Here is a 280,170-nt window from a genome sequence, read left to right on the forward strand (position 1 = left end):
GCAGGTGAGAACAGCTAAAGTGACTTGCCCATAGCCACACCTTAGCCTGTGTGCTGACTCCCAGCTTGATGCTCTCAGTTCCCAGGCTGTGCAGAGTCACGGGCAGAGCACTTGGTGTGGAGACTGGGAGGATCCAGGGCTGGATGCTGGTGTTTAAACAGCCTAGTGCAGCCCGGGCATGTGGGTGATGCCACCGCCATGGCCTGGTGGCTTGCCAGGAGTCTCCTCAGACTTCCAGAGCTCCCTGGGTCCCTGTGAAAGGGGCTCCTGGCCTGGTGAGGAGGGATGAATGGAGGGCTGGGAGCTGTGGTGAGCTGGTAACTATTTAACGACAGGCTCTCTGGGGGCAAAGAAAGCCCTGATTTGTTGCTTTTGCCAATTTCTGGGGTGTAAATACTCCCACCAATGCTAATTCCAAGCTATGGACATGACATCCTTGAATGTGGGGATGGGCGGAGATGTGCATAATCAGTTTTTGCCAGCCACTTACCAGCTGGGTCCCCTGCATCTGTGGCTTCGGGGGTCAGGACTTCTGAGTGTTGGAGGACTGAGGACCTATCTGGCTGGGCCCTAGAAATAGAAAAGGAAAATGGGAGCTGGGACTCCTGACTTGTGGGAAAATGGATGCAAGAATTCTTTGGAGGGGTGGTTCAGGGGCTGGGACCCCTGGATCCTGGACTAGGCCCAGGTTTCCTGCCAGCACAGAGCAGAAGTACCAATTTCATTTTAAAGGGGTCTGAGGGGTGTGTTGCCTGGCAAGGCCACTGTATTCTCCCACAGCATCTGTGGGAACAGCCTGGTGGACTTTGAAGGACTAGAGACATCCCTGGTGCTGCCACCTGATTTCCTCCAAATGCCAGGATCACCCCAGGCTCCTCCTGTACCACACCCAGCACACCTTCCTGAGCCCCCCTCCTGCCAGGCAGGGGCTGGGCTCACCTGGAGATGAAGTGGTCAAGGCCCTACTCCCAGGAGGTCCACAGTCCACCCAGGAGGTAGGAGGAGGTGTAGACCTATAAAACAGAAAGGAACCAATAAAACAATACAGCAAAGAGCTTGGTTCACAGATGTTGGCATCCCATGGCTTCAGTCCAAATTCCAGTTTGGCCACATATGGGCTATGTGTGCCTGTTTCATCCAGCTGACCTCTGCAGCCCTCAGTTTCTCCATTTGTAAAATGGGGTGATAAGTTTCCAGCTTATGCAGTTGTGAGAATTAAATGGTGAAGTGCCAACACTTAGTCTGTGCTAGTGATCCTGAGCAGGACCATAAGAAGTGACTCACCACACATATTACAATGTACTTCATCCTCACAGCAACCCTATGAGGGCATACCAGTCACGGACATGTGACCAGCTCAGGGAGATAGAGTGATTTGTCTGTGGCTCTATGGCCGATCCCTCATCCTCGTTTGCCTGGCTCCCAGCCCCAGTCATTCTTTGAACGTTTGAATCTGGTCTCCAGCCTCCTCTGGACCCAGGAGTCCAGCCCTTTCCCTGCCCCCCAGCTCCCCTCCCCCAGCCTCCCTGCTGATCCTAGAGGAAGATGGATAGGTGGCCCCGGGGAAGCCTGAGGGATGCTGTCCAGATAAGAGAGAGGATGATAACTCAGTTCTCTCCTTCTCTCCAGCCAGCCTCCAAGCAAGTCAACTTCCTGGAGCCTCCAAGCGCATGCTCAGCCCTGAATGCTCTCTCCCACCTCCCAACCCTCTGGTGAGCCCCTAGAATTCCAAATCTTGGCATCTCCTCCCTGGGCAAGCCTCCACAGGCCTCACAAGGACTTGGGCAGTCTATGATGGGCATCAGAAGCCAGTAGAATGCCCCCACTGCCCTCCCTGCCCCCTCCATAGAGGCAACCCGGGGAGTGGCGTGCTTCCAGACCAAGGCACCTCCAGGCTTTTACGATGTATGCAAAGTCTATGAACAATAGGTAGTATTGTTTGAGGGTGTTTAAAACCTTCATATAAAATATTTTACTGAATATACTGTTCTGTAGCTTGCTTTTTTGCTGTTATTGCCAATTTTTTCCCAACTGAAAAAAACTAGGTGGGAGGAAGGTACAGCTCAGTGGTAGAGCGCGTGCTTAGCATGCTCGAGGTCCTGGGTTCCATCCCCAGTGCTTCCATGAAAATAAGTAAGTAAGTACCTAATCCCTCTCCCAACCCCAAACAACCCTTGGCTTTATCGAGGTAGGTATTCCTTCCCAAGGCCATCACAAATTACCAGCAACTGGATGACTTAAGTGACTGAAATTTATTGTCTCATAGTTCTGGAGGCCAGAAGTCCGAAATCAAGGTGGGGGCCGGGTTGGTTCCTTCTGGAGCCTCTGATGGTGACAGCTCTCCCATCCTGATCTTCTACTTCCTTAATGCTCCTTGGACTGAAGCTGCATCATTCCAATCTCTGCCTCCATCTTCACATGGCCTTCCCCCTCTGGGGCTTCTCTGTGTCCCCGAGTCTCATCTCTGTCTCTCCTGTCTCTTCTAAGGACCAGTCATTGGTTTTAGGGCCCAAACCAAACCCAGGATGATCTCATCTTGAAATCTTCAACTTACTTTCAGCTGCAAAGATCCAATTTCCAAATAATGTCCCATTCTCAGGGATGGGAGGTTAGGGCTTGGACTTATCCTTTTGGGGGACACAATTTGACCCATCACAAGGAATAATTTATACATAAGAAAATTCACCATTTTTCTTCATTTTTTAAGAAATTGATGTATAGTCAGTATACAACGTTGCGTTAATTTCTGGCGTACAACATATTGATTCAGTTATACATATATATATTCTTTTTATTCTTTCTCATTATGGGCTATTATAAGATATTGAATATAGCTCCCTGTGCTATACAATAGGACCTTGTTGTTTATCTCTTTTATATATAGTATTATCTGCAAATCCTGAACTCCCAATTTATCCCTCCACTCTCCCTTTCCCCGCCGGTAACCATAAATTTGTCTTTTATGTCTGTGAGTCTATTTCTGTTTTGTAAATAAGGCCTTTTGTGTCATTTTTTTCAGATTCCACATGTAAGTGATATATGGTATTTTTCTTTCTCTTTCTGGCTTACTTCACTTAGTATGAAAATCTCCAGGTCCATACGTGTTGCTGCAAATGGCATTATTTTATTCTTTTTTGTGGCTGAGTCGTATTCCACCGTGTGTGTGTGTGTGTGTGTGTGTGTGTGTGTGTGTGTGTGTGTGTGTGTGCATTCCATATCTTCTTTATCCATTCATCTGTCGATGGACATTTAGGTCGCTTCCATGTCTTGGCTATTGTAAGTAATGCTGCTGTGAACATTGGGGTGCATGTATCTTTTTGAATTAGTTTCCTCCAGATTTATGCCCAGGAATGGGATTGCTGGATCATACAGAAAGTCTATTTTTAGGTTTTTAAGAAATCACCATACTGTTTTCCATAGTGGCTGCACCAAACTACATTCCCAACAAAAATGTAGGAGGGTTCCCTTTTCTCCATACCCTCTCTGGCGCTTATCATTTGTGGACTTCTGAATGATGGCCGTTCTGACTGGTGTGAGATGAATGTAGTTTTGATTTGCATTTCTCTGATAAGTAGTGACAATGAGCATTTTTTCATGTGCCTTCACTGGAGAAATGTTTCTTTAGGTCTGCCCATTTTTGGATAGGGTTGTTTGTTTTTTTATTATTGAGTTGTGAGATTCACCAATTTGATAATATTTTGATAAATATGTGCAACAAACTAACTGCCACCACAATCATGATATAGAACGCTTCCATCACCCCCAAAATTCCCTTGCTTATTTGCAGTCCCTCTTCTCCTCATGGAAACCACTGATCTCCTTTCTGTCACCATTACTTTGCCTGTTCCAGGAGGATCTCTAAATGGAATCATGTATGATATGTCATCTTTTGTGCCTGGATGCTTGGATTCAGCGTCAAGCTGCTGAGATTTACCCACGTTGTACATATCAGTGGAATCAAAAGGGTGGAGAATTTTCAAACCTAAAGGAAAGTTGCAGGGTAACATAACGTATACCCTCCACTAAGGCTTACAGTGGTGGACGTTCTGTTACATTTGCTTTCTCTCTCTCTCTCAGGTGACACACACTCGCACACATTTTGCTAGACCTTTGGCTACTTCCACTTGCATCTCCTGAGGACACAGGGATTCCCCTACATAACCCTGCACCGTTATCACATGTAATCAACTGAACATTTCTCTTTAGTCTCCTTTCATCTAAAATACTCCCCCTGTCTTCTTATGTGTCTTTCAGGACATTGACTTTTGGGGGGAAGAATCCAAGCAGCTGTTTTCCCAAATGTTTTTGAGACTTATCCAGGATGGTGTATTTAGATTTAGTTTGTTCTTAACAGCTGTATGGTATTTCATCCAAAGTTTATGCCCCAATTTATTTCTCTACTCTCCAATCATTGAACACTGAGTCTTTTGGCTCTTCTTCAGTGTTATAAACAATGTTCTAATGCACAACCTTGTACGCAGATCTCCGTGGACACTTGGGTGGAAATTTTATGCTGTTGTCTACTTAGAGGTAGAATCAGTGTGGGGAGGTGTTCCAGCGAGGTCTTGCTGAGTAATAACTATCTCACAATTTAGAAGCTTGAAACAACAATTTGGTTTTTTTCTCTGACAGTTCTGAGGGTCGACTGGGTTCTGCCAGGATCTCAGGTAATACGGTGATCGGGGCTGGAGTTATGAGATGATTTCTTTGCTCCTACATCTGGGCTGGATGGCTGGGTCAGCTGGGGCCGGATTTCTTTCTTCACACAGCTTCTGCACGTGGTTGCATGGATTTCCTCACAGTATGGCCATCTATCCCAGACTTCTTACGTGGAAGCTAACTTCCCCCAAAATGTGGTTCCAAGGGGCCTGGGAAGAAGCTGCCAGGCTTCTTAAGACTATGTCTTGAGGTTTCCAGAACCATCACTCTCACAGCATTCTACTGGTCAGGCAAGCCACTGAGGTCGGCCCAGTTTCAAGGGGAAAGGAGGATATCCTGTCACTCAACGAGAGGAGTAGAAAAGAATTTGCAACCATCTTTTCTCTATCACAGAGGTTATGCTCATCAGCTTTATTAAATATCGCTAAACTGATCTCCAAAGGGTAAGTGTTAATTTACACTCTGGAATAAAAAGTCCAACTCCACTTAAAAAATTTTTTTTATTTAAAAAATTTTATTTTTTTGATTCAAGTGTAGTTAATTTACAATGTTAGTTCAGATGTACAGCAAAGTGATTCAGTTATACATATACATACATATATATATATTTTAGATTCTTTTCCATTATATGTAATTTATTTATTTATTTATTTTTTTGGTGGAGGAGGTAATTAGGTTCATTTATTTATTTATATTTAGAGGAGATACTGGGGATTGAACCCAGGAACTCGTGCACGCTAGGTAGGCTCTCTACCACTTGAGCGATATCTTCCCCTCTCCATTGTATGTTAATACAAGAAGCTGAATACAGTTCCCTGTGCTATAAAGTTAGGTTCTTGTTGTTTATCTGTTTTATTTAGAGTAAATAGATATTCTACATAATATCTATAAACTGTAATATCTATGAACTATAATATCTATCCTGTAATATCTATAAAATCCATTTTTGATGTTTGCTGACAGCTTGAAAGCCCCAGGCTTCCCTCTTTCCTTGTAGCCCACATCTGGGCAAGCTGATAGGAAGGCCCTGGTGCTCTCTCCCTTGCACAGGAGGGGAATTTCATTCAGGAAAGCCCTGGCCAGTGCGGAGGGGCCTCAGCCCAGCCTCACCCACTAACGCCCGGGAAAGCCCCTCCTTGCTCTCTCAAGCCATCTCAGATCTGCTTGAGAACCTGCCCTGCTCCCCTCAGAAGGCCTCATTATATGAGTCATCAATTCCATCTTATGCTCTTAGTGTGTGTGGCCTCATCGGCCTCCACATCTGACCCAGATTTTGGGTGAAGGGTTGATCCTTCACAGAGCAACCATGAAACGTACTCTGATCAGATCAGCAGAGCATCAATTTCATCTGGCCCACACCTGGCCAATATGTGACATCATCAGATTTTTTTATTTTTTGCTAATCTGATGACAAACATGGTGTGACATAATAGAAAAATTATATATTGGTCTCTGCCTTCAGTTCCTGGTACAAAGTCCCTCAATCCTTGTAAATAGGGATGCTAGGAGAAGTGAGGCGTTCGTTAAGTTGGTGTCAGTGAAATGGGATTTGCTAGAACTCATAACATGTGGTTTTGGGGAGAGAAAGGATAAGAGGGCAGGGGATGAAGAGATTTTGATTCCTGGTGGCCACATGTTCCCCCCTGGCCTGGAGAAGCAGCTGTGATGCACTGAAGTTACTAAAGGTAAAATTAGCAATGGAATTTAGACATGAATCCAGCTCCCAGGGAGTCAGTTTAGTGGAGACATAAGGAAATGAAAACTGATGAGAAAGAAGCAAAATGTTCAATCTGTTGGTTGCTATTATCTGTAATAGCTAAAATGAAATTCAAAGAGAGTGCTGGCTTGAAACTTGAGACTGGTCAGATTTCAGTGAGTCTGAGCTTAGGTCACTAGCCTAAAGCCTCCCTCCGAGGGAAAAGTTATGCAGAAACAACTGTAATTATCTCTAAGCCCTCAGATCACCAAAAATTTGTCAAGGTGGGGGAAGGACAAAACCAAGAAACTGCTGAAAGCAGGGGACAGTGTGGAGTTTTTCACTTTGTGAATCGTTATCGTCCCCTTCTTGAGGACCCTTTGCTGAAAGGGATTGTAAGAGTAACTAACTTGGGGGCTGTTCTTTGTCTTTGTTTGTTTTGTCTTTTTTTGGTGGGGGGTAGTAATTAGGTTTTATTTATTTATTTATTTATTTATTTATTTATTTATTTATTTATTTATTTATTTATTTATAATGGAGGTCCTGGGGATTGAACCCAGGACCTCGTGCACGCTAAGCACACGCTCTACCACTGAGCTCTACCTTCCCTCCTCCACACTGTTCTTTGGTTTTGAATCTGCAGAGCAGAAGAGCATGTTTGGGTTGATTCAGGACCCACAGCTCAGTATGAAATGATCATAGGTGGTTATACCCTGTCCAGACACACAGGAAGTTATGCCCAAGGGAACAGCCAGCCTACTAGACTAGATAAAAGCCACTGTCAGGTCCGATTACCCTGAGAATAAGAACTATCTGTCTCCCCCAATAAATTTCAAGTAGAACACTCCAGATGAAGGGGCCGGTAACTCTGGATGCAGGCCACCTGAGACTGGCTTCAAAGTGACCTGGATATTCGCCTACTGAATACACTCCTTACCCAGGTCATAGTAAAGGCTGGAGGGGCGATGGTTTGCCTACATACCCAGAAAACCTTACAGCTGCAAAACTGAGGGACATTTTAGGAAGCCTTATGAATTTGCTGTCTCAGATGTCCCTCATGGGTCTTACTTAAAAAAAAAAAGTTAATTAACAAGAAAATGGGGAAAGGCAGAGGAGAAAAATTGAGACAGGAGACAGGTTTTGGTAGGGTGGAAATTTTTAAAGGGTTATTAAGAAATAAGGTGAATAAAGTGAATATTGATGGAAGTGAAACAAAGAGGAAAAAGAAAGGGGAGGATCACGGGGCACGTACCAGCAGGGTGGAAAATGGGATGAATGAAATGGATGTTGATGGAGTACAAATGAAGGGTTTTTTTCTCTGGATGCTTTTTTGTAAATTTTTTTTGGGAGTAGGTAATTAGGTTCATTTATTTGTTTAAGTAATGGAGGTACTGAGGATTGAACCCAGAGTCTCATGCATGCTAGGCATGCGCTCTACCACTGAGCTATACCCTCTCCTCCTCAAAACAAAGGTTTTAATACAATACTATCTAAGGTTGGGTGGACTGAAGGAACCCCCTTCTGGCTTCCCAGTGTTGAAGGGCCCCAAACAAATTTGCTCTATCTACCCCAGTTTGTTGAAATTTAAAAATTGGAAGGTAGAGATTACAATGCAAACCTGACCAGCAATCACTTTGGGCAGTGGTTAGGCAGATTAATCAAAGTAAAGATTGACAAAGGGCTAGGGTCCCTTGGCTCAATCCCTCACCGGGGACCCTAACTTATTCTTGTTGGGGGACACTTGGTGGGGTTGGTGACATGCGTTGGTAAGGATTTACCAAAAAGGGAGAAGTTCAAGAACAAAGGAAAATTTAATAGGTACAAACAACAGCAGGCCACACAAGCAAGAGGTGCCTATGTGTCCACCAAGTGTGAATGTGCAGGGTCCTTTATTGGGGAAGGGGCTGTGAACACAAAGGGATAGAGGAACAGATTTCTGATTGGCTGTAGGTGAGGTAGGGAGCTTTGATATATGGGAGGACAGTGGATTTATGACTCCAGTAAGATGGAGACGTGGGCTGACACAAGCAAGGTCGTGGAATTTATGACTTGGATAAGGGGGAGACATGGGCTGTGAGAAGTCAGCCTGAGTGAGACCAGCCACTTCCCAAGGCTGTTAACTGTGCTAAGGCAAACACCCGTCAGGGGTTTACCTCCCAAAGAGGAGCAGGCAGACGCCTAAGGGCTGGAAGTTGGGGGTGGAGGGGGTTGTCATGGGGCCTCAGCAGGCACTAGTTGGCACTGCAATTCTTTTTTCTTTTAACTCTTTTTACAAAAAGTAATAAAAAACAAAAAGTGTTGGCCATTTTTCCCCTCTTGGATTGGCCCGCTCCCAATTCTCAGGAGCATACTATCTTTTACTACCTTTTTACTTTACTGATAAAAGTCTTGCATGTATATATATTTTTTAAAAACTGTTATTGCAGCATAACTGATATAAAATAAGCTGCACATGTTTAAAGTGTACCATTTGGTAAGTTTTGGGATATACTTACGCTCCCACCTAAAAGCATCATCATAATCACGATATTCATCACCTCCCCAAATTCCCTCATGCCCCTTTATGATCCTGTTACTGAACTCAGGTTTGGCTTGCCACTTGAAAAGTCAATATTCCAGAGACAAGTGTTAGTAGGAAGGTTGCTTTCATCAGGAAGCTGGCAACCTGGGGGGAAGGTGGACTCGTGTCCCAGAACTAGCTCTGAAGATTCTGCTCAGCCATAAACGTTTTTAAAGGGAAAAAGGGGAAGTGATCTCAGTTAATCACTAAGGTAGGGGGTCAGACTCATCACCATCTCTTATTGCGTGCAGGCTTGTCAACTCCTTGTGGTCTTTCTTTAGATGCTCTCTTGTTCACACAGTTTGTTCATGAGATTACTGAATGGGAAGCGGGGGAAAAGCCATCTGTTAATTACTTATTCTTCATGTCTATTTCTTTGATCTAAGGAAAGAACCAACAGGTTAGGCAAAGTATTGTGTGATCAAAGGATTTGAAAGTTGTGCTTGGGCTGGAGATTAGTTAAAATATAGCTTTGCTAAAGTGACAAGACAAAAGGGGCCTCCTGCAGAGAGTTCTTTCTTGCAAAGAGCTCTTTCCTGCAAAAAAACTGCTTACAAATCCCCACCGTCAGACATCACTCCATTTCTATGGGATCATGGGTGAAGGTCCGTCTTCTGTAACTTCTTCACACTGATCCAGGACTAAATTCTCAGAGTGGAAGATGTTGACATGGATCTGTAGTTTTTCTTTGGTGACAGTTTTAGCTGCCTGTTTACATAGATGGGCAGAGCAAGCTACAATTATTTTGATGCCCACAAAGACACAGATTATTATGAACAATAGTGTCAACCCCATTCTCTTAAGGCCAGTTCCTGGAATTGTGCTGACTGCAGGTTTAGTCCTGCTCAAGATGGAGCAGCCTGTGTCATGACTGCAGTTTGGTCATCATGCAGGTAGCTTTTTCCCTCTGGTGGCAGTTTAGAGTATCTGTAAAATGACCCGGGAATGTGCATCAGACCCTGGAAGATTCTGTGACTTTATTGTCCTAGTCATTAACTGCTTGCACCTGCTCTTTTGTGACTCAGGGAGGCCTGGGAGACTTCAGCTTTTCTACAGACAAGACGCAGGGGACATGGAGGGGTCTTTGCACTTGGTGGGAGAGCTCCCCATCAGGGTTCTGCTTGGTTTCAATTTCTCCCTCCTGCCTCCACCCAACCCAACCCAGACAACTACTGATTCACTTTCTATCATTTGTAGATGTGTTTGCATTTGCTAAATGTAAATAGAATCATATCATATAGTGTGATCTATTTTTTGGTCTAGCTTCTTTTATTTGTTTTCCCCATTAATTTTTTCTTGTTATGGTAAAATACACATGTATAAAATTTAACATCTTAACCATCTTTAAGTGTACAGATCAGTCATGTTAAATATACTCACATTGCTGTGCAGCCATCACCACCATCATCCCCATAGCACTTTTCAGTCTGTAAAACTGAAATTCTGATCCCATTAAATATTAACTACCCCTTCTCCCCACCCCAACCCCTGGCAGTCACCATTGTACTTTCTGTCTCTGTGGGTTTGACTACTCTAAGTACCTCATGTAAGTGGAATCATATAGTATTTGTCTGACATTAAGTCTTTTTCAGAAACCGTTTCTGTTGATTTATTTTTTCTTTTGAACAGGCCATATTTCCTGTTTCTTTGCATGCCTTGTGATTTTTTTTGTTCAACACCGGACATTTGAATCTAATAATGTGGTAACTCTAGAAATCAGATTCTCCCCCTTCCCCAGAGTTTGCTGTGTTGGGTTTTTGTGGGTTTTTGCTTTGTTTTTGTTTTTATTTTTATTTATTAATTAATTTATTTTTTAGTAGACTGTTTCTGTGACTGAGATGTGAACTCAATGTGTTCTTAGGTCTTTTCTGAGACTTCTGTTGGGCACATGCATTCACTTTCTGATTCTCCCCATGTTTGCAGAGGTTTGAAAAAATGTTCTAGTCTTTAATGTCTGACTCCTGAAAGGGGAAAATCAAAAAAAGAAGGGGATTAAAAAGGGGTCCCAGCCCTTTAAATCTCCTGACCAGTCACTTCAGCCAGAGGGGCAGGGGCTGGAGCAGTGGGGGAGGTGCAACAATGGTGGTGGCCTCTTTGCACCTGTGACCAGAAGTGATGATCAGCCATCAGAGCACAGACCGCCCCCCCGCCCCCCAATCTTTGGAGGACAGGGTCCTTTTTGCACACCCTCCTTCCTGCAAGCTCTCAGGGAACACCTGCACAGCTGCTGGCCACCGGGTGGGGGATGGGCCGCTGCTACTGGGCTGAGAGCTGAAACTGACTGAAATTAACTATTTATCCTGGTCTTCCATCTACATCTTTCCCTGGAAGTTGCAAGCCTTCAGAGTTCCAGAGTAGTTCCACCAGGCCAATTCTGCCAGTGCAGTTGTTGTCCAGGTGGGGAGACATATTCCATGATCTCCCCAGAATCTTCTCTGATCCAAAGCATTTTGCACAAGAGTGGGTGAAACAGTCAGGGAGTGAAGAAGGGAAGTTCCCAGGACTCCTTGATACAGGAGCCCCATGCACAGCGGTACCAAAACCCACTGGTGAAGCCCTGACTTGGCTGCAATTAGATTGAGAGAACAGGATGGAAAAGTGCAAGAGTTCACAAAATTATGGAAGTTGGAAAGTTTAAACAAGCTCTATGTAAAGAAGTTGTGTCTCCTTTCCCTAATGAGAGTGGTATTAAGTCATACTGGAGAACATTTTCCCTGCTTAGTATCATAAAACCAAAACCTGTAGATGGGGTCCCCATGGAGGCCACAGTTATGAATGTGAGAGTCAATGGTACTAAAGTAAAAGTTAGTAGAGTTGGAATGTTTGGTCAGACTTTATGTAAATTGGTTGTGCGTCTTTTACCTGAGTGCAACTATGGGGATTGACATTTTGCCTGACTGGGGGATGTTTCTCTAACTAGTCTTGTAAAACAGAAGGCATGCACATTTGCCCTTCAAGCAATGTTACTTGGATGTGCTAAGCAGGAACCAGTAAGATTGCCTGGGTCCACGCAGCATGGGATAGAAGTGTGGGGTCCCAGCAGGGACAAATTCTCTGTGCAGTAGCCCTAAGTGGACTGTAGACTGGAGCTTAAGACAAAAGCCCATGAGCACTCCCCAGCGACGACTACTGGGACTTTGGACAAGAGAGTTTCCAGGGTTATTTACCACCTTGCTATCAGCCATTAATTGAAGCTACCTTGATGACTGAAGGACATAAAATGATCTTAAAACCTGAAATACCCATAATGTCTATGGTGATGTCAGAGAAATGCTCTAATGGGGATGGCAGGGCCCTGAAGAGTCCCATAATAAAATGGAGATAGTTTTTACAGGATGGTGCTTACTGGGGAGAGCCTCACATGCAGGGGGCCTCTCTTCTCTGAGGACTGACTCTGGATCTGTGCGAGCAGCTGCCAGTTTCTGCCACTTGGACAGCCCTATAAACTGCTCTTGACTGACCAACAAATTGCTGCTTGGTTTGTGGACAACAATTCCAGGTGAATGGACAATATCCTCTTTGGAAGGCCACCACTCTGATCAAAGAAGGTGAAAACTAATCAGTCTGGTGGACTGAACTGTATGCTGTTTTCCTAGCTATAATTGAAGAATTGACAGTAGTGAAATTTCCTATGTTTTGGTTTCTCCTGACTCATCGTCAGGCAGGAGGGCAGTGGAAACCTGGCCTCTTTAAGGGATGCCCATATGGGGCCCAGTCCTTTCGGAATCACTATGGAAATTTGAGGGGTGCTTTAAAGTAGGACTCGGCACATCAGTGCCCATCACTGGAACCCCCTTCCAGGTGAATAAGCAGATATTCCCATCTGTTCACTTAAGGTGGCCACCTGGGCCTATGAAATAAGTGGACATGGGGTCACTGCAGCAATGTAGAGATGGGCTGAATCTAGACATGGTCCTCTTGTACCCTCAGAGGCACAAAATGCCAATAAGAGCTGTTCTGTCCTCAAGCAAGAGACAGAGAACAGAGATGGCTATGTGGCAGATTCCCTAGGGGGACGGCCTGGATAAAAACTGGCAAGTGAGACTCCTGCTGGTGTCCCTGGGGTGGGTGTGGCATGGCAGATGGGTCCTGACAGGAGCAGCCACCGACGCTGGACTGGGCTTTGCTTACCCAGTGATAGATGCAAATGCTCAGAACAACACAAAAGAACCAAATCAAAAGATATTGCACCAGCTTGGGTGGCCAATCATCATTTCTTCAGATCAAGAGCCCACTTTATAGCCCATAATGTCCAACAGTGGGCAAAGAATATCGTCCCCAGGGTACTAGTTTGGTAGAGAATTGAAATGGGTGGTTGAAACACTGGTTGTCCAAAGTGGGAGCAGTGGGTGGGGAATAGCTCCGTGAGTGCATGCTTAACATGCTCGAGGACCTGGGTTCAATCCCCAGTACCTCCATTAAAAAAAAAAAAAAAAAAAAAGACAAAATGGGGGCAGATAAAGCCTGAAAATCTGTCCCACTAGGTAGATCTCTCTGTTTCTGGCAGATCTGGGGAGATCACGCAGGGAGAGATGCTGGGGAGACTGTGCAATTCTTCCCCACGACAAGGAGGATGCTCATATAACAACTCAATTTTTCTTTCTTACTTCCTCCCCACGTCACCTCAACTTTCTTTCTTCCTACCTGATGCAGTTGTCATATGACCAGGGCTACAAATACAAGTGCCTGAAACAGCGATGATTCCTAAATAAGCGATTGCAACTATATTTAAAACCTTGTGTCAGAATTCCTAAGTATCTGATGGCGCAGGATGTGCCTTCACCCCCTCTGACCAGATTGGTACTAACAGTGAATGCAGCTATATCGATGGTGGTAAAGATAGCTGACCACTCTGCATCTGGATAACCTCAGTCTGTGGACCAGGGAGAAGGCACTTGGTACACTAGTATTGCTGCCTGTAATCTAGACCCGCACAGCGGCCGAACCTAATGTCCCTTCCAAAGGTGGAAGCATTTGGGTATCAATACAAGAGAGGAGGAATCGCAGCCAAGGGTAAAGTATAGCTAAGTGACTTATGTAATGAAGGAGATTCAATTTTACATTAACACCTCAAAAGAGTCTCAGAGGAAGAGATAATATTTTCTCTTAGCTCTATTATACTGGATGCCTGGAATGGTGAAGGACACAGGACAAAACAGTCACCCACAAGACGAGGAGAGAGAGAGGCCTTGAAATGGCAGGAGAAACCAGCGTTGCCTGCACCTTGGTCTGGGACTTCCAGCCACCAGAACCGTGAGGAAGTGAATTTCTGTGGTTCACGTCATCCAGTTTGTTATGGCAGCCCCAGCGGACAGGATCTCAGTGTTTAGTTTGCATCTCTAGCTTGCTAATCCTGCTCACTATTTATTTTGTTTAAAATACACGTGGGGTCCTGTCGCTGCTCTGTTCCAGAGACTGAGCTGTTTCCCTCACCTGCCCCTAGGCCAGGAAGTCCACCCCCACCTTCCTCCTCATCCCCTCCAGCTGCCCGGCTTCCCAGCACCGGGCTCCGCGGGGGGCGGCTCTGCGGGCCCCCAGGTCTCTGCCTCCCAGGTCTCCTCCCATTCACTCGCTCCTCTGCCCTGCGCTCCTGGCACGGGGCAGACGTTCCAGCTTCTGCGAGGATGTTCCTGGATTTTAAAGTCTAGAACCCGCAGAGCGCGGGGCACGGTCCTGTAGTAGCAACCGGGTCTGGGATCTAGGGATGCTAAGATCACCCCATAGGAGGCAGGGACCCGCGCAGCCCACGCGTTTGGGGGAATGAATTCGGGGACCGCATGTGAAGACTGGCGCCGCACTCGCGCACGTAGGGGAAGGGGCCGCTGGCGGAGATGGGCGGGGGGCGTGCTGGAGCCGGGTGAAGAGGGAAGCGTCGCAGCCTCCTGCTGCCAGGAAATCCAGCCACGCAGTGCGGCCCGAGCCCTGGGGTCTCCGGGAAGGGCGGCTGGAGAGGGGGAGGACGCCGAGCCGCCCCTCCCCCGGGCGGGGCGGAGCAGATGTGAGAAAGCAGAAGCTAGCGGCCCTCCGGGACGTCCTGAAGCTGGATCTGCGAAGAGAAACTTGCAGCCGGGCCCGGGGCTACTGGGGACACCACCCGGCCCACCCCATCTCGCTGAACGACTGAGGGTCTGGCCATTTTCCTTGCGGTGCCGTCGGCGCTTAGCCGGTGCGCCTGCCCCGCCCCGCCCCGCCCAGCCAGCCTCTCCCGTCCAGAGAAGGGACCGTTAGCGCGGACAGGACCATCCTGCTACCCTGAGAGGCCGCCGCCGCGGACCCGGAACCTGCACCTCCGCGCCCTTCCCGCACCCTCTCAGCCCTCCGGGCCCTCCGCTGGACGTCCCCGTGCCCCCTCGTCGTGCATCCCAGGGCCCCGTACCCACCCCGCGCGGCCCATCTCCTTGCCCACCCCTCGTACTCCGGCGCCGGGTCCCCGGCGCCTCTCCGAGCCCCTGACATTCTTCCCCAGATCTCCCGGGCGGCCCGGGTCAGGTCCCCACCAGCCACGCCGGCTGCCCGGGCAGGAGCGCGCCATGCTCCGGCTCCTGGCGCTGCTGCTCCCGCTGCTGCTGCTGCTGCCGCCGCCCATGGGCGCCCAGGAGCCGTCCGCGCAAGACGTGAGCCTGGGCGTGGTGAGTGCCGGGGTCCGCGGATTCCTGGGATCTGCTGTGGAGCTGGGAGAGGGAAGCCGGGGCCTGGACTCCTGGGTTCAGAAGAGGCTGCGGGTAGATTGAAATGTCCAAAGAGTGACCGGGGATGGGGACTGGGGACCTGAATTCTTGGATCCCTCAGGAGGTTTGGGCCCCGAATTTGGAAATCTGGAAAAGGGCTGGGGTGGGGAGGTGGGGACCTTTGGGTCCATGTGAAGACTGGCAAACGCGGGGCTGGAGGGCCTGGACCTTGAGATGGGGAGCTGGGGGCGTACCCTGTGCTGGGGACCCTGGGCTCTCCATGCCTGGTGAGAGGTGGGCTTCCAAGATGGTGGCAATGAGGGAGAGTCCCATCTCTTCGACCCATCCGGCTTCCCCTGTATCCTCCTATTGTCTAGGACTGGCTGACCCGCTATGGCTACCTGCCGCCACCTCACCCTGCCCAGGCCCAGCTGCAGAGCCAGGCAAAACTGCGGGATGCTATCAAGGTCATGCAGAGGTTTGCGGGACTGCCAGAGACAGGCCTCCTGGGCAAGTGACCCCCCACCCCCTCCCCTTCCCTGCCTCCACATCCAGCCTGACCATTATTTCCCACCTGATCGCAGTTTCTAAACCTCTGCATGCAATCATGGGTGTTTTGAAAATGCTCACCTCGGGGGTCCCAACCTAGGAGGTTCTAAGACATTCCTCTTTTAATAAATATTTATCAGCAATCTCTTCTTGATAAACGACATACGAGGTCATTTCAGGCTCCACTGGTATAGTGGTGAGCAAGGTGGGTGAGGTCCCTGCTCTCCAGGAGCTAACATTCTAGACACACATACACAGATCAAGGACAGAAATATGTAAACCAATTTCAGGTAGTGATGAGTGTTTTGGAGAAAATAAAATGCTAATGGTATTCAGGGGCTGGGCTGGTCAGGGCAAGCTCCTCTGAAAGTTGTCATATGAGTTGAGAGGAGCTCATATGATGTTAAGAATTCATAGGACCCAAAGAAGAGGAACCAGTAACGGGAAGGTGTGGGAGAAGAGTGTCCCAGGCAAGTGCCAAGGCCTTGTGGTAGATATAGGCTTGCATGCATAAAATGAGAGAACAGAAGAGCTAAGCAAGAGCCTGATCAGGGGGCCTTGAGAGGTGCTTGGGTTTGATTTCAAGTGTGATAAGAAACCATGAGAGGTTTTGAAGAAAAGAGACAACTCGATCTGATTTGCAGTTTTAAGCTTCTTCTGCTTGCTGATGGAGAATGAAGGGTGGGGAGCATGGAGACCAGGAAGGAGGCAGGTAGTGTACAGGCAAGGATGTGATGGGAAGCAGTTGCATCCAGGGTATATATTTTGGAGGAAGAGCTGAGAGGCTCATCTGTTGGGCTAAGTGAGAGGAAGAGGGAAGTGGAGGGATTCTGTCCAGCTACGAGGGAAGGTAGGACTTTTCCCTGTCCTGTCCACTGCCGAGCAGTGTCTGGTGTTGGGATGTGCTCAATTGCTTTTTTTCACCTCAACCAACAAAGTGAGGTTTGACTTTCATTGGGAGATGAAGGGGCTGCTGGAAATGGCACCCAGCAGGGAAAGGGGATTCCAGGCCACCTAACTGGGGAAGTGCTTGCTATCAGAGACCCAGCTAGCCCAAGGACTTTGAACTTTACTTGGATGTGATGGGAACTTGGGAGCTAGGGTGTGAGGTTTGGGCAACCCCCCTGAGCGGGGGATTCTAGCCTCAAAGACAGGAGTTTTCACTGCACCCCCAGTTCCTTTCTCTAGAGTCCAGCTACGAGGGCTCAGGGGAACGGGGTGCCCAGATCTTGGCTTGAGACTCTGGGCACCACCTGGCGGCAGCCATTCCATCCAGAGCCAGGTGCAGAGGGTGATCCTACCCAGAATGGCAGTGGCATAATTTGGTATGAGCTGCCTTCCAGAATCAGACTGCCTGGGTTCAAATCTAAGCTGTGGGGCCTTCTTAGGTAGGTTTTTGAAGCTGTCTGAGACTCAATTTCCCCACATAGAAAGTTAGCTGGTACTACCGCTGACTCCTCTTCACTGCAACCTCTCCCACAGACCCGGTGACAGTGGCCACCATGCATAAGCCCCGCTGCTCCCTGCCCGACGTGCTGGGGGTAGCGGGGCTGGTCAGGCGGCGGCGGCGGTATGCTCTAAGTGGCAGCATGTGGAAGAAGCGAACCCTGACATGGAGGTAGGTCCCAGTGCCCTCTCTCACCCTGGGCCTACCTGTTGGGCCCAGCTTCGAATGGCTGCTTTATCTCTCCTCTGCGCCCCCTTACTCCCCACGCTTCTTTCCCCAGGGTCCACTCTTTCCCCCAGAGCTCAGCACTGAGCCAGGAGACAGTGCGGACCCTAATGCACCATGCCCTGACCACCTGGGGTGTTGAGTCAGGCCTCAGATTCCAGGAGATGGGTTCTCAGGGCCCGACAGAGCCTGACATCCTCATCGACTTTGCCCGGGCCTACCATCAGGACAGTTACCCCTTCGACGGGCAGGGGGGCACCCTCGCCCATGCCTTCTTCCCTGGGGAGCACTCCATCTCTGGGGACACTCACTTCGACGATGAGGAGACCTGGACCTTTGGGTCAAAAGGTACAATCTCCCCTCTTCTAAGAGGCCCTCTCCCCAGATCTGTCTGTCCTTAAGAATTAAGTTTAAATTACATTTATTGATGGAGGCTGTATCTGTTGGGCTTCTCCAGAGAAATAGAACCCTGAGAGGGAGAGAGAGAGAGAGAGAGAGAGAGAGGAAGAAAGAGAGAGAGAGTGTGTGTAAAGTCATTTATTTTAAGAAATTGACTCATAGGATTGCAGAGGCTGGCAAGCCCAAAATCTGTAGGGCAGGCCTACAAGCTGGAAATTCAGGTGAGATGGGATGGTGCAGTTCTGAGTCTGCAGAACAAGCCAGCTGGAAACTCAGGCTGGATTTCTATGTTGCAGTCTTCAGGCGGAATTCCTTCTCCAGGAAACCTCAGCTTTCACTAGTAAGGCCTTCAACTGATTAGATGAGGCCCACCCACAGTATGGAGAGCAATCTGCTCTACTTACAGTCAACTGATTAAAGATGTCAATTTCATCTACAAAATTACTTGCACAAGAACATCTAGATTGGTATTTGATCAACCAACAGGGCACCATAGTTTGGCCAAGTTGACACAGAAAATTGCCCATCACAGAGACCTGTCAGGTGCTTAATGCCATGCTGGGGCTGAGGACTTAAAGGGGCAAAAACACAGCTCTGGCAGCAGCTGAGTCAGAAGAGTAACAGGCAGTTGTGACACACGGTGACACAATTATGGGAAATCATAGCAGAGGAAGTCCTCAAGCCTGGGGGGTGCTGCAGCAGTGAGGTTTTGTTTGTTTGTTTGTTTTGTTTTTTTACTGGAGGTACTGGAAATTGAACCCAAGACCTTGTATATGCTAAGCATTCACTTTACCACTGAATTATAACCTCCTCCTGGGAAGCAATGACTTTGTTCATTCCACATATATATACTGAGTGCCAATCAGTGCACAAGGTCCCACTCTCCCAGACTATGCAGGGTGCGGGTGGGGGCGGGAGAACACACAAGAAAGCACCTGCCAGTGAGCTGGCTGAGGCCAGGAGAGTCAGGGGTGGGAGCACTGGGGTGAGAAATGGCCTGGAACATTCAGGGCTAGAAGGAAAAACTGTGTTGGGAGGGGACTGCGGAGGATGGAGGGTAGGTCTTATACCACAAAGGGCCTTGGAGAGTACATGGATGAGTCTGGACAATAGGATTCTGAAGGTGGAAGGTTGTGCATTCTAGAACTACTACTGGCTGCTGTGGGGGGCAAGATAGGGACAGTGCGGTGTGCAGGTAGGAAGCCGCAGGGTCCAAGTAAGAGATGGGGGTTGGGAATGGGGATGAAGATGAGGGCAGAGGATGGGCAAAAATTGGGATCTGACTGGATTCTGGGGGCAAACAGGGTGGGGAGTGTTGGGTACCGGTCAGGTTTCCAGCTCAGGGCCCCTAAAGGATGGTGTCCTGTTCATGCAAGTGGGAAGTGTGGGAGGAGGAGGAGCAGGCTGGGGAAGGCAGGGGTGAGTTCAGGTTGGGACATGTATCTGCAGTGCTGGTTGGCTGGTTGGCGCAGGTGGTGCATTGGTGGTTGAGGATCTTGCTCTAGAATGTGGATTCCTCCAACTTCACGCAGGTTCCCCTGAAGTGGAGCTTGAGAGGGAAATTTGTGTGCAAGTAGTTTCTCAGGGGGCACATTCTCAGGGGAAAGGGAAACAGGAGAAGACTGAGGGAAAGAAGCTAAGCAAGAATGTGGTCTCAGCTGGAAGGGAGCCTGATCCTGCGGGGAACTCTGCAGCAGAAATAGTACTGTGGGGTTGGTTCGTCCTGGAGGCAAGAGGCACAACTTTTCCAGTCCCTGATCAGTCAACTATGGTTGCCAGCTGCTGGGGTAGGCTGGGCCAGGAGGGAGGGCCATTTTGTGGGGAAGGTAGCAGCTGGAGGCTGGGCACACAGGCTCGGTAAGGACTTGGGTGAGGTGCAGATAGCCTTCACAAATCCACAACAGTGAGGCTGTGTGATGCAGCACGTGAGAACTTGGGTTTGCAGCGGAACTCAAGCTGCCTACTTCATGTATAAATTTCTTGACCTCAATGTGCTCAGTTTCCTCATCTAAGAAATGGGGATAATCACAGTACCTGCTGGTACCACGGGCTGGCAGACTGAATGAGTCATTCACCAACAGCTCTCAGCATGGGGCCTGGCACAGAGTAGGGCTCCATTCACTGCCAGCTGCTATGAGCTGGGCCTAGTAGCAGAGAGTCGTTGGTACTGGGGGTGGGTAAGGTTCCAGGGAGTGAATGTGGAATGTGAAGGTTGAGTGCAGAGCAGTGGAGAGTCCCAGAGTTAAGGGGAGGGTGGCAGGGAAGGTGGAATTCGAGGAAATGGAGGGGAAGAAAAAAAAAAAAAACAGGTTGAAAGGTGATTTAAAACCAAAGCAAAGGAGGAAGTGGTCAGCAGGGAGCAGGGCAGCAAATCAGTCCAGTAAGTTACTTAGGCCTGGATTTGGTCATCTGGGGACAAAGTAACCTGTAGTGCCCACAGGTTTGGTGGGTGGGGGAAGAATCCAGACCACAGGGGCATGAGAGGAGCTGAGGAACTGAAGACTGATACTCACTGAACTCAAAGAACTTGCTTTGGAGGGAGAGGGTGAGGGGCAGGGTAGGACGGGGGTGTCTCAGGATGAGGGAGCCTTGAGCACTCAGGTGCGGTAGATGAGCCAATAGAAAGAAAGGGGTGGGGGTGGATGCATGGATCGTGGATTGATGGATGGATAAATGGGTGGATGGATGGACATGGATGGATGCATGAATGCAGGGATGACGGAGGGGACGGGGATTGTCCTTCTCCTAAAGAAGGTGAGCGAGGCCAGGACCTTGAGCAGGGCAGCACAAGAGGTAAGAGATGAGCATGGGGAAGGTGAAGCTATCTGCCCCTCTTTCAGATACACAGGAAGTCACAGATTACATCAGTGGCCAGTCTTGATGAAATAGGAAATACATTTGTCAGCGTTTGTCATCAAAGAGTTGGGGGTTGGAGCTGGAGCTAGGTAGTGGCTTGAGAGGCTGTGGGTCTAGAATTGAGGCTGAGTGGAGAGAGCAAAGGAGCTGCCCGCTGAGGTCTTGGGCAAGGATGAGAGGAGGTGCCGAGGACTCCCTTAGACGGGCACTGGCAGTCTCACGGGGCTGTATCTGCACAGTTGTGAAATTTCCCCAGCTGAATATCATGACAAGGGTGCAAGGAGGGGGTGTGGCTAAAGGAGAAGCAAGGTAGGAAGAGGGGTGAGATATGAAAAAGCTCTACCTGACTAAGACACCAAACTTCCTCCAATTTCTTAGAAAAAGTACTCCAAGCAATGAGAACACCCACAGTCAACATGGAAATTCATTAGTACTTAGGAGTCTGACCAAGATGTCCGAAATCACTGCTGAAAGGCAGGACAGCACAGCCAGAGTGCCAGCCGTGTCCAAGCTCTGCCATATAACTTGACTTCTCTGTGCCTCAGTTTCCTCACCTGTAAAATGGGGAGAGGATGTAGAGATTTGTGGAAAGTAAATGAGGACAAGTGTTTGCTAGTCCTCTTATGTCTTACACATTTCATGCTTAGATTCTCATCTAGTGGCCATAAGGGGCTGAGAGAAATTGGCTTTTCAGTTCACTGGGTTACTTCCAATAAACCCACTTTCAGCACTGCTCACTCTAGTTAGAAATTTCCCTGAAGCAGATCAACATCTGGGGGAATCTGTGCCTCCCTGTGGGGGCTGCTTGCCTCTCTCGCTTTGTCCTTTCTTGGCCTCTCACTGGCTCATAAATCGATGAGGAGCTGGGGTTCAGCCAGCAGCTGGGTGCGTGGAGAGGCTAGGTCTTGCCTGGCGCCTGGGCTGGGTCCCCAAGAGAGAGACTTCTGTGGTCAGAGAGGCTGCGCGCCAGGCCAGCAGGCTGTGGTCGGAGAGTGCCTGCTGGGGCTTCACATTCTGAGACTGATGGAGGCTGCAGTGGTGGGGAGGAGAAGTGAGGACCCCAGGGAGGTGGGAGTGGAGGCTGTGGGAGAGGGAGATGGGGGAGGGGAAATAGAGGACTGAAGGGTTGTGGGAGCTAGAGGAACGGGGATGGAATGAGGGGGGGGGGCAGGAGAGGACCATGAGGGTGCGAGTGGGGCCAAGGAGTCTGACCAACATTCCCTGTGGGTGGAAGTGGGAAGGGTGGGGAGGAGTGGGGGGCCTCTGCCAACAGACTGGAGCTATGGGAAGGGGGTACTCCAAGGGCTGGGGCTTCCTCAAGAGAACTTCATGCACCCTGAGGTTCCTGCTCTCTACAGAATGTTTCTGTAGGCTGCCTTCCTGGAGGAAGGGGCTACATCAGAGTAAAGTACTCCTTCCTCTGTCCACACTGTTTCCTCTTGCCCTTTCCCTAACATGCTCTGTGGGTCTTTTCAGCCCGGCACCTTAGGGTCTAGCGTTGCCATACAAGGCTACTCAAAAATATTTACGAAATAAGCAAACCCATAGAGGATGGATAAAAGGGCTCAGGGAGGGGTCTGAGCAGAAGAAGCCATGGCCACCTCTGAGGGTCTCCTGGCTGTTTCTGTCCACCAGAAGGCCCCACTCCCAGGGGCTTCCTGGTTGCACTGGGAGGTGCGGGCTGGGGGTGAGGCACAGCTCCAGCCCAATCTCCCTCCCTCCCCAGATGGTGAAGGAACCGACCTGTTTGCCGTGGCTGTACATGAGTTTGGTCACGCCCTGGGCCTGGGCCACTCCTCAGCTCCCGACTCCATCATGAGGCCCTTTTACCAGGGCCCAGTGGGCAACCCCACTGAGTACCGCCTGTCCCAGGATGACCGCGAAGGCCTCCAGCAGCTCTACGGTATGGGGAGTGATGGGGTGACTGCCTGGTGTTCGCCTCGGCAGGGTCAGGAGACCCATGCCTCTCTAACGCTCTCTCCACAGGGAAAACACCCCAAACCCCTTATGACAAGCCCACAAGGAAACCCCTGGCTCCTCCTCCCCCACCCCCTGCCCTGCCCCCGGACAGGTGAGTCCCCCGCCAGCTGCGCGGGCTTGGGTGAGCTCCCTAGCCTGAGTGTCCTCCTCCATGAGATGGGCATGGTAAGAGTCCCTGTTATCAAGGTTAAGGAAAGGGAGGAGGAGCCCCCTACCTCTCTCTGCTCACCTGTCTTCTCCTCAGCCCCTCCCAACCCGTTCCTGATCGATGTGCTGGAAATTTTGACGCCATTGCCAACATACGAGGCGAAACTTTCTTCTTCAAAGGTGAATGACTTCGGGTCTCTGGACCACATATAGTTGGTTTCCTCCCCGCTAAGGGTGACCCACCCAGGCTATGGGGTTCCCAGGGATGCGGAACCTTCAGTGCTAAAAAGGAGAAAGTCCTGGACCAGCCGGTCGCCAGAGACACACTGCACCCTTGATTTCCAGATGGAACTGTCTGCCCATACCTGGGAGGGGAGACCTAGCCCTGTGTCCCAGCTACCCACTGGGGTGGGGAGGGAGGAAGACCGCTTGCCATCTCACGCCCGCAGGCCCACCCCTTCTGCACCGCAGGCCCCTGGTTTTGGCGCCTCCAGCCCTCGGGACAGCTGGTGTCCTCCCGGCCCGCCCGGCTCCACCGCTTCTGGGAGGGGCTGCCGCCCCAGGTTACGGTCATCCAGGCCGCCTACGCCCGGCACAGAGACGGCCGGATCCTCCTCTTCAGCGGTGAGTAGGGGCCGGGGCCGAGTTGGCGCCGGGGGCGCGGAGCTCGCCGCTCACCCGGCCGCCTCCCCGCAGGCGCGCAGTTCTGGGTGTTCCAGGACCGGCAGCTGGAGGGCGCCGCGCGGCCGCTCGCGGACCTGGGGCTGCCCCCGGGGGGGGCGGTGGACGCCGTGTTCTCGTGGCCGCTGAACGGGAAGACCTACCTGATCCGGGGCCAGCGGTACTGGAGGTACGACGAGGCGGCGGCGCGCCCTGACCCCGGCTACCCACGCGACTTGAGCCTCTGGGAGGGGGCGCCTCACTCCCCCGACGACGTCACTGTCAGCAACACAGGTGGGAGAGCGCGCGGGGACGGTCCCGAGGCCCCGAGGGATGCGGAGCTCGCGGCGGGACCGGGGGTTTTTCGCAGAGCCGCGGGGAGAAAGCGGCCCGGTGGGAGGGGGCGGGGCTCGGGCGGGTCTGGACCAGCCCCCAAAGCCCCTGCTCCCTCCCCTCAGGTGACACCTACTTCTTCAAGGGCGCCCACTACTGGCGGTTCCCCAAGGGCAGCGTCAAGGCCGAGCCGGACTCCCCCCAACCCATAGGCCCTAAGTGGCTGGACTGCCCCGCCCCCAGCGTTGGCCCTCGCGCCCCCAGGCCCCCCAAGGCGACTCTTCATCCTGGAGCCTGCGACTGTCAGTGCGAGATCAGTCAGGCGGCGGGGCGGCCGTCCGTGCCCCTCCTGCTGCCCCTTCTGCCCCTGCTGCTGGGGGGCGTCGCCTCCCGCTGAGGTGGGACCCGTTGAAATACAGATGGGGCCGGATCTCCCACCGCGGGCCCTTGGGGATAATTGTGGAAACCTAGGTCCCGGGCTGGGTGGAGCTCATCGAGGACGCAGCTGGGCGGATGCAGGTGGACCTACAATCAGGGATGAGCTGGAGGGCGGTGACAAAGGGCTGGCCCTTGGCCAGGTCACTGCATATAGTCCTTTCCTCACCTCGCCCCTGGAAATCTGGACTCTGGCTGCACTGCAACCTCTGAAGACTCTCCTTCTCCCGGAACACCTAGCCTTTCTTGGAGCTCAACCAGATGACTCCCTGTAGCTACGGTCCCGCCTGGCAACAACAGCTGTCCCAAGCCCTTTGGGTCTCTACAGGACAGGCCTGGTTGGAAAAATGAAACTGAGCCTCCCTCTCTACCGGCTGCTCTCAAGTCTCTCATCCTGTCCCGCTTCCACCACATCCCAGTCAAGGCCACATTGGTGGGGTCCCCACCCAACCCTGACCAGCCCCAATCACTAGTGTCCCACATCCTTGTGCCATCAGTGGCCACATGGATGACACTCCACAATCCAGCCCACCATGGACTTCTTTCTGGTCACCACCCTGGTACATGAAATGCCCACACTTAAAATGACACACTTCTATACCTAAACTATCCCTCACACCTCCACACGAGTGGGTGCCGCCTCCTCCAGGATAACTGCTAGCCTGCCATCAGCTCTGTGCTCGGGGGAGACAGTGGACTGGTTTCCTCTCAATCTAAGGTCATTGCCTCTTCAGCGCTCCTGGGTGGCGAGTAGGTGGAATCTTGTCCACCTCATTGACCACCCCCCTGCAACTCCCTACAGCATTTAGGATCTAAACCAGTGCTTCTGCAACTATCTTTTTGGAATATTCCACACAAGAATGATCCAGGGGACTTAGAAAGGAGTTCCCATGCCTGCACTCTGAGTCCTCACTCTGGGCTGGATGAGGGGCAGAATCTGCATTTGAAAGAGCTGGGTGGTGAGTGGCCCTGATAGGCACGTGAGCTGGGCCAGCAGCTGCCATCTCTGTGTGTGATTCTTGATGCTTTTCTGTGTCTGTGCCGTGTTCTCCCTCCCAGGGGCCAACCTCTTCATGTTCCCTCCAAAGCCAAGCTGATGGCCTTGGTTGAGACAGGCCCACCCTGCATGGATGGAGTCACTTAGCATCCACTTCTCAGGATGCCACTCAGCCTCAGTGACCCCACAGTGCTGCCCAGAGCTGAGGCTGTGGGCTGCAGCCTTGCCCACCTTGGTCACAACGAGCAGACCAGTAGGAGGGCCACAGCCAGGTGTCTTGAACCAACCTGGGACATGAGAATTCTAAGCCACCAGAAGGCCATCCGGGCCTCTGTCAGGATCCTTTTGAAGTATGAGGAGGAGGAAACTTGGATTTTAAAAGCTTGTCAGCCCCACCAGGAGGCAATAAAAATGAGAAAGCCCTTCATTTCTTCTGAGCATTGATGGACTTGGGGTGAAGTTTGGTAGCAGGGACTTGACAGCCATAAATCACTCTGTTTTGCAGAAGTGGCTGGAATCCAGCATTGATGGACAGCAGGAAGGAGGGATGGGAGGGGAACGAGCGGGAAGAGGAATTGGAGGGAGCCCAGAGGAGGGATGTGTGGTGTGAAATTTGAGGCTGTTTCTGCTACAAAGGAAATTTCTCCTTTCCTAGCCTTTAAGACTTTATTAAGAAGCTACAGAAAAATGCTACCTCAGATTGAATTATATATTTTATGTTATTTATTTTGGGTGGGTAATTAGGTTTATTTATTTATTTACTTTTAATGACGGTACTGGGAATTCGACCCAGGCCCTCATGCGTGGTAAGCATGTGCTCTCCCACTGAGCGGTACTCCCCACTCAGCAAATTACATATTTTAAAAATGGTACAGTTGCATAGTCAAAATTTAAAACTTCTGTGTTTCAAAGGACACCATGGAAACAGTGAAAAGACAATCCACAGAATGGGAAAAAAATATATTTGCAAGTGATATATGTGATAAGGGACTCGTATCCAGAATTTAGAAACTCCTCTTATAACTTAAAAATGGAAAGACAAATAACCGAATTTAAAAATGGGCAAATCAGAGTATACATTTCTCCACAGAAGATAGACAACTGGACCATAAGCACTCGAAAAAAGGCTCAACATCATTAGTCATCAGGGAAATGCAAATCAAAATCACAATGAGACCCCACGTCATATCCACTAGGATGACTAGACTCAAAAAGACATAATAGTAAGTGTTGTTGAGGATGTACAGAAACTGGAACTTTCCTACACTGCTCCTGGCAATATAAGATGGTTCTGTCACTTTGAAAACAATCTGGTGGTATCTCAAAAAGTTAAAAACGTACTTACCATATGACCCAGCGAATCCACTCCTAGGTAGAATTCAAGAGAAAAGCATGTCCACACAGAACCTTGTCCGCGAATGTGCGCATCGGCATTATTCACGATGGCCAAATGGTGGAAACGACGCAAATGTCCATCAGTAGGTGGATGGGTGAATGCAAAGGTTTCCAGAGATGAAACGCAGAAATGTTACTTGCAGCTGAAGCAGGAGCAGCTCCCTTCTGTCTCTGACCTGGAATGGGAAGAAGGATCTGGACTTCCTGGGTGTGGAAAGGGGGTTTCAGACAACTGAATGGGCTTCTAAGGGGCAGGGTGATGCTAGCTGGGTCCAGTTGACCCAAGTGAGACTTTGAGCGAGGAAGTGGGATTTGTAGGTCTGCCCTCCGGGGTGCACACAGGTGGCCCCTAAAGAGCCCGGGTCGTCCTGTCATCCTGGAGGATATTAGAGATTGAATTGTATTCCCCCCAAATTCATATGCTGAGGTCCTAACCCGCAGCTGCTCAGAATGTGACCTTATCTGGAGATGGTGTCCTTACAGAGGGAATCAAGATAAACTGAGGTCACTAGGGAGGCCCTAATCCAGTATGACTGGCGTCCTTATAAAAATGAGACCTTAGGAGACAGATACATCCACAGGGAGAAAGCCGCGTGACCATGAAGACAGCGGTCTACCAGCCCGGGTAGGGCCTGGAACACACCCTCCCTCATTGCTCTCAGAAAGATCCAAAAGTGCTGACACCTCAATTTCAGTATTTAGGCTTCATGGTGAGAGAGTAACTTTGTGTTGTTTGGACACCTGTCTGTGGCACTTAGTTGGGGCCGCCCTGAGACACTGATGCAGAGGGCAAGGTGATGGCTGTGCTGAGCAGTGAGGGGCTTTGGCCCCAGCCTGGGGCATTCGGGAGCAGCTGGGAGGTGGGCCAAGCTGTGTGAGACAAAAGCTAAGGGGCTGCCCAGGGCCTGGGAGACCCCTGCAGCGGGGCCTCCAGATTGTGGGGCCCCAGAAGGGCTCAGGAGAGCTGGGTCAGCAGGGCCCAGACGGTCATCAAAGCTTCCTTCCGCTCCTCCTGAGGGCTGTACCCTGGGCCACAGGCAAACAGTCAAGGTCCCCCAGCCACCGCTCCAGGGGCCTGTGTGTCAGTCTGCACAGGTCCTGGCCTGGGGAGCCCACCTCAGGGATCTAGCAGGTCCGGCCACATTCTGAGTGAAGGGCACCTACAGAACCTTCCCTGGTCTTTGGAGCTGGGGTGCCGTGTGTTCAACGGACCTGGTGACGATTCCCCTGGACCTCGACCCCACCTGGATAAGTTCCTCTTCCAGACTTCCGGAAGATTACTCAACCTGCTTCCCCAGGTCTGGACTTTCCCTCTGCCCCTCCTGTCTCTCAGGTTGACATGGTTGGAGATGAGGCCGACCCTGGACTCAAAAGATTCCCATCCCAGCTCCGGGTGGAGGGGCCACAGCTGGGGACTGCGAGTGTCAGGGACATGCCTTCACCGTCCTAGGCCCCTCAGACCTCAGTCTCACTTCCTTCTGACTCTGCCCTCTCTCTCTATTTTTGCTACACACACACACACACACACACACACACACACACACACACACACACACAGAGTCAGCCCTGCATCCTGCCCTGGGCTGGCCCCACCCTGCCCTGCCCCTCCCGTGCTCTTATATTAACTGGCTATCAGAAGTCAGCGCAAAGCTCAGCTGGTGCTCTGTGCTGGACGGTCTGAAAGGTGATGGGCTCAGGGGACACCCGGGGTGGGGGAGGTGGGTCTGCATCAAAGGACCTTCCAGGGTGCTGGGAGGGCTGCTTTCCTGAAACACTTTTCCTCACACTTATTCCTCCCCACCAGGTCTCAGCAGAAGAACCTGAACAATCATGTGTTTCTCCAGGGTGAGTGAGAGCCAGTGGTGGGGGAAAAGGTGGGCCCCCGAATCCCATTTCCCCTATGTCCCCATCTCCCACCACCACAGGCCCCTCACCCCTGCTGATTTGTCCACATGCCCCTGGCTCTGTCCTATCCTCCCTGGGCCGGGGGGGAGGCTGCTGGGGAAGTAGCGGGTCAGAGGCATGTGACCTGTGCAGTTAACAGGGCCTGAGTCTCATAAGGACCCTGGTCACCGTCCTGAAATTCTGACTGATTGTTAACAAAGGCCGTAAGGTTTCCTTTTGCTCTGAGCCCTTTACTTTATGTGGCAGGTCCTGGTTGTGGGGCCAGGATTCCCGTCTGGGAGGTCAGTTCTGGGGGCCTCACTACGTGCATGTGCCTTTGTGTGGGTGCGTGTGAGTCCGGAGACACCGAGGAAGAAGTTACAGGACAAGGGTGCTGCTTCAGGAACTGGATGCAATGTGCTTGTGGGGGGAGCTGGAAGCCGAGGCACTGGAGTGTAGAAGCATCAGACGTCCCAGCAGACCCTTTCCACCTGGGAAACCTGGGGGAGGCGGCTGGGAGGTGCTGGCCCCGAAATTTCGACATTGTCTCTCAGGTGCTGGAGCAGCAGCTGAAACCTGCATTGGCCTCAGTGTCTATTCCTTCCCTCTGGGGTGCCCTCCAGCCTCCCCCTGAGTACCACTCCCCCCACCTCAATTGTGAGGGTCACCAGAAGCTCCTGGGAGCTCTGGGCCACGTGACAACGGGTCGGGGAATGAATGTTGAGGGGTGATCCAGGGCTCAGTGGCCCGGCCCCAAGAGGAGGGCGACGTGGTCAGCAGTTTGTCCCCGGGGGCAGCCCAGATGTTTCTCTTGCCCCGTTTCATGTGAAGTGGGGGCTGGCAGAGTGGAATCGGGATGACTTAAGGTGGGCCAATGGGTGCCCTGCACACTGTGACTGGCATTGTCTGCACAGTCATCGGAAGCCAAGGTGCACAGCCCCAGATTAGGGTCATAAAGTGCAGGGTCTCTGGAGCACCTCCACGACCTTGGGTCGGGCTAAGTGTCTGGGGGTGAGAAGTAGTGGGGGCCAGGGGCCTGCAGGGTCAGCGGTTGTGGAGAGCAGCTGGCTGAGGACCCCTGTATCCCTGTCACCACCTCAGAGAAGAAAGGACAGTGCCAACACCTCCCTCGGCCAGCTCTCACCTGGGAGCACAGAGGGTTAGGCGTCTGGGAATCAGGCTGACCCTGCACACTCCAGGGTGATGCTCCCACTTGTATGTTTGTGTATCTGTGGTGAGAAAGAGTGAGTGCGTGTGTGTGTGTCTGTGTAACAGGTGTTGGGGTTCACAATGTAGCATAAACCTGTGGGTCACTCTTACCTCCACAGAATGTCCCAGAGCACATTGCTGTTCTGAGGGCCAGTATGGTAAGAAGCTCTTCCTCGTGTATGGTGGGGGGGATGAGGGAGGCTGGGTTCTGCTGGGTGAAGCTTAGAATGTTCTGGGCCACTTGGGACCTGGAGGGAGAAGGACCAGGCCTCTTTGTCCCAACTCTGTCTCTCTTCACAGCACAGGAGTGTAGATGACTTCTGTGATACAGTGGAAAGTCTACCCAATGAAAATGCAGAGGTAGGTGTGTCTCCATGCTGCCACTCCCATGCCCTCTCCACTTTGGGTGGGTGGGGCTGCTTCACAATGATGGTGATGATGAAGGGGCAGGTCAGAGCTCATTCCTTACACCGGACAAAATTCACACCCGTGTGGCAGCACAGTGCACAGGTGAAGGATACGGAGCTCCAGGGGTGCGGAGGGAGGTGCCCAAGTCCCAGGGCAATGATGGCAGAGCAGCGGTGACACACGCTTGGTCCCCAGGCACCTGGGCTGACCCCTCACCTGGGGGTGACAGGGCACAGATGAGAACAGGCTGGGGTTTGGGGATAAGACTGCAAGTGAGAGAGAGTGGGGGGATTTTAAACCAAGTGATGTTTTCTCTGCAGGTGCAGCCAGCTCTAGAAAAGCTAGAGGTGAGTTTGGACCTTGCCCCTCCCCTAAGGTGGGTCCGCAGGGTTAGGATCAGCCAGGTTATTGGGCCTGGGCTGCTGGCTCCCTTCTGAGTCTCCTAGACCCATGGAGGCCACCGTGGGGACCACAGACCTCAGCAGACAGGGGCAGGAGTGCAGCCTGCACACTTCCTCTCCCCAGGACCAAATTAATGAGGACATGCTTGAAGCTGTGGGTGCTACCATTGAGGACAATGTCTCGGTGAGTTTGAGCCACCGTCTCTGCCCCTTGCTTCCCCTCCACCCCTGCTCCCTCTTGACTTTGGTGCTGCCTTGTGTGTCCATAGCTCCCCTGAGCGGGGGATGGAGGATTGGCCCCTGAGAGGTCAGAAGGTGTAGACTCCCTGGCACCAGCTTCCTGGGCAGCACACAGTGGCCAGAGCCCTGCCCTCCACTCAGTGCCTGATGAGAGCATGTGTGCCAGGTGCTGGCCCATAGGCGAGTCCGCCAGCAGCCAGGTATTTCCAACTGTTTTTGCCCCGGAGGCGAATTGTGGGGCCAGCCAAGGTCTGGGAAAGGTCCCCGTGTCTGCAGAGCTGTTGGCAGGAAAGCAGGCAGCTTCCACGTGTGGGCTTCCGTCTTCCAGAGAGACTCTCCCAGAGGCTAAGAGACCTTGGCCCGGGTCACGACCTGAGGCTCCATCTGCCCAGGTGGGTCCCTGAACAGCCTCCTATCCCTGCAGGAATCTGCTCCCTTGCTTTCCGAGCTACGTCTCAGAACCCAAAGACCTGCTGATCCTGACGTGATATATGATGGCCCAGAGGTCCAGGAGCCTGAGAGCATTTGGGACAGGGTAAAGAGAATGTTTGATGTGCTGATGCAGAAATGGAGCGATGCACTGGCCTGGCTGTGGAAGAAGGTGGCTGCCTGCCTACAGTCCTTGGGCAACGCGATTGAGGCCATCTGGAGAAAGTTCAAAGGTTTCTGCTCCTCTCTGGGGCAGCTCTTCAAGAGCTGCATCACTGTCTAGGGGCCCCACGGGGTCCCGGAGGGGGTTGTCACCCTTGATCCTTCCTTGACAACCTCCTTCTCCACACATTCAGGGTGGATAAGACGCCCTACTGCCCGGAAAGCTATCTCTTACTGGGCTTCCTGTTTTCACCCTGGTACTTTGATCTTAATAAAAAATCAACCTATCCAAATGGAGTGCCTGTGGGGATGGGAGGTGCGGGCCCAGCGGTTACAGGGAGAGGTCATGAATCAGATGGATCCAGGCCCGGGGTCCTGACTCTAGGTGAGGAAGGAGAAGCCACCAGGCTCTCTAATCCATGACTGGGGACACTGGGCACACACACTGTTTATGGGCTGTCTGGTGGTGAGGGCTGGAAGATTTTAGGCCAGTGTGTGACTTAGCACAGTCCCTGAGGCACAGCAGGTGCTCAGTAAGTGGCCACTCCCCGGACACAGGGAGTCAGTGAGGGGCTTGGGCACCCTCTTTTCCTCTCCTGACCTCTGTTATTGGGCCTCCAACCCTCCAGCTGGGGCCTCTGAAACACCTTGGTCTTTCTCCCAAGATCAGAGGCCCAGGGTCTGAGGCAGAGGAGGGTGGGGAGTACACCCAACCCTAGACCAGGAGGGCAGACAGAGATGGGAGGGGCAGGAATCGGCTCCCTGGGCCTGTGGCCTCCATCAGGCTTTACTACCCCACCCCACCCAGCCCCGACCTCCTGCCTTCGGCAGGTCCACACAGAGCAGCTTTGCAGTCTGAGGTGTTTGGCTGTGAACAGCAGCTGCTCAGAGGAAGAGGAAAGGGTGGTGCCTGACCTGTTATCCGCAGGGGCCCGCCCTGGGTGCAGAACAAAAGGAAGAAGGAGGAAATGAACCTGTGGAGGAAGAAATACAATACCAGATGGGGGCTCTCTGATCTGTGGCCCAGGAAGGGGGATGTTGTGTGGTCCTGAGGGACATGGGAGCGGATTGGGAGCCAAGAAAACGCAAGGACCAGGGACCGTTGTTTGGGGCAGTAGCCCACTTGATTGTCTGCCAGTCACTTCAGACCCTTTTGGATGTAGTAATGAGTTTTTGATTCTTAGCAGGAGGGACCCCTGGGAGCCAAGTGTGCATCCAGCAGGAGGAGGTGATGGCTGGTTCATGACCCTGACATCAGCATCTCAGTGGTGCTGATCATCCTAAGGGACCCTGGTTGCTTTCGGCCCAGGCCCAGCAAGGGAGGGGACTAGGAAGAAGGGTCTTCCTGCCTCCTGGCCTGCACCTTCCTTCTTGAGGCAGAAGGCTGCCCGTTCTTGGTTTTCCTTTTGGCAGAGCCCCCATCTGGCCCACACCTTCTTCCTTCACTTCCAGGGAGGCCCTCTGACAGTCTTCACCTTGGAAGGCCCACCTTTTGCCTGAGTTGCCTGACCCCAGGGTGCTGCCCACTGCCCCAGCCTTTACTTCTCCTTGGCCCAATCTGGCCTTTACCCCCCAGTCAGCATTCAAGTTGTTTCAGAACTTCCCCTGCTTTCTCTTGACTCATGTCAAACCTGCACTTGACTCTTCTTACTGAGAAAACCTTCCTGTGTTGAAGCCATCAGGGCTTGGTGGCCCACCACTCCCTTGAGGTCACCATCTGTGAGCCTGGACAACTGTGATGCCCTCCTAGCTGACCTCCCTGGTCTCCCCTCATTCAAGTTACTGCATGCCGCAGCCAAGGCCTAAATGATGTCATTGTTAAAAAGGAAATAACTCCCTGTCTGGAAACCTCGTGTTTTCCCATGGTGAGGAAGCCCTGACCTTGACCTGCAAGGCTCTGTGTGCCTCATCAGGCCCCGATGGAAGTCTCCCCTCAGGGTAATGTCCTCCAGCTGCCTGCCAAGTTCTGCCCTTCTCAGGGTCTTTGCACATGCTGTTCCCTCTGCCTGGGATGCACCTCTTGTTTTGGGGGAGGCAGCCTCCCCCTTCTATTTTAGGCCTTGTTCTCTTCAATACTCTCCCCACCCTCCACATTCCCTGGCACATAGTAGGGGCTGGAGAAATAATAAAGCCTTTAAACGCTGTGGGTTCTCCCAGCTCCTCACTCTCAATCTCTTAGTTGACTAATCCTTTGTCTTTGACATTTTCTCCCTTCATGGAGTTTTCCATGCCTCTAATTTGTTCTGTGACATCTGGTGACTCTCTGTAACCCAGTCTTCCTCCCAAACCCTAAAGGCCCGGGCCCTCCCCAGGCTCGGAGCTTTCCCACCCAATTGTGCCCAAGAATCCCCTCTACATTGCCCGTATCTGGGGTCTGTTCTGCTTCAGTTCCCTTGGGCTCTGGTTGATGAGTTCACTTCCTTTCCACAAACACTTGCTAAAGAGCAGTTATGTGTCACGTTGGTGGAGGGGCAACCATTGAGATACAGGATTTTTGTGGGTGAAAAAATCAGACCAAAGCAGGAAGTCAGTTTTTGTGCACTCTGGAGCTGGGGTGGGTTGTTTTTCTCTCTTGTATTTTTACCAGAAGTCATATGATTTAAAATCTGCCTAACAGCGAGGCAGCCAATTCAAGTTGGCCTGATGGGCACAAAAAAAGGTGCAGGAAATCTATGAGAGTTTTCAGTTTGGAGGATTAGGAGTGGTTAGGGGTCTCGAACTGTCAACCTAACTTGGCCGCAGGCAGGTTTGGTTCTGCCTGCTTGTGTTTTCAGTTTGCATTTGTTAGCAATGTTCCAGAAGAATCTGTTTCCCATAGTAATCTGGAATATGAAATTTTAAATTTTATTTAATTTGAATTAATTTAAACAGCCACAAGTTGCTAGAGGATACTGTGTTGGTTGAGATAGACTGTAGAGGAGAAAAATTCCAGGGTGGGATTGCTTGGCCTCACCCAAGGTGGCCGTGACAGATGGCCACCCTCCCCTCACTCCACACCCAGTCTGATACTTTGTATGGGAGAGGAACTTTTCCAGGACCTGCTCCCAACCAACCTGTTATTGAGGGGGGGGGGGGGGATAGGAGAAAGGCATCACTGTGACACACTGGGGAGGGGAACAGGTGGCACTGATACACTCAGCAAAATAAATGAAGAGGGACCACTTTCAAGAAGGTTGTTTTACTTTAGGCATTTCGAAATACATTCCTAAGGCCAGGAATAGATGCCTTTGCAGAAGGGAAGACCTAACAGGCAGGGTCGGGGGAGCCAGAGGAAGGTGGCATGGAGTGTCGGGGCAGAGCCATCCACTGCAGCCTTGGTGGCCAGGGACGCCGGGGAGAAGCGCACAGGGCAGACTTGGGGGAGCTCGGCGCGAAGTTAGTACAGGGTCTCCCGCGCATGCGTTCTCAGGTGGCGCAGGAGGTGGGAGTTGCGGCTGAAGCTCCGGCCACACTGCGTGCATGAGTAGGGCCTGGCTCCCGTGTGGACCAGCATGTGACGCAGCAGATTGCAGCTGCGGCTGAAGATCTTGCCGCACTCCAGGCACTCCTGCGGGGGCTCAGCCTGCCCAGACCCGGACTCATCCCCTGCCCCTGCGTGGGTGGCCAGGTGTCGCTGCAGGTGGGCGTTGCGCCGGAAGCTCCGGCCGCACTTCTGGCAGCTGTATGGCCGCTCGCCGGTGTGGCTGCGGCGGTGGCGGGCCAGGTTGGAGCTGTTCCGGAAACGGTGACCGCAGGTGTCACAGATGTGGGGCTTCTCCCCGGTGTGGATGCGCTGGTGGCGCGCCAGGTGGGCGCTCTGGCTGAAGCCCTCGCCGCACTCGCTGCAGCGGCAGGGCTTCTCCCCTGTGTGGCTGCGCCGGTGGCGGGCGAGGTCCTGGGTCTGGCTGAAGCTCTTGCCGCACTGGACGCAGTTGTGGGGCCTAGGGCCGCCGTGGGTCAGGAGGTGGCGGGCGAGGCCAGCCCGCCGCATGAAGCGCTTCCCGCAGTGCGGGCAGCTGTAGGGCCTCTCGCCCGTGTGCACCCGCTGGTGGCAGACCAGCTGGGAGCTCTGACTGAAGCTGCGGCCGCAGACCTGGCAGGAGAAGGGCCGCTCGCCGGTGTGCACGCGCCGGTGTGCCCCCAGGTGCTCGCTGCGCCGGAAAGCCTTGCCGCAGTCGCTGCACACATAGGGCCTGCGCTCAGGCCCCGGGTGCAGGCTGCCCGAGCACTCGGAGCACTGGTGGCCCTTGTCCTTGGCGTGGATTCGCAGGTGGCGCTTGAGGCTGGAGCGGCGCTGGAAGGTCTGGCCGCAGTGGGAGCACAGGACTACGGCCAGCTCCGGGGGCGCTTGAGTCTTGGTCTCCGGCGCGCACGAGGGCTTTTGGTCCTGGGCGTGCGCCAGGAGGTGCTGCATGAGGCTGGCCCGGCGCTGGAAGCCCTGGCCGCACTCGGCGCACAGGAAGGCAGGCTCAGAAGAGTGCGTCTGCAGGTGTTTGCTCAGATGCGAACTCTGGCGGAAGCGGTGGCCACAGAGATGGCAGGTGTGCGGCCGCTCATCAGTGTGCGTGCGCATGTGCAGCTTGAGGATGGAGCTGCGGCCAAAGCTCTTCCCGCAACACAAGCACAGGAAGGACCGCGCGCCGGGGTGAGACCGCAGCTGGTGCGCCTCCAGCCGGGAGAGCTGCGGGAAGCTCACCCCGCACTCTGTGCAGATGAACTTTATCTCCGGCTCTGACTTGGGGGTCCCTCCGGCCACTTTGACCTCAAGAACATCAGTCCTGCTCGGAGGGGACATTTCTCCACCCGTGCGATCCACCTCAGGGCCCCGCCCAAGCGACTGGGTGTGGGGCTCTTCCGCCACCCTGGGACTGTCTGCCCAAGACTTTGCCGAGTTGGCAGTGGGCCAAGAAACCACTTTCTGCTCTTCTTCTTTAAACTCCTTGTCTGGGGTTCTGCTTCCAAATCCTGAGAAAGCAGAGAAGAGTACCAGTCAGCCTTTTGGGGAGGGGCTTTTAAGAATCGCCAGAACCTCACTGCCTGGAAGCGGAAGAAACCCAGAATCCTGCAAAGTTGGTAGGAGGACAGAGGGTGGGGGTAAAACCCAGTTACGTACAAGGTACTGTTTTAAGGTATGTAATTCAGGTCCATTAGGTATATTCATAATATTGTGCCACCATCACCGCTATCTAGTGTCATCCTCCCAAAAGGAAACATACCTGTTAAGAGGCACTCCCGTTGACCACTTATTTTAAAAGCTCAGAGTTGTCAGGGTTGATGATTAAACTCAATGAACCTTAAAAATTGCATCTATATATCTATATAGATATAGGCATATCAATATATATCTATATAGATATGTATCACTATTTGCCTCACCAAAATAGCCCATTTTTGGCCAAAGAGGCTGAAAAATCAGTTAGGGCCTGGAGTTTCAGGGACCACTCCAACAGGCAAAGGAAAAGTCTTCAGTGGTCATAAACCTGGGAAAGGGCCTCTTACCCAGAGGATGCACAGGCCAAGCCTTCTTTGCTGGAACATCTTCAAAGGTCAGGGACTCCTGTGACCAAGGGAGGGGAAGAGATTCTCAGTGAGTGAGGGACAAGGCCCTGGGACTTGAGGGGGATGAAGAACTTTCAAGGTTTAAATTAAGGGAGATGTGGATTTGCTAAAACTGCAGAGGCAGAGAACATTTCAGGCCATGAGATCTACCCTGAGTGAGGGGACCAGTCTGGCTCACCAGCACAGCTGCCAGCTCTTGATCTCCAGAGTTCTCCTCCGGCCACAGCTCAGGGCCCTGGGGGACTGACAGCACTGGGGGAGAAAGAAAGAGCTGTTAGAAGCCAGCCTTACCCACCATGCTGTTATGAGAATGTGCACCCATGCACACCATCACCAGGGTCCCTTGACAGACATCTTGGCTCTCCCCCATTCCCATCAGTTAGGGAGGATGCCCAATTCTCTCCGCACCCCCACGCACCTGGCCTCCCAGCTCCCACCAAACACCAGACCTGCACCTTCTGTAGGCACCAGCTCCTCACCGCTCTCCTGCAAGGCCTGCAATGTTCCCTTAGGACCTGGGCTCAATGGCTGCTTTGAAATTGGGGGACGTCTCCAGGCCCCCATCTCTGCAGGCTTGGAGGGCCCTGACTGGGACAGCAGGAGTTCCTTTGCTGGTTCCAGGGCTGGAGGCCCTTCTGAAGGCATTTCCTTTTTGGGGCTGTGGCTGGAGACCTGGGAAGAACCTCCCTGTTCCTCCAAGGTGATGTCTGCACGGGGATAGTTCTTGCCAGCATTAAAACTAAAATCCTGTTCAGAACACATCCATGTTAGGTGACAGACAGGATGTTAATCCATGTCCTACTAACTCCCAAGGGAAATGGAACTGAGGAAAGTGGGAGTCATACTGGGAAGGAGTTGGGAGGTTAAGGAGGAATTGGAGGAGGGAAGGGAGGTGGAGTGCTCAGTGATTTCTTTTCTTTCTTTTTTTAATTTTGTGCAAATTTTGATGGAGATACTGGGGGTTGAACCCAGGACCTCTCACATGCTAAGCTTGCGCTCTACCACTTAACTATACCCTCCACCTCCCTGTTCAGTGATTTCTTAATGGGGTGATAAAGTCCCTGTCTTTCTACCTGCTGTCCAGCCCACCTGGCTGCCACCCTCTTACCAATGGTCCCACATTGCTGGACTCCCTCTGGACACCCTCCAGCAGCAGCACAACCTCTTCGCCATCCCTGAGCTGCTGGCCCTGTAGCCGGGCCAGGAGATGCGGAGGCAGCACGCTCAGGAACTGCTCCAGCACCAGCAGCTCCAGGATCTGCTTCTTGGTGTGCAGTGCCGGCTGCAGCCAGTGGCTACAGAGCTCCCGGAGCCGGCTCAGGGACGCCCTTGGCCCCATATCCTCCTGATACTGGAAGCATCTGAAGAGCTGGTGAGCCACCTCGGGCCGGGGCCTGGCCTCTGGCTGCCTGGGGTCTTCCTGGCCAGCAGCCTCCTCCTCCTCCAGTTTGACTGCTCCGAACTGCTCTGGCTCCTGCGCAGCCGGGACAGATTCTGAAAGCATCCTTCCCCTTGGTGACGCCTTACAGCGATTGCTTCCACTCTCGGGTCTGTCTCCCTCTCAGCTCCACAAGATGGCTAAAGATGTGGCCTCCAGAGGAATTGTTTCTCAAACTGGTCCCAGGTAATGGCTCGGCCTGGCCAACACACCAAAAGGCAAGAAAATGGGTTGTTTGGTACTATCATTCCCTCCTGCAGCACTTAGAACTTCACATCACTTTACCCTGGTGGAAAAGAAAGGAGGGGGGAGGGTGTAGCTCAGTGGTACAGTGCGTGCTTAGCATGCATGGGGGGCCTCGGTTCAATTCTCAGTGCCTCCATTAAATAAATAAATAGACCAAATTGCCTCCCTCCGCAAAACAAACACTTTACCCCAGTGGTTAAAGTTGGCATCCCAGAGAGGGCAGTCTGGCTTTCCCTGCCTCTTGATATTGTGCCACAGAGAGTACCTGGTACCACTGAAGATGGGTCCTTGCCAAAAATATCCCATCGCAATCCAATCCAGCCTTTAGACCCAATTTCCAGTTCCAGGAACATTGCAGGGAATTAGAACAAGTTGGCAGGGAGGCTAAGAGTGACACTGTTTAAGGGTACAAACTTGGAACGTGTAGTAAGTAAGTCATAGAGATTCAATGCCTAGTGTAATAAATAGACAATGACATTGTACTATAATTATGTAATGTAAGTATCGCTACATCACAATCATATTATGATAGATGCTGTATATCTTAAACTTACTCAATGTTATATGTCTAACTTATTTTTTTAAAAAAGCTCTAAAAGATATTCTGGGGGTCACTTGGGGAAACCTGGACATGGCTGGGGCACTATTAATGGCTATTAATTTCTGAGGTGGGATTCCAGTGTTGTGATATGTAGGAAGTGTCTTTATTCTCAGAAAATACTGAAGGGTTTGGAAGTGAAGGGGCAGGAGGGTTCAGCCACATTTATGAGTAGACTTGGCAAATATGGCAAAATTACAGCAATTGTTGAAGCTGGGAGACGGGTTCATTGCATCGCTCTTCCAACTTCTCTGGAAGTTTGAGAATTTTCAAGATAAAAGGCTGGGGTTGGGGTTAGTTCATGCATGTGATCTCTCCTTGACCAGACATCCCAACCTTCATTTTATGGCTCTGCAGGTGGCTCTGAGCAGTCAAGGCCAAGGCCACCCAGCTGACCAGTGCAGGGCTAAGCTCCCACCTGATGCTCCGATCCCCTTACCTCCCTGAGTTCCATCCCTAGAGACAGGCCAAGATGGGCCAGGGAGCTGGGATGGGTGGGTAGGTCTCCAGATGAGAGACTGAAGCTTACAGCTTGGAGTTTGTGACAGATGTGTCCCCAAGGCAGGCCAAAGCAGCCTTACCCACTTCAGAGGCCTCTAGTGGGTTCACCCTTGCAAGCTGGGTGGTGGGTGGGAGAGGCAGTCATTCCTCTTTCTTTCCTATTTTTTTTTTTTTTTTTTTTTAAGATTCTGGATTCCTTCTTGGTCTATCCCTCTGGGAGGTATTCACCCCAAACCTGTGAGTCTGGCCAACAATTTAAAAAAGTGTTTCTAACTGGCCTGGGAGCAATGGTTCCATGGAACTATTCCTTCCTTTGCTGGGTAGCCCAGACCTACCTAGGGGGAGCTGACCCAAGTGCAGCCCCACCCACAGGAGGCTCAATTCAGTCCTTCAGCACAACCCAGAAGGCTTACTCTTTTCTGAACAGGCAATTTGATGTTTTAATTTGGGCAGGAATTATCTTATGGGTACAGAATCCCAAGTGCCAACATCTCTCTGCCTTCTGTGCTTACCAGCCTCAGGGCTGCACATGAACTTCTCCCATACCTGCCCCCCACCCCTACCCCAGCCCCATGAACATCTGAGGCAGAGGGATGGGAAGAAACCCTCCTGCATCACTTCCCACCACATAAAGTGTGTAAAGCAGTGCCCGACACCCAGCAGTCAGTGCACACTGGCTGCACATAAGTAGTAGCTATTGCAATTCTCATTACTGGGTAAAAATACAAAAGACCACAGCTAACAGTCAGTCCTATCACTGACCCATTTTACAGTCTCAGACACCCAGACTCAGAGGTACAGACATTTCCCCAAGAAAGTAACCCAGCCTTGGCAATGGAGCCAGGAAGAAGTCAACCGGATCAAGTGCTTTGGATATTTTGAGCCCCCTTCATCTGGAGCTGAAGGATCTCTGAACCTCCTTTTCAGGTGGGGTGAGCGGGGTATGATGTGGGAGAACAGAGGAAACTTGTGTTTGAAGTCTAGCACTTTCCACCACTGAGGAGAGGGTCATGATGCTAAAACAAAGCCCCAGGCCTAAATCCTGACCACCTGACCAGGCTGGTCCCCATCTCTCCAGCCTTCCTCTACCTCCCTCCCTCTCCCTGACCTCCCCTCTCCTTCCTCCTTCTCTCCAGTCTCTCCCCACTCCAGACTCTCCCTGGCTTTGCACGCCCCCACCCCATCCTCTCCGCCAGCAGCCTTGTCCAGCCTCTGTTCTTTTCTGCTCTTTGGCAAATGAGACTCCTACCCTCTCTTCTGGTACTCCACACCCCGCCCCGACCTGTCTCTGCTATCCAGTGTCACCACCATTGAAGTTGAATATATCCACCCCACCACCCCCGGGGCCTGCAAGTGGGTACTGGGTCTTGTTCAGTAACTGTTTACCCACCACTTGAAGTGATTTCAGTGTTTGTTAGCAGAAAGAAATGATAATGGCTACCTCGCAGTTTTAATTCTTGAGGAATGCATGCAAAAATATCTGGTGCAGAAAGGGCCTTTACTAAATGTTCAAGAAAATGGGGTTTTGTTCTATTGTGTTTTGGTAGCATGAGCAAAATCATTAGAGAGCTAGTCGCATGTGACCAGGAACCCGGTTATTAGCAGCTGGCAGGGATTGAGTGCTTCTCTGCATGGGCTCTCTGCTTAGGGTCACTTAACCCCATCCAGCCTCCAAGGTAAATTATAATTTCTCCATTTGACAAGTGCAAAGACCAAGGTCTGAGAGGATGGGTGACTTGCTCAGGGTCACACCAGGGTGAGCCAAGATTTGCTTTAAGGTTTAAGAATGTTGATCTGACGGTGCAAAAACTCAGGAACAGAAAAGGATTCAATTTCCCTCCCGCCCAGTGCAGTTTGCCTAGTCTTAACCAGAATATTACAGCATGAATCAGAGGGAAAAAAAGGATTCAAAATTGCAACCCTCAGGGTAGACACGTGGGGCACCGGAATCTTTAGGTGAAGTCTCGCCAAAAGCCGAAGAGATGGAATTCAAGGGAAGTTGGCCCTAGAGAGTCTTTCCCTCCCCCAAGTCTCCAGGACAAAAGCTCTGTTAATATGCGCATCTGTAGGGGGTGAGCTGGGTTGCAGGGGGAGCTTTTCAGCCATCCTTCAATATTTGACCAGCTTAATTTGGAGCCTAGAGAGGCAGAGAGGCGTAGGACAGACCAGCCCGGGTTGGAGGTGCTGCCACAAGACCCACTCAGACAATGGGAGTGCCCACAGCCGAGGTCCTCGGCCAGGAATTTTCCCTTTCTCCCTGGGCACAGTTAGCAAGTGCCTGATCACTTGTCTTCAGTGGTTGGCTTCCCCCCAGTCCTGGGCTGAGTCGAAGGGTCCGGTCAGTCCACCTGGGGGAGCGTGGCGCCTGCCTTCGGCTCCCCAGTGGGTACAGCCAGCCCACGTCACAGGAAGTCCTGCGACCCTCCCTAGTGCCCCCATTGCCACAGATCTGCCTGTGCTCCCCGGCACTAGGCTCCCTGGCAAGGACCAACCACATCCACTGAAGACTTTCTTCCAGCACCCTAATCCCCCATCCCACCTCCGAGGCCTGGACCTCCCCTCTTTCTCCCTCTAAACTGAAATTAACCTCTTAAATCTGTCCTGGCAGTCTGCACCCCATGCCTCCCTGCAACTCACCACTCGGGGTCCCCACTACAGAGGTGAAGATGCTGGGGGGATTCTCTGAGGGCCCCAGGACCAGAGTCAGCCTCCTCCAACCTGGGGAAGGACTCCGGGAAAATGGAACAGGAAGTTCCCTTCCCCAGTTTCATCCAGGTGGAGAGGGGGGTTTCCTAGAGTTAACCCTTAACCTCCCAGTTTGGGATGGGGGTGGGGAGAGGGCGGGGCCAGAGAAATTAAGATAAAGCGGCTGATCCAGACTCCTACCAGGCTTACATTTAAATGAGAGTCCAACTCCGCCTCCAAATAAGAGCTGCCCACCTCCTAATAGGGACTGGCCCTGTGTTCCTTGGGGGCCTGTCTGCCTGAATTTTTGGGGGGACAAGAGCTGCCATTTAAAAATGCCTCCTGTGTGCCCAACTCTTTGCTAGGCATTTTGTTCATGTGGCAAATCTTTGCCAAGGGCCTGCTGTAAGCCAGGCAGGGTTGTAGGTGCTGAGAATGCTGAGGTACAGTCCCTGACCTCAGGGGGCTTACATGCTCCGGTTCAGGAGCAAACCACAGGAATGGTGGGTTTTAAGAAAACAAAACAGTACTGTGTGATGCGGGAAGAGAGGGCATTGGTCGACATTGCCGCCTAAAATTCTCCCAAGAATCCTTTGAAGTGGCTTTTGTCCCAGCTTTACCAAGGACGAAGCAGGGACTCCCAGGAGGGGAAGTGACCTCATCGCCAGCCTTCAGTCCAACTCTAACTCCAAAATCAAGCCTATCCCTTTGCTCTAAAGGGCCTTATTGGATCATGCCCTTGGCCCCAGAGGGAATGGCGCTCCCCACTGGGGAGTCCGCAGTGCGCCAATGAGCGTTAAGGGCACCTCCTGTTTGAGGGACCCGAGGCCATATGCTTGGTGGCTGCCCCTCGGCCCACGCCCGTCGGTCCGTCGGGCCGGACCCTGCGCTTGCCCTGGCTCCTCGCCTGGGTCTTGTCACTTGCACTTAACAGCACCTGGGCTTATCTTGTTCCTTTATCTTAATTGTCTAATATGCATCTCACTGGGGCAAGGCTCCCTGCGGACAATGGTCCGTTTCTCTCCTACTCTGATCCTCCGCGCCTAGCCTGGCTCCTGGCAAGTGTCTGGACAGAAGAAATGACTGAGGAGCAGCTGCGCAGAGAGCACCGCCCTCCTAGGTTTGCTGGGAACCGCGCACCTGGCGCTCCACCGCAGGGACTCTCTCCACCGAGGTCGCAGTCCGGGTCTGCTGGGCACCCCCCAACCCGGGGCTGGGCCAGGAAACCTACCTGGGGCAAGACTTTGATCCGCCCCCACCCTCCATGGACGTGGAAAGGAAATCCCGCCCCTGGGAGTGGCTGGGAGGCGGGGCCGAGGTTCTGCACCCCAGTACCTAGGCTGGACCGCCCCACCCCAACCCCGGCGCTGCCGCCCCTGCCCCTGCCTCCGGGAGTGACTCGCGCACCTATGGCTGTGGCCTTGGAGGCCGAGGCCGCCGTCTGAGCCCTGGGAGTGGGGGCAACTGGACCGGAAGCAGCGGGCACTGCATGGACTCGATGGGGTGAAATGCAGGAATATGGCCTCCTCAGGTAAGGATCCAACTTGGTGGTCTCGGCGCCTGGAGCGTCCGGGATGAGAGCCTGGACGTGGGGAGATGACTGGGACACTGACTTCCGGGCCTCCGACTCAGGTGCGCACCTTTCCTGGAATTGTGTCAGAAAAGCAGAGACCAAGCCGACCCAAGCATCAGAAACAGCTTCCAGGCAGAAAGGTAGGTGCCTAGAGTGACACAAGACCAACACTAGCTTTTGGCCTCCTTCATCCCTAACCCTCCGCCGGGCATGGGTGTTGGCTAATATCCCTGCTCCTCGCCCATTCGTTCATTCATTAAGGAAATATTTGCATCCCCCATGTGTGTCAGGGCGCTGTCCCCGAGCCCAAGGACACAGTGCTGATTAGAAAGGACAAGTGCTTCCCCCATGAGGCTTACAGTCTGGGCAGGACCAGATCACAGAGGCAGGGATTCCTTTTAACTTTCATTAACTAAAATTGGGGGGAAAAAAGTTACTGAACATTTAAGCCCCTTCAAATTCTTCCTGATCTTTGAAAATACACTCCTCTCTCCCAGAATGTTATCCACGAATAGACGAAAATTCTTGCGAGGTCGTTGGATTGTTACTTTACTCCATTTAGTAAATAATAAACTCGTCCCCAAGGGACTTTCAATATAAATCTACCTGGCTTGGGGTGTATTTAAATATCTCCTCGAATTATCTTGAAAAATGCACACTTCAACTATTATAGTTGTCACTTTAGATTTTTTTGTAAGTCATTGGTGTCCAAAAAACAAACCCCCAAACCATAAACTATTTATGTAAAATCAATAAAACTTGATTATGACTGTTAAAAAAACAAACCCCAACTTACTGTTTGTTCAATAAATATGAAAATAAAAAATTAGGTCTAGTATTATCCAGGTCAGCAAAAGCACCCGAAAATACTGACTGATGGGGTCTTCATCTTTTCTCTTATCTCGTCAGTGATTGCAACAGAAAAATGAATTTCATTGTATTTTCCGTTTCCATAGGATTCCTCCACTTGGGATAATTCAGGGCAAAAGGAGAAATCCTTCTCCTGCTCTGAGAAGAATTACTATTAAAAATGCTATGATTCCTTGATTAGCCTCTGGTTAACCCAGCAGCTTAAGTGCCTGTCTCTATACTGCATTGGTAACATCTTTTCCTGCAGCTGTAAGCCCAGCATTTTCCTCTGGGTGGTTGCAATCTTGAAGGAGCAATTGTAGAGTGTTTATGGCACAGCCAGACCTCTTACTGAGGACCAGCCTTGGTTCAGAAGCACCGAGAATTTTGATGAGAACCAGAGTGAGCACTGCACCTGTCCGGGTCTTGCATCAATGTCTGTAACTAGCTGTCCCCCAGACTTTTCATCTTGTCTCTTTGGCAGGAGCCAGCCATTGGCTCTGCAAGCCCCAGATGCAGTCTTGGCTTTGCCATTTGCTGCTGTGCGACTTGGGCAAATCATTTAATTGCATCCCTTTGCTCTGTTGCTCCAAGCTCTTCTGTGGCTTCCTACTGCACTTAGAACTAAACCCAGGCAGCTCAGCCTGGGGCTCATCCCACAGCCCCTTTCTACCATGGATCTTGTCTTCTGTCCTCTTTTTCCTTTGCCTTCTAATTCCTGAAAGCACCAATCTGATGCCACCTCCCTGGCCTGGCCTGGAATGGATGCTTCCACTCCCACTCTTCTTTTGCCAGTTCCTCTTCACAACTTTTTCCCCCTCAAATGAGTTGGCTTAATTCCAGGTGATACAGGATTCAGGAAAAAGAACAAAACCTTAAGAACACACTTTGACAGGATTCTGGGCTGGATTTACTCTGATCTCACAGCTAAGGCTTAAATGTCTGAGAACTGAAGAGAAGGTGAACTACCATTTTTTATTTTTTTAACCGAAGTTTATTCTTAAATGTACAATAGGTCCCAAGACATTGTAGCTATAGTCACTGGGAATCCAGATGTTTAAACATGCATGGAATTAAGGATCATCATTGCCTCAGGCACTAGGAACAGATTACTTTTTGCCAGATTTCTTTAAAAAAATTTTTTATTGAAGTATTGTCAGTTTACAATGTTGTGTCAATTTCTGGTATACAGCATAATGTTTCAGTCATACATGTACATGCATATATTCCTCTTCATATTTTTCATGATAGGTTACTACAAGATATTGAATATAGTTCCCTGTTCTATACAGTAGAAACTTATTTATGTATTTTATATATAGTAGTTAGGATCTGCAAATCTCGAACTCCCAATTTTTTCCTTCCCACCCCCTTCCCCCACTGGTAACCATAAGATTGTTTACTATGTCTGTGAGTCTGTTTCTGTTTTGTAAATAAGTTCATTTGTGTCTTTTTTTTTTTTTTTTTTTTTTTTTAGGTTCCACATATAAGTGATATCATATGGTATTTTTTTCTTTCTCTTTCTGGCTTCACTTAGGATGATGATCTCTGGGTCCATCCATGTTGCTGCAAATGGCATTATTTTATTCTTTTTTATGGCTGAGTAGTATTCCATTGAAGAAATATACCACAACTTCTTTATCCAGTCATCTCTGTGGATGGACATTTAGGTTGCTTCCATGTCTTGGCTATTGTAAACAGTGCTGCTATGAACTTTAGGGTGCCATATATTTTTGAATTAGAGTTTTCTCCAAATACATGTCCAGGAGTGGGACTGCTAGATCATATGGTAAGTCTATTTTTAGTTTTTTAAGGAGCTGTCCACTCTTTTTAAAATGTTCTCTCTGTGCACTCTTGTTTTCTTTATAGCACTTCTCACAGTCTGTGATTCACTCACTGATTTTTTGTTTACTTTGCTTCCTTCTGTCTTCCCCTACTGGGCTGTAAGCCACCATGTCTCTGCAGTTCATTGGTCCCCAGCTTGACCTCTTAGTGGCTTTATTGTCCATGTTGCTTTGAACTCTATTAGCTTCTGGGACCCACACTCTTCTGTGTTTTTTGTTTTTTGTTTATTTTCTTTCTCTACTTTTCCAGTTGTCTCCTCACAGTCTTCACCAAGTCCTCTTCCTCTACCAGACATGTAAGTGTTGGGACCCTGCAAGGGCTCTGGCCTAGAGGGCCTCTTCTCACTCCATTGCCGTTGAGCCTAGGCTGGATTTAGTGATTGCTTCTAATAAACAGAATCCAGTAGTAGTGATGGGGTGTCACTTCCGAAATTAGGTGGTAACCAGGCTGTGGCTTTGTCTTGGGGGCCCTGTTATGTGCCCTCTCTCTCTTGCTTGCTCACCCTGGGCCAGACACATCTGTGGAGAGGCCCATGGGGTGAGGGGCCAAGGCCAACCAACTTGGATCCCCTGCCCCCCAGTTAAGCCTTAAGATGAGACCACAGCCCCAGCTAACAACTTGACTACAACCCTTGACCTTGTGCTAGAGGCACTCATTTGGGTGCCGAAATTGTGAGATAATAAGAATTTATCGTAAGCTGCAATGTTTTGGGATTATTTGTTATGCAGCAATAGATAACTAATACACCTCCCTCAGTGGTTTTGTAGCTGCTGTGGCCTCAATAATACTCTCAGTGCCAATACCCTTGTGTTTATATTTTGCTTCTCAACTCTTTATCTACTTGACATTACTACTTAGATTTCTCATAAATACCCCAATGTCTTCATGTTCAAAACCAAATGCACCTAGCCACTTAAACACTGGCTTTGCTGCCATTCACTGCAGTATCCCCACTGCCCAGCACATAACAAACACTCACTAAATGTGGATTGAGTGAATATTCCATGTCAAACCCAAGTCTTTCTTGGTATTCTTTATTTCAGTAAATGTAATACAATCCAGTCTCTTGCTCAAGCCAGATACTTGGATTTATCCTTGACCCTCTTGCTTTACTTCATCCTTACATCTCATCAGTCTCCAAGTTCCATAGGTCTGGTAGCCTAAATATTTTTCAAATCTATTTCTCTACCCTCACTGCCGCTACCAAGTCGAGATCACCATCATCTCTTTCCTGGGTCATAGAAATAACCTAACTGGTATCTCTCCTTTCACTCTCTCTTTTTTTAAAGTAAACTTTTAGGTGTAACATACAGAAATGTGCACTAACCAAAAATGAAGAGCCTGATGTATTTTAACCAAGGGAAAACAGCCCTTTAGCTTCCCAATTAACATCCCGAAGAAATCAGAATTTACTGTTGCTCTCGGGACTACTCTGGTGCCCTCTTCTGGTCACTTCTTCTCCCCCATAATCTCTATCCTGACTTGCAACTGTAACAGATTTGTTTTTGAACTTCATGTAAGTGAAGTCACACAATAAAAACTCTCATCTGACTTTACTCACTCTACAGTGGGGGACTCAACCACACGTTGCTTATTCCCTGAATGGTATTCACTGTTGTGATATTTATTTGTACTGTGGCTAGTTTTCAGTTTGGGGCCACATTTAGTAGTTCTTGTATGTCTCTGGTGACCATATATGTGTGTTGCTGTGGGGTTCATGCCCAGCAGTGAATCGCTGTGTCAGAGGGTAGGTGATGCCCAGCTTCAGAAGATTCTGCCACAGTTGTCTAGAGAGCTTGTATCATTTCCCCTCCCACCGTCTACCGACTCATCTTGTGCATTTCCTGCCCCAGTCCTAAGATCAGTCCTTTCTCCATGGAGCCCTGATTCCTGCCATTATCTGATTCTTTTTCACATTATAAAGCATTCACAAAAATAGAATTTTTAAAAGGATGAGAGAAAGTGAAACTAAAGGAAGTTCTACAGTTTTTTGCACATCCAATGGAGTAAAAAGAATAGAAAAGATATCTGTGAAAGCCCACATGACGTGTAAAGGAGGGAGTCGGAGAGCTGACGGCAGGGGACAGAGACTGCAACAGGAGGAAGGAGGGGAAAACATTAGCTGAAAAGGACATCAAGGGGGGGTTGCCTGAGTTCCACTGTCATCTGCTCCCATGAGGGGCCTCCAGTAGGGGTCCTCTGATGCTGAGCCAGTCAGGATGCCTCCTGAGTACCCCAGTCCCCACCTGCTTCAGTGTCGTTAGCTTTTGTAAGTGATTGTAGCCTGAAACTCTACCCAAGACTAGGGGACACTTCAGGTATCAGATAGCAGGAAGTGGCAGCAGCAACAGCGAAGGGTATTTTAGGTTGATGACAGTGTCCTTGTTTCATAAAAATGCAACAACTTCTAAACAGAATGTAACTTAATTTACTCTAATATCTATCCACAAAGAGCCAGATGGAGTTGACTCTTGAGCTTGGTTTCAATAGAGAGTCCCCTCTCTGCCTGTACTGTAAGCTGTCTTTAGCTCCCAGGTGGAGACAATGTTCTGACAGTTGGGATGTGGGTGTTTGGGGAATATATCCAGCCAACCCTACAAAGTTTCAGGGCTTTTCTGGCCTTGGTGATCACGGCTTGCCTGGTTGAGGCTGAAGCTGCCAGCCTTGACATTCACGGTAAGAAGTGCTTGGAGTTGCTGCCTAGGGAGGAGACTCCTGTCCTCCTGGAGCTTGCCCAGGGCAGGAGAGGGCCATTTCTGCCAACTTTGATGGGGCAGGCTTCTGGGCCAGCATCATAGCTGAGATCCAGGAGCCGGGTTTCGGGTTGGCAACCTCTCTGGCTGCCCTGTTTGCAAGATCAGATGTTACACTTGTTTCACCCACTGGAAAGGAGCAAAGGGTCCAGCTGCTGGGTAGTTCCAGTTGCAGCTAGGCAAGGGCATCAAGAATTGGATGGTGAGCAGGCTCCTCGTTAAAGAGACTGTGATACAGCCATACAATAAAATATGCCATAGCTGAAAAACAGCAAGGCACTGCTTGAGAATTGCAGGATGCTTGGCACGTAACCATCCATCCAAACCTGACCTAAGAGACTTGACCAAACTCTAGCATGGCTTCTAGAAGCATAAGGCTAGGATGACCCCTAAATCGCGTGCCTGGGAATGTACTCAACGCTGCCAGTAGGATGTACTATTCTAGCTAATACCTGATGCTAGGTCCCTGACCTCCCTTTCTTGGAGCATTTACTGAAAAGCTCTTATAATTGTGAATACATGTCTCTTACAACCCAGAAGCATCTCTCACAGACCTGAGAGCCATTCTTCTGAAATGTACTCATCAGGAATGTCAAGGCCTCTATCTCCGTTCTCCGTGGGAGGATAGGCTCCTGACTTCCACACCTGCCAGCCAGCAGACACACCTGATCTAATCGCTTCTTCACTGCCCAGCTCTTTGTGATTTTTCATTTTCACTTTTCTGACTCTACTGAGAGCCCCCACCTCCTTATTCTCCCTTTGAAACACCCAGTCGCCTCTACACAAATCAAACGGAGCACAGCTCTTTCTCCTGCTATCTGTAGTTACCGAATAAAATCTGTTTCCACTGCTTTATAATCTCTGGCTGTATTTTGGTCTTTGACAAGCTCCATGTTTTGTTTTGTTTTTCTCTATATGTTTTCTATACTGAAAATCTCTAAGATGTGTGTCACACACACACAGTGGGCAGGTCAGCAGCATATAATACACTCCTATTTTTGAAACAAAACAAAACCCGGAACAGTTCTGTGCGGGGAGACCCTTGACCTGGGAGGCTGGACGGGTCGCTGGGCGGCAATTCGTGCTCCCGGGTCCCCCGGCACCAGTGCTCTAGGGCGGAGGGCCGTCGCGCAGACAGCCTCAGTTTCCCCACGGGAACGCCGACTCGAGGGCTCCCGGGGCTCTTCCCCGCAGTCCTCACCGCCCCCGTTGCCCCCAGTGTCCGGGCGCCACGAAAAGGCGGGAAAACCGGAAGTTGGAATGAGGCAGCCGGACGAGAAATGCGGGCGCACTGGCAGGGTCAGGCTGCACCGATGTGACCCTCCCACCTCGGAGGGGCTGCCTCTCGGGGGCGCGGACGGGAGCGCGCAGGTAAGGGCGGCAGAGCGGTACCCTGGTGGGGCGGGGCCATCGAGGCGACAGCCAATCACCAGCGTCTCCAGTGGGTGCGCTGACGGGCCGGGGCGGGGCAGAGTCGTTGCCTGGGTGACGCACTCCCAGCGTTGGAGTTCTGTGGGCAGCTGATCTGGGCGGCACCGACGAGCGGACGCGGGGCTCCTGGGCCTCCAGTGGCTCCGAACGCGTCCCAGCTGCCGCCGCCTCGCATCAGGGAACGGGGCCGCGGGGTTTCCTCCACGCCCCCGGGGGTGATAGGGCCGCCGCCCGCGTGAGCTCTCACGACCTGGTCTCCAGCGGCCCTGGGAGTTCTTAGTTATTTTTCCTTCTTTAAAAATTTTCTATTTCTGGGGCCCCAACTACCTAACACCTTACACTGGCTTCCTTTTCTTCTTTTTCAATGGTTACCATCTGCTCTGCGGTTTACTCGATTATTCTATTTTTCTTGGCTTCTCATTCCTTTATTTGCCCCTGATCATCTCTCCTTCCTAAGGTTAAATCTCTACATTGCCCTGTCTCCAGCCTGGCTTAACCGTCTTATTTAGTACACGTTTGTTTTTGTTTTTCTTACTTCAGATGATTTTTTCTAGTTTTTATTATTCTGGGTGTTTTGGTGAGGTCCTCTTTAAGACCCGAGTCAGCTTGCAGGCCAATCTGAGGATACATCATGATTTATTTACTAAAGGTGGCATATTCTTACTCAAACTCACGGAAGCCGCGGGAGACCAGAGTTGACATTTGTTGAGTGTTTCCTGTGCCTAAAGCTCCAGTAAGTGCCTTCTTCCACGATAGTTATCTTGTGACCAGGCTCCTGAGGTAAGTACATCCCTAACCTGGTGGCCTGTGAGTGCAACAGCAGATGTTTTCTGCTGGAGTTGTATGCAGTTCTTAAAATGTTTTTTTGTTTGTTTTGGTCATCAACATTCAAAAGTTAGGATATTTCACATACAAATTGAATTTTGGGGCTTCTCTTGAAAAATCCCCAAGCTTTGGCAATACTGAGCCCCCAGCTGCCTCCTTTAAACAAAATATGGTTTCTTGAGGCCCCCAAAGTCCCTCCCACTTTGGTCTTATACCCAAGACACTGGTCGTTTATGGTACTGCCTGGTTATTGAAGGCACTTAGGTTTTTGATCTCTTCTTTACTTATTGACTGTTTACGATTCTCTCTGAGTGGAAAACAGTATTGACTTGACACAACTTTGTTCATCTCTCTTTACCTTAAAGTTTAAAAGACCTGGAAATATTGACCAGAGACAAACCCCAGGGGCAGTTTTTCTTTCATCAAAGCAGTAACAGAATCAATCAGAATCCTATGACTCCTAAAACAAATTGGCCTCCAACAGCTGAATTGCAAACTCAAAATGATGTAAGGTCCAAGTGGCAATCTGAGAGCAGGCCCTGAATGTGAGAAATATGGGTCTGGGGTTGCTAGATGTTCTGGTTTCTCAAGAAAATTGATTTTATAGGAACTCTCCTAATGTTTAAGTGTTAAAAACTAAGTTTTAAAAAAATTAAACCCTTGTGAGCACACACAGCACACCCATGGGGTGAGACAGGGGCCAGTTGTACCTGTCTTGCTGAGTGAAGTGGGTGCACCCCAGAGGACTCTGATGGGCCAAAGGCGGGGGGCATGGGAATGTTTCCAGGAGGAATCTTTCCAGAATCTGACTACAGGGCTGGCCTTCTCCCCTTTCCTGACACCCATCTCCTGTGCCCTGCCCAGCCCAGGAGAAATGGGTTCCCTGCCCCAGAAAGTGAAACACAGTCTCTATTCTTCCATTGTGGGGTGCCTTAGTTCTCCGGGTCTGAGGGGAAGACAGAGATTAGGTGGTGGAGTATGAAGCCACCATAGAAGTCTGAGAGTTTGAGACCCAATGGGTAGCTGGGTCAGACCCCTTTGTACCTCTATCCCTAGGCTTGAGAGGGAGTTGAGGGGAGGGTGTCTGGAAAAATCAGATAAGCCCATATCTTTCCAAGGTGTGAGGCATGAGGGTTAGAGGTGGGTAGAAAGGAGTTCCCAGGACTCTCTGGTTCCTAAGTTTGCCCTGAAGGAGGGAGAACTCCATGCCAGTCTTGAAAGGTGGGGGGGAGGTGGGAAACCGGGGGACCTGCTGACCAGTCTGGGAGCCTTAAATCAAATCCAAGGACATCTCCACGGAGACACCTATAAAACTTTCAAAAGCTCTGTGTGCTGAAAAAGACCATCGTGTTCCTTCACTCAGCAAAGTGCCCTTCGTTTTGTGAGGACAGCTGCAATGCTGTCTTTGAAATGTCAAATATCAAAATCCTTCCACAAGGTGAATTTTCCCATTTTGGCGCCCTTGCTTGGCGTGTGTCACGAGTACGTACCGGGTAAAGCGATCCTGAGCCGGCAGTGCATATCTGAGAGTTACCTCCTGGCCAAGAACAGGTGCAGCCTGGCTCGGGACCCCAGACCCGGAACCCTCCAAGCTGGGAACCCTGTAGGGCAGCAGCTGCGAGGGGAACGGGATCTGGGAGGGACTTCCTGTTGTCCCTAATCCCAGTCTCCACCAGGCTCCCCGCGCCCGGTGTAGGCTGCGGAGACTCCCTTCCCCGGGGGAGGGGTCCCCGCCGCCCGAGGTGTCCCCTCCACCTCCGCCTCCGCCTCCGCCTCCGCCTCCACCTCGGTGAGAGGGGGGCTGGGAGGGCACCTGGATCCCGACACCCTCGCGGGCGGCCAGCTGGCAGGAGGGGACGGGGTCAAAGGTGGAAGGCTACGGGCTGGCGGGGAAAAGGAGGCCTGGACCCGGGTTCGGGAAGAGGAAGGACATCATCTGTCCAGGACCGTGAGCAGGATGGACACCCGGCCTGGGCGGGTGGTTGCAACCGCAGGGAGGGCTGCTGAGAGCGGGCAGCTCAATTTCTGGATCCCAGGCGGGACCGAGTCAGGTCGAGCGCAGGGTGTGTGTGTGTCCTGGGCCCGGGAGACAGCGGGGCCTGGATTCTTATGCGGAGCTGACTGTGGTGGGCGGGGCCCCACCCAGCATCTGTTTTGTAGGATCGCTGCAGATCTTCTGGCTCCTGATGACAGGAGATACAGCTTCCAACTCTCCCTGGCTTTCCCTAACCCAGTTGCTCTGAAATTCGGAGTTCTTGCTTCAGCGATAAAGGGGATAATACAAAATAGCATTCTGTCAAAGTGAGGGACCAAAAAGCAGCATAGAGAATGAGGCCGTTGGAGGGCATCTGGGAGGCTTTATTTCTGATTGGGACCAGGAATGGGTCTGGTCCTGCGTGGAAATTTGGGGAGCTTGAAATGTCCAAGAGATGCTGGCTGATTTCCTCCTGTTCTTCCAGACTCCTGGCCAGAAGCTAGAGGGGGCTTGGCCAGCAAGAGCAAGAAACAACTCAGCTGTGCTTTCTAGCTCTGAGATAGGAAATGTCTACAGGCGGAGGAGGCATCTGGGCTACCCAGGACAAGGAGAGAGCCCGAGAGGTATGGTTGGGGTGCTGGGTAAGGGGGGCATGCACTGGAAGGAACTGGAGTGGGAGGGGATTTTCAAGGCAGGCCATTTAGACCAATGGAAGAGTTAGACTCACTGGGAGAGTAGAGGCGGTAGATGGGGTGGGGGGTGTAGAAGAGAAGATGGTTCTGATGGGAAATACCTTCCACCTGGGGACTGACTTCTATGGGATTGCTTTGCTTTGCCTGGTGAATTCGGTAGTCTGCAGACCAAAGGCTACAGGGATAGTAAGGAGGCTGCATGGGTGTCAAACCAGAGAGTTTTGCTCTCTGAACAGCACTTACAGCACATGCACAAGCCTCCGTCTACTCTCCACTCCCCTCCGCCTGGGACCCCGTCTCCTCCCTCTCTGGATCTAAGCACATAGTCTTCCCTGTACCTGTTGCCCGTGTGTGTAATATAACCTGCGGGGGAACCAGGGTCCCTAGGCTTAGGACTGGAGCTGGGTGTGTGACCTTGAGCAAGTTCCCTGGGCTTCGGGGACCAGGTGTGTCATCTATAAAATGTGGATCACGTGCTTGCTGTTCCCACCTGTCGCGCCAGGTGTTTGGGAGGCTTGGGAATTATGGGCATGAAAGTCTTCTGTAAGCAGTTCATCAGCCCCTAGGAGATCATTATTGTAACGTACACAGCGAGAACTCCCACAGCAGCTAGAACGTAGGTCAGAGGAACCTGGATACCCTCAACTAGTATTTCCGGTGGTTGTAAGTACAAATACAAATCAAGTATTCTATTTTCACACCATAGAAGCACAAAGAATTTTTAACTCTATTCAGTTTCCCTTCCATAATGCTTTTGTAACCCCCAGTGGGCCTCACACATCTGCAGCATTCTCTGCTGATGTTGGATTCTGTCAGCTCACACAGCAGAGTAATAATAATAATTACTGACGCCACTCTGTTCAGAATATTCAGGAGCAGGAAGCTCATTTTCACAGATTATCTGTGCGGGAGGCAGAGCAGCTGAGTCTCAGAGGCCACCTGGCCCGGGCAGCTCCCAGGCTCTCTGACTCCTGGCCTGAGGGTCTTTCTCTTTCAGACCTTAATGGAGACTGAGGTGAGTGGGAAGGTGGAGGGCTAGGCTTGAGTTCCCAGCAGAAAGCTGGCCAGTGCCCAGTGCCCAGTGCCCAGTGCTATGGATGAGAATGAGGCCTCAACAGAGGTGTGCAAGGAGGAGAGACTTTCCCAAGGCTCTTGGGGTCTGTGGGAAGGTGATGTCTGCTCAGAGTTGAAAGGCTAGTGAGGGCTGATTCTGGATTCGAGCCCTGGTAGCCTGACTCCAGAGCCTGCTCCTCACCCTCCCAGAGGGCTGGGGCTGGGGCTGGTGTGAAGAGGGGAGGGAGGGCCCTGGACTCCCATTGTGGGGGCAGTGTGAGGTGGGTGAGCCTGAGAGTTTTCTTTCCGTCAGACTGAGGTGGGCACGAGGCCTTGGCACAGCTAGAGGTACATTGGGCTTTTTTTCCCTCATGAAAAAATTCACAACTGCTATGACCAACTGAGTCAGGCCTGAAATGGCCCAAGGCCACATGCCTTCCTGTCACTTTCAGGAAATGATGGCCCTGGGGTGACTTGTAAGTCAGATGCAGTTGCATTCAAGTCCTGGCCCAGTCACTCCAAGCTCCATGATCTTGACCACTGTCTGATCTTGGAGCCTGGGTTTGTGAGTTTCCTGTATCTGCTGTAACAAAGGACCACAAACTGGGTGGCTTATAACAACCAGAATTTATTCTTTCATGCTTTTGGAGGTGTCGGCAGGGCCCCTCCCTAGGTCCTAGTGGAGGCTTCTTCCTGCCTCTCAGCTTCTGGCCACTCCAGGTGTCCCTTGGCTTGTGACAGCACCACTCCAGTCTCTGCCTCCATCTTCATGTGGCTTTCCCTCTGTGCTTTTGTGTCCTCTTCTCTTATAGGGACATCAGTCATTGGCTTTAGGATCCAATTTTGATGACTTCATCTCAAGATCCATAATTAATTACATCTGCAAAGATCTTTTTTTCCCAAATAAGGTCACATTTTGAGGTTCTGAGGAGACATGCATTCTGAGGGTACACCATTCAGCCCAACCAACTGTATTAGGTGTCCTCATATATTAAAGACTAACTGTCCACACTGCTATGGGAGGTGTGAGCATTGAATTAGGAAGAGGCACCTGCCCTGTGGGCACCTGGCAGGGCCTTTATGAGCCTTCCTTCCTCCCCTCACTGTCCTGCCTCATGGGGGTGAGCCAGGCATGTGTGGGTCTCTGGGGATGGAGTTGGAAGCAAGGCCAGCCTTGCATTTGGTGGGTGTTCTGCCACCTTGGGTGTCTGCCTCTGTGGGTCCCCCAAGCGTGGAGTTCGGCTGCATCTCCCATCCTCCATCCCAGTGCTGATGGGGTTGTTGCTCCTAGATTTCAGGTCATGGGCATTCTTGTCAAGAAATGCTTTCCAAGTCGGAGGAGACAGTGCCTTTGGGAGCCGCTCAGGAGTCACCCCACATCAAGATGGAGCCAGAAGAGTCACACCCTGATGGGGCGTCACAGGAGGCCAGAGCTCAAGGAGTGCGGGGCTGGATGCCCCTAAGCCAGGACTCTAAAGAGAAAGTGCATTTCCTGCCTGGTGGAGGTGAGGAGGGGGACGTGGGGAGAGGCACTTGCCCAGGCAGCAGAGGCGGGGAGGGGCTGGGAGGGGAGGAGCTCTCCTGCCCTGGAGATGGCCCAGATGTCTGCCCTACCTGCCTCTCAGGGGACGCCCCCACTCACCCTCAAAGCCTCCTGACCCTCTTTTTGGGTCAGGTCACGGGTAGAGTTGGAAACAGCCGTGGGTGTCCTTGGTAAGCCAGGCATGAGCTCGCTCAGGGGGAGCAGGAGGGCCAGGCAGGACAAGGTGGCCACCTAAGGACCTCTCTCCTCTCTCAGCCCTCCCCTCCCCCCAGATCCCTGTACTTTCCCAGGAGGGGAGGACCAGAGACCGGCAGATGGCTGCGGCACTCCTCACCGCCTGGTCCCAGGTGAGTGTCCCCATCCAAGGCTGGAGGAAATGCCAAAGGACAGGGAGGGACAGTGTCTCTGACTGAATCGTCCTCCGGATCTGAGCTCTGAACTTGAGGGAGGGGGCCAGAGGTCCTGAGCTCTGACCGTGCTGCCCGAAAAGAACTCTTGTTTTTGTCTCTTGTCTTCTGCTGCACACATTCGCTTTGCTTTTGCCCCTAAAAGAGCCTTCCTTGGGCAGCTGTCCTGCTTCACCATCAGACCCGAGGACAGGCCTCACTCGAGTCAGCACGATGGGAGTCTGGGGTCTCGCCCATGTCTTGTCACCACCAGGCTCCTCCACCATGTCCTGGCGTGTCCTGGAGAGTGGGCATTTCATGTTGTTTCAGATGCCAGTGACCTTTGAGGACGTGGCTCTGTACCTCTCCCGTGAGGAGTGGGGACAGCTGGACCACACACAGCAGAGCTTCTACAGGGATGTCCTGCAGAAGAGGAACGGGCTGTCCTTTGGTAAAGGCTCGCTTGTGCTGGGGTGCTGCTGCCTGAGGTCCTGGGAAGTCAGAGGTGGGCCCATCCCGCTGTTGCCTCCGCCTCCCTTTCCAGGGCTTACACCCCCTCTTGCTGTTCATCCAGACCTGGCTGTTGTGGAGAGCCTTCCCAGTGATGGACATGTTCTGTCCATGGATATGGTAGCCACCGGCCAGATGTGGCTACTGAGCCCTTGAAATGCATCTAGAGCAACTGAGTTTTTGTTTCATCTCATTTTAATCAGCTCAGACTTGAGCTGAAAATAGCCTCATGTGGCTAGTGGCCACTGTGTTGGACAGTGTGGACCTAGGGACCCTGATTCTCTTCAGTTCTCCCCTAGTGCTTATTCCTGGAGTTTCACTGCAGCCTCCTTCAAGCCCAGCTTCTGAAGTGTCTGAGCAGAAAGCTTGGTTCTGGAGTCAGGTTGCTAGCCTAGGGGGTCAGGAATGGTGCCAGCTAATCTCTCCTGGCCTTTGACTCTGAGATGTCCCATCTGCCCCAGGGCTGTGTCCTCTTCTCAGAGGGGCCTTGGCTCCCTCTGTTTCTCTCATGGTAAGTAGTTTAGTCCCAGGGCTTTGTCTTCAGTTCCAGGCTCTAGTTTCTGTGGCAGAATTTTATGAGGGTGTATGGAAAAATCAGAGCGTTCATTCATTCATTGTCATTCTTTCAGTTAGTTAGTCTGTCGGTCAACGCACTTCTGTTGCCTACCTGCTAGTCCAGGCAGAGCCAGGGGCTTGGTCAGTTTACCCTTTGACTTTGACAGTGGGCCGAGACCCCTCGCCGTCCCTGGTGGGCCCCAGGGTCACAGCAGCCGCCCTGCTTATTATGCCTTTAATTATCTCAAGTTGCTCACAACCCATTGTTAACACTCTCTGGGCCCCAGACCAGCAGGTCCAGGCAGGTCCTGGGAGATCAGAGGGAACTAGCACCCACTTGCAGCCCCATGGCGGGCCTCATGAAAGCCCTAGACTGCCCAGTTGGTCCAAACATTCCTTCCCTCCCATGGGGGTTAGATCAGGGCATGGAGGCCAGGGCCCCTCTACTCTCTTCCTGACCTGGCCAGAATTTCTAGGCCTTCACTGTGGGGGACTTGGCAAACAGACCTTTGGTCTCTGACTTCTAGGCAGTCAGTGTCCCTAGCTGTCTTAGCCCAGGCCCTCCACTTGGCCTCTTTTTGCCCACTGTCCCTCCCCCAGTCCTTTCTGTCTGTGGTCTTGGAAAGGTGCAGGTACAGGAGAGGAAGACAGTGTTTTGTTTCTGCCATTGCTGGGCCCACTCCTTGGGGCTGTGTGACATAAGGGGGTGGCCAGCAGCTGACCTGGCCCAGCCCCTTTCCCTTCAGTTCTCTTGCTTGTTCAGGGAAACAAGACAGATTCCAGATGCAGCCCAGGAAGAGTGTGTGTGGCAGTTACCCTGGAATGTGCATCCTAGAGATGGGGTGGCCACCTCTGCACCCCCTCTCCTTGTGCTCCATCACCTCTGGGGCGGGGGTGGGGGTATGGGGGAATCTCCTGCTTGCAGCCCAGAAGGGCCCTGACTGAGTGCAGCATCTCTTTCCAAGCAGGGTTTCCCTTCAGCAGACCTTTCTGGGCCTGTCAAGTGCAGGGCAAGGGCGAGGCCTCAAGCTCCAGCCGACAGACAGGAGATGAGGAGAGGAGAGGTGTGTGCAGCAGTGACAGGTGGGCGGGCCCCGGGGCAGTGTGGTCATGGTTGTCACTCTCTGGTGCTCTTTGTCAGAGTGCTCTCTGTTTCCCATGGGGTGCAGACACAACCCTTCCTGGGGCAAGGCCACAGCCTCCCCTCCCCTGTAGAGGGTGGCTCTTCCGGGGTTCCCCACAGGTCCTGGCCCTTATCTCCACCTCCCAAATTCCCCTGAGTCCCTTGTGAAAGCCTCTCTCTTGCTGGAAACCCTCTTTATCCAGGAGCCATGGAGGTGGGGAAGAAGGAGCTGGCCCCATCCCTGGCAGCCCTCAGGGATGTGAAGTCCTTCAAAGGCAGGGTGGAGAGAGCCCAGGGGGACGCCCTGCAGTGCGGGCAGCCAGCGGCCAGCGGGCAGAGCCCAGGGCCAGCCAAAGACGATGTGCAGTCCGCTCCCTTGGAGGAGGGACAGCCCAAACCAGCCCCGCCTGACAATGGCCTCCCAAAGGCCCAGGAGGGTGGCTTCCCAGAGCGACCCAGAGACCAGGAGACCACCGCCCCTGAGAGCAGCGAGGAGGGCCTGGCTGTCGACGGCGACGCAGACAAGAAGACCTACACGTGCGAGCAGTGCGGCAAGGGCTTCAGCTGGCACTCCCACCTGGTGACGCACCGGCGCACACACACGGGCGAGAAGCCCTACGCCTGCACGGACTGCGGCAAGCGCTTCGGCCGCAGCTCGCACCTCATCCAGCACCAGATCATCCACACCGGCGAGAAGCCCTACACCTGCCCCTCCTGCTGGAAGAGCTTTAGCCACCACTCGACGCTGATCCAGCACCAGCGCATCCACACGGGCGAAAAGCCCTACGTGTGCGACCGCTGCGCCAAGCGCTTCACCCGCCGCTCGGACCTGGTCACCCATCAGGGCACCCACACGGGCGCCAAGCCACACAAGTGTCCCATCTGCGGCAAGTGCTTCACGCAGAGCTCGGCCCTCGTCACCCACCAGCGCACCCACACTGGGGTCAAGCCCTACCCGTGCCCCGAGTGCGGCAAGTGCTTCAGCCAGCGCTCCAACCTCATTGCCCACAACCGCACGCACACCGGCGAGAAGCCCTACCACTGCCTCGATTGCGGCAAGAGCTTCAGCCACAGCTCGCACCTGACCGCCCACCAGCGCACCCACCGCGGGGTCCGGCCCTACTCCTGCCCGCTGTGCGGCAAGAGCTTCAGCCGCCGCTCCAACCTGCACCGGCACGAGAAGATTCACACGGCGGGGCCCAAGGCCCTGGCCATGCTGATGCTGGGGGCGGCCGGGGCGCTGGCCTCACCCCCACCAGCTCCCACCTAGGAGGCTAGGAGGGAGGGGCCAGGTGACGGGAGCAGGGGAGGGAGGGAGAGGAGCAGCTGGGGGTGTGGCCTGGTGAGGCCCAGGAAGGGAGCCGGGAGGTGCTGGCATGGGGGTGGGGCGCGGCAAACACGGGAGGAGCTAGGGTGAGGAGCAGGCATGCTGGCCACAAATTAAAGGCCTTGGAATTCAAGCCACAGCCTATAGCTCTGTCTCCTGGGGCCCTGGAGGCTGACCCTGGACTTGGGGGTGGAGGGTGAGGGGAACTCCTGGGTCAACCATGCATCTTCACTCAGCCATCACTGAGTCATCCCTCTGGGGGCTTGGACAGCTTCCTCCCTTGCCTTGACCTACCTAGGGACCCATTCCAGATTCTACAGGCCAAGGCTTCTGAGCACAGAGGTTTCCAAACCCGAAGCCCGCTAGCCACTTCTGAAATCGTGGACTCCCGGTGGGGTGGTCTGCTGGTGTTGTCACTCTCCTCCCAGAGGCATTGCCCACTGAGCTCTGGACCCTCCCTTGGCTCTTCTCTTTGGGAGCCAGGAGCAGGGCAGAGCCAGCATGAGAATTCATGTTGAGTGTCTCCTGCCTACCCTGTCTCCTGTCTCAGGCACCAGGGCCTGCATTTTGTGACTGGTCATTTTAATCTGCATCCACTGGGGCTCAGCTGTAAGCCAGCGAGGCTTTCTCACTTACTAGGAACCACTGCCCCTCCTGGTCCTTTCTCAGGCTGCTGCCAGCTCCCTCTGCTACTTTTCACCTTCTTGGCCTCTGTCCTTTATAATTTGCCCTACCCACCCCTGCCTATCTGTCTCACTCCTGGCTTTCTGTATTTTTACCTCTGTAGCTTCCCATTCTCTCATGTTTCCTGGGGAGGGTGGGCTCAGCCTGCTTATTATTCTAGATTTGCTGGTCAGCTCTTAAGATTACATTCAGTTCTGATGCCAGCTGACTGTGAGGATGTCTGCATTGGGGAGGCTGCTAGGACCCCACCTGTCTCTGCGGATCACAGGGCCTGCAGGGCGTTCGCAGCCCTGGTTGGCTCCCAGCCCCTAAGGGATGAAATGGCTTGAGCAGGACTGAGACAGTAATAACAGCTGCCAGTCATGGAGCAGCTGCCCTGCCAGGCATGGGGCCAAGCACCATATATGTATACGTCACCTTAACTCTCTGCACCTCTGAGCAGTGGGTTTTATCTGTCTTATGCATGAGGAAGCAAGTTGAGAAGTCCAATAACTTGCCCAAAGTCATTCAACCAGACAGCTGGAAGCTAGGATTCAGGTCCGGGACTTTTATCCTGTAAAGAATATCTCTGTTTCCATGCACCCCAACAGCTATTGACTGTCTAATTAGTGCATGACATTATGAAGCAGGGCTGTCTAAAAAGAGTAAGGTGAACAGTAGAGTTGACCTTCAGGGGCATTGGACTCAGCTGGAGATTGAGGGGTGATGTAATCAGCTGGTTGCCAGGAAGCTGCTGACTAGTGGGGGCCCAGGCAGGACTCGGTAATGTCTAGGGTTGGGCTGCTGGCAGGAGTGGTTGAACTGGTTGGCTCTTTCTTGAAGAGGTGAGAAAAAAAGCAGTTTCTTCCCTCCAGCTTGTCTTCATGGCAAGGGTCACTCATCCAGAAATGGGGTTTCTCTACTTGGTTCAGTGTGAGGGCCTGAGGGGGTCTTGTTCACATAAAGCAGGCTCACTGCTTCCAGGAGCTTGTCTTCTGATGCAGAGAGACAGAGTGAGAAAGGCTTGTTAAAACCAACTAGGAACTGTCATCACTTGGCTGAGTGGAGCACAGAGTACTCATTAGCACAGTGGGTATTCACCTGCCTTGATTTCAGTTCCTTGGGCCACGTGGCCCTTGTGTTAGAACTCGAACTGCTTGGAGGTCTGTCAAGTGAGCCAGGGAGCCATTTAAAGTCTTTGCTCTGGCTTCTGAGGAGCTCAGAGACCACAACATCCAGGAGAAACTGTGTCCCCCTTTCCATAGCACAGTGCAGAGGGGCCTGATTCCAAGGGTGCCATGAGTCTCTGTCCTCTTCTCCCTAGAGATCCATCCAGAGGCCACCATTCTGAGATAGATCTGGCTAGAGAGTTTTAAGAGTGGCACTTGGCAGTTTGGGAAATATTTGACAAAAACAGTTAAGACTGAGGAGGTAGCTGGAGCATCGTGGAAGAACCTAGACTGGCAGGCTGGATGGTGTTCATGATTTGGCGGGGTGATGGAACATCACTGAGCTGGGCTGGGGGTGGGGAGGACTCTAGAGAAAGGTTTTGGTGGCCCTGGGGAGCTGGTGAGGAGGCTCAGAGGTGGCATGCTTCCTCCTGGCTTCTGCTTACATCTGACAGCTTCTTGGCACAGGGGAACTGATTGCCACGGTTAACCTGCGCACCTGGGCCTCATGGAATAGGACTAGGGAAAGGCCGGCGGGGTTGGGGTTTGGGGAGGTATTTCCTCGGGGCTTCCTACCCTCTCTCTGCGCCGCCAGCCCAGGACCTTACTGAAGGTGCGCAACCTTCCCCGGGACAGGCCGGGTCGTAAGTCTCAGCACAGCGCTAGGCTGGCAAGTCCTTCCTGAGCTCGTGTGACCCCGCGGGTGGTGAGGTCTGGAGACCCACCAGGGTGTGTCGGCGGGTTCGCCTCTTAGTCGGGAAGGTGGGTTCCAGAAGGTCCAGTCCCTTCCACTCTGCGCTTTGCCAATCAAGTGCCGGGGTGGGTGGGGGTGGGCTCCAGCAAAACTGGCCAATTACGGCTGACGTTTTTTCTCGGAGAACCCCTTTTTTTCCCTCCACGCCCCAAAGCCGCACGGTTGCCTGGCAACTTTTCCAAGCTCTGAGCTTTGAAACTTTGGCTTTTTCCCTCCGCCCAGTGTGCGTTGCGAAAGGAACCAACTACCCCGGCTGGATTCCTGGCTTTATCGCCAACCGCCGAGAATTCGGAGTCCGCGCCGGGCCTACCACCGAGATGCCGACCCTCCTGCTGTCCCAGGGAGGGAGCGGACAGAGGGCGGGGGCCCGGGCCAGAGCCACTTCTGGCTTCGCGAGCGGAGCTGAGTCTTGTTGCTGCCCAGAGATCCGGGGAGCCCGAGCCCCGCGGCCACATCAGGCGGTGACAATGGCCGGCATGTCTGCGGCGCCGGGGGAGCTTGGACACCGCCTGCCGGCGCTCTGGCTCCTTGTGAGGCCTAGAGCAGGGCCTAACAGTGCCGCCTGGAAGAGGACGCCGGTGCGGAAACGACCTAGAAGACCTTGGTTCTTTTGCTGGGAGCCAGGAAAGCTGAGGCAGTCAGCAAGGGGGTGGGGGGCGCGTGGTTCTGGGTGGTGCGGGGGTGGTAGCAAAGGGCGGGGAAACGTTAAATAAGGGCTTTGCTGCATTCACTCATTCATTTTTCAAATACGAAACGAATGCCTGAGTTCCAGGTCCTTTACTAAATATTAACGAATAAGCGATGAAAAACTGAGACAAGAACCCTGCCCTCACAGGGTTCTGCTCTACTGAGGGAGGCTAAGTACATAAATGACACATACATCAATTTCAAGTAGTAACAGATGCCAGAAAGAAACGAGTGGGGTGAAGCAATAGAGGCTGTTAGGAACTGGTTGTCAGAGAAGGCCCCTCCAAGGAGGGGATGTTTAAACTGAGACTTGAAGAATAACAAAAAGCCCTTTTACAAGGATTTCAGGGCAGAACCTTCTAGGCAAGGGGAACAGAATGAATAAAAGCCCAGCCATGAGGAAGAGGTTGGTGTTCCAGGAAGTGAAATGACACTGTTTGGGGCGGGGGTGGGGGGGATAGGCAGGAGAGAAGGCTGGAGAGGTGAGACTTATGAGAGGCTGTGGCCTGACGTTTCTCCCTGGTGTCCCGTGGAGGGTGGAGAACAGGAGGTTATGAGGATGGTTCAACCTTCCTCATGTGCATGCTCTTTGGCCATCCTGTGATCAGGCAGGCTTTCTGCCTGGGTTGCAAAGGCAGCACTCTGGCCTATGCCTCAGTCACCTCCTAGAGCAAACACCAGTTTTTCTGTTCTCAACTAACAAAGCTCCAGGGTAGCCATGAAGATGAATACAATCCTACAGGGCACTGATCAGAACAAGTTGGGCTCAATAGACAGTTAATCATAAATCATTTTTAAAAATCTTAACATTGTTTAGAGAGTTCTGTACAATGAAAAAGGCTAAGAAAATAGTGTAAATTCTGGAAATGAATAAAAATTTTCTGGAATTTTATTTTTTTCATTATAGAGTGTATTTTCTAGCTAGAAAATAAACACTATCAGGAGGAAAAGAAAGTGCAATAAGGTGGTCAATTTCAATATAATTATATACAAATAATTTATCATCTACAAGCAATCCCCAATAATATATATGGTAGGTGTCCTAGTTATGAATTGTCTCTCAGCCCCCAATACATCCTTTTTGTCCTGCTTTGTGATAATGGAGCCGGATCTGTAGGTTTCCCCTTTGCAAGCCAACTTGGTGTTAGTCTTTGTCGGTAGAGGGCATTGGAAGAACACTGTAAGGCCACAGTGGAAAAGGATTTTTCAAGTTCCTTTCTTGCTCAGTTTTCCACTGGGGCCAGTAGGGGGAGGAGAAGGAGCCTAGTAGCGTCTTTATAGAACAGTCTTGGCTCATCCCCTCCAGCAAGTTGTTCAAGAAAATGCAGTAAAGTGTATGTAGTAAGCATCCCCAAATACAGAAATAGGGAAACAGTCCAAATGTCCAAGAGTAAGGGAGTTTAAATGGACTATGGAAATTTCATGGTATGGAATACTATGGAACTTGCAAAACGGATGATTTTATTTATAAATGCTGACTTGGAAATATATCTTTTGAGCCAACAAAACCTTATATAGAATGATTCCAGATTTATATTGGAAATATTCATAGATGTAGAACTGTAAGAGCAGACTAAAATATTAATAGTGCTTATTTCTGAATGGCCTTATTAGAGATATTTTAAACTTTCAGTTATTTTTACCTTAAGTTACTTAACAAATAACGTGCCAGGCACAATATTTTAGGTGCTAGAAGTAGCGCAGTGAAAACATCCTCATGGAAATTATAGTCGAGTAGTGGGGGGGGGGGATATCATACAAATACGTCAGGTAGTGATAAAAGTTAGGGGGAAAAATAAGGCAGGGCAGAGGTATGGCCAGGGGTGGGGTGGGGGTTACAGAGGTGCTGTTTACATAGGGTTAGAGAAAAACTGCTTTGAGGGAGTGCCATGTGAGCAGAGTGAGGAAGCTAGCCTTGTGGATATGGGTACTTTTATTATAATTTCCATACATTCTTAAGTTTCTTTCCTACACTAAGGACGCAATACTTGCATAATCAAACAACCACCACCACCACAAGAAATGGTTCTATTTCAGAAAAAGATTCGGAGCCTGAGATTTCCGAGAAGTTAAGAAAAGGGTGGGAGCAGGTCCAAACGCATGGAAAGGAGAACCCAGAGCTTCCCCGACGCGGCCTGCCTGCTTTAGATTCTCCCCAGCCCGGAGACCCCCGCCTTCCTTCAGTCCAACATGCTGGTGGGAGAGCGCGGGACTCCTCGGGGTCAGAGTCCCCAACTGCCGTGTCCTGCTTACAAACCCTGGCCGACCTTCGGGGACAGAGAATCGCCGCAGGAAGCTCCGTGCCCTTCACTGGACTGCATTTCCCAGGAAGCTTCAACGGCCCGAGAGGAGCGGCTAAAGACTTGGGCGGGGGCGGAACCCAAAAAGCTATAAATGAGTCTCTCAGGGCCGAGCGCCAGCTCCTGGCCCACCGCGCCTCCAGCCCTCGACCCACGCTGGAGCGGAGTCAGGGGCGGAAGGCAGCGTCCGCACTAGAGCATCCCTTCCGGCGGAGCGGGCGCTCCAATCGTAGCTGGGCCAAGCGACGTCTCTGCCCACCAGGCCAGCCTTGGCCTCCTCTTTTCACCCCTTACAGGTGAAAGCAGCACACAAAACTGAACGATAAACGGAGAGGGAGGAGGACCGCGAGGGTATTGTCGCACATCCCAGCTGGGGGTATAGGTGCTGATGCGCATGGCGTCGCTGCCTTCTGATTGGCCATCCTTGGGCATTCTCCCCGTTCATTGGCCGTCCATCAAGGAGGAGGCAAGTTTGATTGACGAACAGCCTCCTGGGCGGTGTAGTTCGTAGTGCTTGCCTTGACGCATGCGCAGTGTCGTTTCCCCGCGAGCCCACACGAACTTCCGGTCTGGGACCTGGCGGCGGAACTGGGAACGCCTGGGAGACTGTGGGAGGTGTGTGTTCTGGGGGCGGGACCAGCGACGCGGGCCACGGAGCTCAGAGGTCGAGCGCGGGGCTCCGGGCGACCAGGATCGGCGCCCGGAGGCAAAGATCGTAGAGGGCGCGCACCACTGGGAAGTGCCGGGGGAAGCCCGGGGCGCCGAACCCGCTGTCCAACCCTCCTCCTCTCATCTCCGCGGAGGCAAGGCGGCTGGGACCCAGCGCGGGGCTCTGGCCCGGCCCGCCTTCCCGCCTGCCTGCAGAGCAACCCTGGTGAGTCCCTGGCTCTCAGCGAGCGGAGCCTCCTCCTCGGTCACTGGAGAAGGAGAATGGAGCGCGTACCTTTCAGGGGTGTTATGAGGAGTAGAAGAATGAAGTAAATAAAGTGCTTAGCGAGTAGTAAATAATTGGAAACAACCTGAATGCCTCACTCGGGTGTTCAATAAGAAATGAGTACATCTTTGCCACGGAATCTCCTAGAGTGGTAAATGAAGAAGCATTATTAGGTAGAAAAGCAAATTACAAGATTGTGTGTGCAGTAAGACCTCGTTTGTGTAAAAACACACACAAAGCACTTTTTTTCACTCTCCGTTTCTATGGATACATTTCCAATAGATGCACAGAGAAAGGTTTGGAAGGTCATATGTCAGGCTGTTAATGGGGGTGCAGCTGCAATGTGGAAGGGAGAGTTTCTCTTCTATGTATATTTAAGTCTCCTCTCTTTATTTCAATGGTTTGTATCACTTTTTTGTTGAAACAAAAAGCAATTAAAGAAAACTTAAAAATACACGACTTTCAGGACTATTGTAAAGAGTAGCAATAAGATATAACTGTGTGTCATGTTCATGTGGATAAATGGCTCAGGATGGTGTCTGTGGGCCCTTTGCTGACACACTAGGGGCCAAATGTCTTTTGGAATTATGAAGTTTTCAAATTTGAGAACAATAGTACAGTACGTATATTGTATATCAAATAGCACCGCCAGAATCTGAGGCAACAGTCAATCAGATACATTAAGCTTTTTAAAAATTGAATTGTAACATACACACAAAAATATACGTCAGAAGTACAGCTTGATGAATTTTTATAGATTGAATAAATACATTAATATTTCTGCCATAAAACATGAACATTTACATTGTGAGATAAATGGAGATTATTAATGCTCTCATTTCATATCAGTAGGCCAGGTGGTGAAAACCTGAGAGTTTTGGATTTTGGAGCTGAGGATAAGAGGCTGTGGACCTGTATTGGTAGGAGAGTCATGTGAGCAAGGCATTACAGGAGAGCCTGAAAAAGACTCCCGGGTCACAAAGAATGGGAGCTGGAGTCCCTGGATGTCCCTCCAGGCTGGTTTTTGCTCATGTACTGCCCCCTTTCCTGCTATTTTGTTCTTTCCCCAGGAATGCGTGTCCAGATGCCAACCCAGCTGCCACTGGGAATCCCTCTGGGAGACTGAAGGGCAGGCTTTCAGGCCCAGATTGAGGCTGACTAGCCCTGAGCCTTAGGCCAGGGGAATGGCAGCCCCCCCAGAGCCTCAGGACCAGGCCCCTGGGGAGGGAGAAGGGCTTCTGATCGTGAAGGTAGAAGATTCCTCCTGGGAGCAGGACTCAGCCCAGCAAGAGGACAGCAGGGATTCAGAGGCCTGCCGCCAGCGCTTTCGGCAGTTCTGCTATGGCGATGCAGGCGGGCCCCATGAAGCCTTCAGCCAGCTCTGGGAGCTCTGCTGCCGCTGGCTGCGGCCTGAGCTGCGCACCAAGGAGCAGATCCTGGAGTTGCTGGTGCTGGAGCAGTTCCTGAACGTGCTGCCTGTGGGCGTCCAGAGCTGGGTTTGCGAACGCTGCCCTGGGAGTGGTGAGGAAGCTGTTGCCTTGGTGGAGGACCTGCAAAAGCAGCCAGTGAAAGCTTGGCCACAGGTGAGGGGCCCCTTCCACATCCAGGGGCACCTGGATGGCACCTGGACTGAGGAGAGGTGGCCACCTCTGTAGAGATGAGTCCTCCAGGGTTTGGGGGGATATGCAGAGCCAGAGGGAGCATCCACAGGAGCAGGTCCTAACGTGTTGCTTTTCTGAAAGACACTATCCAAGTGAATCTGGTTTCTTTTTGGTGGCTTTGGAGGGCAGCAGCAGGACCAAAGTGGGCATGTTCCAGGAAGGCATGTTTTAGCTCCACCCAGGTTCTACAAAGTTTCATTTGTGTTCTGCTCTAGGCCAGACTCTGGGGATACAGTGATGTGTGTAGTGAGAGCACCAGAGGGGGTATCAGAAGGTAGAGCTGTCCCTGAGAACCCTGCTGTCTTATGGGGTGTGGGGTCCTTGACACTGGAGGCATCTGGGGAGATGCTAATGAGTGGCGGGTGAGTATAGGATTATGCCCTTGACAGGAAGGTCTCCACCCACTGCCCCTCACTAAGTGGCTCTTTGATTCTGAGCTTTGGGGGCTGGAGCTTGCTCATGCTTGGTTGGGGAGTGTCCCTGGGCACATAGCACCGCCTGGTGTCCCATCTTCTCTGGACTTTCCTTGGGCCCCATATTGATCTTCTTCCCCACAACCCCAACATCCTGAGGGACGTGTCCTGTGTCTCCTTCCCAGGGATTAAACTGTCTCCCCCATCTGGTCTCGGTGCTGATGAGCATGTTGTGGTTCCTGCACAGGACGTGCCCTCAGAGGAGGCGGAACCTGTGGCTACAGTCCAGGGATCCCAGGCCAAGGGACCTCCCCGGAAGGTAGGGGCACGGAGCCAGCCACCTGGACCCTGGGAGCAGCACAGCCATGGTGGTGAGTAAGCTTGTAGGTCGCAGAGTAGCTGGTCAGGGGCCTGGCTCCCTTCCAGGCGTTGCACTAAGGGTAGCAGGGTATTTCTGCTCCATGGAGGCGAAGTGTGCATGTGTGTGTGAAGCAGAGTGTGTGAGATCTCACTCCTGGCCTGGGCCTGCCTCTCTGAGGCTCCATTCTTTTTTTTTCAGCCCAACTACCTGCTCTTAAAAAGGGGAGTGCCAGAGAGACAGCAGATACCTGCTTTGCCTCTGGGGTGAGTCACCAGTCCCTTTGTCCCCTTGGATGCTGATGAGTCCCTAAAATGGGTCTTGCCTTCTCACCAAAGCTGCTTCTATCCATCATCCTGCCTGGACGGACGCATCCCATTTCCCATCCCAGCCCCCTTCCTGTCTCCACCCATGACCACCCGGGGAGTCCTGAGCAAGGCAGCCCTGAGCTGAGTTTTCTCACCTCATTCCAGGGACCTGTGACATTTGGAGACATTCCCTTCTATTTCTCCCGGGAAGAATGGGGGTCCCTGGACCCTGCTCAGAGGGATCTCTTCTGGGACATAAAAAGGGAGAACTCCCGGAACCTTTCCCTGGGTAAGCAGTGGGCACAGCCAGGATCCTAGGGGTCCATGGCTCGTCTGAGCTGGAGGCTGTTGCCTCCTTGGAGTCCCAGCAGCAGAGGGTGGGCCCAGGCACATCCTGCTGGAAATCTGTCTTCCTTCCTGCTTCTTCCTTAGCTGGCTCCAAAGAGGGCTTTCTCTGCCTCTCTTTGAGAGCCCCTAGAGGCTTCCTTTGTGCTGGCGTTCACTTCTCCCTGCCTGTGATCATGTATTAATATATGAGGAGTGCTTGCCACGCCAGTGCCGTGCTCAGCTCTAGTACAGGCATCTTCTCATGTGATTCTCACAACCTGGTGCATAGAAATGTGCACGTTTATAGATGAGGGACCTGAGACTCAGAGAGGTCAAAAGACACTGAAGGGCCGGAGCTGGGACTTAGTGCAAACAGTGCTTGTGAGGCCCCCTCAGCCAGCCCCTTGAAGACGCACTGACACACACCTGCCATGTGTTCATGGGCCCTGCTCACTAGAGGCCACACTCCAGGGTCCCTCTCCAAGCCAGGGCTTCCTAAGCACTGTTCGGGGATTATCTCATTTAATCCGCACAACCCAGTGGGATGGGTGGGATGGGTGGGATCCCTCCTGGGTGGGATCCCTCCCGATCCATCCTTGTCTGTTTTTGAATTTAGAGGACAAGAGCTTGTATAATGAGAGAGACCATGTCAGCTGAGCCCATGTGGTTCCTCAGTGTCTGATCATGAATGGTGAGAGTTTGCGTAATTTAGCGACTCCTCAAATCGATTCAGCTTTGGAGTTTGAACAGCCAGGGTTTGAAGTGGAACGTTGGATCCCAGTGTGGGAAGGAGGCATAGTTTGGGTAGACGTATAATTAGTAAGTGTCTCTGCTAAATAAGCCAAGCCCAACCCCTTGCCGCTTACTCTGAATGGTTTCTCTGTGGTCATTTTATCCTGTCCCCATTTTACAGAGCAGGAAGCTAAGGCTGGGGTCTGCAGGAGCTCAGGGCTGTGGGAACCTGAGCGCCAAGGCACTTTCCCCCAGCCCTGCTTCGGCCTCCCCTCAGCTCTGGCCCCAGAACCAAGCCCGACTGAAGACGCTGCCTCCCCTCCGCTTGCAGGTTTGGGGCTCAAGGACCAAAGTGAGAGATCCCGGCTGGACGAGGTGGTGACAGCACTCCCGGGCCAGGTTGTTGGTGATGGGACTGTGTCCTGGAGACCCGAAGAAGCAGAGGCCTGGGAGGGCGAGGCCCGGCCGGGAGCGCCCCTAGGACGGGCGGCGGGGGCGCGGCGCGGGCGGCCACCCACCCGCCGGCGGCAGTTCCGGGACCTGGTGGCCGAAAAGCCGCACAGCTGTGGCCAGTGCGGCAAGCGCTTCCGCTGGGGCTCTGACCTGGCGCGCCACCAGCGCACGCACACGGGCGAGAAGCCGCACAAGTGCCAGGAGTGTGACAAGAGCTTCCGCAGCTCCTCGGACCTGGTGCGCCACCAGGGCGTGCACACGGGCCAGAAGCCCTTCTCCTGCTCCGAGTGCGGCAAGAGCTTCAGCCGCAGCGCCTACCTGGCGGACCACCAGCGCATCCACACGGGCGAGAAGCCCTTCGGCTGCAGTGACTGCGGCAAGAGCTTCTCGCTGCGCTCCTACCTGCTGGACCACCGGCGCGTGCACACGGGTGAGCGGCCCTTCGGCTGTGGCGAGTGTGACAAGAGCTTCAAGCAGCGCGCCCACCTCATTGCCCACCAGAGCCTGCACGCCAAGATGGCCCAGCCCGTGGGGTGAGGGCTGGTGGGGCCTGGCTGCAGTGGGGCCTCCATCTGTCTGAATCTACCATCCCGCTGCTGGTGGGACTGCAGGGCATCTCATACTCCTCAGAACTGCCTGCCCTGCCCACTCGGGACCTGGCCCACACCCCCAAGGAAGAGAAATCCCCTGTGACCTGGTCACCGTGCCCCTTCCTGCTCCAGGATTTTTCCTCTCCCATGGTTTCCTGGAGCCCCAGCACATTCCAGGCCGGTGGATAGAGCATGGGGGAGAGTCTGGAGCATCAGGAAAGTATGAGGACTTGGGCAGGGCCCAGGGTCCCCATCCCAGAACCCCCCTCAGCCTTGCTTGGCCCTGGAGCTCTGTTCCCTGCCTTCTCAGCTGGGTCCATGGGCTGGGCCTTTTGTCTGGCCAACATGTGCCTTCCTGCGGGGCTGGAGCCTAAGCCTCGGGGTGCTGCTGGGCTCTGGGAGGGACAGTCAGCCCACACCTGTGAGGATTTGGGTCTTGGGTGATGCCACAGGGGCTTTCTGGCCTCCACCCCTTCCCATTTCCAGGCATTGACCACTCTGCCCTGTCCCAGTGGCATGGAAGCTGTCTGCCTCTGCTCTTAGGTGACTTGCCCCTCCCTTCCTGCCGTAAGTTCCTGAGAGTCACCCCCGACCTGTCTGGGGAGGGTGGTGTTGGCTCCAGGGGCAGAAGACCAATGGTGCAGACCCAGAACAGGGCCGGGTGGGGGCCTGCTGCTTCCTGATGCTCTGCTCTTCCCCAGAGTCATGGGGTTCATGGTACTTAACACTAGCACTCTTATCAGCCTGACATTGTCACTGTCACTGACTGCCGTCATGCTGCATTCCATGCAGATGGGCATTCACAGGGACAGACCACAGGCCCTCCCAAGGAGCTGGCCCAGCTGGCCTCAAATGGGCAGCAGAAAGGTTTGAATAAACATGAAAACTTCCTCCAGGCTGTTCTTGTTCTTTAGGCGGCTGCTGGGGGTGGGGGAGTGGAGGACCTGGAATTCATACCGCTGGGCCTCCTGACCTGGTAGTCCTGGTGGCATGTGAGCTACATCCGTGGCTTCCAGGTCAACTGGGACCCAGGGGCTGCCATGAACCTTGGGACCAGTGCCTGTCCTGGTCTGAGGACAGCTGAGGATGGACAGCTGGTGGCACCCCTCCCGACCCCAGCAGGAGACTGGAGGAGCTGAGTGGGACTTGGGGTCATCACCAGGCCACTCCTCTCCCTTTGGTGAAATAAGGAAACAGGCTCGGAGGCAGTGACTGGTCAGGCGATGGTACACTCGTGCTACCCGTAGGGGATCTGGAACTCTAAGCTGGACCCTGTGCTCATATCCCTTGGAGAGACAGTCAGAATGGGCCATGCCCCATCCCTACCCAGCCCTTGACATCTGACCCTCCCGTGCCTGGCCACAGGCTGGGGCCCCCAGCAGAGAAGGTGCTTGGAGCACCTTGTACTCAGCAGGCCACCTGAGAGGCGGTGGGGGAGGGCTGAGACAAGATCTTTTGTCCCTTAGTCTGTGTGCCAGCCTGTCTGCCCTCCCATTTAACCTGACTTCATCCTGAGGTTATTGGATGGACCTCATTTCCAAAATGAAGCAACAAGGGTCTCACTGGACAGCTGAGTCCAGCTGGGGGTTTCTGTCCATGGGGTGGCGCTCTCCACCACTGCCCATGCCCTTGGGCTAGCAGTTGCTGTGCGCATGTGTGTGGGCACCCTGAATGAGAAAGGGTGATAGGTCCGGAGCAGTATGTGGAATGTTTGGTGCTGGTGGCCGGCTCAGAAGGGAGACACTCGGGTGTAACGAGATCAGATAGGAGGTGGGCCAGGAGCTAAGAATAGGACTGGGCACAGATAGGCTCCTGGCTCAGGTGGGGGCATGTTAGTGCCAGCCAGAAAGGATCCTGCTGGAGCCAAGGAACAGAGCAGGGCCTCGGGGCATAGAGCCCCTGGACCCAGGGTTCCAGCACAGGGGGCAGAGTCCAGCTTAGCCCATAAACAGAACTGATAGAACAGGACTCAGGGAGAGGGCAAGGATTGGGGCCCAGAGCATTGGAACTGGGACCAGGAGAGGAAGTCTGTGCTTGGAGGAGATCCCCGTCTCACCACCATGGCATTCCTGGTGGCTGGGACCCTGCGGGTGGCCTCACAGATGGCAGATACTTGGGAGAGCTTGGGAAGAAAGGTAGTTGGAGGCACTGCCTGACCCAGCCCATCCCTGGCTCCCAGCGGAGCCCCACCCTAGCCCAACTCTGGCCTTACCTCCCCAGGGCAAGTACAGCATGCAGGGTCCAAGGGTAGCCCTGCTGCTCAGCAGCCCTGAAGTATCGGCCTCTACAGTCACCGTCCTGGAGGGTGTGTTCCGGACCCTGGGCTTTGACAGCTGCCAGAGGAGGGAGGCCTCAGTCCAGGTGAGCCCTCTCTGGCCTCCCCCCTCCACTCCCAGCCCCACGTGGGGCCTCCCTGGACTTAGGCCCAGCACTCGCTCTTGCCCTAGGGCTTCCAGTGGGAGCTGGTGAGGTTCCGGGAGCAGCTGGATGCCCATGGGGGCCCTGTGGGCTGTGCTTTTGTGGCCTTGGTGGCCCCCAGCCAGCAGCTGAGACAGCCACAGCAGCTAGTCCAGGAGCTGAGCCGCTGTGGGGCCCTGTATGGCTGCCCCAAAGTCTTCCTGCTGCTCTCCAGCTCTCCTGGGGGTGAGTGGGCTGGGCAGGGACCCTGCCTGTGGGGCGCGGCAAAGCCAGGGCGGAGGTGGGCAGGAGGGCCAAGACCCTCCCTCCAGACCAATGCACTGCTTCTCCACCCAGCTGCCTCCAAGCCCAGAGCCTTCCTCACCAGCCTAGGTGAGCTCTGTGGCCACTGTCCTCACTGGTCCCTGCTGCAGCTGCTGACAGAGGTGAAGTTTCCAGAAAGGGAGTCCCAGGGAGGGGGGCTGCACCGGTCACTTCCCCTGGCTCCACTGTGTGGTCCTGAACCCGTTGCTCCCCACCCATTCACTCCATGATATAAGCCTTTATTGTCCACACATGGGTGTCAGCTTCAAAGCCTCACCTCCTACCCTCACCCCTGCCCCTCCTCACAACCCACTCAGGATCCCCTGGACATTCCAGTATCTTCTCAGCTCCATGCCTTTACCCAAGCTGCTCCTTTGCTTGGTGTGCCCTCCCTGTTGTCCCATCTCCACTCAGTCCCTTCCAGGCTGGCAGCAATGCTGTTCCTCGCCATGCTTGAGTCAACACTTGTCTTCCTGTCCACCCTTGTTCACACTCACCCAGCAGTGACTGTCCCATCAGACTTGGGGTCCCTGAGGGCCAGGGTTGGGGGTCATTGAGGCTTGGTCCCAAGGCCCAAAGGTCTTACTGGGAAGTGGGGTGGTCACTGGGTGACCTTGAGGTGAGGAGTGGGCCCAGCCTGGTGCCCTCCCCCGGCGGTGCCCTCCTGTGAGACTTCCTGGACAAGTCCACCTCTGTGGGCCGGGGAGCAGTGTGGTCAATGGCATGGCCACGGTCCTCCAAAGCTGTTTATGTCCTGAGAATCCGATGATGAGTTGAGCCTGGACTAGGACACTCTCAGGCCCTACCTTTCCTTCATCTGTCTTCTCCTCCCTTCATTCTGGCAGGGGACCCCAGAAAGAATGTGGTAGCCATGAGCATATGACTACCACTCGGGGAGCCAGGGTTCTGCTCCCCCACGCCCCCATAACCACACCCCATGGAGCAGCTGCCTGAGGAGCCCTCTGGCCCATCCTCCCCAGGTCTTCTGCAGGACTGCTGAAGAGTCCTCAGGGGCTGCCTCCTGCCTGGTCCTTCGGAGCTCCTTGCGGGGGGCCCTGTGCCTAGGGGATGTGGAGCCCTGGGGGCCAGAGGTGAGGGGGACAGGACAGGGGACCAACCACATGGCAGTAGTTTTGAGTGGGACAGAGGCTCGGGGAGACTTGAGGTGGGGAGGTGAGGAGCTGGGAGGGCCTCAGATCACTCTGAATCAACCTTAACCCTGTCTGTAGCCAGAACCCAGCCCCAGTGCTCAGTATGACCTGTCCGGGGCCCAGGCTGCCCTCCTCCTGGCTGTGATCCAGGGCCGGCCTGGAGCCCAGCATGATGTGGAGGCACTGAGGGGCCTGTGCCAAGCCCTGGGCTTCGAGACCACCCTGAAGATGGACCCTCTAGCCCAGGTGAGGGGATACCCAGTACTTCTGGTGGTGCCCTGAATGATGGGCCCCCCCCCCCACCAGGACCCTCTCCTGGGCCTCTTGCCAATCATAGGCAGGAAGTGCACCCCGAAGTCTAGCCTCCACTCTCCCTGCTGCATGCTTTGGGAACCCACTTCCTTGCCTCTGGAAGCCCAGAGGCCTCCCATGCTTGCTGTTTCTCTGCACCCCTGCTCTCAGCCCTCACTGGACCCTCAGGCTTTTCTGGGAGGGTCACAGGTTCCTTCCCAGACATCTGTCAGCTCACTGCCTCCCTTCACACCTCTTTACTTTTTGGTGCAACTTCTCCTCCGGGGCCAGAGAACCAGCTGCAGGAGGCTGGAGCCACATGTCACCTCCTATGAGGCCTTGCCAGGCCTTGCAGCAGGGAGGTTAGAGAAAAGACTTGCTCCCTGGGCCTGAGGCTGGCAGGAGGTGGAAGGCAGTGTGGGCAGCGGGCTAGAAAAACCACCTGGAGGGAGGACCACCAGGCACCAGGGAGGCAGTGGCCCTGGCCCAGGCCTCCATCTCTCCCCCAGGCTTTCCAGGAGGAGATGGCCAAGTTCCGGGAGCAGCTGGATGCTCGCAGGGTCCCTGTGAGCTGTGCCCTTGTGGCCCTGATGGCCCATGGTGGGCCTCAGGGGCAGCTACTGGGGGCTGATGGGCAAGAAGTGCAGCCAGAGGTGCTGGTGCAGGAGCTGAGCCGCTGTGGGGCCCTGGTTGGCCGCCCCAAGATCTTCCTGCTTCAGGCTTGCCGTGGAGGTGAGCAGGGTCTGGGGCCTGGCGGGGTCCAGCTGCTCTCATTCTCCTCATCCAGCCTCAGCCTCCTCCAGGAAGCCTAAGCACCACCCTCTCCCCGCCCCCTCTGCCAGCTTCTCCCAGAGGTCAAGTCTGTGAACTGGAGCACTTCACCCTCCGCGCCTGTCCTTCAGTGCTCTGAATGTTTCCAGCCTGGCAGGGCTGCCCAGGAACTCTGGGGCCTGGGGGCGAGAGACCTGGGAGCACCCCAGGTGTCTTCTGAGTGAAAAGACCTGACTGTCCCCTCCTGTACCAGGGCACAGGGATGCAGGCATGGGGCCCACTGCTCTCCCTTGGTTCTGGCGCTGGCTGCGGGCTCCACCAGCCACCCCCTCTCAAGCCGATGTCATCCAGATCTATGCTGATGTGCAAGGTGGGTCTGCCTTCCTCCTAGAGCCTGGGCTTGGGCAGGGCTGGCGCAGGCAGCCATCTGCAGAGCATCTCCAGGGCTCTGAGCTGAGATCCTGCCACCACCTCCTTCCTCTCTTCGCCAAGAAGATAGGAAGGAAAACCTTTCTAAATGGCAAAGGCTTTTGAAAATTGAGGGTTTCTTCCCCTGCATGAGCCCCCAAACAACCCTGGAGACAGGAAGGTGAAATAGCTTTTCTGAGATCACATGGCTGATAAGCATCAGGGCTGAGATTGGAAACTTGATCCGTCTTTCCTGCCCTGCTCTCTTTCTCCTGCCTTGTGTGTCCTTGAGTCAGACCCAAGGAGACCCTTGGGGCTAGCAGAGTCCCAGGATGCTGCGTAAATGGAGTTGGTCCCTCTTGCAGGCAGCTTCCCCAGGGGCCCCATTCCAGGGAGCTCTGACCAAGCAGACATCCTGATGGTCTACGCAGCAGCTGAAGGTAAGGGGACAGGTCAGCAAGAAGTCTTGTTACATGGGGCCCAGCCTCCTGGCCAGAGATCAAAAGTGGGCTTTAGGGGCATCTGGGGCTTGGCTGTTGGGGTGGAGGGGCCCCAGCCTAGATGCAGTTAAGCCATCTTCCCTTTGTGTTTATTATTTATGGTAACAGGAACGATGGTGAGCACTAAGGGCTGACTCTGCTAAGCACTATACCTGCATCCTTCCCTCTAGACTGTAAATTCCATGCGAGCAGGACAGTTCTGTGTGTCTCAGGGCACCATCCAGGGCCCGGCACATAGTAGGTTCACAGTGAATGTTTCTTCAATACTGAATTCATTGTATATTCACTCCACAAATATTGAGCAACTACTTGTTCCAGAAGCAAGAAGTTTCAACTCCCTGCCCCATTCCCTGGCCTGATTCCCAGGGTCTTGTGGGCTTGCCCCCACTTCCACCAACAATAGGCCCCTGGGAGTCATAAGGCAGCTGGGAGGGGCCCGAGTCTGATGCTCTGGCCCTGGTCCTCTGGCCTAGGCTGTGTAGCCTATCGGGATGAAAAGGGCTCAGACTTTATCCAGACTCTGGTGGAGGTCCTCAGAGCTGACCCCAGGCGAGACCTCCTGGAGCTGATGACTGAGGTGAGTTGGGGGTGAGGGGTGACAACCTGGGGAGAGGAGCTAGATTCATCCTTCTCCCAAGCCCTGGCGTTCTAATCACCTCCTATTCACTCCATCACTGAGGGAGGGATCCTCCACCCTCAGTAGCATGAGATGGTTGGGCACAGGACACCCGGCATTGGACAGGTGAGATTGACAGCAGTTATTAGCCATATATACTCACAGCCGGAAGAGGAGGATACCTCAGGCCATGCAGGGCCAGTAGGGGTTGCTCTGGAGAGCAGAGTGAACCTGCAGGGGCTTCCTTTTAGGCTTTGTAGTAACTGGGAATGGGGTGCCCCTGGTTCCTGTAGGAGGATGTGATGCACTTGTTTGAATAATTTCACAGGTTGGCAGGGAACTGAAGACCCTCAGGCTGAGGACTGGGTGGAGTGCAGCTGATCTGTCTGGTGAGGGAACTAGCGCAGTGGGGTGCCCTTCCTGCTTGGGGTAGGGAGCACATCTGACAAGAGGAGGGGACACCAAGGGGGGCCTATGAAACTCAAAGATGTCAAGGAAGCACTTCAAATTTTAGGCCTTACAATACACTCGGTGCCAGGCTGGGCTGGGCGCCGGGGGATCTGGCAGGCCTGCGTACAGGCTAAGTGTGGTCCGTACAGGTCAATCGGCAGGTGTGTGAGCTGGAGGTGCTGGGTCCCGACTGTGACGAGCGCCGCAAGGCCTGTCTGGAGATCCGCAGCTCCCTGAGGCGCCGGCTCTGTCTGCACTCCTGACTGCGCCCGCCGCCACCCAGGAAATGCTGACAGTGAGTGGCCACAGACCAACGCCACCACTGACCCCATCCACTCCTTGGTTTCCTCATCTAAAAACGGGCGCGATAGCACAGGTGACTCAGCTGGCATGAAATAAACATGATGATCGCTGTATACGTGAATAGTGCCTGCTCGCAGGGAGGTAAGACAATAAGTGAGATAATGTATGCAAAATGCCTGGCACTTCAGAGGCTGGGCCCACCGGGTGTGGACTGGGGAGGAAGCGGGGAGGAGCCCGGGCAGCATCCGCGCCTCAGAAACCCATCATGGGCTGCTAGGCTGAGCTGGATGTCCTGGGAAGGGGCAGCCTGGGGTCCATATTGTCCTTCCCGCACACGCACCCCACCTGCACCCCACACTGGGGCCACGCGACACTCTGGCCTCTGCCTACATGGTAGTCAGAATCCAGTCTGGGGCCACAAGACTGGAACAGAACATGGAAGATTTAGCAGTGCTGTGATGGCGCAGCAAAGGGACTAGGGGAGCAGTGGGGAGCACCTGATCCAGCGCGGGCCAGGAGCAGGTCGGGGAAGATATCTGGAGCTTCTCGGGACAGGAGTGGCTTGGGTAGCCTCACCCAGGCTCGAACTCCCAGGCACAGGACCACTTACGCATCCTTCACTAGCAGCGGGCTCTCTGTCCAGCTCGGCAGCCCAGCGCAGAGTCCAGCTCACACAGAACTCGAGGGGCAGGGCTCCTGGTTACTAGGAGCATGCGCATTAGGGCATGTCTAGCAGGCGCCAGAGTATGCTTTATGAGAAAAGCCATAACGCTGTTTGCCGCAGGGCCGCGTGGCCTAATGGATAAGGCGTCTGATTCCGGATCAGAAGATTGAGGGTTCGAGTCCCTTCGTGGTCGTTGCAAAGCAACCTTTTTTCTCCCTCTGCATAAAATTTTCCCTTTCTCCAGAAATGCTCACCACAAGGGCCTAGGACACTCGGGCAGGGTCAGTCACTTGCCCTCCAGTCCCACGGACGCATCCCTGCAGCTGCAGCGGAGGAGCTCGGTACCCCGGGGTGACCCCAAGGGCAATGTGAGCCCCAAACCTGGTTAGACCCCGAGGGAATGAGGACACTGAAGCCACTGGCCGTGAGCCCTGGAAGCCCAAGGACACTGGCTGCATGCATATAGTTCAGATGACAAAATCTGTACAGACGAGGGGTTGGTCTTCTGCGAGGGTGGGTCTCCCGCAAGGGGTCAGTGGTCAGATGCGTTAAAAAATATAATAGATTATCATGATGGAAAAGTTTTGGGAATAAACAAGGTTGCGCAATATTGCAAATGTAACTGATGCCGCTAACCTGTACACTCACAAATGGTTAAAATGTCAAATTTAACTATATATATTTTTTACCGCAATAAAAATGTTTTAAAAAGATCTAGTAGATTACTTCGATTTCTTGCAATGAGAGTATACCCTTAAATGACTAGTGCGAATGTATATTTAACAATTTAAGTATAAGGAATATACCCAGGATTGAGTCACCATTTTATTGGGAAAAAAATGATTCTACCTGCGTAACGGAGTTCTCTGCAAGGGATTTTGGCTAAGTAGAATGCCCAGGTGACTGGACCTTCTTCCCAGGGAAAACGCTGAGGGAATGGCAGCTGAGCCGGTACACCTACAGTAGGCTCAGGTGACCTTGGGGTCATGAGGAGTGTCACTGTTTCCTTTATCGTTTTTATGATGTTTCAGTAGTTTACTAAGGGCTCATAAATATAAAGAAGAGAAACTTCATTAAGATAAACATTTAAAAAATTTCCCCCACTTTTACTGAGAGATAATTCACATACAGCACTGTGTATGTTTATTCGACTTACATACATCTTGAAATGATTACCGCAACCGGTTTAGTGACCACCTCTCATCTTATCTAGATACATTTTAAAAATGAGGGAAAAATAGGAAAAATTATTTTTCCTTGCGACGAGAACTCAGGATTTACTCTCTTAACAACTTTCTTATACCGTACAGCAGTGTTAATTACCTTTCGTTGTATCTTTTTATACTTACATCTTTAGTAGTTCCTTGTAAGTGGAAGTTTGTACCTATTGACTACCTTCATCTAATTCTCCCCGCGCCTTCCCTCACCTCGCCTCTGGTGGCCACAAGACAAATGTTTTGAGATGGGAAAGAATACCCATTTTCTGGTAGGAAAGTAAACACTGAATTCTCTATTACAACTGCCAGCTGAGCTAGCCGGGCAGATACAGAGCCATTGCGGAAGGTCCTTGGGACAAATACCTAAGGCCATTGGGTTCTGCTAAAAACCGCATAGACTTGGGGACAGGAAATACTTTCGGTCTCTGAGGCAACGTAGGGAGGAGGATAGGGATCGACACTTTTCCCAAGCGCCCGTCTGTTCCCTCTCTCCCTTCCGCTCCCACATTTTGCATAGTAACTGCCTCCTTGTTAGTTACCTCAGGGCCGGGATTCTCCTAAAAGGAGAGAAGAAAGGCTCGTGCGGGACTTGATCTCCTGATTTCCTGCACCCTAAACAAGGATCATACCCTAGTGCAAACAGTAGAGCTAACAACTCCTTTGAGCTCCATCCGCGTGTGCGCTGTCTCTCCCGGCTCCGAGGATGCTTGGGAGCCTGAGAAATCTGAGAGGATTCGCCGGTTGAATACGGATGTCAAGGAGCCCAGAGAAGGGCAAGCTGGAACCAGGAGGCTGTGCAGTAACCTGCAGGAACCGCGAGGAGGTGACAGAGTAACTGGTCTAAGACTGTCGTCGACAAACTCACACGTGCCCCGGTGGCCTAATGGATAAGGCATTGGCCTCCTAAGCCAGGGATTGTGGGTTCGAGTCCCACCCGGGGTAGAAAGGGTTACTTTTAAAAACTCGGAGAGAGGAGAAAAATGAAAAGAAGCTATATAATTTACTCCTGCAAGTGGAAGAAACAAATTAAGGGCACCTGGAGGCTATCCAGACACCACCCTAAACTGAAGTTCTTTATTCTGGTTTTAGTTTGGCACAAAGATGTGCACGTTTCCAGTTTTCAGAAGAGTGCTTTCATTCTTTACATTATTTTAATAACCATTCATTCTACTTGATATAAAAAATAATTGTTCATTTTTCAGGTGTGTTAATTGTTTTGTGGTTACTTATATATTTTTGAAGTCCTTATTTTTTATAAACACACCCGATTATTTACAGATTACATTATATGACAACTTGTGTGCTTTAAAACAAATGGGCTGGGTGGTGACTACAGTTAATAATACTGTACTGTATACTTGAATTTTCTAAGACAGTAGACCTTAAACATTCTTACCACACACACAAAAGGTAACTATGTGAGCTGATGGACGTGTTAACTTGAGTGTGGTAAATATTTTACAATGTAAACATATATCAAATCATCCTGTTGTACACCTTCAATATGATCATTTTTATTTTTTGATTATACTGTGAAGGAAAAGCCCAGCTGGGCTAACAAGCTAAGTCACAAATCTAAGTGTGATAAGTGTTGGTTTAGTGATCTAAGTTCTGCTGGGCTAACTCATAAATCTGAAGTTTAGTGTCAGTTTACTGGGCTAACAAGCTAACTCGTAAATCCAAGCTCAACAAATGTCAGTAACGTGATCTGTTCCAAATTGATAAGCTCCAGTGTACTGATTCCTTGCTTTTGTTGTTTGAGACTTATTGGCTAATAGCCCCATACTTGTAATTAACCCTATAAAACCTCATGTGCATGTCTTGGAGGTGCTCAGAGCTTTGGAGCAGAAGCCCCTCTGAGTCCGCCGGCGTAATAAATCTGAGTACTCCAACCCTCCGAGTGGTGCTTGTTTCTTGGCTGGCATGTCATTTCCGTAACAATACCTCAATAAAGCTGGGGAAAAAATAATGGGTTGGATGGAGGTATAAACAAAACAAGCTTTTCCACGAGTTGATCATGGCTTAGCTGGGCACGTTACACTATTTTCTCTGCTTTAGTGCATGGTTGAAATAGTCCATAATATAATGATATCTCTCTCTCTTTTTTAAAATCCATGCAATCCACATCTTCATCATCAAGGTAAAAATTTCCGCAACTGCAGGATATGGTGTAGACTAAAATCAGAAGCCTTCTATACCACATGCCCATAGAGGAGATGACCCCTAGAGCTTTGTTATATATACATATAAGCACATAGTTCTCTTTTACTTTTAAAAACCATGAATGGGACTCTTCTATTCCTCCAGCCCTGGCCTTACCTCTCCTACTTTCTCAAGTATCTGAGGTCCCAACATCCCCACTGAAATCAGGGATCTCATTTCAATGCAGCATCTCCCACTTATCATATGCAGAGAATGGTGGCCACTCAGCTGTCCAAGGCTGCCAGTACTTCCCTCACCAATGTTTCTCAATGCCTTATTGGAGGGAGTGTTCATGGGGCTCTCTCAGTGGGGTGGTGGGCATGCTCATCATGTATGATACATCTGCTCCAGCCAACCAAGAAACCTGGCAGAGCCACATTCAGCTGTACAAGATAACATATTAAATAGAGGGCTCCTGAGGGGGTAGGTGCAGCTCAGTGGTAGACTACATGCTCCTCACACATGAGGCCCTGGGTTCAATCCCCAGTTCCTCCACTCAAAGAAAAAAGAAGTAAATGTAAGCTCCTTGAGAAGTGCACCCAGATCATATCCTATCCTCCGCATTCTTGGATCTATCACTGAGGTTTACTGCTGGCATAAATGGACAAAATTTGCAACACTTTTGGCATATGAAATATTTCTTCCTGGACCAGCCATTGTACTTGCTTCTGCAGCTGCTGATCTGACTGTAGTTATACAGCAACGAGTGTTAGGGGGTGACAAAGCTCGTTGGTGTGGGCTTTGAGAACTGTTATCCCCTTGCAAGACAACTGCTCCAGGTGAGATTATTATAGGCTATTCAATCCCCAGGAAGGCTACTCTCCTCAGATATCAGAGGACAGGCTGCTTTCACTGGCAAGGAAGGCTCCAAATGACCCAAAGGTTCAAGAGTCTCAACTTTGTTGGAGCCCACATAGACCTCCCCAAGCTTTGGCTCCACTCATTCATAATCAATGTCATTTCTTCCACATGAAAGAGTTCCTGAGACTGTGAATTCCACTTACATTGTCATTCTGCAACATGCAGAATTCAATGATATATTTGCTTTTCAGCAATTTCAGCCCTGCAGTATGAGTTTATGGCTGCCATAAAATGTCCCTGAATCTCTGAACATTACTTAGGCTGAAAGTTTAAATGCCTAATCTTTTTATTTTCTTGCTTTAAGCCAACTGGTGCACCCAGGAGAGTTCTTTCCCTGCCATGATACTTGTAGTCACATTTACTGCCCTAATAGTCAAGTGCAGCAGCCATGTGGTCCCGCAGGGCACTTGCTTCAGTTGGCACGTCATCATCATCAACCAGGTGTTGCGTGGCTTGATCACAATGCTGCCTCAGGCTGTGAATTACCTGTATCCCATTTCCCACTAGCAAGGAGCTCGGGACAGCCTTCAGGTCTAAATTCATTACCAAAACAGAGTCCAGCAGTAGGCAAAAAACTCATCTGTTGTGGGGTGGGGAGGAACAGAGAGGTTGGTAGAAGGGTACAAACCTTTAATTATAAGATGTTGGGATCTAGTGGTTCCCTGGTGTCCTGGTGACTATAGTTAATCATACCATATTGTGTATTTGAAATTTGGTAAGAGAGTGGATCTTAAGTGTGTTCTCAACACACACACATGCACCCACAATAGGTAACTCTGTGAGGTGGTGGTTGTGTTAATTGGCTTGATTGTGTTAATCACTTTGCAGTGTATGGGTCTATCAAAGTATCACATTATGCACCTTCAGTATATATGACTTTTTTTGGTAAATCATACCTCAGTAAAGCTCGGGGTGAGGGAGGAAACCCATTTGTTATTGTAACAGATGATTTAATGGAAACTGATTAACATAAAAAAGGTTGTTAAGGAGGTAGTTAAGAAGGCAGAAAGGGAACAATGAGAAAGCAGCCATCACCCGTGGGACTGGAGGACCAAGAGAAGAGATTGGGACTATTAAAATTTAGAAGCTTGGAGAGGGCCTTATGGGGCTTAAAAGTAGATCTCTGAAGAGGTGTGGCTCAGATGGCTTGGGTGTCTCTGAGCTCAGAGTCCCAAGAGGCTGGACTGCAGTTCCTGAGGAGGGGACCTCAGTCAGCTTGCGCTGGTGTCTCTAATGAGCCATGATGAGGCTGGTTCTGTGAGTGCCGGGAAAACTTCAAACTGCGTTCAGCTGTTACTTCTGGAATGAACTACTGCACAAATAAAAAAAGTGAGGCTGGGTCGGGTGGGTGGCAGTCGGAACAGGAAACACGCGGGAAATAGTTTGTCCCTTCTTCCTCCTCCAGCCTTTCAGTCTCTCTAGTGCCTCCTATCGGCAAACCGGACACGGATCCGCTGGCAAAGTGGAGCATCATAAGTAGGGTCTAGAAGGGTGAGTTTGAAGCCAAGCAATAGAAGTTTAAGGACTGGTCCCATCTGTCCTATCCTGCTTCCCCCGGGTCCTTACAGATGCCTCCTGAGAGTTCCCATCATGAACTCATTACACAAAAATCTCTGCCTCAGGGTTGCTCCTATGAAACTTGCCCTAAAATACTTGAAAACAGACTCTATGAATGAGATTGTAACCGAGCCAAATTTGGGTGCCTGGCCCTCTGCACCCGTGTGCGCAGTAAAGCCAATCCACTGACACTGGGTCGTGGTAAAAGTGCAGCGTTTCTTGCTGGTGCCAAACAAGGAGTCCAGGCAGCTAGTGCTCAAAAGGCCCGAACTCCCCGAAGGCTTCCAGGGGGAGGTTTTTAAAGACAGGGAGAAGGAGGGAGGTTATGGGAGGTAATCAGGAGTCAACATCATCAACCTTCTGGTTCCAACCGGCCTGGGGTCTCCAGTGCTTGTGGACAGCATACAGTTAACTCCTCCACCTGGGGAGGGTTTCAGCATCTGCAAAAGAGCTCAAAGGACTTGGCTCAGAATATGATCTACAGCCCTTGAGGAGGAACTGAAGGTCCTTGAGTTTGTTTAATGGCTAAACTATCATTATTTTTCGTTGCATGACTGTTTTTCTTTCTTTCTGCATTTTCTCACTTATCTGATTAAATTTATACTTAAATAAACTTGGGGAACTCGGGGAAGGCCTAGGGGGCTAAAGTTTTCTACAGACTAGAGGCAGGCAAAGGCGGAGGGTATAGTTCAGTAGTAGAGTGCCTGTTTACACAAGGTCCTGGGTTCAATTCTCCAGGACCTCCATTAAAAAATAATAATAAAATTAAAAAACAATCATAAATAATAATAAATCTTATGATATTTATTTAATATATTATATAATATAATTTAACTATTATACTATATTACATTATATATGATATATCATATGTAATATATTAATATAATTTAATATATTATTATAACAAATATAAATAATAAAAAATAATAATGATAAAAATAGAGGCAGTTGGAGGACAAGGAGGGATCTGCTTCATTACAAAATGCCGAAGTTGAATCATGTGCTGGCACCAAGGACCACATCACTGAAGGTTGGTAGAGTTCTCAGACACCTGGGTAAGCTGGAGCTACACAATTATTAAGACTTTTGCCCGTGTTGAACTGGGATGGCTATACAAGAGGGACATGAGCTGTTCTGGTCCCATTCCATGTCTCTGGCACTTGGGACATACAGTGGAAATGGTCATGGTAAGGACTGCGGGATTACATGGCTGTCGTCGACATACTGAAACAAAAGAATGACAGGCTAGGGTAGACTCATCACCAATTCAAAGCCATGAGAAAACCAGAGGCTGCTTTGGCAGCACTGAAAACAACCCACATCTCCTACAGCTGTGGGGCCAAAGAAGCTCAAGGTCCGGGTCAGGGCCTCTGTGGGAAAGTAGCAGAACTTGAGGAAGAGTTGAATTCTCAATCGCGGTCGATTTCCTGTGCCAATGCCAGGGTGCTGATAGGGAAGAACTGGGACCCTGAAACTTGGCACGGGGCTATCTGGGGAGATGCGCTGAGAACCTTGAACTCGCTGGGCCCGCTGGAGTGGCCCAGGCCTCCATCCCCTCACCGGACGACTAGGAAGAACCTCACACGAGGCAGGCAGCTTACAAGACAACATTTGGTCACCTCAGCACCCGCTCCTCCTTCCCCTCCAGGCCACCATACCAAACACTAGGGGCTCCTCTCAGCAGGACTCAACTGGAAAAGCACTGAGACTGCTTCAGGGAAGAGAGGAATTATTATAAACCAAGAGAGCTGTAAGATCTGGATAACATGTGTCAGCAGTAACCCAGAGAGTCTTCCCAGAGTGGATCCTGAGGGTCCTGGATATGCGTGAAGAGAAGAAAAACCTGGAAAGGGGAGGGCTGCTCAGTATGGGACACTCTTCCATGACACAGGACTTCACACCCTGGCAGGATTCCTCACACTGGTTATAATAAAGTGCTGGCATGGCTCTTGGACACCTGGAAAAACCAATAGACTACATTAAATGAAATAGAATTGCCTGAAATGCCCTGGCAAACTGTGAAGGAAGGAATTGGAAGGGACAGAGATACCAGCACGCCAGAACGGTTCTGCAGTATCAGAGCCAAACCCACTAGCTGACCGTGGATCTTGGGAGCACCTGGAGAAGATGCCATTCACCCAGGCACTAAGACATGCACAGCTGAGGGGACACACCAGCATTCTTGAGATGCATGGGAATGACTGTTTTCTGGTCTGCTGCATACTGGGACGTACCGAAGTGGAAGGGGGGCTTTGTACCTTGTGTTTCCTATTATTAAGAAAGAAGCCCAGCACATGAGAGGACCCTGTGATATTTAATTTGATGTGTCCATGTGACCAGGCTAGGGCACCCAGATGTTTTGGTAAAACACCAGTCTAGATGTTGCTGTGAAGGTGTTTTTCTCCATATGACTAACATTTAAATCAGGAGACGTGGGGAAAGCAAATTACCTTTCCAAAAAGTGGGTAGGCCTCATCCAGTCCATGGAAAGTCTTAAAAGACTCAGATTACCCCCAAGAGGAAGGAATTCTGCCCTTGACTGCCTTCTGACTCAAGATGGCAACATGAAGTCTTGCTGGAATTGCCAGCCTGCTGACTCTGGGATCCCCACAACTGTGTGAGAGAATTCTAAAAAAGCAATCAAAATCTCTCCCTCACCTCTCTGTCTCTGTCTTTGTCTCTCTCTCTCTCTCTCTCTCTCTATATATATATATATATATAGAGAGAGAGATCTATTTATCAAATCTATTTTGTTTCTCTGGAAAACTAATGAATACAGTCTCCTTCAGACAAGTAGGGTGCCCAGATTCAGGCACAAAGAAGAACACGACCTGGCAGATTCCTCCCCACTCCCCAGTCCTCTCCTGCCCACTCCCCACCCCGACCCTGGAAACTTGGGTACCCAGACGACCTGAAATCGTGGCATCGACCTGAGGCCACCCTCACTAAACCTTCTGGCTCTCCTACCCAACCCCCAGAAAGGAACGCACATTTCCCTTACTGCCGCTTCTTCTCACGGGAGAGGAACATCTCAATTCTACTTCGAGTATCTCACAATTTCCAATTTTCTTTCTACTTTAGAAAGGGGAGATGGGCTGGGACAGGAATGGATGACCAGATGAGGGGCTCCCTTCTCTGCCGCATCTCTGCCCCATGAGGGAGGAAAGCTGCAACGGATGCGGGTGGGGACACAGTGTTGGAGGAGGCAAGGGTCCTGGGTGGGGAGCACCATTGGATACAGATGGAGCTCCACCTAGGTCCCCACTTAAGGCCAGAGTTGGTAAGGTTCCACCTTTAGCGGGAAATCCACCTCCAAGTCTCCTATTGTCATTCTACTTCAGCCTGTAGAGCTGAGACACAGTCTCATAAGTACTGGGTTCGAGTTCTGATTTAGGCGATAATTCTTTGCCTGGGGAGCGCTTGCCTGGATCGAGGGAATTTCAAGGAACTCCCTAGAAAAGGAACCTCTCAGAGGGGCTCCTGACGGCTCTGTGTACTGTATCTAGAACTATTGTGTAAATTTCAACCTTTTAATTCCAAAATATATATATAATAAAACATTAATGAGACAAAAATAAGTTGCTTTGTTGAGATTTGACCTAGCAACAAATTCCCCTTTTGGAAGAATTTTAGTTATATTTGGTGTGATGTCATCAGGACAAAAGTTACACCCAACGTGGGGCTCGAACCCACGACCCTGAGATTAAGAGTCTCATGCTCTACCGACTGAGCTAGCCGGGCAACTGAGAGGTATGATTGTCTCCCCCACAAAATTAGTTGAAGTTCTCTAGACCTTGACAGCCACCACATCCGTGGCACTGGAGCACTGATTTCGCAGGGCTTTTCGGGAGGGAGTGAGGGAGCCCAGATCTCTGTCTGCTGTTCACCATGGATGTGGGTGGCCCCAGCAGCTCTGGGGGAGGCGGGAAGTCGGGGTCAAGTGTACAAGGATGAGTGTCACTAGAGGCTAGGAAGGAACGCGATGCGATCTTCGCTTAGGGTGTGGGAGGTGTTGAGGTTCCAATCACGGACGATTTCTCATTATCAAACTCTCAGCCTTGTTTGGGGTGGGTAGCCTCAAGCAAATCAGGAAGGCTCCACGCCCTCGTCGCCGGGACAAGCCAGGGAGACCTTCCTTCCCAGGTGGACACTAGATCCCTTACTAGTGCAACAAGGGAAGAAAAGCTTGTAGCAGCTGCCGTTTGGGAAGAAGTGAGCGCCAACCCCAGTTCTGACCCCTGCACCAGGATTTCAGAACTGCGAGGGTCTTCTGGGGCCGATCCAGGTCAAGAGGGACCCTGAGATGGTCGAGGAACGCCCGGGCTGGCCAGTTGACTGGTGGCAGATCCTTATTTTCAGGGTCCTGGACTTATTCCCCATCTTGGGTGAAATTTCTGGCCTGGAGTCCACTATGAGAGACCTCCATACTCACCCAGGCCACACGGACTCCCTCCTCCTTGCCATCTGGCTGCTCTTCCAGCTGCTGGGGCTGAGTGGCCCTCGTGCCCTGGGGGAATCTGACTCTGTGGGCCTGGGGACGGGGTGTGCGGGAGCCCCCTTTCCGGAAGGTTCCGGCCGTGCTGCACCTCCCCTTTCCCTTCTGGAATCGAAACCGAAACCTGTCCCTGCGCACCTCCCAGAGAGACCGGGAAGCGGCCGGAGCCAAGGTCTCAGGCCTCCAAAGACAGCTGTCAAGAGACTCGGCCAGCGTGGCTCGTTGGTCTAGGGGTATGATTCTCGCTTTGGGTGCGAGAGGTCCCGGGTTCAAATCCCGGACGAGCCCGGGTTTTGCAGACACAGCACTGCTACTCCGTGGGTGAAGCGGATCTCCGTGGAGTCCTGGGCGGTAAGATCTTGGTCTCCCTCCGCAGGCTGTATAGCCGATAAGGCTGCGCTCACTTCCTTGCTGCAGAGTAACCGTCGCTCCCCGTGTGGATCGGATGCTGGAGCTGCGGGTGCATCCAGGCCCGAGGCCTCGTCTTCCGAGCTCTGGGAGCGGCCTGGCCCTAGGGAAGGAACCTGAGAGGGGGAAAATCGCTTCCAGGGCAGTTGTCTCAACCATGAGCAGGAGACCGGATCTGTGTGTTCCAGACAGTCACAGACCCTGGGGTGACGATCCAACTTGGTCTGAGCATGTAGTTTTGCTTTGGGTCATAAATGTCTCTATCCTGCCAGAAGGGCCTTCCACAACCAAGGGAAGGAAGGAAACCGCAGCAGAGAATGAACATGGGGAGGGGCTGCGCCTCACCTTTGGCACCCCCCAAAGGCATGGGGTCTCCACAGGCGTCCAGAGGGCTGTGCTCCAGACACAGAGTCTCTTTTCTCCATGCTGGAAGAATGGCAGTGTTTTAATAGGTTTTATTGTTATTTTCTGAGGCCAACAGATTCAGCTATTGAGATGATGGCTTGTTACAGTTTCCAAGAGGTGGGGGCACGCCTCCACATGGGGGTTGGGGGGGCACAGGAGATGCACCAGGATCAGTCAGGAGGCAGAGGAGCGGAGAAGAAAACGTGGGCAAGGGACTTTGTTGTGGTTTCACGGAAGGTGAAACAGGTCAGTCAGGGAAGACAGGTTTAGGTGAGTTCGTTTGAATAATTTCAGCGGGCTCTGGGGCCTAGGTGCTGTCCTTAGCTGTCTGTTTCCTAGCCTTGGGGTGGTTCTGGCAGGCGGATTGTGGCTCAGAGTGTGAAATCCTGATAAAACAGAGGGTTGTGGGCTGCAGACTCTGGATTGGTTGGTTTGCATTTGAGACACTGGCTGGCAGAAGAATTGGTTATTATCTCTAAGAACTGGTTGGCCTCAGGGAAAGCATTCCCTCCAGAGTTATCAAGACTCTAGATGTCAAAGGGTCAGAGTACAGAAAATAAAAGACATGGTTGATACAGGCAGGGACTGAGGCTTTGATTGAAATTTGGGGGGCCCCAATCTGGGAAGAGCTTCCTGATCCCAGTCCCAGAGCTGTGCCTGGCCCAGGGGATGGTGGGAGGCTCAGAGCACCCACCAGGCGAGCTGTATCAGGGCCAAAGCTCCCCAGTGCATGCAGAGGGGGCAGGTGGGCCTCTTCTCTGACCTAAATCCCAATTTTCTCCACTTTAAGCCCAGGATCGTGAGTGCTGGGTACCCATTTCATGCTTCCTGACTCTCAAGTCCCTGAGCAAGAGGGTTTCCTGCCCAGAACCCCAGGCCCCATTTGGATGTCCAGGGAGACCTGGTAAGGGTCAACCAGGTAGCCAGCCTCCCTGGCCAGCCCTTTCTTCTCCTACAGCCAGAACCTTTTAAGACTCCTGTTCCTTGAGGGGAAATCACTACCACCTCTACCAGCAGGTCAGTTCTGCTGCGAAGCCTTCTTTTGTGTCAGTGATGTCCCTCCCTCAGGCCTGCCTTAACCCCTCCCCACTTTTGCACCTGGGGTCTGCTCCTCTCTACAAGCCCTCAGTCCATGGCCTGTCTCGAGCTGGGGCCCCACTGTCACTTGTCCAGTGAAAGAGAAGTGGACAGTCAGGGCAGGAAGTACAGAGGAAGGTCTCTGTGGAGGAGGTCTTGTCCTCATTTTGGCTTCAAATCCCTGAGGAGCCCAGTTTGCTTTTTCTGGTCATTTAAAAGCAGAAACAGAATCTCTTGCAAAGCTGGTGTGGAGTCTGGGCCTCTGACGATGGAGCAGAGGTAGGCTCAGTGGGTGGTGCACCCAGATCCGAGCTGGATGGGAGTGGCCAGATTGGTCGGGGCACCGAGGTTGGGTGTCCAGGTGTGCTCATTGGACAGGGAGACAGCGGAGGGCAGTGGCAATGAGAGGCATCTCCCCTGAGGGCTCTTGTGAGTTTCCTCAATTTCCTCCCTGATCCTTTTTTTCCCCACTTAAACCCCCACCCCTGGCAGGGACCCTTCCCAGCTGTGGTCTGCACTGGGATGTGAGTCTGGGACTCTGGGAGGCGATTCTCAGGGCTGGACGGGGTATGAGACTTGGGACCCCGTGGCAGGTCTTTCCAGTATGTGGCATGAGAGACGGTGCGGTCCGGAAGCCAGCGACTCCGTGGGCAGGGTCCAAGTCCTGTTCCCGGCTTCACTCCACAGCCCAGCCCTTAGCCCGGTGCCGGAGGGAGGACCTGAGGATGCTCTCCTGAGCTGATGGTATTAGTTTCTCTTGGGCGAAGGGGAGGGCAGCGGAGTGGGACACTCCAAAATCCAGATTGGGACTTACCAACTTGGAGTCTTGGCATGTGGCAATGCTGGACCTCCCCCGTTCCCCTCCTGTTCATGGAATCAAATCCTTCCCGAGACTCACAGGGAAAGGGGGAAATTCGTAGTGAAGAAAATCGGGACAGCCCAGACCAGCAAGGGCAGAGTCAGATTAAACTCCACAGGACAGCAAAGGCACACAGAGGCAACTGGCTCGTTGGTCTAGGGGTATGATTCTCGCTTAGGGTGCGAGAGGTCCCGGGTTCAAATCCCGGACGAGCCCTATTTTAAAATAGTGGTTGGTTTGTGTCTTTGGAACTTGGAGCCCCTAAACCCACCCACGTTGTCACTCTCATCCTTCCTCACAGTGGTCTGGGCTGCTCTGACCCGCGGGGCCACTCTAGCTTGAGAGATGAATGTGGCTTGGAATGCCAGGCATTCCCTTCCCAAAGGAATATCGTAGTAAAAGTTAAGCATTTTACAACTGTGGGCTCGCTCTGTCGACTAAATAAACCAAAGGGAAAACGTGGATGGCTTTTCTTTGGTAGCCAAGTTCCAATCTTTGATCGACCTGTTTGTAAGGGTGCTTTTGTTTAAAAAAAAAAAAAGTTGAGGAACGAAGTGGGTCGCAGATCCACTGTAAGGCGATGTCACCGGGCTCTTCTAAACGCTTGGACGAGGTGATGTGATGCAAAGTGACAAGCTGGGTACATAGCAGCGGGTGGACACCGTCTGTCGGACGACGCCTTAGGTGCATTTGAGAGTACCTAAACCAGACAACTTGTGGTTTCTATGCCTTCTCGTGTCAAAAGGACGCCCAACGTGGGGCTCGAACCCACGACCCTGAGATTAAGAGTCTCATGCTCTACCGACTGAGCTAGCCGGGCACCTATGGTAGCTATTTTTCGACTGAGCTTCAAAACTTGACTGGCTGTGGATAAAATAACCAGGCAGGGCATGTCACGAGGTCAGCGGAAACACGGAGTCCCCTTGGGGCATCTTGCGTGTAGAGACTGCCTGAAATTCGCCGTGTCCCCAGGCCCTGGAGCAGCAGAGCGCGGTGCAGGGTACTTCAGGACAGTGCTGGGTCGAGAGGTGAGGCGCTACGCTGACCGACGGACAGACGGACAGACAGAGGCTCAGCGGCCGCCGAGAGCCCTGCGGTATAGACAGAACTCAAAGCCGATCTGCCCGAGCTGATCCCGCGACGAGAGGACGCGTGGCCCGAAATGGGGCAATGAAAAGGGGGCCAGCCCCCTGTATGTGAGCAAACAAACTTGTAAATTTAATATCATTGTTTGACTTCCTGCATTCCACTTGTTTGCATAAATCCATCTATGCTTCCTTTGAATTATCTAAAATCAATTTATTTTTATTTGAAAATGTATTTTGCCCCAATCCTTCTTGGTCTGCCCTTTGGGTGATCTTGAGCTACTGAAATCAGCGACCCTGCGGTTGATGGCGGAAGGGATTGGAGACCCCTGGCACCCGCCAAGACAACTGCCTAAACTCTGCTTTGGGATCCAGTTTCCTGGGATTCAGGGTCGGGAGTGAGGGCGTTCCTGGAGGAAGCAGGCCAATCCTTGCACGACAGGTATGACACTCACGTAGGCTGGAGCTAGGGTGACCCCTGCCACAACCCCCTCCCGGCCTAGCTCTCCAGAGGGAGAGGAACTTCAGACACACAGCGAACTGGGAGTGGGATCTAGGGATTGTCTTCTTTCTTCCCCTAATTTCTGGAGCCAAAGCGCCTCAGAGAATCTGAGGGAGCCACTGAGATTTCGGACTCCACTAACTGCAATGTGCAGACCTGGCCTGCATTCTGAATCTAGCCAACCAAATGCAGAGGGGAGGTTAGCGGGAAGCTGCACGCGCACTGGGCATGACGGATACTCAGGGATTATCGTTTATGTGGTTACTTGTGCACAGGGTATTGGGAGTATTTTAAAACAAAGGAATTTATTTGTAGAGATATTTGAAAAAAAAAAAGGTGAAAACCCTTTATAAGGGTGAAGCAATGCTATGTATGCTTTAAAATGTCGGGGAAAAAGTAGAGGGAGATAGGTTTTAAAACTACACGGGAATAGGGGAGGCTATGGTGTGTGGAGGCCGGGGGTTGTGTGTTTCTGTTGTATTTCTCAATTTTTCTGTTAAAAAAAAAGTTCTAGAAATAAGTGGCTTCTCTCTCTCTCTCGGAAAACTTTATTCTTTGATCAAAGAATGGAGAGGTGCCAGTACACCTTCTCCTAAAGTTTATTTAAAAAAAAAAAATACACCAGCCAGAAATTTCAGCTATTTCTTCTAATACAGTTTAGCCCCATCTTTCTTCTCTCTTGGGTCTTCAATGACTCCAACATTATATTTTTGTTAAAGTCCCACAGATCTTTAAAGCTCTGTTTTTTGGTTTACTTTATTTTTTTAAGAATTTTTTTTTTTTTCTGTTCTTCAGATTGGGTAACTTCTACTGTTCTATCTTTGACTTCATTGATTCTATCTTCTGTCTTGTCCATTCTGCTCTTGCCCATCATTTAAGCTTTTTATTTTGGTTATTGTATTTTCCAGTTCTAAGCTTTCTATTTGGTTATTCTTTATATTGTCTATTGATGAGACTTTCAATTTTTAAATTTGTTTCAAGAGGATTGTAATCGCTTCTTGAAGTATTTTTACGATGGCTGCACCACCTTTACCCTCTTTGGTTCCCATATCTGTGCTGTCAGTCTCTTGATTGTCATTTCTCCTTCAAGCTGGAATTTTCCTGGTTCCACCAAGGATTTTCAATTGCATCTTGGACATTTTCGGTATTATGTTATGAGACTCTAGATATTTAAATCTTCTGGTTTAGTTCCCTTCTCTGACAAGATGTCCTTCTGGTGGGGAAGGATGGTGCTGCCCTGTTTCTGTCTGGTGGGCGCAGTTCCCAAGGGGTGAGACCTCTTTACTGTTGGGTTGGAGTGGGTGTTGACACTCTCCACTAGGCCTCGGTTGATTCCTCCTGGCTGGGGGGTGGAGGGGCGCCTCTTACTGCTCCGCACATAGGGAAACAGAAGGTTGGAGCAACGTTGACATCCATCATCAGAGGCAAGGTGCAGGGGGCTGCTGCTAGGTGCTGGGCCACCTCAGCTGGTGGCCCTGACATTTCTGTTCAGATCGCAGGAAGGGAAAGGGGAGGTGAAACTGTGGCCGAAGTTAAGCGGTCCATTTCGTGAGGTGCACGCTCAGGGCAGTTCTACCCAGCCGTCCTGCTTTCCTCTTCCGCCCTGTGGGAAGCGGGTCCGGGAATGCTCCCGGATCCCGCACTGGTCATTAACAAAAGCAGCGCAGCTCGGCGACCAGAGCCTAGCTCACCCAGAACACAGCTGGTGGCACGGCCCAGAGCCCGGGTCTTCCTGCCACTCAAGCCGGGGAACTTCCCGGGCTTCCCAGCCCAGCAGCGCCGCCTCGGGGCTCCCCCTGGTGGCCAGGTGGGGAAAACCACCTCAGAGTGCAGAGCAGTAAAGGGGTAGGCGGAGGTCGAGGTGTCCCAGGTTGAGGCTTCAGCACCCCCGACACTGTGTGGCCCGGTTGCTCGTGGAGATCTTTCTCAGCACGTTCCAGCCCCCTAAACTACTTACTATAGAGCCCAAATTCAGAACTCAGATTAAGGATCTCTGGCCCTTTCTATCAAAATAGGGGGCTGGGTGGTGGGGGTGGATGGGCAATGAGACATTAGAGCCACATTTCGTTTTCGCAGGAGGCCCTGGGCTGGGTATTCACCATTTGGGAGCTCTTGGGGAAAAAAAGGGAAGGGCCATGGGGCTCGTCCGGGATTTGAACCCGGGACCTCTCGCACCCTAAGCGAGAATCATACCCCTAGACCAACGAGCCGCCCTTCTCTAACACCCCTACCTGCCCATCCCTGCTTATCTTTACGCCGTTTCTCTGTTTCAACATAAGCCCGCGCACCCCACTTCCGAGAGGACCCTCAGCGTTCTCGGATTTGTTCAACCCTCAGCCCTGAGAAAAGGATGGTGCAGTGTTGCCGCCCCTGTGGGCACCAGGTCCCAGAGCCTGAGACTCTGGGGATCCGGGACTCCGTTCTGCCTCCCCTAGTCCTGGTCTCATCTGGGATCTCCACGCCTGGAACACCGAGCACTCTACTGCAGAGGAACTCGAGGGTCCTCTCTCTATTGCCCAAAGCTTGGAGCAGAGCTGGGGCAGCGGTTCCCAGATGCCTCCACCCCGATGAATCCACGCACAACGCAACTGTCATTCTGCTCTACTTGGAATCGAATTTGGGTTCAAAGAAATGTGGGTCTCGTGAAGCTTAGCGGCCAGGCGCACTGGTCACCCCAGAGCACCAATCAGTGTGGATTGGACCTTTCCCAGGGCCCTCCCTCAGGAGCCTCCATCCCTGAGCTGCTGTCCTTGTCTACAGCCCCCAGCTCTCCCTGGCTTGGAAGTTCTGTCTTCTCCAGAGCTCTGCAGAGGCTCCCCATCCCGCTATTCCCTACACTTCCCAGCCCACGCCCTAAAGTGTTCAGAAGAGCTCACGTCTAGATTCCGCTGGGCTTTCTCATACCTGAGATACCAGCCTCTCGCGTCCCTCTTGCCCCTGCTTACCTCAGTGACCGTCCTCACACACCACCGTGCATTCTGGCTCCATTCTCCATTCAGCCCACAAACTCTGCGCCAGATTCTTAGCCAGGCCCTGTGCTGGGAATTCTGCAGGGATCAGATCTGCGGGGACGAGCCCCACCGAGAGAGGTCATGATTTTTGAACCTAGAGAGGAACATACCGGAAGAGAGGATGGGGAGGGGGCAGAGTGGGAAGGGCTGGCTGGAGTGTATGTGGATAGAGGGGCTGCTGCAGGGTCTGAGGGTGGAGGCAGAGGAAGGGCACAGTCTTGGTGTGGGGAGAAGGCCCAGTGGCATAATGGGGTCTCCCTGGCCTTTTAAGCCAGGGATCGTGGGTCCTGGCTCCAATGGGAACAGGGATTGCATTTTGGGCTTTGGTGAAGATTTCCATTGTTGGGGATTGGGGCAAATGGAGCTTCAGTTTTTGCTGCGTCCAGCACAGCTCAGGACCCTGTCTGAGGACAGGCAACACAAGACTTAAGAAACAAAGAGACAAAGTAAAGAGCAAAGATGGGACCAGGGGACTCAAGATCTCGTGGATCTAGAATGCCGAAAGCCTGGTCGACATCATATTTATTAAGAGTATACAGCTCAGAAAAAAATGAGATCAAAGAGGTGGGGCTTTAGATATTCCATGCAATAAGCACCAAGTTCTGCTTGCTGATTAGCTGATTAATTTCAGGCCTATCCCTTCCAGGAACAGTCACCCTCCTCGGGGTATGCAAAATTTCTAAGTGTATCCTGTGATTGCCTCTGGGACATCTCGAGATAGCAAATATTTCCCCGGGGTTAAACCACATGCTTTCCTGCCAGAACCAAGTTCTGTTAATGGATGATCTGGCTTCCCATGACCGTCCATTGTTTTACCCTAAGGAAATATCTGCCATCTGTTGCGCCCTCACGGTCAATCTCAGGATTGCCCCTCACACAATTTCTTGAGCATCATACATGTTATAGGTCATCGACTGTGTAAAACATGAAAACAAAGCAGGCGTGTGCATTTTTAAGCAAGTAAGTGTGAATGTAAGATTTTACGCTCATGGAAATTTAGTTGTGGCTTGTTTTCCAGTGGCTTGTTTCTCAGAAAGTTTTGACCATAAGCATATCTTAGATGCTCCTACAGACCCCCGGGGCTGAGGTGGGTGTGGGAGTGGGGTTCTGGTTAATTTACTAAGGCTGGGGCTGTTGCCCTTGGTACTGTGGAGGGGCTGGAGGGGGTCCCGCTCCTATCCCAGGCTTCCCAGTCTAGATCTTCTAACTTTTCAGTACTGGCAGCTGTTCTATTTTTTTTTTTAATTGAAGTATAGTCAGTTTACAATGTTAATTTCTGGTGTACAACATAGTGATTCAGTTATACATGTGTACATATTCCTTTTCATATTCTTTTTCATTATAGGCTATTACGGGATATTGAATATAGTTCCCTGTGCTATACAGTAGGACCTTGATATTTATCTATCTTACATATAGTAGTATGTGCAAATTCCAAATTCCCAGTTTATCCCTCCACCCTCCACTTTCCCCTCTAGTAACTACAAGTTTGTTTTCTACATCTCTGAGTCTGTTTCTGTTTTGTAAAAAGTTCATTTATCTCATTTTTTGGAGTCCACATATAAGTGATGTCACATGGTATTTTTCTTTTTCTTTCTGGCTTTGGCAGTTTTTCTAGAGTCTGGATCTTTGAGGGGAAGCAGAGGGAGGTCAGGAACAGAATCCCACCCAGGGTCGGTTGCCCCAGCTGGGCAGGAATGGTAAACAGTGTGCCTTTTCCACAGGGACCTTTTGGACAGCAAAACCATTGTGGACAGGACTCAGGACTGGGTTCGGATTTTTCAAGATAGTCCCAAGAGATTGGCGGTGGTGAGCAGAGCTGTGGCTCTGTGAATTCACTGATGCGAGGACCCTATGCTAGGACGAACAAAAACGACCCACAAGCTCTCCCCTCTGGGACCTTATGGGGCTCTCTGTCAGCCCTGCACACAGGTCAGCAGGGAAGAAGGCTGATTCTTTGTGCCATTTTATTTATTTTTTGTTTCTTTAAATTCAAGTACAGTCAGTTCCAATGTGTCGATTTCTGGTGTACAGTACAATATCCCAGTCATGCATAGACATACAAAGATTCTTTTTCATTAAAATTTATTACGAGATATTGAATACAGTTCCCTGTGCTATACAGAAAAAAATTAAAATATATATATATATTTACATATATATATATTATATATATTAGCTAACATTTGCAAAACTCAGACTCCCAGGGTCATTTTAAACGAATTGGAGCCATAAACAGGCGGTGCTCAGTGATGAGTAAGAAATGATTTGGGTTTATAATCGCAGACGGAGCGTGGATCCAGGCCCCTCTGAGTCGTACTTGGGCCCTGGAGAGAGGCGGTTCCTTTTCCCCACCCGCAACCCCCAAGGATTACCCTGAGAGATCCCGACTCAGGGCTGTAGCTAATGGCCCCAGGACAAAAATTCCACTTTAACAGCAGATGAAAGATTTCCCGTCCGCCAACAGCTGGCTGAGAATAGGGGGATGGGGTGGGGGCAGTGAAGGTCCTGGATATCCAGAGTCCGGGGAAGGGACTGTGTCCAGCCGCCTAAATGTCCAGAGGGCTGACTCCGGGGGTGACCACGCCAGCGCCACCTCTTCAGAGGTCCGCCACACCTTTGCAATTTTTGCAGTACCCGCCTTTCCGATTCTGAACAGCAGGGCGTCAGACATCAACATCATCATCATCATCTCCGCCCGGCTAGCTCAGTCGGTAGAGCATGAGACTCTTAATCTCAGGGTCGTGGGTTCGAGCCCCACGTTGGGCGGGTACTTTTGACTGATAACGGGACCATACAATGACACACCCCAAAATGAAAATATTTCATAATTTAATCCTTTCCAGAGGTTTTGCAATATAGGCGGTCAGTCACAGATGCTGCCAGGGGAAAAACCTGCGTAGCATATGATTGCCTGAAACCTCGAACCGTCTCCGGGTGCAGACGTCATTCTCCATCCTGAGTGAAGCAGAAAATACTTGCGTCCGCCAGCCAGCTTTTGAATCCCCTCCCGAGGAGACGCCTTTACCTGGCATCTTGTATTTAATAAATCAAGAGCGAACTGTGCCGCTGCGTTTGACTGGGGGACAGGATTCGAACTGAGGGCTCCAGGAGCTCCAGGGCGCCCACCACCAGGACTGTGTGTCTGGGGTGGGGCTGGGGATGTGGGGGCATGGGAAGCGACTCTCCAGGCCCGGAGCCAGGCTGGTTCCCAGGTCCGAAGTGAGGAGACCCCCGGCAGGATGCTCCAAAGCCGAGGTCCCCCAGTGTCTGAGGAGGGACTGCTCAGAATTTTCCTCCACCTGGGAAGTCGGTCGCCTCTTATTTTGGGGGCCTCTCACCTTGCTCCACTCTCCCCAGTAAAAGGGAAATGGACTCCAGGCGTTTCACTTCCCAGTTTGGGGGGAGAGAGAGGAGGAGGGTATATAGTTACCACCAGCTACATAATTTTCTTCTGTTTTCTTTTAAGGATTCAGGCTGTTAAAAGGCCAGGCTCAGTGTTTGACCAGAACAGATTTTCTTTTTCTGTGGGAACGGAGGCTTCTGTAGGAGCGACAATAGATCCCTGCCCCTCTCCCAGACCCATGGAACTTCAGGTCCCAGCACTGTGGCTGGTACTCAGAGCAGAAGTTCCCCCGCATTTCTTTCTTCAGGTCATCCTTAGTAATTTTTCCTGGCGTTCTTAGGGTAAAAACAAAACAAAACAAAAAACAGTTCAGTGTACAAGGTGGTTAGGTCCATATATCTCAGTAGCTTTTTTGGAAAGAAAAAAAAAAAGTCTTACCAACTCAGTACCTGTATTAGTCTGCTGCGGCTGCCTTAACAAATTACCACAATCTGAGTAACTTACAGCAATAGACATCTATTCTCTTACAATTCTGGTGGCCAGAAGTCCAAAGTCAAGGTACCAGCTGAACACCTTTTTTACATTCTTTGTAAGGTCTATGGAAGAACACTTCCTGCCTCTTTTGGCTTCTGGAGGCTCCCAGCAACATTTGACTTGTAAATTCATCTCTCCAGTCTCTGCCTCCATTGTCACATAGTCTTCTTTCCTCTCTGAGACTCTGTGTCTTCATATAATTTTTTAATAAGACATAAGTTATTGCATGAAGGCTCATCCTACGACAGTATGACCTCACCTTAACTAATTATATATGCAAAGACCCTAACTTCTGAGGTTCTGGGTGGCCGTGGGTGTTAGGAGGACACTATTCAAGCCAATACAATACCTTTTGGAGAAAAATTGTATTTTTATATTTTGTTTAAATAGTCATAATTATTTTCTAATGGAGTATGTGCACTTGATATAAGCTTCTCCAATCCTGGAATCAGACGGATCCTGCTACTCTCAGTTCCTACTCCACATTGATTTTTCTGCCATATTTGCTTTTTATCACAGAAACTGCAGAAAACCCAACTTTGCAAAAACATAGCATCATGAAAGTTGAAAGTGAACAGCCTTGAGCTAGTAGTTCACAGGGAATGGTGTCTGATGGATGCTGAGTGTTGATGTTTCCCTAAGAACTTTTAAAATATCCCTGGGATTTTTAAAATACCATAAAGGTGCCTCCACAGACAGTCTGGGGACCAAGGAACTAGGCTGAAAGCATTGCCCGGAATACAGGAGTCATGGGGTTTAGAAACAGAGGTAGGCATTGGAAGAAACTCACGCTGGTAGCTTCTTGGGCTGGGGTTTGGGGGTGATTGTTCTGTGACACCCTGAGCCTAGTCCTTCCCTGGAGGGTCCTGTCTGTGTCTGAGTGACACCCTGACCCAGCAAGCCCAAGCTCTCAGCTGTCCCCAGCACTGAAGCTTCAGCTCAGGCCTGCTGGGGGTGTCCCTCCCACGTGGTCTACCGACATCACAGCCAGGCCCCAACTGCTTACTTCCAAAGAGGAGGATTCTTGGGAATGAATTCAGGACGTCTCACATCTAAAGTCAGAAAAATATCCTTAGGCCAGAAAAGTCCTTTTGGCTCATGGTTCTTGGTGGCTGCTCTCCCTCCCTTGCCTCATGCACAGTCTGGATTTCCCTTCTTGGATGAGACAGGCCTTAGCCAGGGAGGGGTGTACCCTCATCTCTGATGTCTGGAATGCCAACTTTGGATCTTGCTTGAACACCACTCCCCAGGGTGTCCCGCCACTTCCTCTTCCCCAAAGCACTGACAAAAGCGGCCCAGGCAAACACCCATCTACCTTTGCGCCACATCTGGAGAAGCAAGTGAGTGTAGGCTCAGGCCAGCCCCGCTGACGAGAAGGTCTTGCAGACAATAACCTTTGTTGGGCTGGGCCCTAGAGCAGTGAGTCCTTCCTAGAACAATGGGCTCCCTCCTGGCTTTTGGCCCCCTTGGGTTGCAACAACCTGCCCATCTTGAGAAGAAAAATAAGAGGGCTCGTCCGGGATTTGAACCCGGGACCTCTCACACCCAAAGCGAGAATCATACCTCTAGACCAACGAGCCGGCCACAGGCTGTGGTCTGTCCTTAGTTCTGTCCACATCCTCCTCCACCATTGCTCAGCTGAGGCATTGTCCTAGATGCCCACCCAGATGGAAGAGGGGCTTGTGGCCAGAGGACTTGGCTCACCCTCCAGAGAAGAATGGGTCCCAGGATCCGGGGTTTGCTTCCCCGCGGTGTCTCTTCCATTGGGACCTCCCTCTGCTCCAGGCCTGTCGTGGGGACTTGAGCTGCTACGGAGCTGGGCGAGGCTCCAGAAAGTGGGGTTTCCCTGTGGGACCCAAACTCGAGACTACGGCTTTGTTGCCCTTCCAACTGGCCAGCCCCCGCCACTGACCTCGGGTCAAAGCCAAGTCTCGCCCTACAGGAAGGGGGACAAGGGTCCTAGGCAGACCCAGGGGCTCCTGGGCCACCATGTGGCTCTGGGTCCCTCGGAGTTCCTTTCCTTGTCCCAGCACTGTCGGCAGCCCTTCCCCTGCGCTCATCCTCCCTCGTAGACAAGTGAAGGTTCCAGAAACCAACTGGGAAAGAAGAAGGTGGCCCTGGTGCGACACTGAATCGCACTCCCAGTGTACCGGGCTCCCCCTCCAGGCTTGCAGTGCATCCCCTGGGCCTTCCCCGTTCACGCCACGCTGCCCGCCCTAAAACAGGGTGGTGTAGGGTTGGGTAGAAAGTATGGGGGTGGGGGGCAGGGGCGCCAGGTTTTGGACTCAGGAGCTATCGGAGGCCCTGGGGATTCATCTCCCTGGGGCCACTGTAGAAAAGGATGCTTTGTGCCACCTACCTCTAGTGACCTTGAATCCTGTGACCCTGCCCACCCGTCTGCAGGAGGGTCCCAAGCTTCTTGTCCCGAGGGAGTGAGGGACGGTTGGGGGAAGCTTCGGATCCGATCCCAGAAGAAGGCGGTTTGGTGCTGTCGCCTTCTGCATGCCGTGGACCCATGCGTGGAGCCGCAGGGGCTCGGTGCCACCAGTCACTGACCTGCCAGCGCGGCCGGGCCCCTGGGCCTCTGTCTGCCTGTCCGCCTGGGTCAGCGCGCCGCCCCGCGCCATCCCCCCGCCTCCCTGCCCACGCCTCCGAGTTTCGGGCATGGCGTCCCGCCCTCTCGCAGCTTTCAGACCCGAGGCTTCTAGGCAGTTTCGCGGAGAAAACCCAGGAAACCAGCAGTGGACGGTGCTGCCCCTGCGAGGGGTAGGGAGGAGGTGGGGAAAGGGAAGAGGAAATCTTCCTGTCTAAGGAGTTTCTTCAAAGGCGAAAAAATCTAGAGGCGTCGCCCGGCTAGCTCAGTCGGTAGAGCATGAGACCCTTAATCTCAGGGTCGTGGGTTCGAGCCCCACGCTGGGCGAAGCTTTTGCAACTCTACTGTGTGAGAAAGAATTCAGAAAAACCAGACGAAATTCTAGGACTCCAACCCTGTTGCACCCTGAGCTAGATTTGCAGACAAACCGTGGAACTGCGGGAAAGGCTTGGAGCGTAGGTAAAGGAAGGAGACCCGGTTGAAGTGGGTGAGGGCTCAAGGAGGAATCCAGTCCACCTAGACCACAGGTGCACTTGCATTTTGGGATTTTAGGGTGTTTCCTGTTGTCCCAAGGAGGCCCGGGTGGGCATACTAGTAGCTCTGAGGAATTACTCTTGCAGTCCAGTAGTCTCACACAGCACACTCAGATGCCCCTTCCGCTCCATAGGATGAGCATGTGTCTTAAGTTTTTGAGGGGACGAGGGCTGCCTAGTTTTTGTTCCCCTGGGGTAAAGGCAGTCCTCGGGTTAATCTCCTTGGGCTCTCCCAGAGAGAGAGAAAAGGTGAATTAAATAAAAAGGGGTAAAGTCCTCCTGATCCTGGGCTTCTGAGTTCATTAGAGACGCAAGGGCTGAGATAACCCCTCCCCCCAATTCCCTCACAAAAGCAGGGAATTCAATTCTGCGAAGATTAACTTGAACGACAATCTTAGACTGAGGAGAGCCTGCTGGCAGGACCTTCCTCCCAGCAGAGTCTTTTCCAGCTGGCACCCAGGTTTTTCCAAGACACCAGGTGGCAGGAATGGGGTAGAGGGAGAGGGAGGGACAGTGGCTATGAGGGCATAGCAGACACACCAGGCTTCATACTCAGAGTCCACTGGGAAAGGGAACAGGAGTTTGTGAACCCAGGTAGGTCTGTCTGCTCATCCTTAGACCAAGAGAAGAAATCCTGACCCCTTCCTCTTGTACAAGGTGCAGAGCTTCTTCCCCAACCCCAAGAGACCCAATCCTCGGTGAGGGGTGTCCAGGGTGGCTGCGCAACTAGGAAACTCAGAGAAGGGAGAAGGGACCTGTTCAGCTGAGAGAACACCTCCCATCATGTCCTCAGTCCCCAGGAACACTCAGGGTCAGAGCACTAAACCCTTGACCTTGTGTGCTTGAAAGAAAGATCAGGGCTCTAGAAACCAAAGTGGGGCACAATGATTATTTCCACACTGTTGGGGTCTGGCCCTTGCCACAGCACCTGGGCTGTGAAGAGCGCAGATGTTTCTATGCCCTTGCGTGCAGACACCCAGGTGGAACCCCTCGTCCCTCCAGAATGCCTGATGGAACTATAATCAGGTGAGATATGTCCTTGCAGCAGGATTCAAACTAGATCTCAGGGGCTTTAGTGTGGTTTGGGGTACATTTCCCAGGGGTGGCAAGAGTGGAGGGGCTGAGATAGACAAGGGGAAGCCGATCAGAGGCTGAGACAATTGACTACAGGCACTGCTCCAGCTCCAGGTCTGATGTAAAGCCTCTGGTCAGAGTTTGTACACCACCTGGAGGATGTTGGCTCATGGGGCCTTTCAACAGTGACCTTGTGTCACAGGAGTACTTGGGATATGGAATTGGAGGTCACTTGTGTTCTTAGCCTCTGAGGGTTTCAGAGCCAGGGGTGAGTTGGAGGCTGGTGCCTTCTGCCTCAAATTAGCCAGTCTGGGCGTTTCCCAAAGAATGGGGTTAGGGAGAAAGTGCCATCACTTCCATTGAGTGAGTGTCTTTGCTTCTTTTTTAAAGGATTGGAGCTGCAAAATAAGGGTTGAGATGGATTTATTCCAGGAATGCAAGGTTTGTTTTGTGTTTCAGGAGACTGAGCACGGAGGGTGTAGCTTGGTGGTGGAGTGTGAGATTAGCATGCACGAGGGCCTATGTTCAATCCACAGAACCTCCATAGTAAATAAATAATAAAGTAAATAAATAATAAAGAAATAAGCCTAATTACCCCCCAAGAAAATAAAATAAATAAATTTTAAAAATAAAGTGAAAAAGAATAATCTATTAAAGCGATTCATTCTATTACTGGAAGTTTTATTTTCTATTTTCATTGTACATACACGTTCCCTTAATGGAGGCACTGAGGATTGAATCCAGGGCCTCGTGCTCACCAAACACGGGCTCTACCACTGAACTCTACCCACAACTTCCCTATTAATGGAATTTTTAAAAGTCACATGACCTTCATAAATGTTTGGGAAAACACTTGAAGCAGTTCACATCTGTGTTAATCATGGTTTTTAATTTCTGTATTTTATGATAATTTTACCTCTTGGAGGGCCCTGCTGGCTGGGGAGAGATTGCAGATCAAAGGGCCGGCAAATTCCTAGAGAATGAAAACAATTTGGAAACCAACCAATTCCCCGTCCACATCCCCATCCATCTTCTTATCTAACTTTCACACACCAGGCCAGTATTTCCCCTGTCTCAAATCACCCAGGGCCAGATACTGGACCCCTAGGGACAGCCCCAATGCCCTAAAACCCACTGAATTACTCAAACGGGCCAGTCCTACACTGTTTATCTTACCCTGCTTTACTTTTCCCATGGAAACGAATTGCCCAGAACTAAAGGGGGCCTCCAAAGGTTGGCGGGGGGTAGGGGGGTGGTCATCGCCCAACCTGTGGTGTTTTGGGGATGAACAGGGAGAACCCTAATCCTCTATGGAAACTCTCTTCTCCTGCTCCCAGGCACGCAACCCTGGAGCCGGGTGTATAAGGTGGAGCTGCCACCTCCTCTGCCTTCTCCTCCTCCTCGAGATTCTAGGGCACAGGCCCCGCCTTTGGGGACCAGGGCCTACTGGATGCCAGTCCCTGACTCCTGCTTGATCCCCAGCCACAATCCACAGCCTCACTGTCACAGTTTCGGGTTCCCCTGGAGAGCTGGTGCTCTTCCTGCAAGGTGCCTTTCGGTTCATCCAAGCCCCTTGTTTGCGGCCCCCACCCCGATACACATCTGCTCCTCACTCCCTGGGGGCAGGAATCAATCCCTCTGGTCTGGGCTTCAGTGAATTCCTCTTTTCTGCCCCCGCCTGCCTGGGTTCCCCAGGTCTCCCCGCCGTCACTCCAGCACTTCTCCCAGCCCACTTCGGAATAAACCTGAGCTGCGCGGGGATGGGAACAGTTGTGGAGGGGAACTGTTTGGAAACTCCACCATAGGGAGGCTCGTTGGTCTAGGGGTATGATTCTCGCTTCGGGTGCGAGAGGTCCCGGGTTCAAATCCCGGACGAGCCCAGTTTACCTGCCCTGATCTTCCGTTGTTTTATGCCTCAGGAATACGAGACCGAACCTATAAGCCTCATCCATCCATGCGTGTAGCGCTCCATTCCATGCCCATCTTGGCTGACTCTTGTCCAGGGCTGGCTCCCCGCCCCCTACCGCGGGAAACCTGACCGCACGTGTCCACCCAGACCTTGAACGACGCGGAGCGGTTTCTAGGGGTAGCAGTAACACAGGGCTCAGCCTGCGTGCCCTGGGAGCACGCAGCTCCTTACTGCGGTCCAAGCATCGCTTTCCCGGTTGGACACCGGTTTCCTCCGGCTGGTCCGATTGAGATATGCTGGTATACACGTAAAAGACACATTGAATTTGGAAGACTTAAGTAAGGTATCTCATATGTTGACATGGTATTTTGGACATGGTATATTGGGTTAATTAAAATGTATTACAATTAATTTTACCTGTTTCTTTTTATTTATATTTTTAAAATGTGCTACTAAATAAATTTAAGTGGCAGATGTGGCTCATTTTTGTGGCCCACGATAATGGACTGCGCTGGGCCAGAGGCACGACTCTCCTGTAAGGGACAGAGGTCCTGGGTCCAAATGCTGACCGAGCCCATAATAGTAAGAACTTTCCCTTCTGGCTTAGGGCCTGCGGCAGCGGGCATCACATTTCTCCCAACCCAGGCTCTGGGCTCTGCCCAAGACGTTTAGCCCTGAAGGCCTTAATTTTACCATCTGTTAAAGGGGGACAGTTCTGATTCAAAACTATTTATTTAAAAGACTTTCCTTTCACCCACTATTTCATCGTGTAAACTTTTTCACAAATCAAGAATCTGAGCACATGCGGTTCTAATACTGCACTGCTTTGCTCCGTGGTCTGTTTACCTGGTGACCAAAACAACTTAGCTTTATGAAAAGTCTTGATATTCAGGAGTGTAAATCTCCTAAATTTGTTTTCCAAAATTTGTTTTTGTTATTGTTAGTCCTTTTCACTTTCACATAAATGCTAGAATCAGCATGTCAATTTACACAAAAATAGTGATAGGGATTTTGATTGGTGTAGCATTGATTCTGTAGATCGTTTGGGGGTGATTTGATATCATTACAATAAGGTCTTTCAACTCATGGATGTGATGAATCTTTCATTTATCAAGGTCTTCTTTAATTTGTTATAATAGTGTTTTATATTTTTCTGAAGTAGATTTTTCACATCTTTCATTAGAGTTTTTGCTAGGTATTTGATTTTGTGGATGGTATTATAAACTATATTACTTCGAATATAATTTTCTGTTTTTTGCAGATACATAAAAATACCATCAATTTTTGCATATTAATCTTAGAGTGACATTGTGAAACTCACTTATTGTTTCTAATCTATAGAATTTTCTACAGATTCAGGTCTGTCCTTTGTGGATAATTACAGTATTATTTAATTATTTCTAATCGTTATCTATACTTTTTAACTACTTTTCTTGCCTTATTGCACTGGGACCTCTAATAAGATATTAAATAGAAATGTGATAGAAGGTATTCTTCTTTTGTTCCAGAATTCATGGAGAGAAGCTTTCAAAATTCTTCCACTAAATATGTTTTCCATCTTTTATCTTAATAGTTACTGCTTGTCAGTTATGACTGCTATGTGACACTCAAAAAAGTCGTGGCATAAAGCAATATCTTATTATGCTCATTGAGTCTGTGGGTCAAGAATTCAGCAGGGAAAAGCAAGTACAACTTGTATCTGTTAAATCTGGGGCGTGGCTGGAAAGACTTGCAGTCTAGAAGCATCTGGAGGCTCCTTTACTAACATACTTGCCATATAAACTGAGATGAACCAAAGGCTGGGCTCAGCTAGCACTGTGCAATGGAATATCTTCACATGACCTCTCTGTGAGGCTTGGGCTTCCTCACAGCATGGAAGATTCAGGCTAATTGAATTTCTTACCTGGCAGCTGGGAACTCCTATGTATGTGTTCTAGTGAACAAGATGGAAGCTGCATCCCCTTTATGATCCAACCTTGGAGTCTTCAGTGTCACTTCTGTTGTATATTATTGGATGAAGCAATCACACCCCACTGAGGCTCAAGGGGAAGAGATACAGACCCCACTTCTCAATGGAGTGTCAAATAATTTGTGGTCATTTTTTTTTATAAAGCTTTATTCAGACTCACAGTTATAGAGAACAAACTAGTGGTTACCAGTGGGAAGAGGGAAGGGAAGGGGCAACATAGAGACAGGAGATTAAAAGGTAGAAACTATTACGTACAAAATAAACTACAAGGATGTATTGGACAACATGGGAAATATAGCCAATATTTTATAATAACTATGAATGGAGTATAACCTTTAAAAATTGTGAATCACTGTATTGTACACCTGTAACTTATTTAATATTGCACGTCAATTATACTGCAATTTTAAAAAGCTTTCAGAAGGCTTTAATATATAATAGATTATACACATTTAAAGTGCAGATTTTCATACATTTTGGTATTTGTGTACACCCAACCACCACCACAGTCAGGAGAATGAACCATATTTATCATCCTCAAAAGTTTTCTCATGGCTCTTTGTTATCTCTCCCTTCTACCCCTCAGCACCAGCTTGCTGAGGGTTTTTTGGGTTTTTTTTCAGTCAGGAATGGAGGTTGTTTTTATCAAATGCTTTTACTGCATATATTGAGATGATCACATGGTCTTTCTTTTTTAGCCTATCAAATGTACATTGATTTTTAAAAATTTTTAATAGGCTTTATTCTTTTAGAGCAATTTCAGGTTCACAATAGAATTGAGCAGAAAATACAGAGTTCACATATAGCCCTCCCCACCCACACATATATACTCCCCTACCCTTAATATCCCTCATCAGCGTGGCATATTTGGTATAATGGATGAACCAACATGGGCACATTATTATGAACCAAACTCCATAGTTTACATTAGGGTTCATTCTTGATGTACATTTTATAGGCTTTGACAAATGCATAATGACATGTAGCCACCACTATAGTATTATATAGAATAATTTCATTGCTCTAAGACCCCCTTGTGCTCCATCTATTCATTCCTCCCTCCCTCCCTCTCCCCAAACCCCTGGAAACCATAATCTTTTTTATTGACAAAAATGTACATTGATTTTTAATGTAAGAATTTTAGATTGATACTTTAAAAATATATCGGAACTTTAAAGGTGTTTCTCCTCTGCCAGATGTCCTTCACCCCCCAGCTAGCCCTGCCTCGCTTCTTTCCTCACCTTCACTGGTGTAAAGAAACACCCGGTTCCCAACCTCCTCGGGGTCCTAGAAGTTGCGGCTCTCAGAGGTGGATGATAACAATCTTTGGCAGAAGACACTTCAGCATAGAAACGCTGATGGTATAACCAACTAACTACCCCGGGTGGGACTCGAACCCACAATCCCTGGCTTAGGAGGCCAGTGCCTTCTCCATTAGGCCACCGGGGCGTGCTACCCAGCCTCTGGCTTCCCGTCCAGGGCCCGCCCCCTTCCACACTTAGAGCGAGGTTCCAGCATTTTGCTGTCCTGGTTCTTTTGCTTAGGGCCCACCCAGTGCAGGCGTGGAGTACAGGCACCCCTGTGCCCGGTCCCGTCAGGTCCCAGGGCCACCCCAGCTCCGCGGCCGCCCTAGTCCCCGCCGCACCTGGTAGAAGCCTCCCTGTGTGTGCATCTTTGGGACTGGACCCTGGACTCCAGAGCACCGATCCTAACCTCACACTCCCTTACGGGATATCGGAACCGAAACTTCCCCCAGGTCCCCTTCCTCCGGTGGGAGAATCTCGCCTCTGTCCCAGGTCGGGGAGTCAGTCACCAAGGACCGAGATCCGTCATCTTCATTCTGGCTCTTTGGTTTAAGGGTATGGTGCTAGCTTTGTGTGGGGGTGGGGTGGGGGGGACATGGGCCCTTCGCCCAAATCCTGGGCATCTCCAAGTTTTCAGATTCTGTCGGTTTAAGGTGGGAAAGGCCGGGAAGTCTCCAAAGCCCCCTCCAGGGAGAGTTCCATCGCGTCTCCCCTTTTTAGTGCCCAGCGCAGGGGAGGCCATCTCTGAGGATTTTTCCTGCTAGAGCAAGTGTCCCTCACGCTCCACTCATCCCGCCTGGAAGCGCAGGGTGGGGTCGGGGGGACAGCGGGACCCTGGCGGGAAGTACACCAGGACCTGCGGACATGGAACAAGGCAGAAGAGATTTCGGAATCTCCGCACTCATCCTCGGACCAGCACGGCACCTTGTTCCACAACACCCTTGGGACTCGGACCCAGGACCCGGGCCCTGGGACCATGCTAAGGAAGGGAGAGGAGGTCTCAGCTCCTCGGATCCGGGCGTCCGGGCTGAGGACTCAGCAACTCAAGACTCCAAACCGCCTCGCGGATGTACGCAATAAAGGCGATCTGGTTTGTCTGCTGTGGAAGCTCCACGCGACTTAGAAGATGGGAAGGCCGGGTAGGAGTGGCGGGTAACCTGGGCTCCGCCCACCCTCGTCTCGCCCGCCCGGCTAGCTCAGTCGGTAGAGCATGAGACTCTTAATCTCAGGGTCGTGGGTTCGAGCCCCACGTTGGGCGTCTCTCACTTTTTGACTTTTAAACAACTGCAAACCCTGTTGGGCGGGGGGAGGGTCGGAGGAGGGGGGAGGGGGAGAGGCGGGGGAGGGGGAGAGGCGGGGGAGGGAGGGAAGGGGGATTGAATCCAGCGCCTCCTGAATGCTGAACATGCACTCTACAACTGAGCTATATCCACCCACATTTATTTTTAGGGGCCAAGGCAGCCCCACATCCTCTGCATCCACCTTCCCTGCCCCAGCCCTGCGGTACTGCCAGGGGCCCCTCCCAGCATCCAGGAGACCCTGTACCCCATTCATAGTTATTCCCTAACTGAGGTCCTGTGGGCGGTTGTGTCCCCAGCTTCAGCTCAAGGCCTGGCTCAGCCAGTGCTAGTCAGAAGAATGGACAGTAATAGTCCCCACCTAACAGGGAGCAACACCACTTCAATGGAAGGAAGAGAGGTAGGGAAATAACAGACCTTGATGCATTTCTAGGGGTATATGTCTAGCTTTAGGAGTGAGAAGCCCTAGATTCAAATCCTGTACAAGCCCTTCCCTCACACACAGGACATTTTTGTGGTGTGGATGGAATGATGGGCGCTGATTCTAGGTGCCTTTACTTCATGATGAAAAGCAAAGGAGTAGAGACAGGAGAGAGCGAAGTGAGGGGGTCCTGGAGCCTGACCCTTGCCCTCCCGCCTTACTGTCCAGGTCTCACTTTGGGACACTGTGGACTGATCCATGTCCCTGAACCACACATTCTTACTTCCTTGCACGGACTCCATCCCTGAACCTCAGCTTCAGGAGAACACTGTGCTTCCTGGAGTGATCTGGCATCAGGAAGTCTCTGTAGCCAAGTGGCCTGTGGTCTGGGGTCTTGAGCCACTCCCTAGGTGAAGAGTCCAGGACATAAATCCTGAGAAGATTTTTTTAGGACTGGGGAAGGGTTACAGGACCAGGGTCCTCTGTTTCCCATCTGGACTCCACAGATCTGGACCCACAAAGCCCGGGCTCTTAGGGACCTCAGTTTATCCATTTGTAAAGTGGGGATAATAGCAGCTCACACCTCAAAGATTTGCGATATTAAGTAGCTGATTTTGGGGGGTAAAGTATTTAGAAAAGTGCCTCAAGACTGCAGCATTGGTGGAGAGGCTGTGGAGAAAAGGGAACCCTCCTTCACTGCTGGTGGGAATGCAGTTTGGTGCAGCCACTGTGGAAAACAGTATGGAGATGCCTCAAAAAACTAGGAATAGACTTACCATATGACCCAGGAATCCCACTCCTGGGCATATATCCAGAAGGAACCCTACTTCAGGATGACACCTGCACCCCAATGTTCATAGCAGCACTATGTACAATAGCCAAGACATGGAAACAGCCTAAATGTCCATCAACAGATGACTGGATAAAGAAGAAGTGATACATTTATACAATGGAATACTACTCAGCCATAAAAACCGACAACATAACGCCATTTGCAGCAACATGGATGCTCCTGGAGAATGGCATTCTAAGTGAAGTAAGCCAGAAAGAGAAAGAAAAATACCATATGAGATCGCTCATATGTGGAATCTACAAAAAAAAAAAAACAAACCCAAAGCATAAATACAAAACAGAAATAGACTCACAGACATAGAATAGAAACTTGTGGTTGCCAAGGGGGCAGGGAGTGGGAAGAGATAGACTGGGATTTCAAAATTGTAGAATAGACAAACAAGATTATACTGTATAGCACAGGGAAATATATACAAGATCTTATGGTAGCTCACAGAGAAAAAAATGTGAAAATGAATATATATATGTTCATGTATAACTGAAAAATTGTGCTCTACACTGGAATTTCACACAACATTGTAAAATAATTATAAATCAATAAAAAAAGTTAAAAATAAAAAATAAATAAAACTTCAAAAATAAAAAAAGACTACAGCATTGGGGTGGAGGGGGGGATAAATTAGGAGTTTGGAATTAGCAGATACAAACTACTATATATAAAATAAACAACAAGGTCCTACTGTATAGCACAGGGATCTATATTCAATATCCTATAATAAACCATAATGGAAAAGAATATGAAAAATAATGTATATATTATATTCTTTTCTATAGTCTTATAACTGAATCATTTTGCTGTACACCAGAAACTAACACAACATTGTAAATCAACTATACTTCAATTAAAAAAAAAAGAAACTGCAGCGTTCACTCCTGCCTGAGTTTCCAGCCTGTCTGCCTATCCCAGGCCACCCTAGGCCCCTCCCTGAGCCAGGCAACTCTGTGCTGGTGGAAGCCCAGGTTTTCTCCCTGAAGCCCCTCCTGCCTCCCCACCTCGCACTCCTCCCCACCCCTTTGGGCAGGAACCTAAACAGCCCCTTCTCCGACATCAGCAGACCCTAGTTCTGAATCCTGAGGTTTTGCTTCTGCCAGGCAACCCAGCTGGATTCAGAATAAAGGTTTGGCAAAATATTTCAAGGGAAGGAGGAATCCACCAGTCAGGCCTGCTTTCCATCGCCCTGTGGAAGGGTCCGGGTTTCCACATCCCTGGTGCCACCTCAAGATGAGGCACCCACCTCTCCAGGCCTCAGGTTGGTGCTGGGACCTAGGACATCAACAGATGGGCCTCAGGCTCTGTCAAGGCACAGAGAGAGACCGAATTCAACTCGGCACCCGGCACTATCTGGGATCTAAGACTACGACTGACTGTGGGAGTTGTGGTTGAAGACAGTATACACGGCTGAAAACGTCCATGATCTGGAACAGACCCTGGCATCACGCTGAGACTCGGTTTTAACCTAAAAATTTATCTACTTTATTTTCGTGGTTGCCCGGCTAGCGCAGTTGGTAGCGCATGAGACTCTTAATCTCAGGGTCGTGGGTTCGAGCCCCACATTGGGCGTGCCTTTTACTGCTTATGTGGGGTTCCAGTTCACTCTAAAAACATGCTCTGTTCAGGGCACAGGGGCTTGATACAAGTAAATGTACTTGCAGTGGATGGGCCTTTCTTGGGGGCTTCTGAAGCCCAGCGGAGCAAGCATCAGGACAAGGGGAGAATCGGCCCCCTTTAGGCAGACAAGGGTTTTCCACCCTGGGAGAAAGAAAGTGAGAAAACCTCGATACCTCTGGGAATTCCACCTTCTTGCACCTAGTTGAGAATCATACTACTGGACCAATGAGCCACCCAGAGAACCTATTCCTCTCGCTTAGAGACATTGACTCCAGTGATCTGGTCAAGTAGAGGATTGATTATAGGATTAGATGTTCAGTAGTTACAATGCCTGTTCTGTCTCCTTCCAGAGGCCCGGTGTGGGACAGCTTGCAGGAGAGCCGTGATCCCTGGCAGACCCAGGACACCGCTGCTAGTCTCCTGCCTCCATTGAGGCCAGATGTGTGGAGGTCCTGATGTTGGAAAGTTTCAGGGACCTCCTGAGAGCTGGGAGCTGCGGCTGCGCCAAGTCTTCATCCGGTTCCGGCTGTGCGTGGAGTGGGTGATCTAACCCTTGGCCCTGAAATCTGACGGCGGCTGCGAACCCGCGAACCTACAGGGCTGGATTCACAGGTGCACACGCTAACAACTGAGCCATCGGGGCGAGCTTCCCCATACCTCACCTGCAGAAGGACCAGCGTATAGAGAGGAATCATGCGGTGGCTCGTTGGTCTAGGGGTATGATTCTCGCTTTGGGTGCGAAAGGTCCCGGGTTCAAGTCCCGGATGAGTCCTCCCTTTTCTCTTCAGCGTTTTCAGCGGAGGATTGACACTATGTCGGGAAGGGACCTGGAGCGTCAGGGGGGACGCAGACAGCAATCCCCGACTGGGATCCTGCGGTAACCTCAAAGGAGACAACTCCGGGAAACAGAATAAAGGGAAATGTATCGTTGGTTTCTCTGGTGTTACAGATCTCTTTACTGTACGGTTTAAGATGATCACTGCTTTAAGTTTCAGGTGAGCCCTACTCTTACTTAAAGGTGCGTTTTAGGGTGCGTTTTAGTGGTGAGGGAGGAAAAGAGAGAAAGACCCGAGCTTTCCGGGGCAGAATTTCAGTGTTGGATCCCGGTCTCGGCTTTGGGGCCTTTCCAGACGAGAGAGCGAAGAAATCGCGCCATGGATCCGGATGTGTGAGGGAGTGGGTGGACGTAGGGGCACGCTTGGACAAGGGAAAGGACGGACCGGCAGCAGAGACCGCCCCGGAACCCGATCCCCGACCCCTGGACGCGGCTCTCTCAGTTCTGAGGGGACTGGAGAACCTGCCTTCTCCTCCTCATGAGCTGGGGAGGGCATCGCTGACCAGCCCTGGTGCGGGGTCTGGTTGGTGGGCTGACCCACCTCCTTCCAAGGGGCCACCCCTTGACGCCAGGCAATTCCTAGGGCATCTGAGAGCCAGGACCGTTGCTGGCCGGCTGGTTCAGTAGATAGAACAAAGCGAATCTCAAAGTCAGCCTCGTGGGTTGGAGGCCCACATCCGAAGCTTGCTTTCTTGGTTTCGATCTCTCCGGGGCAGAAGGCAGCGGAGCCGGGAGAAGCGGGAGCACCGGGGAGGGGCAGAGGAGCTAGTGGCTGTTTCCTCCGTGCACTCTTCAGTTGTTTGTTGAGCAACCAATGGGTGCTTCAACTTGGGGGTTCGACTTCCTCCAAAGCGGGCATCCCAGAGATCGCGGCTCAAGGACCCTCCGCGAATCCCCGCCCGCTCTTGAGCTGTCCTCCTGCCCCGCGCGACCGGGAGCTCCTGGCCAGCTTTTGCCCAGAAGGTCCCCAGCGCGCTCGCGGCTGCGAGACCTGCGAAGTGATGGAAGAGCGGCGGAGGGACTTAAGACCTGTGGCCTTTCCTAGCTGGAGGCTCTTTGTGTCAGAACTCAGAGGAGGGGCGGCGGGCGGGGACGGCGGGGACCAATGAGTTGTAGGGTGCACAGTGACTGCTGCCTACTTGGCGCGGGGACCTCTAGGTTTTCTCCGCGTCCATCAGTCCCTGAACTCAATCCTTCCTGACGTATCTGAAATTGGAGTCTCCTCCCCGCGCCACATCACTGGCCCCGCCTGTCCCATCCCGGGACGCCAAGTAGTCATAGAGGAGAGCCAAAAGCCATAATTTGCGTGGCTCGTTGGTCTAGGGGTATGATTCTCGCTTAGGGTGCGAGAGGTCCCGGGTTCAAATCCCGGACGAGCCCGTTCTAGTTTTATATGAAAACATTTCCTTTCTCCTCAGAGATTTGGGAACAGCCCTGAGTCCCCAGACCTTGGGCATGGAAACCCGACTGTGCAAGAGGAAAATAAGAGGAAATATTTAAAAGACCCAAACTGGTCCCTGGTGCTTTTTAATTTTTAGTAGGAATCTCGAGAGTCCAGGGCTGCGGACATCCCTTTGCAGGGCGCTGGCCTGTGGCTTCCAACAGGTTCAGTTCAAGGCCGGTAGGGGAGAAAAATACATGAGAAGCAACAGTGTCCCAAAGTCACACATCTTTCAGGGTTCAAGTCCAGCAATTACTCCAGTGAGACTCAACTACCCCCAGCTAAGCGTCCGGTAATGTATCCTCCCTGACTACCAAACGTGGGGGATGGGGTAAGGCACTTAGAGACAGCACCTGAGGCCCTCCTCCCCTTTCTTTCTTCCCTTTTCTTCCTCCTACTCCTCCCTCCATTTCCTCTTCACCCCTCACCTGGGCATTCCCCCGTCTACCCTGGTCCCTCTACACCAGATCAGGAAAGGTTCCCAGAGCCCTGGCCTGGGACCGAGTCCTGGGGTCCCTGCTGTCAGGATAGGGGTCCTGTGCCCCGCTCTGAACGTCAGACTGACAGGCCCCTTTTTTGGCGTCCGAGAGCCCACATGGGATTTGACTTTGAACATTCAGGAGTTCCAATCCCAAAGAGCTGCTTTCCATAAAGGACGAAGTTTCCCAGCTTTCTGGGCAACCATGAGCCAGGGCCACCCCTCAAGACAAATCTCTCTCTTTAGAGTCCATCGCAGAACCTCAAAGCAAACTGTCAAATTAGATTTCCTGGGGAGAACTGTCTCTCTCCTAAAGTCTTTTTTTTAAACTTTAACTTATTGGTTAAAATAGCTTTAAAGGAGTTAACAAAGAAAAACACTCCGGCAGAGACTTGTGGTTTCCAGCAACACGAATGCGCGGGATTTGGGGGACCAACCCTCTTGCGAAAAGCAGCTGCCAGTGTTGGATATTAAAAACACACAAACAAACTTCAAAGCAGTGAAAAGCTTGCTTTGGGGAGACTAAAGAAATCCTAGACCCAATTTAAATGGATGTGAAAAACAGAGGGGTTCTGGACCCCCAAAGCTGCGGTCGCAGTAAGGGCACGTGCTAGTCCCTGTAAACGTGACCGCCTCGGGCTCTGGGACATCAAGGCAGAGCCTAAGACCTGCTCCTGTATTCCTCCGAAAATCTGTGACGCCAAAAGATGACTATGTGCAGAAACACACTCGTCCATCCCAAACGGGCGGTCAGCTGCTTCTAGAAAGCATGTTGCATGGGGCCTCTCCATCTCTTGCCTTCTGCTAAAATGCGATTGATTTAAGTAAGAAGAGAGCGTGTGTGAGAACTTGTGCACCCTAAGGGCGAAGCACACCCCAAGAGCAAGGGGTCCACGTCTACAGCCTCCTAGTTCTTCTCAGTGACAGCCGTGTTCCTCCCAAACTGGTTCCCCTGCAGTCTCAAAGGTGGCGGCTCCAGCCCCTTCGCCATCTATCTGGACCTGTGACCAAATTGCCAGGACTGGTGCGACAAAGGAGATTAGAAGACGATGCAACTAAAAGTGTGTTCTCTGATTCTGTCCTGGAGCTTTGTATTTGTTTGTTTGTTTGTTTGTTTTGTTTTGTTTTTGTTTTGCCATAAAGGACATTACTGGAGGAAACTCGAATATGGATTGTGTGTTAGATAATCTTGTTGCTCAAATCATAAAGGATAAATTTGGGGGGATAAATTTGGGGTGGGGAGGTGGTGAAAGGAGTCTCTGAGGTCCCAGGAGCTCTCCGTGGGGATGGGGGAAAGAATCTGGAGCGGCTCCGGATTCTGCTGAAGTTTTACCTTTGAATAAATTACAAGCCTCAAGGGAAAAGTGCAGTGGGTGTGTCCAGATACCAGGGACTTCGGCTTTGGGCAACTCCAAGGGTGGGGGTCGGGGGTTGGTCTGGCTTTCGCTCTGGAAAAGCGAAGCCTGAGGTAGAACATTCTGGGCGCCCTCTGTCTCCTGGGCTTTGCCCAAGCCCCAAGTTACGGCGCCCAGCCCTAGGGGGCTCTGGCTGCGGCGAGCCTCGGCGGGTGCAGAGGGGTGGTCTCCCCATTGCCTGTCGTGCTGGTGCCGCACTGTCCTCCTCCAGTCCTGCGTTCTACCGGGTTTTCGGTCAAGCGAATCCCTGGAGGACCGAAAGTTTACACACACAGTGCAGGGTGGTCCGGTCCAACTCTGCATCGACTGATCCAGCCAGAGTCCCTCCCTGAATTCGTCTCCCGAAGGAGAATCCAGTGTGTTCTGGAGCGTGGGGCTTCTGGAGGAAGCTGATGAGCCAGAGTCGGCGGAGCCAGCGCTGGAGGAGCCATCAAAACCCAGGGAGAAGCGGCTGCCTTCGGCCGCGAGGGCGCGGTCTGCTCAGGAGTTCCGTCGGGAGGGGCAGTTGTCTGTTCTGATCACGACTGTATTCCTGGAGACTTGAATAGAGGCTGGAATACTGTAGAGACTCAGCCAAGTTTGGGGGCAAGAACCCAAACCAATTTCTGGATTACTGTCCAGCCACTGGTGACGAGTTATTCCTTCTTATATCCTGAGGAAGCTTTTTTGGCAGCTGCCCCAGTGGCCTAATGGATAAGGCACTGGCCTCCTAAGCCAGGGATTGTGGGTTCGAGTCCCACCTGGGGTAGTGTGGGGGATATCATCCTTGGATAAATAGTGATGCTTTTGGATTATAACATTAAAAGGAACATTATATAAAATTGAAAGATTAGGAATGTGATATAAAATTGAAAGATTCTTCACTATCTCTAATGAAGGCAAGGAGAAAAGCAGTGTACCCATACATCTTAGTGGGGCAAGGTGTGGTTTCACTCAAATTTTTGGAAAGCAATCTGGTATATACACCTCCTTGATCCTCCAGTTCCACTTCTGTGAATCTGTCTCAAAGATAAAACTACTGGTGTACGTTCGAGAATGTTTTATAGAGTTTGGTAAATGATAAATAAAAGGCGGAGGGGAATAACCATTTGTAGGAGAGAAATCGAATACATTTTGTTTCACTAGCAGTGTTCACCCTCAGAAAAGAACGTTCAATCTATCCCGATTGACTTGGAAGATCACTCTATGAAAAACGTGTATGATTCAACTCTTCTAAAACAACAGTAACTTCGCAACCCCAGCTGTGCATGATGGTCCAAGAAAGAGCCAGGTGTGAAAGGCTGTGAACATTTGGGCCTAAGGAGGGAGGGGAGAAAAAGATTCTAGCCAGATGTAAAAATATGCAGCTCAAAAGGTAAACAGAACACATGGGGAGCAGACGCTGTATCTTTGATATGTGAAAGTGTAAGAATTGAATGGGCACTTGCTGGAGACTTAGAAGTGACGTGGACCAATGATAATGTGGACCTGATCTGGGTTAGGATTGTGAGTGACTTTCTGCCTGGACTTTTATTATTTCAGTATAGTTACTTTTATGATTTTTTATGGTTCCTTGTTGGTGGAGTCTTGGTGTCAGTCAAAATTTGGGGCCTAGCAAACTCTATCCTTCACTGGCGTCTGACTCAGTGATCACTTTGATGACCAGAAGGCCCCGTGTCCTCGGAAACACCCCACCAGTCCGGCTTTGGGAAGAGGATTGGGGCAGTGGTGGCGGGGTGGGTCCGGCAGTGCTTTTGGCTCCGGGTGCGGGGGTTCGCAACAAAATGTCAGACCAGCCGCCTCCAGGGCTTCCTCTCTACTTTTAATAACTAAAGCGGACAAATATCTGAACAGGAGAGAGAATCGCCCCTAAAAAGACTCTTAAAACTGTTTGTGTGCGGGTTAAATGTTCCTCTGCTCGGTTAAACCGCAGACGTCGGGCCTGGTGAGGAAGGAAACAAAAATGAAAAGCGTCAACTTCTTCCGATCCGGAATCCGACCCCCTTTATTCCTCTATCTTAAAAATCCCCTTTGTTAACTGCTGTATCCCCAATGCCTGGCATACATTAGGCACTCAATTAACACTTGAATGAATGAATGACTCCATTAGGCCAGTGGCCTCCTATTTGTTGGGGCCTAGAGTTCGGAGGAAGACGCACACTCCCATCCGGAACGTGCCCGGTGGGTTTCGATGCCTTCAGGTAGGCGGACCCCCTGCTCCACATACTTACTGGGAGACCCGGGTCAAAATCTGCTCTGCTAAGGTGGGCTTCTCCTCCTGTCAACAGTCGGTGCTGCTCCCAATTCATCCTGGCAGTCATGTAAGTGATGTGTACCCACTCTTTTCTGAAGCTAAAGGGGTTAGTCGTGTGCCCGGCTAGCTCAGTCGGTAGAGCATGAGACTCTTAATCTCAGGGTCGTGGGTTCGAGCCCCACGCTGGGCGACAATGGGATATACTGTACCTCCTAGAGGGATCCCAGAGTCAGCAACTGTCTGTTTGTAATTAGGAGTTTTATAGTAGCTCCATTAAAATTTTTAAGTGAAATTAATTTTAATACTATATTTTATTTTAATCAGTTTATTGTAATTTCCCAAATAATAATATACAAGTGATCAATGAGATGTATTATATTCTCAGCCTTAGTACTTTTGACGTTTGAACCAGACCATTCTCTGCTGTGGGGGACTGTCCTGTGCACTGCAGGATGTTTAGCGGCGTCCTTGGCCTCTATCCACTAGATGCCAGTAGCACCCCCTTGGACGTGACAACCAAAAATGTCTCCATACATTTGCCAAAGTCCCCTGGAGAGCAAAATTGTTTCTGGTTGTGAGCCTCTTGTCTACAGAATCAAGGGCCTAAATATTGATGCAAACAGTTCTTACGTGGGATCTGACTGGAGGGCTCACTTGGCACAGGGCCAGACAACGGGGCCAACAGGAACTTATCCTGTGATGGCCCACCCAGAAGGCAGCCTGGTGGGGTCAGGAAATAGGCTATGTACAGAGGGCTGAACAAATAAGTTAATATATTGAGGCTAACGGGAGCCAGATTTCTCACTGGTAGAGCTGGAAACAGAGAAAGCTTTAGAAAATCCTATGATGTTGCATTAGAATTGGAGGTATTAGTGATGTAATCTGATTACTTGACAAATTGTCTGTTACTGGTAAAGATGGTTGGTGGTAGTGACTTTATAAAAGCAGTTCTTATAATGGTATATTTGCCTACCTGCAATTAGCAGTTCCCAGTTCTATCATTTTTCTATATTTCTTGACTGCCATTATTCTGTAAAGAAGACCTTTTCCCCATGAATATGTGATGAACTTAAGATCATTTTATTTTATTTTATTTATTTAGTTTTTTGATGCCCAAACCAAGGAATGAACCAAAGGTCATTTTAAAAAGACAAGGTAAATGCTAAATTCATTCTCTTAATTATTAACTGTCACCTTCAGTTATGGCAAGTTACCTTAAATTTTTCTCTCTTTTAAAAACAGTATTACTATTGATTCACAGATTTTAATATATTTAGTATTTTTATAATCACTTAGAGTTATTATTTTTGATGCTCAGATTATTCCAAATTTGACTGGTGGGAGAGCCCTTTCAAGCTGACATCTTTGTTCTTTTTAAACAATCTGTTTATTTACAAATCTTTATTTTGAAAAATTTCAAGCCTGAATAACAGTTGAAAGAATAGTACATCAAACACGATATATGGATATGATGATCCATTAGAAAGTCATTTATAGTTTATATATGCCCACATTGGACTTTGAGAATTTCCTTATTTTTCTGGCACACACATAATGTCCTAGACTCACCTTGTCTTTTTTCTGCCTAGACATGGATTCAGCCCTTTCTCTAAGGAACCCTATTTCCTTTTAGTAGAGATCGGTATTTAGAAACCAAGTCCTGGGTGATAGGGGTCCTCAATGATACTGGGTTGTCATTGATTACAGTTTTTGTATTTTGTTTTTAGTTAAGCTTAACTTTTAAAATAGCTTACTGATTTATTCTTGTATCTTAAGTGTTTCTTCTACAATCTTTTGCTCAACTCAGGTAAGCTGATGGAGTGACTCTAGGGGGTTATAGTAACTAGATCTTTTTGTTCCGGGGCATTCCTTCCCATTTCGATTTTTTTGGATCTGTTTGGGAAACTCCTCCCTTTCTCCATTTAGTCTTGGTGATAAAGAGCATCATTGGATTCCCACATGTAATTGACTGGGTTTATGACCCAGAATGACCCTAATATTCCACTTTTCCATCAGGAATGGTTGATTCTGATTTGGGTATATGATCCAAGAATGATTAATCACAGCCTTGCTTTACAACAGAGGCAATAAACACTGGTAGAGAGAAGTTCCATGCGCCCTGTGATTGCTAGCCTGGGAGGGTGTGATTTCGGAACTACTGGTGGCCAATTTGCCTGCCACATAAAAGAGAGACAGAGACAGTCTGTAGAATGAAGTTGAACAGAAGCAAACAGAGTAGAGAGATAGAGAAATACTGATCTTGATGTCATTATTTAGGTCCCTAAATGTAGCCCTGCCTGAAACACACAAGCTTTGCAAGAAGAACTTTGGACAGTGCAATTACATCAACCAATAGATTCCATTTCTCCTTAAGCTGACATGAGTTGATTTCCTGTCACTTGAAAACAATGGCTTTACTAATCCAGCCACTATTCTCCCCCTCCTTCCCAGACCTTTGATAATTAATTTTGTGTATGGGGAGTTTGGCCTATTTTTGGAGATGGAATGGATAGAATTTGATGTCATAACATGTGTCTGATGGAGACATGAGGGCTTATTATAGCCCTGAGATTCTTATTTTGAGTTACTGGGAGCAGATTAATGATATTTATTAAGACGCTATAGTCAGCATGAGGAATATATTGTTTATAAATAACCCAAAGTAGAAGATTGATTAGAGGAACACTCTGATTTCCAGAGGACGGTTTTGTAAAAGAATCCAGCTGCCTCTTCTGACCCAGGTTTACGGTTTTTGTGAGTAGCTCTTAATATTATCAACTCAGGAAAGTAAACCTTGTAATGCATAAGATCAAAAGCTTTATGGGCACCTTAATGCCAGGTCTTTCCTTCAGAACAGCTAAAGTGATACATACTGGACTCAAGAATTTTCTGTTCCGAAATAGACTCACAGACAGAGAACATAGACTTGTGGTTACCGGGGGGTGGAGGGTGGGAAGGGATAGCCTGGGATTTCAAAATTGTAGAATAGATAAACAAGATTACACTGTATAGCACAGGGAAATATACACAAAATGTTATGATAATTCACAGAGAAAAAAATGTGACAATGAGTGTGTATATGTCCATGAATGACTGAAAAATTGTGCTGAACACTGGAATTTGACACATTGTAAAATGATTTTAAATCAATAAAAATGTTAAAAAAAATTACACCTTAAAAAAAAAAAAGAATTTTCTGTTCCTCATTGACATCTACGTCCTACCAATTTATAGATGAACTCAGCAATGGCTCCTATTTTTACCTTATTTACCCCCAAATTAAAATATAGGATGAAAGACTGTCAACTGACTCCTTATAAAAATGATTATTACATATGAAGATAAACATGTGACATTACTTCCAAATGATATTTATGCAGAACACAGATGATTGAGCAGAGAGCAAAGGATATAAATATTACTTAATACTTTTAATCTCAACCTAGTGCACATGGCCCCAGCCTAGTGCATTGATGAGGTGAGGGGTCATTAGGTGTTTAACATAAACTACCTCATTTAATCAGCACAACTCTACAAGGTTATTTCTCCTCTCTACAGATGGTGAAATTTTGTAATTCTGTGAAGATTGGTAGCTTTCTTAGGGTCATACAACGGATAATGTGGGTCTGGGAATTCAGTACAGATCTGTGTGAACCTAAAGTTTATTCTCTTAATCCCTATCCAGTGTCATGTATATTTACCAACAAGGACACTATCCCAACTTGGGTGGGGGATAAAATATAGAATTGTGAGTTTTCTCTAGCAGAAGTGTTGTTGCTAATAATTACCCCCAAGACTGCATCATTTCCAATGTTGCCAAGTCCTGAAGCAGCAATTACATGACCCCATTTTTTTTAACATTTTTTAAATTGAGTTATAGTCATCTTAAAATGTTGTGTCAAATTCCAGTGTAGAGCACAATTTTTCAGTTATACATGAACATACATATATTCATTGTCACATTTTTTTGCTGTGAGCTACCACAGATCTTGTATATATTTCCCCGTGCTATACAGTAAAATCTTGTTTATCTATTCCATGTTTTGAAATCCCAATCTGTCCCTTCCCACCCCCCGCCCCCTTGGCAACCACAAGTTTGTATTCTATGTCTCTGAGTCTGTTTCTGTTTTGTATTTATGTTCCTTTTTTTTTTTTTTTTTTTTTTTTTTTTTTTTTTAGATTCCACATACGAGCGATCTCATATGGTATTTTTCTTTCTCTTTCTGGCTTACTTCACTTAGAATACATGACCCTGTTGACAGGCCTTTGTTGTCAGTGTTGGATCCAAAAAAGCCCATGGAGGAGAAGGAACAATTACTCTTTGCTTGCCTCTAATGAGGCTCTCGGGGAATATGGCCCCCGTGGCCATCGAGGCTCCTGTGAAGAGCTGGCCCTGTGATACCCCCAAACACCCTTCCTGACACCCTTGGCAGGGCTGAGTCCGCGCACTCTTTCTCGTTCATTCAGACTTATCTTGAAAGCCCAATTACTTCTCTCCCTTAGAATAATAATCTCTGGCCAGGTCAAGTAAAAGGAAGCAAGCCTGGGAATTCTGGTGACTGTGAAGACTATCATTCTTCCTGGGTGAGAGATCAGTGGGACTTCATCAATATATGCTTGCTAAGGTATAAATCTTTAAGGGGGTGCGCCTCACCACATCGCCCTTCAGAGTGGAGTCACAGAAAGAGTTGAGACCAACAGCAGTTCCTTGCATTCACCCCCATCAGGACCAGTATATGTGATCTGTTTATGAGACCTTGAACTGTAGGAGAAACAAATTGGCTGAGTTTCTGCCCATAACTCTGGGTCATTTCCTTTTTAATTTTACAAGTTAGTCTTAGGGAGCTCAGCAGACATAACCAAGAAGGGCTGGCTCAAAGCTCTGTAACGTGTTCCAAAATGTGAGCCCAGGAAACAGCAGCAATGATACTATCATTACCACCCTGGGAGCAGTTTTTGATTGATATCATCCTCAGAGCAGTCGTGTTAGGAATGCGTAACACGCCCATATTAGAGATGATGGAACTGAAAAAATGTTCTCTAAGTTAACAGCACTAATGATATAATGACATCAGTACCCTATGTTAGGCTGTATGCTTACTACAACTCAGTCTCTGTGGTGAACATTTACACATGTGTTCTCCAGTATGTATTATAAATAATAAGTCTCTGTTAATATTTCTGTATGCGTAGTGGGTTTTTTTTTTTTTGGAGGGGGGTGAGGAAGGTAATTAGGTTTATTTACTTACTTTTTTAAGAGGAGGTACTGGGGACTGAATCTGGGAGCATGCTAAGCATGTGCTCTACCACTTTGAGCTAGACCCTCCCACCCATGTGTGTTGTTTTTGATACTAACTAAAAAATACATGGTTATGGTAGAAAGTTTAATCATATAAAGGATTTACAGACAAAACCACCGTCACAGTCTCTCAGTGTACTTGTGGAGGGACTGCATATGCGTAATCAAATGCCTCTCATTATGCTGATAAAGGAATGGAGGCCAAAGAGGGCCACTGTTGACCAAAACACACAGGGAGCAAAGTTCTGATGCCCCGCCTATGTTACACAGCCTTTCTCCTTGCCATAGTCCTCTTTTTTCTTTTTTAATTGAAGTATAGTTGATTTACAATGTTGTGTTAGTTTCTGGAGTGCAGCAAAGTGATTCAGTTATACATATATATTTTTTTCATATTCTTTATCATTATAGGTTATTACAAGAGATTGACTATAGTTCCCTGTGCTAAACAGTGGTCCCTTGGTGTTTTTCTATTTTATATATAATAGTATATATCTGCAAATCCCAGACTCCTAATTTATCTCTCCCACTTCCTGCCAGTTACCATAAGTTTGTTTTCTACATCTGTGAGTCTGTTTCTGTTTTGTAAATAAGTTCATTTGTGCCATTTTTTAAGAATCCATAGATAAGTGATACCATATGATATTTGTTTTTCTCTGTCTGACTTAACTTTATATGAAATCTCTAGGTCCATTCATGTTGCTGCAAATAGCATTATTTTATTCTTTTTTATGGTTGAGTAGTATTCCATTGTATATATATATACCACATCTTCTTTATCTAATCATCTGTTGATGGACATTTAGGTTACATTCATGTCTTGGTTATTGTAAATAGTGCTGCCATAAACATTGGGGTGCATGTATCTTTTCAAATTAGAGTTTTCTTCAGATATATGCCCAGGAATAAGATCGCTAGATCATAGGGTAAGTGAATTTTAAGTTTTTTAAGGAATCTCCATACTGTTTTCCATAGTGGCTACACCAAATTACATTCCCACAAGAAAGGGCAGGAGGTTCCATTTTCTCCTCCACCCTCTCCAGTATTTATTCTTTGTGGACTTTTTAATAATGGCTGTTCTGACTGGTGTGAAGTGATACTTCATTGTAGTTTTTTTTCCTTTCTGTTTTTTTAAATTGAAGTATAGTCAGTTTACAATGTTAATTTCTGGTGTACAGCATACTGATTCAGTTATATATATATATTGCTTTTCATATTTTTTTCATTATAGGCTACTACAAGGTATTGAATATAGCTCCCTGTGCTATACTCATTGTGGCTTTGATCTGCATTTCTCTGATAATTAGTGGTATAGAGTATCTCTTCTTGTGTCTCCTGGCCATCTGTATGTCTTCACTGGGGAAATGTCTGTTAGATCTTCTGCAGTTTTTGGATTGGGTTGTTTCCCTGTTATTTTCTTATTGCCCCATTTTAACCATTATTTTCCAGGCTTTTGAATTTTTCCTGCTTTATCTGCCTCTGGGCCCAAGCTCCCAGCCCCATGAGAGGGGCAAACCAGTCGAGTGTCTCTGAGTTCCTCCTCCTGGGGCTCTCCAGGCGGCCCCAGCAGCAGCAGCTCCTCTTCATGCTCTTCCTGAGCATGTACTTGGCCACAGTCCTGGGAAACCTGCTCATCCTCCTGGCCATCAGCATGGACTCCCGCCTGCACATCCCCATGTACTTCTTCCTCAGCAATCTGTCCTTCGTGGACATCTGCTTCTCCTCCACCATTGTCCCCAAGATGCTGGCCAACCACATGCTCGGGAGCCAGACCATCTCCTTCTCTGCGTGTCTCACGCAGATGTATTTTGTTTTCATGTTTGTGGACATAGACAATTTCCTCCTGGCTGTGATGGCCTATGACCGCTTTGTCGCTGTATGCCACCCCTTACACTACTCAGCAAAGATGACCCACCAGCTCTGTGCTCTGCTGGTCACTGGGTCGTGGGTCATCGCCATCCTGAATGTCCTGTTGCACACCCTGCTGATGGCTCGGCTCTCGTTCTGTGCAGACAACACCATCCCCCACTTCTTCTGTGATGTGACCCCCCTCCTGAAACTCTCCTGCTCAGACACACGCATCAATCAGATGATGATTCTGACTGAGGGTGCTCTGATCATGATCACCCCATTTATCTGCATTCTGGTATCATATATCCTTATCACCTGTACTGTCCTGAGAGTCCCATCCACAAAGGGAAGATGGAAAGCCTTCTCCACCTGTGGCTCCCACCTGGCTGTGGTTTCCCTCTTCTATGGCACCATCATTGGTGTTTATTTCAACCCTTTGTCCTCACACTCGTCTGAGAAGGACACCACAGCTACCGTGATGTACACAGTGGTGACTCCCATGCTGAACCCTTTCATCTACAGCCTGAGGAACAGAGATATGATAAGGGCTCTTGGAAAAGTGGTTGGCAGAAAGATATTTTCTGTCCAATGAGAGAATCAAAACTGAATCTCATCCCCACACAAATTTTTTTTTTTTTATCAATTGAGCTGTTTTGTCAAAAACAAAACATATTTATGTCTGTGCTAGGGCCACCTAGAAGGCAATCATTTTTTTTGTGTGTGGACCTAATTCACCTGTAATCCTGTTGCATCTACCAAGTAGAAGTCTCACAGTCCCATAGACTTCTTTTTAATGAGTAAATTCTGAATTATTTTACACCCAAGTCCAGCTTTTCCTTTTTAAGTGGTATGTTTGGAAGAATACATGCTCCACATATTTTTTAACATTAAAAATCACCTGGAAGCTATGATCCACGATGTCCAGGTCCCAACACTGATCAAATAGATCAGAATCTCTGGAGGGGGGGGCCCTGACACTGAGGTTTTAAAAGTCTCACTTCTAATGTGTGTGTGGAGAATCACTGGTAGATCTCATCTTATATGTTCTCTGTCATGGTCAGTCATAAAGTCTGGGTCACAAAAATGCTCACTAAATTAGTTTTGAGACTCAGATAAAAGAACAGTAAAATATGAGGACTAAAGTGGATAGCAATATTTCAGGTGAGACTTAGAGGCCCAGGTGGACAAGTGGCCCGGAGCATAAGAGGGGAAGCAGTGAAGAATGGTGTCGGGGTGGGGGCACTCTCTGTGAGCATCCTGATTGGCTGTTGGATCTTAGAGGACAGGGTCAGCTGGACCATCTTCAATACCAGGGAAACAAATCCTTCTTCCAGGACCAACTTCCCCTGAGTCCTACTCTGGTTAGCAACCCCCTCCGACACCTTCAAATGCCAAGTCAAATGCCTTCTCCTCCACGCGGCCTCCTGATTCTCTCTTCTGCTTCTCCAGCTCTATGTTTTCTTTGGTTTAGTCTTCCTCTGCACAAGGGATTTCCACAGATTATGAGACCCTCCATACCCAAGTTCACATACTATTCACCTTGTACCCCAGTGTCTGGCACTGCTCCTAGACCAAAGGCAATACTCAAATCCAGCTGAAGGGGAAAATAAATGGATGAATGAATATTGCCTTAGTTTTTAATTTGGACAGTCTTACTTGAGAAGGAATTTTTTAAATTTCCCCATTAAAAACAATATTTTTTTGTTTTTGATAGGTAATACCTACATTTTCATAACATATTTTTAGAGACTTAAAGAGAGTATATTTGATAAACCCATTTGAAATATATTTTTGTGAATGGCAAAAAACCACTATGGAGCATCAAAAATCATAAAGAAGAAAATTAAAATAGCCTGTACATTTGCTGCTCCAAGATAACCACATTACTGTACTTAACGAATATAGTTTTTGAAAAGTTGGCTGCAATATTTCCGTATAATTTGGTGTTCCAATTTTCCACCTCCTTCTTCCCATGTCAGTAAAGGTCTTAGAAATGTGATTTTAATGGTTGCATAATATTTAATCTATTCATGGATACAATATAATTTATCCATTCCCTGACTCTGAACAATTTCAAGGGTTTCTGTGCTGTAAATAGCACTGCTTCATGCTTCCTGGTGTATAGGTCTTTGTGTTCCTTAATGTCACAGGTAGAACACATGACCTATTTTCCATCAGTCCTGTATTTCTTCATTATTTCTGCCTCACCCCACCTGTTAATACTAGCAAGGGGTCTAGTACCTCTCTCTTGGTGTCAAAGCATCCCAAAAACTCATTGAAAGGAGTCAGCCTGTCCTGCCAGGTGGAGAGAGAGAACCAGACCCTCCCAGTGGCACAATTGTGTGAGTTACTAGCACCCAGTGTAGCTTGGGAACCCTGGTCTGTCTGCTGCAACACTGATGCTCACATCCCTTTGGGGTCCACACTGGGATCCACCTGTGGCATCAGGTCTCAGCTCTCTGAGCTCAAATTTACTTTATCCTCCATTAAAATCTGACTCTGCATCATGGTGGCGACATTCACAAGGACTCCCAGCTCCACTGTGTCTAACCAACTCTGCCCATGAACACCCAGCTCAGATTTATCCTTCCTCATTTGAGGGTCCTGCTGGATTCTTGGGGTCTTTTTTTATGTGGAAAGGACTTCAGTCTGGTTTCTTCTATGTCATAGTTGTATCTGTGAAATAAAATTCAAATAAATATATATGACGATTATAGTATTTGGATACTTAATGTTTTTATTTATTGATTGATCTGTAAAGTAATTAACGTTTCAACTATTTTCTTTATATGCTAATAGCTTTTAACTTTTGACTTGATGTGGCGTTATGGAAGGAATAGAGGTTCGTGGATGTTATATATTCATTATGGATTGTATCTGTTAGTAACAGAAAGATCTTTTTCCTCTTTAAGCATACTTGGGGGTCAGGAGGCAATTAGGCTTATTTTTATTTATTTACTTAACAGAGGTACCAAGGATGGAACCGAGGACCTCACGCATGCTAAGCACATGCTCTACCACCGAGCTATGCCCTTCCCCCTACTTCAGTGAAGTGATAGTCATATTAATATCACTACCTCTGCTTCCTTTTGGCTTATGTTGGCTCATTCTCTCAGACTTTCTAAAAGAGTTGACTTGGATGAAGGATTCTTTTCCTGTGTGTAAGTATCTTTTTTTTTTAAGCTTCTAGTACCTGAGGAAAAAAATAAGTATAATTCTATACTAGAAAGAATAGTCAACAATGAATGGCTCCAACTCCCATTCACTGTTAAAAACAAAACATTATGAGTACAGAATTCACGCATGTATTGTGAAAAAGACAATTCACCACGTGTCTCTTGCTTTTCTGCACATTTTGTGAGCAGAGACATTCACTGCTTTCATTCTAGACTACTTTTTCAACGATGTTGGTATAATGAGCATTGGAAGGTAAAAATGGTGTGTCTTTCCAGAGCAAAGGCCAGATTTTTCCCTATCTAGTATGGTAAATATAATGTATTCTTCTGGGGCAAAGGTCAGGCAGGCTTATTTTCAATGACAAAAGATTTGATTTCCTAAGCTTGGGGATTCTCTCCTCTTTCATTCCTATTGTGTATACAGGTGATGTGTGGCCTTATTCACATCATTCTGCACATCAGTAAAGTAAGTGCTGATGCACTGGCTCCTACTATTGCTATGAGTGATACAAGCATACCTCCTTTTATCGTGCTTAACTTTACTGTGATTCACCACTATCGCTATCGTGTTTTTTACAAATTGAAGGTTTGTGGCAACCCTGTGTCAAGCAAGTCTCTTGGTGCAGTTTTCCCACCAGCATTTGCTCACTCTGTATCTCTGTGTCTCATTTTGGTAATTCTTGCAAAATCTCAAACTTTAAAATTATTATTAATTATTATATTTTTACAATGATCTGTGATCAGTAATCTTTAATGTTACTGTTGCAAAATGTTGCTATGACTCTGAAGGCTCAGATGATGGCTAGCACTTTTTAGCAATGAAGTGTTTTTAAAATAAGGTATGTACGTTGCTATTTAGACATGATACTACTGCACAGTTAATAGGCTACTATTACTGTACAGTGTAAACATAACCTTTATATGCACTGGGAAACCAAAAAATTCATGTGACGCTCTTTATTTCAATATTTGCTTTATTTCAGTGGTCTGGAACTGAACCCACAATATCTATGAGTTATGCCTTAAACTCCTTTGTCTCTGACGCAAGATTCTTGTGTCTTCTGCCACAACTCATGAAACTAGCAGACTAGATTGTTAACTTGCATGTAGGGTAAAATCTCAGACTCTGCACATTTCAACACTGCTTATTGAAGAAACTTTATGGAAAATGCAGAAGGTTATCAAGGAGAACGAAAAATATCTAAAATCCCTGCATTATGAATATTTTTCCTTCTCACTTTTTCATTTAAATTTAAAGATACTGTGACAAGAATAAGAACAGCTAAGCTATGCTGGCTGACCAAAACACACATGCTTAACCACTAGGCTGGATTGGATTCACCATGTTATAAAACACACGTTGTAAACTGCACTTGGTGCTTTCTTTAAAAAATAATTTTACAACATATAATTGATACTATACAGTTCTTTACTTAATTTCTCCATCTCATTGGCATTGTTTACCAATAGGTTCTTATGATGGAATAAATTATGCATCTCAGTCTTTCACTCTCTAGTAATACAATTACATGTCTGTGTCCATTCCATGGCCTCATGGCAGATGGAGTGCTTTTTTCCTGATCCTTGACTTGGGTTTTGGCTACATGGATTGCTTTGGCCAATGAGATGTCAGTGCACGTGACCTAAGGAGAGGCTTCAAACAGGCTTGCACAGTTGGGTTTCCCCTCCTGCACTCCGTTGTTACACCAGAAGAACGTCCTCTGGGTCACTGCTGCTTCTCTAGCCTGAGACCCAGGAGGACACAGGAAGAAAGGACATGAGCCCAACCCACAGCCTGGTGCCAAGCCCAACCCACACCCTGGTGCCAAGCACAGATAACTCCAAGCTGAAGCTCAAGTTGACCTTGAGACCAAGAATAGAAGCTTATTGCATTTCTAATCTGTTGAGGTTGAGGAGTTTTGTCATGTACTATCACTGTGACAATACATGATTGATATATATTTTTTGAAACTTAGCTTTTGGCTTCTAAGACACTGCTTTCTTCTCATTCCCTGATTGTTTCCTGGTTCCTACCTCTACAGAGCACGTTTGCTGGCCTCTCTTTCCATCAACTCGCTATATGTTACTATCCTCATGGGTTTTATTCTTGGATTTTTCTTCTTTCTCATTTTATACCCTTTCCCTGGACAATCACATCCACTCTTACAGCCTCAGATAAACTTATGTGCTGTTAACTTTGAACGATGTGAAACCAGCGCTTCGCCTGAACTATTGGCCCAAATTATCTGACCCTTGGATTTCTCCATTCAGGTGTCCTATCATACAATATGTGACCTTTTGTGTCTGTCTTCTGTCACTTAGCATAATGATGCTGAGGTTCATTCATGTTGTAATATGTATCATGACTTCATGAAGGCTTTTTATGGCTTAATATTCCATTGTGTAAACAGGCCTCAATTTACTTATCCACTCATCCTTTGATGGACTCAATATTTTTCATTTATTTTTTAAGCGGAGGTACTGGGGATTGAACCCAGGACCTCATGTATGCTAAGCACCCGCTCTACTACTGAGCTATACCCTCCCCCTACCCAGTGTTCTTTTAATGAAATCCCTTTCTGCTAATATTAGCCATACTGGTTTTTTAAATTAATTAATTATTTTTAAAAAAGTAACTTTATCAAGTACCTTTTACCAGGTACTCTCAATCTCACTTTAGGTTTATTCATTTATTTGTTTTAATGCCGGTACTGGAGATTGAACCCACGACCTCACAGACGTTAGGCATAGTCTCTACCACTGAGCTATACCAGCCCTCTACATTTGTTTTTATTATTTGTAACAAGAACCTTGTGTGAAACTTTCTGGAATGTAACGAATCATCAGGTGAGGACTCGAACCCAGAATTAGAAAACCACGAGGATTTTCTCCAACAAATCTCTTCTCTTCTCCCTGTGTTTGTTCCTTCAGCCTTTCTCTGCTCCTCAGTCCATGGGCTAGTTATGGGCAGGCAGAAGAGGGCTGGATTTACGTGTTCCAGCCAAGCCACATAGTGGTATGGACTGCCTGTCCGTCAATGCCAGCTCCAAATACCCTGGTCCAACCAGCTATGGTGAAGTGGAGGGAATGTGGTATAAACATGGTGCTGGGACCTCACGATCACTGCTGTGTGAATTAGCAGTTCCATTCAGAAAAAAGGTTAAACACTGTGAGCTGGACAGACATCCCCAAAGGTATCTGCCTTGGGGCCTGGAGTTTGTAAATTACAGTACACTGGGTTCTCCTGGAGAGTTTCTCTTACAATCAGTCTTTCCTTTAACCAAGGTGTGATTATGGATTAAGCTCAATTCTGTAACGGGCTCTCAACGTTCCAATTTACAAAATGGAGAAGATGAGACATCACTAATCTTCTCTAAATATAACCAAACATAAGAAAGCAAGAATTGCACGGAAAACACAGAAATAGCCCCAGGTCTGAACAAAGGAAGTGAGGAGAACAAGGACTTTATCACTGAATTTCCACATCTGTGGGCACAGGCCCAGGTCAGCCAGGTCCCAGGTTTGAGGTCCCAGGGAACTTAGTCTGGAATCTATCTCCATAGCGCTGGCTTCATTCCTAACGTCTTCAAGTTTTCACCTGAGAGTTATATCTAAACCTTAGACAATATTCCTTATCATCATTATTTTTGTATAAAGGGGCCAAAAAGTAGGCAAGGCAATTATTCTTTTCTTTCCTCTAATGAAGCTCTCAGGGAATCTGGTCCCAATGGTTGTGAAGTTCTTGTAAACAGCTGCTCTGTAATTGCCCCAAACATCTTTCCTGTACTGAAGACTAAGACCATGAACCCCTACTCCTCACTTACTCAGTACCTTCCTGTGTTTCCAAGACATCCCAGTCCCTACAATGAACAGAAGCATTGACTAGTTATGCAGATGTGAAGAAAACCTGGCAGCAATATCACCAACCTCCTCGGGTAAGATTACATTGGTATCTATTGACATGAAATTCTTCTAGAAACCTTCTCTCCCGTGTCTTCCAGATACAGGAAGTTAATAGCAGGAGTCCCGAGTCCATCAGATGTCACTCAAGATGAACCCATAATTGATCAACTGTTCCCCACGACTCTTTAAGACCCACCTAGGAGTTAGGTGGGTGGGGGAAGAACTGGGAAATTTAAGCAGAGACACATATAGAGTCCATCTGTGTAGTTGCCTGTCTGTTTCTCAGTGTTAATGTGTGTTTTTCAATACAAAATAAGAATCAGTGAGTCCAGTCGGAAAAACATCAGAACCGAGTGTTGGAGATTGGGAGTGTAGGTGGGGTGGGAATGACACTCTTAACAACTCTGTGAACTGATTTGCAGGTGTGATCCTGCCTGGAGTCTGATTTGTCTAGGTTTCTGATTTCACTGTTGTCTATTCTCCTGGGTCCAGCTCATGAGAGGGGCAAACCAGTCAAGTGTCTCTGAGTTCCTCCTCCTGGGGCTCTCCAGGCAGCCCCAGCAGCAGCAGCTCCTCTTCATGCTCTTCCTGAGCATGTACTTGGCCACGGTCCTGGGAAACCTGCTCATCCTCCTGGCCATCAGCATGGACTCCCGCCTGCACATCCCCATGTACTTCTTCCTCAGCAATCTGTCCTTCGTGGACATCTGCTTCTCCTCCACCACTGTCCCCAAGATGCTGGCCAACCACATGCTCGGGAGCCAGACCATCTCCTTCTCTGCGTGTCTCACACAGATGTATTTTCTCTTTGAGTTTACTGACATGGACAATTTCCTCCTGGCTGTGATGGCCTATGACCGCTTTGTCGCTGTATGCCACCCCTTACACTACTCAGCAAAGATGACCCACCAGCTCTGTGCTCTGCTGGTCACTGGGTCGTGGGTCATTGCCAACCTGAATGCTCTGTTGCACACCCTGCTGATGGCTCAGCTCTCATTCTGTGCAGACAACACCATCCCCCACTTCTTCTGTGATGTGACCCCCCTCCTGAAACTCTCCTGCTCAGACACACGCATCAATCAGATGATGATTCTGACTGAGGGTGCTCTGATCATGATCACCCCATTTATCTGCATTCTGGTATCATATATCCTTATCACCTGTACTGTCCTGAGAGTCCCATCCACAAAGGGAAGATGGAAAGCCTTCTCCACCTGTGGCTCCCACCTGGCTGTGGTTTCCCTCTTCTATGGCACCATCATTGGTGTTTATTTCAACCCTTCATCCTCACACTTGTCTGAGAAGGACACCACAGCTACCGTGATGTACACAGTGGTGACTCCCATGCTGAACCCTTTCATCTACAGCCTGAGGAACAGGGACTTGAAAGGGTCTCTTCAAAAAATGATTGGCAAGAAAATATGCTCTTACTGATGAAAGTACCATAGACCTATCATTCGCAGGCATATAAATCTTTTCCAGCTCACTGAAATGTGGCAATCTGTCTGTCAGTATCTGCAAAGAACTGAGAGTAAAGAAATATTCTGAATAGATACTTATCAATGAACTCTGACTTAAGTACAAACCTACTCCTTTAAACAGGTAATTGTATGTTTCTAATTATTGTATTTTAAACTACTTTGCATAAAGGTCAAGTTTTTCCTTTCAAGTGATCGCTTTGAAAAGTTACATGTAACAAATATTTTGGCATTTCCCTTTTGGAAATGACCTCAGAATCTACAGCAGTGGTTTTCAATCTTAGATGCATGATATTATCACCTGAGGGGCTTTGAAAGTGTATATACTGATGCTGGACTAAACCTTGACCAATTAAATCATAATCTTTCTGGTGGGACTTGGACATTGGTTTTTTTTCCTTTTAAAATTTCCCTGGCCATTTTAATGTACTTTCTGGGTTGGCAAACAGCTGCAGAGATTGAAGTGATGCGTCTACAAGCATCACTACGGATTGCTTGCACTAAGCAACCCTAAATGACACCAAGGGTTGTTGGCAGCCACAGACACTAGAACAGATTCTCCTTCACAAACTTCAGAAGGAATCAACCCTGCCAACACCTTGATTTTGGTCTTCTAGTCTCCAAAACTGTGAGACAGTACATTTTTGTTGTTTAAAGCCATCTAGTTTGTGGTACTTTGTTATGGCAGCCCTAGGAATCTAATTCTCCATCACAATAGAATTCCTTGCCTTGTCTTTCCCATAGGTCCTGTACAACTTTCTGCGGTTGTTTGCATTCTTCTTGGGTCTTCCACCATGATTATACAAGGCCCTTGCAACACGGAATGGGTCATTATTCACGTTTGTACACAGTGTTGGGCACTTGGTCTGGTTCATGTGAAGTGTACAGTGTTTCATGAAGAATAGCAGAAATTGATACCCTGAGGGAATTATTTTGTCTTTTTCTCCCCATGCTCCCTACCCCAACTAGGTTGTATCTCCATGAGTACAGAGATCTAGTTTTTTCAGCAGTACCCAGGATGTAGTAGTTACTGAACAATTATTATTTATCTGAATAAATGATTATATGACTGAATCAATGTGGCAAGTCACCGAAGAGGAAAATGAGAAAGTTCCCTAAAGGAGTTAATGGGTTTGGTTCAGCTCTCTGCCACCTTCCAAGCCATATTGAAGCCTTAGCATGTTTTAATGTAATTTTTTCATGGCTAATTTTTTTCCAGAACATTTTCACAAGGACTAACCTTCTTGTCCTGCTTTTTGTAATTTTTCACTTCCTCAACTCTGCTCAAGCCCCCATCATTCCCCCTCCCTACTCCCTCATTCTCCCTTTAAAATGCCTGATCATCTCTGCAGAAATTGCTCAGCTCCCTTCCCTTACAGTTAGTACAACAGTCCCCTCTTATCTACAGTTACCCTTTCTGCAATTTTAGGTTACTTGTGGTCAAGTGTGGTCCAAAAACATTACATGGAAAATTCCAGAAATAAATAATTCATGAGTTTTAAATTGTACACCACACTGCATAGCTTGATGAAATCTCATGCCACCCCTGCTCTGCCTGGCCTGGAATGTGAATCATGTCTTTGTCCAGTGTATCTCTACCATTAGTCACTTAGCAGCTCTCTGGATTTTCAGATCGACTGTCTTTATTTCGCAGTGCTTATGTTCAAGTAACCCTTATTTCACTTGTTAATGGCCCCAAAGTGCAAGAGGAGTGATGCTGGCAGTTTGAGTTCACCAAAGAGAAGCCATAAAGTGCTTCTCTTAAGTGAAAAGGTGAAACTTTTCAACTTGATAAGGAAAGAATAAAAACATCATATGCTGAGGTTGCTAAGATCTACAGCAACAATGAATCTTTTGTGAAATTGAGAGGAAAAAAGAAATTTGTACTAGTTTTGTTGTTGCATCCCAAAGTGCAAAAGTTACAGCCACAGTGCATAATGTGTGCTTAGTTAAGACAGAAAAGCATTAAATTTGTACAGTAAGGTATTTTGAGAGACCATATTCACATAAATTTTATTACAGGATATTGTTATCATTGTTCTATTTTATTAGTAATTACTGTTGTTAATCTCTTATACTGTCTAATTTACAAATAAAACTTTATCACAGGTATATATGTATAGGAAAAAACCCCCCACTATATTTGGATTCAGTAGATCTGTAGTTTCAGGCATTCACATGGTTTTGGACCATATACCCAGGATAAAAGGGAAACTGCAGTTACTGAATAAAATCAGTTTCAACCGCTTTAACAAATGTCTGGTTGGTATGCATATTTGACACCACTTTCAGTGGAATCAAACATCAGTAACATTTTCAAAATCTATTTCTTTGCCTATCTCGGTTTCACCATAGAGAACTTGTCATTTTTCACAATTTTTCTTGATCAACTAAAGGGCTTAAATACTGTTAAATTAATTTCCATCTTACTGATTTTGTCTTTAAAATTTGGGTATTTTCTTCGAAGATTTTTTCGCATTAATTTTGCTTTTTAAAAACATTGCATTGAAATATGATTTATCTTGAAAATTAAGCTTTTGGGGCTACCTGGAGTTTTACACATCCACCCCCTACCTCCCCTGTGTCAGGAGTCTCCTCGCCGCGGGTAAGAGGACCTCGCTTCGCCGGCCCGCCACGCGCAGGCGCAGCGCGGGAGGCGCAGACTCAGCTTTCTCTCTTCCCGGAAGCGCTGCACACGTCCTCCTCCGGGGCCAATCAGAGGCTGCGTAGCCTGGCGCTCCTTGCCTCGCCCTTTGCAGATCTTTCTTTAACTATCCAATAATAGCGGACCAGCCCTCCCTCCCTCCCGGCGCTCCATGTGATCCTGCCCAATTAGAAAGAAGGGGCGGGGCCTCAGCTCTGCGCAGCCTCTGGAAGTGCAGCGGTCTGGGAGCTCCAGAATGGAGCGAATGTTCTGTGTTGCAGTAAGTGGCTCTAACGGTTTATCCGAAATGGTATAAAGAGACACCCTGGGGTTGATGCCCGCCAAACCTGGAAAACTGGCGGATCCCATGAGTCTTCCACACTTCACCTGGTCTCAGTCCTTTAGGTTTCTGCCCCATCCGTCTGTCCTTCCCTGTTAGGATGGGTCACGAGGTGTTCAGGATTCCTATCTCTTCTCCCACATACCGGCACTGTCGGAAGTCATGGTCTGACTTCCAATGTGGAATCCTTACAAAAGGCAGGTTGGCTGGAAAGCCAGCAGCGCAAAAACCGGTGTAGGTGACTCGGACATTTCTCGGATTAAGGGCTCCTTTTACTCCGGTGCTGAGCCCCTGCTACTCTGTGTTCCCACCAGCAGGCTTCACTGCCTGGGTGATTGTTAGAAATACATAATCTCAGGCTCCATCCCAGACTTACTGAGCCAGGATCGTCACTTTAACAACATTCCTAGGTCTGTGTACGTTAATGGTTGAGAATTACTGCTTTAAGCTTCCCAAAATTTCTGGTCTAGCAGGGAATTTTGATGTATGTAATTGATCCTGCAGACAGTGGCTTATACTGGAGACCTAAGATTTGAATCTGGTAAGTCAAACTTAGGATCTTTATGACTTCCGAGGCATCACTCACTACTTAATCAAGATGATGTAATGAAACTGATGAAGTGGGATGTTATAGGTAGAAAACCTATAGTGAGCATGGGTATTTGGGAATGAGCAGAAGCATTCAGGAGAGGGAAACTGGTGTACACAAGGAGGTGCTTAATCAACCTGAGGTTGAATGATGTGTGTTAGGGACAAATGCATCTATTCATCAACTTGGCATCCCACTAACATCGTTTCTAACCAAGGAACTCACTTTATAATAAAAGGAATATGGTAGCCAGTTGTCAAGATGGTCCCCAGTCATCCTAGTCTTGTGTAATCCCTTCCCACACTGAATTTGGCTGACTATGTGTTTTAATTCACTTGGGCTGCTATAACAAAATACAATGGACTGGGCAGCTTATAAACAACAGAAATTTATTTTTCACATTTTGGAGGCTGGTAAGATTTTGATCTTGGGAAGTCCAAGATCAAGATGCCGGCAACTTTGATATTCGTGAGAACCAACTTCCTGGTTCACAGATGGTGATTTTTTTTTCAGTGTAATTTCACATGGTGAAAAAGGGAGCTTTCTGAGGTCGCTTTTATAAGGGTACTAATCCTGTTGGTGAGGGCTCTACCCTCATGACCTAATCATCTCCCAAAAGCTTCAGCTCTTAATGCCATCACCCTGGGGGTTAGGATTTCAACATGAATTTTGTGGGTACACAAACGTTCAGTCCATAGCACTGTATAAGCTACAGGATGTTGTGGAAATGATGGTGTGTGACCTCTGGAACTCCGTCATAAAATATATTGTGGCTTCCAGCTTGCTCTCTTGAGTCACTTGCTCTTGGGAAAACCAGCTACTCTGCTGCAAGAATGTATCAATTTAGATCTATGGGAAAGTCCATGTGAGGCTTCCTGCCCAGTAGCAATGTGAGCCATCTTAGAAGCTCATCCTCTAGCCACAGTCAAGCTTTCAGGTGACTGAGCCCTTGCAGATGATTTAACTGCAATATCATGAGAAGCCAGGATCCAGAACCAGTCAGCTAAACCATTACCAGATTCCTGAGGCATAGGAACTGTGTGAGATAAATGTTTACTGTTTTAAGTTGCTATGTTTTGGTATAATTAATTACTTCACAATAGATAACTTATACAAGGAATAAGCTGGTCCATGGCATTCTTTTGTATTTACTTTTACACCATCATCAGGGGCAGTTGACCTTATGGAATAGAGAAATGGTCTATTAAAGACTTAATTTTGGCACCAGTTGAAGTTACTCTGTAAGGTTATCCTGCTGTTTTACAGGCTACATTATAAGTTTCATACCAGTGGACAATATATGCTGAACTTTTTCCCAACCAGGAACTTATGGGGCAAGGAAACAAGAGGTAGAAGTGGGCATCTCTATTTGTAGTACATAATGACCTACTTGCAAAATTTTGCTTTTTATCCTAGCAACACAGGGCTCCAAAGAGACTTCCTGCTGGCTCACATGGGCTCCTTTTGATACTGGATAAACTGACCAAAAGGAGATTCTAATGTTATGACATTGACTATCAGTAGAAAATAGTTTTTCTGCTACACAGTGGTAACAGAAAGGATTATGGATAGAAAGATCTCCTAGAGAGGATTCTGGAATTGCCGTGTCCAATGATGGCAGTGAATGAAAGACTAGGACAGTCTTACTTGGGCAAGATCATAAGGAGGTCAAATCTCTCAGACATGAAAATTTAGGTTACTACTCCGATTTTTAAAACTTTGAACAGCTGAGATGCTGGCTAAAGATAAAGGGGGCATGTATTAGATGGTGGATAAGGAGAATTATTAATATGAATTAATCATCTGTGGCTACCTGTGGAAATGAAGTTTGCATCATCTGGTCATATTTTCCTCCTTCCTTTTTTTATGTATATATTTATGCATTTTAGCTAACTAGCTTTCTTCTTTCCTCTCCCTTTCTCCCTCTGTTTACATATCACTAGGGTATGTAGTTATTGGTTAACTTTCAAATTTGATTCAGAAGTTATAGAATGTCATGATTGGAATAAGGAGGACATTGGTTTTGGACCTGGATACAGTAACTGATGGGATTTTGACTTATTCCTCCTGTTGTGGGAAGAATGGTTGTATCATGTTAGGCCAGAGAATTTCTCTTCCACTAAAGAATAAATTGGTAAGAGGGATATGTGATAATGTGTAGCTGGAGGGGTGGACTCTAGTAGGCATTTATCATGCTTTTCGACTTCCCAACTTCTGTAACCACTTCCAGAGCTTAGGTAATACCCTACCTCATAACTCTGGCAGGGAAAGAAGCCTACTTCTTCCTATATAACACAAAACTCTGACTAACCTATCTCCCAGCGCCTCTTGCAGTTAAGTTGTGGGCACACAACTACCCATCAGCTATCCTGACTCAACCTTTGACACAAAGAAGGCGGACCAAGAGGAAATTTTTCTAGCAGTGGGAGCCATTGCAGGAAGATGGATTTCCAGGTTAACAGTGCTATTGGTGGCACCCCGTGTCCCATGATAGCTGCGTCAGAGCCATGAACTGGAAGATTTATGCTTGGAGGCAGCAGGAACATTAGGATGCTAATCAGACCTGTTTTGTGGCATGATTTGGGCCATTGTAGCTGCCATGTGACCTCCTGAGCCTACTTCTCCTATTGTTCAGTGTTTTTGAAAAGTATGTATTATCATTTTCAAGAAATCCTTTTCTGCTTAATTTGTCAAGACTTCATTTTTATTGTTTTCAACTAAGAACTCTGAGTGAGGCCACAATGTAACCAAGCATCAGAAATGGACTTGAACCCTAACCTGGACAGCTACCAGCACTCTTTCCAGCTTACCTCCCCTCCTCTCTTTGGGTGTGCCAGTTTTGCCTTTCTGTGTAGGCTTTTGCTTCTCTGTCTATTAGGCAGTCGGGAGAAAGCTGCAAGCTTCTGGATGTACATGTCCAGACCAAGGCATATGAGAATGAGCCACAGGTCCTCAGCCTCAATTCCAGGTTCCCAAATCCAGTCATGAATCCTCACTGGGCAGGATGTGGTGGACTATAAATTGGGCTGCTGGAGCCCACACCCCTGTGACTCTATGGATTGGGGACCATCCTCAGAAAAGGGTGATCCATTGTGATCTGGGAAGACATCCCAAAAGAAGTCTATTTTAGAAGCCTGTGGTTTCTCAATCATGGTATGCTATGCTCTCTCTGATACATCTCTCTGGCCAGGTTATCCTTTACATCAAATGCTTTAAAGGATTAAATACAACTCTGTAATGCCACCCTCTCCCCACCCCAGCATCCCCATCTGCAAAAGCATCCCCAACTCTACACAATAAATGACCAGATTTTGAGAAAAAAAAGGGGTTAACTCAGATAACACTGCAGTAACTTCAGTTTCTGAACTAAGAAGATAAGAAAAATCAAATACATAAACATAAGCCCAGATGAGCAAGGTGGTCTGGTGGTGGTGGTGGTGAAATTTGAGGTCTCAGAATTTTCTCTGGGGCTTACCTCCACACAGATTGCTTTATCTCCAAGTTCTGACCTAGGAGTTAGATAATTTACTTTGTCATCATTGTTGGGTCCACAGGGACAAGGAATTAGGTGGAACAATTACTTTCTGCTTGTCTCTAATAAGGCTCTCAGGGAATCTGGTCCCAGTGGCCATGAAGGCTACTGTAAACACCTATCTCTAATACCCAAAAACATCTTCCTGCACAGAAGGCTAAGACCATGATCTTCTGCTCCTCACTTGCTCAGGACGTACCTATATTTCCAAGACTTTCCAAACCTTATAATAAAGAGGAGCACAGGCCAGTTCCTCAAAGGTGAAGATCAGTTGGTAGCAATAGCACTAACTTCTCCCAGGTAAGTTTGTAACAGTGGAGATACCAATATTTCTTTACTAATGGGTGAAATTTTTTGACGAACCTCCTTTGTTAAATCTTCCAGATACAGGGAGTAGTAGTAAGAGTCCTGAATCCATCAGCTGGAGCTTGAGATAAACCCAGTAATAATCAGCTGTTTCTCTTTTGGCTACAAGCTACTGAGAAGTGGGAGAAAGCCTGAGAATGTTAAAAGAGATTTACATAATGGTAGAGAAGGGCTGTGTGTGTACCTGTGTGTTGTTATGTTATATTTGATAAAAATTTAAAAATCAGCCTAGTGAGGCCAGAATCATCTGGGATTGGGAGTTGGATTATGAGGGTGTAGGGAGTAGGGGCAGACTCTACAAGTCTAACACAGGTTTTACCAACATGATCATGACTGGAGCTTGGATTATTGTATCCAAACCCTTAGCTTTTATGTTTCCAACCTCTACTTCTCTTCTCTGCATCTGAGTGCAGCCCCATGAGAGGGGCAAACCAGTTGAGTGTCTCTGAGTTCCTCCTCCTGGGGCTCTCCAGGCGGCCCCAGCAGCAGCAGCAGCAGCTCCTCTTCATGCTCTTCCTGAGCATGTACTTGGCCACGGTCCTGGGAAACCTGCTCATCCTCCTGGCCATCAGCATGGACTCCCGCCTGCACATCCCCATGTATTTCTTCCTCAGCAATCTGTCCTTCGTGGACATCTGCTTCTCCTCCACCATTGTCCCCAAGATGCTGGCCAACCACCTGCTCGGGAGCTGGACCATCTCCTTCTCTGCGTGTCTCACGCAGATGTATTTTGTTTTCATGTTTGTGGACATGGACAATTTCCTCCTGGCTGTAATGGCCTATGACCGCTTTGTCGCCATATGCCACCCCTTACACTACTCAGCAAAGATGACCCACCAGCTCTGTGCTCTGCTGGTCACTGGGTCATGGGTCATTGCCAACCTGAGTGTGCTGTTGCACACCTTGCTGATGGCTCAGCTCTTGTTCTGTGCAGACAACACCATCCCCCACTTCTTCTGTGATGTGACCCCCCTCCTGAAACTCTCCTGCTCTGACACACATCTCAATGAGATGATGATTCTATTTGAAGCAGGGCTGATAACAATCGCTCCATTTATTTGCATTCTGGTATCGTACATCCTTATCACCTGTACTGTCCTGAGAGTCCCATCCACAAAGGGAAGATGGAAAGCCTTCTCCACCTGTGGCTCCCACCTGGCTGTGGTTTTCCTCTTCTATGGCACCATCATATTTCTGTATTTCAACCCTTCATCCTCCCACTCTGCTGAGACAAATATAGCAGCTGCTGTGATGTTCTCAGTGGTGACTCCCATGCTGAACCCCTTCAACTACAGCCTGAGAAACCAGGATATAAAAGGGGCTATTAGAAAAGTTGCAATGACTTTTTTTTCAACTCAATAATGAAATGGGCTAAGAAAATCATGAAGGGAACTAATTGCTAAGAAAATCATCTTTGTTTTTTCGATTATGTAAAACCTAGCTTTCGTCTTTTGTGAGAAAATCATCTACTATCAATTGAAATATGGCTGATTTACAATATCCCTGTTTATAGTAACTTTTTGTGTTTTAAAGTCTATTTTGTCTGATATGAGTATAGCCAGTCCAGCTCTCCTGTGGCTTCTGTTTGCATGACACATTTCCCCCCAATCTTCTACTTCCATCTAATGTGTCTTTGAATCTAAAGTGCATACTCTGTAAGCAATGCATACTTTGATCATGTTGTTTTAATCTGGTGTGATGAGTTCTGACTTTTGGTTGGATTGTTTAACCAATTAACTTTTAATATTAATGCCTGCCATTTTACTTTCTGTTTTTCATGCATCTTGTGTCTTTTCTGTGTCTTTACTGCTCTCTTTTGCATTATGTGTATATTTTGTAATGTAGCATTTTAACCCCAGTAATAATTTTTTTCACTATTTTTTTAAGTGGTTGCTCTAGGTTTTACTATATACACTTTCATTTATCAAAACAGCTTCAGATTTATACTAGCTTAATTCCTGTGACATAAAGAAATGCTTCTCCTTTATAGCTCTATTCCCTTTCCTCATTTTGAGTATTCTTTGTGTATTATTGGTTTACATATATCAATGTTACAAGCTCAACAGTACATTCTTATAATCATTATCTTTCCATTTGTGGTCATTTCCTTAACCTATTACAGTTTTACTCCCTCCCACCTCCAGTGTACTATTATTGGCAAGTATATTATATTTCTATATGCTATAGGCCCAACAATACATTACATTCATATTATTTTATCCACTTGTGATTTAAATCATTTAAGAGAGGAAAGGAGAAAAAATGCACTTATCTTTCATAATTACTTGCCTTTATCAGTGCTCTTTGTTTTTCTGTGTGGATTTTAATTACCATCTGTGGTCACTTGCTTTCAGCATGAAGGAATTCTTTTAGTACTTTTTGTAAAGCAGGTCTGCATCATTTCTGAAAGCCTTATTGGATATAGGGTTCTTGATTTTCATTTTCTTTCCTAGGCATTTTTCTCTTAAATTGTTTTTATTATTTGTGAGAGTTCTTTAAATGTTGACCCCATAGTAAATTGTTGAACAATATTTTTTGTTCACTAGACAACTTTTCACAAGTGCTACAACTATTTTTCTGCAGTTTGTGCTTTATCTTTTGGTTTTGTTAAAGTTTTGGCCATATTATATATTTTAGTTTTCTATAATTATAACTAGCAAAAGAATTTATTTTTCATTTTATTCCACTTCTCTTATGCTTTATGTTTTCTTCCCCACTCTTTCATTACTTAATTCTTCAGCTATATTTTCTTCTAGCTGTTTTTAGTTTTAACAATTTAAATTGATAATTTGTGTTTAAGGTTCTAATTTCATTTCTTCATGTATTTATAAAATTGCTCCAGTTACTTTTAAGCAACCCTCCCTTACTTCACTATTTATAACACTACTTTTATCATTTGTAAAATGCTGATCATTATATCTAATATGTGTTGGGAACTTAAAATGTGCTAGCCTATTGGCCTTTTGTCTTCACATTTATCTTAATATTTCAGCCATGAGGTAAGTATCATTATCATCCCCACTCAAGGCCATCCCTGGATTTAGAGAGATTAAGTGACTGCCTCAAGGTCCCACAGTTCAGACATGGTGGGACCAGGTTTCTTACATATCCAGATCCATGACCAAGTACATCCTCTGAATGACTACAAATTCATATAAAGACCTATAGCTATAAATATATAAATATAGGTATAGATATAGATATATTTTTTAGATTCTCTGTTCTGATACATTGATATGAGCTTTTATTATTGTGATAATACCATGCTACTTTAGTTTGAGGCTTTTTTGAAGCTTTGTAATACTTTGTAATATCTGGTAGATTATTCTTGCAAAATTATACCATGTTGCAGGCATAGAAATGTTTATTATTGTAAACATGCATAGACTTAACACTTGGAAATAACCAAGTGTCCATCTAAGGGGAGCAATTCAGTAAACTATGATCCATCCTTATAAAGAAGTCCAGTATAGCCACTTAAAGAATGTGGGAGATTTGTAAGTTCTGATGTGGAAAGAATTCCCAGGATATAATTGAAGGAGTGTTTTACAGAATAATCCCTTTTATGTAGATAAAAATAAAGGATTATATGGGCATAAACTTTTTAGGAGAGATACCCCAAAACTCTTAATCAGTTCCACCTTTTTGTGTTAATACATATGGACTTACCTCATCTTTCAAAGAAATGTATACTGTGTATCAAGTTTATCAAAATAGGTAAATAAAGAACCCCCCCCCACCAGTCTAGTAGTCATATAATTTTATTTAAATAGCTGTGATTGGTGAATTTTTAGGTTTTTCTGGTGTTTTATCATTACAGATGTGCATATAACCTTGCTTACATGTGCAAGAATATCTTTTCAGACCACATTATCCCCATTTCCGACTTCTTTGTATTTATCCTCTTTGCTAGAATGTAATCTCCATAAGGACGAGGATTTTTATTTGTTTTGACCACTGTTTGTAATAGATTATTATTTGGCAAATGTTCAGTCCCCACTCACTTCCCCTTGGGGTAACATATACTTTCCTATTCTGTTGACTTTGACCTTGGCTCTGTGACTTGCTTTAGTCAGCAAAATGTGAGCAGTCAAAACATGACACCTGAAATCTGCTTCTGCAGCTTGGTTTGTCGCTTGCACTCCTATGATAGCCACAAAAAGGACATTCATCAGGGAGCTGCTATCCCTCTAGTCCAAGTTCCAGAATGTGACACAGGAACCAGACCTGAATCCAACCTGACGTCTAGGGTGAAGCAGAGCCACCACAACCTACCTACAGACCCATGAGTGAGAAAAATAAATGCTTACTATAATCCACTGAGTTTTGGGATATCTTTCCCAAGCAGCACTGGAGCAATAACTAACTGAACAGTGGGAGATGTGGAGGGCGTTGTAACAAAAGCCTAAAATATGTGGTATTGGTCTTAGGATCAGGCAAAGAAATTTTTATAGGAGGATGGAAAATGGTTACTGTGTTGTGTACTGGTGAAACATTTGGTAAAACTGTTGTCTTCAGTAACTTGGCAGCCTTAAAAACCTTGTGGCATTTGGCAAGGATGTTGTGAGGCAAAATACTGGCACTATTGGTTGACCGTGGATAGCTGATTCTTGTTGGTTATTGGAAAGATATGAGTATCAATTGGAAAGATATTTGGTTAGACATTGATAGTTAATTTGGGTTATATAAGGAAAAAAATAATGAACTCAGGAAACAACTGTCTAGTTTTTAAGAAGAACTTAGAGGGAAAATAGTCCAGAAGTTGTGGAGTCAGAAAGTGTAACTGTTTTTCACCAGGTCAAAGTTGTGGCCACTTAAAACCCATGACACTGCCCTGTATCCATTACCTAGATGCAATCATTATCAATTCATTGTCAATATTGTTTCATTTATATGCCTTACCTATTTTTCCTGTTTTATTTTAAATTCCAGGCATAATTTCATCTGTAAATATTTCTCTATGTATCTAAAATTAAGGTCACTTTGGTATAATTGCTAGTGAGTTCCAGAAGTACCCCCCCTCCCCCCTTTGGGACTTTCCACAGACAATCACGTCATCTGCAAATAAAGTTTTTCTTCCTCCCCAACCCGTATACCTTTCATTTCTTTGTCCTGTGGCATTAGCTAGAACTTCCAGTATGTGTTGGCTAGGAGTGGTGAGAGGGGATATATTTGTTCCTGATCTTTCTCCCTTATTCCTGATCTTAGGGGGACGGCATCTAGTTCTGACCATTAATTATGATGTTGGCTGTAAGTTTTTGTACATGTTCTTTATCAAGTTGAGGGAGTTTCCCTCTATTTTTAGTTTGCTGAGGGTTTTTCTCATGAATAGGTGTTGGATTTTGTCAAATGCCTTTTCTACATCTGATTATGTGATTTTTCTTCTTTAGCCTATTGATGTGATGGATTGCATTCATTGATTTTCAAATTTTGAACCAGCCTTGCATCCCTGGAGTAAATTTCATTTGATCATGGTGTATAATTCTTTTTATACACTGTTGGATTCTAGTTGATAATATTTTGTTGAGAATTTTGGCATCAATGCCCATGAGGGATATTAGTCTGTAGTTTTCCTTTCTTGTAATGGCTTTGTCTGGTTTTGGTATTTGAGTAATGCTGGCCTGGTAGAATGAGGTTAGGAAGTGTTCCTTCTGCTTTGCTTGTATTTTCTGTAAGAGATGGTAGAGAACTGGCATATTTTCTTCCTTAAACATTTTGTAGAATTCATAATGAAATCATCTGTGCCCAGGGCCTTTTGTTTTGGAAGGTTATTAATTATTTATAGTTTCTTCAGTACAGGCTTATTCAGATGATTTTTCTTTGAGCGAGTTTTGGTAGGTTGTGTCTTTCAAGGAATTGGTCCATTTCATCTAGGTTATCAAATTTATGGGTGTAGAGTTATTCATAATATTCCTTTACTATCGTATTTTCCACAGGATTCATACTGATGGCCCCCTTTTTCATTTCTGATAATAGTAATTTGTACCTTCTTTTTTCTTTTATTGGTTAGTCTGGGTAGGGGGTTATCAACTGTATACATCTTTTCAAAGAAATAGCTTTTGGTTTTGTTTTTCTGTATTGATTTCCTGTTTTAATTTCATTGATTTGTTTTTGGGGGGGGAAGCAATTAGGTTTATTTGTTTATTTAATGGAGGTACTGGGGATTGAACTCAGGACCTTGTGCAAGTTAAGCACACACTCTACCACTGAACTTTACCCTCCCACCAATTTCATTGATTTCTATTCTAGTTTTTATTATGTCTTTTCTTCTGTTTGGATTTAATTTCCTCTTCTTTTGTAGATCTTATGGTGGAAACTTGGATTTTTGATTTTAGATCTTTCCTCTTTTATAATATATGCATCCATTGCTTTCACTGCATCCCACAAATTCTGATAAGTTGTATGTCCATTTTCATTTAGTTTAAAATATTTTAAAATTTCCCTTGAGTCATCTTTGACCCATATGTTACTTACATGTGTGTTGTTAAATTTCCAAATATTTTGGGATTTTTCAACTGATGTTTTGTTATTAATTTCTAGTTTAATCTCATTGTGATCTAACAGTATACTTTGTATGATTCCTATGCTTTTAAATTTGCTAAGGTGTGTTTCATGGCCCAGATGTGGTCTGTCTTGGTGATGTTTGACGTTGGAGCTTGAAAAGGATGTGTCTTCTGTTGTTGGGTGAAATATTCTATGAATGCTTAGTGAAGTGTTGGGACTTGAAGGTGAAACTGGAGTGGCCTCAGGAGAGAACAGAGGATGAGACCCATCCTGACAACTAAGCTTAATGAGAAGCATTGTTTTTATTAGCTTTATAATATCCCACCATATTTATTCAACCATTTAGGATGTTTCTAATTTTTCAGCATTTATAATAAATTCCCTTGTACACAGAAGATAAATTGCTGGGTCAGGGAGTAGTAATTTTAACATTCTTGTCACAGTAGATGCATGCTGCTTTCATTCCTCTTTTGCAAAGCCAACCACATACACACACACGCACAACCTGCTCATTTAGTACCCCTAAAATGGCATTTTGTTCTTTCAATATATAATCATTAGATTACTAGTAAGGCTGAACATCCATCCTTTCATATATTTCTTTTGGCCATTCTTGTTTTTTTAATCTAAAAATTATGTTTATGTCCTGTTATTTGAGCATTCCCTCACTGCTCCCATACCCCACTCCCCCATCTCCTCCCTCTGGTCTCAGTTTACATGCCACTTCCCCAGAGTTCTACCTACAAGACTCACTAGCATCATTCCTAGAATTCTTTCCTTCCTAGCACTTGTCACAGTGTGTAGCTGCATGCATTTTTAAGATTAACTGAATTTCTGCCCCAACCTGCACCCCATGCCCCAGGAAGCTCCATCGGTGTGCTGCTCCCCTTTACAACCCAGGGCCTGGCACTGGCTCTTTAGGGGGTGCATTCTTTAGGTTTGTAGTTATTGGAATGGGATCTTTGGGCCTTCATTTTGTAACTGGCTTTTGCTGCTCTACGTGAAAACCATTCATTGTTATGTTTACTTTTTTTTCATTAACTGGTGCTGGGCTCCTCATTAAGCACTTAGTCGTTGTCTGACAGCTTCTCTGTGAACCAGACGATTGGGGAAGGCAGGCCCCGCCCTCTGGGGGATCTTGACCTTGAGTTCTCCCACAGCCACAGGCAGGGCAGAGGCACTTGCTGGGTGTTGGGGGGGAGGTGGGTAAGTTGGGTCATGGGAGCATCATCCATCCAAACACCTTGGGGACCTTGTGGCAAGACCCCTGGGCAGGGACCAGGACCATCTTGCTCCAGGAACCCCACCCTCTCTAGTCACTGCCCAGCAGCTGTTTAAGTTTTCCAGGTGTGCAGGGGGGTCCCCTGCATGATAACTGGGCAGGCCTGGCCAGACTTCCAAAGAAACAAGAGAATAACGTCAGGCAGCCAGTTTTGTCCCTTATTTTAAGGGGTAGAGTAGCCTTGAAATACAAAGTTGATAAAGGTCTGTTTTAATGTGGGCTTTAAGTGATGGTTTTTTCTTTTTCCCTCTAAGACTCAGGACAGAATTATATCATAAAATGTCCTTCTTTTGGTGTATTTTGTCCCAAAACAAAGCTTAGACCCACATATCCAAAAAGCAACAACAGAAAAAGAGCAACAGGCAGAAAGGAAGAACCAAAACTATTATTTGTAGATGGTATAATTTTTAACCACAAATTTTAACAGAACTGAGAAATTACTGAAAATTAAGAACATTCAGAGAAGTGGCCACCAGTTTTGCAAATATATAAGTAAAAATAACTTTCCTATTTAAAAACAATACCGACTAGAAAAATATAATGGAAAAAAAACTACTTACAATAACAAAATTGTGTAGAACTTACATGAAGAAAATTAGAAAAACTTACTCAGGATACAATACTCCCATCAATGGAAAGTATGTTTCTGGATGGGAAACCAAATTTGTAAAGGTAATTTTTCCTCAATAGTTTATAGGATTAATCTATTCCAATCAAAATACCAATGTAAAACCTTAGGAAAACTAAGAGCAAAACTGATCAAGAATCCTTAAAATCTCCCATCACTGGATCAGTCCCATGAAGGCACTGCTGGCCTTGCCTCTGGCAGATGTCAGAAGTCTGGGGATCAGGAGGTCAAAGAGAACAAATATCCCCTACAACGACAATACTGGAATCCTGTCTCTTGAGGGGTAATGTGAGCTAGCGACTGGAGACATAATTTCTAAAACTAGAACACTTTGCTTATGAGGTAGTGCCCACCCACTGCCAAAGGTCTGATGACCACTTAGATGGGAATGAAGCACACGGTAAATAAGGTTATTGACCAGCCATGGATCCAAGCCAACGTCCTGTCTTCCTCCTCCTCTTCAGGCTCTTGGGGCTCCCCTCCTAGCAGGTTTTCTTCTTGGCTCAACAGAGGAACAAGATTCGAAAGAGCTTTTCCAGGAGTGGGGCTGGGTGGCCAGGCCTGAGCACCCCGAATTTCTTTTGGCAAGGGAAAGGCATGAGAGAGCTGTTTGAGCAATTAATGGCTGAACAAAATACAGTATGAACATTAGATACTTCAATCATGTTGTGAAATGGATTTCTGTTAAGTTTTACTTTCCCCCACTAATTGCAAGTGTTATTGAAACTGATCTCTAGATCACCTACAAATGATAGAGTAAGTCTTTGACATTCAATTGCTGTATTTTCCTATATTCCAAAGTAAACACTCCCTTTTAACTCTCAAGCTTACTGGTGTCCTTAAAGGGTTACATGAACTGCTGTATAGAAGCTGTTGGCTTAACAAATCAGTAGTTTGGTTCTTTCAGGGGAACACAGTTCCAGAAAAGGACATGTGCATCATTTCTCAAGTGTGAACTCTTATGTGGGAGAAAAAATAGACGTATTTTCAGAACACTCTGTTCACCTTGAAGGTAAGCAGCTTCCAGACTCCTATTTCAAAGCCTTTCTTGGAAAAGGGATCCGTGGCCTGTACATAGTTGTATAAGTTCACAAAAGAAAGATCTTTAGTCCAAAAAGCCTGGTTGCTAACTGAGGTATAGCCCTTGAGGATTTTTTTTCCCTGTGAATTTTCTAAAGACTTGAGGTTTCAGCCAAGATGGGTATTTACCTATCTTTGGTTCTAGTGAGGTTTTGATATCTGTATTGTTTCAGATAGCCTGGGAATTCAGAATTCCTTATGGAACATTTCAAGCTGAGGCAGGACTATCCGACCTTTCCTGATCTCACTTCTGTTTTCGGGTCTTACATGCTGAGTGCGTTTTTTCATGCCGGGTACAGTTTGACAGACGACCAAATCTTCTCCCACATTTTTTACAACCATATGGCCTCTCAGCCTTATGACTCTGCAGATGAATCACAAATTCTTTGTTTTCTGGGAAGGTTTTCCCACATTCTGGACACTTAAATATCTTCTCCCTTACATGAATTCCTTCATGGCGACTCCGATGAGAATTCTGACGGAAGTTCTTCCCACACTGAGAACAAGAGTAAGGTTTCTCTCCTGTATGGATTCTCTCATGTTTATTAAGGTTTGTTTTATGATTGAAGCTTTTCCCACAATGACTACAGTCATAGGGTTTTTCTCCAGTGTGAGTCCTCTGGTGGGAAATAAGGTAAGAACTTTCGTTAAATTGTTTTCCACACAGTGGACAAGTATACCATCTTCTTGTTCTCCGATTTCGAGTAAGTGCAATCACACTGATATCCACGTATTTTGAGAGTTCCTCTAGTGGAGTATCATTTTCAATAGTAACTAAAAGATTTCTCATTTTCCTTTCCTTTGGAATGGACGTATTTAGTCTTTCCTCTTTTTGGTAATCTGGGGGTTGCTCAGAGACCACGGAACAATCCAATTCATCGTAATCTAAAGACTTTTCTCTACAATCTTCATTCTCTACAGGTTCCTTCTGAAGATCTTCACCCTCAGGATTACTGTCATTGACTGCTGAAACAGAGAGAATTTAATAACTTTTGAGGGGTATGACACCAGGTGGGGAAAAACAAGTCCAATTTCTCATGAAACTATTACCCTGAAAGTCAGAAATCTGAGCCCTGGCAGATAATTGCTATCAGTGCTTTCCCACTCTTGTTGAGGGTGGGATACGTGACTGATAAACCCTTCCACACCCCATATGCAAGCACACAGTCCTCTTTCTACTTTTCTTTAAAGAATTGAAATGAGTGGAACTATACTGCAAGATTTCATATGTTTTTTTTCTGAATGGCACTAATTACTCACTCACCAAGTTCATACTGACCTTATATTCTGTGTGGAGCATGGGGATGAGGACATGAATACTAAAGTGTGCCACTTATAATCTTTAGGAGGCTAATAAGTGAATGGTAAGAGTTACTTCCAGGTTTTCACCACATTTAATGTTACAATATTATAGTATTAGGTAACATTATAATATCCTATATAGTGAAAAACTGGAAACAATTAAAATAACCAAAAATAAAAGAGGCATAGTACATTCACACAATGGATTATTATTTGTACATTAAAGGATTATTAAAACTGACAAAAAATGAGACTATGGAAGACGTCAACAGTTGTCTTTTGGGGGGAGGAAGGAGAGTAGTGACTGGGCAGCGGCCCAAGAGGGATTTCTGGGGTGTTAAGAATAGTCAACTTTGGGTGTGGTTAGACAAATGTGTACATTTTGTGAAAATGTGAGCTTTACATTTATGATTTGTAGACTTTTCTGTATTTGTATTTCCCAAAAAAGTCTATAAAATAAGAGATTATAAAGACTAGGTGACAGAGTGGGAAAAAAAAGTATGCTGTGAACACACAGTGTGACAAGGGACTTGTCTGGCCAACTTACTGAGAATAAAGTAAAGGATTAAAGCAACCACTTAGATATGTGGTTGATCTTAAAGCTGGAATATGAATCTCTGCTGGATTTAGTAGATTCACACCAATAGATTTTCTTTTTAATTACTTCTTATAATTATTTCCTTAGGTTAATGAAAATGCTGTGTCAAAACATGTGCCAATTTTTATCACAGCTCTTGATATGAACTGCTATACTGCTTTCCAAAGAAGCTGTACAAATTTCAGTACAACTGTCAACATGTGGCTATCAATTTTACCTAATCTTGCCAGCATTAGATATAATTTTCAAATATTTAACAGATATAAAATGGTTTTTCAATGTAGCCTTATTTTACTCTTTGATTACTGCAAACCAGTAATTCATCTATTGGACTGAGACCCTTTATAAATTTAAGTAAATTTTATATATTACAAATTTTAGTCTTTTTGTCAGTCACTACTGATACATTTTTTTTCTTGGGCAGGATAATTAGGTTCATTCATTCATTCATTTATTTTTTATGGCAGTACTGGGGATTGAACCCAGGACCCAAATTGTTATATATTTTTGATATATTTTTTTAATCAAAGTCTTCCTCTATAATAACTCCACAACTTAAGATACACACACACACACACACACACATACATACGTATATGATCAATCTTTCAGAATCTGATAAATTTCTATTCTGTCCTGGCCCTTCTTTTATGAGTTATTTTTACAGTTAACTCTGACACATACGGAGTTCAGTATCACCGTGTTGTTTGCAACATGTCTAATATTGGTAAAACCAGCCATAATATCCACTTCTACCTTTTCACAAACTTGACTGTGTTTACAGTATAAATAAATTTGGAAGGCACTGATGCCTTTACATGATTCCCATTTAGACCTGTTTCTAATATTTAAGAATCTTCTATTAACCAATAAAACATCTCTAGTTTACTCCTACTTTATAGCCATTCTGAATGAGAGCTTTCATTATTGTGTGTGTACTTAAGCATGCTACTGATTGTTAAATATTTATCCCTATCGACCTACTTTAAAACTATTAAATATAATAATGTTTTTGTTGATCCTTTTAGATTTTCTAAGTACAAATCATATTTTGGTGCCTTTTCTTTTTAATATTCATTCTTCTTAACCCCTTTTTCTTATCTTCTTGCTTTAGAAAATCTAATTAATGATATTGATGGTGACAGCAGATTACATTATTCTCAGTTTAAAGGAATTACCATCAGTGTTTAATAAATGATTATAAGCATTAGGTTATATTTAAGAGCTAAATCTCTATTTTGAGAACTATTAACTGAAACTCAGAGGGGGAGGGTATAGCTCAAGTGGTAGAGCACATGCTTAGCATGCACAAGGTCCTGGGTTCAATCCCCAGTACCTCCTCTAAAAATAAATAAGTAAACCTAATTACCCTCCCCAAATAAAAATAAATGTAAGAAAGAAGAAAACTACAAAAAAAAAAAGAAAAGAAAAGAAACTCATATGATTTTTCTTATTTTCCTGAAAGAGTCAATGAAAATACAGTTGACACTTGAACAACATAGGTTTGAAATGCCTGGGTCTACTTATATGCAGATTCTTTCAACAGTAAATACTGCAGTACCACATAATCCAAGGTTGGTTCAATCTGCGGATGTAGAACCATGGATGTAGAGGAACAGCGGGTATGGCTATCCCTGCTGATTGCTGGTATCAACTATACTTAGATTTTTGACTGCTGGGAGGGTGGGCACCCCTCACCCCTACATTGTTCAAGGTCAACTGTAGTTTACATTCCTTAAGTGTACTAATTTTAAAAGTATTTTAGAAACTGACTATAACTCAATAAAAAAATAAAATTTATATTTAAAAAAGTATTTTAGTAAATATATTTATATGGCTCAAAAATCAGAACATGAAAGGTTATACACTGAGAAGCCTTACTCTAATCTCTGTCCCCATCCATTCTATTCATCCCCCAGACAGGTTCATTAATTTTTTTGTTCTCCCATTATTCCTTTAGGGAATACATTTTTCTTTTTCTCCCCCTTTCTTATATAAAAGGTAATACACTATGTATATTTCTGCTACTTGCCTTATTTCAGTCACTATAGTCCAGTGCAGAGAGATTATTGTGCTATGATGTGTGGAAACATACTATATTCAAACAGTCCCCTGCAGAAACACTTGGATTGTTTTCAACCTTGTGTTCTTACAAACAATACCACAATAAATAACCTTGTACCTTATTTTGAACATATGCTGTTGCTATTATCTGTAGCTCAGATTCCCAGAAGTGGGTCTGCTAGATCAAAAGGTAAATGCGCCTGTAACATGGGTAATTACAGATTCCCATACATAGGGACTGTACCACTCTGCCTGCCAACCAGCAATACACCTGTCTCCCAACAACCTCACCACCAATGTGTTGTTAAATTTCTGATTTGTATAAATCAGACAGATTTTTTAAAAAGGTAACTCAGTAAAGGTTTTATTTGCATTTCTAATTATGAGTAGGGCTGGGCGTCTTTTCATGTATTTAAGAGTAATTTGTATTTCTAAGAGAATCTGTTGGTCTTTCTCTTCCCAATTTCTAGGATCTCTAATAAATTAGGGAGATTAGGCTTTTGTCTGATAAGTTGCAAATATTTTCCCTTAATATACTGCATTTTATTTGCTCATATATTTGTTTATATTGTCATACGTAAGTTTTTTTTTTTTTAATGTGTTTACTTTATTGATCTTGTCTTTCAACACTTCTGGATTTTTCAGTCTTAGAAAAGTCTTCCTAGCCCATGGTTATATAGGAATTCACCCACATTCTTTAACTGTGTGTTTTTTAAAAAGCATTTAAAATCTTTGATCCACCTGGAGATTTTCTTGGTGTGCAAAGTAAGGTATGATTCACCAAATGGCCATTAAAAATGGCTACTAAGTTGTCCCAGTACCTTTTATTAAAAATCCCTCTTTACCTTGGTGATTGGAGATCCCAACTTTACCATAAACCAAATGTGTATCTGAAGCTATTTCTGGGCTTTTTATTCCATCCTATTGGTCTATCTACTCACATGCCAATACTATAACACTGTTTTCAAGGCAGGCTTTAGACACTGCTTTAAACCTGAGGGGCTAGAACCCTCCTCCTCCACTGCTCTTCTTTTTAATTTTCCTCATTACTTGTATTTATTTTTCCATTTGAATTGGAGATCAGATTGCCTAGTTCCAGGGGAAAAAATCCTACTGGTTTTGTTAAAGGGATTACACTGAACTCATAAATCAATTTAGAGAGAACTAACCTTTATGTTAAATCTTCCCAACCAAGAACATGTATTTCTTTCCATTCACTCAAATCTACTTCTATGTCCTTTAAAAGTATTTTAAAGTTCTCCTTATAATTTCTGCACAGTTCCTAAGCTTATTCCTAGGTGTTTAATCTTTTTTGTTCCTATTGTGTATCTTCTAAACAATTGTGTTTGCATATATGAAAGCTAATGATTTCCATATAATAATTTTACATCCCATTGTCTTACTGAATGCACATATTATTTGTAATAAGTTTTCAGAAATTCTCTAGGATTTCTCAGCTACACCATTATCATATGTAAATAAGCTGTAGTCTGAATTTTTCTCAAATTCTTATACAACTAATTTCTCATTTAACTGCACTGGCTAATACCTGAACCACAATATTAAATAGTGGCAGTGCTAGTGGGCTTCATTGTCGTACTCCTAATTCTAGTGGGTACACCTCTCAGTGTTTCCCATTAAAGATGATGCTGGCTGAAAGGATAAGTAGTCCATTAAGGAAGAATCCATTAGTTACTATTTTGTTATCTTTCTTATGAAGAAGGAGTTTGTATTTTGTCAATTATCTTTTCAGTAATTATGAAAATGATCATTGGATTCTTCTTTTTATTATAAGATGGACAGACTTAGAATAAAAAGATTTTCTATGACTAAATCATTTTTGCATTCCTGGAATAAATCTTATTTGGTCATGGCAATTTTTTTCCCCTTTGGGGGTAATTAGGCTTATTTACTTAAATGGAGGTACTGGGGATTGAACCCAGGACCTTGTGCATGCTAAGCACATGCTCTACCACTGAGCCATACCCTCCTGATCAAGGCAATTTTTACCAGGTTGTGATATCTTTGTTACATTAATTTCATAAAAAGAATCTGGAAGTTTTCCTTCTTTTTGTATACTGTGGAAGTCCTCACAGCATTTGAATTGTCTAATTTTTAAAGATTTACAAGAATCTTCTGTGAAACTGAGGCTGGTCCTTTTTCTTGTGTGTGGGACTAGGCTTTTTGAGTTTCAATTTCCTGTATGGAAATTGCTTTCTCTATTTGTATGTAAATCTTTCTACTTATTAGGTCCTTTATTTTTAATTTATGGATTTCTAAGTTTCTATTTATTAATATTTTGCTCCTGTTTTCCTTTCATATATCTTGTTGTTTTCCTAATTTTGAGTTAAAGGCTTAATTACTTTAATTTTTGTATATCAATATACATTTTTTATAGCCTTGAACAGTCTTCTGAGTACCACTTTAGATTGTATCATAGACTCTGACATGTAGTGTTTTCTAGAAAAATTATGCTATTTTAATTTGTATTTCTCCTTTGACCCAAGGTTACTTAATAGTTTCTAAATTTACAGGTAGAAAGAACTTACAAATTTTTCATTATTAACTTCTAGTTTGTACCGCACTGTGATAGATCCTAATGTATTATTTCTACTGTTTGGACTCTACTGATTCTTCCTTTATTGCAACAGTATATAGTCAATTTGTATCAATCCTGGAAAGATATATTCTTTTACCACAGTAGAAGACAAATAGAACTATAAGAACCATCTCACTGACAATTTAAGTGTTCTACATTTTTATTGTTTTCTTGTGGTTTATTTGGACTGAGACACAAATTCTGTCTTCCTCTGTCTGGCTCTCCTTTTGATTCCTGTCCTGAGGTTCATTCCCTTACACTTTTCCCTTTGCAAAGTGACCAAATATTACTATTCCAGCTACCAACTATATGCTGATTACTCCCAAATCTCTACATCCTTATGTCTGACCTCTAATCCCCACTGTCCAAGTGCCCAGAAAATAACCTTGTTTTATTTCCTCCATGGGCTGAATCTCATCTAAAATCAAAACTGTCTTCTTCCAAACTCTGCTCCTGGGTCCAAACCCTGCCATGGCCTTACCACAGCTCTCTATAGCTATAACTTAGAAGTTCTTAGAGGGTAGGAATGGAGCATTACATATTAGCATTATGTATTTTTTTTAACCTGCTGAATATCAACTCCAAAAGCCAACTCTGCCTGACACAAAACCAAATAGCATTTATTAAATGTTGGTGAATGACTCTAAGCTTAAATCACCAGCTGCAGAGTTTGGGCAAGGGAGGGGAAAGGTGAGGGTGAGGATTGGTTCTCAGGACCTCAATGTGCAGTGTTACTGGAGCTGTCAACATATCCACCAGTCACCCAAAATAAATTCTAGGTTTGCCTAAGGCTCAGGAAAAACTTAGTGTAATAAATTTGATCTGTTTACACTTTTCCTTAAAATAAAGAAAATATTTTTTTAAAAAAAGAAAGTATTACATAGAATAATCTGTGGGAAATTAACCAGGCCCAGTAGGTATGGCTACCCTGACTATGCACTGTAAGACAACTAGAGTTCAATAACCATGGATTTCTGTCACCCCAGGCAACTCAAAGAACTCCCTCTCTGCTCTATGTCAGCCTCAGAACCAGTCTTGAAGGCAAAGTAAAAAATACCAAGCACTCAGCAAAATGATTTTTGAGGGCTCCTGGCTCTAGAGTATAAGTATATTTCTAGAGAAAAGCTGAAGTATCTCTAAGCTGCTTCCAGATGAGTTCATATGTAGCACTGAGGACACTTATTAACCGTTACTGGGAAATGAGGACAAATGAAGAAGGCCCCAATTCACCAACCATACAGGAAATTCACAGACAAAATTATGAGAAATGCAGCAAGGAGGCAGTATAGCTCTGGGCCAAGACTGCAAGCTCTGATGTTAGATCCCCTGAGTTCAAATACCCACTCCACAACCTACTGTGTGACCTTTAGCAAATTTCTTTGCTGATCTCTGCTTCAGTTCCATCATCTATAAAATAGTAATAATTCCTATGCCCCACAGTACTATCGTGAGAATTACATGAGATAATAAATGCATGCAAAGTACTTAGACTAGTGTATATTGGCATACAAGTGCTTAGTAAGTGCTAGATATTATTTCCATTGAAAATGATGTTTTCTCTTATACTAGTACATACTTCACAGCTATTGAACATCAAAAAAAAAAAAAAAGACATAAAAGAATTAGTCATACGTCCAATGAAAACACAAATGTAAAATGCACCTGTTGAGAGAATACTACTGGATGCAGAAAATGGATTTGGAAACAGTATGCCTGCAATTTCTGTGTGTTTAAATGTTTGATGTTAGTACATAGGTCTCAGGTCTTGCTTACCAAGAGAAGTCCCCTCCACCCTTGCTGCCCCCAAGATACAGGTAAAATGGCCTCTCACAGCTGGAGAATGCTCTGTTTCATAGAATACAACAAAAATTAAACATGCGTGTGATTATGTACTTAGCTGGTGTGAACAGTGCCTCAAAAATGTCTGAGATGAAACAGAACATGCTTTTCCCAGTCTTCAACCTTAACACACAAGGGATTTGATTTCTTACCTAGTAACATCATCTCCCCAATATTGTCTTCTTCCATCTCTGAGGTGGGCTGCTGAACAGGATCCAGGCTAACACATTCTTCTTGGGAGTGAAATACATTCAAATCCTCAAAGACTACCAGCTCCTGAAAGAGCAAAGGCCCCCTTCCTCTTAGTAACAGAGGTTCCTTGACAGCCCTCCTGTTAAGAAAGACTGAGACCCAAAGATCAGGGAACAGATGGCAAAAGGGATTTCTAAGTCCCATGCAGACAGGATAGCCAGGCTGAGAGGAGCCAGAGGAAAAACAGAAGACAAATGTCCAAGGAGGCAGTGAAAAATGAGTCCAATCTCCCTGCTGACTCCCAAGAGTGTGTTTTTATATATGGGAGGGCTATAAAAGCAGAGGAGACAATGCAGTCAAACAGTGAACAGGAAAACTGAACCCACCTCAGGCTCAGCTTTCAAACACAGAGACACTGTCTCCTGTTTCTGCTGGATTCCTTCTCTGGGTACAAGCTTCACTAAGGGACGAGGTTGCACTGGGGAAAGAGGAAGCTGTAGTAAATAGAAAAGTCAGTAACTCTAATATGGCAACTCTACCCACACCTTGAAGCCAGGCTGTCCTCATTCCTTTGGCAGGTAACTCATGGCTTTTTATGCTCTTATGAGCCATCAGAGGTCAAGCCACAAACTACAGGGTCTTGAACCTAAATGGGGTCTCCTCATTATGAAAAGGATGATCCCCCTAAGCACCTTTTAAAATTCCCACTGCTACTAAAAGGAAGGCTGGGGAAAGGTAAAGGCTGAAGATGTCCATAGCAAGCACAAAATTTCCAAAAATTCCACATGAGCTGAAGTCAATTCAATAATTTATCCACATTTCTTTATCCTGGAAAGATACTCCCCACCCCTAAAAATATTCGGGTAAAACTAACACTACAGAAAAGATGCGCGCTGATCATTCTATGGCTTTACACTTACTCAGCAAACCACTCAAGCTCCAGCTTGAGAACAAAAATACTCCCTCTCCTTGGCATGCTGACTTATTAAAATCAACTCCTTTTTCCAATACCCACCATCCTAACTTGAATTCATTACTAACATGGAAGCCTATCTCAGTCCCCAGTAGCATCCCCTTCTCTTCGAGTGAAACAGTGTGTGCTTCTTACCTCTATTCTGAAGGTTTGAGCTCACATCCTTCATAATAACCAAGGTCTCCTTGACTTTCTGACTGGGCTGGACCAGGCTTGGCTTGGGCAAGAAGGTGAGGAAGTGCTCCAGAACTAGCTGATGGATGGTCTTGGGCCCACTAGTAGCATCTCGAAGTAGGTCCTGGCCCAGCTTGGAGTTGGGAGGAACCCTCAGTATAAAGGACCGCTTTGGCTTTGGGGGCATAGGAACCACTTTAGCAGCCATCGTGTCTTGAAATCACACGCCACCCTTGTTTCTGCAGAGCTTCAAGAGCCACCTCTGACTGGAGGAAACCTGTCAGACAGCCACACTGCAGATGAGAGAAACCATGGGTCAGACTGGGCATGCCTGCACTCCAATGTGTGTCTTAGGTAGTGAGGCCACAGAAGATCCAAATCCGAAGGGACAGACAAGCTGGGGTAGGGAACTCAAAACTGAAAGGAAGATGCCTCAATCTTATACTCTTAGCAAGGCCCGAAAGGAATATCCTGAGACTGAAAGCCAAAAGATGGCCAAACCTCAAGGGCCAAACAGAAGGGAGCACAGGCAGCCGGCAGAAGATCAAGGGCCATCTTCCTGAGAGAACTCCACTGGGAAGAATGGCTTAACCCATGCTGGTAGAAAAAACAATGGTCTAGAAGGCAGGAAATCTGCGGTCCAATACAGAGAGCATCTGCTTAAGAAGTCAGCTTGGCCACTAAATCTGGCCTCACTGCATCTCTTCAACCGCCGGTCCCTGGGATGCCATTCGGGGTGGGGAGGGGGCAGTTGATGGCTCAAGGAGCAAACGCAAGGCTGCATCAGGTGTCTACATGTGGCTTGCTGAGTCCTTTCTGCCCTCAAAGCCCCTTAAGAGAGGCAGGGAACAGCACAGTAGGGCCCACCGGGCCAGGCCCACTCTGGAGCCTCTCCCACTGGCCAAGGGGCATCTTCACCGCTGGCGGCATCGCCTGGGGCGTGCCCCAGCTACCAATCCAGCCAGGCTCCTCCAGCAACGGACTACACTCCGCTTCCCGGAGCCCGCTCAGCCTGGTTCCCGCCCTCCCGGAGTCCCTCACCTCTTGAGGTTCTGTCGCCTCGGGGCGCTCGTTGGGGACAGACCAGAGACCCAGACTCGGGGAGAGACCAGGAAACTAGGCTCGAGAGGCCAAGCCCACCTCTCGCCCTTCGGAGTGTCCTCACAGGCAGCCGGCGACTATTGGTGTGCGCCGCCGTCAGTTGGGGAAGACGGCAGGGACGCGGTGCCTTCTGGGAGGAGGAGCGCGTCGGCAGCCGTGACGTCACGCCCGGTGCCTCGTTTCCGGTGCGGAAGCTTGGTCTCCTCGTTTTGAGCGGACTGTCTGCGCTTGAGAAGGCGAGGCTCGGAGCCGGCAGGTGGAGCTTTCAGGACCTCAGGGAGGCCAGGTTGGCGGCAGCCGCTCTCCCTTTGGCTGTACTTGGGAGATGGAAAGCAGAAGGCTGGCTTCAGCCCTCCGTGACCGGCTGGCACAATTCCAGGTACGGACTGTCTAAATCCTGTGGTTGCTGGGAAAGGTAGTTCGGAAGCAAACAGCCAATGGGAGATCGCCAGGCGAAGAGATTGGGGCGGGGGCAGGGCTGGGGCTCGACCGGAAGCGGGCTATTTCACGGACCGGAAGGGCTGCAAGAGGCTACCGCAATTTCCGCTGCAGCATCAGAGGTCGACCAAAAAACTGCGGAGGCGGGGAGTCGGTAGTGGGTCAAGGCGTCCGCCAGGTCTGGGGTCCTGCTACAGCCGTCCCTTCGTCTGGATAGCAGGGCTACCCCACCTTCCCCTATTTGCCAGCTTTTACACTGCCGTGTGGACTGGCTGTCTTATTTTCTAAGGAATTCTAGCCTTCTTTCTCAGACCATTTCCGTTTCAGTCCTCGATTTCAGCCTCTCACGGACGTCTAACAGCGTCTTTCTGCATTGTTCCCATACTCGGTTCATTCCCCAGTGAAGTACTGATCAGGATTGGGACAATACAAGGGTAGGGATTGCCTTATTCCTCTAGGCAGCACCAGCCTCAGGCAGGATGACTAAAGTGGAAATATAAATGAATCCCGTTTGTTAACGCTAACTATAGACGACTCACTTAGCCATGGTCTAAAGCATGTTAAAACTGTGGCAACAAAAATTTTAAAAAAATTATACTTGCCTTTCCAGACATCAAAATTACTAAAAATCCTCATTTAATCAATGAACTAGGAGTGAATAAGTGGAACAATAAGTGCCAAATTTGATCTGAATGTATGTGGACCTGTATGAAAGGGTAGCAGTTCAACTTTCTGCTAGCAAAACTTGTCTGTTCTTCTGGTAAAAAAAAGTAAGGCTCCCATCCCTAAACTACTTACCCCCCAAAATGGAATTTAATAACCAGTGAAAGAGCACTAAAGAGAATAAAGTTTAATGTTGAGGCAAAACAGGAAACTGGGGTGCCTTAAAGTAAAATATAAACTTATGTGATTGTTTTTAAAAAAAAAAAACTTAAAAAACAAATGTCAAACAAGCAATAGACTGGAACATAATTGTAGTAGATAAGCCAGATAAAGAATTAGATAGTCCCAGCATACAAGGAGCTTTTGTCAACTGACAGAAAGGCTATGAAGCAGAGGCTGTGAAGTCATTCCACAGAGGAAGAAAACTGTATGGTCATTAACATTTGAAAAGATGCATAGTCACTTCGGAAAGAGTTTGGCAGTCTTTCAGAATGTTAACATAGGATTACAGTAGGATCCAGCAATTCCATTCCTGTGTAGAAACTCAAGAGAAATGAAAACATGGCCACATGAAAACTTGTACTTGAGTAGCAGCATTATTTATAATGGCTGAAAAGTAAAAAACACCCTAGATGTCTATCAACTGATAAACAGAGAAACAAAATGTAGTGTATCCATATGACAGATTATTATTTAGCAATAAAAAAGGAATGAAGCTCTGATACATGCTGAAACATGGATGAACTTTGAAATGTTGTGCTAAACCAAAGAAGCCAGTCACACAAGAGCACATATTGTGTGATTATTCTTTCGTGAAATGTCCAGAACAGGCAAACCCATAGAGATTGGAAGTAGGTTAGTGGTTGTCAGGGGCCAGGGGCAAAGGAGAATGCAAGTGACTGACTGCTAATGGGTGCAGGGCTTATTTTGGGGTGATGAAAATGTTCTGGACTTAGTGGTGATGTTTGTACACATTGTAGATATACTAAAAACCACTTTATTGTTTAAAAGTGTGAATTTTATGGTATGTGGATTTTATCTTTAAAAAACCCCACCAGACAGGGAAAACTTCACCTTACAGAAACAAATATTTAGTGCCTAAAATATTTATGAAGAAGTACTACAAAAAAAAGAAGTACTACAAACAACTAAGTTCAATATCTATATTCTACATAACAAGTAAAGGAGCTGTACCATTATTGTAGACTTGATAGAAGCAATTTTCACATACTGAGGTATGGGAAAGTCATTCTGTCTTATACATGATTTGGCTTGAACTTTATGCTGAATAGAACAGCCTGTGTTATGGGCTGTCAAACATACACTGTACATGTGCTTTAACCATTAAGAAAACAAAATACAGTTACCAGATTTTTTAGAGCATCCACTTTGAAGATAGAGACAAATGCCATTCCTTCCCCACCTGCCATGACGCCAATACTAGTACTCCTTTGAAAATAAGCTTCCCTTCCCAGACACCAAGTTCATGCTAACTAGCTATATACATGCTAATCTATCTCTTTTGAAACCTTGAAGGAATGTATGCCTGTCATGTTTGATGTTTGTTCCTTGTTCTGACAAGATATAAGACTGTGGTTCGGGCATCCAAAATAGAGCCAGGTGGCGATTGTGATGTAGTTTCAGACATGTGCCTGTATCATTAAGAACTTGAATTTTCTGAACTGTATCAAACTCAGGAATACCACAGGCCATTCTCAAAGCAAGGTCTGGTAGTAGCTGCCAGCTGCCAGCTGCAACCTAATGGTCTCAAGGTCTCCCCTTATAACTACGCAACCATTTCATACCCCAACCAATCCTTACTTAAAAGCTCTTTTACTTCTTGCCGGCTTCAATTATAATTCTTGACAAACAACTTAGCTTTGTGGCTTTTGCTGTATAAGCCACCCCATTTTGTAGTCCGGTGGAACACATCTCAGGTGCTTCTTAAACCTGTGTCTCCTAGGCAATAGTTCTCAGTTTGGCTCAAATAAAACTCTTTTCTATTACTATTACAGATTTTTTGATTATGTGTGTGACAGAATGAAGAAAAAAATAGAAATTCACATGGAAAATTTCATAGTCTCATTAGCAAGTAATGAAATAAATAAAAACACAAATAAAACTCCATTAAATCTCTATTAAATCAGCAAAAATATTTAAAATGACAAACATTGCTTCGAACATGAAACATTTAAAAATCTTTTCCAAAGGATTGTATGGCCAACTACTGCAAGCGTTATCAAAATAGTTCACATTCTAGAACCATTTTAGGAAAAACAGTAGAGGAAATATGTGTATGGGGAGTTGATGGAAATACACACCATGCTGTTCATGGAAAGAGAAGGAGGGAGACTTGGGAACAACAAATGACCAACCATAGGGAACACTGAACAAATAGCATATGTGAACTGTGCCAGCATGTGCATTATGCACATAGAACAAAGCTCCATGAAAAAAGCAAAGCAAGTGTTTTGTGCTCTGGTGACAACCATGGAGAACCCAAGTCCAGTGTAGGCGCTAGTGTGGAGATGGGAAGAGAGGTTGGGGTAGGAGAGTTTGGAGTTGAATCTTCATTGACTCTCCTTTTCTCTGACATCCCTCTCTTTACATCTCTTTAAGTGGAGGATGATAGAGGAACATCTGTGAACTAGAACATCTCATATTCCACAGGCCCACAGCTTTGCAGATACAGATCAGGGGAGAATAATCTGACACTTGGAACATGTGTCAGATGTTTTTCTGACAGCAGCCCCATTTCCCTTGTGATCTTCTGTAGGGACTTGGGATCTCATAGTGATCGACTGAGTGACAACTGCAATTATGACGACATTTTCTAATGGATTTATTTATGAGGCTCAGCCAGTGCTCTTAAGAACCACAGTTCGTTAATCCAAGTACAAAAATGATTGATGACAATCCACTCTACTTGTTTTTTCCTTAGGCTTCCGAAGTACTCAAGACAAGGGAGGATAGAATGAGGGAACAAATCCTTGTTTGGGGGGCCTGAGGGCGAACAACAGTGGGCTCTCTGACTCAGGAGCATCTGTGGGTGCTAATTCATACAAGGATTTATAAAGCAACATCCATGTGCTTCCTTCTCTGAAATCCATGGCAGGGACTATTCTCTTATTCATTATATTCCCCACAGCAGCCAGAACTCAGTAGGTGTTCCATAGTGACTCTTGAGTGTATGGATTCGAGATACAAGGCCAGGAGCCTGAAGAGAGATGCAGAGTGTTGGGCATTCAGTGAGGCCCCTGGGTGCCCACTGGACAGATGGTCAGAGGATCCAAGTTCTTCTCTCCATCATGTGTCCTGCAGCTAAAGATAGGTTGAAAGGGCCCAGAGGAAAAGAAGCCAGTGACTGTGTAGATGTGGGATTTACAATGTGTCATGTTGTAAAAGGAAGTGTCCCCAGCCTTGTAGTCCAGGAAGGTACCCACATGCCTCTTCAGTTTCCCGCATCTGGTTCAGGGGAAAAGTGGATGCCTGGTACTCATTTTGCTTCATCATCATCTCTACCCAGTAACCATTCTCTAGTGACAGAGTCATAGTCTCCTTCCTGCTGGTGGCTGCCTTGCAGACACCCAGGACCCACCTTGTCTTGTCTCCCACCTTCACTTCCCAGCAATGGTGGCTAGAGAGGAAGCTTAGAGAGCCCAGGGCAATGATTCAGCTATCAAATCTTTCTGGACTGTCAGGCAGATGGTCCCACTTTTTTCCAAGTCTCACACTCTTCAAGTCATCAGAGAAGGTGAAAGATGAGGTTGGGGTGGGCAGTTTCCGCTTCCAGAATTACATCAACTGCAGAGAGAATTAGAATTCCTGGCTGGAGGTCCATGGGCAACATCCCCACAGGATTCTCCCCATATCCGGGAAACATGGACAGGGTTGTTCTTCTGTAACACGCTGGGGGATGGCACAGGGACCCGGCAGGTCCAGGCCTCTCACCTCAGGGTGCCTGAACACCAATCAGTTCTGGAACTACAGAGAAAAAGGAGATGGGAAAGAGTCCAGAGCATTCCCATTCAAAGGGGCTAAATCTACCTTGATCCCCACAACAAGAAAAGGCAAGACCTCCCTCCCTGCTCAGGACCCTGCTGCTTCTGCTTGGATATAACCCCACTCCTCCCTGCAGCCAGGCTTGCCTTGGATACTCTGTGGTCTGGTGAGTTGACTCAGCCGATGACTCTGGCATAGAGCCTGTCATGGCTTTTCTCCCACCTTTGTTACAGGTATTTTTCTCTTTCCAAATTAATGCTCCAAAATCAATAGCCTAAGGGAAAACTGCATTAATCCCTGGCCAGCACGTACTACCCACACCATACTCACCACTGAAGGTTTCCATTTCTGAGCGCAGGGTTTCTAAAAGGAGAAAAGGAGTTTGAGTTAGGTTCCTTGGATAGGGATAGATCTTGAAGACCCTGAAGGCAGAGTCAGAATGGCTGTGGGAAATGCAGAAGGGACACCAGGGGCCTCTGGGCTACATGGATCTCAGGGAGAAAATGAGCAGGTGCCTCCCATCTTCCCCCAAGCCCACCTACCCAAGAAGTGCTTCATGCTCTTCTCCACAAACTCTGATTTCTGGTAGAGCAGGTGGATCCTTTCTTTCACCTCTGGAGGGGTGGTCCACAGCTCAGGGGCAGTTACCATCTTGGCCCTAGAAACAAAAGACAGTTGGCCTGGGAGGGCTGGAGCATGGGAGCAGCCCAAGCTCTCATGGGTTAGAAGTGAGGTGTAGCCTCCACAGGGCACACCCAGCCCAGCCTCGGCTTTGCAAAAAAAAGTTCTCCCTGGACTTCTGGCTCTAAAAACTGGTCCTCAACTTTGGCTATGAATTGGCATCATTTGGGGGGGTTTAGAAACCACTATATCAAAACCACAGCAAGTTTTGATAATGGCCCTAAAATGGTGCTGATATTGAAATGCTCAGCCCAGAATTACCTATATTGAATTAATTACACTTCCCAAATCTTTTTCTTTCTATTGAAATTAAAATTCTAATAAACGAGAAAAAAAACCCACAATGAGATACGACTTCACAGCCATTAGGATGGCTACTATTAAAAAAATAAAAAATAACAAGTGTTAGCAAGGATGTGGAGAAATTAGAACCCTGTGCACTGCTGGTGGGAATGTAAGATGGTGCAGCGCTGTGGGAAACAGTATTATAGTTCCTCAAAAAACTAAACAGAATTACCATGTGATTTCCACATCTCATTATATACATGCAGAAATTGAAAGCAGGACTCAAATATATGTACGCTAATATTTATAGCAGCATTATTCACAGTAGCCAAAGGGTGGAAGCAACCCAAGTATCCACTGATGGATGAATGGATAAACAAAATGTGTTATATACATGTGATGGAATATTATTCAGCCTTAAAAGAGAGTGGAATTCTGACACATTCTACAACATGGATGAACCTTGAAGCTATTATGCTAAGTGAAATAAGTCAGACACAAAAGCACAAATATTGTATGATTCCACTTATATGGAGTAGTTAGAGTAGTCAAATTCGTAAAGACAGAAAGTAGAATGGTGGTTGCCAGGGGTTGTGGGAATGGGGAATGGGGAGTTAGTTGGTTAATGGCATGGAGATTCCATTTGGGAAAATGAAAAAGTCTGGAGATGGATGGTGGTGATGGTTGCACAATAGTGTGAATGTGCTTAAAGCCACTGAACTGTGTACATTTTTAAATGGTTAAGATGGTAAATTTTACATTAGGTATATTTTACCACCAGAAAAAAAACTTAAAAAGATTTGATGCCTGGGTCGTACTCCTGAAGATTCAGATTTAATTTGTCTCCGGGGTGATTGTAACATCCAGCCTCTTCCCTCCCCTCCTCTCCCCTCCCCTCCCCTGCCTGCTGGGCTTAGCAGCTCCACTCTGGAAAGTGCTTCCGTCCCTGTGGCCACAAGCACTTTTGCTGGAACAGTTTTCATGAGGCGAATTGCATAGGACACGGTCTGTTACGGAAGTCTCTTAGGAAGCAGTGTTCACTCCTTCCAGTCTTCAACCCATGTTCCCATTCTCCCTACACAAATCCAGAAAGGCCTTAGGAAGCTGCAGGAGATGGGGGGAGCCTAGGGAGGAGTCACAGACCCGGGGTTGGGTCTGCCTCCCCCAGTGTTTCCTGCAGGACACTCAAGGAATCATCAGGGAGCCTCTTGGTACCTGTGCAGGGTGACTCCGATGTCCTAGGAGAGAAAAGAGAATTTCTCCATTACCAGTCTCCTCCAGCCCCAGAGTGTTAGCAAAAAGGGGTTCCTCAGTTCTAATCCTAATCTCCGGAGGTGGTAGCCCGGCCAGGGGCCTACAACACAACTGTACCCAAACTCTGCTGCTCTCTCCTGGGAGATGCCAGGGGAATCCCCTAGATACTGGACCACTCTGGGCTCCTGAGAGCTCACTGAAGGGGTCTGGGCACAAGAGGCATTGTGGGTCACCAAGACCATGTCCACCACCAGCCCTAAGGGACTCACCCACTGGCTTGGGCAGAGCTGATGGCAGTGCTGGGAGCCCATGTCATCTCACTGGGCATGGCGGACAGGGGAAGGCCAGGCCCAGCCACACTCACCTTCATTAGTTCCCATTCTGGCTGGCACTGCTTGGCCTCCAGCTCCCCAATCAGCTCATCAAGAAGGGCGATGTCCCTGGATACTCGGGTGCCATATGTCTCCCTGACCTGGCCAATGGTCTGTCCCAGCTCCTCCAGCCAGGCCACAAAGAGCTGCTCCTGCTGCTCTAAAAACTGGCACAACTGTTCCAACTGGTTCTGGACTCTCTGCTTCTGAGTTTCAGTTTGTTTCTGGGGAACAGAAGTCAGGGAGGTATAAGGTCTATGTGGTGAAGTGGATGTGTATGCCCAGGGAGAGCCCCCCAGAAGTCTTCCTCCTGGAGGTGGATGAGAGGCAGACTTCCTCAGCTTCTTGGAGGCCTGAATTCCAGAGAAGGAGGCCAAATAGGCCAAAACCTTCTAAAATAGGTTGGCTCTTAGAAAATGCCCTAAACCTGGTATTATGGGTTGAACTGTATCCCCTCCAAAATGTATATGTTAGAGTCCTAACCCCAGTACCCGAGAATATGATCTTGTTTGGAAATCGGATTGTTGCAGATGTAATGAGTTAAGATGAAGTCATAGTGGAGTGGCGAAATCTGGACACAGATACACACACAGGGAGAATGCCATGTGAAGAGACACAGGGAAAAGGTAGATTCCTACAAGCTGAAGAGAGAGGCCTGGAACATCCTTCCCTCACGGCCCTCAGAAGGAGCCAGCTCTGCCAAGCCCTTGCCTCGATTTCTGTGGTTTAAGCCACCCAGTTTATGGTACTTAATTTGGGCAGCCACAGAAACTAAGATACCTGGTGTCACCTTCTCCCCTTGAAAGCCAGCGTGAGGATGGCATATGTCTGGGGTTGTAAATGGACAAGGTTATGACCACACAGTCTCCAGGAGGGAGACTTCTCTCCACTCCACCACGGAGTCTCAATATGGCCCCGACTAGGGGCAGTCAGTCCACTTCTTTAAATGCAGGTGAACTTGACTTTCACTGCTCCTGCACGTCAGCCGTTACCTCTTCTGTCACCCTCTTTCTCGTTGTCACTGAAAAGCTTCTGGGGACATTTTAAGTGGCTCTAGGGCACCTTTCCTTCCTTCAAGGAGGGAGAGGGCCCTTCAGATCCATTAAGACTGGGCATAAGAAATCTCATTTTTGGCTTAAATGGACAGGACTAAGTTTTTAGTTCTTTTGAACCAGAAATGTCTCCCCACCTTTTATTGTGTTTGATGGCAGTAACATTGACTTTTTTTTTTTTTAAAGAGGGCTGGTCAGTTGTCTTGTTCAATAGCTTATATTCTAAAAGTGTCTGATAATTTTGCTCATGATTAAATTCAGGATAAACATTTTGGGCAAGAATACCATATACCTAATGCTGTGGACTTTTTAGCACATTCCATTGGGAGGCAAAGACTGTCCAGTTTGCTGTCACCATTATTGTGATACTAGGACAGATCACTTGGTTAAGGAGGGGTCTACCAGATATCGCCACTGTAAAGCTACAGTATTTACTTTGCAATTACTAAGTAATTTGGGGGAATGAAACTTGTAAATATCCTGTTCTCTAAAGTCTTTCTCTAAAAATTTAGCATCTGTTGAACCCTGACAGTGTCAGTTGTGTAGTGGAAATTTTCTAATTCAATTACTCTTCTATACTTGTTTTAGCTGGCATTATGCTATAAAGAAGAGCTTTCTCTACCCCTTGCCTATGATTAAAATTTTTTTTTGATTATTGAAAAAAGGAGGAGGAGAAAGAGAATTCCTGAAAACAGCATCTCCTTTTCACAGGGGCCAACATCACTGTGAGTATCTTAAGGGAAGGCTGGACCCTCGTGTCTCCCTGGGTTTCCCTAAGCAGCCCAGGCTCCTGCCTTCCACCTCCTTGGGGAGCATCCCTGACCTCTGCTCTAAGCCACCTGGGATTATTGGAAAGGGTTTTTATTTTACTACAATTCAGGAGTTTCCCAAAGTCGGACACTTGGACCAATGCCACCCCCTCCCATCTGCCCTTTGTTATCTTCGCCTGTTTCCCATTGCAGTGTGGTAGGTCCCCATAAAAGTTTGGAACTCAGAGAGGGAGAAGAGATCCAATCAACACAAATTCAATAGACAAATCCAGGCTCTGCGGGGTAGGCTCCTTCCCATGCAGGGAAAACAGAAGCAACTTAACGCATCCAAGAGTCTGGACAACAGCTTAACAGGAAGGCTGCTAAGGTGTACTTATTCAAATGTAGTTTTGCAATACCAGAGTTTAAAGAAAATGTCTACTTTAACCATCTGAATTTTAAACATCAATATGGTTTTTGTAAAAAAAGAAGACAATGGACAAAACAATTATAAAAACAATACAGACAAGTATTTAAAGTTGAAGAGTCTCTCCTCCTCTTTCCTCAGTCCCATTCTTCAAACACAGCTGTTGGCATTAGTTTCTCTAAACCACTTTGTGGTGAGTGTAAGAAAGTGTGATAGGGTCCTTGGAGATGCCCCTTCTTGCTGTGGGTGGTCTCCCTCTCCAGGAACAAGCTTGTCCCAGGACACCTGTTATCTCCCTGCCCCACAAGAGCAGATGATTCTAAATACATGACCAGCTCTGCTTCCCTATGAACCAGTATAGAATCTCAGTACTGATCACTTTCAGCTCTCTCCCTCCTGCAGGGGTGAACCCAGGCAAGGTCTGGCTACAGAACAGCCCTAGCCTTACCAGGAAGTTCTCTGTCTTCTTATCTCCCTGGGATCTCTGCTTCTCCCCAGATTTTCTCAACTCCTTCAGATGCTCCAGCTGCTTCTGAATTTGCTCCTGGAAAAAAGAACACTCATTGAAGTTTCAACTTGGCTCCTGCTATCTTTAGTTGGTGTCAACTCTAAAGGGGAAAATTTGCTTCAGAGAATAAAGCTGAGGGCGCTGCAGCCAAAAGCACAGGGAGGGGTCCCTAGAAAGAGGAAGAATGTATCTATCACACCAAGGGAAGCAGAGCCAAGAGGCAGTGAGATTTCTAACGACCTCTATGAGTACCCGGATTCAGCCATACCTGAAGTCAGATTCCCCTAGACCTCCAAGCTACATGAACCAGTAAATCCCTCTTTGCTGGCTTCGTTTGTATTGTGTTTGCCATTTACAACCCAAGAACACTGGCTAATGCACCAACCTCCCAGGGTTGTTGGGAAAATGAAGCAGGCCCCGGTGTGTTCAAGTGCCCAGCAGAGAAGTGCCCCAATGCAGGAAGTCCTACCTTGTATTCCAGGGCGGCCTCCTCAATGGGGCGTACCCGGTGACCTTGGTGCTCCTGACTCAGCCTGCAGATGAGGCAGATAGGTTCCCCGTGGTCCTCGCAGAAGAGCAACTGCACTTGCTTCATGTGACGCTTACACTGTGGCAGGGACTTGGGACTCAGGCCGGCCATCTGCAGGCCTTCCTGCTGCTCACAACTTCCATAACTCTTCCCTGGGTGCAAGTCCTGGCACCGAGGGCAGCTGGGTGAGCAGCCGCATGAGGGCTCAGGATCCCCGGAAGCAATAGAGCAGTTGCAGGAGTTGTGCACACAGCTGCCACCAACAGGGTCTCCTTCCTGGGCGCGGCAAAGGGGACACACAGCCTTGTTCTGCAGCCTCCCTGGGGATATAGCAGTGGAAAAAAATCTGAGTGACAAACTCAAGTTGTTACCAAGGAACGCTACAAAACACATTAGAGAGAGAGAAGCCATGCCTGGGACACGTGAGTTCTCAGATTGAGGCCTCTTCCTAACTTGTCCTCCCCTGACTTCCCTCCAGTGAGGCAGCAGAGGAGCCACTGGGACTGAGAACTAGGGGCTAGATCTCATGACAGTCCTGAGACTTGGAATTCTTGGGCCTAAAGAAAGGCCTTTGGCTATAAATCCTATGCCTTCCCCCTGCACATAATGCTGACCTAGCAGGTGATAGAAAGACAGCGGGACATTCTGACTGGTGTTTGCTTTGTCACTTAAAACCACCCAGACCGCCCATAGCTTGAGTAGAGCTCCCAGGGGATGATAACTTGCTCATGGCTGGAACCTCAGCCTGTAGCAGAATCCCTGGTATGTGGTAAGTGTTTGGGTAAAGTGTTAAATGAAGGCACAGAGGGGCCACTGTTCACATCCAGGTTCAGAAAGCATTAAGTGACTTTACAAGGTTGAAGGCAACCCTGTGTTGTCAGATGATGGTTAACATTTTTTAGCAATAAAGTATTTTTAAATTAAGGTATGTATGCTTTTTAGGATATAATGCTATTGCACACTTAATATAGATTACAGTATAGTGTAAACCAAAAAGTTCATAACTTGGTTTATTGCAATATTCACTTTGTTGTGGTGGTCCTGCAATATCTCTGAGGTTGGCCTGTACATTCTGGCCAAGAAGATAAATGGAGGCATCATGAGCAGCATCTAAAAACTTCTGAAAACCTTTCCTAAGTGGCTTTTCTCCTTTGTCCCTCCATCCTGCTGCCTGGAACAAGGAGGCTACCATCAGAGACCATGACCTTGAGAGCAAACTCTCTGGAGCAGAAAAACCGCAGGAGCTTGGGTTCCTGGCTATGCACGGGGTGCCACATTTGTCCTGGACCACCTGTGTGTCACTTGTGGGAAAGAGAAACAAACTTCTTTCTTGTTTCATTTATGTTATTTGGCATTTCTGTCAACCTGTCACATCCTAATTTCTGCCTCTTTAGTAAAAGAGACCTAGGATTTTAGCCAACAGCTCCCTACCCGCCCCACCCCTGCCCAGAGAGAGGCAAACAGCAGAATCTCAGCTCCATGACATACTGCCATGGGGTACTGTGAGAAGGTGATACCCAGCCTTTCCCAGATGCTCAACCTGGGCTCCATGAAGCCCTTGGGAATTCCAAAGGAGGACTTCAGAGTATCTAAGAAATAACTCACTGAAATGTATGCAACATTCTGTGAAGATGTGCATATATGCATTTTTTTTTTCAGGATACAAGGCCTACATCAGATTCTCAAAGGGTTGAGGACCTCAAAGGGCACCCAGACATCCAGTGAAATAAATACAGTGGGGATAAAAGCAGATTTGTGGGGGAAACCTGCATAGGTCATCATTCCTAAGGAAGCCAGGTCTTCTAGATTCTGAGATCCTCTTACCTGAAGACGGATAGTCTTCTGGATCTGAAGGCTCGTGGAGCACACCGCCTACCACCTCCTCCAAGGTCTTAGAGGTCTCTGGAGCCTCAATTCCATTCTTCTCTGAACATACTGTGGATTCTGGATGCTCCCAGGTCTTCTTTCCAGCCAATGATACATTGGAAAGTGTATTCCTGAGTGCTCCTCCTTCCAGGGTCATGGGATGTTGTGGATTCTTGGATCCTCTCTCTGGAGCCCCAGTAGCCCCTACAGTCAGAATGGCCACTTCACGGGGAGTGGCTGCTGAGCCTGGATTCTCACTTCTCATTTTATCTTGAAGCAGAAGAATTTCTGGATTGAGAAATTCTGTCTCTACTGGAGAAATGGCAAATTCAAGACTTTTGGGTCGCTTCTTTCCGGAAGGTGAATATGCCTCAGATGTTCTCAATTCTCTCCTTCCCAGGGACCCACTGGAGAGTCCCTGGAGCCTTCCCGCAGAGCTGGCATTCCTGCGTAGCCTGACGCTGGAATCGCTCCCCTTCTCCCCCTGAGGCTTGCTGGGGAATGGGCCTCTCTTGGAAGACAGAGTCATGTTCCTGGCCCCTGGCTTGCCCTGCACATCCAGGACCTCAGTGCCTTTCAGGTCTCTCCGTTTTCCCTGAGGCTTCTTCTGGGGCCCCCTACCAGCCTCGGGCTGGATGGATGGTGGGCAGCCAGCCATATCACCACTTTGTCGCTGCTTGTCCCCTTCCAGGCCATCTGGTATCTTCAGGCTCTTGGGCTTAATCTCCGCAGAGGAATAAGGCATGGCTGAGCTGTCTGTGCCACCTTCTTGCATCTGATACTCTGAAAAGACAGTGAGATGAGAAGGCATGAAAATGTCCGGTGCTCAGGATCAAGGTTTAGGGCAAGAGAGAGGGGAGAATCCTCTCAGAAATTAGAGAAGTTCAGGACAGACTAGACAACAGTGGTCATTACCATTAAATAAGAACACACTCATTATTTGCTATCTTATTTCTGAAATAGCACTTTTCAAACTTTTCTGGCAGGAGAACTTGTTACCAATATAAGGTCTTACATGGAATTCTTAATATGTAAAATGAGTGAAAACTCTAGTTTATTGGTATACATTTGTGTGTGATTATAGGTGTATGAAACTCAACCAATAAAGATCAGCAGAAAAATTGGAGATCAGGGGTTATGAAGGACAGTTAAAACTTCAGGAAATAATTTCTTTTGGCTGTTTTTTTCTTTGGTTTCATGAGATGAAGAAAACCCTAACTCACGCAGATAAGTGTAATGGTGATTAAAAAAACTTGCCTGGAAATTTCAGGATACTGTTTAACTAAACAGAAATGACAGGAAAGACTGAATTCCAAGGCCTACATAAAAAGGAGTTTTAGTATATAACATGAACTATCACACTGATAGCCTCAAATATTTAAAAATTTGGTATATGATACATTTTAATATGAATGCTACTTTAATTAAGTTAAAAATTAATAAAATTTGAATCAAATATTTGTTAACATTCTAAAGAATCCCTGAGATATCTTCCTGGGATAAACTTTGAAAACCACTACTCTAATAAAGAAATGAAGATAACCTATAATTAACACCTTAATTTTTGGTGTGAAAAAGCCCTTATTAAAATTACTTTAAAGTTGCTTTAAACACTTTGCTGTTGGCTTTCTAGGAAGACAGAAGTTACAAAACTGGCTCAAGAACTGGTGAGAAACCCTGAAGATGTTAATAGCCAGATTTTAAAATACCAAAAATTAATTTAAAAATTCTACTCATCAGATTACACCAGACTCAGATTACGGTTTAACTTTATCACTCTTCCAAAGGCAGAGACTTTTTATGGTGTGTAAACTCTTCTGCCTTATAGAAAAACATGGAAAGCATTCCTAATGTATTCATTTCCCCCCCTAATGTATTCTTAAAGTCTAGAAATAGAAGAGAAATTCAAACATCAAAGAATAGTTTTTTAAACTGATCACATATTAGCCCCCCACAAAGCTCCCCCAAAAGTCTTTAAAAGCAGAGATCACATAGGCCACATTCTTTGATCACAATGTAGTAAAGTCAGAAAGTAACAGCAAAAGGGCAGCAGAAGAAGATCAGGAAGGAAAAAAGGAAAGAAAAGAAGGAGGAGGGAGAGACAGGATGGAGAGAAAGAAAGAAAAAGAGGAAAGGAAGGAAGGAAAAGAAAGTAGAAAGTCCTTTTGAGAATTTTAAAATACCTTTGTGGGGGAGGGTATAGCTCAGTGGTAGAGCGCATGCTTAGCATGCATGAGGTCCTGGGTTCAATCCCCAGAACCTCCATTAAAAAAAGTAATAATAAATAAATACACCTAGTTGCCTCCTTCCCCTCAAAAAAATTTAAAGAACACTTGTAACAGGTGCTAAAGAAGGACTCAAAACTGAAGTCAGGCGGATAACAATGAGATTACCCATCAGCCCTGTTAATATGAGTGGTGGGCAAGTGCTTCTTGCTCACCCTAAGTTACTCGTCTGTAGGTAAGTGTTAATCACAAACGAAGTGAGGAATTCTCTGCCAACAGGCACCCAGCTCCTGCCTCTCTTGATCCTACCCCATAGTGAGAACCTCAGCCTTTTGGTTTTTTTTTTTTTTTTAAGCCTTTGGGAGCCTTAGTTTTACCCCAGCTCCAAAGACCAGAGAAGGGGAAAAGACTTGCTTGGCTTAAGTCACTAGGATTGTGGCGGACCTGGGACTCCTCACCTCCAAGTCAGGATGCACTGGTCTGAACACACGTTCCCCCTTGCACCTTCCACCCCACTCCATGAACAGCGAGTGGTCACACTGGGAGAGGAGGGGCATGAGGTCGCTTACCTGGGACAACGGCCCTGTGGAGCTCCTCTGCCAGGAGGTGCTGGTTGATGGCTCTCAGGACCTGCAGGGTCAGTCGCACGGCATACTCTTCCCCATAGTGGGTGACCAGCAGAGTGGCCAGCTTCACTGGCTTGGCTGTCTGGAGTTGGCCCCGGGGGATCCGGGAGTGTTCCCTCTCCAGGCTGGTGTTCTGCAGCTTGAACTTGAACTTCTCAAAGTCATAGGGCACCAGCTCTTCCAGGGAGTACAGCAGATGGTCACTACGGGTCTTGGCCATCATGTTGACCAAGAGAGGCTGGAGACATCTGTCTGGCTTCTGAGGGGAGCAAAAGCACTTTGGGAACAAAGGCTCTTTGTCCTGGAGCCCAGAGGGTGAGTGAGACGAGGCAGCTTGTGAAATAACGGAAAAGGCACAGGAAATGTTCTGTGTTTTCATAGGAACTGAGACTCAGGTTGTGAGTGTTTCATTGCTGGCTTATGTTCTTTTTCACAGATTCAGAGTTTTCCACCTGGGAGGGCTCAATTCCTTGCCAGACACGTGGTCGTTCAGCACCCCAGCTCTCAGTGACCCAGGCTGGACTGCAGACTTCTTTGTCTGGGATTGGAATCCAGATTCTTGATCTTTGGGCAGGCAATCATATGATTCCCTCACTCCTCCCAGGATACAGGGATGTACCGGGAGGAACGGAGCCCCTGGTCCCATGGAGAGGACCATGATGAGGGTCAGCCCCTCTGGCCAACTGTTCTCCTCCAGACTCTTGGGGTTTTATTGACCCTCTGGAGTCAATGACAGGGGAATGGGGAGCAGCAAATACAGCCCTGCAAGCTTTGCCCTTCCCTGCCCAAAAAGGCAGGTGAAGCCAGAAGGACACTGCCAGGAGACATCCCTGGTGTCGCCCCTGTACAAGTAGCTCCAGTCTGGTACTCACAGCAACACGAAGACCTCAGAATGCCATGCCTAGGACCACCATCCTGATTTGTTTGTCCCAGCGCCAACTCTGCCACAGCTTACTGGGAGCAGACTCTGGAGGGAGAGCGCTCATCCATGCACATTTACTGAACACATATTCTGGACACTCCAGCCAGGATGCTGGAGAAACAAGGGTGCCAAAGGCATAGGCGTTCTTCGGAGCTCACAGCTTAGTGTGAGGCCCCAGTGGTGGCTCCAAAGCTAATGGATGTTGTATGGGGGGAGCTGACTTCTTTCTCCATTAACTGCCCTGTCTTTCTGCTACGTTGATTTTGACCCTCAACTTTTTGTTTTGAAAAGTTTCAAACCCACAGCCAAGATGAGAGCAGAGTACAATGAACACTTAAATACCCTTTACCTTGGTTTGCCAACCATTTATATTGTATAATGTTTAGTGATTCTCTTTCTCTCTCTCACATGCACGTACACGTGGACACACTTCTTTGTTTTTTCTGAAGAATTTGGAAATAAATTGAAAACATATCAGATATCACTCCAAATACCTTAGATACCCTACATAATAAGGATACAAGAATATTATTTTAAATACTCACAATACTGTTATCACATTCAGGAAATTTAATATTACAACACTGCAGTCAGTCCATAATCAAATTCTGCAATTGTCCTGATAATGTCTTTGATAGCTTTTTTTTAAACCCCCAATCCAGGATCCAATCAGAGATCATGCATTACTTTCGGTTGTCATGTCTCTGTAGTCTCTTTTTATCTAGAACACTTTCACATCCCCCTTACCTTTTAAAATTCTTTCAAGACATTAATGTTTTTGAAAAGTCTGTTCCAAGCAGAATGTCCCTCAGCTTAGACTTGTGTGATTGTTTCCTCATTATTGGCCTGAGGGTACATCCACGTATCTTTGAGATCTCTCCATTGTAAAAGGTCATTTTTTTCTGTATAATAAGTAACCTGGGTGTGTGGAAATGCCCTGTTCTCTCACAGTCTTTCCTCCCATGGTTTCATTCATTGATGATCCTTTCCTAAATCAGTTGCTACAATGGTGGTTGCAAAATGGTGGTATTTCTATCACTTAGTTGGCATCATTTATGTATCCTGGTTTAAACTTTCTTTCTCATGACGTGTTTGGCTTACAGATGTTTTGTTGGTAATACAGTTACCCTTCAACGGTGATTAATCTGTGCCCGACAGAGTTTGCTTTATATCCATTATTTCCTAAAATCTCTGCAGCACCCCTTCAGTATAGAATTCATCATTGCCACTTCCACCCAGAATTAGTGGCTTAAAGACTTGTCCAGAGCCAGGGTTCAAACTCACTCTATTAACCATTTTGCTATATTGTCTCCTGCATGATAATACTTTGTTATTTCACTGTTCATCTCTAACCACAGATGTCACCTTGTCACCAGTGAGGCTCAAAATGGGCCATGCTGACCATTCCCATAGGTCAGTTACAACATGCTCATGCCTGGCTGAACAAAACAGCTCTGTATATGAGCAACCTGGGATCAAGGCTTCCATGAGTTGTGGCTGGTAGAATTTATTTTAATGTCTGATGGGTCCACGTGCTTTATATTTTACAGAGTAGTCAGTGTTCTGGGTTTAACAGCTGACAACGTCCAGTTCTCTGGATGCTGCTGAGAAAATAACACCCAAACCTAATGTATTCCCTGAAAAAAAAAAATGAATGAACCCAAGTGCACCTTGATGGTGCAAATGTCTGATGTGTGAAATTTTTAGTTTGGGCCAGAAGGTATTGACTGGGGTGTCTCTGGGGCCAGGACTTATACAAGATTCTGGAAGTCAACTTCCCACTGCTGAAACAGAGATGATGAAACTGTGCAATACCACGCAGGGTTAGTTGCGTTCCTGGGATCTCTGACACCATCTTGACTGGCCAGGAAACTCCTCTTAGCTAAAACTCAGGCACCTATGACAGACTTGGGGAGGAATTGGGCCTTTCCAGTCCACAGCAGGATATGTTGCAATTTCAGCAGCTCTTTTTGCAACAGGGGCAATTCTGTCACAGGGCCTTCTTGAAAGGCAGTGTTTTGATGCTACTGTTTGGCCTTTCTAGGTCAAGAGAGACTATATTATAGAGTTTCCACTTTTGAGATTCCAGTGATTTTTTTTTTAATGAAGAAATGTGAAAATAGGGTTATAGCCCTTTGGATTCATTTTAAATGTTTGATTTCACAGATAAAGTGGAGTGTTGATGGACTCTTCTTTCTTGTACCTCTGTGACCATGTGTGCCCTTATTTGGGGACAGGATAAATCTAAATCCAGTGCAACTGCTGCAAAGGCTTCAACCTTTGCTCTCCTCCTAAGTGATGCACAGTTCAGATACCCTGACCTTTACTCCACTCCTGGTCTTCAGGAGTATCTCTTTCTTTCTCTCTCTCTTTCTTGAAGTATAGTTACATACTTCAAGATTTACAACATTGTGTTGTTTCTGGTATACTGCATAGTGATTCAGTTATACATATGCTTTTTCATTACTGCCCATTACAAGAAATTGAATAGAGTTCCCTGTGTCATATAGTGCAGCCTTGTTGTTTATCTATTTTATATATAGTAGTCTGTATCTGATCATCTCAAACTCCTAATTTATCCCTCCCCTACCCCTTTCCTCTTTGGTGACCCTAAGTTTGTTTTCTATGTCTGTGAGTCTGTTTTTGTTTTGTAAATAAGTTCATTGGTGTCCTATTTTAGATTCCACATACAAATGATATCATATGGTATTTGTCTGACTTACTTCACTTAGTATGATCATCTCTACATCCATCCACGTTGCTGCAAATGACATAATTTAATTTTTTCATGGCTGAGTAGTGTTCCACTATATATTTTATATATATATATATGCGCCATATCTTCTTTATCTATTCATCTGTCAATGGACATTTAGGTTGCTTCCATGTCTTGGCTATTGTAAATAGTGCTGTTATGAATATTGGGGTGCATGTATCTTTTCAAATTAGAGTTTTCTCTGGATATATGCCCAGGAGTGGGATTGCTGGATCATACAGTAACTCTGTTTTTAGTTTTTAAAGGAATCTTAATACTGTTTTCCATAGTTGCTGCACCAAACTACATTCCCACCAACAGTGTAGGAGGGTTCCCTTTTCTCCGAACTCTCTCCAGCATTTATTGTTTGTGGGTTTTTTTTAAATGATGGCCATTCTGACTGGTGTTAGGTGATAAGGGGTATCACTCTCTATCACATTCATTTTTGCATCATTTTGGGATATATATATATAACTTTTATAATAAGAAAAAAGATAGTTTTAGAAGTATTTTATAATTAGCTTGGCCTCTAAGCAGATATCAGTCCTGTCCCCAGCCATCATCATAAAGTAGGTATATTATATTTGAATGTAATACATGCCTGTTATTAAGCGAATGGAAAGAACTGTTGGGAAGATTGTGGAAGAGTTTCTGTATTAATCTGGAATTGAAAATAATGGATCTCATTGTGACTCAAACTCTCCCTCATTCATCAGTATATTGAACTTTAAGGGAGAAATCTGAGACTTTAAGAAGCTAACCATTCAAGTTCAAAGTGTACTTCCAGGCAATGAACTTCCCACTAAGAAACATATTTTAACTGTGCAAATCAAGTTCTGGGACAACCTCCAACCTCCTGAGCAGGATGGGAAAGGAGGGAGAGGAAACCAGCTTCCCACGTGGGGGTGGTGGGTGGCTTTGACCTGTCCGAGGTGGTACAGTAATGGGGTGCAAGAAGATCAGCTCACCAATGAGCTTCGTTTGCAATATGGTAACCTTAAGCAAGAGGCTTTATAAATTATAAAGTGCTATACACATTATTTATTCTGATTGTTAAATCTAGATGGACGGTGATTGTTCATTTTACTCTCTATATTTTTCCATGTATTTAAACATTTTATAATTAAAATTTTTTTCCTGCCAATATATATAGGGACCCTACTAGGAGGCTGGCTTTTACCACCAAAGGCAACTGCTCTCCCTTACCCTCACCCTTTGAGGTTCGGTTTACATAATCCTGCCCCCACTCCCACCTCCTCGTCCTCTCACCCCTGGCAGAGCTGACCTCTCCTGCCTGGTGCTCCGGTCATTCCTGCTCACCATCTTGCATTGAAACTGTTCATGAGTTTGGAAACTGCACGGAGTGGTGGGGGAATAGGAGACTCCAAGATCTAGGACCTGTGTGACCTAGGCAAATTACTCGACTTATCTGGACTTGTTTTCTAGTCTGTCAAGTGGGTCGTTTCGGGAATTCAATGAGGTAATGTTTGCAAACGCGCCTGGCACCGTAAGAGAAGTACCCGCTTCATCATTTGGTGTTCCGACGCCTGGCACGTGGTGGGCACTGTCCGTGGAGGTGGACGGAGATCCCTGCCCCAGCATGAGCATCACCTCCAGGACCTCTTCTGCCCAAACACCGCGGTTCCCGACCGCTGTACCCCGCTTAAGCGCTTGGGGCAGGAAGGCGACAGGTCTCACACTGGACAGCACCTCCCTGGGGCAATCGCTCCAAGGGGAAGCGGCTTGGGGCAGGAGAGGTTTGTTTGCTGGAAAAACGGCCAGAGGATAAAGGGGAAATGTCAGCGCAGGGCACAGACAGGCAGGTAGGCGCCGACGTCCAGGACCCCGCCGGGCTTGCGGGAGGAAGGGAAACCCCCACTGAGCAGGCATTATTGCGTAAGACGCTGAGAACTACACCTCCCAGCGGGCCCTGGGAGAACGCGGCACCAATCGGGGGGCGGGTGGGCGGGCTCACGGCCTCCTACGTCTTTAAGAGGGCCCTGAGCCGCGCCGCCGTTTTGCGGATTGGCAGCTCCCTCGGCCTATAGCTGCTTTCTGCCATAGCGGCCGCTCTCCCTGCTCCGAGGAGGAGAGGTTGTATCCGCTAGTATACTGGGCCCAGCGTGGTCAAATGGAGTCAGCTCCCATCAGGACTAGCTAGCTTGGGTTCTCCGGGGCCGCAGTGGGGCCGTAGATCCCTAAAGCCTTCTGCCCCTGATGAGCGTGTGAATCTCGTTGACTCATGTTTACGGCAAGTATTTACTGAGTGCCTATTATATTCCACTTACTGTGTCAGGCGCGAGGATGGTCAGGTCAGGCGGGATCCCAGCCTCAAGGGGCTTGTCTCCTGGGGTGGAGAGAAATGGGTAAACGGTAACTGCCATTCATGAGAAGACCTGTAAAAGAAGTGGATCACTGGGCGCAACCCCTGCACTGCCGTCCTCTCGGTTCTCACTGCCTCTAGGAACCCTGAAATACAGATTCTTAAACTCTGTATCGTGATTCTTTGAAAAATCGAGTGGAATGCTATTGGCCATAGGAATAGTGTTTTGTTCTATTTTGTTTCCCAGGGAAAAAAGCAGATACATCTCCAATTTCTTAGGTCATTTCAGGGGATTCATGGACTTCCTGAAGTCCACGTAGAGAAACCTTGCAGGGGCCTCTAAGGCATAGACCCCCACGTCAGCGAGGGCAGCCCCTACTTTTTAACTGTTTTACGTATTTCACCTTCAAGAAAGATTTCCCTTCATCTAAATGTACTGCAGGAAATGGAAAAAGAAGAGACTGCCAGGTAGATCGTGTAGCTGTAGCTGTATTTCTAGTTCCAATTTTCTATTCGTGCTAAGTCCATCAAGACTACTTTCTAGTCTCAGGTAAGCATAACCAGACTAAATTCACCAGCATGGTAGTGTGAGGAGCACCTGCTTATTACTCATATCCTTGTCATTCTTATGGAACAGTTCCCTGCCTGCCAGACTTGCCAATTAGTTAGAAACTGTGAACAGTTTAAATAGTTGTCACCAGAGGACTGCCCTAGTAAATTGTGGTGACTCCATTCCATGGGCTGCTCTGCATCCGTTGAAAACAATGTGCTAATGTGCCAAAATGGTCAGTATATATTGTTAAATGAGACAAGCACGTTTGTTGTACAATGTGATAGTGTAATCCCATGTTTGTAAATAATAGGAAAATATTTTTTAAATGTGAATGTCTGAAGGGAGACTCAAGAAATAACATGGCAACCTCTAGAGAGTAGAATTGGGCATGGAGATTGTGCTTTTTACTCCCTTCTATACATTTTTGTGGTTTTCCAATGAGTATTTAAACATTTTATGACACATGAGACAGAGTCCATGAATATATTTTCGATATAAGATAATAAAGCAAAACAGAAAATATAGCAAGCTCAGTGTTAGAGGAAGACTTTCATGTTTTTCTCATTATTTTTATAATAAAAACTTGAGGGGGGAGGGTATGGATCAAATGGTAAAGCTCATGCTTAGCATGCATAAGGTCCTGGATTCAATCCCCAGTACCTCCATTAAAAAAAGTTAACTAAATAAACCTAATCACACCTCCCCCCCCCTCAAAAAAAGAAAATGAAAAGAAAAAACATTTATTTTTAGAGGAGGTACTGGGGATTGAACCCAGGACATCATGCATGCTAAGCATGTGCTCTACCACTTGAGCTATAACCTTCCCTCTCTAAAAAATGAATAAATGAATAAACCTAATTACCTCCCCTCTCAAAAAAATAAAAAATAAAAACTTAAAGAAAATCTCATTAACTGGAACATTTTTTCGCTGGAGTGAAGAGGATTAGGAAAATGGTTTTTAAAAGGCAAACTGTGTCCATAGGGAAACAAATATGTGAAAATTTCAAGTAATATGTGATATTTGGCAGTACTGAAGGGAACACAGCACAGACCTAACTCCAAAGTAAACACACAGACACACACTGCAGGCATCAAATTAATGCAGACACAGATTCTTTAGCAAAAGCATAAAGTCTCATGCCTTGATTCCCCTGAAGATATAGGGCAGAAGATTAAATTTCTAAAATATAGTTTAAATAGGCTGAAATGACTGGAGGGCCATTTCCCCAGAGCCTGTGCTATGAAGGCACATAAAGCCCTCACATGATACTTGGTGCATATAATGTGCTCACTATATGTTATCAACCACTGTAGTTCCAAAGCTGTGATTTTTGGTATTTTGACAACACCACCCACCTCCATTACAGCAGCTTTGGAAAATGTTTTGGTATCTGGACAGGTACCTTCACCCACAGAAAAGTACCAAAACTCACGTGGCATTTCACCTGCGGTCCTGTAGAGGGCGTCCTCATGCGTCGTCTCTGGGCCTACAGCTGGAAGCCCAGTGGACGCCCCACTCCCATCCCTGTCCCCAGGGACAGTCCTCCACAGAAGCTGGCAGCTGGAAACAATTATTAATGCTGCAGGAAGTAGGGGAAAGTGACAATGTGTGTCAAACCTAAAACTGGACATCAGAGTCCACAGAAAACATTTTCCAAGGCTGCTGTGATGGAGGTGGGTGGTGGTGTCAAAATACCAAAAATCATGGCTTTGAAACTACGGTGGATGATAACATATAGTGAGCACATTATATGCACCAAGTATCATGTGAGGGCTTTATGTGCCTTCACAGCACAGGCTCTGGGGTCAGGTAACCTGAGTGAGAATACTATCCCCCTAGTTAACCGGTTGTGTGACACTGGCTGAGTGATGTACCTACTACTTATTCAGCCTTGATAAGGAAGGAAGTTGTGTTACATGTTACAGCATGGGTAAATCTTGAAAACATTATGCTAAGTGTATAGCACAGGAAACTATATTCAATATCTTGTAGTAACCTATAATGAGAAAGAATATGAAAAGGAATATGTATGTATATGTATGGTTGAAACATTATGCTGTACACCAGAAATTGACACAACATTGTTTTTATTGACTGTCAATTTAAAAACCCCAAAATATGCTCAGTGAAATAAGCCAATAACAAAAGGACAAATATTTTATGATTTCACCGATATGAGGCACCTAGAATAGTCAAATTTATCATAGAGACAGAAAATAGAATAGTGATTATCAGGTGCTGGGAGGAGACGGTAATGGAGTGTTGATAATGAGTAGAGTTGCAATTTGGGATGATGAAAACATTCTGGAGAAGAATGGTGGTTACGGTTACACAACAGTGTGAATGCACTTCATGCCACTGCATTGTACACTTAACAGTAGTTAAAATGGTAAATTTTATGTTATGTATATTTTACCACCAAAATACTTGAAAATGCACATACCCTCTGCTTGAGTTATTCCATTTCTAGGATTCTAAAGAAATTATTGAATGAACACAAAGTTGCATTAAAAGATGTTCATTGCAGAGTTGTTCATTAAAGCAAGAATTGGAACCAACCTGAATGTCCAACAACAGAGGAAATAGTAATTTTGATACACTCATACTGTCGCATATCATGTAGCTATTAAGAGTAAGAAGGGCCTATTCATCTTGATCCAGATAGATTCAGAGACACACTGCGAAGTTAAAAAAAAAATCTGGGAAAATACGTGTAGAGGGATAAATATATGCAATGAATGCATATACATATGCAAACACATCAGAAAGAGAATGGTAGGATGTCCAACCATTACCTATAAAAAGGGGAGAAAAAGTGAAACAAGGGGGTGATGGGAAAGTTTCCTCATTTTCTTTCTCTACATCTCTATTCTTTTGATTCTTTCACAGTGACTGCTCATGTATTACAGTTGTTCTGCTTATCTGTCGCTGCACAACAAATACCCCAAAGCTTATTGTAAAAACAGTCCTTGTGTTCTAATGGCTCATGATTTTGTGTTTGGGATTTCAATCAGGGCACAGCAGGGACAACTCAGGTCTGCTCCGTGACTGGAACTTCAGTTGGGGTGGCTCAGATGTCTGGAGATCACTGGAACAGCTATAGCTGACTGGAGTTGTGTGTCTGAGACCTCAGTACTGGCTGTCTGCAGGTGACTCTTGGGTTCTCCGCAGTGTGTCTGCTGGGACTGGGAATAGCAAAAATGGCTATTTCCCCTCCTTTATCTGGTTAGACTGGGATGGCTAGAACATCTGGGAGGTCCTGTCTGACAACAGACACTGAACAAGACAGGATGGAGGCTAACCTATATTATTCCTAGAATGAAAAAAATTGCTCCTATTCTGGGCGTAAAAATATCCAGATTTAGGGACTAAATAAACTGATTATAAGGGCTAAAAAGAGGCCAATAGCTGAGCTGTCCTTCCCACCCCATTCCACATCTTTACAGGAGATTTGAGAGGAAGCCGGGAGCCAGGTCTAAAGGCTTATGTCTGAGCTTTCGGCATTTCTGACATTATTCTGCCCAGATCACTAGGCTAGAAATGAAAGAGGATTTCAGGATGGGTACTCATTTTAGCATTAAAGATTATGAAGTTTCCTGGAGGGCCCTTAGGATGTTTTTTTAGGGAATGTGAAGGTGACTGTAGGTGCAGCGGGCAAAGTATATTGTGTCTCACTCCCCACCATATTGTGAGCCCCTTGGAGGTGGATTTCCTCAGTCTGCTCATTTCCTTGATTTTAGCCTAGACAACATTCTCAACACACTGTGAAAGAATTACTGCAGATTCTGGAAGGTCATAATTGAGAAAAGTCTTAAAGTAGCTCCTGCAGGATCTCTCTGCTTTCAAAAGACAAACAATACGGCATCTTAAGGAGTGCCTCAGCTAGATAAAGGAATGAGCCTCTCCTAGGTCCTTTAGTCTCCTATTTTTAACTGCCAGCTTTAATACCTAGGCAGCTATTAACAGTTGCTATATAAAATCCATACAGTAGTTTTTTGCTTGTTGTTTGTTTTTAAAACCACTTAGCAAGGGAAGAGGAAGTTAAAAACAAAAAACAAAAAACAAAAAAACCCAGGGAACAGAATTGGGAAGCAAGCCAAACTCCTCTCTCACTTCTCCATCACGAAATGTGCTTTTAAAGAAATAATAATACTTGAGAGATCCAAGACTATTCTAGATTTGTGTCCTACAAATAGAACCCTTGTTTTCTAGGGTGTTTGGGATACTTAACAAGTTTTTAAAAATCTAAGTCCACAAGAAAACTGAAATGAACTTTTCAAAGCAGAAATAGAATCTCCTTTTCTAATCAGTGCAGTGATTTTTTTTCTTTTTAAAAAATTCCTATTATTTATTGAAGTGTCATCAATTTACAATGTTAGTTTCAGGTATACAGCAGAGCAATTCTGAAATAAATATATATAGATATCTCTCTATATATATATCTCAGATTCTTTTCCATTACAGCTTATTACAAGAAACTGAATATAGTTCCCTGTGCTATAAGTAGGTCCTTGTTGTTTATATATTTTATATATAGTAATGTGTATCTATTAATTCCAGACTCCTAATCTATACTTTCTCCCCACTTCCCCCCTAGTAACCACAGTTTGTTTTCTGTGACCAAAAAAAAATTTTTGAAGAGGAAAATTTTCTTGACTAGCTTGACCAGTTGACCAACTCTTGGCTTAAAGAGGAAATAATATGAAAACTGCAGTGATAAACTGTTTTGAAATCATCAATAAGGAGAATAGTCTATATAAAAAATTAAGAGCTATAAACAAAGTTGCACTTAGAGGAAAACTCATATCCTTAAATGCTTTTATTATTAAACAACGAAGACTAGAAATAAAACACACTGATATTTATTGAAAGTTTATTTTATATAGAGCCTGCACTTAAATATATCTCATTAATCTTTGTAGTATTTATCAGGTGGGCACTGTTTTTTTCCCTTATCTTTTCAAAATGCTCAGAAGTGTAACTCTGAAGTATATCTATGCCATGTTCTCTGTTCTTAGTTTCCAAGAGCCATTTCACATCTCTCTTGATTCAGTGCTACATTTATTAATGTTTAGTGTATACAGGGCACTTTAAGGGATAAAGAGATGAATAATAGCTGTTCTGTATCTTGCAGAACTTCAGTCATGTGTGTGATGTTGATGTACGTATACTGGAAGTGCAGGGGAGGACAGGTCGTAGTATGGTTGCAGTTAACCCTCCCAGCTAAGGAGAACTGTGTTAAAAGCGAAAAATGAGGTCTAAACAAAGAACTGAGGGAGCCCAGAAGAAAGTAATTCTGACTTGAGGAGGGGGTTAGGAGTGAACCACAGTGTTTGTTGCCACAATTCAGGGCCTGCATCGTGAAGATCTTTACGGCTTGTTGAGGAATCTGTGCTTTGTTATCAGAGCAGTGGAGAACCACTGGAGGTTCTGTGTGTCGGGGTGAGTGGATATGTAAAGACTTTATTTTTATTTTTGCTTTAAAAAAAATTTTCCCCCTTAGAGTAGTTTCTCAGATGTGGAACCACTTGATAAGAGAGGAGAAACATATTAACATTCTAAAAATACACTGTCATATTGCTTTCTATAAGTGTAATGCATTCATGGGGTCTCTTTCCTATGTGACGATGTTGGTGTCGATAAAGGTGTGAACGAAGGAAGCTCCTCTCACAGCCAAGGCACTTTTGAGGTTCTCTCCTGAATGAATCTTCTGGTGCTCAGTGTGTCTAAAGTCAAGAAGTTCTTCCAGGTTGGAGTTCTTGGGTTCTCTCTCTATAGAGTGGTTACGATGATCTGTAAACATTGCTAAGTCTGGAGGTTTCCACATTGACTTTCTAAATGTTTTTAGTATTATTTATTTATTTTTTTTTTTGCAAAAGAGAACCACAGAGATCATCTCCCTCTAAAGTAATAATGAATGGATGCAGAGTGCCCAGTTTTGTTTTGTTTTTTTTTTTTTCCTGATTCAAAGAAGCTTCTTCATTTTCTCTCCTGATCTCAAAAACTGGGAGAAGAAATAGAAATTGAACATATCCTCCTGTTCAAGGTGAAAGAGATGGGGGAAAATAGTTGTGTTAAACCAGTAATGGGATGATAGAAACTCCTAAGCAGATCCCAAAACTTTTTACTCTTAACTAAGGCTGAATTTTTCTTTTCTTTCTTCCCTGTAGCCAGTGAACACTCACTTATCTTGAAGTCAAATCATTGTTTCGTCTCTTTGAAAACCTGCAATTCCTTCACCTATGACTCTTCTCTGTGCTCCATGGGGAAGCTCAGGCCAGCTTTGTTACTGGATATCCTGGCCATGAGAAAGACAGGCAGCATGACAGTTTGGGTCACCACTGGTTCTTCTGAATTCAGACTGATTTCTGGGGCAGGCGACCTCTCTCTGTCTCTTTCAGTTAGGATTATTCCACTTGGAGCCTCTTTCAGGCAGTTCTTCAACATTAGGACAAAACCAAAATAAGGGGAAAGCTCTTTTTGTGCTCAATTCAAGGTCATTGTCCTCCAGCCTGTGGAAGAGCAGTGAATTCTGTGTTAAAGTCAATAAACTAGTTTTATATTCCCTTTTGAATATTTTGATAATAGAATTATCTAAGTGTGGATTAAAATATAAAGTAAATCATCCTAAAATTCTGACTGTATTAAAGCCGAGAAACATTCTCTTATTGAGTCTGTAGAGAGGAGACAGAGAGGTAAAAGTGGGAGTTTTGGAACTATGTCCTGGATTAACTTCAGTTAAGAGGTTTTTTAAAATAAAAATTGGTACCTGAAGTGGGTTGGCTGGTGACCAGCAAAAATTGTCTTTATATGTTTCTTTTAGCTGTAGTCTAGATGTGTATTATCTTGAAATTAACCTAAGTAACTAACTGTTTCTGGCAGTCGTAAAGACAACTAGTAAAATTTTCTCCGGCTCAATTTCCAGCCATGTCCTACCATTGCTTTCCTTACTAAGAGCAAGTTATAGTTTGTACTCTCTTTCTGTGTCCCTTCCTTTCCCTCCTCACATCTAACAAAGTCTACCGGTCTGCAGTAAAATGTGGATTGGTAAATAGTGATTTAAGATCCAAATAGAGTAAAATGTTTAAATAGTAACATTACCAAACAATATTAGCAAATTAGCTTGGTTAATATTAAACCAAAGGAAAATTTAAATTCCAGAATACTTTATCAAAATGCCTTATTTTATATTTTCATGGAGAAAGGGAAGTATATTTCAGATTAATAAAAGTAAACTGCATTTCAAATGAAATGCCATTTAAAGTCACTATTTTGTTTGCGATTGGATTTCTAAGCTAAGCATGAGATCAAAGAGCAATGTGTTACAGTAAAAGCAAACCTTATTAAGCCACAGATCACAGGAAAGCTGTTGTCAGGGAAAGTGGAAAGAAAGCATAACTGGGGAGAGTAGCAAATAGCAAAGGCCTGGGTGGCAGAAGCCTGGAGGCCAGGATATCCCTAGGTAAGATTCAGGAAAAGCATTTCTGAATGACTAGCGCTGCTTATTTGCTCCTATGCCAGAGTACAGACTTGAAAGTCTCAACACTGTAGATTTCATCAAATGTCAGTTTAAACCCAGGCACAGACAGCTGCCCCACCCTGAGTGCAGGAGAATCTGTGAGATCCAGGTAAGTGCTGAAAGCAGCTCTAGAGACTTTAGTGCCCAGGAGAACTAAGACCAGGAGCAGGGTTTTTTAAAATCTGAAATTCAAATTTGTTTTTCCTTCTACGTAATAGAGAGCCAGCTGAGGACCGATATAGCTGAGGACAAGAAAATACAGTTGACTCTTGGATGAGTTTGAACTGTGTGAGTTTACTTACATATGGACAATTTTCAATAAGTATGTACTACAGAATCACACAACCCACGGTTGGTTGAATCTGTGGATGGAGAACCACAGATATGGAAGACCGACTATAAAGTTATTCATGAATTTTCCAATGTGTAGAGGGTCAGTGCCCCAGACCCCCACTGCATTGTTCAAGGGTCCACTGTATAAGACAGCAGAATCATCAGTGGTTACAGAAGTGCATAGTTACTTCCCTTAACTTACTTTTCACCAAGCTTTAAAGTAGTGGTTTTTAATCTTTTTCCTGATTTTGAGAACTTGATGAAAGCCATGAAACCACTTCCTAGAAAATACACGTAGTTTTGTAAACAACATAAAAGGTTTACACAATCTCCAAATCCATCGATGTGATCCTCTAGAACTGCGTTGATGGTAGTTAGCTACACTAGCTTCATTTTAAGTGCTCAGTAGCCACCATCACAGTAAGCTCTACTGTACCGGGCTGCTCTAGAATTTCATGGACTCTAGGTTAAGAACTTCTGCCCCAAATGAACCGCTATAGTTCTGCTGGCCTGTAACCCCACTCCCAGTCAAGTTGGTATTTGACTGTAAAATACTGTGTATAAAAGCTGTTTGCTCTGTCTGAATATAGATAGATCTCAAAGAAATGGAGGAATACTAACAGTAATTTTGAATAACTTTAAAAATCTATCCAGCTTTAAGTACCTGTTAATAACCTAAAGTTAAAGAGATAGCAAATGGTTCATCCGTCATTCTTACCGTCTCAAGGTATGCAAAGGTTTGTAAACATTCCCATGCCCCATGTCCCGCAACAATAATCCGAGTCACTTTTCTATGAGATAGGGTAAGCTTTCAGGAATTTGCTGTGCCTTAGCAACAGCTAATATTGAATTCATATTAAGTGCCAGGTATGATTCTAAGCATCCTACATATGTAAGCGCATTTAATCCTCACCGTTACAAGGTTGGTATAGTAGTATCCTCTCAAAACAGATGATGGAACTGAGGTTTGGGGCTTAGTGAGATTTAATAACTTGTCTGAGGTGACATAGTAAATGCCAGAGAAGTGGATATTAGGTCAGAATCTGTTGTCTCCTGAAATATGAATGTCCAAAACATGGGAAAAGTGGGTCTTACAGGACTCTGAGGTCACATGTCTTAACAAGGTGTTCTGAAATGGACCTATACTAGCTTGTGTTCTGTGAGGCCTCTGGGTCTGCATTTGCCACAGCAGCTTCCTACCTTTCCTCTGGAGTGGAACAAGAGAGAAAAATACTCAGACTTTTTTACACCCAGTCACTGAAAGTCGACCCTCTCCCTCCATACATCACCCTTTACCATCATGGCAGCCTGAACTTTAGCGATAGACTAAAATGTGATCCTGGTAAATGAGTTAACTGACACTCTGTAACATGCGGATGATAATACCGTCTATTATTATAATATCGTCAACACAATTTTGTGTGTTGTGAGGATCCAGCTGCACGTAAGCAGGTGCTCAGTAAACGACTACTGTTTGTCACGGTTCAATTCATGACGCTTCTATCTCCTGAGACCATGGGCCTGACCGTCGTTGGAAGGAAAAGAGGAGCTGGGCCGACCTGGACCGTGGTCACCTGCCTCAAAGCTGGGCAGCCCTCTCCTCACCAGCACAGACCCTCGACTGCGCCGGCCAGGGAATCGACCCTCTGGGTTTCCTTCCATTCGGCTCTCACGATTAAAGTTCACGGCCGACCTTGGAGGGAGATGAATAGAGATCTCGCTCCCGCAGGGCTGGACACGCCCCCCCCCCCCAACACACACAAAAAAGCACGCCCCGGGCAAATTTAAAGTCGGAAGCCGGCGGTGCAGGCTGGATCCCGAGCGGCCCCGGGGGACGTCCAGCCGCCTGCAGCGGGACCCCGGCCGGGCAGAAGATCGCTACGGGCCACAAGCCCCACTCCCTTCTGACAGCCTCAGTACGGAGCTCTCTGCAGCGCCCCTCTGTCTTCAGGGCGCAGGCGCGATTCGCGCCACCTTGCATCTCCCGGCAGGCCCCGCGGCGGCGCTGACCCCGGCGGGACCCGCTCTTCCCCGCCTCCCCCAGGAGCCGAGCAGGCGGGCGAGTGAACCGTGGCTCACGTGCCTCTGAGGCTGCCGGGGCGGTTAGGGACTGCCTTGGAATTCGTTTTGACCGGGACGGTGATTCTTAAACTTGTCTGTGGGGGAAGAATTTCTCGGAGGGGCTCGTTAATTCAGATTTTCGGGCTCTACCCTGATACTGAAGCACAGGATCTCGCGTGTCTTAGAGCTTTGCTTTTCACTCAGCTTTCCGAGGGGTTCTGACCTCCCTCCTGGCCGGCCGGTCACAGCCGATTTGGGTTTAAATTCCAAATGGACTTAGCAAACCAACGCGTCTCTGCCCTCCCCTAGGGACTTCTGGAGCCTCGGCGATCGCCCAGTGGCCCGGCCTCTCGTCTCCAATTGGCCCCTCGCTCTTCCCGCCTACGTACGGAAATCTTTTCTTCTGTTTGGTCGGTGGTGCGTCTGTGGCGAGACCTCACCCAATGGGCACTTGAGTTCCCAGAACGTGACCCGGAAGTTGGTTCCGAGCAGGCGCCGATAGCTGTTGACGCCTAACGCGCGCTGGGACTTCCGGCGTGGGAGCCAAGCGCCGAGTCCTGCGTGAGTCCGCCGAGAGGGGAAAAACGCGTCGTTCCGGTCCTGCTTTGGGGCGGTCCTGGCGGGGCGGGTCAGGGGTCGGCGCGGTGGCGCCCAGGACCTACTGAGGCCGAGGGGCCGGAGCCAGCTGCGCCCGAACTGGATCTGGGTTTCCTGGCCGAGACTTGGCGCCGCGGGCCCCCTGGCTCTTGGGGACTCCGGCCATCCTTGCACGGGGTCCGGAGCGGTTTCCTAGACGGGCGCAGCTGGTTTCGGGGCCAAGGCGCTCCCGGGGCCTGCAGATGGCGTCGGGTCCGGGCTCCCAGGATCGGGAAGGTCTTCTGATAGTGAAACTGGAAGAGGACTGCGCCTGGAGCCAGGAGCTGCCCCCGCCAGACCCAGGTCCAAGCCCTGAGGCCTCCCACCTGCGCTTCAGACGGTTCCGCTTCCAAGAGGCCGCTGGGCCCCGGGAAGCACTCAGCCGGCTCCAGGAGCTTTGCCATGGCTGGCTGCGGCCTGAGATGCGTACCAAGGAGCAGATCCTAGAGCTGCTGGTGCTGGAGCAGTTCCTGACCATCCTGCCCCAGGAGATCCAGAGCAGGGTGCAGGAGCTGCATCCGGAGAGCGGCGAAGAAGCGGTGACCCTTGTGGAGGATATGCAGAAAGAGCTTGGGAGATTGAGGCAACAGGTGAGAGAAAGAGCTGTTTTATTTACGGTTTGTTTGGCCCCGAGGACTGGGACATCGCGTTGGCCCAGTTCACCGTGGGAATTTACTTGGTTGCCCTCAGTAGACCTTACGTGGGCAAGAGGCCTTTTTGTAGTTTAGTCAGGAACTTTCGTTCTCCAGATTTACCCCAAGTGGATAGAGTGAGCAGTGAAGAGTGCCCTGTTTCCACATAGAGTCAGTGTCTCTGCATTAGTGTGAGCCCAGGAGTCAGCTCGCCAGTTTCAGATCCTCACTGCCCCGTACTAGCTTTTGGACTTTGAGCAAGTTACTTAATTTCTTTAGGCCTCGGATTTGCCACTGGTGAAATGAGAACAGTAAGATATCTCTAGGGTTGCTTTGAGGATTAGAAAGAGCAGCATGTAGTTTTGATCACAGTGCCTGGCTTGCAGTTTTAGTGTTTAATAACTGTTAGCTGTTGTTATATAAAGGTCAGCAGTCTAATATCTACAGAGCTGGGTGGCAGTTAATAGTGGACTTAGAAAAACAGTTTGGCATTGAGGTTCTGAGGGCACTTCCCCCAGGGCCACCTAAGTTTAACTTACCCAGTAGTGAGGAATAGGTGCATCTAGAAAAGGTGGAGGAAAGCAAGAGGGAGTGAGGTGTGTCAGAAGAGCTGTGTGGGGAAGGTGTGCACTAGGAGTGAACTCCCCCCACCCCGTCCCACAACACACATTTTCTTGGGTGTACACAGGATCAGAAAAGCCTTTAGTGGAAACCATTTTTTTCTCTTGCTGGGTCCAAAGGGATTGCTAGTGGTTCTCTATAGAAGGCTTGCCCTCAGAATTCTGTACTAATTTCCCTTCCTTTCCGGCCCTGTTGTGATGATGAGTGATGTGGGTTGGTTCCCAGGTCACAAACCATGGGCGGGGAACAGAAGTGCTTTTGGAGGAGACTTTGCCTCTGGAAACAGCACGAGAGTCACCGAGCTTCAAGCTGGAGCCAGTGGAGACTGAGCGAAGCCCTGGGCCCCAGCTGCAGGAGCTGCTAGGCCCCAGCCCTAAAAGGGACCCCCAAACTGTAAAGGAGAGGGGTGAGGAACAGTTATCTGGGCAGGTGGGAGGGAGGAAGGGCTTTGGGATTGAGCAGTACTGCCCAGGAAAGGGCATTTCTGACCTGAGGGTTGTCAGGTGTGGAGTAAAAGACCTAAAAGTGGTTTGGGTTCCTCTGGGGGTGGGAGGAGGAGGTGGGGGGATCTATTATTAAGCCCTTTTGTATGCAGAACAGAGACATTTAGAGCTGAATGAATGATTGAGGACTTTTAATACCTGGGCCAGCAGGAGACTGCTGGTATTCTGTCGTTTTGGATACCACTTTATGCCTCAGTTGCTTTCTTTTGTTCAGTGTTGCATCCTCAAAGCAGAGCCTGGGTGTTGGGGAATGGATACTGTGTCATAATAATCCTTGGGTTGCCAAGGACTAGGAATGCCATTCTCATCATAATTTCTGTCACCTTCAGCATTATCTGCTCCCTGGCTTTCTCTCTTTCCTCCTGAAGGAAACATGGAAGACAAGGAGCTGACTGGGCCCCAGGTGATGTCGAAATTCTCATTGTCTCCCCCTAGTCTGCTTCACCACATGCATCTCCCCCACCTTCTTTGTCTCCTCCACACCTCACTTGTAGGCCTGGCACCCTGCTTCCCCATGAAATGTGTCCTTGGCACCCCTGGGTTTTGCCCCTTTAACCCATGACTCTGCTTGAATTGTTCTTGGTGCCTCAGGGCCTAAAGGAGATCTTGTGCTGTTTCAGTTGCCTGAGAGCTTAGAGGACGTGGCTATGTACATCTCCCAGGAGGAGTGGGGGCATCAGGATCCTAGTAAGAGGGCCCTCTCCGGGGACACGGTGCAGGAGAGTTATGAGAATGTGGACTCACTGGGTAAGGACTTCTTTTCCAGGGATGAAGACTGAGCCATTTCTAACCAGGGTCCTGTCCCTTAGCCACTCACCTCCGGATATAAGTTCTGAGTTTTGCCGGAAGACCTGTCTTTGTCTAAAGTCCCCTGGTCTAGGATTAGTAAAATATTTGCCAAGTGCCACAGTTGGTACACTTACAGACCCAGGCTGCCAGAGCCGAAGGCAGGGAGTCTGACTTCCAGGGCAGAACAAATCAAATCCAGTGATGCACCACACCCACTCCCCTCCCCTACACCGCCCCATCACACGCAGTGTCACAGGATGCTCTGAGGCTTTAAGTTTTTGATCCCTGGCAATTTCAAAATGCTTACTCTCCTGACCTCACTTATATTATCTAGGCTCCATTTGTATTTCTGGGCCCGTCCCCAAAGACACAAATTTCAGGGGCTGTGGCATCAACATTCCAGCTTAGTGGCTGTCCCAGTCCTTAAAAATTCAGGAAAGGGAAAGGCTTTGTGGAAATTTGGAAATGATATATCCAAAACAGGGTCTAAGTAAGTTAAGCATAAATTAAGATGCATCTGTGTGTTGAACTATCTATCATGCAGAGATTAAAAATGAGGTCTGTGAAATAAGACAAAAAAATCAATAGTTGGATTTAGGTGGAGAGTGTACAGATATTGTATAATTCCTTTTTTTTCCTGCATGTGTGAAAATCCTCACAATAACAAGTTGGAGGAAGTCAAAAAACAACATGGAACAGGACTGTGTACATTATCATCATAGCTCCGCTGATGCACACAATAGAAAAGAGTCACCCTGCACTTTGTTCTCATGTGAGGTTTTTGCAAAGAGAAGCACCGCTATCATCTCACTTGAACTAGTTTGCAAGGGAGTTCCTGCTGGGTTTGATTGCCTTCTCCGCATTCTCTCTCACTGCCATGGCTTGGTGCCCAAAGTTGAGCACAGCTCTTTCAGTGAGTGCCAGGTAGGAGGAGAAGATTGCAAGTTCTTGGAGTGAAACCTTTTAGAGTCCCATGTTTGCTGCCATTGGAGTGAGCACAGTACAGGAATGGCACTTTTGGGTTTTAATCTCAGAGTCCCAAGTCCTTTTCCAATTGTCCAGTATATTATATTTTCTCTTTCTGGAGCTAACCAGTCATACTTAGTTCTATTTTATATTGATTTGTAAGAGTCAAGACTCTTTTACATTAGTAAGCTGATTCCTCAAGGACCTGACTACCCATTTGATTGTTGTTTTAATTAAAAGTTTTACATTCTCGTTGCAAAAAATCCCAAGTAGCACAAATATGTAAAGAGGAAAAAACCCCTTAGTCTCCCTCCCCTCATTTCTTTCTCTAGAGGTGACCAGTGGGTGGAGTTTAGTGTATGTTCCAAGTAATTACTGTCAGACTTACTGCACCTTCTGTACCTGTCCGCTCAGGGCAGGGAACAAGACTTACCTTTGTTTCCCCTGCCTGGTCGAGGAATGTGTGACATAGAAATCCTTTTCTTTCATTGTGAACAGAGTCTCAGGTTCCCAGTCAGGAGGCCCTGAGCGCCCAGGTGGAACAAGGAGGAAAGCCATGGGATCCCAATGTCCAGGCTTGCAAGGAGGGCCTGAGCCCCAGAAGCCCAGCTGCAGGTAAGGAGTGAAGTTGAGCGGCCTGACCAGCTGGCCTCCGCTGTTGAGAATGAGGCATTTGAGGTTTTGGTGTAAGGCTAGCCCGTCACCACTGCCAGGGAGGTACTTGGCTTCCCGTGGGTCCCCACTGCCCACTTCTATCCTAGTGATGGCAGGCGAGGCTCCCAGGGTGCAAAACATAAGGAAGTGTTCAATCTTGGGCTCCCTTGCCCATCCTGGTCCCAGTCCTGCGCCATCTCCCCATTCCCCAAGGGCAGAAGCCAGTGGCTCAGTTGAAGAGGGAGTGGGGCCCTTACCAGGGAATTCAAGATGGGTTTGAGCTCTGATTCCTGAGCAATGGCCATGCTCCTTATATGGATGCCTGTCTAGAGTGCTTTCCATCTGTGGGGGAGACGGGAGACAGGTAAAGCCAGCCCCTCTGGACTTCTGACCTGCGGGTAGTAGGTCACGTGGGGTTTCCTTTTCTCTGGTGTAGAAATAATACGGGTTTGGTTTCTCTAACTCTTCCAGGGGAAGAGAAATTTGAGAACCTGGAAGACAGTGCTCAGTCCAGTTCCCCTGAGAGTGTCCACCCTCAGGCGCTGCAGCCTGGCCAGGCCAGAGGGGAGGTACCCTGGAGCCCGGAGCAGGGAAGGCCTCAGGACAGGGCGGAAGAGCCCTGGGAGCCTCCCCCAGAGGATCGGACGGAACAGTCCTTAGTGGGGGCCACCAGTTGCAGAGAACTAGGGCGACCAAAGGAACTGCAGCCTAAGAAGCTCCACTTATGTCCCTTGTGTGGCAAAAATTTCTCTAACAACTCAAATCTAATTAGGCACCAGAGAATCCATGCAGCGGAAAGACTGTGTATGGGGGTGGAGTGCGCAGAAATCTTCGGTGGGAACCCACACTTGCTGTCACTACACAGAGCCCACTTGGGAGAGGAGGCCCATAAGTGCCTGGAATGTGGCAAAAGCTTCAGTCAGAACACCCACCTGACTCGCCACCGGCGCACCCACACAGGCGAGAAGCCCTATCAGTGTAACGTGTGTGGAAAAAGCTTCTCTTGCAACTCCAACCTCCACAGGCACCAGAGAACGCACACAGGCGAGAAGCCCTATAAGTGCCCTGAATGCGGGGAGATCTTCGCCCACAGTTCCAACCTCCTCAGGCACCAAAGGATTCACACAGGAGAGAGACCTTACAAGTGTGCCGAGTGTGGGAAAAGTTTCTCTCGAAGTTCACACCTTGTCATCCATGAGAGAACTCATGAGAAAGAGAGGCTTTACCCCTTCTCTGAGTGTGGGGAAGCCACGAGTGACAGCACTCTCTTTCTTACAAATCAGGGGACCCATAAGGCAGAGAAAAAACTCTTTGAATGTTTGACTTGTGGGAAAAGCTTCCGACAGGGCATGCACCTGACCAGACATCAGAGAACGCACACGGGGGAGAAACCCTATAAATGTAGCCTCTGCGGGGAAAACTTCTCTCACAGATCCAACTTAATCAGGCACCAGAGAATTCACACGGGAGAGAAACCCTATACCTGTCATGAATGTGGAGACAGTTTCTCTCACAGCTCCAATCGGATTCGTCATCTGAGAACCCACACGGGAGAGAGACCCTATAAATGTTCTGAATGTGGAGAAAGCTTTTCTCGGAGTTCACGCCTTATGAGTCATCAGAGAACTCACACTGGGTAGAAACAGTGGGGTTTTTTCTTGGCCCCCCCCCCCCCCATAAGGTGGCATATTCAGAGGGTTTTGTTGTTAAGAGCTGGTATTTCTCACCCAGCTGACCAAATGATGTGCGTTTTAAGGTAACTGGGGAGGGTCACTGTGAGGGAGGTGCAGAGGCAGGAAATGATTAGCACAAAACTGAAAAGGAATTCTGATTGAACTGGTGAGGACAGGCAAGTCTTTGAGGGGACCTGCTCAGGGTGGACTTTTCTCTGACATTCTTCTTGTCCCAGGGCACACCTCCCCCCTCAGTATATTAAGCCAGCTTACGACTTGGGTGCCTTACTGTGTCCAGTATCCCAACAACTAGGGGAGTCTGTGGACTTTCTGTTGCTGCTTCCTCACTTGGGACACTTGGCAGGAGCATTTGGGCTCCTGGGGCCCTTGAGACCAAAGAAGTCTCCTGGGAAGCCAGCTGGAGGCACCAAAAGACTGGTAGTGAGTTGCAGCTCTCCTGAAGGCCTGGCTGGGAGGCCACAGGCCGCCTGGGGCAGCCAGCACCGCCCCCTCAGTGGCTTGACAGTAGGGCTCGTTGGCAGGTCATGCATGTAAATTTCACCTCAAACAAAAAGGAACCAGAGACCAGGTCAGCCCAGGAGTTGGCGGAGGAAAACAGTCTGAGTTAATGTACCCTTTACAGAGATTGAGTCTTCAGAGGGTTCCATGAAAGATGGTTTCCCTGGGAGACTTTGAAAATGTGGATCCTGGTAAAATTCGGGATCATGCCTTGCCCTGTTGAAAATATATTTCGATGGTAATAAATATCTTCAGGAAACATGAATGTGTGTGGCTCGTCATTGAGGGTCTTTTTCTTGTCCTCCAGTGTTGATCTGTCTTCCATCTGCTTTGGTTAGAGGATCTGCTTTCTCTTTGTGGTCTTACTGGGCAGCTCCAGGCAGGGACTGCTATGTGGTAGCAAAAGGTCAAGCCCAGTGGCTGCCTGGGGTGATGTCATAAGGGTGTCCTAGAAGGATTTGTTTTTCTACTCTGGTGTACAGCAATGAAAATGTGTTTCTTTGTTTAGAATGTTTACTTTCTTGTAAAGTAGCTAAAGGAAGGCCTGGCTCTTCAAAGACAAGTTAGTTTGGTCTAGCAAATGTTTCCCAGGGAAAAGATGGTCCTGATATAACTGAGTTACGAGTGGAGGGAGATATTGGGGAGGGCAAAATTATTAGGGGAAAGCATTACATTTTAGAATAGGGAACCAGGAATTCTAGGAGTATGTATCTATGGGAAAGAGGTCGAATATGAGGAGAGATTCTGGGAGTAGAAAATTCTGATACCAGGACAACATCTCAGGATTTGGTCCTGGAGGAAGGTATCTAAGTAGCTGTTCATCGGGAGAAAAAGATGAAACGTTCCTTTGGCAACTGGCTATTAAATATTGCAATTTTAAGTGAGGGAAACAACCCTGCATGCCCTTTACCTTTGCTTATCAGTCTTAGCTCTGCCTCAATGTAGTAAGAGTTTTTCCTTGGTTTTCTGTGCCAATTTTAGAAAATCTTCCTGTTTCGCATTTCTGTCCCTTTCTCTTACCCACAAGAGGGCAGTGGTAGTGTAGGGGTTGGGGGTCAGGGTAGGGAGGCAAGGCTTTGACAAACATTAGTGTAGGATCAGCACTGGTAGGAGCAGGACAAAGCTAATGTGGCTGCTGATGGCATGAAATGGGTGGGTAGTGGAAAACTGATGTTACTAAGCACTCTCTGGTTAAGATGGGAACTTAAGTGGATTACAAATCTTAAGGGAATGGAAAGCACCCTCCCCTTCAGATCTCCCCTGCCTCTCATCACCCATACAGATCTGTGATGGGGTCTAACTGGCATTGCTCCTACTTGGGAGAACTGCAGCTTGGGGCCAGAGCACTGGGGACCCCCAGGTATTCACTCCCAGCACTGAAAAGGCTTTCCAATAGGAGACTTGACCCAGTCCCCAGTCTGGCTCCCCTGCTAGCAAACTTAACGTGTAGAGCTGTTCTTGGTCTTGTTTTAATGAGATGATGTCACACAATATTGCGTGTAAAACACTTAGCACAGAGCCTGGCACGTAGAAAATTAATTTCATCTACTTGTGCCATCTGTGAGCAGATAATAGGGCAAATTGCCTTTATTCTAAGCACCTGGCGGGAATTTAGGGTAACAGGCAGGATTGACAACTTCTTCCTTGTAGTCATATTTCAAAAAGCAGGCCAGAGGCCCTTACTGCAGGCTCCTGTGAAGTCACTGCAAGGGATGGCCAAGTATATATACTCTTACAGTACACACATACTTTTTACACTAATACTTTTACCCAGCTAGTCATCTTGAGAATAACCAGAACAGATTCCAACTGACTTTTTATGTCAGAGGGAGACTAACGCAGTGGGTAATAAAGACCCCTATCCCCTTAGTCCAAATGGAGATCTGGGAGATGTGGACTGACCCTGAGCATCAGCCAAACACTCTTGTAGCAAAGGTAGCACAGGAAATCAGCAGAAAGGCTCCTGGGTGGAGAATCAGGACCACATTTAGGCAATGTGAAAAGGCCTGGTAGACACAGATAAAAAGCAGCAGGGCCAATGTTGATAACGACAAAGCCCTGTGACACCAGAGACCAGAAGAAGTGTAAAGATAGCACTAAGTTTTTTTGTTCTTTTGTTTTTCCCAAGAAAAAGCCATCAGAAGTCACTTTAAGAATTTTTACTGTAGTAATGTATGAACTTACAGGTCTTAGTAACATGAAATTTGGTTTCAGATTCCAAACCCTTTAAAGAAGAGTTTAGTGTTTGAATCATTTACATTACCAACTGATAAAATTTTAGAGAGTGCTTTAAGACTTGTAATTTTTGTAAACCTTTCACAAACATCTGAAACAACTATGTAAAAGGGTTTTAATGTTGTGTTACAGGAAACCAACTATCCAATTTATTAGCACTAGAAGGCTAACTGCTTTGGGTGTCAGAACTCAAGAACAGAAAGATGAATTAAAGCAAAAGTCATTTATTAGAAGTATTTTCTTTGTAGGTCTTTTTTTTCTTAGAAGCATTTTCTTTTAGTCCTCAATCTAGCTTGCAATCACTTCTGATTAAAAATTGGCTTCCATTTCTGAAAGGGAGACTGATAATTCCTTCTGATCATATAATTCTTACTAAGAGGGGTTGTCTAGCCACCTTGCTACACAGTTAGGAGGCAGTGGGAATGGTCTAGTAAATTCAACAATGTCAAAATAGTTGATGAAAAATGGCTCAGCCCCTCCACCCCAAACTTCAACAGACCTTCCAGTTAATATCCTCACTTCATCACTGAGACACCTTGAATGTCCCAGAAGCTTCTGTTAAGAAATCAAAACTGGTGGTTCAAACCTGCTTAAGGGAGAGTAAGATTTCCCCAGGCAGAAAGGATGGGAAAAGAAAATACTAAGTTACTGAAATCCTAGGGATGTATTTCTGGACATAATGAGGAACTGTGTTTCCCTCTCCATCAGGAAAACGTTCTATGACCTGGGTGTGGTTCCCCAGGCAGAGGGTGAAGCTGCCCTTGAAGGGATTCCCGTTCTCTTGGGAGAGGGTCCAGTTTAAGTTTGGGAATCTCGCCCCAGCCACTGGAAGGGGTGCCTGCGTTTCTCCAAGGAGCTCCAGGCTTCGGAAATGATTTCCAGAACCCAAAACTTTAGTCCTTTCTCAGGCTTGGGAATAGTAAAAGAGTCTACGGGTCCCGCAACTTCGCCTTCCGGCGGCATCGGGCACCGGACGGGGCGCGGCGCTAGAACCGCCGGCGTGCCGCACCCGGCTGGCCCAGTGGAGGACGGCTCCCGCGCCCGCCCCGGGAGGCGCTAGGGCGGCTAGGGCGGTGGGTAGCATTTGGCGGCTGCGTCCCAACAAACCTTTCCACCCTCCGTCCTGGGCCTCGGGGCTGCCTCTGGCCCCGTCCGCCCGCACCTGCCACGTACCCCTCCGAGGCCGCCCTTCAGAGCCCGGGGGACCGCGGGCGCGCGCTCTCCTCAGGCCCGCCCTCCGCCCACGGTCCTCCCCGCCCCAACCGCCGGGCCTAGCCCGGCCTGCGGGCTCAGACTCCGGTGTTGGGCCGGCCCACGCGGCGCAGGGTTTCCCTTTCCTTCCTCCGGAGCCGTCACGGGCGGCGCTTGCAGCCCCGAAACTTCCCAGTCCCTCAGGTGCGCGTGCGCCACCCGGGGGCCGCCGGCGGGGCTGGGTGGTCCAACGGGGGGCGAGCGAAGAGCCGAGTGGGGGAGGGCAGGAGAAAGGGGCGTCTAGGGGGTCGGGGAAGGACGGGCCTAGGAGCCCCCGAAAGACCTTCGACAGGGGGGACGCCTCCTCAGTTTTGTTTTAGTTAGCTCACTCTGGCCGCAGGGTGGGGAACGGATGGGAAGAGGACAAGAAAGAAGAGCAGGGAGACTAGAGACCCGTGCAGTCGTCCAGGTAGAGTGATGTCGGCTTAGGACCAGGAAACAAGCAGTGAGGAGGGAGAAGTGGAGATGCGATGAGACATTCGGGAGGTAGAGCTGACAGGACTTTACGTGTGTCCAGCCCTAAGCCTGAATTCTTAGAATGACCTCCAAAGGCATTGAAAATCTGGCCCTGACTTCTTTCCTCCTTTTCTCTGCCAGCTGCACCTACAGCCACCATCCAGGGACCTCGCAGCTTCCCAAGGAGATGCACCCCACAGGCTCCCTTTGCCGGACTGTCCTCCCTCCTTCCCCCAAACTTTAAAGCCCAGCTCAAAAGTCACACTTGACTCAGATACTTCCCTACTATGCAAGCGCTCTCAAAGCCCTCTCTGTACACACCCAACAGTGGTTTGTTTCTATTCCTTTTCTAATTCAGGTCTAAATGCTCAACAACTTACTCTGCTTGGCATGGAAAGGCAACGTGAAATTTGCAGAATCAATGAATACTTTTGAAAAGGGTGTAACTGCCGGTCATTTATTATGGAAATTTATGACCATTGGGGAAAACCAGATGTTTAATGCAATGAACTAGAGAGCTGTCCAGTATGCTTATCTCACATTCTCCCTCAACTTCTTCCACAATACCGGTCTATCCTAGGCTTGAAAGGTGTCTCAACAAATGCTAACTTTTAAGTAACAAAAATGTTAAGACAATAAGATATAAAATTGTATTTACAATATAACCTACTATTTAAAAATATATGAAATATACCAAAGCATTAAGAGAGCCTACCGGTGGACGGAATTTGGGTGATTATCTTTTTTGTGTGTGTATCTTTTATAACGAGCATATGTCTTCCACAGTAAGAGGAAAACAAATACTAAACAGATGGTTAACAGATTTAAGAGAGCAGAGCATGTCATAGCACTAAATTGAAAACCAAATCCTTTTTTATCTTCTTAACTAGTCAGCATATACATAGCTTGTTATATGCCTTGAACACATTTAGATTTTAATGCTTTTCCCACATCCATCCCACCTTAGATAATGAGACAGTAGTTCCTCATTATTCAAATCTTTGTCTAAAATAGAAAAATATGGATGAATGAATATATTTATACATTAAAAACATAAATTTATTACTTCCAAATTTTGTTTTATAAACAATATAAATGGGCATTGATATGCAAAATGAGGTCAATAAAAAAATGACAATTCACAATAAGCCTACTTCATATATTATCACATAATTGCAAAAATCTTTAAACACAAAATCTAATTACTAGAACCAGAAGTTGAAGGCATATTGAAGGAATCCTTATGAGGCCAAGGTTTCAAAAAGCTACCAATTCTAGAATGGATTCTACTCTGGAGCTGTTTCTTGATTATTTCTTGTTGCATTTCTTTCAGCGTAAAATGGAACCTCTGAAACTCAGGTGTGGCATCAACAAAGTCAAGAAGGTAGTCCAAACTCTTTCTGACAATAGATAAATTCAGCAGTCTGCTCTTCAGCTCCTCCTCCTTTTGTTTCTGGGGGGCTATCCTTTTCTTCTTCATCCCCATTTAACCACACCCTATCATCATCCAGCTTGGTTTCCGACTCCTCACATTTCTCAAGAATTTCTCTATAATCCCCATCTTCTAAGCCTTGAAGAGCATATTCAGGTTCCTTTTTGTAAAGAAGATTTTCCCAAGCATTTGCTATGGTTATTTGTTTTACTTCATCCCAACTCTTTGCCCAGTTAAAAACTGCACTTTTTACATTGTAGATTTTAATCTTGGAAACTCCTTTTTTCTCCTTTATCTTGCTCATCATCGCTTTCTTCAAAAATTACAAGACTCTCCTCAAGTTGCTTCCATCTATAAAGTCGTTTGCAGCTCAAGATCACACCTTGATTCATTGGTTGAATCAAGGTTGAAGTGTTATGGGGAAAGAACATGCATTTTATTCGGCCATCCTCACCGGTCAGTGATTCAGTAGAAGGGTGAACTGGGGAATTGTCCAGAAGTAACAAGGCCCTGACGTCATCCTCATGGAATCGGAGAACATTAAGTTGAAAATGCTTGACCTCAGGAACAAAGTTGTGTAAAAACCATTCTGAAAACAATTCTCTGGTGAACCAAACATCTTTACTAGGTTTGTATATCACAGGTAATGTACATGTGTCCTCTTTCACATTTTTGGGCAGCTTTGCTTTTCCAATAATGACTGACTTTAACTTGTGAGTTCCATCTGCATTTGCGCATAAAAGAGCTGACAACCGTTCTTTGTTTATTTTATTCCCTGGTAGGCAGATATCTTTTCTGCTTGCCTGAGTGTTTTCCTGGCATTGACTTCCAAAAGAGGTCTGTCTCATCCCCACTGTATAGCTGTGCAAGACATAGTTTCTCCTCTTTGATAAGCATGGACAGCTTTTGTCGAAATGGCTCAGTGTTTTCTGAAGCTGAACTTAGGACTTGTTCCCCACATACTTTCCAGTTCCCAATTGCATGCCTATTTCGAAATCTAAAAAGCCAACCAGTGCTAGCTTTGAAGTCTGTCCGCCCAAAACACTGTGCGAATCTCTCTGCTGCAGCCTGAAGCTCCGCACCTCGAACAGGGACGCCGGTTGAGCGTTTCTGTTGGTACCACATGTAGACTGCATCATCGACGTCACTGTATTTGGCTCCTGTTGTCCTCTTCCTCTTCTCAGCCCCTACTAATGGCATGTCCTGCTTCAGTACAAAGTCCAAAATCAATTTCTTATTCTTTTTAATGTCGTAAAATGTTGACTTACTGATTCCAAATTCATCCATTACACTTTTAAGAGATTGTCCGGCTTCAATCCTACTTAGAACCTTCATCTTCTCTTCCAAATTCAATGTTGTATATTTCCCTCTCTTATTCATACTGAATTTGGTTTCAAACAATCAGTGGGGGAAAAACCTTGCTGAACTGGGAAAAAAAACCCCAAACAACTCCCTCTGCCCCCCCCACAAAGCTAGCCCAAAGCCCAAGAAGGCATAGGCATGTATCCTGAAGGGTAATGGGCTAAAAGGAATGAGGGCTTATGATTAAAGTGCTAGTCTAGAGCTAAAGGTCTTAGGAACTCAGAAAGTTGCCACTGTCAAAGCCCTGTCTACATATTGCTCCTGCAAGACGTGGATGAGCAGGTTTCAGAAGCACCCTTCTGAACATTTCTTCTCTCCATTGACAGGTATAGCAGCATCAGTCAGGAATAACAGGAATGTCTGCACACTCTCCCAATTCGACACAGGAAAGGACACAACAAGAAGAGAGGAGGTGAGATGTGCTCACAAGAACAGACTCAGGTAAGATAAATCTCAACAAAAAGTGGTGCTTCAGATGACAGTGTGAAAGCTTCAAAGGCAAAGACAGTCATACTGTGTAGCAGACATCCAGTGTGATGTCTCCTTCTCCAAACAACTTGATTTTTACCTCATTGCCAGAAAAGAAAATGATGCACACACTGCTCTGCATGGAGTGTTCACTGGGCATCAGTCCATCCACCTGCTACTCTGACACTGCAATGTCTGGAGAGTTAGAATTTGAGAATAACTGTATAGTATCTTTAGGTGAAGAAGAAAGTAGGTTCTGTTGTCCATACGAATGAAATCCAACTTTTACTGCATTCAGTACAGCATTCCCAAAGACTAAGCTTTAGCTTGAGTGTATCTTATGTTTACCAAGGTAATCTGTAAGTATATAAATAATGGGTTCATTAGTGGTACTTTTCCACTCTCAGGTCTTCTTCCCTGAGTACATCTGGTGTATTTTCAACTGTTATTTTTTGCTGAAATTGTTCCAAATTTGGGATTTTATCGAGTCTCAGAATCATGGCAATTCTTAGCGATGAGTCCAGAAGTTTTATAAAATTTTTATGATAGTTAAAAAATTATTAAAAAGATCTATCCTTGTGATTATTTTCCTAAATTTACACCTAGTGTTAAGAAACATACTTTTTATATTTGAGACTTTGATTTCTCTTCAGTAGAGATTTTACTTAATTTGAAACAAGACTCAGTTTTTCCACTGCTTGAAGAAATTTACAAGGTTTCTCTACTGGTATTTCTGATCCCTTGTTTCCCATAAATCCTTCTGTTGGCAAACTCTTCTGTAGCTCTGTGCCCTCAAATATTCTTTTCAAGTCGTCCTGGTGCTGTCCAATGCCATTCCATGTCTTTAGGAATGTCCTAATCTAGATTAATTCCATGGTTCCCATTCCAGATACACAACCTCATGGGAAATAACAAAAACTGCCACTTTTATCCATTCCAGGTGCTATGCAGAAAGAAAAGTATGTCAGAGAAATGAGAAAAATGATAGGTATTTCAGTGATTCTCCCTCTCCTTTAGGGCAGAGCCTGACTGACTTTCATTCATTTTTCAACTACACAGAATTCTCAAAATCCTCTCATCTAGAAACCCAGAGTCCAGACCATTAGTTTTCCCCTAACAATTGTTGCAAGAAATGTCAACTGGTTCATGGAGTACTAAGAGGAACATGAAAGAATACAATAGTTAATAGAGTGTGGAGCCAGTGACAGGCTGAAATCAAGCAACCTTCTACAGGAAGCAGCTCTGATTAAGGCAATTACTATCGTAAACAAAAAAAGGAAAGAGTGTTTACTAGCCAAAAGTGGCAGCATTAACTCCAGCCAGTCACCCAGCAAAAACATTTAGTCCCCTAAGGCAGTTGTGTGGTGTCTCAGAATAAACTGCTTGTGTTTGTTTTCATTGTTTCAGGCTGTACATTCATCATTTCTCAAACTGTGCCCAGGAAGAGGAAGGTGAAATCAAAAGAAAAGACTGAGGGGACTTTTGTGGGCACCACAGCAAAAGTAAGCAACTATGGCACCAAACTTCAGACAATGAACATTATCCGGGGCCCACATTCACTATTCCCCACTTTGTACCTTGCTTCCTCTTCTTCCTTTCAGAGGGTTTCTTCTTCCACTTTCTTCTCCCCTTGTTCACTAACCAGCTCCCTACCATGTTCAGAATTGGGCCTGCCAGTAACATCCAGGGGCAGTACTGGCAGAACTCTATTTACTATTCAACTTAACAAGTTCCAATTATATGCTCAGCCTTGGGCTGGATGATGAGGATCTCAGTGCTTAGAACATTACTATCCACTGGTTCTGAGAGACTGGAAACAAGAGTTACATTTGAAGAAACTAAATACCAACCTGAGATTTTAAAGAAATGAACCTGCTTTGAAACATATTCAGGCACCTTAGGCAGATGCTTGTTATTACTGTCACCATTTAATCCTTTTCTCTCAAAAAGATCTGTGCCTCGTAGGAGTGTAACACCAGTCTATTTAAAAGCAAAAATAGCATAACGGCCTTGCAGTGGTCTCCCATTTTCATTCCCACCTTAAACTTAGCCCCAGTTGAAAAGCCTGGAAAGAAGCTTCCTCAAAAACCCTCAAATGATGTTCATTATTAGTTTATTTATTAAATGCAGTTTCTTCACTCCCATTCGAAGCACTCCCTAATAGGTCCACAAGAACTTATTTTCTACTTAAGCCCTTTCTCTAAATGTAGCCCTATTATATTTAGCTAATAAGTAGTAGAGATTCTCTCACATGGTCATCTCTGCAGCTTTCAAGGCTTTGCTCTTAACTCTCCTGGAATGTGACCCTATTCCCTGCTGCGGGAAAACCCCTCAAAGTCTTGAATAGTCTTCCCCATCCCCAAATCAACTTTCATTTCCTTGGAATTCCCACAGTGATGAGCCTATGTCTTACCCTTTCCTACCCTTGTGTTACTGATATTCATGAAACTGCTTCAGTTCTTTTCCTAGATTCCTTGAATCAAAGGCATTGTCCTATTGACTCTGGAACACTGACTACACGTAGTAGACTTAATGAATAATCCCTTGACTAGTACCAGCTGACACTATGAAAACACTGACCACTGGAAGAACACTGACAACCCCAAATACTCAGGTTCTTCTAAATATGATTCAGTAAATATTTATGGAATGCCAGTCTTACCTAGGCAACTCTGCCAAACGCTGCAGGACATACAAATGGAAAGCAGGGTCCCATCCTCCGGGGAGCACGCTGCGGTGGGAAAATCAGGAGAGAGCACAAAGAGGACCTGAATTCCACTGGAGGACCTGCCACTGGTAAATTACATGACCCTGAGCAACTCACTTCCAGTCAAGGGAGCAAGCTCTCAATTCTCTGTGAAGAACTATAAATGGAACCTATTTCACGGGTAAAAAACCTACCTCACAGAAAAAAGAAGAAAAGAGAAGAAAAGAATCGTGAGCACGCCCGGCCCAGAAGTAGGTACAAACCCCGCAGGGGCCGTCGTTTCTAACTGGGACAAAACGGCCTCTATTTCGAGAAAGCTGCGCCGAGCCCGGGATGACAGCTCCGGCGCGGGACCCGACGCGCAGGGACCTCTAGGCTGGCGGGCTTGGAGACTCGGTGGCATTAACTTCTTTCTTGCCACCAGGGCTGAACAAGGGCAGTCAACCGGTCGTCCAACCACTCCTGGAGCCGCCGCGTTCACGGACTCAGCGGGGCTAAGGTGGTGGTGGTGGCGCCCCGGAAGTGCGTCTCTTCTGCTTCCGGTTGGAATGCGGGCACTAGACGCCGGCGCAGGAGCCACTCCTGGTGTAGTTGAGGGGGGCGGGTGGGCCTGTGAGGGGCTGAGCCTGCGCCCCCGACCCCGGATCCTCGCTGGGTCCGCCTCTGAGTGACGCAGGGAGAGTGTCCTCCTTATAGCGTCGGCCGGAGGGGCGGCGACTTGCGCTCGAGTCCAAGGAAGTGGAAGCGGCCTCCAACGAAGCCAAGCCGTCTGAGGTAACGGAGAAGCGGCTTCCCCTTCGGCGTTGGCTCCGGGGCTCCCGAGAGACGCTGGCCGCTGCCCGGAGCCGCTGCAGGACTGGCGGGGGCTGCGCCGACTGTCCTGGGGGAGGCCCGGCGTCAGCCTCCTGAGGCCGCTCTTTCCCGGCTTTGCGCAGACAGCGCCCAGGCCGCGCGCCCTTAGACCGCGCCCGGTACTGCGGCTCGCACGGTGCTCGCGGGCGCGCGTGTTGGCGGTCCAGAGGCAGGGGCGGGCAGTAGTGTCCACTTTCCCGCCTCCGCCGGCGTTTGCTTTGCTGGCTGATGTTACCGCCGGGGAACCGGGCAGTCCAGGCTCAGAGAGGTCAGCATCTGTTGACATAAAAGCCCAGGAAGTGTGCCCACGCTTCCTGAGCCAGGTGGGCAAGGAGGTGCCGACCATCTGTGAGTAACGTGGCACCTTGGAAAGAATTCCAATGCCATTTCTGCTGGATCACCTCAGGGAAAGTGAGACTCACAAGGTTGTCCTCAGGCTCGCTTAGGGGACTAAGTGACACTTGAAGAAATGTAGTCAGCAGAATTTAATCACCACCAACTCCCATTTTCTCCTTCTTTGCAACTTGACAATTGGAGGAACATTTTGTGAACAAAGAGCAGTGTAATTTTTCCTAGGTCAAGTAAAGAGAAATTTGAAATACAGATACAAATCTTCAGCCCAATGTCCTTTATTCGTCTTGCAGAGAAATGTCAAGATGAATGTTGAGCAGCTACTTAATTGAGGGCTGTTTTTTGAAAAGAATAAGGCTCCATTTTCCCTAATTACTTTCCTTCTACTCTGGTCTCACTATTTCAGCTTTCCTGCCCATATTCATGTATTGAAAAGAAACACCTGAAATGTTACAGAAAGTGAAGGCTTCCATCTTCCCAAGAGGATGAAAGGTCATAGAAGTTGTACCCCCTTACTAAAGACAGAAGAGTAGGATGATATGTTAAAACTTAAGAGAATCTCAGAACATCCCCCTAATCCTTACTTGGCTTGGAGAGGATGAACTAGGAAGCACATCAATTAAATCTTTGGATAACCCCAAACATCTTGCAGCTAGTGGGTACTAATTTTCTTACCCACCAAACTTTCCTGATTATTTTTTTTAAAGACAGAGTCATTTATTGGCATTTATCGTCGATGAGCTGTCCTACATTCATCTGATTAATAGAAAGAAAGGGAGAGAAACAAGGGCCTGGCAGTTGATTTTTAAAGTTCATTTTTCTCTCATAATAAGTAGGAAGTCTTAAGGTTCATATGACTTTCTTATTGACATGCACTTTTCTTCTCACTTTAATACCTTAGGAAGAAGATCTTTCTATTGATTTTGTGCAGACCGACTTGGCCTCAATTTTCAAAGGTGGCGCTAGTGACGTGTCCAACATAGGAGCAGAATTGTTCCTAGAGCAGAATGATGACAGTAGATCTGAAGGTGGCTGAGTACTTGAACCCTCAGATCAGTACTCTGTGGGAGACCAAGGGACCTGTGACAGAGAGCTCCAGTCAGCACAAGAAGTGTGTCCCACAAACAGACAGCCTCAGTCCTGAGAGGTCTCACCTACACTTCCGAAGCTTCCTGTATCATGAAGCAGCTGGACCCCGTGAGGCTGTTGACCGGCTGCAGGAATTATGCCGTCAGTGGCTGAGGCCAGAGATTCATTCAAAAGAGCAGATCTTGGACCTGCTGGTGCTAGAGCAGTTCCTGACCATTCTGCCCAGGGACACCCAGACCCAGATAAAGAAGCACCATCTACAGAGTGTCGAGGAGGCTGTGGTCCTGGTAGAACACTTCACCAGGGAATCTGGTGAAACGGGGAATGGGGTGAGAAAGATTCCTGGGTAAAATGGGGTGAAGGTGGATATATTGGGGTTGGGGTAGTTAAATGAGAAATAAGATGAATTAGGTCACTGCTCTTTTGTTCCTTTAGGACATCTAAGGTGGGTCCTAAAAGTACAGACCTGCAGCAATAGTCAGTCCTCCACCGGTTTCAGAGATCTTGGCAGAGACTTCTCTGGCTTCAGGGAAGAATTTGCTTTTTGTGCTCTTTTGAGCCAGGGCGTGTTGAGGTTCATGATCCTAGTCTGGCCTTGCCAAGGAGATAGGTATAGAGTTCTTAGAAACAAACAAAAGGCAATAAGGAGTTGGAGAGGAAGGGACAGAGCCAAAAAAGGAGGAATTCCTGGAGACCAAAGGAGAATGAAGATAGTAAAGAAAAGGAGAAGCTACAAGACTAGGGGAAGATTGCCAAGTAAGAGAAAACATAGAAAGAAAACGGGGAAAGAGAGATTTGGAAATCCCAACAGCAGCTGAGGAGTAGTGTCCTCTGTACCATGGACCGGAGCCTCCACTGCCCTCCCTTCATGGTGGTTCCCTGGCTCTGCTGCTGAGCGGGGATCTGGGGTATGCCCCTGGGCAGGTGGCAGCATACCGGCTGGCTTCAGACCTGCTGTGCATACCGAGGTGGGGGGGCATATTTTGTGTCAAAATCATTTGGAGAAAGGTTGCAGCCATGATTCTTTCCTCTTGCTTTTTTTCTCCATTTCATCCATATGGAAAATCATGTTGACAAGATTCCTTAAATCTTTTGAGAAAACTGGAAGACAGGAAACCACCAAGGCAGGGGTCTAAGTTGGGAAAGAAAGCCTGTCAAGGCAGCATGAGAACAGGTGGCTGGTGTAACCCTGCTAGTGGTCTGAGCTGGGTTGTATGCAGAGGGTTGGGGGCTGCTGTCTTGGGGTGCTGGCAGTAGCCACAGCTTTTTTCCTTTTATTCCAGTTTTCCCAGATTTTGTGGCTAGCTCTTTGTGGAAAATTGGTGGCCCAGTATCTCTTTAAGTCTTTTTGTCATTTCCTTTATTGTCTTCCACCTCCTACAGTCTGTACTCTGCTTTTTCCTCCCTCTACCACCAACCCCCAAACAAACATGAATGCTCTGGTAACAAGGATGGGGATTATTTCTAGGTTGCAGTCCACAAGCTGGGAGAGGAAGCAGTGTTCTTGGGAGAAACAGCAGAGGCCCCAGGCTTCAAGCTGAAGCCAGCAGAGTCGCAGCCACTGGGCATGTCCCAGGATGAAGAATTTTGGAATACACACCAGGGTCTACAGGAACCACTGAGCAGAAATACTCACAAAGAAACTGAGCCCATATGTGAGAGGGGTAAGGAGCTTCATGTAATTTTCCTTCTCCTGGGAGCTGTGACAGTGATTTGTTAAGCCAGAATGTGTGAACACCTTCTGGGTACCCTGCCCTGTGGACCTACAAGTGCAGCCACATTAGCAATTATGATGCCCCTCAGGTGGCGATAGAATAGATCACGTGGGTGAAGGTGCAGGTTGGCCTAAGGTACAGAAATCTCCAAACCACAGATTCCTGGTAATAACATCGTGAACTCAGTTTCTTAGAAAGGTCGGATCTGCTTCATCCTCATAAAATATAGGAGTTGGGATTAGAAATGGGTTGTCAGTGGCAGGATGTGAAGAGAGTTGTGTACCAGGAAAAAAATAAAAAGTGATTAAAAAAAAAAACCTGTATCTCCTGCTGTACACTGGAGTCCCTGAGTACGTCATTTTCAAAAACATTTAATCTTTGCCTAACTCTGAACAGTTTATGTCATGAGAGGAAAATAAAAGGAGTTTTTCCTTTATTAATTTTGCTTATGAAAACTGGGGAACCTGTTTTAGAGACTGGTAGATACTTGGTTTTTATTTACAGTGAGATGTCCATTTTTGGGCACCACACACACTTGTAAAAGTGTCTCATCTCACCTGAATGAATCGGGATCTTCAGTATTTTAGAAATGAGCTTTGGACGTTCAAAGGCAAGTGAGAGAAATTTCCTCTGGCTCTTCCATCCACAGCTGTGCCTGCTCACCAGATCCTAGCCTCTCCTGAACAGACAAACACCAAAGACTGGACTGTGGCACCTGAGGTCTTCTTGCCTGAGTCCCAGGTGAGCTGTGCTTTCCAGCTTTTTAGGGCTGCCTCCCTGCTGCCCGTGATTCACACTGCCCAGCAGGTGCTCAGAGGTATTAGTCAAGGTGTTCCCCAGGACTTTGGGCACCTGTTTACTGATCTATTGCCTCCTTCCTTTCCGCTTAGATTTTAAAAAATCAAGAGGTGTTAATTCCATTGTGCTTGGCCTACCATGCAGTTCATGGGCCAGATGGTTCAGCAACATGTATAGAGGCATATATTGAGCTGAAGCCCATTTTCTTCTTTAGAACTTGTTGACATTTGAAGAAGTGGCCATGTATTTTTCCCAGGAAGAATGGGAATTACTGGATCCCACTCAGAAGGCCCTCTACAATGATGTAATGCAAGAAAACTATGAGACTGTCATCTCTCTAGGTAAAGATTCTCCCCTTCCCTTTGCATAGGAATTGAGTAATCTTCATGTTCTTAGCTTACTGGGAATGCACCTGCCGTGAGAGGGTCTTTGTTCCAGTAGCTGTTTGGTTCTCAACTAGGTGGAGTGGGCAGGGAAAAGTGTATCCAGATCACCAGGGACCTTTTTTCATGTGCACATACTCATTCTTTATTCTGAATCTTGATCCCTCCTTCTGTCTTTCCCTCCAGATTTCTCTTATGTTTCTCATCTTCATAAAGGACACCACCGTTCACCCAATATTTCAGGTCAGAAAACTTGTGGTCATCCTTTATACCAATCTTGTCATACCCTGCTAGTTCTAATGCAGTACTAGTCCTCTTGTCTCCAGCTTCACAGTGTAACCTGAGTCCAGCCAAGTCTCAGCCTCCTGTGCCATTAGCATTGTAGTGTAAGCCAGTGGCATCTCTAACAAGGGCCACCTCAGTACTTTTAACTGGCACTCCTGCCACCACTCCTCCCCTCCTACAATCTGTTTTCTACAAAACAGCCAGAGTCTTTTAAAAACATGATCACATCATGACATTTCTTGCATCAAAGCCTTACTGTGACTTCACACGTTGAGAATAAATCCAGACTCCTTACTGAGGTTCCCAGGACCCTTCTTTTTCTGGCCCCGTCTCACCCCTCTGCACTTACTTCCTGCCACTCCTGCCCTGCTCAGTTCTCTCTAGCCACACTAGTCTTCTTGCTGTTGAACTTACCAGTCTCATTTATACCTTTGCATTTCCTTTACCTGGCACACTGGACTCTGAGTACTGTATTTTCCAACACCTTTAATTTTTGTCCAACTAGAACTATTCATATCATGTAAGGAAAAAACCAGGATTTCCTTTTATCAACTTCACTGGTGAAAACTGAGGAGCGTCAACTGAGGAACTTGTTGGAGGAGCTAGTAGAAACTTGATTCTTATTTAAAATGAGAAAGCCACTTCTAGGTACCAGGTAACACTTGTGAAGATATCCCATCTCTACTGAAAGAATCAGGATCGTCTACAATTTAGAAATGAGCCTAGAATAATCAAAGGCAGAAGGGAGAGAAATTTCCTCTGGCTGTTCCACCCGCAGCTGTGCCTGCTCACCAGATCCTAGCCTCTCCTGAGCAGACAGACACCAAGGACTGGACTGTGGCACCTGAGCTCTTCTTGCCTGAGTCCCAGGTGAGCTGTGCTTGCCAGCTCTTCAGGGCTGCCTTTCCCTGCTGTGTGTGACCCATACTGCCCAGCAGATGCTCAGAGGCATGTAGGCCCAGATGCTCCCTTTGGGGAACTGGGCACCTCCCAGGGTATTTGCTGATCCATTGCTTCCTTCCTTTCTGCCTTCTCACTTTAAAAAAATGAACTGCTATTAATTCCTTTAGTGACTGGCCTACCATGCAGTTCATGGCAGAGAATGAAGGACCTCTTCTGTATTAGCAAGTACTGAGCCAAAACCCATTCTCCTCTTTAGAGCTTGTTAACATTTGAAGAAGTGGCCATGTATTTTTCCCAGGAAGAATGGGAGTTACTGGATCCCATTCAGAACGCCCTCTGTAGTGATGTAATGCAAGAAAACTATGAGACTGTCATCTCTCTAGGTAAAGATTCTCCCCTTTGCATAGGAGTTGAGTAATCTGTCATGTTCTTAAGTTACTGGGAATGCACCTGCCGTGAGTCTTTGTTCCAGTAGCTGTTTGGTTCTCAACTAGGTGGTGTGGGCAGGTAAAAGGTGTATCCAGATCACCAAAGTCCTTTATCCAAATACACATTACTTATCCTATATAGAATTGATGTCTTCTTCCCAACAAACTTGTTCTTACATCTCTCTCATCTCCATAAGAGGTGTCCCCACTCATCCAATTGCTCAGAGCAAGAAACAGTCATCCTTTCCCTCGATCTTGCCGTAACACCCCACGAAATCTAACACAATGCTCTTGGCTCCACCTTCACAGTATAGCCTGTGCAGTCTGATTGCATCTCAACCTCTTGTGCTGTTAGCATCCTGGCCTTAGCCAGCACTGTCTCTATCGAAGACCACCTCAGTACTTTCTGACTGCCACTCCGAGCCACCACACTGGCTCTCCCAGTCTCTTTTCTGTGTGGCAGCCGGAGTTTTAAAAACCTGATCAGATCATGACTTTTTCTGTTTCACAACCTAGAGATAATTTCTCAAGAAGTTCAGAATATATCCAAATTCCTTACTGAGGTATCCAGAACCTTCTAAGATCTGGTTACTCCTCACCAACCTGCTGTTGTCTCTGGCCACTTGTGCCCTTGCTCAGTCCTCTTTATTTACACTGGTCATTTTGTTGTTTCAGGAACTTGCCTTGCTCATTTCTTCTTTCCCTTTCCCTCTACCTGGCATACTTGTCAGCCACATGGCAAAACTCACTTTAGGGTTCTACTCAGATACCACTTTCTCAAAGAGGCTTGTATAACCTTATCTAAAATAGCTTCACAGGAGCAGATTTTTAAATGCTCTCTTACCCAGCTTTAGTTTTCTTCAAAACCTTGATCACTTCCTGACATTTTGTTTATTGATGTTTATTGTTTCACTCTGCACTGGAAGATAGCTCCATGAGCTCAGGGGACTTGGCTTATTAAGCACAGTATCTCTAGCACATAGAGAGTGCCCAGAGCACCATCACCACTCAGTATAAATTTATTAAATGACTGGGTGATAAATACTTTCCATACTTGGTAATATGGTTTAGAGAAAGTCCATTAAGTGATTCTGGCCTGTTTCCTCCACTTGAATGTGAACCAGTGAGCTATGGGAGTGGTAGAAATCTCTCCTGGTCATGTATCTGGTGCTTAAGAGCCAAGTTGAAAGTTGCTGTAATTATAATGGGAATCACGTGTGTATCTGATACTCATTCAACCCACTGACCTTCATGTTGGCTCCTTCAGACTTGGTCTTATCCAGTACGTAGCCTCCTAAAAGCTAATAGGACCAGCCTGTATTTCCTGCAGCCTTAGGAGTTTGGTTCCACCTTAGTAGAATATGGGGTATTCTTTTTTTTTTTTTTAATTTTTACTCTTTTTTTCGGGGGGGTGGTAATTAGATTGGTTGGTTGGTTGGTTGGTTGGTTGATTGGTTTATTTTTGGAGGAGGTACTGTGGATTGAACCCAGGACTTTGTGCATGCTAAGCATGCAATCCACCACTTGAGCTATACCCTACCCGCTATGGGGTATGCTTATTAGCAGAAGATGGGGAATTTGCACTGGATTCCTATACCCCCATATCCTTTTCATTGGTCCAGTTTAGGTTTATTTCTCAGTCTGCACTTTGCATATCCACCCCTTAATGTAGTATATTATAAACCTGATACCAGATATAAGAGTACCCATTTAACCACTTGGGGTTGCAGTCTGTTAAAGTATCCTTTGGTCTTCCTGAAATATTCTGGAATTAGTGGACCATTGTTAAGTTATAAGTCCTTGATCTCAGTTTTTCCACTTCACAGCATTATTTGTGCTCCCCAAACCTAAAGTGATCTCCTGTCTAGAGCAAGGGGAAGAGCCGTGGATTCAAAGATCCCTGGAGGTCAGAGAGAGTTCTGAACTGCCTCCAGGTAAGTACACCATGGAAAGAGGGGAAATGCCTTGACAGGAACCTTTCCAAGTGCTTACCATTTTATGATTCTTCCTATCTGTTTCTTTTTTTTTTTTAAATTAGTGTTCATTCTTTTATTTTTCCTCTTCATTACTGTGGTTTTCTTGCTCTGCCATATGGTTAGCCATTTTCTATGTTTATTCCAACAGGGCTAAAGCTCAAAAATGACACTGAAAATCTTCAGCCTATTAGTTTTTCTGACTTAGAAATACAAGCACCAGTAGATGTACTATCAAAAAAGTCCAGATTGAAAGTTTCCCAGAAAACAATGGGCAAAGAAAATCATGGTGATGTGCACAGGGTGGGGAAATGGCACCGAGATTTTCCAGTGAAGAAAAAAAAGAAACTTTCAACCTGGAAGCAAGAGCTGCTGAAACTTATGAATCGTCACAAAAAGGAACGTGCAGGAGAGAAGCCTTTTAAATGCCAGGAATGTGGGAAAAGCTTCAGAGTTAGCTCTGACCTTATTAAGCACCAAAGAATTCACACTGAAGAGAAACCATATAAATGTCAACAGTGTGATAAGAGGTTTAGATGGAGTTCAGATCTTAATAAGCATTTAACAACACACCAAGGAATAAAACCATATAAATGCTCATGGTGTGGGAAAAGCTTCAGTCAAAATACAAACCTCCACACGCACCAAAGAACTCACACTGGAGAGAAGCCCTTTACGTGTCATGAATGTGGAAAAAAATTCAGTCAGAATTCCCACCTTATTAAACACCGGAGAACTCACACAGGCGAGCAGCCTTACACCTGTGGCACATGCAGGAGGAACTTCAGCAGGCGCTCAAGCCTCCTGAGACACCAGAAACTCCACCAGTAAAGGGAAGCTTGTTTAGTGTCCTCAGTCTGAGAAAATTCACCAAATGAAGTGTGACTCTAAAGTTATGAGAAATACAAAATTATGAAGCATGAAGAATTTTTCATCAGTGAAATTTTTCATCATGAAAATTTGGGGATATAAACATATTTCACAGAAGGAATCAAGGTTGACTCTGCAGGGGATGCTTTAGTAGTTGTACTGCTTACTGCTTTTACTAAAAACTTTCAGAGAATTCCTTAGCAGGAGAGGTGTCCTAAGGATATTCTGAGTGAAGGGAAAAGCTGTTTTGGGATTGTATTTGGCAAAATAGCAAATTCAGTTTCAAATAGTAGATGTAGCCACGAATTCATCAATCTTCTGTGGTCATAGAGGTGAACGTTGTTGGTTCACATTGATCTCGCCAGCCATTCTTAAATGTACATACAGACATTTGAAGCATGGTCTTCCAAAACAAAAAGCAATAATATGCATGTTTAATTGCATACCATTGTCTTCCAGGTTTACCAATTTCAATAATCTCCTGGGGCAGACATGAATTCTAATATAAACCTTTCCAAGAACCAAGCTGGATTTTCTTACTCTCTGATCACTGGACACTGTTCACAAATTTGGACATTGTTTGAGTTCCTTCTTTAGCTTTTTGGCAGTTTTAGCTCTTGAATCCTATAGTACAATTTTTGCTGTGATGAAATCATATTTTAGCTTCACCAGTAGAATTTACCAGATGAATTAATCACTGTTTTATGCCTCTGGTGGTGGATGGAAAAAAGAAACCACCTCTAAAAAGTAGATAATATGGAAACAGGTTGGAATCTTTAGCCATGTAAAGAATTTTCTGCAGTAAAAGAAACTAGACTTTGCTTACGACACAATGTCAGTTGGAGAAAACAGCCATAAAAATGAGCACTTTTATGAGGCCTAAATGGAAACTAATGGGAATTCAGGATCAACTTCTCAGGTTTTTGTCTGTTTGCATTTTAATTTGGTTTTTGTTATTAACTACAAGAGAGGATCTAGAGTGTGTGCTGCACCAGGATCATGTGGTTCACTCGGTGATCTGGGAATCCAGTGAGCTGGAGACCAGGTTTCCAAAAGGGAAGATTTGGGAACTGATGCTGAGTGGCAGACAGGGATGGGCAAATGCACGTCTGTAGGGGTTGACTTGCACTGCAGCTGTTAGGCACAGGTCATCCTGTCTGTTTTCTCCATCGTGGCATTTAACAGCAGCCTTATGTTACAAATTTGAGAGACTGCTGAAAATCTCTAGGCTGTGGATTTTTCTTGTAACTCACTCTTTTATCTACACTACTGATTCAGATGTGTTCCAGCTAGAGCGTTTGGGTATAATCAGGAAAGGAGTTAATTTATCTCTTCCAAATCTCATACTTTATAAACAGCGAAGTTAGGGCTCAGAGAGATACAGAGGCCTGTTGAGACCCCATAGCTTGTGGGTCTGTTGGCTGTCACTTAGCTTCATCAGTCAGGATGGAAGGCAGGATTAGCAGGACTGATTTGTGTGCTATCCCTGCACAGCCAGCCTGCATGTTGTTTTGTATCTATTTCTAGCTTGTAAAACATTCTTGTTTTCTTGTTTCCTTAATGAAACTCTCTTAAATCTCTATTTTCCCTATAAAGTAGAGATAACACTTAACTCAGGGTTTCTCTGGGGATTAGAGGGATTGATAAAGAAAAAACATGTAACAGTCTGGCCAACAGTTCGGTCTTAATTAGTGTATATTCCCTTCCTTTTCCCTGGGTCCCCGGTGATACGTTGGGTGGACTGACTACTTTCGAGAAGCAGATGCATTTGTGGCTATTGCAGCTTCTTCCAGAAGCTGAGCACTGGTGGTGGTGTTTTGCTCAGTTGTTTCAGTGCTTGGCCTCAGTGCTTTATGGTGTAAGTCACCTGAGCTGTTGGTCTGGGCTCTCAGCAGGATTTCATTTTCTTCCCTAAGATGAACTACCAAGTATTATTTCTTAAGCACAGCCAGCTCGGAAGCTCTGGTCTGCACATCTCTTACCCAGCACCCTCAGCCTTACACCCCTGGGACTCTGTCTCTTTTCCCAAGACATACTTGTGGATTTCTTGCTGGTAATACATCCATTCATTCAGTTTAATGAGGGACTACTATGTGCCCAGGTACTCTTCTAAACTAAGGCTATAGTAGTGGATAAGGAGACAAAAATGTATATCCTCATGAAGCTTGTATCCTAGTGAACAGTAAAAGGGTGTGGTTGTAGGTTTTTGCTCCTTTCAAAGAGTTAGATAGGGTCCTGAGATAGTTTTGAGCAATGGGTTGTGAACAGAAGTCTCACTTCTGGGCTGAAACATTTATTTCTTGGTGGAGGACTCTCTACTGCTGTCTCTTCCTGCCTCAGTCATGTAAACACACAGAGATCAAAGTGGTCAGAATGCTGAGCCCCCACAGTGCTGAGAGGGGTATCTATTCTGGAGAGTCCCCTGACCTATAATGGACTTTGTGGGAAAGAGAAATAAACTTTTGTTGGGTTAAATCACTCAGATGTTGGTGCTGTGTGTTTCTGCAGCATAACCGGGCCTGTCTTAATAGGGCCGGCTCTTCTGCTTAGAGCTCAGGAACCTTCTCTTTTTCATTTCACCTGGCTTTTGGCCCTCAGAAGAGATTTGTTTTCCTCTGTGTGCTCCACTGAGCTGATGTAGCACTGACGGGAACCCTTAGAAGCTTCCAAGACTGTGGGTGATAGGAAAGAAAGACTGATTGCTTACCTGGGACAAATCCTGAAGAGGTCAGTTGTTGAAATGGCCAAGACAATGATCTCTTCCTCCCTCTCCGGCCTTACGCCACTTCCTCATCTTTGTCCCACTCTGTCCCACAGCTCCACGTGCAGAAAACGAGTTTCTACTGATCAGTGGGTTAAGGAGAGTGTACGGGTTGCTTTCCATTTCTCTTTTTGGTACAGGAGACTTCAAGGAATGGTTTATTAAATACCTCAGTTGTACATCTGTGAGTTGTGCCTCAAAAAACAGGATGCAAGTCACCAAATTTCCCCAGATTCATGTAGAGAGGAAGGTGGCTTCTCTTCCTGGACCAAAAGGTGACAGTTGGGATGAAACTTGGGCAGGAAAGGAGGAGCAGGACCCTCCCGTTGGGGAATGAGAGACCTCCAGTGGGAAATCCTAGCTACTCAGCAGCACAACATCTTACTACTCCGTGTGTTTGGGTCATGGGATGGATGTGTGGAAGTGGGAAGAAGGCATTTCTGTACGTTGTCACAGAGGTGAGAGCAGATTACTAAAACAACAGCCTAAAATTAAAACTGTTGAGGCTTAGTTTTAGTGGAATCTGAGACACAACCCTACATTCAGCCTCAAACATTAGAATTAAAGTTGTTAACTAATGTGACCTCCATAACCAGATGATTTCTAGGACAAACCAGAAGGTGCTTTGTTTTAGTGTGTCACTTAACAGCCTTACAGGGGCTCCAGGGTTGGTTCTGAGAATTGGATCACTGACCTAGTCTAGTCCCCAAGTCCTCGATCCCTTCTCCGCACTGGTCTCGGTGGCCCCAGTCCTGAGACCATCCATACCCAGAGTTCTCCTCACTAAGCTGACTATAACCTCATACTGATCTTGAGACCCTTAGCTGTCTTTTAACCAGAGAAGAACTGGGATAAAACTGAAACAGCTAGGGTTTCTAACAGGTTTTGAAACTTACGAGAATGGTGTTTAATTTTCCTAGAGAGCTTGAGAGGAAGAATGTAAGCAGCTTTTTCTGTTGAACTGTACAGTTGGGATAACGTGAAAGGTTTGAACACCATAAAGAATTTTCCAAACATTCGTTGAGTCCATCTGGTGACAGGTGTATGTGAGCACTTTCTCATTTCCTGGCTCGTTCCCAGTCAGGTGTAATGGATTAAGGTTGCCTGTTACTTTTCTCTTAGGAGCTTTTCCTCTACTCCTCACAGTGGATTACTTGCTAAAGGTCTCTTGTTCTTTCTGTGGGATAATGCTTATACAGAGTCTCTGAAGTGCCCTCAGTAGGAAATCAAGCCTTACCCACGCTCTGTTTCTAAGGTTCTTCCCAAAGAAGTACAAAAATATATTGCTGTTGCTGAATCTGTTCCACACTTGTCACTTTTCTAGTTTCTTCCTTTGGTTTCAGTGGGGAGCAAGGCTGGAGCACTTTTGGAAGCATCTGCCGACCTTGATGTCTATGTGTAGGGTTTCCTTTGTGTGTGAATCTCCACTGCCCAGTGATCCCCGGCTGTACTGAAGTGCCTTCTGCAGGCAAGCGTCTGTAAGGCTTTCCTCCTGTGTGACTCACTCCTGTCTGATCACTCCTGCACTGCACTTAAAGCAGCTCTTGTGAGAGGAATTATACAAGCAAGCTCTTGTCTTTCACTCAGTCTCAGACTTAGGAGAGCTATCAGAATCACTTCCCATTTCCACCACAGTAGGATGGTGAATCTCGTGTTGCACAGGCCTAAGCACTAACACAAAAGTGTAAGGTTAATAGTATTTGAATATGCTGCACTTTTAGGGAAAAACTTAGTAAGAAATCTTTCTGTTGAATTTTTTCAACCATGAATATAATACTTACAGCATCATAATTTTTACACTAAGCATTTGTCCATGACTGGTACAAACACTTAATGTTTGAAAGCTTTTGAAAAACCTAAAAACTAAAGGATCATTAATGTTTATGAAGAGACAAGTCAGATATTTTTAACTTTAAAACAATCTTTTTAAAAATGTTAGTAGCATAAGGAATAATAATTACTTACACAGAAGAGTTAGGGAAATGTTTTCCCTATATTTCCTTCATCCTATAACTATGGTGAGTAAGCATTACCCAGCATCAAAGCTGTTTAACCTCCTTAAAGGAGAAGCTCATATTTCCAATGTTACTCTTTGAGTTCAGAGGCACTTCTATAGTATCCTCTGGATCTCTCCAGAGCTCCCACATTTTGAAATCCAAGCTTGCAGAAGGGCTTTCTCTTCCCTTGACCTTTACTCCTATAGCAGTCAGGTCTGCCCTTGCCACTCTGAGCACTGAGTTAATTCCCTTCATAGCACGTGTCACAAGGTAGAGTTCTTTGATTTGTTTACTTGTTTTGGTCTGAGCCCATTAGAATGGAAGCATCAGGAGGGCAGCGGCTGTGTCTGAATTGTGTAGCCTTGAATCTTCACTGTCAAACACAAGAGATAACAAAATATGTAATAAAAACAAAAATGAAAAAACAACCCTTGAACAACACACAGTGGGTTAGGGGTACTGACTCCCTCACAGTCAGAAATCCACATATAACTTTACAGTTAGCCCTCTGGATCTGTGGTGCTGCACCTACAGCCTTGACTAACCATGCACCATGTAGTACTATAGTACCTATTTATTGAAAAGTCCGTGTGTAAGTGGACCCGCACACTTCAAACCCATGCTCTTCAAGGGTCAACTTACATCAAGAAGGAAAACCTGCCATGGTCTCCTGAGCATCAGCATTGGTTACTCAGAGCACCCCGTGGCCCAGCAGTCTTCCTTCTTCAGGTATTAAGTGCTTGGCAGATGTGTAATGGCTACGAGTCCTGGTCTTGTTCTTTACTGGGAGAGAGGGAAGAGAAGAGCAAGCAGGTCCTCTGAAGGGATGCAAAGAGGATTCATATGTTGGGACACTGGAATGTTGAAGGCTATCATTCTGTCTGCAGGGATGTTCCAGCGTGGAGCTTAGGGAGTTTCACCCTGGAAAAGGAAGTCTGGATTCCATGGGCGCCCCAGGAAAGGCATCTCCACTCAGGTTACCTCTCCTCCCAGCACCCACCCCCACCACGTCTGCTCTCCAGCACTTGCCAATAGCAAAGGCCTGAATAACCACACAGACCTAGGGGTCTTGCAGGCACTTGGCACCTCTCTTCCCATGGGCTCTCTCAACACTGAGGCAGTCTGGTCTGTCAGTGGGTCCCAAACTTGTAGACAGGAGCACAGTGAGATACGCAGAGCTATTCCATGAAAAAAATATTCTGCTCCCAAGTAAATCGGGGACAATGGGTTAAAGTCAATGTTTTGTTATAGGAGGACTTCTCAGTATATATGGTAATTGTACAGTATAATCTCTGGGTCAAGGGAGAGGTGTATAAGCATGTGGTGATTGTCAGCCTTATGTGATCGTTGTGGTGGGGGTGGTGTATGTGACATTTACACCTAACATCTCTCAGACAGCTTTGTGGAACACCAGTTTGGAAAGCACTGACCTAGTTCATCTTTTCACCGTTATGGGAACTGAGAGACTGTCTGAATTAGTGGAACAAAACTATCTGCCACACCACCTGACTCACAATTAAATGCCCTTTCCTGCACACTACAGATCCTCTTGGGTAGTGGGTCAGCATTGCCATTAAACATTAGGAAGTTCAGGTCCCATGGTTAAATACTGCGGGCACAGTAGAACTAGTATCCAGTACCCATTCACCCTCTTTCTAAGAGAGGACTTGGGGACTTCTCTCTGGCAATGGCCCAGCCAAAGAATTTGTTTCTCCATGGTAAATGGCAGCAATTGTGTTTGGTATCTTCTGTATCTAGTAGAAGATCTAAGCGTTTTAGCAATGACAATTGTATTCAACATCTGCCATTGCAAAGTGTATTTTGCACACAACACTTTGGAAGATGGCACTTACAAAGCTGACAAACCAGTACATCTTTGAACTTCATCTACTCTTCAGGAGGGGTGAACAACAGGAATCATCATTCCCACTTGAGAGGTCAGGCATATAAGACATTTAAATGACAGGAAGTCGTTGTCTTAAGATGTGATGGAGAAGATGTGGGGAGAGAATTGGAGTTTCCTGGTTCTTAGTTCAGATACAACAAGGGCTCTAGGAAGAGAGAAAATTCTTGTCCATGCATGTTGTGGAGCAGGATTTAGGAGTCAGTGTTCCTGGCTGACTCCTTATTACCCATTCTTCCGCTTCTGCTCTCTGAGACAGTCAGTCCAGGCTCTGTTCCACCACCATCCTGACCACTCATATCAGCCTTCACTGTCTCAGAAGGAGGAAAAGGAGAGACCAGGCACTGACATTGTAGCAAGTACCATCACTCTCAACTAAATCATGATCTCTCACCTCTCTCCCCAAGTGCCAGGAATCCTTTCTTAAGGATAGTCTCGTTACCAGAAGGAACCCCATTTTCTCGCTGGCTAATCCCTTTGAGTTAACCAGGGTCCGTTGCCCTCCAATATCATTTCTTTTCCTATACACAGTCTGGAACCTGGAAACAGTCTGTCCTCTAACCATTCGCAGGCACAAAGTAGTCTGGGACCTGCAGAAGAATAATAGGAAAAGCTGTGCCATTTTGCATACCCATCAGCAATAACAGATTTCCTCTTGTTCCACATCCTTGTCAGCATTTGTTGTTGTCAGTGTTTTTGGATTTTCACCATACTGATAGTTGCATAGTGGTATCTTGTTGCTCTAATTTACAATTCTCTAATGACATAATGTGCAGGTTTTGATTTCTTTCTTTCTTTCTTTCTTTCTTTCTTTTTTTTTTTTTACTATCTTTGTACCCTGTTTGGTAAAGTGTCCAAATCGTTCTTAATTAAATTGTTTATTTTCTTATTGTTGAATTTTAAGAGTTTTTTGCATAAGTTATATAAAAGTCCTTTATCAAATATATATTTTGCAAATATTTTCTCACAGTCTGTGGCTGTCTTCTCATTCTTTTGACTGTCTTTTGCAGAGCAAATGTTTTAAATTTTAGGAGGGAGGGTATAGCTCAGTGGTAGAGCCCATGCTTAACATGCAGGAAGTCCTGGGTTCAATTCCCAGCACCTCCATTAAAACAAACAAACCTAATTACCTTTTCCCTTCAAAAAAATAATTAATTAAATTTATTTTTTTTTTAATTTTAAAACATTTTAATTAAACTTTATTTTTTACAGCAATTTTACATTTATAGCACAACTGAATGGAAAGTACAGAGGTTTCCCATATACCCTACCCCAGCCCCTACACATGCATGGCCTCTCCCATTTTCAGTGTCTCCCATCAGAGTGATTGGTATGTTTGTTACAATTGATGAGACTACAGTGACACATCATCACTTAGAGTCCATTGTTTACATTAGGGTTCACTCCTCAATGTTGTATGTTCTGTGGGTTTGGACAAATGTATAATGACATGCATCCACCATAGCAGTATCATACAGAGCAGTTTCATTGCCCTAAAAACCCTCTGCTCTGCCTATTCATCCTTGCCTCCACTCTAACCCCTGGCAGCTACTGATCTTCTTACTGTCTTCATAGTTTTGCCTTTTCCAGAATGCATATAGTTGAAATCATATAATATATAACTTTTACAGATTGACTTCTTTTGCTTAGTAATATGCACTTAAGTTTCCTCCATGTCCTTTCATGGCTTGATAGCTCATCTCTTTTTAGTGCTGAATAATATTCCACTGTCTGAATGTACCACTGTTTATTCATTCACCTACTGAAGATATCTTGGTTGCTTCCAAATTTAGGCAATTATGAATAAAGCTACTATAGATATTCATGTGCAGGTTTTTGTATAGATGTACTTTTCAACTCCTTTGGGTAAATCCAAAGTAGCATGATTGTTGGACTGTGTAGTTTTGTAAGAAGTTGCCTGTCTTCCAAAGTGGCTATATGATTCTGCATTCCCACCAGCAATGAATGAGAGTACCTGTTGCTCCACATTCTCACCAGCATTAATTTGATGTTGTCAGTGTCCCAGACTATGGCCGTTCTAATAGGTGTACAGTGGCATCCCATTGTTTTAATTTGCATTCCCTGAGGATATGTGTTGTGGAGCATGTTTTCATATACCTGTCTGCCATCTATATATCTTCTTTGGTGAGGTATCTATTAAGGTCTTCAGCCCATTTTTTTAAAATCAGGTTGTCTATTTTCTTATTGTTCAGTTTTAAGAGTTCCTTGCATGTTTTAGTTAATTCTTTTATCAGATATATCTTTTGCTATTTTATTCTCCCAGTCTGTCACTTGTGAATAAAAATAAATAAACTTTTTTTAAAGTTTTAAATTTTAATGAAGTCCAACTTATTTCTTTTGTGAAGCATACCTTAAGTGTTATATTTATAAGTCATCAAGAAACCCTAGGTCATCTAGGTTTTCTCCCATATTTTATCTTCTAAGAGTTTTACCATTTTGTTTTCCATTTAGGTCTGGAATCCATTTTGAGTTTTTTTTTAATGAGTATAAAATCTGCATCTAGATTCCTTTTATTTTTGCATATGGATGTCCAGTGATTCTAGCACCATTTGTTAAAAAGACTGTCTCTCCCCCATATTATTGCCTCTGCTCCTTTGTCAACAGTCAGTTGCCCATATTTAAGTGGGTCTAATTCTGAGCTCTCTGTTCTGTTTCATTGAACTATTTGTCTGTTCCTTTACCAGTACCACATTGTCTTGATTATTGTAGTTTTAGAATAAGTCAACGTCAGGTAATGTCAGTCCTCCAGCTTTTTTCTTATCCAATATTGTGTTAGCTATTTTGGGTTTTGGGCCTCTCCATATATATTATAAAATTATTTGTCATTATCCACAAAATAACTTGCTGGAATTTTTATTAAGATTCCATTGAATCTATAGATCAAGTTGGGAAGAATTGACATCTTAAAAAGTATTGAGTCCTTATCCATGAACATGGAATATCTCTCCACTTATTTAGTTCTTTTTTATTTCCTTCATCTTTGAGTTCACTTTGTGTAGATATTGTACATTCATTATTAAATTTATACTTAAGCACATTATTTTATATTTGGAGGTACTAATGTAAATGGTATTATGTTTTTAATTTTAGATTCCAATTGTTCATTGCTAGTACACAGGTAATTGACTATTGTATACTAGCCTTGTAACCTGCAGCTTTGATACATATGCCTTATTGTGTTAGGAGTTTTTGTTGATTCTTTGAAATTTTATACATAGATGACCATGTCACTTGTAAACAAAAAAAAGTTTATTTCTTCCTTCTCAATCTGTATACCTTTTATTTCCTTTTTTCTTCTTATTACATTGTCTAGAGCTTCCAGTATGATGTTGAAGGTAGGTGGTGAGAGGGGACATTATTGCCTTATTCCTTATCTTAATGGGAAATCTAGCTTATCACAATTAAGTGTGGTATTAGTTGTATACTTTGTGTAGTTTTTTTCAAATCAAGTTGAGGAAATTCTCTATTTCTAGTTTTCTGAGTCTCTGTCATGAATGGGTGTTGGATTTTGTCAGATGCTTTTTCTGCATCTATTGATATGATCATGTGATTTGTCATTCTTTAGCCTGTTGATGAGATGGATTACATTAATTTATTTCTGGTATTGAAACAGCCTTGCATTTCTAGAATAAACCCCACTGTATAATTCTTATTATACATTGTTGGGTTTGATTTGTTAATATTTTGTTGAGAATTTTTGTATCTGTGTTCACGAGGAATACTGCTCTGCAGTTTTCCTGTAATGTCCTTTTTTAATCATTTTTATTAAGGTAATGCTTGTCTCATAGAATTACTCAGCACTATTCCCATCCACCCAAGACACTGCATGTCCTTTCATTAAGGTTATCTTTCACCTCTTTGGACTAGCCAGGTCTCTGGTCTCTGACCACAGCTTCACGTCTGTCTATATTGTGGTTTTAGAAGATGACATTCAGTGCCCTCTATTCTAGTCTACTGGAAGTTTAACAGGTGGGGAGTGTAGTAGACATTTATTGATTGCATCATAGCCTCCATTTTTCGATTTCGCCTTCCTAACAACTCTGATTCAATTTGGAGACCTCTGAGGTTCCTGATCCTGGTTTCTATGAGGGAGAATGTGACCTAAACCAAGTTAAAAAGAGGAGGTTCTATCTGCTTAGTTAGAAGATGGCTCAGGGTTAGGCATATGACCTTAAGCCAGTCCCATCATGACTTGTTGGAAATGATAGAACAAATCCAGCTCTTGCTGGATATTACACGGAACCCAGTAGATGTTGACAGGCTTCTTGAACAGGAGAGATATAAGCTTTAGGATGAAGGCAACACCATAGAAGACAGAGCAGAGTGATAAATATGCAGGTTTTGGTGACACTGTTGAGCTGTAAGATCAAACCATCCCCTGATACCTAGAATTGTCCTGGACTTTCCAGCTGCATGAATCTATACATTTCTCTTTATTGTTTGAGCCAGTGTGAACTGGGGTTTCTGTTCATTGTAACTGAAAGAGTCTTAATACATAAAGCAATAACTGATTTATGAACATATATTAGGAGACAAACAATTGTTTTATATATACCTATTTAAAAGTTTTCATTACAGAAATTATCAACCACACATAAAATATAAAATAATAATACAACGAACCTCTATGTAGGCTTCAACAGTTATCAACATTTTGCCTATCTTGTTTCATTTATCCTCTCCAGTTTTTTTTAATTTTGTTTGATTTGGGGGGGGTTTGTTTGTTTTGAAGTATTTTAAAGCAAATCTCAGACATTATAACATTTCATGCATAAATAGTTTCATTTGAAAAGGATAAATCTTGGCAATGTTGCCCTGACCCATCTTTGAGAAAGAATTCCCATTCAGCAGTGGCCTTCTCTCCCACAAGAGGCAAGATTGATCAGAAACATGGGAGCTGCCTTTTCCTCCCTAAGAAGGCAACTAGAATTTGACTGGCAGCTTCTCAAAATGGCTTTGTAAGAGGACCCTCTTGATCTTCTCCCTGGGGTATCCACTTAGGAGAACAACAGGCAACCCAAATGCCTCATAATGAGAGTGGTCCAGAAGGGATACTGGATGCCTGTAATCATCACCAGAGTAACTTATTAATAAGTTGAAACTACATTTTCAACTACTAACTTTTAACAAGTCCCAGAGTGATTCACTCATTAAGAGTTCAGTGGCAACAGTTAATTGTTAGTTCCAGGAAGCCACTAAAAACAAAATAATCATAATAATTACTCTCTAACATATTTATATAGGACATTTTCCCAGGCGCTCATAGTATCCTCGTTTACCTACTTTCTTTGGTTTTTATCTTTTATTCCCCAAGGCATAATGTGTAAATGAATACAAAAAACATTAGAATTTGTTACAATTCACTTTCCTCTAAGCATTCCTGCTTGATTAAATTTCTTTTCAATTAACATTTAACCATCACATTTTTGTAACTGCTAACATGAAAAATGAAGTGGAAATTTAATATTCCTATTCTGTATGCTTCCTCATTTGGTGCCATACTTCCTCTTAATGAGGAATTTTCTCTCCTTTTCCTTGGTGTCCATTCCTTCCTTTGATCCTCTTTCTGGACTTATTTAAAAGTAGTTAGTTTGCATACTTGCTCATATAATTTTTCTTGTATCTCTTTCATTTTCCTTCTTGAAATTTGTATCTTATGATTTTATATTCCATTTTTTCTCTATCGGCCTTGCCAGGGATGGGTTTCTCTTACTATTAATCTTCCCAAGAAACTAACTTGCAGTTTTGTTGTTGTTCCATATTTTACTGATTTTTCCTTTTTATCTGTTTTTTCTTTTTGTATCTCATCATAATACCTGCAGTACATGCGTGATTGTTTTCTTAAATATAATAATACAGCGAGCACCTGTGGACCTTCTACCCAACTTAATAAGTAAAACATGACAAGTATGACTGAAGATCATTTGTTACACTTCTCATGCTTACTCCTCTTCCTCCATCCCCAGTGACAACCACTACCTTGAGTTTTGTGTTCATTGTGTCTTTTGTAGTTCAGAGTAGTGACTCAGGAGTTTGACTACCTGCATTCATAATCCAGCTCCACTCCTTAATAGCAGTGTGGCCTGGAGCAATTTATTTAAACTCTTCATTTTTCAGTTTTCTATTTTGTACAGTGAAAGTTAAAAAAACAAAGGCTACCTTGTGAGGTTCTTGGTAAAATTAATTGATTAGTGATAAATGCTTAGAAGATTTTTGGTTATATTAAAGCAGTATGTATGTGTATGCATGTATCAACAAATGGTATATAGCATTGTTTTCCATGTTTAGTTTTTTATACAAATATTTTCATACCATTGGATATTTCTTTTTTATACTTTTTATTGAAGTATAGTCAGTTTATAATGTGTTAATTTCTAGTGTACAGTGCAATGCTTCAGTCATACTTGAATATATGTGTATTCGTTTTCATATTCCTTTTCATCATAAGCTACTACAGGATATCGAATATCATTCCCTGTGTTATAGAGTATAAACTTGTTTATCTACTTTATATGTACCAGTCAGTATCTGCAAATTTCAAACTCCCAATTTATCCCTTCCCATCCCTTTCCCCCTTGGTAACCATAAATTTGTTTTCTATGTCTGTGAGTCTGTTTCTGTTTTATAAATAAGTTCATTTGTCTTTTTTTTTAGATTCCACATATGAGTGATATCATATAGTATTTTTCTTTCTCTTTCTGGCTTACTTTATTCTCCAGGGCTATCCTTTTGGCTGCAAATGGCATACTTTTATTATTTTTATGGCTGAGTAGTATTCCACTGTATAAATATACCACAACTTCTTTATCCAGTCATCTGGACATTTAGGTTGTTTCCATCCATTGGATATTTTCTTGAATTAGTTTTCTTTTCAATATTAGATTTTTGAGGTTTATCCATGTTTAATCTTGTAGTTCTAGTTCTTTCATTTTAACTACTGTACAAAATACAGATGATATGGCAAAATAAAGTAGACACGATAGAAATAAATAAAATTACAAACTTTCAAAGTATCAGTAAACTTGAAAATCTAGGCCAGTAACTGCTATATGTATCAATATTAGCCTTTTGAATATGAGTATGTATAAAGTTTTTGCTGCTTTTATTTTACTTAAGTGTTTTGGCATGTGTAGGGCACACGACTTTTCTAAAAAAATTTTAGATCTCTAGATCAAGAGGAACCACATTCAGTCCTGATGTAGACAATTACAGGATCCTTATTTTGAGCCTCTTACAGGATTGGATGAGAGTTTGGGGATGTCTTAAGGGAATGGAAGGGTGTATCTTCTGTAGAATGTAAGTGGATATTTGTAACCAGGAGAGAAACTATCCTGGTAGGTTTTATTTTGTCAATAATTCTCCATTCCTCTCTCACCTTGTCATGGTTTATTTGATGGCAGAAACTTCCCCAACACCTTCACAGTGGGCTTGATCTAGTGACTTGTTTTAGCCAGTGCACTAAATGCAGAGATGACATTGTTCCAGTTCTGAGCTGGGGCCTTTAGAAACATTATGTATGTCTTCTCAGCCCTGTTGCACTTCTGCTTCTAGTCCAGGATGCGAGACACGTGGACAGTCCTGAAAACCTGCAGTCTGAGGCAGAGCTAGCTCAGGTGACTTGCAGACCTGTGAGAAAAATAAATATGTGTGATCATAAGGAACTGAGATTTGGGGATGATTTCTTATGCAGATGTAGAACAAAATCCTATCAAAGAAAGAAAAAGTCTCATTGTATAAGTCTAATATAACCATGATCCAAGCAAGTGCCATATAAGGAGAATGCAGAACAAATTTCACTTCATTCATGAGCATGTAGGCAAAAATCCTATATTAAAGAATTAGCTAACAAAATATAACATGTATTATAACATAACCCATTGCATTTAAGTGCACCTTGTCCCAGGAATTCATGGAGGTTTAAAATCAGAAAATCTTTCAATATAACTTACCCCATTAATGGACTAAATGGGAAATACCATATGATGATATCTTTACACAGAGAAAGCTTTTTGATAAACTTCATGAACTAGTTATGAGTTTAAAATTTTTTCAGACTACAAGGAAAAAAGTAAAGATTCTTCCCTACAAATACTAAACTCCTAAAAAGTATAGTAAGCTCATGATTAATGAGAGACTTTAATTTTCCTTTCTTTCCTTTAGAAAATATACAAAAACCTCTACTCTTCTACATATTACTGGAGATTCTGACTATTGCAAGTAGGTAGGAAAATAACAGTTGAAAGATTGGAAGGTAAGATACAAACTTGTATTTGTTTGTAGATATTATTATGACTGACATTTTAAAAAATCCAAAAGATTCCCCAGCCCTGGAAGCCCACGATGGCGCTGAACATGCTGTGCTCTCTGTACCAGCTGGTCAACCCTCAGCTCCACGTCTTTCACACCAACTTCTTCATTCGGCTGGTGGGGCCCGGCCTAGCCTGAGGACACTGTGCAGTTCCGTATCCCCACGGAGGCGACCAGAGTGGACCTCAGGAGTTATTTTCAGCACATCTCCCACATGCCTGTGGCCACAGTGCAGGCAAGAATACAGCACAGTTCCAGCATGAAGAAGAATTACAGAAATGTCAGGAGGAAAAAACCAAGATGGCTTATGTGCAGCTCGTGCATGGACAGACCTTCACGTTCCCAGATCTGTTTCCTGTGAAAAAGAGCCCCGAAGGCAGTTCTGAGGACAAGACATCCGGGACCAGCTCCTGGAGGGCCAGTGGTGTAGTCAGAGTTACAACCCCAAGTGTCGGGGCATCCCTGCTGGTTTGGCCTTTGAAGGTTAGCTGAGTAAAAGTCTGCTTGTCTGGAAAAAAATCCAAAAGGTTTAACATGTGAATTACTCAGACTAAAAAAAATATTTAGGAACAAGATCAACTTACAAATCAATAGGTTCCATTCCACCATATCGACTAGAAAATATAAGAAAATAAGATACTATTAACAATTCAACCAGAATTAAAACGTCTAGGAATTAACGTGAGAAAAAAGACACAAAACATTTAAAGGGGAAATTTGAACCCTGCTAAGTTATATAAAAGAAAGCTTAAATAAGTATAGTGATGTAACATATCCTCCAATGTGACAATTTCACGTGTAAAGTATCAATTCTTACTCCCCAACTTATCTGTAAATGCAGTGAATTGTAATAAAAATGTTAGCAGTATTTTTCAAGGAATGCTATAAACATTCTACAGTTATTAACAGAGAGAAAAAATTCTACAAAAAGCCAGGTCAGTTTTGAAAAAGATGAGGAAAGAGCAGGAACAGTTGCCCTACCTTATTCTGAGACATACTACAAATCCATAGTAGTAAAAACAGAATGCACTTGTGTAACATCAGACAGGGAAACAATGGAGAGGAATAGAGAGCCCACTACCAGAATGAATCCACACCAGGTTACATTACAGTAAAATTTCAAAAGCCAAAGGTAGAGAGGAATCTTAAAAACTGCAAGAAGAAACAGACTCATCATGTGCAAATTAACCTCAATAAAATCAACAGCCTTTTCCTCATCAGAATCCATGGAGGCAAGAAGAAAGGGGATAATATAGTTTAAATTCTGAAAGGAAAAAAATAACTGTCAACTAAGAATGCTATACCTATCAAAACTATCCTTCAAAATGAAGGAGAAATTAAGACATTCTCATAAAAACAAAAGCTGAGGGAGTTTGTAGCTAATAGAACTGTCCTATAAGAAATGCTAATGGCAGTCCTTCAGGCTGAAAGGAGTGGACACCAAACTAACTCAAAGCCATATGAACAAAACCAGTAAAGATAACTATGTAAGTAAATATAAAAGCCAATATTGTTGTATTTTTTGTAATTCTTTTTGTATGATTTAAATGACAAATGCATAAAACTGATTATAAATCTATGTTAATGGGCACACGGTTATAAAGATGTAACTTGTAACAATAACATAAAGGATGAAAACTTATGTAGGAGTGAAGTTTTAAGTACTATTGAAACTAATTTGGTGTGAATTCAAACAAGATTTTATTAAATTAAGATATATTATAATTCACATTTTATCTACTAACTAAAAAAATATGTAGTTAAATGACAAGGGAATCAAAATAGTACACTAGGAAAATCAAATACTTAAAAAGATGGTAATGGAGGAAGGAAAAATAGATTTTATATGTAGAAAACATAGCACAATAGTAGAAGTAAGTTCCTCACTATCAGTAATTACAAAAATGTGAGTGTAAGTCTCCAATGAAAAGGCAGAGATAGATTTTAAAAACAGGATGTAACTTATGTTGTCTACAGGAAACTCTATTGAAATATTTTTGGTTTACACTGTTGTATTAATTTTTGGTGTACAGTCTAGTGATATATATATACACACACACACTTTTTCATATTCTTTTTCATTACAGGCTATGACAAGGTATTGAATATAGTTCCCTGTGCTATACAGTAGGACCTTGCTGTTTATGCATCTTGTATATAGTATTTAGTATCTGCAAATCCCAAACTCCCAGTTTATCCCTCCACCCTACTTTCCCCCTTGGTAACCACAATTTTGTTTTCTATGTCTGTGAGTCTGTTTCTCTTTTCTAAATAAGTTCATTTGCCTCATTTTTTTTTCACAGTCCACATGTATTGATATCATACACTATTTTTCTTTCTGTTTCTATCTTCACTTAGTATGACAATCTCCAGATCTATCCATGTTAATGCAAATGGCATTATTTTTCTTTTTAATGGCTGAGTAGTATTCCATTACACACACACACACACACACACACACACACACACACACACACACACACCACATCTTCTTTATTCAGTCATTTGGTTGGTTGGATAAAGAAGATGGACATTTAGGTTGATACCATGTCTTGGCTATTGTAAATAGTACTGCTATGAACATTGGGGTGCATGTATCTTTTCAAATTAGAATTTTCTCCAAATACGTGCCCAGAAATGGGATTGCTGCATTGTATGGTACATCTATTTTTAGTTTTTAAGAAAATCTCCATACTATTTTCTATAATGGCTGTACCAAACTACATTCCCACCAACAGTATAGGAGGGTTCCCTTTCTCTACACCCCCTCCAGCTTTTATTGCTTGTGGACTTTTAAATTATGGCCATTCTGATTGGTGTGAGGTGATACTTCTTTGTAGTTTTGGTTTGCATCTCTCTAGTATTTAGTGAAATTGAGAATTTTTTGATGTGCCTGTTGGCCATTTGCATGTAGGAGACTCCATTTAGATCCAAAGACACAAATAGGTTGAATGAAAGAAAATATTTGCAAATTATATGACCAATAAGAAGTTAATGTCCAAAATATATAAACAGCTCATATAACTCACTTCAAAAAAAAACTTGATTTAAAAATGGGCAGAAGATCCTGAATAGACATTTTTCCAAAGTAGATATACACATAGCCAACAGGCATACAAAAGATACTCAACATTGCTAATTATCAGAGAAATGCACATGCAAAACCCAACGAGATATCACCTCACACATGGCAGAATGTCCATTATCAAAACATCTACAAAACCAAATTTTGGCGAGGATGTGGAGAAAAGGGAATACTCATGCACTGTTGGTGGGAATGTAAATTGGTGCAGCCACTGTGGAGAACAGTATGGGGATTCCTCAAAAAACTAAAAATAGAACTACCATATGATCCAGAAATTCCACTCCTACATATATATCCTAAGAAAACAAAAATTATAATTTAAAAAGATACCTGCACCCTAATGTTCATAGCAGTATTATTTCCAATTGCCAAGATATAGAAGCAACCTAAATGTCCATCAACAGATAAATGGATACAGAAAACGTGTTTTATACATACAGTGCAATACTACTACGCCATAAAATAAAATGAAATTCTGCCAATTGCACCAACGTGGATGGACCTAGAGGGTATTATGCTTAGTGAAGTAAGTCAGACAGAGAAAGACAAATACTCTATGTTATCACTCAGATGTGGAATCTAAAAAAATAAAACAAATGAATATGTCAAAACAGAAGCCAACTCACAGGTATAGAGAAAAAAGTAGTGGTTCCCAGTGGGGAGAAGGAAGGGGGAGGGGCAAGGGAGGGGTAGGAGATTAAGAGATACAAACTACTATGTATAAAATAAACAAGCAACAAGCATATATTGTACACCACAGGAATATAGCCATCATTTTGTAATAACTTTAAATGCAGTGTAAGCAACAAAAAATATTGAATCACTATGTTGGAGACCTGAAACTAACATAATATTGTAATTCAACTACACTTCAAAAACATTTTTACTCTGAAATAATGCTCTGTTTATGCCTAGTGAGAAAAAAAAATAATTCAACACTAAGCAAGTCATTTTATCCTCATTTTATGCTTGGTTTATTCATCTACCACCTAATACAGAAAGCACTTTAAGAACTAAGCTATATTATGTGAAATACCATGAAAAGAATAAAATTATATAACAAGTAATTGTTCAACAAATTCAGTTATTCTTATTGCTATTTCAATTAGGAATCTGTGTTTGGGGACGGAGTTCAGGTAACAGAACCAGTCAGTTCTTCAGGGACAGCCTTTTTCCTGCATTCGGGCCAGGCAGGTGCTTTGTACTAATTGCCTGCAGGGCACACCCCCACTCTCCCTCCTTGGACTCTGCAGAATTAGCCAGAGCGAGCCAGGTTTCCAGGTGGCAGGGCCACACCAAGGTTAAAAGCTTGCGGCGCCAGCTGGTGGGCAGGGGAGCAGCCTCGCAGCGCAGCCTCCATCTTATTCCACACTCTCTCCTACTTGATCTGCCAGCACCGGTGACAGCGTGACAGATTCAGGGGAATCCTGAAACCAAAGGTATCTCTCCATAGACAATCTGTAGACTTTATGAATGGAGGATCCAGGGTATAGTAAAGAAGGGCAAAGAGGGAAAAAGACAGAGAAGTAAAGAGCAGGTATGTGGATCAGAGAGCAAAGAGGGAGATTGTGAAATGGCCTTTTAGAGGCCCTGATTTTGGATTCTTCCTGCCTGGAAAAGGTTGGAGGTTACCTGGTATTTGGGCCCCAAACCACATGTGTGACCTTCTCTACCACCTAAGAGAAGAGATAGGAATGAAAAAATATTTAAACTGTACAAAGGAATTATAAAACTACAAATTAAGAACAAAAGTTATCTCTAGAACAGTCCAGGAGAGAAGCTGGAAAAGTCTTACCTGTCCCCCTGCCAAAAAAAAGTGTCTTTGGTGGACACATCCATGTCCTAGGAACAGAATCCTCCAGCAGAAAAGGGTCATAGAAGACTTAGGTACAGCCCAGTGCCCTCCGTCAGGCAAAGGTCTAAACACAAAATCTCTAATCCCTTTTTCTCTTGCCAAGGAACTTACCCATATTTTATCATGCCGAAATCTCAAAATGTCTAATTGCAATTTCTCTTGCTTTTAATTTAAGCCTGTTTTTGCTTTCCCTAGATAAGAGGGCACCTGCTCTGCACCCAGGCATATTTAAAAGCTCATCATATAGTAAAGACATTAACTGGAAGTAAAAATCCTCTCTTGAATTTCTTCTTAAACAAGCTAACATCTTAGCCATTCTCCACAGAACCTATTTCCTCCTATTCTCCCTTCTGTAAAAGTCTGCACAATCTCCATGTCCTACTAAAAATGTCAGGCAATCAGGTAAGACCGTCCAGTAAGGAACTGCCTAGCAAGACAGCTTACTTCCTGGCCCTCGCCTTGGCAGTCCTCTGTCTGTTTTTCCCTTTGGAGACCCATTGCCATCTTCCCTCAGCTTGCACAAAAATGGACCCTGGAGAGTTACTCCTGGAACACCATGCTCATCCAGCCTTTTCCAGTCTGAGTTTGTGGTGGTGAATTTTTATACATATTTGATGTACTGCCATGCATTTAGCCCTCTTTTAATTTTGCAAGTCCTGTGCTCATTAGAACTGCCACCTGAGCTAGACTATAGTCCATGCAGCCACCACTCTTTTCCCAACAGTAGCGTCAGAAGTCAATTTTAGGGAAGCTTGGTTGCATTCCCTGATGCAGACATGAAATGTAGAGTCCCCTCCAGACAGCATAGATTCCCTTCATTTCCCTTTTTAACTCTGTTTCTTCCATTTCAATTTGCTTTTTTAAGCTCTGATGCCTCTTAGTAATAATTTCCAAAGGCTAACTATGACCTATGTTATGCTTTTTATTTTGTGGGCACATCCATATTGGTCCTATATTTACTTCTTTTAAGATTCAAACTCCCTTACCTCTAATTCTTGAATTCTAAGATTTGGGATAGAATTCCTGTTCACTCATCAAATCCCTTAAATTTTTCTGATTGGAGAGGTTTTGATTGTGTTGTATTCCACCTTAGACCTCATCCTTCAAGACAAAGTTTGTTCATTGTGTAGTTCTTGCCTGCCATACTGCCCCAGTGTTATCCTACCCGGAAAAACCGTATCTCCAGTTCTTTCCAAGTCCTCATGAAAAGATTAACTTAGAACTTAAATCCAAGAAAGGCACAAACTTAGCTTCAGGAAAATCACTATCAGCCATATCCCAAATAAAAGAAATATTTATAAATAAAACATATAAAAACTTCTCTGCCATAATCAGGAATTCAGGATTAGGTTTGTGTATTTATTTTTATTTTTTTTTATGGTTCCCTTTCCCTTTATTGCTCAGGGTAATGTTTTAGGTTTTTGTTTGTTTTGTTTTGGTGGGGAGAGGTAATTAGGTTTATTTATTTATTTATTCTTAGAGGAGATAATGGGGATTGAACCCAGAACCTCATGCATGCTAAGCATATACTCTACCACTTGAGCTACACCCTCCCCCTCCGGACTAATATTAAAGCACGGCTTGAATTCTGAGAACTTATACCCACACATGGGGAGGGCTGACAGTTCAGGAGCAGTTTCTGTGATAGGACAAAGCCATCTCTGAATTCCAGATTTGCTGTGGCTGTGCCACAGTGGCCAACTGAGAATTGTGAAATTTAAGGGAGGAATGGGCAGTAAACTGGGCACAGATGTGCACTTACAACATCCAGGATTCTCTTTAAGAAGCAGCAAGCTTTGACCTCTTTTCTCAATATCCTGCAAGTTCAAACCAAATTTACAGGCAGGCTGAGATGGGAACCATCTATATATCACATGAACGATTCCTAAAAATCTTTCTGTACCCAAACAAACTCCATCAGGGTGCTCCTAAATTGCATCATAAATGGCTCATCCTCTGAGTTCAGTAGTCTCCTGTCTAGGCTCATCTTAAAATGCAGATATTTAACATTCCAGGTTACAAGAGAACTAGGAACCAAGTAGAGAGGCCCCTTACAGGGAGAAAAATAGCCTAAATAGCAGTCAAGTTGCTGAATTCAAACTTGAAGTGACAGTCATGTTTGCTTGGGTTGTTGGCCAGATTCAAGCCAAGCATCTAGCTGGTGTGGTATTTCCTCCTGAATTGTCTGAGTGGCTGGGGTCAACCGCTTCCCGCTGTAGGTATACCTTTCCTTTTTCCATGTCGCCTGGCTTATTCCTGGGCTAAAAACTGCTTGGTATGCATAGAGTGGAGACTGAAGGAAATTTTAGCATCACTGAGCAGCCACAAAGCATCAGCCCTGCAGAGACCAGACAACTCATGGAAGAAGATGGGCCGTGTCTGTCTGAGTTTCTTTCCCTTAGAGGGATACCAGAGGATAAACACTTCTGGTAGGAGGAGGTGGTGAGATGGGTATCAGGAACTTTGGAAGGGGGAAAGCCAAAGCTATCAGAGTGGTAACTTAGTTCCTCAGCTCCCTTAAGTCCTAAATGAAAGAATATGTAGTCACTTCTTAAGTTTTAGGCAGAGGTATGAAGGAGGGTGGGGAAATGCTCTGAAATCCTTATCATCCCAAATTCAATAGGGCCACATTGCTGACCTAACGAGATGGACCATTAAAAGAGATTTCCTGCCTGACGTCTGGGTGGAATCTAGCATCAGGTTTTCCAGTATTTTTGCTACTTACTGATGAAGGGGACAGTTCTCAGGGTCTTTAGCCATGAGGTGTAGCCAGGTAGTCCCTGTCTGGAGCACTGGAACCAGATAAGCACAACTGCACGCTTCCCTTGAGTAGTGTCCCCATCAAGCCTGCTCTTTGTGTGTGGCAGCCAGGGTTCCTATGGGACAGGTCATGGTCCAGAGAAAGAGGCAGAGCATTTATTCCCAGTCTTCAGTGTCCAGATGAGGACAGCTGACCCAGACAATTTTTGTATTCTTCTCAGGTCCTTTCATTTATTAGTCAAAGAAGGGGGAAGGGCTTTGGTTTATGGTCTTCAGAAAAGCCTAGGTCTTGCCCAGTGAAAGGAGATGGTAATTGGCCCATTATTAACAAGAGCTACCTTTTGTTCATGAGCTGTTAAGAATTATTCCTTGGTTTAGAAGTGGGAATAGTGGTCACGTACCATGAAAATTGGGGGGAATCTCCTCTGAAATTTTCTATTTTCCTTTACTAATTATGGGTATCCTATAGCTGATTTAACTCCTTTGAGGTAGGTGATTTTCCTCTTTTATGTAAACCCTGTTTATGTCTTTGGCCTGTCTGGCCTACACTTACTTGGGCTTAAGTGAAGTTTTGTTTTTTTCTACATTCACCTCTTTTTAACTCGCATCTTTGTGTCTTCTATATTTGGTGAATAAGTCAATATTCACGCTTTCCATTCTCTTCATGATTTTATAGACTCATCATGTTCTCCCTCAAACTTCATATTTCTAGACCAGGAATTTTCACTTGGCTGGGGAGGATACTGAAGAGAAGGGAAGACATTTATCAGAAGCTTCTGGGAAGCTTCCTCCTTCCCTGAGTATACCACAAGCTTGGCTGGGGAAATGTGTATTTTGAGACTTTCCACATTTAATTCTAATAGTCGATTCCCACTACCCTGTTAGAACCACTGTGTTGAACTGAAGAACCCTAATCTCTTTGTTCTTCATAAGGACCTTCCTTCATTTCTGTGATAAGTCACATTTGATATTTAGAGGGAATAAAGTTTCCATTCACTGTGGGACTGCCAATGTTTGGGGATTGCAATGAAAGCTTGCAACCATAAAATTTAATTGGGACTTAACTGTGAAGCCCAGAGACTATCAGACACACCCTGATGCAGATCAGCTTTATCCAGTAGCATCTTCATTTGCTTTACTCCTGGTTTTTCCTGGACAGATTTCCTCAAGTGACTGAGGGAAACCAGAGATGGAAAGGGCCAACAGCAGCTCCCTGGAGGGCTCCATTCTGTTGGGTGTGTCTGACCATCCCCAGCTGGAGATGATCTTTTTTGTCATCATCCTCTTCTCCTACTTGCTGACCGTAGTTGGGAACTCAACCATCATCCTGCTTTCCAGCCTGGATGTCCAGCTCCACACACCCATGTACTTCTTCCTCAGCAACCTCTCCTCCCTGGACCTTGCCTTTACTACTAGCTCTGTCCCCCAGATGCTAATCAACTTATGGGGATCAGACAAGACCATCAGCTATGGTGGCTGTGTGACCCAACTCTATGTTTTCCTCTGGCTAGGGGCTACTGAGTGCATCCTGCTGGTGGTGATGGCGTTTGACCGCTACGTCGCAGTGTGCCGGCCCCTGCACTATGCCACCATTGTGAACCCTCGGCTCTGCTGGCTGCTGGCTGCCATTGCCTGGTTAGGGGGCTTGGGCAACTCTGTGATCCAGTCAACATTCACCCTGCAGCTCCCTCTGTGTGGGCATCGGCGTGTGGACAACTTCCTGTGTGAGGTGCCTGCTATGATCAAACTGGCCTGTGGAGACACAAGTCTCAATGAAGCCGTGCTCAACGGTGTCTGCACCTTCTTCACGGCTGTCCCACTAAGCATCATCCTGATCTCCTACTGCTACATAGCTCAGGCAGTGCTGAAGATCCGCTCGGCCGAGGGACGGAGAAAGGCCTTTAACACGTGCCTCTCCCATCTGGTGGTGGTGCTGCTCTTCTACGGCTCAGCATGTATGGGTATCTGCTTCCAGCTAAGTCCAGCAACCAGGACCAGGGCAAATTCATTTCTCTCTTCTACTCTGTGGTCACACCCACGGTGAACCCTCTCACCTACATGCTGAGGAACAAGGAGGTGAAGGGGTCACTGAGGAGGCTGCTGGGGAGGGGAAGAGAAGTCAGCTGAAAGAAGGGAAAACTCCATCATTTACCACCTCTTCATCTCTACACTTTCTCATTCTCTCTCTGAACAGGTGAACACGAGAAATACTAACCTCAGTCCACGCATGTTCTTGACAACGCTAAGGTATATTACATGGTTAGTGGTATTTCTTTTTTTTAATTGAAGTTAGTTGATTTCATGTTATATGGTTAGTATTATTTCTAATGTTCTACACTTTACCAAAAATCCTACTGTGGACCACAAATAACAGGGCTGATTCAGATATGTACCATCAATGGCTCAGAGGTTGTTGACTTAGTGTTGACTTAGTACTGACTTAGCTCACTGTCTCTGCCATCCACCTGTTATTTAGTACATATTTATTATGTGTAATAAATATTACATGGATATTAATGTATTTCTAGAGAATTCTGTACTCATATAGAAAGCACCTCCACTTGCAGTAAAATTTTAAAAAATGGAAAACAAAAGAAATACTAAGAATTCTAGAAGGTTCAACAAGCTTAGTAAAACAGTGATGGACAGCATTTGAAAATGCTAGTCTAGTCAGTGGATTTAAATGAGTTTAAGAGCCCATCTCATAGAGTCTGTCTAAATCCTCTCCTGCTTTGTGAACTAGCAAATTGTGCATGAAGACCTGAATCAAATGACTGAATTTTGAACCTGCCAGTGAAGGGAGTCAATCCCTTTTCTGTCTTCACAGCCTTCAGTCTCAATTCCATGGCTGTGGTTAGGAGATGTTGGAATAAAGGAGATGGTGGGAAATAGGAATTAAAAGGGACTTTGGCTGAATGACCTCATGCTCTAGTATGTGGGTGCTAAGTTACAGACTAATTTGGAATCTCCATTACTGATTGGGTGAAAATGTCGAGTTTATTTGACTATTGGTGATTTGACTACATCAGCTTTACTGAGTACTTACCCAGTGCTAGATGATGATCTAAACTCTTTACATGAATCAACTCACTTAATCCTCATAGCAACATATACCATCCTCATTTTAAGATGTGGACACTGGAGCGCAAGAGGAAACTTGCTCACAGCACAGTCGTTGGGCTCAGTATAAAACCAATTATTTTTGACTCTGAAGCTTGTGCTTTTCAAAACATATGTTTATCTTTTTTGAATAATCATCAATAAACCAAAAAGTTGGAATCACGATACAAAGGACTTTTTCCTCCCGAATCTTTTAAGAGTAGGTTGACAACTTGATACTTACTCTGTCTTCCCCAAATATCTTAAGGTGTATCTCAGAGATACAAGGATATTTTTCTATGGGAACACCACATAGCCATCAAAATTGCTAAGTGAACATTAATATATTATATTATCTAATCCTTAGAACCCACTCAACTTTTGCCAATTGTCCTAATAATGTCTTTCATAGCAAAAAGATTCTGTTTAGAATCACAGATTGCATGTAGTTGTCTTGTCTCTTTAATCTCTGTCAGTATGAAGTGGTTTCTCAGTCTTTTCTTGACTTTCATGGCCCCAACACTTTAAAATATTATTAGCCCATAGTTTTGTAGACCATCTCTCAATTTGGGTTTCATGTTTCTTCATAATCAAATTCTAGTTAAGCATCTTTGGTAGGAATTCCACAGATGTGATGTTGCATGCTTCTCATTGTATGCTATCAGATAGTACTATGGACTGAACTGTGTCCCCCACCCACAATTTCATACATTGAAGCCCTAACCCCAAATGTAATTGTATTTGGACCTAGGGCCTTTAGTAGGTAATTAGGGTTAAGTGGTATCATAAGGGTGGGGCCCCATGCTGATGGGATTGTTGACCTTACAAGAAGATGAAGAGAGGGAGATCTTTCTCTTGCCATACACGCTCACTCAGAAGAAATGCCATATGTAGACAAGGCAGCCTTTTGCCGTCCAGGAACAAGTCCTCACTAGAGACTGAATCCTGCCAGAATGTTGATCTTGGACTTTCCAGGCTCCATAACTTTGAGAAAATTAATTCCTGTTCTGCAAATTACCCTCTTCTTTTATTTATATATATTTATGTAGAAATTTAAATGTCTAATAATAATGTGTTAATATATACCTGTGTATTAACACTGATTCCAATTTCAGTAGGAATCAGGGAAATTCAAATTAAAGCCACAATTAAATCTCTTTTTCTTCCCCCTGATTGGCAGAAAATTTAAAGTCTGACCATATCAAGTGTTGACAATAATATGGAGCAACAGGAGCTCATATTCTGCTGGAGGGTAGGTGAGAACTGGTACAGCCACTTTGGAATTAATTAGTAAAACTGAAGATGTGCATACCTATGACTGATTTGTTCTATGACATACCCTAGAGAAACTCTCACAACTATACTGTTAATAGGTAGAAAAATCTTCACAGAAACATTGTTTATAATAAGCAAACAGAAACAACCCAAATGGCCAGTAACATGAGAACAGATGAATGAATTGATGGTAGTCATACAATGAAATACTATACAGCAATAAAAATGAATAAAATGACAGCAATATGAATCAACTTCGATGTATGTCACAAATGTAAAGTCCAGTCAAAAAAGAACAGTGCAGAAAAGTGCAAAACACAAAAAGCTTCCTGCAGCGATACAAGAAGTCTCATGTCCCCATTTGCATAATAAAAGAAAATGTGATCTCAGAAAACAAGGAAACTTGGAGACATACACAAATATGTGATAGGATTACAGTTAATTTTTATTTTCTTTCTTTTTTTGTTCTGGCCCTCAAATCCACTGAGAGCATTCTCTTAGCAGTGATCACCTTGACCCACTTGGCCATTTGTCAGCCCTCCACTATGCAGTGGTCAAGCAGTAGTGCCTGTGCCTGCAGTTGGCATCCCTAGCTTTACAGAATGTTTTTGACAAGTCCCTAGTGCAAATGCCTGCCACCCTGCTGCTGCCCCTCTGTGAGCAGCACATAATTTGGACCTCTCCTCTTTGAGATGCCCACCTTGATAAAGCTTACATGTAGAGATAAATGTTTCAAAAAGTTCAGTGTCTTTTTAAACTACAATCATCTTCCTACTGGTTTCTGTGGGCTTGATTTTTGTCACCTATGGCTACTTTTTCAAACCCGTCCAAGGATCTGCTCAGCCAAGGACAGAGAGGAGCATACACTTTGGAACCTGCAGGTCCCATGTGGTGGCAGTAGACTTCTCTTTCAGGCAGTCATCTATGACTAAATCTAGTGTAATAATAGTTACTTCCTCGATCAGACCAAGTTCCTTATCCTCCTGTTCTTATCATAGTTTAACACCATGCTTCACACACTCACCTACAGCCTGAGGAACCAGGACCTTAAGGGTGCACTAGAGAAATTTCTTGGTGGTTGAGAGACATGTGACTAGGACTACTGACAAGCAGGGTTCTTCCCTTGCTTCTTCCCACAGTCAGACTCTGCTTCACCACTCTCTCTCTCTCTCTCTCTCCCTCTCTCCTGTCAATATAGCCATCTAGTTACCCTACCCTCTGAATACAAATGCAGCAAGGTACCTTAGAAAGTTCATGACACTAGGAGCCAGGAGACTTGAGCCCCTTGGTGTACTCCACAAATAACTAGCCATGGTAGCCAGCAGATATATCTAGTACTTTGTTTCATCATCAGTAAACTGAATATAATAGCTGGCAGGAGCACTGTAGAGATTAAAATAGATAAAACATGTGCCATTGCTTAGAGAAAACTACTTAGTTTATACGTAATCCAAGATGGAACACTTTCCATAAGGACGTTTATCAATCTATTTCATATCCCAACTCCCTCCATTTATATCCTGATGGAGTACTACTTCTTCATTGTGCAACCAGATTGTACATAAATGATGGATGGATGAAGCAGGGCCAGAATAAAGGCAGAGAGAAGCCTTCACTATTCTTTCCCTCACACTCTACATCCCAATCCAGCAGTTCCCTCTTCAGAATATATCTCAAATACTCCAATCTGGAATCACGTGCACACACACACACGTGCACACATGTGAAAATTAGGGAAGTATCTGAATGTCCATCAGAAGAGAAATGATTGAAGATTGAATATATAATAGTAAATGCCAAATGCAAGAGCTGAAAAATACAAAGATGAAGTCGATATATTGAAGCAGAAACACTTGAAGATATAGTAAATAGGCAAAATTACAGATTAAGGTCCAGAAAGATATACACACTAATAAAAGTTATTTCCTCTGGAGAGGGAATGTAAGTTTGGGAGATAAGAGATGAAAGGATTTGTTTTTAAGCTAAGAATGTTTTGCTGTACTTCTGGAATACGAAAAACTAAAACAGGTGGGGGGAAAGCATGGAATTAGAAGCAAGTTCTAGCCCCACTTCTGTGATTTGCCAGTCGCTTAAACCCTGTCTTAGTTTCCTCGTCTGGAGAACAAAAATAGTAGTAATATTACTTCATAAGATTGGTATGAGGATAAGTTAGTACGTCCGTGATTAAACTATATCACGCACTAAGTATTACGCTCTCGTCATTACTGTTGTCACATCTGTAAAAAGAGTAAGAGCCCTAGCAGGGTGGGTATATGAACCAACCCCTCCCCGCAACCAAGTAACAGAAGCGGAAGCGCGTGTCAAACACAACAGCTGTAACCAATCGGAGAGATTAACAAACGCCCCGATACAGGGCCCCCGATTGTCGAACAGCATTCCTGGTCCCAGGTTATGACGCAAGGAGGATCTTGCCTCTTCATTGGGGCAGACTACTGTCCATTCGCGGAGGGCGGAACCAGGTGAGGATCATTGTTCTTCAGGGCACCGCCTGCGTGTCCCGCGGCGCTCTTTACTGTCTTGGTCCTTGCGCATGCGTCAGGCCAAGGTCCCGGCTTCCCCCGCGGCAGCTTCCGGCCTGGCACGCTGGAAACGACGGTTGGGCGGGTGAGTCGAGCGTCTAAGATAGCCTTTGCCCCGCGGGTCCGCTTCGAGCGCAGCGGCTTTGGCCTTTCTCCTGAAGCTCTCGCCTTGTGTTCTGAGTCGTGGGACGGAAAGACTCGCAGCGGCCTTGAGCCGGGACCTCCACCCTCTTGGAGGCGTGGGGCCGAGGTAGCCTGGTGTGTCGGCCCCGTTGCCCTTCAGGGCTCCAGTCCGCTCACTTTCCTAGTGAAGACGGCTTTTACGGGCTCCAAGCCTCTTGCCCTTATGGTTTTTGCTAATAAAACACTCTTTCACTATGGCCCTTCCGCGTTCTTGTGGGCCCTTGTGTTGGGCAGTGGGGACTCGAAGACAACTCCTTACTCTCAGAGAGCTCCCAAACTAGCGGAGTAGATAGACCCGGGGAAGTAAATTCTGGTATTAGATGGAGTAGTGTAACTGAGCAAAGGCCGTGTGCCCGGGTCGCAAAAAGCCGGTCTGACAGCGAGTGTTTGCTGCAAAGAAAGGGGTTTATTTGCTGGGCGCCAAAGGAGTAAAAGACAAGTCTCAGATTCATTCCATCTTGGTCTTTAAGGTAGGGTTATTTATTTATTTTTTCTAAGAACAACGAGGCTTGAATTGATCATCTTTTGACATTTATGTGACTTTTCTTTTTGCCCTTTAGAAAGTAGTTTATTGAGGTGAAATTTTCCATAAAGTAACACTATTTAAAGTGGATAATTCAGTCATTTGATACATTTACAGTGTTGTACAACTACCCCCTCTGTATAGTTACAGTTTCATCACTCCAAAGTAAAATTTGTCCATTAAGCAGTTTCTTCTGATACCGTATCCCCAGAGCCTGGCAAAAATCTGTGCTTTTTGTCCTGTATGGATTTATTTAGGCTAGATATTTACATAAATGGAATCACACAATGTGTGACCTTTTGTGTCTGGCTTCTTTCACTTCCCATTATGTTTTAAAGATTAATCAATGTTGTAGCATTTATCAATAGTCCACTCATTTTTATAAACAAATAATATTCCATTGTATGTATAGACCACAATTTGTCTACCAGTTCATCTGTTGATAGACATCTGAGATGTTTCCATTTTTAAGCTATGTGACTAGTGGTGCTGTGAGCATGCTTATATATGTAACAGCATCTGTTTTCAGTTCTTTGGTGGGAGGGATGGTATATACCTAGGAATGGACTTGTGGGATGATATGGTATTTAATGTTTAAAGTTTTCAGGCAAAGCCAAATGATTTTCCACAGTGGCTGAACCATTTTACATTCCCACTGGCAAAATATGAAGGTTCCAGTTTTTCCGCATCTTTGGTAACACGCTGGGAGATTGTTTGTATTACTTATTCAATTATATTTACTTGTTACAGGTTGCATTAGTCTGCTAAGGCTTCAACACATTAATTTTAGGGGGACACAATTCAGTCCATAACCTAGGTGTATTTGGATTTCTTATTTCTTCTTGAGTCACTTTTGGTAATCTGTGTTTTTCTAGGACTCTGTCTTTTCATCTAAGTTATCTAATTTGTTGTTGGTTTATAATTATTCATGGTATTCTCTTATTAATTCCCCTAAGATTGGAAATAATGTCCCCACTTGCATTTCTGATTTTAGTTATTTGTGTCTTCTTTTTTCTTTCAGTCTTTGTAAATGTTTGTCGATTTTGCTGATCTTTTCAAAGAACCAGCTTTTCATTTCATTGATTCTATTGTTTTTCTGCTATTTCATTGATCTCTGGTCTAATTGTTACTTGTTTTTTTTCCTTCTGCTAGCTTTGAGTTTAATTTACTCTTTTTCTACTTCCTTAAGGTGCTAAGTTAGGTTATTGATTTGTGATCTTTTTTTTTAAATTGATGTATAGTTGATTTACAATGTTGTGTTAGTTTCAGGTGTATAGCAAAGTGATTTTTCAGATTATTTTCCATTATAGATTATTACAAGATACTGAATATAATTCTCTGTGCTGTACAGTAGGTCCTTGTTTATCTATTTTACATATACTAGTCTGTATCTGTTAATCCCAAACTCCTAATTTATTCACCCCTCTCCTGCCTCTGGTATCCATAAGTTTGTTTTCTTTTTTTTTTTTAATTCATAAGTTTGTTTTCTATTTCTGTGAGTCTGTTTCTGTTTTATAAATAAGTTCATTTGTATCTTTTTTTTTTTAGATTCTACATATAAGTGATATGGTATTTGTCTTTCTCTTCCTGACTTCACTTAATATGACAATCTCCAGGGCCATCCATGTTGCTGCAGATGGCATTGTTTCATTCTTTTTTATGGCTGAGTAATACGTGTGTGTGTGTGTGTGTGTGTGTGTGTGTGTGTGTCTCACATCTTCTCTGTCCAGTCATCTATCGCTGGACATTCAGGTTGCTTCCATGTCTTAGCTATTGTAAATAATGCTGCTGTGAACATTGGGGTGCATATATCTTTTCAAATTAGAGTTTTCTCTGGATATATGCCCAGGAGTGGGGTTGCTGGATGGTATGATAACTCTCTGCTTTTAATTTGTTGAGGAACCTCCATACTGTTCTCCACAGTGGCTGCACTAATTTACAATCCCACCAACAATGTAGGAGAGTTCCCTTTTCTCCATACCCTCTCCAGCATTTATTATTTGCAGACTTTTTGATGCTGGCCATTCTATTATGTGACATTTCTTGATCATAATTTTGGCAGTCACTGGTTCTCAGTTATGAGGCTATGGTTCACAATGATCAGGCCAGGTAGTCCATGACCTGGGGGTCTGTTAACTCATCCTGAGTTTGTAGATTAATGATGATATGTATAATAGCAAATGTATTACATTAACAATGTTATGGAGAACAGCAATCTTAGTCATCTGTCTCTGGCTGATTAGTGGTCAGTTAGCAGAGGATTGAAGTCAGATGGGACAAGAAAGAGAATAATGTTTTGGATAGAGAGATTAATCATAAACTCATTAAGGAAACTCAGTTGTAGGGGGACTCAGTTTCACTAAGAGAAGATGCCCTGAGAGAAAGTTACAGGCAGGGCTGAGGAATTCAAAACTATCAGGAGGTTTCAAGAAGGCAATGATGGTGGTGTTACCAGTCCTCATCCTATGGATTTCTTGTCTATGATGGTGCACTCCTGGAAAATTTTTCCCATTTCCCCATTTCTAATTCCCTGGCTCAGATGCCCTTTCTACTTTGATTGGGAGTAATGCAGACTGGCAGCACCTCGTGTTCGGTTTCTATGGAAAGAATGAATCAGGCCTTGGGAAAAGATTAGTTGTAAAGGCATTAAGGCTGGAGAGCACAGAGCCTGTTACAGGACCAGTTCACCTGTGCAGGATTGTAGAATGTGTGTAGGGTAGTGCACAGTGAGGCTAGAGGAGGCTTGAATGCCAGGGAGAGCCTTGCAAGTTAGGAGATCTTGGCTTATTTTAGTGGCATTTGGAAGTCTTGAAGCTTTTGAGCAATTAGATTAGATTATTAGAAAGTCAAGAAGTCCAGAGGGGACAGATGGGAGACTCTTGTACCAGCCTGGCCTAATGATATGTGCCTTGACCAAGGGTTCTCAACCGGGGGCAGCTGCTGCCCAGGTACATTTGGCAGTGTCTGGAGTCAATCTGTCACAACTAGCGGGTGCTCCTGACATCTAGTGGATACTGCAATGCACAGGACACCCACCCACACAGACAACAAGGACCTGTCCAGCCCAAAATGTCAATATTGCTGGAGTTCAGAAATCCTGTCCTGGAGCTTTAAGAGTGAAAACAAAGGGGAGACAGAGCTCAGACACATCTCAGCCAGAGACAAGTCTTCATCTCCTTTTGTATTCTTTATAATGCTTAAGTACTGGACATCTGGTTAATTAGGTCTGAAGACCCCAGTCTTCCTCCTGTTTTTTCACCTATTCATTCACTTGCCAAATATAAATTTAGCACCAGACACTACTCGAGGTGCTGTGATTCAGCAATGAACAAAACAAATTACCCACTCTCCAAGAACCTTACCTTTTTGTGGGGTGACAGACATTAAACCAATAAATACATGTCAAGTAGTGAGATATGCTATGAGGAAGTTCCTGTAAGGCGGAGCTTCTCTCACTACCACCTCAGAGCATTCACTCTGCACCTTCTAACTGCCAAGCACACAAATAGCATTTCTAATCTTTTTCTCTCTGCTGCAAGGTAGGTATTGTTACGCTCACATGAGATAAAGAGGCTTAGAGAAGCTGAATATTTTGCACCAGATCAGTAAGTGTGGAGTTGAGCTGGGACTGGAAGCTGGATATACCTGATGGTCAAAGTCTGTGCTGTTTCCATTAGGTAACACTGTCTCACATGCCAGGCTGATTTGAATGGGAGAAGAAATCTATACCTTCTTTCCCACACTTAGGAAAATGAGGTAGAAATGAACTGTCACACTGACCTCTTTCTCTTTCCAGAGTGAAGTTTTTATCAGAGGGGCCTACCTGGAGGTGATTCTCCACATTGTAGAACTGAATTTGAAGCTACACATCAGCCTCAGTTGGAATTGAATTCCTCTTTATTGCTCACAGTCTCTCAGGTGGCTGATGGCAGATCCTGACCTCTCAGAGGGATTGGCCAGTTGGAGATCTCCCACCAGATCTTCAGACTCACCCGTTATCAGCAACTGCTGGGCCTTACTCACAAGGCCCTCAGCCAACTCTGGGAGCTCTGCTTGTGATGGTTGCAGCCCAAACTACATTCAAGGAGAAGATCCTGGAGCTGAAGCAATTCCTAACCATCCTTCACAGGGAGATCCAAGCCTGGATGAGGGTGTGTCATCTAGGAAGCTTTGAGAATGCAATGACTGGTGCAGCATTTGGACTGAGAATGAAGGCAGTGGTAAGAAGGCAATGGTGAGAAGAGGAGTATGGAAAGAGAAAATGGAGATCAGGTTGGAGAGGGTCTGGGTGAAGGGACAGGCAGCTGCAACAAGATGGAGAAACTTGATGTAGCTGCTGCTTCTTAAGTACTTCTTTGTTTTTCTGATTGGTGTCCATACCACCTTTTATTAGAGAATAGATTTTCTTTCACCTTTGAAGGAAGGAGGGTAGGAAGAGAGAGAAGTGGGACACTCATCACTCACTGAGCTTTCAGTAGGTCTCGGCTGCTATGAATAAAGGAAGGAAGATATTGTCCCCGTAGAATTTAAGCTTTCTCCTATGCATGTTATAATGACCTGAGCCAGTTCTATAAATGAGAATCTTCTGGATCTTGAAATGCCTGCTGTAAGACAGGATTGCAATGCTACCATCCAAAACTACCATACTACAGGCAGTTATTTGCTAGAATCCTGTGACCTGCACATGTGAAACTGCTCAGTCCTTCTCTTTGTCTCTATCCAGAAGCCACACTGAGGATGAGCAGCAGGACTTTGAGGAGGCTGGAGCTCATAACAGTGAAAGCAAGGATTTGGCCCTGGTGAAGTCAGTGATGAAATGGCACAGACTAGCCCAGCATCCCAGAAGTCCAGGGCTGTTCCCAAACTGACTGGTAAGGCAGTCCCTCACAGGAGGAGCAGACAAGAGGTGGCAAGAGGAAAGGAAGTGGGGTAGGAGGCGTGAGGGGCCCAGCTGTAGTTTTGGATGTGACCACTTATCTGCCACCTTAGGCTGAGAAACCAAAATAGAAGTGTAAAAAGGGTTATTAACATTCTGCAGGCTTTGCCCTACTTCTTTTAATTGTGGGAATGTATTTTTTTAATCTGTCATGATAATGATTATATTAGCATGAAGAAACTTTAGATTTGCTTATATCATCACAGGAGCAATTCACTTCACAGTATCCATTGTTAAAAGTTTATACATACTTATTTTCTTTTTTTCCCCATTCTATTTTTTAACCATTATTTTAATTGAAGTATAGTTAATTTACAATGTTGTGCTAATTTCAGGTGTACAGCAGAGTGATTCAGTTCTATATATATACACACACACACACTTCTTCTATATATATTTTATATATATATATATATATTCTTTTTCAGATTCCTTTCCATTATAGATTATTACAAGATATTGAATATAGATCCCTATGCTATTCAGTAGGTCTTTGTTATTTGTTTTATATATAGCAGTGTATATCTGTTAATCCCAAACTCCTCATTTCTCTCTCTCCTCCCCCAGGGTTGTGAGAATATTTATTGCAATCTATTGGAAGTGCTTAGGAATCCTTGGGGAAAAGGATTAGTGTTAACTGAAAAATTGTATCAGTTAGATAAAATGTTTCAGTAAGGAATGGAGGTAGAGAAACTATATAGAGAGCCCTAGTATTTAACCTACAGGGAAAAACGGGCTTAAAAAATTTTTTTTTAATTTGGTGGGGGATAATTAGGTTTACTTATTTATTTTTAAAGGAGGTACTGGGGATTGAACCCAGGACCTACTGTATACTAAGCATGCGCTCTACCACTTGAGCTTTACCCTCCCCCCCAAACTGGCTTTTTAATGTTTGGTCTGTATCAAACCAGGAGTCTTAAGTTACATATTAGAAGAAATTGATATACTTGAGAGTGTTGCTGTTTATACAACCTACAATAAATCTACAAATTTATTCTCAAGTGGTTAGTGCAGGGTTGATTTATCAATGGGATGTAGACACTAAGGTCCCAGAGAAGGTAACTGAAGCGACCACATAAGGAGTAGGGAGATCATAGGGGAAAGTTAGGTTTATTTGAACCTGGAAGCCTGAAAGAGTGGTCCTGCAGAGCTGGGACTCTGGAAACTGGATATACCTTGGGGGTATAGGTCTGCGTGGTGCTGCCTGACTGGTGCAGGTTCTGAGGGGTGATGCTCTGAAGGGCACGCCACCTCTCGTCATCACCTCCCTAGTCCACTCTGAGCCACCATCATGTCCTGCTGGGATTATTGCAGATGATGAGGATCTCAAACCTAAAATCATTACTGTCCACTAGTTCTGAGAGACTGGAAATAGTAGTTGTTTTTGAAAAAACTAAGTCCCAACCTGGGATTCTGAGGAAATGAACCTTCTTTGAAATACGTTCAAGCGACATAGGCAGATGATTATTATTGTCACATCTGTTTAACCCTTTTCTCACTCAAAAAGGATCAAAATCTATGTCTCAAAGGAGTGTAACACCAGTCTACTTAAAAGAAAAAATAGCATAATGACTTGTTAATGGTTCCATTTTCATTCCTACCTTAAACTTAGCTCCAGATGAATTGCCGTGGAAAGAAGCTCCCTCAAAAACCCTCAAATGATGTTCTTTATTATTTTATTTATTTTCTTAAAGGCAGTCTCTTTATTCCCAAAGTACTCCATAATAGATTCACAAGAACTTATTTTCTAACTTTAACTCTTTCTCTAAATGTAGCTCAATAATATTTAATTTAAAAAGTACTACAGATTTTCTCAAATGCTTATCTCTTTCAAGGCTCTGCTCTTACCTTTTCTGCCTGGAATGTGGCCCCACTCTCTGCTGTGGGAAAATCCCTTAAGATCTTGTATAAGTTTTTCCCAACTCCAAATCAACTTTCATTTCCTTAGAATTCCCACAGCTTATGTCTTACCCTTTGCTACGTTGTGTTACTGATATTTGTGAAACTCCCTCAGTCTTTTTGCCAGACTCCTTGAATCAAAGACGTTGCCCTGTTGACTCTGGAACACTGACTACACGTAGTAGACTTAATGAATAATCCCTTGACTAGTACCAGCTGACACTGTGAAAACACTGACAACTGGAAGAACACTGACAACGGCAAATACTCAGGTTCTTCTAAATATGATTCAGTAAATATTTATGGAATGCCAGTCTTACCCAGGCAACTCTGCCAAACGCTGCAGGACATACAAATGAAAAGAAGGGTCCCATCTTCCAGGGAGCACGCAGTGGTAGGAAAATCAGAAGATAGCACAAAGGGGACCTGAATTCCACTGAAGGACCTGCTGCTGGTAAATTGCGTGACCCTGAGCAACTCTCTTCCTGGCAAGGAAGCAAGTTCTTAATTCTCTGACAAGAACTATAAATGGAACTTATTTCACAGGTTATAAACTATCTAACAAGAAAAAAAAACAAAACAAAACCAGAATCATTGTGAGCATGCCAGGCCCAGATATGGGTACAAACCCCTCAGGGGGTGTTAACCCTGACCAGAGCAAAACTGCCTTTGTGAAAATTATAAAGGATAACTTCATCTAAAATGGAATTGGGAGTTCAGAGGGGAAGATCTCAGGCCCTACCAGTAGACACCAATTGTGTTAGAAAGAGAAGTACTTTTGCATTGCCAAGAGGAAGGTTACTACTTTACTATCCAGCAGGAGGAAGAATTTCTCCTTGCCCAGCAACAGCCGAGCCAATCAAAGACTGGAACGATTCAGCCAATGAAAAACCACTCCATTTAAAACTGCCAGTTTTCCCCCAGGGGACTCATAACATCCCCTTGCAACTCCTGGTCCTCTCTGTAAAAGTACCATTCTTTGCCTTTGTTCTCCAGACTGCTTATGATTGCCAGAGTTTTCATGTTCTAAATTGCAACTCTCTGTTCGCTAATAAACTCATTTTGCTGATAAAATAACTGGCTGTTTTACTGGCGGAGGGTGGGAGAATTGTCTGGGGTACGGCTCCAACCCTGGCAGGAGCTGGACTCCCGGTTACAAGGCACGGCCACCCGCGGCCACGCAGGACCTAACGGCCGGAAAGGGCTCCGCGGGCCTGGAGATAGAGGGGCACGAATACTTTCTCCGCCCGTTGAACCCGGACTGTGGCTGTCTGCAAGCGAGGGGCTGAGCGAGGCCCTCCCCAGAAGTACGTCACCTCTCCTTCCGGTTGGAGAGCCCGGTGCAGAGGGAGCGGACCGCGGCGCTGGAAGGTTTTTGGCCAGTCTTAGCCGGGCCAGGCAGACCTGTGAGGTTCTGGTCCTGCGCCCCCGACCCCGGACCCTCGCTGGGCCCGCCTCTGACTGGCGCGGGCAGAGTGTCCTCCTTACAGCGGTGGCTGGAGGGGCGGAGACTTGCGCTTGAACCCGAGGAAGTGGAAGCGGTCTCCACGAAGCCAAGCCGTCTGAGGTAACGGAGAAGCGGTTCCCCCTTCGGCTCCGGAGCCTCCGAGAAACTCTGGCCGCAACCCAGGGTCGCTGTAGGGCGGGCGGGGGTTGAGCCAGACTATTCCGGGCGAGACCGGCGTCAGCCTCCTGAGGCCGCTCTTTCCCAGCTTTGCGCAGACAGCGCCCGGGCCGCGCGCCCTTAGACCCCGCCCGGTACTGTGCTCGCGGGCGCGCGCGTCGTTGGCCCAGAGGCAGGGGCGGGGAGTAGTGTCCACTTTCCCGCCTCCGCCGGCGTTTGCTTTGCTGGCTGATGCTAACACAGGAGAACTGGGCAGCCCAGCCTCAGGTCAGCGTCTGCTAATGAAAAAGCCCGGGAAGTGTGCCCGTACCTCCAAAGCCGGGTGGGCAAAGAGGAGCCGGCCATCTGTACCAGTACCGTGGCATCCTGGACAGAATTCCGATGCCATTTCTGTTGGATCACCTCAGGGAAAGTAAAGCTCACGAAGTTCTCCTCAGGCTCGCTTAGGGAACTAATGACCCTTGAAGAAACGTAGTCAGCAGAGTTTAATCGCCACCAATTTCCATTCTCTCCTTTTTTTGCGACTTGACATTTGGACAAACATTTTGTGAACAAAGGGCAGCTGTAATTTTTCCTAGGTCAAGTAAAGAGAAATTTAAAACACAAATATAAATCTTCTGCCTAGTGTTCTTTATATGTCTTTCAGAGAAATGCCAAGATGAATGTTGAGTAGCTAATTACTCAATTGGGACATCCATTTTGAGAATAAGGCTCCATTTTCCCTAATTACTTTCCTTCTACTCTGGTCTCACTGTTTTCAGCTCCCCTGCACCTATTCATGCATTGGAAAGGAGGACCTGCAGTGTTCCAAGAAGCGAACGTTTCTATCTTCCCAAGAGGATGGAGAGTCATGGAACTTATACCCCTTACTAAAGATAGAAGAGTAGGATGCTATGTTCAAATTTAAGAGGTCAGAATATTCTCCTAATCTTACCTTGACATGGAGAGGATGGAATAGGATTAACTCTTTGAATAAATCCCAAATACTTTACAGCCAGTAGGTACTAATATTTACTAATTTTCTCACCCACCAAACTTTTGTCATTTTTTTAAAGACAAAGTCATTTATTGGCATTTTTATTCAATGAGCTGTGCTATATATATTCTGTTGAGTAGTAGAAAGACAAAGAGAGAAACAAAAATAAAATGAAGAAAGAAAGGAAAAGAGAAACAAGGGCCTGGCAGTTGATTTGTAAAGTTCATTTTTCTCTCATAATAAGTAGCACGTAGTAAGTTTCATGTGACTTTCTTATTGACATGCACTTTTTTCTCGCTTTAATGCTTTAGGAAGAAGACCCTTCTACTGATTTTCTTGCAGAGGGGACTGCGCCTCAGTTGTCAAAGGTGGTGCTGGTGGAGTGTCCATCACTGGAACCGAATGGTTCCTAGAGCAGAATGATGACAGTAGATCTGAAGGTGGGTGAGTACTTGAATCCTTAGATCAGGGGTCTGGGAGACCAAGAAACCTGTGACAGAGAGCTCCAGTCAGCACAAGAAATGTGTCCCACAGACAGACAGCCTCAGTCCTGAGAGGTCTCACCAACACTTCCAAAGCTTCCTGTATCATGAAGCAGCTGGACCCCTTGAGGCTGTTGACCATCTGCAGGAATTATGCCATCAGTGGCTGAGTCCTGAGAGTCATTCAAAAGAGCAGATCTTGGACCTGCTGGTGCTAGAGCAGTTCTTGACCATTCTGCCCAGGGACACCCAGACCCAGATAAAGAAGCACCATCTACAGAGTGTCGAGGAGGCTGTGGTCCTGTTAGAACACTTGCAGAGGGAATCTGGTCAAATGAATGGGGTGAGAAGAAAGATTCCTGGGTAAAATGGGGTGAAGGTGGATATAGTGGGGTTGGGGTGGTTAATTTGAGAAATAAGATGGATTAGGTCACTGTTGTATTGTTCCTTTAGGACATCTAAGGCAGATCCTGAAAGCACAGACCTGCAGCAATAGTCAGTCCACTGGTTTCAGAGATCTTGGCAGACTTCTCTGGCCTTAGGGAAAGAGTTGCTTTTTGTCCTCTGGAGCCAAGATGTGTTGAGGGTCATGATCCTAGTCTGGCCTTGCCAAGGAGATAGGTATTGAGTTCTTAGAAACAAACAAAAGGCAATAAGGAGTTGGAGAGGAGGGGACAAGCGAAAAAAAGAAGAAATTCCTGGAGACCAAAGAGAGTGAAGATAGTAAAGAAAAGGAGAAACCACATGACTAGGGGAAGATTGCCAAGGAAGAGAAAACGTAGAAAGAAAACAGGGAAAGAGATTTGGAAATCCCAACAGCAGCTGAGGAGTAGTGTCCTCTGTACCATGGACCGGAGCCTCCACTGCCCTCCCTTCATGGTGGTTCCCTGGCTCTGCTGCTGAGCAGGGATCTGGGGTATGCCCCTGGGCAGGTGGCAGCATACCGGCTGGCTTCAGACCTGCTGTGCATACCGAGGTGGGGGGGCATATTTTGTGTCAAAATCATTTGGAGAAAGGTTGCAGCCATGATTCTTTCCTCTTGCTTTTTTTCTCCATTTCATCCATATGGAGAATCATGTTGACAAGATTCCTTAAATCTTTTGAGAAAACTGGAAGACAGGAAACCACCAAGGCAGGGGTCTAAGTTGGGAAAGAAAGCCTGTCAAGGCAGCATGAGAACAGGTGGCTGGTGTAACCCTGCTAGTGGTCTGAGCTGGGTTGTATGCAGAGGGTTGGGGGCTGCTGTCTTGGGGTGCTGGCAGTAGCCACAGCTTTTTTCCTTTTATTCCAGTTTTCCCAGATTTTGTGGCTAGCTCTTTGTGGAAAATTGGTGGCCCAGTATCTCTTTAAGTCTTTTTGTCATTTCCTTTATTGTCTTCCACCTCCTACAGTCTGTACTCTGCTTTTTCCTCCCTCTACCACCAACCCCCAAACAAACATGAATGCTCTGGTAACAAGGATGGGGATTATTTCTAGGTTGCAGTCCACAAGCTGGGAGAGGAAGCAGTGTTCTTGGGAGAAACAGCAGAGGCCCCAGGCTTCAAGCTGAAGCCAGCAGAGTCGCAGCCACTGGGCATGTCCCAGGATGAAGAATTTTGGAATACACACCAGGGTCTACAGGAACCACTGAGCAGGAAATACTCACAAAGAAACTGAGCCCATATGTGAGAGGGGTAAGGAGCTTCATGTAATATTCCTTCTCCTGGGAGCTGTGATAGTGATTTGTTAAGCCAGAATATTGTTAGCATTTTCTGGCCTGCCCTTTGGATCTACTTATGCTACCACATTAGCAGTTATAGTGCCTATCAGGTGGCGGTAGAATACACCAGGTGTGGATGAAGGTTCAGGTTGGCCTAAGGTACAGAAATATCCAAAGCACAGAATCCTGGTAATAACAACAAGAACTCTGTTTTTTAGCAAAGTGGAAAGGGTTGGACCCACCTTATCCTGAATTTATACAGAAGGAATTGGGAACAGAAATGGGCTGTTAGTGACAGAATGTGAACACTATTATATACCAGGAAAAGAGTAATAAATGGAAAAAACAAAAAAACAAGACAGAGCATCTCCTACTGTACCCTAAATTCCCTGAGTATTTCATTTTCAATTTATGTCATAAGAGGGAAATAATAGAGTTTTTCCTTTCATTTATTTTGCTCATGAAAACTGGGGAACCTGTTTTAGAGACTGGTAGATACTTGGTTTTATTTATAATGAGGCGGCCACTGCTGGGCACCACACACACTTGTAAGGTGTCTTGTCTATACTGAAATAATCAGAATCTTCTACAAGTTTAGAAATGAGCCTAGAATAATCAAAGGCAGAAGGTAGAGAAATTTCCTCTGGCTCTTCCACCCACAGCTGTGCCCGCTCACCAGATCCTAGCCTCTCCTGAGCAGACAGACACCAAGGACTGGACTGTGGCACCTGAGTTCTTCTTGTCTGAGTCCCAGGTGAGCTGTGCTTGCCAGCTCTTCAGGGCTGCCTTTCCCTGCTGCCCGTGACCCACACTGCCCATCAGGTGCTCAAAGACATTAGTCCAGATGTTTCTTAGGACTTTGGGCACCTGTTTGCTGATCCTTTGCCTCCTTGTTTTCTGCTTTCTCACTTTAAAAAAAATCGTATGCTGTTCCTTCAGTACCTGATCTCTAACATACAGTTTATGGGCCAGATGGTTGGGCTCCTTTAGAAGTGTCAAGTACTGAGCTAAAGCCCTTTATTTTCTTTAGAGCTTGTTGACATTTGAAGAAGTGGCCATATATTTTTCCCAGGAAGAATGGGAATTACTGGATCCCACTCAGAAGGCCCTCTACGGTGATGTAATGCAAGAAACCTATGAGACTGTCATCTCTCTAGGTAAAGATTCTCCCCTTCTCTGCATAGGAGTCTGTCGTGTTTTTGGCTTACTCTTAATCCTGTGAGAGAGTCTCTGTTCCAGTAGCTCACTGGTTCTCAAATAGTTGTTTTTGTATGGAAAAAATATATACCCACATCACCTGGGAGCTTTTCCCAAGTGCATATGCTCATTCCTCATCCAAAATTTTTATTCCCTTCCCTCCAAATCTGCTTTGCTCTTTTCTTTCCTGTCTCCCTAAAGGGCACCACCATTTACCCAGTATTGCAGGCAAGAAAACCCGTGGGTCATTCTTTACCATGATCTTGCCGTCGTACTACACTGCTAGCACGCCACTAATCATCTTGACTCCACCTTCACAGTGCAGCCTGAGTCTGACCATGTCTCAGCCTCTCAAGGGCACTTAGCATCCTGGTCTCAGCCAGTGGTGTCTCTATAGAGGTCCACCTTAGTGCTTTCTAACTCGCACCCCCTGCACCAAATCTGCCCTCCCACAGTCTTTTCCACACAACAGCCAGAGTCTTCTAAAAAACCTGATCAGATCGTGATGTTTTCTGCTTCAAAACCTTATGATGACTTTTCATCCCATTCAATATAGGATTCACATTTCCTCTCAAGACTCCCAGGAGCCTCCAAGATCTGACCCTTCAACTCCTTACCATTGTCTCTGGCCACTCATGCCCTTGCTTAGTCCTCTTTTAATTCACATTGGTCATTTTGCTGTTTCAGGGACTTGCCTTAATTATTTTTTTCCCCTTCCTCCTGGCACTCTTCTGCCACATGGCAAAACTGGACTTTAGGGTTCTGCTCAGATACCACTTTCTCAAAGACGCTCTTTATATAACCTTATCTAAAATAGCTTCACAGGAGCAGAATCTTAAATGCTTTCACCTAGCTTTAGTTTTTTTCAAAACCTTAGTCACTTGCTGGCATTAACATATTCACTGATGTTTATTTTCTTACTCTGCACTAGAATATAGCCCCATGAGCTATATTCACCACAATATCTGTTACACGTAGAGAGAGCCTGGCACCTCATCACCACTCAGTATGAATTTATTGAATGAAAAGGTGATAAATATGTTCCATACTTGGTAATATGGTTTAGAGAAAATTGCTGAGTGATTCTGGTCTGTTTGTTCCATCTTAATGTGAACCAGTGAGCTATGGAAGTGGTAGAAATCTTTCCTGGTCCAGTGTCTGCTGCTTGAGAGCTAAATAAAAAGTTAGTGTGATGATGACATGAATCACTTGTGCATAGGATACCCAACCCACTGACTCCCCTATACCTGGTCTTATTCCGTATGAGTTCTCCTAAAGAGTTCATAGGACCAGGCTGTATTTCCTGCAGCATCTAGAGTTTGGTGACTTTTAGTCGAATATGGAGTGTTAGTGGCAGAAGAGGGGTAACATGCACTGGATTCCCGTACCCTTTCCATTGATATAATTTAGGTCTGTTTTTCAGCTATTTTGCAAATCCACTCAAATGCAGTATACTGTAAACTTAATAGTGGATATGAGAGTATTCATTTAACCATTCTGGGTTACAGACTGTTAAAATGTCCTTTGCTCTTCCTAAAGTAGTCCAGTGAAGCATCGTTAGTTCCAATCCTTGACCTCAGTCTTTTTATTTCAGCATTATTTGTGGTCCCCAAACCTAAAGTGATCTCCTGTCTAGAGCACGGGGAAGAGCCATGGATTCAAAGACCCCCAGAGTTCAAGGACAGTCCTGGAGAACTCCTTACAGGTAAACATACTGTGGGAGGAGGAGAAATGTGTCTTGATAGGAACCTTTCCAACGGCTTAACATTTTAAGATTCTGCTTCCTTTTTTTTTTTTTTAAATCAGTGAACATTGCCTCTTTTTTTTTTTTTTCCTATTCCTGGGATTTTCTTGTTATGCCGTACTGTTATATGATTCTTATGTTTATCCCAACAGAGAGAAAGCTGAAAAATGACACTGAAAAACATCAGCCTATATGTCTTTCTGAATTAGAAATACAAGCACCAGGAGACGTAGTATCAAAAAAAGCGAGAGTGAATGTTCCGCAAAAAACAACAGGCAAAGAGAATCATGGTGATATGAACAGGGTCGGGAATTGGCACCAAGATTTTCCAATGAAGGAAAGAAAGAAACTTTCAAACTGGTGGGAAGAAGAGCTGCTGAAACTTATGGAGCTTCACCAGAAAGAACGTGCAGGGGAGAAACCTTTTAAATGCCAGGAATGTGGGAAAAGCTTCAGAGTTAGCGCTGACCTTATTAAGCACCAAAGAATTCACACTGAAGAGAAACCATATAAATGTCAACAGTGTAGTAAGAGGTTTAGATGGAAGTCAGATCTTAATAAGCACTTAACAACACACCAAGGAATAAAACCGTATAAATGCTCATGGTGTGGGAAAAGCTTCAGTCAAAATTCACATCTACACACACACCAAAGAACACACACTGGAGAGAAGCCCTTTACATGTCATGAATGTGGGAAAAAATTCAGCCAGAATTCCCACCTTATTAAACACCGGAGAACTCATCTGTAGCACATGCAGGAGAAAATTAAATGTGTGCTCAAGACGTCTTTGACAACAGAAACTTTGAAACCAGTGCAGAAAAACTTGTCCAGTGTCCTTAGTGTGAAGAAATAGACCATGCAGAACTTTACCCTTTATGAAAAAATAGAAAGTTAAAAAGCGTGAAGAATTTTTCACCAGGGGAAAATTGGGGGATATGAACATCATGTTTCACAGAAAGGAGTCAGGGTTGACTGTGGAGGGGAAACAGTAGTAGTTGTACTAAGTACTGTTTTTACCAAAAACTGAGGGAATTCCATAGCCAAAAAGATGTTCCAAGAACATTCTGAGTAAGGGGAAAAGCTTTGTGGGGATTGTACCTGGCAAAATAGCAGAACAGCTTCAAATACCAGACGTGTCATGAATCAGTCTTCTGCGCTCACAGAGGTAAATACTGTCGATTTGCACTGATCTCCCCAGCCACCCTTAAACATGTAATAGAGCCAGTTGTAGTGTGGTCTTCCAAAGCAAAAAGCAGTTATATACATCTTACATACCATCATCTTCCAGGTAGCAGGATTACCATTTTCATGGGGCAGAAATGAATTCTAATATGGTTTTCAATGAAGCAAATTAGAGTTTCTTACTCTCTTTTGTCTTTGGATTGTGTTCACAAAGTTGATGATCATTTGAGTTCCTTCTTGAGCATTTTAGCAATTACCTCTCTTGAATCCTGTTGGCGTAATTTTTCCTGTGATAAAATCATATTTACTTCACTGGTGGAGCATCTGCCAGGTAAACTAATAATGCACTATGTTTGCTATGTGTATAACTGATAATGCAGTATGCGTCTCATTGGTGGTGTTTGAAAAGGGAATATCTTTAATGGTATCGTGTGGACATGGGTTGGAGTTATTAGGCATGGAATATGCATTAGATGTAAAGAATTTTCTGCAATAAAAGAAACTAGACTGCTTATCTTACAATGCCAATTGGATAAAACAGCCATAAAGATGACTTTTCCAAGGTCTAAATGGAAACTAATAGGAGTTTGGGATCAACTTCTCAGGTTTTTGTCTGTTTGCATTTTAATTTGGTTTTTGTTTGTTATTAACTACAAGAGAGGATCTAGAGTGTGTGCTGCACCAGGATCATGTGGTTCACTCGGTGATCTGGGAATCCAGTGAGCTGGAGACCAGGTTTCCAAAAGGGAAGATTTGGGAACTGATGCTGAGTGGCAGACAGGGATGGGCAAATGCACATCTGTGGGGGTTGACTTGCACTGCAGCTGTTAGGCACAGGTCATCCTGTCTGTTTTCTCCATCGTGGCATTTAACAGCAGCCTCAGGTTACAAATTTGAGAGACAGCTGAAAATCTCTAGGCTGTGGGTTTTCTTGTAACTCACTCTTATCTACAATAGTGATCTCAATGTGTTCCTGCTAGAGCGTTTCTGTATAATCAGGAAAGGAGTTAAATTGTCTCTTCAAATCTCATACTTTATAAACAGGGAAGTTAAGGCTCAAAGAGATACAGAGGTGTGTTGAGACCCCGTAGCTCATGGGTCTGTTGGCTGTCACTTAGCTTCATCAGTCAGGATGGGAGGCAGGAATAGCAGGACTGATTTGTGTGCTATCCCTGCACGGCCATCCTGGGCGACATTGTATTGTATCTATTTCTAGCTTATAAGACATTCCTGTTTCTTTTTTTTTTTTTTAATAGACTTTATTCTTTTAGAGCAGTTTCAGGTTCACAATAGGATTGAGCAGGAAATACAGAGTTTGCACATAGCCCACATATAGATACTCCCTTACCTCCAATATCCCTCATTCATGTGGCATATTTGGTACAATGAATGAACCAACATGGGTACATTATTATCAACCAAAGTCCATAGTTTACATTACAGTTCACTCTTGATGTTGTACATTTTATGGGCTTTGACAAATGCATAATGACATGTAGCCACCACTATAGTATACAGAATAATTTCATTGCCCTAGAAATCCCTTGTGCTTCATCTGTTCATTCCTCCCTCCCTCCCTTTCCCCAGAACCCTGGAAACCACAATCTTTTTATTGTTTCTGTAGCTGTGCCTTTTCTAGAATGTCATTTGGTTGGAATCATACAGTCTGTAGCCTTTTCAGACTGGCTTCTTTCATTTAGTAATACGTCTTTTAAGTTTCTTCTATGTCTTTCATGGCTTGATCTTTTTTTTTTCTTTTCACTGCACACATATTCTTTAATTTACATATATGTACTGTTCATTGTTTCTAAGAACATATAGAGCTTTAGCTTTTTAAGGTTACATAGTTATCAAAGGAATAAAGCCAACCACAAAATAAGAATTAACCCAAAAACATACATGTACCCTGCTATTAACAGCAATATTGTTTATGATTGCCAAGATATGGAAACATCCTAAGTGCACATCAGTAGTTGAATAGCTAATGGAGATGCAGCAGCATATAGATATTTATATGTCATGGAATATACCTCACCCATAAAAAAGAAGGATATTTTGCCATTTGCAGCCCTTCATTCACTGTTTTTTTTTTTTTTTTCCACTTCAAAAACCAGAATTTTATAACTGGTAGAGACATTTCCATTACATCAAAAACAACAAAACACCTATAAATAAACTTAACTAAGGAGGTTACCTATACTCTGAAAACCGAAATGACACAAAGAAATGGAAAGATTTCTTGTGCTCTTGGATTGGAAGAATCAGCACTATCAAAATGCCCACACTACCCAAAGCAATCCACAGATCCAACGCAACCCCCATGAAAACACTCACGACATTCCTCACAGAACTAGAACAAAAAATTCAAAAATTTACAAGGAACTACAAAAGACCCCGAACAGCCAAAGCAATATTTTGTAGGTCTCTTTTTTTCTCTCTCTCTTCTTTTTGTTCTCTTTTCTTGCGGTGTGATGACTAACAAGGTCCTTTAACATTTGTTGTAAAGCAGGTTTGGTGGTGCTGAAATCTTTTCAGCTTTTGTTTATCTCTGAAGCTTTTGATTTCTCCATCAAGTCTGAACGAGAGCCTTACTGGATAGAGTATTCTTGGTTGTTAAGTTTCCCCCTTGCATCACTTTAACTATATTGTGCCACTCCCTTTTGGCTTGTAAAGTTTCTGCTGAAAAATTAGCTGATAACCTTATGGCAGTTCCCTTGCATGTTATTTGTTGCTTTTCTCTTGCTAATTTTAATATTTTCTCCTTATCCTTAATTGTTATCAATTTGATGACTATTTGCCTTGGTGTGCTCCTCTTTGGGTTGATTCTGTGTAGTCCTCTCTGCTTCCAGGACTTGTGTGACTGTTTCCTTTCCCACGTTGGGGAAGTTTTTGTTATTATCTCTCCAAAAATTTTCCCAGGTACTTTCTCTCCTCTTTCTGGGACCCCTATAATGCGAATATTAGAGCACATCATGTTGTCCCAGAGTTCTCTTAAACTATCCTCATTCCTTTTTATTATTTTTTTTCTGTTCTGAAGTAGTGATTTCCACTAATCTGTCTTCTATCTCACTGATCTGTTCTTCTGCCTCATTTAGTCTGTTCTTGGTTCTTTCTAGTGTATTGTTCATTTCAGTGGTTTTACTCTTCAACTCTGTTTGGGTGTTCTTTATATTTTCCAACTCTTTGCTAAAAACTTCACTCTGTGCATCTATACTCCTCTTAAGTTCTCTGAACATCTTGATCATCATTACTTTAAACTGTCAGATAAATCACCTATCTCCTCATCACTTATTTCTTCTTCTAGGATTTTATCTTGTGCTTGGCCTGGGAGATATTCCTTTGCTGCCTCATATCACCTATCTTTCTATGTGTTTGTGGATTCCTTCCACAGGCTTTGGGATTATTTTCTTATTTCTAGTATATACCCCTAGTGGATGGGGCTGGACTAGAGGCTTATGCAGGTTTCCTGACAGGAGGAGCCGGTGCCTGCCCACTGCTCTGTGAAGCTTGGTCCTGGACCTCTGGTGGGGTAGGGCTGTGTCTAGAGGCTTTCGTAGCTTAGGAAGTCTGACAGTGGGTGTGGCTGTGTTCCCACCCTGTATGTTGTTTGGCCTGAGGCTTCTTTACAGGCTGTTGGGTGGGGATAGGTCTTGGTGCTAATGATCCAATCAAGATGTCAGCCTCCAGAAAAGCTCATGTAGATTAACACTCCTGGAATGTCCGCCACCAGCTTTTATGTCCCCTGAGTGAGCCACAGCTGTCCCCCAAGTCCCGAGGAGACCCTCCAAATCCAGCAGGCTGCTCTGGCCCAAGTTCCTATGAAATCACTGCCTCTGTCCTTGGACCTGGCACACATGAGTTTCCGTGTATGCTTCTCAAGCAAATGCAGTCTCAGTTTCCCCCAGTCCCATGAGGCTCCTGAAGCCAAGCCCCACTGGCCTTCAAAACCAGGTTTCCTGGGGTCTCCTCTTCCCAATGCTGAGACCTGAGGTGAGGAGCTCTAAGTGGAGCTTAGAGCTCTCACTACCGTGGGAGGACCTCTGTGACTTAACAGATCTTCAGCTTGTGGGTCGCCCACCCTGGGGGTATGGGGACCAATTATATTGTGAGCACACCCCTCCTACACATCTTGCTGTGGTTCCATCTTTGTGTTTCCAGTTGTGGAAGATCTCTTTTGCTAGGTTCCAGTCTTTTTTTTTTTTTTTTTTTGGATGGTTGTTTTGCATTCAATTGTGGCTTCATTGTAGTCACAAGGAGAGGTGAGCTCGTGGTCCTACCACTCCACCATCTTGACTGGAACTCCAAGACATTCCTGTTTCTTGATTCCATACTGAAACACTCTTAAATTTCCATTTTCCCTATAAAGTAGAGATAACACTTAACTCAAGGTTTCTCTGGGGATTAGAGGGATTGATACAGAAAAGGCACCAGTCTGGCCAATAGTAGAATCTTAGTGTACATTTCCTTCCCATTTCCTGGGACCCCAGTGATATGTTGGGTGGACTGACTACTTTCGAGAAGCAGATGCATTTGTGGCTATTGCAGCTTCTTCCAGGAAGCTGAGCACTGGTGGTGGTGTTTTGCTCAGTTGTTTCAGTGCTTGGCCTCAGTGCTTTATGGTGTAAGTCACCTGAGCTGTTGGTCTGGGCTCTCAGCAGGATTTCATTTTCTTCCCTAAGATGAACTACCAAGTATTATTTCTTAAGCACAGCCAGCTCAGAAGCTCTGGTCTGCACATCTCTTACCCAGCACCCTCAGCCTTACACCCCTGGGACTCTGTCTCTTTTCCCAAGACATACTTGTGGATTTCTTGCTGGTAATACATCCATTCATTCAGTTTAATGAGGGACTATTATGTGCCCAGGTACTCTTCTAAACTAAGGCTATAGTAGTGGATAAGGAGACAAAAATGCATATCCTCATGAAGCTTGTATCCTAGTGAACAGTAAAAAGGGTGTGGTTTTAGGTTTTTGCTCCTTTCAAAGAGTTAGATAGGATCCTGAGATAGTTTTGAGCAATCGGCTGTGAACAGAAGTCTCACTTCTGGGCTGAAACATTTATTTCTTGGTGGAGGACTCTCTACTGCTGTCTCTTCCTGCCTCAGTCACGTAAACACACAGAGATCAAAGTGGTCAGAATGCTGAGCCCCCAAATTGCTGAGAGGGGTATCTATTCTGGAGAGTCCCCTGACCTATAATGGACTTTGTGGGAAAGAGAAATAAACTTTTATTGGGTTAAATCACTCAGATGTTGGTGCTGTGTGTTTCTGCAGCATAACCGGGCCTGTCTTAATAGGGCCGGCTCTTCTGCTTAGAGCTCAGGAACCTTCTCTTTTTCATTTCACCTGGCTTTTGGCCCTCAGAAGAGATTTGTTTCCCTCTGTGTGCTCCACTGAGCTGATGTAGCACTGACGGGAACCCTTAGAAGCTTCCAAGACTGTGGGTGATAGGAAAGAAAGACTGATTGCTTACCTGGGACAAATCCTGAAGAGGTCAGTTGTTGAAATGGCCAAGACAATGATCTCTTCCTCCCTCTCCGGCCTTACGCCACTTCCTCATCTTTGTCCCACTCTGTCCCACAGCTCCACATGCAGAAAACGAGTTTCTACTGATCAGTGGGTTAAGGAGAGTGTACGGGTTGCTTTCCATTTCTCTTTTTGGTACAGGAGACTTCAAGGAATGGTTTATTAAATACCTCAGTTGTACATCTGTGAGTTGTGCCTCAAAAAACAGGATGCAAGTCACCAGATTTCCCCAGATTCATGTAGAGAGGAAAGTGGCTTCTCTTCCTGGACCAAAAGGTGACAGTTGGGATGAAACTTGGGCAGGAAAGGAGGAGCAGGACCCTCCCGTTGGGGAATGAGAGACCTCCAGTGGGAAATCCTAGCTACTCAGCAGCACAACGTCTTACTACTCCGTGTGTTTGGGTCATGGGATGGATGTGTGGAAGTGGGAAGAAGGCATTTCTGTACGTCGTCACAGGGGTGAGAGCAGATTACTAAAACAACAGCCTAAAATCAAAACTGTTGAGGCTTAGTTTTAGTGGAATCTGAGACACAACCCTACATTCAGCCTCAAACATTAGAATTAAAGTTGTTACTAATGTGACCTCCATAACCAGATGATTTCTAGGACAAACCAGAAGGTGCTTTGTTTTAGTGTGTCACTTAACAGCCTTACAGGGGCTCCAGGGTTGGTTCTGAGAATTGGATCACTGACCTAGTCTAGTCCCCAAGTCCTCGATCCCTTCTCCGCACTGGTCTCGGTGGCCCCAGTCCTGAGACCATCCATACCCAGAGTTCTCCCCACTAAGCTGACTATAACCTCATACTGATCTTGAGACCCTTAGCTGTCTTTTAACCAGAGAGGAACTGGGATAAAACTGAAACAGCTAGGGTTTCTAACAGGTTTTGAAACTTACGAGAATGGTGTTTAATTTTCCTAGAGAGCTCAAGAGGAAGAATGTAAGCAGCTTTTTCTGTTGAACTGTACAGTTGGGATAACGTGAAAGGTTTGAACACCATAAAGAATTTTCCAAACATTCGTTGAGTCCATCTGGTGACAGGTGTATGTGAGCACTTTCTCATTTCCTGGCTCATTCCCAGTCAGGTGTAATGGATTAAGGTTGCCTGTTACTTTTCTCTTAGGAGCTTTTCCTCTACTCCTCACAGTGGATTACTTGCTAAAGGTCTCTTGTTCTTTCTGTGGGATCATGCTTATACAGAGTCTCTGAAGTGCCCTCAGTAGGAAATCAAGCCTTACCCACGCTCTGTTTCTAAGGTTCTTCCCAAAGAAGTACAAAAATATATTGCTGTTGCTGAATCTGTTCCACACTTGTCACTTTTCTAGTTTCTTCCTTTGGTTTCAGTGGGGAGCAAGGCTGGAGCACTTTTGGAAGCATCTGCCGACCTTGATGTCTATGTGTAGGGTTTCCTTTGTGTGTGAATCTCCACTGCCCAGTGATCCCCGGCTGTACTGAAGTGCCTTCTGCAGGCAAGCGTCTGTAAGGCTTTCCTCCTGTGTGACTCACTCCTGTCTGATCACTCCTGCACTGCACTTAAAGCAGCTCTTGTGAGAGGAATTATACAAGCAAGCTCTTGTCTTTCACTCAGTCTCAGACTTAGGAGAGCTATCAGAATCACTTCCCATTTCCACCACAGTAGGATGGTGAATCTCGTGTTGCACAGGCCTAAGCACTAACACAAAAGTGTAAGGTTAATAGTATTTGAATATGCTGCACTTTTAGGGAAAAACTTAGTAAGAAATCTTTCTGTTGAATTTTTTCAACCATGAGTATAATACTTTCAGCATCATAATTTTTACACTAAGCATTTGTCCATGACTGGTACAAACACTTAATGTTTGAAAGCTTTTGAAAAACCTAAAAACTAAAGGATCATTAATGTTTATGAAGAGACAAGTCAGGTATTTTTAACTTTAGAACAATCTTTTAAAAAATGTTAGTAGCATAAGGAATAATAATTACTTACACAGAAGAGTTAGGGAAATGTTTTCCCTATATTTCCTTCATCCTATAACTATGGTGAGTAAGCATTACCCAGCATCAAAGCTGTTTAACCTCCTTAAAGGAGAAGCTCATATTTCCAATGTTACTCTTTGAGTTCAGAGGCACTTCTATAGTATCCTCTGGATCTCTCCAGAGCTCCCACATTTTGAAATCCAAGCTTGCAGAAGGGCTTTCTCTTCCCTTGACCTTTACTCCTATAGCAGTCAGGTCTGCCCTTGCCACTCTGAGCACTGAGTTAATTCCCTTCATAGCACGTGTCACAAGGTAGAGTTCTTTGGTTTGTTTACTTGTTTTGGTCTGAGCCCATTAGAATGGAAGCATCAGGAGGGCAGCGGCTGTGTCTGAACTGTGTAGCCTTGAATCTTCACTGTCAAACACAAGAGATATCAAAATATGTAATAAAAACAAAAATGAAAAAACAACCCTTGAACAACACACAGTGGGTTAGGGGTACTGACTCCCCCACAGTCAGAAATCCACATATAACTTTACAGTTAGCCCTCTGGATCTGTGGTGCTGCACCTACAGCCTTGTCTAACCATGCACCATGTAGTACTATAGTACCTATTTATTGAAAAGTCCGTGTGTAAGTGGACCCGCACACTTCAAACCCATGCTCTTCAAGGGTCAACTTACATCAAGAAGGAAACCTGCCATGGTCTCCTGAGCATCAGCATTGGTTACTCAGAGCACCCTGTGGCCCAGCAGTCTTCCTTCTTCAGGTATCAAGTGCTTGGCAGATGTGTAATGGCTATGAGTCCTGGTCTTGTTCTTTACCGGGAGAGAGGGAAGAGAAGAGCAAGCAGGTCCTCTGAAGGGATGCAAAGAGGATTCATATGTTGGGACACTGGAATGTTGAAGGCTATCATTCTGTCTGCAGGGATGTTCCAGCGTGGAGCTTAGGGAGTTTCACCCTGGAAAAGGAAGTCTGGATTCCATGGGCGCCCCAGGAAAGGCATCTCCACTCAGGTTACCTCTCCTCCCAGCACCCACCCCCACCACGTCTGCTCTCCAGCACTTGCCAATAGCAAAGGCCTGAATACCCACACAGACCTAGGGGTCTTGCAGGCACTTGGCACCTCTCTTCCCATGGGCTCTCTCAACACTGAGGCAGTCTGGTCTGTCAGTGGGTCCCAAACTTGTAGACAGGAGCACAGTGAGATACGCAGAGCTATTCCATGAAAAAAGTATTCTGCTCCCAAGTAAATCGGGGACAATGGGTTAAAGTCAATGTTTTGTTATAGGAGGACTTCTCAGTATATACAGTAAGTGTACGGTATAATCTCTGGGTCAAGGGAGAGGTTTATAAACGTGGTGATTGTCAGCCTTATGTGATCGTTGTGGTGGGGGTGGTGTATGTGACATTTACACCTAACATCTCTCAGACAGCTTTGTGGAACACCAGTTTGGAAAGCACTGACCTAGTTATTCTTTTCACCATTATAGGAACTGAGAATGTCTGAATTAGTGGAACAAAACTAGCTCCCACATCACTTGACTCACAATTAATTGCCCTTTCCTCCACACCGCACAGCCTCTGTGGTAGTGGGTCAGCATCGCCATTAAACATTAGGAAGTTGAAGCTTCAGATCCCATGGCTAGATATTGCGGGCACAGTAGAACTACTACCCAGTACCCATTCACCCTCTTTCTAAGCGAGGACTTGGTGACTTCTCTCTAGGAAGGGCCCAGCCAGAGAATTTGTTTCTCCAAGGTCAGTGCAAGTAATTGTGTCGGTATCTTCTATGTCCAATTGAAGATCCAAGCATTTTCACTAAAACAGTCTCTGTTGCTTCCAACATTTGCCATTGCAAAGTGTATTATTCTACACACAAGAGTTTGAAAATTGACACTTCACTTTTACAAAGCTGACAACCCAGTACAACTTCTTTCAAACGTCAAAGCTCACCTACTCAGAAGGGGTGAACAACAGGGACCATCAGTCCCACTTGAGAGGTCAGGTATGTAAGATAAATGACAGGAAGTGGTTGTCTTAAGATTTGTTGGACAAGATGCAGGGACAGAACTGAAGTTTCCTGGTTCTTAGTTCAGCTACAAGAGCACCAGGAATTCTTGTCCATGCACGTTGGGGACATTCAAGTGTCCCCAACGTGCATGGAGCAAGATTTAGGACTCAGGGTTCCTGGCTGACTCCTTATTACCCATTCTTCGCCTTCTGCTCTCTGGGACAGCCAGTCCAGGCTCCGTTCCACCACCATCCTGACCACTCATCAGCCCTCACTGTCTCTGAAGAAGGAAAAGGAGAGACCAGGGCACTGACATTGCAGGAAGTGTCATCACTCTCAAATAAATCATGATCTCTTACCTGTCTCCCCAAGTGCCAGGAATCCCTTCTTAAGGATAGTCTGTTACCAGAAGGAACCCCATTTTCTCTCTGGCTAATCCTTTAGAGTTAACCAGGGTACTGTGCCCTCCAAAATCATTTCTTGTC

At 46.2% G+C, this 280,170-nt stretch overlaps 14 protein-coding genes, 2 long non-coding RNA genes, 18 other non-coding genes and 1 pseudogene across 52 annotated transcripts; 27 read left to right on the forward strand and 8 right to left on the reverse strand.

The window, feature by feature from the left end:
- Positions 1-14,693: 14,693 nt before the first annotated feature.
- Positions 14,694-26,038, forward strand: MMP25 (matrix metallopeptidase 25). 2 transcript variants are annotated; one of them, XM_032461107.1, is made up of 11 exons: positions 14,694-15,081; positions 15,382-15,544; positions 15,961-16,093; positions 17,615-17,750; positions 17,860-18,152; positions 22,786-22,962; positions 23,046-23,130; positions 23,284-23,366; positions 23,658-23,810; positions 23,883-24,140; positions 24,305-26,038. In XM_032461107.1, the coding sequence occupies exons 2-11, from the start codon at positions 15,446-15,448 to the stop codon at positions 24,574-24,576; spliced, it is 1,689 nt and encodes a 562-aa protein (XP_032316998.1). In that variant the 5' UTR covers positions 14,694-15,081; positions 15,382-15,445; the 3' UTR covers positions 24,577-26,038. The 2 variants fall into 2 exon arrangements, with proteins under 2 accessions (XP_032316998.1, XP_032316997.1); XM_032461106.1 differs by having other exon boundaries at positions 14,694-15,544.
- A 2,572-nt stretch (positions 26,039-28,610) lies between these two features.
- Positions 28,611-32,032, forward strand: IL32 (interleukin 32). Of its 2 annotated transcripts, XM_014566596.2 has the most exons (7): positions 28,611-28,690; positions 28,811-28,851; positions 30,219-30,257; positions 30,400-30,459; positions 30,828-30,854; positions 31,033-31,092; positions 31,573-32,032. In XM_014566596.2, the coding sequence occupies exons 2-7, from the start codon at positions 28,837-28,839 to the stop codon at positions 31,858-31,860; spliced, it is 489 nt and encodes a 162-aa protein (XP_014422082.1). In that variant the 5' UTR covers positions 28,611-28,690; positions 28,811-28,836; the 3' UTR covers positions 31,861-32,032. The 2 variants fall into 2 exon arrangements, with proteins under 2 accessions (XP_014422082.1, XP_014422083.1); XM_014566597.2 differs by lacking the exon at positions 30,219-30,257 and having other exon boundaries at positions 28,668-28,690.
- Positions 32,033-34,856: 2,824 nt separating this feature from the next.
- On the reverse strand, positions 34,857-44,003 carry ZSCAN10 (zinc finger and SCAN domain containing 10). The gene is made up of 6 exons (XM_032461082.1): positions 43,886-44,003; positions 38,386-38,914; positions 37,757-38,024; positions 37,456-37,529; positions 37,218-37,275; positions 34,857-36,683 (listed from the first exon to the last, which is right to left on the reverse strand). The coding sequence occupies exons 2-6, from the start codon at positions 38,779-38,781 to the stop codon at positions 35,116-35,118; spliced, it is 2,364 nt and encodes a 787-aa protein (XP_032316973.1). The 5' UTR covers positions 38,782-38,914; positions 43,886-44,003; the 3' UTR covers positions 34,857-35,115.
- A 116-nt stretch (positions 44,004-44,119) lies between these two features.
- Positions 44,120-46,755, forward strand: LOC106730803. Its single transcript, XR_004312860.1, has 3 exons — positions 44,120-44,276; positions 44,378-44,458; positions 46,705-46,755. It is a non-coding gene; the product is annotated as an uncharacterized LOC106730803 (long non-coding RNA).
- A 4,040-nt stretch (positions 46,756-50,795) lies between these two features.
- On the forward strand, positions 50,796-73,456 carry LOC102512583 (zinc finger protein 205). Of its 8 annotated transcripts, XM_032461111.1 has the most exons (8): positions 50,796-51,136; positions 51,846-51,976; positions 54,481-54,619; positions 57,033-57,246; positions 57,540-57,631; positions 58,001-58,121; positions 59,701-59,799; positions 60,062-61,318. In XM_032461111.1, exons 3-8 carry the CDS (start codon positions 54,563-54,565, stop codon positions 61,126-61,128), a joined length of 1,650 nt encoding a protein of 549 aa, XP_032317002.1. In that variant the 5' UTR covers positions 50,796-51,136; positions 51,846-51,976; positions 54,481-54,562; the 3' UTR covers positions 61,129-61,318. The 8 variants fall into 8 exon arrangements, with proteins under 8 accessions (XP_032317002.1, XP_032317007.1, XP_032316999.1 ...); XM_032461116.1 differs by lacking the exons at positions 50,796-51,136; positions 51,846-51,976 and adding an exon at positions 72,047-73,432 and having other exon boundaries at positions 52,005-54,619; positions 60,062-61,062; XM_032461108.1 differs by lacking the exons at positions 50,796-51,136; positions 51,846-51,976 and adding an exon at positions 52,011-54,084.
- A 629-nt stretch (positions 73,457-74,085) lies between these two features.
- On the forward strand, positions 74,086-80,249 carry LOC102505952 (caspase-14). 2 transcript variants are annotated; one of them, XM_006179699.3, is made up of 11 exons: positions 74,086-74,669; positions 74,755-74,895; positions 74,982-75,177; positions 75,289-75,377; positions 76,236-76,346; positions 76,485-76,652; positions 77,207-77,429; positions 77,722-77,838; positions 78,242-78,316; positions 78,850-78,953; positions 79,592-80,249. In XM_006179699.3, exons 1-11 carry the CDS (start codon positions 74,595-74,597, stop codon positions 79,703-79,705), a joined length of 1,413 nt encoding a protein of 470 aa, XP_006179761.2. In that variant the 5' UTR covers positions 74,086-74,594; the 3' UTR covers positions 79,706-80,249. The 2 variants fall into 2 exon arrangements, with proteins under 2 accessions (XP_006179761.2, XP_032317013.1); XM_032461122.1 differs by lacking the exon at positions 76,236-76,346.
- A 280-nt stretch (positions 80,250-80,529) lies between these two features.
- On the forward strand, positions 80,530-80,602 carry TRNAR-CCG. The gene has a single exon. It is a non-coding gene; the product is annotated as a tRNA-Arg (tRNA).
- Positions 80,603-82,495: 1,893 nt separating this feature from the next.
- Positions 82,496-82,568, forward strand: TRNAR-CCU. The gene has a single exon. It is a non-coding gene; the product is annotated as a tRNA-Arg (tRNA).
- Positions 82,569-89,917: 7,349 nt separating this feature from the next.
- TRNAK-CUU lies at positions 89,918-89,990 on the reverse strand. Its single transcript has one exon. It is a non-coding gene; the product is annotated as a tRNA-Lys (tRNA).
- A 970-nt stretch (positions 89,991-90,960) lies between these two features.
- Positions 90,961-91,032, forward strand: TRNAP-UGG. Its single transcript has one exon. It is a non-coding gene; the product is annotated as a tRNA-Pro (tRNA).
- Positions 91,033-93,637: 2,605 nt separating this feature from the next.
- Positions 93,638-93,709, forward strand: TRNAP-AGG. Its single transcript has one exon. It is a non-coding gene; the product is annotated as a tRNA-Pro (tRNA).
- Positions 93,710-94,240: 531 nt separating this feature from the next.
- Positions 94,241-94,313, reverse strand: TRNAK-CUU. Its single transcript has one exon. It is a non-coding gene; the product is annotated as a tRNA-Lys (tRNA).
- Positions 94,314-97,218: 2,905 nt separating this feature from the next.
- On the reverse strand, positions 97,219-97,290 carry TRNAP-AGG. Its single transcript has one exon. It is a non-coding gene; the product is annotated as a tRNA-Pro (tRNA).
- A 3,497-nt stretch (positions 97,291-100,787) lies between these two features.
- On the forward strand, positions 100,788-100,860 carry TRNAK-CUU. Its single transcript has one exon. It is a non-coding gene; the product is annotated as a tRNA-Lys (tRNA).
- A 2,619-nt stretch (positions 100,861-103,479) lies between these two features.
- TRNAP-UGG lies at positions 103,480-103,551 on the reverse strand. Its single transcript has one exon. It is a non-coding gene; the product is annotated as a tRNA-Pro (tRNA).
- A 1,267-nt stretch (positions 103,552-104,818) lies between these two features.
- On the forward strand, positions 104,819-104,891 carry TRNAK-CUU. The gene has a single exon. It is a non-coding gene; the product is annotated as a tRNA-Lys (tRNA).
- A 3,088-nt stretch (positions 104,892-107,979) lies between these two features.
- On the forward strand, positions 107,980-108,051 carry TRNAP-CGG. The gene has a single exon. It is a non-coding gene; the product is annotated as a tRNA-Pro (tRNA).
- Positions 108,052-111,425: 3,374 nt separating this feature from the next.
- TRNAR-CCU lies at positions 111,426-111,498 on the reverse strand. The gene has a single exon. It is a non-coding gene; the product is annotated as a tRNA-Arg (tRNA).
- Positions 111,499-112,538: 1,040 nt separating this feature from the next.
- On the forward strand, positions 112,539-112,611 carry TRNAK-CUU. The gene has a single exon. It is a non-coding gene; the product is annotated as a tRNA-Lys (tRNA).
- Positions 112,612-115,412: 2,801 nt separating this feature from the next.
- Positions 115,413-115,485, forward strand: TRNAK-CUU. Its single transcript has one exon. It is a non-coding gene; the product is annotated as a tRNA-Lys (tRNA).
- Positions 115,486-116,233: 748 nt separating this feature from the next.
- Positions 116,234-116,305, forward strand: TRNAP-UGG. Its single transcript has one exon. It is a non-coding gene; the product is annotated as a tRNA-Pro (tRNA).
- A 1,371-nt stretch (positions 116,306-117,676) lies between these two features.
- TRNAP-AGG lies at positions 117,677-117,748 on the forward strand. The gene has a single exon. It is a non-coding gene; the product is annotated as a tRNA-Pro (tRNA).
- Positions 117,749-117,799: 51 nt separating this feature from the next.
- Positions 117,800-129,674, forward strand: LOC102506206 (olfactory receptor 1F1-like). 2 transcript variants are annotated; one of them, XM_032461141.1, is made up of 2 exons: positions 117,800-118,856; positions 128,751-129,674. In XM_032461141.1, the coding sequence occupies exons 1-2, from the start codon at positions 118,836-118,838 to the stop codon at positions 129,672-129,674; spliced, it is 945 nt and encodes a 314-aa protein (XP_032317032.1). In that variant the 5' UTR covers positions 117,800-118,835. The 2 variants fall into 2 exon arrangements, with proteins under 2 accessions (XP_032317032.1, XP_014410540.2); XM_014555054.2 differs by lacking the exon at positions 117,800-118,856 and having other exon boundaries at positions 128,501-129,674.
- On the forward strand, positions 120,378-120,450 carry TRNAR-CCU. The gene has a single exon. It is a non-coding gene; the product is annotated as a tRNA-Arg (tRNA).
- Positions 122,053-122,125, forward strand: TRNAK-CUU. The gene has a single exon. It is a non-coding gene; the product is annotated as a tRNA-Lys (tRNA).
- Positions 129,675-136,552: 6,878 nt separating the features above from the next.
- Positions 136,553-138,544, forward strand: LOC102523139 (olfactory receptor 1F1). Its single transcript, XM_006179684.3, has 2 exons — positions 136,553-137,570; positions 138,514-138,544. Exons 1-2 carry the CDS (start codon positions 136,657-136,659, stop codon positions 138,542-138,544), a joined length of 945 nt encoding a protein of 314 aa, XP_006179746.2. The 5' UTR covers positions 136,553-136,656.
- A 6,983-nt stretch (positions 138,545-145,527) lies between these two features.
- On the forward strand, positions 145,528-146,472 carry LOC102506455 (olfactory receptor 1F1). Its single transcript, XM_006179700.2, has one exon. The coding sequence runs from the start codon at positions 145,528-145,530 to the stop codon at positions 146,470-146,472; it is 945 nt and encodes a 314-aa protein (XP_006179762.1).
- A 6,645-nt stretch (positions 146,473-153,117) lies between these two features.
- Positions 153,118-165,543, reverse strand: ZNF200 (zinc finger protein 200). Of its 2 annotated transcripts, none has more exons than XM_006179685.3 (5): positions 165,387-165,543; positions 164,307-164,638; positions 163,585-163,676; positions 163,159-163,282; positions 153,118-155,567 (listed from the first exon to the last, which is right to left on the reverse strand). In XM_006179685.3, the coding sequence occupies exons 2-5, from the start codon at positions 164,551-164,553 to the stop codon at positions 154,849-154,851; spliced, it is 1,182 nt and encodes a 393-aa protein (XP_006179747.1). In that variant the 5' UTR covers positions 164,554-164,638; positions 165,387-165,543; the 3' UTR covers positions 153,118-154,848. The 2 variants fall into 2 exon arrangements, with proteins under 2 accessions (XP_006179747.1, XP_006179748.1); XM_006179686.3 differs by having other exon boundaries at positions 153,120-155,570; positions 165,387-165,541.
- Positions 165,544-165,662: 119 nt separating this feature from the next.
- Positions 165,663-204,847, forward strand: ZNF263 (zinc finger protein 263). Of its 5 annotated transcripts, none has more exons than XM_032461089.1 (7): positions 165,663-165,825; positions 197,899-198,815; positions 199,704-199,884; positions 200,311-200,384; positions 200,602-200,728; positions 202,235-202,351; positions 202,862-204,847. In XM_032461089.1, exons 2-7 carry the CDS (start codon positions 198,429-198,431, stop codon positions 204,028-204,030), a joined length of 2,055 nt encoding a protein of 684 aa, XP_032316980.1. In that variant the 5' UTR covers positions 165,663-165,825; positions 197,899-198,428; the 3' UTR covers positions 204,031-204,847. The 5 variants fall into 5 exon arrangements, with proteins under 5 accessions (XP_032316980.1, XP_014410537.1, XP_006179749.1 ...); XM_014555051.2 differs by lacking the exon at positions 165,663-165,825 and adding an exon at positions 197,533-197,667; XM_006179687.3 differs by lacking the exon at positions 165,663-165,825 and having other exon boundaries at positions 197,560-198,815.
- Positions 167,470-181,696, reverse strand: MEFV (MEFV innate immuity regulator, pyrin). 3 transcript variants are annotated; one of them, XM_032461084.1, is made up of 10 exons: positions 181,066-181,696; positions 178,230-179,054; positions 176,346-176,725; positions 175,817-175,912; positions 173,134-173,364; positions 172,731-172,753; positions 171,092-171,207; positions 170,880-170,912; positions 170,499-170,531; positions 170,275-170,351 (listed from the first exon to the last, which is right to left on the reverse strand). In XM_032461084.1, the coding sequence occupies exons 1-9, from the start codon at positions 181,499-181,501 to the stop codon at positions 170,500-170,502; spliced, it is 2,172 nt and encodes a 723-aa protein (XP_032316975.1). In that variant the 5' UTR covers positions 181,502-181,696; the 3' UTR covers positions 170,275-170,351; position 170,499. The 3 variants fall into 3 exon arrangements, with proteins under 3 accessions (XP_032316974.1, XP_006195740.2, XP_032316975.1); XM_032461083.1 differs by lacking the exon at positions 170,499-170,531 and having other exon boundaries at positions 167,470-170,351; XM_006195678.3 differs by having other exon boundaries at positions 167,470-170,531.
- Positions 204,848-215,045: 10,198 nt separating the features above from the next.
- LOC102506718 (zinc finger protein 75D) lies at positions 215,046-249,649 on the forward strand. Its single transcript, XM_032461118.1, is given in 8 exon segments — positions 215,046-215,267; positions 216,598-217,114; positions 218,254-218,449; positions 219,150-219,241; positions 219,513-219,639; positions 223,124-223,231; positions 248,341-248,778; positions 248,781-249,649. Coding segments are annotated over 7 exon segments (1,548 nt in total). The 5' UTR covers positions 215,046-215,267; positions 216,598-216,703; the 3' UTR covers positions 248,957-249,649.
- On the forward strand, positions 220,253-226,622 carry LOC116657659 (zinc finger protein 75A). The gene is made up of 2 exons (XM_032461149.1): positions 220,253-220,265; positions 223,422-226,622. The coding sequence occupies exon 2, from the start codon at positions 223,541-223,543 to the stop codon at positions 224,099-224,101; it is 561 nt and encodes a 186-aa protein (XP_032317040.1). The 5' UTR covers positions 220,253-220,265; positions 223,422-223,540; the 3' UTR covers positions 224,102-226,622.
- On the forward strand, positions 239,019-240,762 carry LOC116657662 (annotated as a pseudogene).
- Positions 249,650-253,754: 4,105 nt separating the features above from the next.
- Positions 253,755-259,757, forward strand: LOC116657663. The gene is made up of 3 exons (XR_004312859.1): positions 253,755-253,828; positions 258,246-258,669; positions 259,173-259,757. It is a non-coding gene; the product is annotated as an uncharacterized LOC116657663 (long non-coding RNA).
- Positions 259,758-262,586: 2,829 nt separating this feature from the next.
- On the forward strand, positions 262,587-270,744 carry LOC102522982 (zinc finger protein 75A). Its single transcript, XM_032461119.1, is given in 10 exon segments — positions 262,587-262,851; positions 263,670-263,818; positions 264,196-264,353; positions 264,355-264,709; positions 265,843-266,001; positions 266,003-266,039; positions 266,728-266,819; positions 267,096-267,222; positions 268,857-268,967; positions 269,159-270,744. Coding segments are annotated over 8 exon segments (1,530 nt in total). The 5' UTR covers positions 262,587-262,851; positions 263,670-263,818; positions 264,196-264,303; the 3' UTR covers positions 269,758-270,744.
- Positions 270,745-280,170: the final 9,426 nt, after the last annotated feature.

The sequence above is a fragment of the Camelus ferus genome, chromosome 18 (assembly GCF_009834535.1).
Source record: "Camelus ferus isolate YT-003-E chromosome 18, BCGSAC_Cfer_1.0, whole genome shotgun sequence".
Lineage (NCBI taxonomy): Eukaryota > Metazoa > Chordata > Mammalia > Artiodactyla > Camelidae > Camelus > Camelus ferus.

Excerpts from the sequence above, each read along its gene's own strand:
- MMP25 (XM_032461106.1), top strand. The coding sequence starts at position 15,446 with ATGCTCCGGCTCCTGGCGCTGCTGCTCCCGCTGCTGCTGCTGCTGCCG. Across the intron at positions 16,094-17,614 it reads GCCAGAGACAGGCCTCCTGG|ACCCGGTGACAGTGGCCACC; the intron begins GCAAGTGACCCC and ends CCTCTCCCACAG. Across the intron at positions 24,141-24,304 it reads CGTCACTGTCAGCAACACAG|GTGACACCTACTTCTTCAAG; the intron begins GTGGGAGAGCGC and ends CCCTCCCCTCAG.
- IL32 (XM_014566596.2), top strand. Across the intron at positions 30,258-30,399 it reads CTGTTCTGAGGGCCAGTATG|CACAGGAGTGTAGATGACTT; the intron begins GTAAGAAGCTCT and ends CTCTCTTCACAG. Across the intron at positions 31,093-31,572 it reads CCATTGAGGACAATGTCTCG|GAATCTGCTCCCTTGCTTTC; the intron begins GTGAGTTTGAGC and ends CTATCCCTGCAG.
- ZSCAN10 (XM_032461082.1), bottom strand. The coding sequence starts at position 38,781 with ATGCTTTCAGAATCTGTCCCGGCTGCGCAGGAGCCAGAGCAGTTCGGA. Across the intron at positions 38,025-38,385 it reads CCAGCAATGTGGGACCATTG|GATTTTAGTTTTAATGCTGG; the intron begins GTAAGAGGGTGG and ends TGTTCTGAACAG. Across the intron at positions 37,530-37,756 it reads GCAGGCCTTGCAGGAGAGCG|TGCTGTCAGTCCCCCAGGGC; the intron begins GTGAGGAGCTGG and ends TTTCTCCCCCAG.
- LOC102512583 (XM_032461116.1), top strand. The coding sequence starts at position 54,563 with ATGTCTACAGGCGGAGGAGGCATCTGGGCTACCCAGGACAAGGAGAGA. Across the intron at positions 54,620-57,032 it reads ACAAGGAGAGAGCCCGAGAG|ATTTCAGGTCATGGGCATTC; the intron begins GTATGGTTGGGG and ends TGTTGCTCCTAG. Across the intron at positions 57,247-57,539 it reads GCATTTCCTGCCTGGTGGAG|CCCTCCCCTCCCCCCAGATC; the intron begins GTGAGGAGGGGG and ends CTCCTCTCTCAG.
- LOC102505952 (XM_006179699.3), top strand. The coding sequence starts at position 74,595 with ATGGCATTCCTGGTGGCTGGGACCCTGCGGGTGGCCTCACAGATGGCA. Across the intron at positions 76,347-76,484 it reads TGGAGCCCTGGGGGCCAGAG|CCAGAACCCAGCCCCAGTGC; the intron begins GTGAGGGGGACA and ends CCCTGTCTGTAG. Across the intron at positions 77,839-78,241 it reads GATCTATGCTGATGTGCAAG|GCAGCTTCCCCAGGGGCCCC; the intron begins GTGGGTCTGCCT and ends TCCCTCTTGCAG.
- LOC102506206 (XM_032461141.1), top strand. The coding sequence starts at position 118,836 with ATGGATGTGAAAAACAGAGGG. Across the intron at positions 118,857-128,750 it reads TGGATGTGAAAAACAGAGGG|TCGAGTGTCTCTGAGTTCCT; the intron begins GTTCTGGACCCC and ends GGGGCAAACCAG.
- LOC102523139 (XM_006179684.3), top strand. The coding sequence starts at position 136,657 with ATGAGAGGGGCAAACCAGTCAAGTGTCTCTGAGTTCCTCCTCCTGGGG. Across the intron at positions 137,571-138,513 it reads GGGTCTCTTCAAAAAATGAT|TGTGAAGTGTACAGTGTTTC; the intron begins TGGCAAGAAAAT and ends TGGTCTGGTTCA.
- LOC102506455 (XM_006179700.2), top strand. The coding sequence starts at position 145,528 with ATGAGAGGGGCAAACCAGTTGAGTGTCTCTGAGTTCCTCCTCCTGGGG.
- ZNF200 (XM_006179686.3), bottom strand. The coding sequence starts at position 164,553 with ATGGCTGCTAAAGTGGTTCCTATGCCCCCAAAGCCAAAGCGGTCCTTT. Across the intron at positions 163,677-164,306 it reads CTCAAACCTTCAGAATAGAG|TGCAACCTCGTCCCTTAGTG; the intron begins GTAAGAAGCACA and ends CTCTTTCCCCAG. Across the intron at positions 155,571-163,158 it reads TGGGGAGATGATGTTACTAG|CAGTCAATGACAGTAATCCT; the intron begins GTAAGAAATCAA and ends TCTCTGTTTCAG.
- MEFV (XM_032461083.1), bottom strand. The coding sequence starts at position 181,501 with ATGAAAACACAGAACATTTCCTGTGCCTTTTCCGTTATTTCACAAGCT. Across the intron at positions 175,913-176,345 it reads AGGCCGCCCTGGAATACAAG|GAGCAAATTCAGAAGCAGCT; the intron begins GTAGGACTTCCT and ends TCTTTTTTCCAG. Across the intron at positions 171,208-172,730 it reads ATCGGAGTCACCCTGCACAG|GGCCAAGATGGTAACTGCCC; the intron begins GTACCAAGAGGC and ends TTTTGTTTCTAG.
- ZNF263 (XM_032461089.1), top strand. The coding sequence starts at position 198,429 with ATGGCGTCGGGTCCGGGCTCCCAGGATCGGGAAGGTCTTCTGATAGTG. Across the intron at positions 198,816-199,703 it reads TTGGGAGATTGAGGCAACAG|GTCACAAACCATGGGCGGGG; the intron begins GTGAGAGAAAGA and ends GTTGGTTCCCAG. Across the intron at positions 202,352-202,861 it reads CCCCAGAAGCCCAGCTGCAG|GGGAAGAGAAATTTGAGAAC; the intron begins GTAAGGAGTGAA and ends TAACTCTTCCAG.
- LOC116657659 (XM_032461149.1), top strand. The coding sequence starts at position 223,541 with ATGGGCAAAGAAAATCATGGTGATGTGCACAGGGTGGGGAAATGGCAC.